Source organism: Macaca fascicularis, chromosome 12 (assembly GCF_037993035.2).
Source record: "Macaca fascicularis isolate 582-1 chromosome 12, T2T-MFA8v1.1".
In the NCBI taxonomy this organism is placed as follows: domain Eukaryota; kingdom Metazoa; phylum Chordata; class Mammalia; order Primates; family Cercopithecidae; genus Macaca; species Macaca fascicularis.
In genome coordinates this window covers 93,089,461-93,317,656 of record NC_088386.1, presented here as the reverse complement: position 1 = coordinate 93,317,656, position 228,196 = coordinate 93,089,461, and the positions used below count along the sequence as shown (strand labels likewise).

Sequence of the window (228,196 nt, the reverse complement as noted above, 5' to 3'; positions counted from 1 at the left end):
TTTCTTCCACAGCTATATAGATTATATGCATACACATTTATACATTTATATACATATATAAACACATATATAATTTATACATATGCACTTTCTTAGAATTTAGCTTTGATAAGCTAATAAAAATTTTGAAGTTTGACAATTGAATAAATGGAGGATATCATTCAGCCTTCTTCATGGCCTAGCTTAATAGCCCAAACATGTTACTTTTTTTTTTAAGAGACAGTCTTGCTCTGGGGCCCAGGCTGGAATGCAGTTATGTGATCATGGCTCACTGTGACCTCAAACTCCTGGGCTCAAGCCATCCTTTCACCTCAGCCTCCCTAGTAGCTAGGATTACAGGTATGTACCACCACACCCAGGTAATGTTTTATTTTTTGTAGAGACAGGGTCTTACTAGGTTCCCCAAGCTGGTCTCGAACTCCTGGGTTCAAGTGATCCTCCTACTTTGGCCATCCAAAGTGCTGAGATTACAGGTGTGAGCCATTGTACCCGGCCCCACACATGTTACTTCTAAAAACAGATAGATTGAGAGAACAAAAATTCTCCTTACGTATACTAAGTAAAGCCCATTTTATTTCTTTCTGTTTTGTAGTATATCTATAATAGATAATTTTGAAAATTAAGGTTTTACTTAGGACCCATTTCGAAAGACCAATCTGAAGAAATTATCTGAAATTCACTGGATGTTAAAATAAAATGGATAATACAGATATTAGTACATGTACCAAAATCACACGGTAATAACTTCGCAGCCTGTTTTCCAAAAGTCTCTAATACAATCAGAGATAGGAGATGGTACCATGTCAAAAGACAAAGAATCTTGGGAAATTAGGCTTTAACTTCTTTTGTCAGCTGATTTCAGAAGGATGGCTTGGAAAGAGGTATGATTTAGTTTATAACAGATTGCTTTATAAATTTCTACTGACAAGAACAGTACAATTATTTTCAAACACATTTATACATGATAACCCCCATATGTAAGAGTGTGTTTCCTGGATTTATGCTACACTTAACTATAAAATAATGATTTGAGGTCACACACAAAAATTCTTTGTATCTTTCCCAGAAATTGCACTTCAATAGAATTAAAATACAGAATCAAAGGACTTTAGGAGGGCATCCGATACAACTTCAATATCATGCTTCAACATGCTCTTTGTTACTGTAATAAATCGTTGGCCTCTAGACCTATAGTTTGACTCCAATTTATCCTGAAATCACTATAGACTTAAAAGTGGCAAAGAGGAAAATTATACTCAAAGAATTAACATAAATAATATTCATAATTGGTGCTGTTTCTTTCAACTCTATTCAGTGTTTTTATCCCTGTGCATAAGTCATTAAAAATATGGCATCAGCTTTGTCCTTCCATGTTGAATACCACTCTCTGATTAGCAACTACAGTGGCTGCTGTTTGTTGGACTTACTCTTCCCTTTGAAATACAGGAGTGTGAGAAGCGGCCTCTCTATACTTAGATACCAAGGCCCCTCACTTCCTCCCCTGCTAAGAGTCTTCTCACTTCAGGAGATAAGCAACAGTTGGTGGTGGTTCATCAGAGAAAATTTGGGGGACCTAGATCCTCACACTTCTTGGGATGTACCAATAAGATTCTGGTATACCCTTAGGCCTGAAAAGAGAATGTCTAAGAAGAAAGTTCTTTAATTAGACTCCTACTTTTTTCTTCTCTATTGCTTCCTTCATGAGATGGTGAAGATAAAACACATCTCTAAGAGTTTTTGTTTCCTGGGAAAAAATATCATTTTAAAAGATGGTAGTTTTGTGTTGTTATTTTGTTCTATAATGAGTCAGGTTTCTTTCCAGAGGTATAAAGCCTTCAGAGTAACTGCCCCTAACGTCTTAATATTTATTTTCTCCCTTTACTAACCACTAACAAGTTCTGTGGCATTCTCTCTATACCTTTGTCTTTGATAGGTTTTATTCCTTTAAAAAGTATCATATAATCTATGCGTTATCTCAGTAAAGTATTTTCTTCATCAAATGGGACTTGTGGTATTTAATAGTGGCTTTACTTTCACTCATGAAGCATTTGAGATAAAAAGCATTTCTAAGTTCATCCTTCAATATCTCATAGTATTTGAATTTCAGATGCCCGTTGGGGTAAAATTGCTCATGTCATCATTCATTCTGTTTTTCTAATTAATCTAATGGAATATAATCATCTGAAACTCGAGGCTTTGTGATAATCTATAGTGAAGTCCTTTTATAGAAATATCTTGGTGACTGGAGCTTTTATATAACTATATTATATATATTATATATATCCACAAATATGTGTATGCATACATGTATACATATAAAGAAGTATAACAGAGAAAACATATATTAATTAGAACAGACAATATTATTTTAGGTGTCTGGACTGGGAATCTGAGGCTAGAGACAGGTTCTAATTTTTTAACAGGTGAGTTTTTGCAGCTTTATCTAACAGCTATCATTCCATCCCTTTGTAGAGGATATCAAAAAAGCAACTGATAAATCCCATCTAATTAATGGATCAAAATTCTGTGGACTTATTTCTAGTTTTGGGGGGAACTGACCAACATCTGATTTTTGAGAATATAAAAGTCTGAATTCCTTGTTAAGATTTAGTTCTTGGTCAGGTGCAGTGGCTCACCTCTGTAATCCCAGCACTTTGGGAGGCTGAGGTGGGCGGATCATGAGGTCAGGAGATTGAGACCACCCCGGCCAACATGGTGAAACCCTGTCTCTACTAAAATACAAAAAATTAGCCAAGTGTGGTGGTATGCGCCTGTAGTCCCAGCTACTCGGGAGGCTGAGGCAGGAGAATAGCTTGAAACCAGGAGGCAGAGATTGCAGTGAGCCGAGATCACGCCACTGCACTCCAGCCTGGTGACAGAGCAAGATTCCGTCTCAAAAAAAAAAAAAAAAAAAAAAGATTTAGTTCTTCTTACATCAAATGTTTAACTGACAGTTTCCTACAGAACTGGAGTATATATATTTGTTTTTATTGGCAGTCTAAAGTATTATTTATTTTTTCCCCTACTCCCTAGTGAATAAATGACTTTGTTATCTTAGTAACCATATTAAAAACAACAAGGGAGAATTCAGAACATCTTTTCACATCACCTTCAGTGTGCACAGGCTCCTTTGTTAGCCCCACTGCGCCATGTGAATATTATGGTTATGCCATGATATGGGAAAATTTTAGAAAGCAGAAGAAAAGATAATGTGTTTGTTTTTTTATGGGACTTTTTGAAATTAAACACTTTTTTTAAAGATTCAAACTTTGAATTGGGCTGTAAACCTAACACTGTACAACTCATTCAGTACAACTCATTAATTCACTTGCTTCTTGAAAATTACTTTCTAAATCACTGTCACCTTTGCTTAAATTTTATATATCCATTACAGAGAATTCAGCTTTCCTTATTTTCTTCTAAATGATGAATTATTTGGAGAAACATCCAGAATTCATCCTAAATGTCATTTCTTCATATAAATCATCCAGTTGGCCTTTCCTTATTAAACATCCTTCAAACCAAACATCTTCATACATGCTAGCTAAAGGTAAGTGACAGTACAGTTTTTACTGACATGATTTAATCTCAGGTCATGCAGTTTCAAAAGAAATCTCATCTTTATTTAAACAAAGTACAGTTAGTTCTATTAAAGTAAGACAGACTTACAATTACAGTCTGCCTGAATAAGGTCATGTGTAGTAACATAACTACATCTCTTCTCAGAACTGATTACATCCTTAGACACATGTCAAGTTCCAATGTAATTATTAGTTTAACCTTCTCTGAAACAACATTATATGGACTCAGAATTAGGAGTCCTTGTTCTCCAACACATATTTCCTCTGGAATCTCACCCCCACCTGCATTGATGAGCAGCAGACTTGATTTTTATTATCTATATAGAAATCAAGGTGATTCACCTATAGACAAGGTCCTCTGATGTTTCATCAGTCATATCAAATTCTGCTTTATCTTCTGCTCCTTGTAATAGTCAGACAGTTCTTGACTTTGCTGATCTCTGCTCAGAGGCCTTATATGGGGTAATCATCTACTTATCATCCAAATATGAATACTTAAGAGGCAAACGGGGCACCAAAAAGAATTAAAATTACATATGTTTTGAAATATGTGTTTATTGGCCAACAGAGAAGTTTGCCATGTTAATAAGCCTATAAAATCATCCTATTCAAAAACTGTTTTTCAAAACTAAAATTCTAGTAATACAGTAAGTGTAAGCCTAGACTGTCTCAGGGAAATTAGAATATAACTAATATTCCTATTAATATATTACACAATAAATGTAACATTAAATCAGGATCAAAAAGTGTGGCCTAAAAAGGAATTAAGCTGTAGAGGCTAGGCCTGGACTGCTTTATTACTTTAACCCTTGAAGCCTTATGGTTTCCACTTTAGCCAGTGACTTATACAGCTATATAAACAGATTGACTTATGTTTAGATATAAGCCTATTTTGCTATGTTATAAATATGAAATCATAGAATTATATAATTTAAGGACTCAAATAAATCCCAGAGATCCTATTATCCCTTACTTTATATATGAAGAAACAGAGTCTATAACTATGGAATAGTCTTAAGATACTAGTCTTGAAATTTTGGTAACTTAACCTGTGTTCGCTCTTCTACAGAAAAGCTTTGCTTAAATCATTGAAGATTGTTCAAAGTCTACGATAATATTCGAAGTGAAAATGGTATTAACTTTGTTGATGATGTGCTATAAAGTCCTGCTTAAAATATCACATTTTTTCACACTATATTATTTCAAAACAAGAGTAATACCTTATATAGCACCTTACAATTTACAAGCACTTCACATGCATTATCTCATTTTATCCACTCAATATTCTTTTAGATAATCAGGCACTTTTTTAGGAAAGAAGTGAAGCTCAGAAAGGTTAAGAGAATTTCCCAAGGTGACATTACTATTAAGTGTTAGAACTCAGAACTTTCTTTTACTAATAAATGATCACCTTCAAGGAAGCAAGTGATTTCTGGGGAGTGGCAGCGGGAGGAGGGTAGGAGGAGTGAGAGGGAAGTTCCTTAACACAATGCTTTTCAAAAATAATTTTTGTCCCATGTAAGAATTATGGACCATCTTTCCTTGAATCACCAAAATTAAATCTAATTCGAATAAAAGTGTACTGTAATCCCTTTAGCATCTGTGAATCTGAATCAGAAAATATTTCATTTCTAAAGAAAAGAAATAAATTGTGATAAACATAAAACTGTTTAATCATGCTTTTATCAAGTAACCTAAATATGAACCAGTTTTCTAACCAAAATAGTGGAAATAAATTACCCCAGAATTTAATTTTCTTTAGAAGCGTGCAAGTCAGCATTCTGGGAAATATAAGAATGAACACAGCGTGAGAAGAAAGAATTTCTAAGGTATCCCAGAAAAACTTTAATCCCTGCCATAGCAAAAGATACCTAGAGGCTGTGCCATGTCCTCTTTGTGTATTGGGAACATGGCACATTTCCACTGCTTATGAAAGAATAAAATTCACCAAAAATAAATGTTATTTTTCTTCTTTCTTCCTTTCCATTTTTCTTGCTAATTGCCACAATGTAGGCATGTATCAGTCTTAGTACAGGCCCTCCATGTAGAATTTGCTATTTTGGGAAAGGGTTATTCTAGTTTAGTGTTCCTTTTTACATCCTAATGACAGGTACCAGACTTTTTATACTGATAAAACTTGATGTGGCTCTAAGGTAAATGGGTCATTATCATAATTGCCCACTGAAGTATTTTTAGCTCAAAAATTGTAACACTGCCTAAGGTTGAATACAGTCTGTCATTGCAGTGAATTTTTTTCACAACACTGATTTTGATAAACCACCTTTAACTTATTATTAAAATACACCATAAATGTGTTTCTTTTCTAGTTGAAAGACTATCTTATGACTTCACAAGTGATAATTGTGCATTTACACAGAGCTTATTCATATTGCTTTAAGATACTTGATAAGAATAAACTCTCTGTGTAATTGCACAATTTAAAACACTTGACCCTAGAGTTATCTAGGTCTTATATGCCATAAGAAATTATCCATTGTTTTTATTACTTGCTCCTGATACTTACCTATTCCAGCAGTGGCAAATTGTTTGATTGTTGGTAGACATGCTCAATGTTTTGGTAAGTCAGCAGAGTGGCCTATGTACCCAAATCATGAAAATTACGATATATAATCAAACATACCTCTTAACAAAAAATTTGCCTTTTACCTTAGAATCTTTAGCTAATTTCCCTTAACTATGTAAGTCCCTAGTTAAGTTTTTGGAAAAACTAACAGAACACTTAGTATTAAATTTCTGTTGTTAGATGCAGGCTGAGCAGCTGATTTGGCCTAAGTGCTACTTCAAAAGTTGTGTTCATCTTTATGAGGTTAACCCCACCTCCTTGATACTTGCATTCTTCTTCAATCACAACTCAAATCACTTAAAGCAGGCAGGGAAAATTACAAGATTTTTAGGTAAAAGGATTTGGTTACATCCTGACTCCTGAAGTAGGCATTTACTCATTATGGATGCCTTAACTGAAATTTCCTTATCTCAGTTTCTTGAACAAAACAATATCTCAAAGGATCCTTATGTTCAGCAGTGGATGGAATAAAAATCATTTGTTGGAACACAGAGTCTATTCATTGCATGTTTTAACAGGATGTTAGTCTATTAACATGAAGTAGTATATTAATTATTCTCTGATTTTCTTTGGATAGTTGCTTTATTACCTATCAGATCTGCTCTTAATTTTGTATATCATAAGTTCATAAATCTTTTTTTCAACAAATCTTTACCAAAGTTCAGGGATGATACAAAGAAAGCATAATCTAATAATTTAGAAATACCATTGGATGTGGCCTCAGATCCCTTGAAGTGAGTCTCTTTTTATAGCGCTAGAATGCCTCCTTGTGCAGCAGCAGGTTATAAGGTCACCTACTTTTTCTAGTGGGAATTTCCTAAAACACACCTTCTCTCCACAGAATCCAGGCCCAGTTAATCTGATTTTTTAAATCTTTCCCTGAAGTAATTATAAAATTAGAGCCATTTAAAATGCATTAAAACCTTAATTTTCTTTAAATCTCTTAATAGGAACCAAGGTTAGATTCTGTGAGAAGCTTTTCTCAGCCGTCTTCTGTAGGTTTGAAACCTTGATATTCTCAAAGCCCACACTTTCATCCTAGAAAAGATTTCAGAGCAGAGGATTCAATTCTTACTCCACCTTCATCTACTGATTCTGTTAAGTAGAATCTTGGGTAACTATTTTGTCCAATAATAAAAAACAACTAGCTCCAAATGTGATCTGGTAACAAATATGAGGGTTTGGATGTGCTTAAGGTTAAATGTTTTTGCTTTTATATGAGAATTAAAGAAATCTTAGTAACCAGAACATTGGAGGTGCAGGATAAACTAAATGTTTCCTTTTTCATTCACACACTTAAGTAACATAGACTTGTAATCTGTAACAAATAGAACAAAGGTTACACTATAAGACAACAAAAATCTTGAGTTTGAAAAATTTAGTTATTATCTGGCTATTTTGTCAACATGATAATTTCATATACAACCACATAAAAACATCTTTGGTGTTTAGATTTTTCCATTTTATTCCAGCTGTTTCATATTTGTAGACATAGCCATGGCATGTACAGAATATGCATGCGTAGCAACAGACCATTTGTATAATATATTACAGTTAAAAAAAAAAAAACACTATCTTGCTAGGGAGATATGTCAAGTAGATTCTAGTTTCTACATTATTTTGATTTTACTGCATTTAACTTTGTGTATATTTTACATGTATTAAATGTTTTGATGAAACATTTCAAACTCTTAAGTTTATATTAGAAATGTTGGCAAACTATCCATAAAATATAATCTATATATATATAAAATATCCAGAAATCTGTCATATTTTTATTTTATACCAATTACAATGGCCAAAATTGACACTATTCTTAAATATACTTAATGATTATCTGGATCATCTCCATATCTATTTTTGGCCCTCTTTGGCCATCCATACATGAAGTATAAAGATCCTTATTCCTTATGGCATCTTTATTTATTTATTTATTTATTTTGAGATGGAGTCTGGCTCTGTAGCCCAGACCAGAGTGCAATGCCACAATCTCGGCTCACTGCAAGCTCCACCTCCCGGGTTCATGCCATTCTCCTGCCTCAGCCTCCCGAGTAGCTGGGACTACAGGCGCCCCCCCACCACGCCTGGCTAATTTTTTCTATTTTTGCTAGAGACAGGGTTTCAGCGTCTCGATTTCCGACCTCGTGATCTGCCCGCCTCAGCCTCCCAAAGTGCTGGGATTACAGGCGTGAGCCACCGCGTCCGGCCCCTTAAGGTATCTTAATAAGTATAAGCATTCACTGCATATATCATGTTAGACTCAATACATATTTCTTCCTATAACATAGTGACACTGTCAATATTCCTTTTTATCTTTCATTCAGATCTTAGTTTGTGAGGTTTCCAGGCTTTTAAAACATTAACCTTAACTGAATCCAATTTACATGTTTCACCTTTTTTTTTTTTTTTTTTGAGACACACTCTCGCTTTGTTCCCCAGGCTGGAGTGCAGTGGCGCGATCTCTGCTCACTGCAAGCTCCGCCTCCCGGGTTCATGCCATTCTCCTGCCTCAGCCTCCGGAGTAGCTGGGACTACAGGCGCCCACCACCACGCCTGGCTAGTGTGTGTGTGTGTGTGTGTGTGTGTGTGTGTGTGTGTGTGTATTTTTAGTAGAGACGGGGTTTCACCGTGTTAGCCACGATGGACAGGCATGAGCCACCACGCATATTTCACCTTTTAAATACAAAGAAGCTATGATTGCCTGCTTTTACAGAATTAGAGAAGCTTTTTACAATTAAAAAATGCCACTGTAACTAGAACATTTTAAAATTAAATAATTGCCACAGTAACTTTTCTTTAAATATTGCCTGTTTAATATATATCCTAACTTTCTTCTCTAAAAACACTATACGCCTTTTATAGAAGATTAGATTAATAAAACAAGCAATATTTACATTGACTACATGGAAATTTATTCTGGCCTTTAATAAAATTCGATTGCACAATACTAGGAAATACTAGGATTTTACTATTTTAATTTCACATCCATTATAACATCTAAAGTTGATTTGTCCTTCTGTTGGGCAAGAATAAGAATTATACATAAAAAATCTTCTCATATTAGGAAGATAACCCAATAATAACTTTAGGTAATTTTATTTTACCTTGTCTCATAAAAGATAATGTACTAATGTTTCTGAGCTCAAATATTTAGATTAAGGAATAAAATGTAATGGCATAGTTATATGAAAGAATATTTTGGCACACCCTAAGGCCACTCCATCTATTTAATTTTTTTTTTTCTGCAGTTTTTTTGTTCTGTTTTGGTTTTTTGTTTTGTTTTGTTCTGATACGAAGTCTCACTCTTGTCCCCCAGGCTGAATTGCCATGCCACAATCTCGGCTCACTGCAACCTCTGCCTCCTGGGTTCAAGCGATTTTCCTGCCTCAGCCTCCCGAGTAGCTGGGATTACAGGCGCCTGCCCTCACGCCCTACTAATTTTGTATTTTTAATAGACAAGGTTTCACCATGTTGGCAAGGCTAGTCTCAAACTCCTGATCTCAGATGATCCGCCTGCCTCAGCCTCTCAAAGTGCTGGGATTACAGGCCTGAGTTCTGCAGCTTTTACTATTTTATTTATTTTATTTTATTATTTCATTTTTTTGAGACAAGAGTCTCGCTCTGTTGCCCAGGGTAGAGTGCAGTGGCGCCCTCTCGGCTCACTGCAAGCTCCACCTCCCAGGTTCACGCCATCCTCCTGCCCCAGCCTCCAGAATAGCTGGGACTACAGGCACCTGCCACTACGCCTAGCTAATTTTTTTGTATATTTAATAGAGACAGGGTTTCACCGTGTTAGCCAGGATGGTCTTGATCTCCTGACCTCGTGATCTGCCTGCCTCACCCTCCCAAAAGTGCTGGGATTACACGCGTGAGCCACCGCACCCAGCCAGTTATTTTTAAAGTAACATGCTGTGTAGAACAAGCCCAGTAGAGTGTTATTAGAGCCCTAGTCAAAATACCATGAAACAATCTATTTCATATTCAGCTTGTCTGATGTTTTCGGCATACATGTTAATCCTATATTATTCAGGCTCATTCAAGTGTACAGCAAAGCATTTTTGTTCCACACGGCAAATTTTGAGAGTCATTGTATATTCAAAAAACACTGATATTGAAGTGTTTTTCTTAGCTTATTTTAGGCAATTGGCTCTTTACCATAAACGTATTGATGTGCTTCCACATTACTTTCGTTCAGTTCTACAAAGATTATATGTTACTTTCTCACTCCAAATACAAAGTACAGAAGAACAGAGGTGGTAGGAAAATTAATGTATTCCCCCCAAAAAACTTACTCGGCTTAAATTGTGATATTTGGCTCTTATTTTGTAATGTAACATATCCATGATAGCAAAAATAGCTTTAATAACTATAAAAGATCAATGCTTTAACTTTTAATTATCAATATTTTTATAAATCATGCTATACAAAAGGAGAGACAAAACTCTCATCTTTAACCTCATATAGTTGTGAAACACAATGATAGTATATAAACGTTTCCTAAATATAAAAAGTATAACTAAAAAGCATATTTTTTTCCTTTGATGTTTTGGAGAAAACATCTAAAGGATAATTTTATTCATTAACAATTTGAGATGGTTTTAGTACAGTATGTATTAATTGCTAATCATACTCAGCATCTTTGCTTTTAACATGTCTAATTTGGTACCAAAATGCTACACAATATTCATTTATATATTTGTAGCAACACATAAATTTCCTAAAATCCTTTAGTATCTACACTATTACGCAAAATATTTTAAAAGATACTAATACACATAAATCTTTTCTGCCCCATATAGGTACCCACATACTGACTTCGGTTAACCTGTTAGCATTATTTTATTTAGACTATTTCCAACTGTCTGTGAGAATAGCTTTCAATTACAGTAACATATTTAATATCCTAATGTTGTCTATTTCCTTATGTCCAAGGAAAAATTAAAATAAACGCAGCAACGCTCCTATTGTGTCCGGAATTCATGGGTTCTTGGTCTCACTGACTTCAAGAATTAAGTCACAGACCCTCATGGTGAGTGTTACAGTTCTTAAAGATGGTGTGTACGGAGTTTGTTCCTTCACATGTTCACATGTGTCCAGAGTTTCTTTCTTCTGGTGGTTACCTGGTCTTGCTGACTTCAGGAGTGAAGCCTCAGACGTTCGCGGTGAGTGTTACAGCTCATAAAAGCAGTACGTCTGGAATAGTTCGTTCTTTTTGGTGGGTTCCTGGTCTTCTTAACCTCAGGAGTAAAACTGCAGACCTTCTCGCTGAGTGTTACATCTCATAAAGGCAGCATGAAACCAAACAATCAACAGTAGGAAAATTCATTGCAAACAAATAAAACACCAAACCTCCCACCGCCTGAAATTGGACCAGAGCTGGTTTCTCCTACTGGCATACATTGCCTCTTTTTATTCCCTTTTCTGGCCCCACCCACATTCTGCTGATTGGTCCATTTCACAGAGAGCTGATTGGTCCATTTTGAAAGAGTGCTGATTGGTGCATTTACAAACCTTGAGCTAGACACAGAGTGCTGATTGGTTCATTTACAATCCTTCAGCTAGACACCAAAGTTCTCCAAGTCCCCACTAGATTAGCTAGACACAGAGCACTGATTGATGCATTTACAATCCTTGAGCAAGACACAAAGTGCTGATTGGTGCATTTACAATACTCCAGGTACACATAAAAGTTCTGCCAGTCCCCATGTGACTCAGCAGCCCAGTTGGCTTCACCTACTGGGTCCCGTGCTGTGCCCAGGGGCGGAGTTGCCCGCTAGTCCTGCCCTGCGCTCCTGCACTCCTCAGTTCTTGGGCCGTCAATGGGACTTGACCGCGGAGCCAGGGGCGGCCCCCGTAGGGGAGGCTGGGCTATGCGGGAGCCCACGGTGGGGGTGCAGGCTCCAGCATGGCAGGCTGCAGGTCCCAAACCCTGCCCCGCAGGGAGGCGGCCGAGGCCCACCGAGTTTTCCAACGTGGTGCGGGCGGCCGGCCGCAGTGCTTGGGGACCCAGCGCACCCTCTGCAGCTGCTGGCCCGGGTGCTAAGCCCCTCTGCCTGGGGCGGGCGGCGCCATCCGGCCGCTCCGGAGTGCGGGGCCTGCCGAGTCCGCGAGCACCGTGCACAGCCCGGGTTCCCGTGCGAGCCTCTCCCTCCACACCTCCCCACAAGTAGAGGGAGCCGGCCCGGCCTCGGCCAGCCCAGAGGGGCTCCCACAGTGCAGTGGCAGGCTGAAGGGCTGCTCAAGAGCGGCCGGAGTGGACGCCGAAGCCGAGGAGGCAACGAGAGCGAGCGAGGGCTGCTAGCACGTTGTCACTTCTCACTGTGTTTACCAAATAGATTTTCATGCTTGTGCCCTAGCTGTTTAGACAGTTTGTTTAAAACTCTTGAGCTCAGACTCACCTTCCTACCTGCCTTCACATACTGAATATTTAAACATCTACCTCAGCCAACTTACCAATGATGTGGTTTCAGTAACTTGGTTCAACTTGGCTAGTCCCCTTCTCTCTGTGTTAAGCAATAAAATTTCACTACTTTTCCTCTTTTTCGATATCATACTGATTTAGGTTTTTAGAATAGCTACACAGTTATACATTTATATTGGTTTTATGCCCCAGTGCTGATAGCTCCACTTTTAGATCATCTCCATGGATTGTGGAAAAAGAAGTGCTACATATTCTCCTTAAGCTAAAAAACTAATTTTAGGACATCAGTTACAACCAAAAGTGTTTTATTTAAAATTTGTTATGAATTAACTACCTTCTAGAGGCTGATGGTTATGTACGTAACATTTAAATAATTTACTACTTTGAGGACTATTATTTTTTGTAGTAGGTCAAACAATATCACAATGAATGTTAAAAATACTTCCTTTATAGCCAAGCCAAAAAAAACTTTTTTCAACTCTTAAAATGGCATGAAAATGCAATCATCAGCTTTCATGCAATTAACCATATACATATTTTCAAAAATTTGCTTATGTTAGTACTTACAATTTTCTTCTATAAATAGGCTGCTTAAACATTTTAACTTGATATAATATTCCAGTAATTACTTATAAAATCAAACAGAACTCAGTACTGTTTTGCTTTTTACATAAAATATAGGATGTTTCTGTAACATAAACTTTATAGAAATTTAAATATAAAAAATTAATGCAGTAACTTCAATTTACCAAAATTGAAGACTCTTTATGAAAGTCTTTATAAGCCGGGCACGGTGGCTCACGCTTGTAATCCCAGGACTTTGGGAGGCCTTGCTTACCTTACAAGGTCAGGACCAGCCTGGCAAAGATGGTGAAACCCTATCTCTACTAAAAATACAAAAATTAGCCGGGCAGGGTGTAATCCCAACTACTCAGGAGGCAGAAGCAGGAGAATTGCTTGAACTGGGGGGCGGGGGCAGAGGGTGCAGTAAGCTGAGATCACACCACTGCACTCCAGCCTAGGCGACAGAGTGAGACTCCATCTCAAAAAAAAAAAAAAAAGAAAGAGAAAGTCTTTATAAACTCCTTAAGTGAGCTTTAAAGGTCATCTAAATATGCTATCAGGACATTTTGTATGATCTATCAATCTGAGTCTGTCAAACAGTCATAACCTGCCATACAAAAAAAAAAAAAAAGAAAAAGCATGCATACATGCTTTGCTACGGGACTATACTGCTTGCATTTAGACAGAATCCTGAAAAAATTATTTAAACATAGAATAAAAATATAGGTCTTCCTGGCCTTCCAAGTTAGCAAGAACTTTAATGCCTTTTGATATTTTTTAAATACATTTTAGATGATAGCTAAGAGACGTATATAAAAAGACTCAACACAGTTCTTCAAAGACACATCATGTCCAACAAAATAGAAAAAACAGAAAAAACTGTAAAATACAGCATTGTGTATTTATTATGCAATTCATAGTAAAGTCTCTTAGTTTGGGGGTATAAGAGCTTGTCTCAACTGTGATATGAGGTGTATAATTCACCAGGAATTATCCGATCTGTGGCATTTTAGCTAACGGGGTGGTATTTGCTTTGGTAATAACCACAGTCAAGGGTATTTAATCTGGTTTCTGCAGGCTTGTTAGGAAAGATATAAGAATATAGTAATAAATGTTTGATAAATTCATAGAACTTAAATTGTTAATAAATGGATGTCATATTAATAAGTTCATTTGTATTACAACTATGTATGAAAAAGTTTCAGTGTTTGTGGCTTCTAGTAAAATTCTCTGGCTTTGTTACCGTAATAGTTAATTCAGATAAAACTTATGAATACTGATGCTTTCATGTTCAGAGATAAATGTGTATTTAAACAATTAGTAAAATATCATTAAAAAATACTTAGATTCATGAATTTATGACTATCTACTTTCACTTAGAGGACTGCTGGATTCTAGAAATTGTAACATCGTTCTAAAATTAAGAAACAAGAAAATAAGGACAAACAAAAATAGGAACTATACAGTTATTTAAAATTTTAACAATTTGCACCAGCACACATAAGCAGGTTTAGGATATAAAAGAAAATACTAAAAGCAAAAGTGAAATATACCATATTTCATGATAAAGGTAAGTATATTTTTCTGAATTTCTATTTTGGCACTCATCAGTTTCATAATCTAGCTATCAAGAAACTGATTCCTCATCTTGAAACACTAACTGATGTATTTCAGTTCAAGGTTCTTATTTGGACTTTTCATCTTCAGATCTTTAAATCTCATTATACTACTTCCTCTTCCCCACGATACTTAAAACAATGCCCTCAGTATATACACATTGACTGATTGTGGTGTCGGTACTAAAGGTGGCGCTAAGGCTTTGGCATTAACACAAGATTGAGTCCCAGGGTCTTCTCTTTTACAAGCTGTATAACCCTAGCCAAGTTGCTTAATCACTGTACCTCAGTTTCTCATTAGCCTATTTATGCTTAGTGTTCCAATATTGGAACGCCAAGCATGTGGGGGTTATTTTATATCCTACAGATCAAGATCATCACCAAGGTCTGATTGCAAAAATTCAAAAAATTGCAACCTCAGGCATAAAATGGGTTAAACACAGGAAGAGTACCTCAAGGCGCTAATGGGAAAAATAAATGAGAGAACACAAGTAAGGAATACAGAACTGTTGGTTCTGTCCCCTCAACTTATTACTGAACTAACAGAAAATTTGGCAAAATTATGGCCATGTGATTCCCCCCTTTTAATAACCCACTGAAAGGACCTACTGAATAGGTATATTTGGCTGACAGTTATATTCTAAAAGCAAGCTGTTATTTTCACACAGGTATAGATGGAAAAAGACAAAGTTTTAGAGTCACAAAACCTTGACTGCCTTAATTTTTTTTTCCTACATTTAGCAGTGATGATACACTTAGTAGTAAGCATTAAAGACTGAAATGCTAATGTCTAGTATGAGTTACACTTTTACCGTGTGGGCCTTTTTTTTAATAGACTTGAACATTTCTTGTAATTTTCAATCTTCGCTTTTTACATTTTGAGGCTACGTGGTTAGGTAATACAAGTTTATAATTATAACTTGGTGCATTATTACTTTTACATTAAATTCTACTTTTTTAGTAATGGTTTCTCCCTCGTATAGATGTGTAATATTAATATTGCTATACCAGCTTTCTTTTAATATATGCCTAGTGTTTCTTCATATGTCTTAGTTTCTTCTATGTTTAAGTATATCCCTTTTAACTACATATATTGCTTTTTAAATTTAATTTTGAATAGTTTTGTCTTTTGACAAAAGACTCATGAAGTTTTATTTTATTACAATTACTGACATATTTGTATTTATTTCTGCCATTTTATTTTGGGCTATTTACAATATTTTTCCTTTTTCTTTGCCTCTTTTTTCTCCTCTCTGCCTTCTATTGCATTGTTCTTTCCTGGCTTCTGTTGTTTTCTTTCACGTCTCTTTTCATCTGGCTTGAAAGAAATACATTCTATTTGTATTATTTTGTGATTAACCTAAGATGTATACCATGTTTATTAACTTTATATTTTTAATATCTATAGCTTTTTAACCAATAGAAACTTCTGGACTGGTTTCAAAGGAAGCCAAACTACTGAAGTTGTTTTATTTAATGTGTTCCAAAAATATACAATCAGGAAAAAATGTGTAATTGGTCATATTTTTATGGACTGTATTAAGAGAATAGTATGATGATACCAAGCTATAACAATCATTATCTAGTTTTTGAAGCTTCATCATCATGTTAAATCCCATAAACAATTGATTCTCAACTAATGAGGAGTACATGTACAAGACATGGCCTTAATAGCAGTAGCACAGAGGTGTTAGTACCATTTCTCCCACACCATAATCTAAGAAAGGTGGCATCCTCCATTTCCATAGTTACTCCTGGGTCTGTCCCTTCAGCTAACCCAGTGAGTCAGGCCCTCTGCAGATGTTTCATCCAGAAGTGACTCAACGGCAGGGCTCATCTCTCCTTGGAGCTATAATTTTCTTCTTGTAGATGGTACACTTGGTTTCCTGAAACATCTTGACACCTCACACCATCCTGTTCTTAAGTGAGGAGCAGTGGACTTTAAAATCCGTGGTGAGTATACTGTGCCATTAGCTAAGGGGGTGAAATTCAGCTCAAGGCCAAGGATGAAACATATGTACTATGCTTTGCTTACCTTGGTGAACATCCAGGTATGGCTGAACCTCCCAAGTGGTACTCATCAGAAGAGGCGCGGTAGAGGATATATTATTTCTAGTTGTCGGGGCCATAGGAAGATCCTCTTGGTGTGTAGTTCCTTCCAGTTTCCATCCCTCATCATGAAAAGTAAGTAGAAACTAATGGTGATACAATCCTAAACAAAGTATTTAAATATGGACAACTGTTTCCTGCTAGGTAGTTCCTTTAATTCACAGGATCTATTCTGGGTAACCCAAGACTACCTACTAAAGAGAAGAAGCTAATTTCACCTCTAAACTGGTTAGTCCCTTCCCCTCTGCTCAAAGTAGTTATTGGTGACATAGGAAGGAAGCTTAACCTGGGCTTCTCCTATCCTGTCTCCAGAAAGAATAAGATACTCTTCTTAAAAGGTTAAAATTCCCATTAACCTAGGTTATTGCCGTTATTAACCTCCAAATTTGGTGTGTTCCTCTTGATAAGTTAACCAATCCTCTCCAAAATTCCTGCAAGAGGAAGGGGCAGGACGAGTTTTGTTGTGCTGAAATTACATATATTATACTATCTTAGTTATACAAGAGACTCAAGGACTTTCTTCTAGAATCTGTGCTCTTGGTTACCCCTGTGTCCTAGCTCCTCCCAAGCTCCCTGAACTAGTAAATCATTGCTGCAAAAATAGACAAATGGCTGTCAATATGTCCACACCCTTTTAGGTCCATTGATATTCACTTTCTGACAAAAGACAAGGCAAGGACCCACCAGCACCCAGGTCTCACTTCATGATGATGTCATCCTCAATGAGGGCTCACAACCTGACCAACTACTGGTTTCACTTCAGTTTTGACATTTCCCAGAGCTAAAGAGCTCAGTCCCAATCACAGGAACAACCACCTTGAGGGGTGGGGGGAAAGGGGAAGACCAGTGTCCCAGGGCCCATGTTCCAGCCTAGGCCCTTCTTAAGTACTCTGACATCAACTTAGTATTCAATTTATTGGGCTCTTCATAGCCCCTACAAGTCCACAGATTCTTAAGAGAAATAATGAGATCTACATGCAGAATAAACTGAGGTTTCAATAAAATCAGAGATTATATATATTTCTTATGATCCTTCCTATAGCCACAGGTCTTCTGACTTCTGAGGTGTCTAATCTATGAGTTCACTTGTGAAACAGCCCTCCAATATATAATGGTGCCACTTAAAATATGCATTGCCCACTTCTCACATGACTTCGCAGAGGATTACAGTCTGCTGAGTGAGTTGACGTCTTTTTATTACTCTCCTAATGTGACATCCATGAATACCTGATCTAGGCAGTGCTCTATCACCTCCTGCAATACTGCTTCCAGGAACATACCAAAATGAGTATCTGAGAACTTCAAGGGTAGTATTTGGAAGACACTTACTTTCTGGTGAAGGAATCCAGAAAATGCCAGATAAAGTATTAACAGTGCTGGAGTAGGGAATTCTACAAGTGTATCATCTTCTACCAAAAGTGGTTAGCATGCCCCCTCTTGGAAGTACATCTCCTCCAGTTTTCACCTATTCTCCATTTGCTATTCTTAAACTGCTGGATCAACTCAAACACATCACTGAATACTCAAAGAATATTTGCTGTATCTATTGTGTCTCCTACAGAGAATCCAACTGGTTCATCTTCAGTATCACCACAGAAGTCAGATCCAATTTACCACACATTCCTCCATTTAAAATACCCTGTCTTTGTAATAATTACGCCGTGTCCTATCTGGTTCCCCTATGTTCTCGTGTCCTCCAGCATCACAAATATCCAGGTAGCCAGCTAAGTGCCTGCAGAAATGACAGACTGCACTAAAAGAACTCCACTGACACCCTCCAGCAAGCAAAGGTCCATGTATTGACCAGCACTAGGCTATAGGAAAGATCATTCAAGTGGAAGACACTGTCTCCATCCATGGTAGGAACTGTAACACTGCTATAAGAGCACTTCAAAGGCAGAGGTTATCATCTCACTGGTTTTCAAATGTTTTCCTTCATCCATGTAAATACATGTTATCTTTTTCCACTCTCTGCTCTATCCACCTATAGGAGATACTACACTCCTACATCCTATGCCCTAGTAGTCTGTGCTAATAACCCCAGCAGTTAACTTGAACATGTCATGTGGAAAGCCCAGACTTAATAATAATAAGGGTCTCAAGGAACATTTGTGGAAACAGTCCTTCCACCTTTAGAAAGCCTTCAAGCATTCTCTTCTAAACAACATTCCACCAACAAAAAATTCCTCATTTTGCTGATTAATAAATGGAAACTGGAACTGAATGGTGGCACCTAGAATAAATCCAGGGGAACTACCAGTACAATAGTTTACTTCACTGTGGGCCCTCTCTACTTGCCACCATACTTAGAATGTATTCCAAGGCAAGTTCTTTTGAACTTTGGCCCAGCTGTCTAATCACCTATGAGACATAACTCTGGCTTACTATGTTGAAGTCACTGTATAAATTGCTAACATCTTCTCTGTGATGTTCTCTGATGGAGCCTTAGAGAGATTCCTAAATCCAGTTTGAGATTCCTGAAGCATTGGTCAGTTCCTCCTTTCACCATCACCTTCAACGAATGCAACAGAACAGATCTGAATAAGGTACTTACAAACTTTTAAACTTTAATAACTTAAAAGAGCAAAAGAAATAATCAGTTAAAATTACTTGAAAGTTAAGTGTATTAACATTTATAATAATTATTACACAATTTCTATATTGTGTTATAGATCCTGATTGGTCAAAAGAAATCATGAGGTAAATTATGTACATGGATAACAAAATTAAGACTATAAGAAATTTAAAGAAAACATTGCCCTTTGGAACTATTTACAAATTTTTAAATCATATTAAATCTTAAAATTTTTTAACATACCAAATGCCTCGAGTTTTATAATTTATTATATAAACAACTTGATACATTTACTTATTCATTTATTAAACATTTAACAGAGTAAATGTCATTTTTCAGTAGTCTGAAAAAGAACAAGGATTCTGATGTTTGGGGGGTTTTTTGCTTTCCATTAAAACAATAGTGGTTGCAAAGCTATCCCTTATTTTAAGAAAAGCAATAAAAATGTAAAGATCTGCAAAACTAGAAAGCAGAAAACGAATTTATTCTAAATATTCTGAAACATCAATCTTTAGTAATTAAATGTGTGAAACTAGAGCCATCTACTGGTTGAAGTGTGATGTTACACAACCCAACTGCTGGACTATTAAAGCTGGGAGCCTTAGTTGTAGGGATTTAAATGGGGATGCACATGGGCAAAAATCATCTGGTCTAGGACACTGGTTCAAAGGTTTAATAAAATACTCTCTTTTTATCAGGAAACCCAACATGTGTAACAAGGTAGGATCCCCCTGTAAAAGCCCCTGTAAGGGGCCTCCAACCCTGACCCTCAATGAAAGGAGTGACTCCACTAATTAGCCTGAGAAGCAGAGACCAGGCCAATGAAAAACAAGCCATGAGAGGTAGCTTGGGCAAACAACTGTGGTTTGGAAGGAGGCACAAAGAAGGAACAGCATTAGCAACACTGTCTCTTACCCATCTTTCCCCTGAAGATATCTTAGACACACAATGCACAAAGGACAATGATCAATGGTCACAGAGAAATGAAGAATAGGAGTAGGCACCTGAAAGCCTACAAACCTCTTTTCACAGGGACAGAGCTTATGTGCTCATTTGATTCCAAACTTAAGAAAATACTAGTGTAAGTTCCCTGAAAATGAGAAATAAAAAAATAACACATCTGCTTTTTTACCACAAGCCGGTAAGAACTGAGTTTCTAGGTCCGGTGGGCTTTCACCAGCCAAGTCCTGGACGGGTCTAGTCTTGGAAACAAAAGCCCAGTTTCAGGTCCCAGCCTCCTCCCTTCAAAAGGGCATGGATGTCCATAGAATCGAGGCAAGAAATAGAGCTCTCCAAGATTCCTCTCTGAGGCAGAAACCCCCAGCCTGGACAGCAGCTTGTCAGCTAGGCTTGGGGTGACAGGCTGCAGCAAAGTCCCAAAGACTCGCAAACATTCCAAGGCCACATGAAGCACAGTACCCAGCCAGGGAGCATCCACTGGGCTCTCCCAGTTCAGCTTCCATGGTGCATGCCTTTGGACAAAACCATTAGTTTGCCGGACACAGCTGGACACAGCCTCTAGAGCCTTATATATCTGAAAGTTATCATAGTGGTCTGCTACCTGCTTTGGCAAAGTGGCCACTGAGCTCACCAGAGCATAATCCTCTGCCTGAGCACGAACTGATGGCCCCACCAACCCTGGCTCACTGGGGAAGCAGGTAGTGCAGAAGGCTGGGTAGGTCTCAGAAGGATTTATTCTTTTGGCAGTGCATCGGTTCAAGAGACCTCCCAAGGCATCTGCCAACTCGGAGTTCAGCAACTTAACCACCTTTTCATCATAGTAGTCACAGTCCCAGTTGGGGACGCCTTGCCGCAGGAGAAAGTAGCGGAAGCCATCCACAGTATAGCGGTTAAGGCAAGTCCTAGGATCCACCACGTTGCCCAAGCTCTTGGACATCTTTTGGCCACAGACTGTCCAGTGGGAATGGACACAGATGCGCTGTGGCGGGCTCATGCCGGCCCCTAAGAGGAAGGCAGGCCAATAGATGGCATGGAATTTGAGAATGTCCTTACCTATGATATGAGAGGTGGCCGGCCACCAAGATTTGAACTCAGCATTTGGGTAGCCAATTACAGTGAGGTAGTTGACCAGGGCATCCAGCCATACATAGATGGTCTGCGAATCATCCCCGGGCACCGGAATGCCCCAGTGCAAGTGGCTACTTCTGCGAGACACGGACAGGTCGGGCAGCTCCTCGTCCAGCCACTGAAGAACTACGTGATGAAATGGTTCAGGGGTTATCGCCTGAGGGTTGCCCCGCAGCCACCGCTGGAGTGGCTCCCGGAACTGGGAAAGCCTGAAAATGTAGTTTTCTTCCTTGGTCCAGGAGACTGGATGCCCGCTCTCAAGAGATACAGGAAATGAATCCCCCAATGGGCCCAGCTGCCGGGTGACCTTGGCCTCAGGCAGGAAGCACTCGTCGGAGGCGCAATACCAACCTTCATAGACGCCCTTGTAGAGCAGACCGCGGGACTTAAGCACCCCCCAGAAGTGCTGCACAGCCACCCGGTGCCGGGCCTCCGTGGTGCGGATGAAATCAGTGCAGGAGATACCGGCTTCCTGGAAAAGCTGCTGGAAATGCTTGGAGACTCGGTCGCATAGCTCGGTCGGGGCCAGGCCCGCAGTAGCTGCTGCCTGCTGAATCTTGAGCCCGTGCTCGTCGGTACCAGTAGAGAATCGCGTGGCGGCCGTGCTGGGACCTCGGAGGCGACGGTGGCGGCTTAGGGCGTCCGCCAGTAGTGCCGAGTACAGGTGCCCGATGTGCGGCGCCGCGTTGACGTAGAAAATGGGTGTAGTGAAGTAGGCGCGCGCATCACGAGCATCATCGCGGGCACTGAGGGAGCCCGAACTGTAGTAGCGTGGGCCGAAGTCCTCCAGGAGAGAGAGCCTACTAGCCCCCGTGCGTCCTAGCAGCCGGACGACAGACTTTCCCAGCATGGTGCAAACCGGCCCCAAGCGGAGGAGGCGGTGTTCTGACAGCACGTGTGAGAGGCGCATGCGCAGCCGGATCGCGCCGCAGCTTCCGACCGGAAAACCAGTGAAACTCGGCCCCGAGCGCGGGCCTTCAACGCCCTCCCCGCCCCGCCCCACCCGCGCCTGCGCCCTCCGCAGGCCCAAACCCGCGGCGCCGAAGGGCCCCAACGAACTGCGGCTTGCCGGAAAAATAGCTCAGAGTCGCCGGGTTTAGGAGAGGCTATGAAAGAAGACGAACCTCTTTGCCTTTGCATAACATGTTGTGTTTCCTGCTTTGGATTGTAATTTTATATTTATGAATGTTTCCCCCTCTAGGCTCAGCTGCTTGTAGGCAAGAGTTTTTATTCAGCCGTTTGCCTAAAACCGGTCCGTGGATGGCATACTGTAAGACAGAGTATATGGCTCTGCACATGCCCAGTCAGTATCACAAACGTCATCTAAATTTTATCTCAGAGCCTAAATCAATCTGGAAGGGAGGGAGAGAGAAAAAAGATGAAAAATCATTACCTACAGCACTTGAGAGAAGGATAAGAACTGAGAAGGGAAGAGAAGTCTTTAAACAGTTTTTGTTGAATCAACAAAAATAGATTTGTGATCTGCCAAGTTCTTGCCAAAGTTTATTGAGATCCAGGAAAGTGGAGTGCAATATGCTGTCACTGTTCACATAAAGAATAATTTTCTAATTTATTTCTCAAAAAATAGTTAATTTTTTTAATGGTCTTTAAGTTCTTCTAAAATAGTGTTTCTCAAGTTTGCTTTTAGTAATGGAACCCTAGAATTTTTTTTAGGGAAGGAAACCTCAGGAGCCCAGAATTGAATTAATGTTAATCCCTCGTTCATAACACACTCTCATTTTTTATCTTTTTTTTCCTTTAAGTAGCATATACATTTAATAATAAAATGGAGCAGCTGTGAACCTACAACCCACTCTAAGAACAACAAATGGTTTCAGAGTGTGGTCCCCAGAGCAGCAGAACTAGCAGCACCTGGAACTTCATTCGATATGTATATACTTAGGCCCCATCCCCCACCTACTGAATCAGAAAACTCTGAGGGTAGGGCCCAGTAATTTAGATATTAAGGTGATTCTGAGGCACATTAAAGTTTGAGAAACACTGAACTAGAAAATTACCAGTGATTTAGATCTGTGTGCTCCCTTCTCGTACTGTCCTCCTCCCTGAGGTGGTCATTGTTCTGAATTTTGTTCCTGCACATTCGTGTTATCACATCCATAGTATGTCTAAGTAACATTGTTTAATTTTTCTTATTTTTATTTAAATATTCTAAAAAGGATATAATACTACATGTAGTCTTCAACTTGCCTTTTTGTTCAACATTTTGTTGCTATATTAATCCACGTTGTTGCATGTAACTGCATTCATATGTTCTTAATACATGTAATTCATTCATTTTGCTGTAAAATAACCTTTGAACACATATAGTAACTTGGATCTGATTTCTGTAGTGATATGATGAAACGTGGGCCAATCGAATTCTGTATAAGAGATACAAAAAGTAACTTTGGACACTCAGTTGATGTGCTCTTATTTAATCCAGCAGTTTAAGAATGACCTGCAACCATCTGGTCTTCAACAAAGTTGATAAAAATAAGCAATGGGCAAAAGACTCCCTATTCAATAAATGGTGCTTGGATAACTAGCTAGCCATATACAGAAAATGAAACAGGACCCCTTTCCTATACCATATACAAAAATCAACTCAAAATGGATTAAAGACTTAAATGTAAAACCTAAAACTAAAAACCTTGGAAGGCAACCTAGGAAATACCATTCTGGACATAGGACCTGGCAGAAGATCCTATGCAATTGCTTTTGAGGATGCCAACAGCAATTGCAACAAAAACAAAAATTGACAAATGGGACCTAATTAAACTAAAGAGTTTCCACATTGCAAAATAAACTATCAATGGAGTAAGCAGACAATCTACAGAATGGGAGAAAATATTTTCAAACTATGAATCCAAGAAAGCTCTAATACCCAGAATCTATAAGGAATTTAAACAAATCGATAAGCAGAAAACCACCTCATCAAAACGGCAAAGGACATAAATAGACACTTCTCAAAAGAATATATACATGTGGCCAACACGTATATAAAAAATGCTTAACATCACTCATCATTACAGAAATGCAAATCAAAACCACACTGCGATACCATCTCACACCAGGCAGAATGAATATTATTAAAAAGTCAAGAAACAACAGATGCTGGCAAGTTTGCAGAGAAAAGGAACATATATACACTGCTGGTGGGAATGTAAATTACTTCAGCCATTATAGAAAGCAGTTTGGTGATTTCTCAAAGAACACAAAGCATAATTATGATTTGACTCGGCAATCCCATTATTGAGTATATATCCAAAGGAGTATAAATCATTCTACTGTAAAAAAAAAAAAAAAATCCACTCCCATGTTTATTGCAGCACTGTTCACAATAGCAAAGACACGGAATCTTCCCTAAATGCCCATCAACAGTAGACTAAATAAAGAAAAGGTGGTACATATACACCATGGAATACTATGCAACCATAAAAAAGAACAAGATCATGTCCTTTACAGCAACGTGGGTGGAGCTGGACGCCATTATCCTAAGTTAACCACACAGGAACAGAAAACCAAATATCATATGTTCTCACTTATAAGTAGGAGCAAAACATTGAGTACATATGGACACAAAGAAGGAAACAGCAGACTCTGGGGCCTACTTGAAGGTGGAGGAAGAAAGGAGAGTGAGGACTGAAAAACCGCCTATCAGGTACTATGCTTTTTACCTGGGTGGAGAAATAATCTGTACACCAAACTGCCATGACACACAATTTACCTATGTAACAAACCGGCACATGTACCCTGAACCTAATACAAGTTTTTTTAAAAATGGCAAGTGAACATAGGTAAAACCTGAAACTGAAAGGTATATACAGCACCCTCCAGAACAGGCAGATAAATTGAAGCTAAGTGTCTGAGAAACCAGGTTATTCAGAAATTCTTGCTATTTTTTTTTTCCTTTTCCATTGAAGTAGTGCCTCAGCATACAAGTGTGCTATTTTTCCTCCCATTAAAAAAAAAAAAAAAAACTCAACCTCCATTACTGCACCATTTCTTTCCTTCCCTTTAGAGCAGAATGCCTTAAAAGAAATGGCCATTGATATACACTTCAGTGATTCAAGTTTTGGCTCTTAGAAACAATACTACTATTAACACTGTTGTATATGTCTCCTGGTGCCTATATGCTAACGTTTCTGTTGGATATATACATGGGAATGAAATTGCTGGATCATAGAGAGTATGAGTGTTCCATTTTTCAAAATGATGCCAAGTTATTTTCCAATGGTTAAACAAATTTACACTCTGCTCAGCAATATACCCTTGAATAGATCTCTCCAATACTTGGTATTGTCTGTGTTAATTGTTGTCAGATAGGTGTAAAGTATCATCTCACTAGTGTTTATTTATAACAACAGTATTCACAATAGACAAAAGGTGGAAATAGCCCACATGTCCATCATCTGATGAACGGCTAAACAAATGTGATATATCTATACGATGGACTATTACTCAGCAATAAAAAAGAATAAAGTGGGAGAGGGAAGATGGTGGTCAGGAGACAGGGCTGATGTGCAGCTCCCACTTGGATGAACAGAACAGTTTGGGGAGATTCACACCATGAACTTTTGCTCCAGCAACCACTTCAGGAGCATATCAGGAAAACCAAAACAAATCACAGATCCTTTAAAATAACTGGCAGGCCACTACAAATTCCCACAAGACAGGTGAAAAACTCTGGTGCTGTCTCAAAACACCAACTCCCGGCTAGAGGTCAACCAACTCAGGACATTACAGCAACTCATGGCAGAACAACCCTGTTCCAAGGAAGGAGAAAACAACAGCTAATTCCACTGCCTGCAACATCCTGGCTAACCAGTGGTTCTGAATCTGTTCAGGTGACAGCTTCACTGCTGGCATAACCAGCATTTGAGAAAGCAGGCACACTAAACATATCTACAACCAAGGACTCACAGAGTCTATGTCACTCCCCTACCATCTCTACCAGAACAGGTGCTGGTATCCACAACTGGGAGACCTAAAGATGAATTGCATCACAGGACTCTTCACAGACATTCCGCAGCACCAGCCTAGAGCCTAGTAGCACCACTGGATGGCTAGAACCAGAAAAGCAATAACAATCAGTCTGCAGTATGGCTCACCAGACCCCCATCTTTAGGGAAAGGGGGAGTGCACCACATCAAGGGATCACCCCATGGGACAAAAGAATCTGAGCAGCAGCCCTTGAGTTTCAGATTGTTCCACTGAAATAGTCTACCCAAATGAGCAAGAATCAGAAAAGTAATTCTGGTGTTATGACAAAACAAGTTTCTATAACACCCCCAAAAGACCACACTAGCTCCCAGCAATGGATCCAAACCAAGAGGAAATCTCTGAATTGCCAGATTAAAAATTCAGAAGGATGATTATTAAGCTACTCGAAAACATACTAGAGAAAGAAAATTTAAAAAACAATACAGAGTGTGGATGAAAAATGCTCCAGAGAAATAGATATCATAAAGAAAAACTATCACAACATCTGAAAATGAAAGACACATTTAGAGAAATACAAAATGCACTTGAAAGTTTCAACAATAGAATCAAACAAGTAGAAGAAGAACTTCAGAGCTCAAAGACAACGCTTTTGAATTAACCCAATCAGACAAGGACAAAGAAAAAAGAATTTAAAAAAAAATGAACAGGCCTGACACAGCTGGGATTACTCAGCACTTTGGGAGGCCGAGGCAGGCAGATTGCCTGAGGTCAGGAGTTCGAGGCCAGTCTGGCCAATATGGTGAAACCCCGTCTCTACCAAAAATACAAAAAAATTAGCCGGGTGTGGTGGCGTGCACCTGTAATCCCAGCTACTCGGAAAGATGAGGCAGGGGAATTGCTTGAACCAGGGAGGAGGAGGTTGTGGTGAGCCGAGATCGGGCACTGCACTCCAGCCTAGGTGACAGAGCGAGACTCCGTCTCTAAAAAAAAAAAAGAACAAGACCTCCAAGAAAGTTGGGACTATGTTAAGCAGCCAAAGCTAAGAATAATTGGTGTTCCTGAAGAAGAAGAGAAATCTAAGAGTTTGGAAAACATATTTGAGGGAATAGTCAAGGAAAACTTCCCTGACCTCACTAGAGATCTAGACATCCAAATACAAGAAACTCTAAGAACATCTGGGAAATTCATCACAAAAAGATCATCACCCAGGCACATAGTCATCAGGTTATCTAAAGTCAAGACAAAAGAAAGAATGTTAAGAGCTATGAGGCAAAAGCATCAGGTAACCTATAAAGGAAAACCTATGAGATTAACAACAGGTTTTTCAGCAGAAACCTTACAAGCCAGAAGGGACCGGGTTTGTCTTTAGCCTCCTGAAACAAAATAATTACCAGCCAAGCATTTTGTATCTAGCAAAACAAAGCTTCATAAATGAAGGAAAAATAAAGTATTTTTTAGCAAAAAAAAAAAAAATGCCAAGAGAATTCACCACTACCAAGTCAGCACTACAAGAATTGCTAAAAGGAGTTCTAAATCTTGAAACACAACTTTGAAATACACCAAAATAGAAACTCCTTAAAGCATAAATCTCACAGGGCCTATAAACCAATAACACAATGGAAAACAAAAAACAAGGTATGTAGGCAACAACTAGCACTATGAATAAAACAGCACCTCACATCTCAGTACTAACGTTGAATGTAAATGGCCTAAACACGCTACTTAAAATTTACAGAATGACTCAAGGATCTAGAACTAGAAATACCATTTGACCCAGCCATCCATTACTGGGTATATACCCAAAGGATTATAAATCATGCTGCTATAAAGACACATGCACACATATGTTTATTGTGGCACTATTCACAATAGCAAAGACTTGGAACCAACCCAAATGTTCATCAATGATAGACTGGATTAAGAAAATGTGGCACATATACACCATGGAATACTATGCAGCCATAAAAAAGGATGAGTTCATGTCCTTTGTAGGGACATGGATGAAGCTGGAAACCATCATTCTGAGCAAACTATCGTAAGGACAGAAAACCAAACACCGCATGTTCTCACTCATAGGTGAGAATTGAACAAGGAGAACACTTGGACACAGAGCGGGGAACATCACACACCGGGGCCTGTCATGGTGTGGGGGAAGGGGGAAGGGATAGCATTAGGAGACATACCTAATGTAAATGACAAGTTAATGGGTGCAGCACACCAACATGGCACATGTATACATATGTAAAAAACCTGCACGTTGTGCACATGTACCCTAGAACTTAAAGTATATTAACTTTTTTAAACTATTTTAAATAATTTTTAACAGCTTTAAATAATCTAGTATATGTCAATACATAAATAATAACATTTCAAGTTTTTGTGTTTTTTTTTTTTTTTTGAGACGGAGTCTCGCTCTGTTGCCCAGGCTAGAGTGCAGTGGCCGGATCACAGCTCACTGCAAGCTCCGCCTCCCAGGTTTACGCCATTCTCCTGCCTCAGCCTCCCGAGTAGCTGGGACTACAGGCACCTGCCACCTCACCCGGCTAGTTTTTTGTTTTGTTTTGGTTTTTTTACTAGAGACGGGGTTTCACCATGTTAGCCAGGATGGTCTCGATAACATTTCAAGTTTAAAAAAATTTGCAGAATGGCAGAATGGATAAAAATCCACCAAACAAGTGTCTACTGTCTTCAAGATACTCACCTAATGCATGAGGACTCACAAACATCTAAGAGAAAGTAGTGGAAAAAGATATTCCATGTAAAGGGAAACCAAAAGTGAGTAGGAGTAGTTATTCTTATATCAGACAAAACAAATTTTAAAGCAGCAACAGTTTAAAAAGATAAAGAAGGACGTTATATAATGATTTAAAAAATCAGTCCAACAGGAAAATATCACAATCCTAAATATATATGTACCTAACATGGGAGGTTCCAAATTTATAAAACAATTATTACTAGACATACAAAATGAATAGATGGCAACACAATAATAGTGGGGATTTCAGTACTCCACTAACAGCACTATACAGGTCATCGAGACAGAAAATCAACAAAGAAACAATGGACTTAAGCTGTACCCTAGAACAAATGCACTTATCAGATATTTATAGAACATTCTACCCAACAACTGCAGAATATACACTCTTTTCATCAGCACATAGAACATTCTCCAAGATAGACCATATGATAGGCCACAAAACAAATATCAATAAATTTTTAAAAATTGAAATTATATCAAGTACCCTCTCAGACCACAGTGGAATAAAACTGGAAATTCACTGAATGGTAATAGGGACACAACTTATCAAAGCCTCTGGGATACAGTAAAAGTGGTAGGAGGAAAGTTCATAGCATTAAATGCCTACATCAAAAAAACAGAAGAGCACAAATAATCTAAGGTCACACTTCAAGAAACTAGAAAAACAAGAACAAACCAAACCCAAACCCAGCAGAAGAAAAGAAACAACAAAGATCAGAGCAGAACCAAATGAAATTGAAACCATAAAACAATACAAAAGATAAATGAAGCAAAAAGTTGGTTCTTTGAAAAGATAAAAAAAATTAATAGACCATCAGCAAAGTTAACCAAGAAAAGAAAGATAATAATAAGCTTAATTAGAAATGAAACAGGAGATATTACAACTGATACCACAGAAATACAAAAGATCACTCAAGGCTACTATGAACACCTTTACACACACAAACTAGAAAATCTAGAGGAGACAGACAAACTCCTGGAAATATACAACCCTCCTAGATTAAACTAGGAAGAAATGGAAACTGAACAGACCAATAACAAGTAGCAAGATTGAAATAGTAATTTTTAAAATTGCCAACAAAAAAAAAATGTCCAAGAGCAGATGGATTCACAGCTGAATTCTCTCAGGCATTCAAAAAGAATATACCAACCTTACTTAAACTATTCCAAAAGATAAAGAGGGAATTCTCCCTAAATAGTTCTGTGAAGCCAGTATCACCCAAACACCAAAACCAGGAAAGGACATAACAAAAGAATAGAACATTACCGACCAATATCCTTGAAGTACATAGACGCAAAAATCCTCAACAAAATACTAGCTAACCAAATCCAACAAATACTAGCTAACCAAATCCAACACTAGCTAGCCGAATATCAAAAAGATAATCCACCATGATCAAGTGGGTTTCATACCAGGGATGCAGGAATGGTTTAACATATGCAAGTCAATAAATGTGATACATCACATAAATGGAATTAAAAACAAACATCACATGATCATCTTAATGAATGCATAAAAAGCATTTGACAAAATCCAGCGTTGCTTTATGATTAAAACCCTCAGCAAAATCAGCATACCGCAAGGTAATAAAAGCTATCTATGACAAACCCTGTAATCCCAGCACTTTGAGAAGCTAAGGCAGGTGGATCACTTGCAGCCAGGAGTTCGAGACCAGCCTGGCCAACGTGGCGAAACCCCATCTCTACTAAAAATACGAAAAAAAATAGCTGAGCATGGTGGCTCCTGCCTGTAGTCCCAGCTACTCAGGAGGCAGAGGCACGAGAATTGCTTGAACCTGGGAGGCAGAGGTTCAGCGAACTGAGATCGCACCACTGCACTCCAACCTGGGCCACAGAGTGAGTCTCAGCCAAAAATAAAAAATAAAATAAAATAAAAAACAATAAAAAAGAACCCAGACACAAAAAGCCACATACTGTATGATTCCATTATATGAAATATCCAGAACAGGCAAATGTATAGAGATGGGAAGTGGGTAAGTGGTTCCCAGGGGCTCTGGGAAAATTGGAATGGAGAGTGAATGCTTAATTGGTAATGGGGTTTCTTCTTGGGATGATGAAAAGTTCTGGAGCTAGATGGTGGCGTTCATTGTACAACATTGTGAATGCACTTAATGCCATTGAATTGTACACTTCAAAATGCTCAAGGTGGTAAGTTTTATACAGTATTATTTATACTTTGCCATAACTTTTTAAAATGTTACCTTACTATGGTTTGGATTTACATTTCTCCAAATACAATTGAAGTTGCGCATCTCCTCATATATACTTGAACCATATATGTTACTTTGCCTGTGACATGCCTATTTATATTTTGTGCCTGTTTTTCTATTGGCTTGTCTTTTTCTTTACTTATTTGCAGGAGTTCTTTACATACTTTTTCTCTCTGCATTTTTTAGATTTATTTTTTAAATTGGCACAACTGTACATAATTATGAGGTACATAGTCATGTTTCAATACATATAATTTATAGTGATAAGATCAGATTATTTAGCATACGTCATCCCAAACATTTATCATTTATTTGTGTTGGGAACATTCAGTGTCTTCTCTTCCAGTTACTTGAAAAATATATATAATATGTCATTGTTAACTAAAGTAACACTACAGTGCTATAGAATACTGGAACTTATTCCCCCTATCTAGCTGAAATTTTGTATCTTTTAACTAATCTCTCCTTATCACCCCCACTTCCTTCTACCCTTCTCAACCTCTAGTAACCTCTGTTCCACTCTTCTATAAGATCAGCTACGCTGGATTCCACATATGAGCGAGCTCATATGGTATTTGTCTTTCTGTGTCTGGCTTATTTCACTTAACATAATGTCCTCCAGATTCTTATGTGTTGCCACAAATAACAGGATTACATTCTTTTTTATGACTGAATAGTATTCGCGTGTGTGTGTGAGCACGCTCACACATTTTCTTTATCGATTCATCCACTGAAAGACACTTAAATTGCTTCCATGTCTTGTCTATTGTGATTACTGATACAATATACATGGGGGTGCCAATATTTCTTTGACACACTGACATTCTTTCCTCTGGATAAATATCTAGTAATGGGATTGCTGGATACAATTCCTTTATTAGTTGATAATTTGCAAGTATCACTCACCAATTTGTATCTTGCCTTTTCACATTAAGGAGTCTTAATGAATAGAAGCCTTAATTATATTTATTAAATTTTATTTTATGGTTATCATTTTTACCTTAAAAGCACTCTTGTACTCTAAGCCAGAATAAATAACCACATTTGCACATAAAAGTGTAAAATTTTTGCTTTTTATCCTAAGCAAAAAGAACAAAGTTGGAGGCATCATGCTACCTGACTTCAAACTATACTACAAGACTACAGTAACCAAAACAGCATGATACTGGTACCAAAACTGAGATATAGACCACTGGAACAGAACAGAGACCTCAGAAATAACACCACACATCTACAACCATCAGATCTTCAACAAACCTGACAAAAACAAGCAATGGGGAAAGGATTCCATGTTTAATAAATGGTGCTGGGAAAACTGGCTAGCCATACACAGAAAACATAAACTGGACCCCTTCCTTACACCTTACACAAAAATTAACTCAAGGTGGATTAAAGACTTAAATGTAAAACTCAAAACCATAAAAACCCTAGAAGAAAACCTAGGCAATACCATTCAGGACATAGGCATGGGCAAATACTTCATGACTAAAACACCAAAAGCAATTGCAACAAAAGCCAAAATTGACAAATGGGATCTAATTAAACTAGAGAACTTCTGCACATCAAAAGAAACTATCATCAGCATGAACAGGCAACCTATAGAATGGGAGAAAATGTTTGCAATCTATCCATCTGGCAAAAGTCTAATATCCAAAATCTACAAGGAACTTAAACAAATTTGCTAGAAAAAAACAAACATCCCCATCAAAAAGTGGGTGAAGGATATGAACAGACACTTCTCGAAAGAAGACATTTATGCAGCCAACAAACATATGAAGAAAAGCTCATTATCACTGCTCATTAGAGAAAGGCAAGTCAAAACCACAATGAGATACTATCTCACGCCAGTTAGAAAGGCGATGATTAAAAAGTCAGGAAACAACAGATGCTGGTAACGCTGTGGAGAAATAGGAACGCCTTTACACTGTTGGTAGAAGTGTAAATTAGTTCAACCATTGTGGAATACAGTGTGGCGATTCCTCCAGGTTCTAGAACCAGAAATACCAGTTGACTCAGCAATCCCATTACCGGGTATATACCCAAAGGATTATAAATCATTCTACTAAAGACACATGCACACGTATGTCTGTTGCAGCACTATTTACAATAGCAAAGACTTGGAACCAACCCAAATGCCTATCAATGATAGACTGGATAAAGAAAATGTGGCACATATTATGCAGCTATACAAAAGAATGTGTTCATGTCCTTTGCAGGGACGTGGATGAAGCTGGAAACCATCATTCTCAGCAATCTAGCACAGGAACAGAAAACCAAGCACTGCATTTTCTCACTCATAAGTGTGAGTTGAACAATGAGAACACTTGGACACAGAGGGGGAACATCACACACCAGGGCCTGTCGGGGGATGGGGGCAAGAAGAGGGAGAGCATTAAGAGAAATACCTAAGGCACGTGGGGCTTAAAACCTAGAAGACAGGTTGGTAGGTGCAGCAAACCACCATGGCACATGTATACCTGTGTAACAAACCTGCACAGTCTCCACATGCATCCCAGAACTTAAAGTAAAATTTTAAAAAGTAAAGAAAAAAAGAAAAAGAAATTTTTTTAAATTGCTTTCGATGTTTAAGTTCTTTATATATAACTGAAACTTTTTTATATAACAGGAGGTAGGGATCCAATATTTCCTCATATGGATAACTAGTTGTCTCAGTTCCATTTCTCCACTGACCTACCACGCTGCCTTCATCATATATTACATTTTCATGTGCCACGTCTATTTCTAGGCTCTTTGTTGTATTGGCTAATTTATCTATGCCTTGCTAAAAACACTATTTTAATTAATGTAGTTTTATACTAAATTTTAACATATGAAGAACTTGTCTGTCCTCCTTATCCTTCTTCAGAAGAATCTTAGCCATTTTTTGCCCTTTTATCTTCCACATAACTGTTAAAATCAACTTGACAAGTTCCCTGCAAAAGACCTGTTGGGTTTAGGTCACCATTGCATTAAACGTATAGCTCAATGATAGGTGTCAAGGGCTGGGGGAGGTTGACATATTTACTATGTTAAGGGTTCCTAAAAATGACTATGAATATATACCCATTTACTTAAATCTCCTTTAATGCTGGTCAGTAAGGCTTTATGATTGTCTACATATAAGTCTGGCTTAGTATTTTGATGGATTTATTCCTAGTTTATTTCTAATGTAAATGGTGTCATGTTCTGATAGCGCTTTTACATTCTTTGTTACTGGTGTATAACACTGATCAAAACTAGGCTGTTCTGTTTGAAGAAAGGATGGAGGGAAACCCAGAGCCTGCCTGCTTGGCCTCCCCTCATGATCAAACCCCCTCTCTTTACCAAAGCTGGCACCTCTTTGGAACCAAAGAGTTCTGCCATACGCAGTTTGAAAACACTGCTCCAGAAGACTAAATAGTTAAGAATAGTCAGTAACTTTTTAAAATATATATATATTTTTTGTAACTTCTGGACATTGAAAAATTATAAACCCATAAACATTTTGAAGTGTGTGTTGCTGAAAAGCCAGACTATAGAACAAAATTAAAAGTCAAAATACAAATCATAGTTTATCTAAACCATAAGGTATATGATAAATGTATCATTTCTAAACATTAAACAAAGAATGGCTTTTTCAATAAGTGATGTTTTTCAATAAGTCATTAACATCTTGGGACACTTGACTACATGATGAAACAGTAAGTAGTTAAAACTCAGCATTGGTCTGCTGGCTTGTGAATTCTGCAGAGCATAAAATGTGGCTTTTTCATCTTTGTGTCCAGGTAGTGCCTTACATATACAGTAGACACTCCATAAATACTTGAGTTGTTGAATTTACTTCTTTGAGAAGGGATATCCAAGATAGACTACATTTAAAAGTTACTATTGTGCAAGTTTTCTCTGTAGGGAATGGGTTGGATGATACATAATTAACTCTTAGAAGCACTGTGCCTTTGGTAAACTCAGGTGATCCAAAGTTGCCTAGTAGCTATCAGAATTTTTTTTTTTTTTTTTTTTGAGATGGTGTTTCGCTCTTGTTGCCCAGGCTAGAGTGCAATAGCGCGCTCTCAGCTTACCACAACCTCCGCCTCCCAGGTTCAAGCGATTTTCCTGCCTCAGCCTCCTGAGTAGCTGGGATTACAGGCATGTGCCACCATGCCCGGCACTGGTACATTTTGTATTTTTAATAGAGACGGTTTCTCCATGTTGGTCAGGCTGGTCTGAAACTCCCGACCTCAGATGATCCGCCCACCTTGGCCTCCCAAAGTGCAGGGATTACAGGTGTGAGCCACCATGCCTGGCCTATGCTACATTTTCATAAATTTCCTTCATTCATTCAAGGACTAAGGGAGTCCATACTAGAGCACAGGCAAGAATTGATAATACATCTCCATCATACCTAGCCACGTACAAACCTGCACTTGGGGAAACCCTATTTACAATACAGAACTGAAAGCTGTCCCTGAAATCTGCCATTGGCAGCAAACAAATATAATTCATTACAGAAAATATGACCAGAATTAGAAGACATTTCTTCCAAAATTGTATCCTAATTATTGTTAGTATTTAATATATGATAAGCCTGAGGAAACATCATTGATAAAAGGTTCTCTATGGAAACAAATGTGGTTGTGACAGTTGGATATCAGGCTGGAAGAGAAATGACTTGGATCTATAGCTCATCCTTTATATTACCATTGCCAGATGAATCAGAGTTAAAGCAGTAAGGAGGAATGAATAAGTGGACCATAGAGTTTTTAGGACAGTGAAACTACTCTGTGTAGCACTACAATGATGAATACATGTCATTATACATTTGTCAAAACTCATAGAATGTATACCTGGAGTGAACCCTAATGTCAGCTATGGACTTTGGGAGATAATGATGTGCCAATGTAAGTTCATCGATTGTAACAAACATGCCACTCTGGTGGGATGGTGATAGTGGGGGAAGCTGTGCACGTAGGAAAATGGAGCAGATGGGAATTATCTGCTTTCTGTTCAATTTTGCTGTGAACCTAAAACTGCTCTAAAAAAATTAAGTGTATTAATTTTTAAAAAACTAACAAAAAACAGAAAACAATATTTGTTCCAGAAAGAGAAATATACTACTGAAGAGCTGTAGATTATTCTTTAGGACACAAAGGAGAGGCAGAAAAAAAAATTTGTGTGTGTGTGAAACAGAGCCTCACTCTGTTGCCCAGGCTGGAGTGCAGTGGCGCCATCTCAGTTCACTGCAACCTCCGCTTCCCAGGTTCAAGCAATTCTCATGCCTCAACCTCCTGAGTAGCTGAGACTATAAGCATGCACCACCACATCTGACTAATTTTTGTATTTTTTTTTAGCGCAGATGGGGTTTTACCATGTTGGCCAGGATGGTCTGGAACTCCTGACCTCAAGTGATCTGCCCACCTCGGCCTCCCAAAGTACTGGGATTATAGGCGTGAGCCACCACACCCATCAGAGAAAAATTTTTGAATGAAAGTGTTTTTATGTAAATATATAGGCATAAAAGATATAGGCAAAATATGTAGTAACAACTGATAAAAGCTTAAAATATATAAGATTGATACCTTAAACAGTTTTATGGCCAACCACAAATTTAGGTAAGTAATACACGTGAGTTATTTAGTCATTAGAATGCATTTTCTCTGCTTATTGCTTCCTAATTGATTTCCTTGTCTTGAACTCCTAGCCTCAAGTGATCCTCCTGCCTTGGCCTCCCAAAGTGCTGGGATTACAGGCATGAACCACTGCACCCATCCTCTAACTGGTTTCTTATATGTAAACTACTTGACCATTTATGAAGTAGAATCTAAGTATTTAGAAAATAATCCAAAGTGAGGAAAAAAGTAACCCTTACAAAAATCCTCACAGTAAAAGTTTGAAAATGACCAAAATGTTACTTGGTAAGCATTGTATTAATGCAGTGAAATCCCATATAATTGTTGTAATAGCAGGAATGTGTGCCATATTGATAAATGAAAATGTTTTTAAAATATCATTGAGTCTAATAAAATTTTATTTTGTTAGAATTTGGAGGAGAAAATTACTTAAGTGATTGTTCAATTATGAACTTAAGGAACTATAGTTCTTTTTTACTAAAGGTAAAAATAATTCCTTAAGGACCTACTGATGTACCACATTCGTTCAGTCAGCAGCTCTCTACTGGACTATTGCATTGACCCTCTTGACTGGTTTTCATTCTTGCTCTAAGTAAAACCATCTTCCTGAAATCAGCCACAGTAACCAATCTAAAAGGCAAACTGATGTCACTTGCCTGCTTCGGACTCCTCACTTGATTATTTGACTCATCTTTGTTGCCTACAAAATAAAGTCCAAATTCCCTTTTGTATGGTATACAAAGTTCATTACAGCTTACCCCTTGCCTCCCTTACAGCTTAGTCTTTTCTCACATTTTATGTTCTAGTAATTGTCAACTGTTTCATCTTCCTTCGACATGCCATACTTTTTCATGATTCCATGATTTTGCTCATGCTTTTCTCTTCTCCTGGCACAGGCTACCCACCTTTCTTTATCATCTTAAAAATATTTATCCTTGATGACAACTCAGACATCATCCTCCAGGCTGAGTTAGAGGCCCCATCTTGAGTTTCTGTAGCATCTTTTACATACTTTTATTGCAGCATCTACCAAATTACACTGAAATCATCTGCATATAAGTCTGTATTCCCCATTACACTATAAGTTTCTTTAGGGCAGAGGCCATGTTTAATTATCTTGTGTACCAGCACCTAGTTCAGTGGCTGGAATATAGCATGCATTTAATAAATATAATGGGTACTTAAATAATCTTCCAGGCACTTCAGGAGATGCTAGTGACCTTCAAAGATACCATTTCTGCCATACAGGACCTCGCAGCCCACCATACCAAAGAGGATATGGAAAATGACAGGCATGAAAGTACTGTGAACAGTCAGATGAGTCACACTGGGTCAGAGTTGGCTGTCTTTTTAGTCAAAGTCATCCAGAAATTGCTTACCACTGACAGTGCTCATCCTGGAGCATGAAAGACTATGGAATTTTTCTCTAAGACATTTCTGAGAAATGAAACATTTAAAGGCAAGTAGGCAGTAGGAAAAGAAAAAAAGGTAATAGTGATCTATAAAATAAATATTCCATCCCCCTTTTGAGAGTTTTCATGCTCAGGCTTCAATGTGATTGAAAAAATTTTTCAGGCTTGTACTCTCTAGAATCTCAACTGTGATAAGGGTTTATTTTGTAAATAATGGAAGCAGTGGCAGAATCACTTCCTTCCTATTCCTACTCCTAACCCTGTTTTAGAATGTGCACACATCAACAAATATATTTTGTGCCATTAGCCAAGCCTAGTGTTAAGATATGAGATAAGATTATCTCATTCAGCCTTCATAACAAGCCTATGAAGTAAGTACCGTATACAGAGGAGGAAACTGAAACTTGAAGAGGTCAAGTAACTTGCCCAAGATTACATCTCTAGTAGGCCTAAGAAGCAGGATTTGAACCCAAGCAGCCTGATTCCAGGGCTCGCCATTTTGATGAGTGCACCATACTTCCTGACCTATACAGGGTAAAACACAATAAACATTCATTACAATTGGTCCATTATAAATTGTTCTTGACCTTGGCTAAATGGCAATTTATAAGACTGAATGGGATTGGTAGTGGCTCACGCCTGTAATCCCAGCACTTTGGGAAGCCGATCCAGAAGGATCACTTTAGCTGAGGATTTCAAAACCAGCCTGGGCAACATAGTGAGACCTTATCTTCACCAAAAATACAAAAAAGAGCCAGATGTGGTGACATGTGCCTGTGGTGTCAGTGACTTGGGAAGCTGAGGTGGAAAGGTCGCTTGAGCCCGGGAGGTCGGGCTGCAATGAGCCATGATTGGGCCACTGCACTCCAGTCTAGGTGACAGGCAAGACCACATCTCCAAAAAAATAAAATAAATAAATGAATCAAGTTGTCAGTTTTGTTTTATTTTTTAATGATGGATACTTTGAGATCTATAGAAGTATTAGTTGCTATCATAAGCCTTCTAATAGTAGAGTGTTTTAAACTCTTTAAGGATGTTGGGGAAACTAATTACACACGTAACTGTCTCTCCTTTGCAATTAAGTAAAGTCTTTTTATGAAAACATTTTAATATAAATTTTTTACACTTTGCTCTTTTAATTAGCATATGATTTTTCCAACAGAAAGAAACTTCATGTGGAAAGAAATTCTCAAAAGTACTATCTCAAGACTAAAGTGCTGTTTTTTTAACTTTACTTTTCTCCTTTTAGACTCCAGAAATAGCTTCCTCATAAAACTGACTTCCTTTCTGGAAATGATTTTTGTTTCTAAATATGTTGAGAATCCATTCTTTTCATTTTCTCTTTCTCTCCCTCTCTCTCTCTCTCTCTCTCTCTTTCTCTCTCTCTCTCTCCACCCCCCTACTGCCTCTCTCTCCCTCTCTCTCTCCTTTTGCTTTCTTGGTAGTAGTTGAGAGGAAGGAGGGTAGCAGGACAGAGAGAAGAGGGAAAACAGAAAAAGAATTGTATGCCACTATGTCTGAATATATCTTCTACTTGTAGATAATTACATCCAAGTTGCCCTTTTGCCTTTTTATTTCCGTTTTTGGACACCTCTTTTTATCATCCAGCCAACTGGGATAGACAAAGCACCGCTGGTGCCCTGAGCGACAGAACTCTGGTAGGGGGCTGGCTGTAAATTGACGTGGCATGGAAATTCTCCGCTAAGTTGTAGCAGCTTGCATGTTTCTCTAAGATCAAGCCCAGCCTCCTGGAGCTGTAGCTTAATCATGGGTTCAATGACTTTACAGAAAAATGGATAGAAAAATTCTTCAACTCCTTTCTTTGGACCCAGATGTTTTCTTTTTGGTTATCTATGGTTTAGCTGAAAACAAAATCAAAGCAGTTAAGTCTATAAGTTTCTTTTTGCAGCTTAAACAACAGAATTTGCTGCTCTCCCTCCCCTTTCCTGCAATTTAATTCCTTACAGATTTTGCCATGGGGTGCGGACTTAGAAAGCTAGAAGACCCTGATGATAGCAGCCCTGGAAAAATATTTTCTACCCTGAAGAGACCGCAAGTGGAAACAAAGACAGAATTTGCTTACGAATATGTATTGCTGGATTTTACTCTACAAGGTACTTTTTGCTTCTATTTTGTTTGTTAAATGTTTCAGAGATAAGAGACTACTAGTTGTTTTTAAGTGTGGACTTACAAATTTTTAAACTGTTCTTCATAATGAGATTGTATATTCAAACAATAATGCTTTGCTTCTTAATTATACTTTGTAAGATTTTTGTTTTGCTGTTTGCTTTGTTTTTTTGGTAACATGGCTCATATGTACCTTCTAAAATTAGGAAAATTGCCTGGAAATACCTCTTTCGTTTTTAAATCAAATACTTATTATAGAAGGATTTATGAAAAATGCTTGATTTCCAGGACAAATAGCTATATAGCCTCAGTGACGGTTTGTATTGTGAAAAAGATTTGAAAATCACAAGAAGGTATTATGTAGGAAATATTACTTGCATCATATCGTGGAAGAGTGTTTGCTAAGACAATTCTGAGGCTTCCAATTGTGTTAGACTCTGTGATTATGGTAGTCATTTGATATTTTTGACCAAACTAAACTGTAAGTTTTGAATATGTAGTTAAAAAAAAAAAAGATTGCCTTCTGTAAGACACTTCCTTTACTCAGTGCCCTGTCCCCAACAGAGAAACTCTCTGTTCCTGAAAGTTGGAAACACAAATAAACAAGCCCAGATGGCAGCTCTGTGGAAGGAATCGAGGTGGCTCGATTTCACAAATACTTTGCCTCGTTTCTTGTGGAAACTTTAGAGTACTGTACAACTGCATAGACAAAGCACCTTTTAAAAAGAGCTACATCTTTAATGATGAGGTACTGAAAATGAATTTTAGGGTGCCTTGCTTGCTGTTAAAGTTATCAGATATTAGTATTTAAAGTTCTTATTATAGTTATATTTTTAATTCTAATGAGCCACACATTTTATCCATTCTCAAAAAGTTTATACTAAATTATCATGTTGAATATTATCTTAATTTTTTCCAAATGTATTGTTTACACACATTCTCCTTTTTTTTTTTTTTTCCTTTGCTCTAGAAACAGTGCATCTTTGTGCAAGAAGCAAGAGCAGCCCATTTTTCTTTGTCAAAAATTAAGCTGGCCAGCAAACAGACTCCCTTCCAGGGACATACACAAAATCTGTACATAGACTTTTAATATGTTCACATCCTATTTTTGTTTAAAGCTAAGGCTGCCAAAGGAAAAAAATTAATATTCTTAATTTCTTAATTTTCTTTTTAATTATGAATGTTAAAAATGGATTAAGATAATGACGATTATCAGAGAAGTATCCAAACAACCGTTTGAATTTTTTCTACACTTTTTCAAAAACCTTCATTTGAGAAAATATTTGTAATATGGTGCTATGTTCACACCACTGATTTTCCTTGTCAATTTTTTTTTAGGACTAGTTTCTGTAAATCCATAGGAGACAGATACATACTTTCCTTAATCTTGAAACACTGTCTATTCATGAATTTAGGTCAGAACCATTTTGATCTGTACTTTAGGATTCTCTGCACAATCCATCCTAGGATCATAGGGTTTAAAGTAACTTGAAAAGTTTTTCTGATTCATTTCCTTGCAACAATGTTAACATCTCAAACAAATTTGTATAAATGCAGTCATCCTTGAATCAGAAAGATCTGCAGCTTTATTCAAAAGTCATTTGGGTTTTGTTATTCTCAGAAGCCCTTCTCTCTGTGAAAGGAGTATAATTTCTACCTTCCACTCTAGGTGCTTAGAAGAGATAACAGAGTATTACACTGTAAAAGTTTAAGTACGGGCAGACTGTGCAAATGTTAACACATAAAGCAGGCACATACTTTAAAGCTGCACCTGGTTCCTATTTGGTACAGGCGCCTAGTCTCCTGGTGCCCCATTGCTCTCCCATTTTTCCACATGTTTTAGTTTTAGTTTTTCTTTGTTTCTGTCTTCCCCATTGCCTTTGCTTCAGAAGCCAGGACTCAGCATCAGCCCAGCTCCACAAACCACCTTCCAGGTCATAGTTTCCCTGCTGCTCTTCTGTTGTCTCTGACCTCCGGCTGCCACTCCAGTGTATATAGGAGCGGGTCATGGGTGGGTTAAAACATGCCAGCCTTCTGTTTGGCACTGGTAATTCTGTCCTGGGGTTGCCGGGAGGAGTCCTGAATAGTGGCACCTCCTGCCTGTCAGAGGCTACCATGGAATGAGCAACCTTTCAGGAAATAAAACGGCCTGGTGACGGCCGTGTGTGCTCATGATGAGCCTGTCTCTTATGTTATTTTCCTCTGTTTTTTCCAAATAGAGGCCATGGCACAGAAAGTAGATCCAATGGGGGCAGGAGGAGGAGACCCTCTGAAAATTCACAGTGCCTTGTCCTGCATTATGGTGGTTCTAACTTTCTTGAACAACTTACTTATTTTCCATTCAATTATATATCACTTTCAAAGCTCCACCCAGAAAACAAAACAACTTACACCTCCCATTCTCTCCTTATCTCTCTGTCTCTGTCTCTCTTCCTCTCCCTTCCCCACACTTTTTCTTTTTGGCCTTTGAATCATTATTTGCATCTCTATAGGAGAAATCATAGTGTAGACTTGAAGCATACAAAGCTCTGGAGTCATGGTTTTGGGGTCCTAATCTAGGCTGAAAACTGTGGCAAATTTTAAACGTTGCTCTACGTCAGTTTCCTCATCTATAAAATGGGTGTTCTCATGGTGCTGACATCACAGAGTTGTTTTAAGGATCAAAGGAACTAACATTAGATGATCTACTTGGAAAGGTATCTGGCACTTAGTAAGCACTTGATAAAAGTTAACTGTTACGATGCTTCCTCTGAGAATACCCTCTGTCTCCACATTCCTCCTTAAACCCAGCTCCTGCAGGATGCTTTTTGACCAACCTATTGAGGTCATTAAAATAATTCCTACATTTCCCCTCTGATATGTAATCATCAAGTATTGGTTACTTATATGTTCTTTGCAAAGGTTCATACACATTTTTCTTATTCTGGCCATAAAATTATTAGTTTGTGCAACTGCAACTAGACAAATGTTTTTGGAGTAGTTCCTGATTGCGTTGCCATGCTGAGTATCTTAGGTACTATGAAAGAAATAAAACACATAGCCCCTTCTTTCAAGAAATTTAAAGTCTCATCCAAGTAGGCCGAATTTTTCTGGAACTTTATGCCAAGTCTACCAATTGCACTAATGAGCCTTCAGTAAAATGTTTGTGATATGTTTTCTGGATTATTGTATAGTAATGACTTCTTTCACTGTATTACGATAAAGTAACAATTCATTATTCCTGCTTATTAGTGAGAATTTGAAGTCATCTAGAGATTTCTTATAGTATATCTATCTATATGTGTTTATGAAAGTATATGATGTATGTATATGAGTGTGTTATAGGGTTTCTTAACAAAAAGTTAAAATAACTCTACAAGTGATCCAAAAGGGTTAATTTACCTCCTTGTACAATTCCAGGAAACAACCTGAATAATAACAGCCTTAAGAATTTTTAGAGCATTTATAGCTTTGTGAGTAAAAAGAGGTTCTACAATACTAAAACCCAACAGAAAATTGGATGGTAGCTTCCTTATCTGAATTTCTGCTAGAATTACATAAAATATGAGTGAAATTTTGCTAGCCTCTAGCTTGCTTCATTATTATTAGAACAAGAAGGCCGGGCGCGGTGGCTCAAGCCTGTAATCCCAGCACTTTGGGAGGCCGAGACGGGTGGATCACGAGGTCAGGAGATCGAGACCATCCTGGTGAACACAGTGAAACCCCGTCTCTACTAAAACTACAAAAAAAACTAGCCGGGCGAGGTGGCGGGCGCCTGTAGTCCCAGCTACTCGGGAGGCTGAGGCAGGAGAATGGCGTGAACCCAGGAGGCGGAGCTTGCAGTGAGCTGAGATCCGGCCACTGCACTCCAGCCTGGGCGACAGAGCGAGACTCCGTCTCAAAAAAAAAAAAAAAAAAAAAAAAAAAGAACAAGAAATTATATTTGCCTTTCTTTTTTTTTTTTTTTTTTTTTTTTTTTTTTTTTGAGGCGGAGTCTCGCTCTGTCACCCAGGCTGGAGTGCAGTGGCCGGATCTCAGCTCACTGCAAGCTCCGCCTCCCGGGTTCACGCCATTCTCCTGCCTCAGCCTCCCGAGTAGCTGGGACTACAGGCGCCTGCCACCTCGCCCGGCTAAGTTTTTTTGTATTTTTAGTAGAGACGGGGTTTCACTGTGTTAGCCAGGATGGTCTCGATCTCCTGATCTTGTGATCCGCCCGTCTCGGCCTCCCAAAGTGCTGGGATTACAGGCTTGAGCCACCGCGCCCGGCCTATATTTGCCTTTCATCATCACCATTAACAGGAATAGATATATATTATACATGTACTCTGTGGCAAATGCTGATTAGCATTGGAAATATAAAAAAGAGTAAGACAGTTTCAGCCCTCGAATATTTTGTATTCAACTTGGTCAAACTGGACAAGATCATGAACTCATCAAGGTTAGGAATTATATCATCTACATCTTTATACACCCTGTGTCCAGCACGAAGTTTGGAATATGAGTGATGATCAATATTCTTTGTCGAATGAGTGAATGAACAAAAAATTATAATACAAGGTACATGTGGAGGAAATAGTGTGCTACAACAAGTATCAGACAAAGGAGAAATCAATTTTGAATAGGATCAGTTGGAACTAGAGTTAGGACTTTAATTGACCCTTGAAGAAAGTGGCTTAAACAGAAAAAGATTCAGAGGTGGGAGTAAGTTCAAGGGCTAGTGAACAGAGCAATGAGCTAAAGGAGGTTTTCTAGAGAGGAAGCAAAAAGTAAGATTCTAAACTAATGGGATATGGGAAGGTTCTGGCTTAGCTAGGGAGTTAAGACCTAATTCTGTGGAAGATAAATGGCAGTAAAGGCTGTTTGAACAAGTAGTTGATAGGGGCAGAAAAGTGTTTTAAGAAGATTCATGTGGAATTGCAGTGAGAAGGGATGGAGGCAAGAAGTCAAGGCCAATGATGAAGAAGACCTGTGGGTGAAGGTCAGTAATAGGGATAGGATACAAGGGGTAGATATAACAGATGTTATGAAGGAGGAACTTGGCCTGTGACTGGCTGGATATGAAGGGATGGAAAGAATGAGGAATCCAGGATGACTTCCCAGTTTCGAGCCTGAGTGACTATGGAAATAATGAGTCCTCTTACAGACGGAGGGGCACCCCAAAGGGAGTCTGTCTGTAGTCAAAGAGCAATTTCATTGCAGTCATGTTGCATTTGAGGTGCCAGTGGAAGATCTTAGTTGAGGCAGTTATGGATGCACAGCTGACTGAAAATTTCAGGAAGGAATTGAAATAGATTTTTTTTTTTTGAGACAGGATCTCACTCTGTCATCCAGGTGGAAGTGCAGTGACTCAGTCACAGCTCACTATAAACATGACTTCCCAAGCTCAAGCAATCCTCCTGCCTCAGCTGCTGGAGTAGCTGAGACTACACATGTGCCACCTTGCCTGGCTTATTTTTTAATTTTTTGTAGAGATGGAGGTCGGTCTTGCTATGTTGCGCAGACTGGTCTCAAACACCAGTGTTGGTAAATTGTTAGAATCATTTAGGAAAAAAAATGTGTGGCATTATCTACTTAGCTAAAGATATACCCAACAGAAATGAGTGTACATGTGCACCATGAGGCACTACAAGAATGTTCACAGAAGTGTTGTTTGTAATAACTCAAAAGTGTAAACAACCCAGAACTCCAAAAAACAAAAGAATGGAAAAAATAAATTGTGGTGTACTCACACAATACTGCAGAAATCAGCAAATACTCTGTAAAGGGTTGGATGGTAAATATGAGGTCTCCGACATAACTATTCAACTCTGCTGTTGTAGCGCGAAAGCAGCCGTAGACAACATATAACAAAACAGACCACAGGCCACAGTTCGCCAATTCTTACCACACTGCAGTGAAAACAGAGGAACTCCAATTACACAAGATGAATTCCACAAGCATGATATTGTGTGAAGATAGACACATAAGTCCATGCTATATGATTCCCTTTATATGGCTCAAACGGAAGTATAGTGTTTAGGGCTGCATTCTGGGAAGTAAACTAAGAAGAAAGGCAAAAAAGTCATTATCATGAAAATCAAGGTATTGCAGAGAGGATGGGAGCATTGTGATTGGAAAGCGTAAAGGCTTCTGAAGTGCTGGCTATTTTCTAATTTTTGAATGAATAGTGGTTACCCTAGTGCAGGGGTCCCCAACCCCCAGGCTGCAGACTAGTACTGGTCTGTGGCCTGTCAGGAACAGGGCCACACAGCCAGAGGTGAGCAGCAGGCCAGCGAGCATTACCGCCTGATTAGCAACGGCATTAGATTCTCATAGGAGCATGTATTGTGAACTGCGTGTGCAAGGGATCTAGGTTGCACACTTCTTATGAGAATCTAATGCCTGATGATCTGAAATGGAACAATTTCATACTGAAACCATCCACTCCCTGCCTCCATCCATAGGAAAACTGCTTTCAATGAAACCAGTCCGTGGTGCCAAAAAGGTTGGGGACTGCTGCCCTAGTGTTGGTAGTCTTAAGCATGTTTTGTGTCTTTTTCTTTTGTATGTTACATTTCCACTCACCCCAACCCCAAAAAAAAGTTGAAAAAAAGAAAAGACTGAATAGGAAGTGAGTAGGGATAAGGCAAATATGGCTGAAAGACAAAATGTACAAATACTCAGAAGGGACAGAAAACTCCGTGGTCTGTCTGGAAACTGAAAATAAAACAGAATGGTAGGAATGTAGCATATTAAGGAGATAGCAGTAAACATAAGACTTCAGGAGTTTGGTCATAATTTGGTCCTTCCTATATCTGCCTATAATAATGAACTACATAGCTCAATAGAGTTGTATTGTATTTTAAAATTGCAGTTAGGAAGAACCAAAACAGTGAGTAGATAGTCACACATTGAGTAGATCATCCAAGAGAAAAAACTGGAATTCCACAGAAAGTGACAAGAAATACCTAAAACAAGGAAGGAGAAGGAAGTGAGGCAACTTGTTCGGTTGGGATCAGCTGAGGGCTGAGAGAGACTTCCCAGTATGAGGAAAGGTTAAGGGAGAGACCCTCAGTACTTCACCTTCCCACTGTGGACCCCTGCAATTCTAACCATGGGAGAGCTCCTCAACCCTTGAGGCCCTGAAACTAACAGGGAGCTGCCAAGAGATTGTGCCACAGGACTGTCCCAGGGAGGAAGGGCATACTGGGTCCCAAACACCCCCCGAGACTTAGGCAGCTACAGCAAGGCACCATTTTAGAGCCCCACCCCCAATAGACTGAGTACTGTCGTAGATCTCAGTGATGCTAGGGCTGAGCCACAAGAGATATGCGGACTATTGCCCTGTGACTGAGGCACAAGCAACTGCATGCAGGCTACTGCAGCCAGGCCTGAGGTACAATCCAGGTGCAGGTACATGCGTCTGGGCTGAGGCATCAATGACCACAGGCTACCATGCCCAGAGCTGAAGTGCTACCAAGGCATAGGCTATCACGGCAGAGGCCAAGGCACAAGCATCACATGTGTTCCCCACCTGTCCAGGCTGCCACCACTGAAGGCAGCACCTCCCACCCCAGTGACAGGACAGCAGCATGGCCACTGCTGCCCCCAACCTGAGCATTCCACTGGTGGCCTGGGGATCATCCCACTCCTGCTTACCATGACTGGTGCCTGCACATGCTATCGGAGGACTGAGGACAGCCCCTCTAGCCTAGCTTCACTTCCCTCAACATGCCAGAGCACACAGCCCAAAGGTCAGGGGATTGTTCAGCTAAGTTCACCACCACTGGCACCTGAACACTCCTTCCAGAAATCTACCCATCTGGCTGCTGCCACCATAGCTGGCACCTATCTGCATGCACCCACCTGCAGGTCTAGGGACTGGCCTACTCAGCCCACCATAGACACTGCCAACACCAGGTTGCACTGCTTGCAACCCAAAGGTTGCCCCATCACTGTCACTGCAATCACCCATGCCACCCTGGCTCTCCAGGGGGCCAAGAACCCTCCCACCCTCCCAACCCACTGCTACCACTACTGGCAAAATTAAGCTTCCTGGAAGTCCAAGAATTGGCCCACCTGGACCTGCTAACACCACTGCCAACATGTGCCTCACTGGGTCCCAAAGACAGGCATGCTCAACCCTCTGCTGCCACCACTGGGGCCCAAAGACTGGCCTACCTGACATCCCAGTCCCCAACAAAACCTCACCACAGCATCCACTAATAACCACACCCTAAGCCTCCATGGAAATCACAGCTACAACTGATGTTGTTTACAGCCAAATAAATCATACAGAGACTACACTATTCCATACACCTAGAATCAAAGCCAAAGCATCCTACCCAACCAACACCATAGATACATCCTCAGGAAAAACCTTTTCCACAAAAGAAAATTCAAAAAACTGGAAGAAGTGGCTGTTACACCACATGCATAGATATCAACATATGAATGCAGGACACATGAAAGTACAAGGAAATGTGACACCTCCACAGAAATGCAATAATCCTCAGGCAACAGATCATAAACAAAAAGAAATTCATGAAATTCCAGAAAGAATTCAAATTATTAACTCTAAAGAAGCTCAGTGAAATACAAGAGAATTCTGAAAAATAATACAAATAAATCAGAAAAGCAATTCAGGACATGAATGACAAGTTTACCAGAGAGATAGATATAAAAATAAACCCAGCCAGGCACAGTGGCTCATGCCTGTAATCCCAGCACTTTGGGAAGCTGAGGCAGGCAGATCACTTGAGGTCAGGAGTTTGAGACCAGCCTGGCCAACATGGTGAAACCTCGTCTCTACTGGAAAAAATAAAATAAAATTAGCTGGGCATGGTGGCACATGCCTGTATTCCCAGCTACTCAGCAGGCTGAGAAAGGAGAGTCACTTGAACCCAGGAAGCAGTGAGCCGAGTACCACTGCACTCCAGCCTGGTAGCCTGGACAAGTAAGACCTTGTCTCAAAAAATAAAAATAAAAATGAACCAAACAGGAATTCTGGAACTGAAGAATTCCTTGAATTAAATATAAAATACATTCAAGAGCTTCAACAATAGACTAAATCAAACAGTAGAAAGAATCTCAGAACTCAAAGACAAGTCTTCTGAAATAATCCAGTTAGACAAAAGTAAAGAAAAAAAAAGAATTTGAAAGGATGAACAAAGTCTTCATGACATATGGAACACCATAAAGTTACCAAATACTCAAATTATTGGAATCCCAGAAGGCAAAACAAGAATGAAAGGGTTAGAAGACCTATTTAATGAAATAATAGATGAAAACTTCCCAAGATTTAGACATTCAGGTACAGGAGACTCTGAGATCCCCAAACACATACAATGCAAAAAGATCTTCTCCACAGCACATTATAGTCAAACTGTCTAATGCTAAAGACAAAGAGAGAATTCTAAAAACAGCAAGAGAAAAGTATCTAGTCACCTATAAAAGAACCCCTATCAGACTAACAGCAGATTTCTCAGCACAAACTTTACAGGCCAGGAGAGAATGGAATGACATGTTCAAAGTGCTCAAAGAAAAAAACTGCCAGCCAAGGATACTACATCCAGCAAAATTCGCCTTCATAAATTGAGAAATAGGGCTGGGCGCAGTGGCTCATGCCTGTAGTCCCAACACTTTGGGAGGCTGAGGCACTTAAGTTTAGGAGTTCAAGACCAGCCTGGCCAACATGGTGAAGCCCTGTTTCTACTAAAAATACAAAACTTAGCTGGGCGTGGTGGCAGGCACCTGTAGTCCCCACTACTCAGGAGGCTGAGGCAAGAGAAATGCTTGAAGCTGGAAGGCAGAGGTTGCAGTGAGCCGAGATTGCACCACTGCACTCCAGCCTGGGTGACAAAGTGAGACTCCATCTCGAATAAAAAATAAAAAAAGGAGAAATAAAGTCTTTCCCAGACAAGCAACAGCTGAGAGAATTCACAACCACTAGTACAGCCTTACAAGAAATGTTCAAGGGAGTTCTAAACCTGGAAAGTGAAAGGACAACATTTACCATCATGAAAAGTATACAAAAGTATAAAACTCACTGGTAAAGTAAACACACAAATGAGGAAGAGAAAGGACTCAAATGGCACCACTGCAAAAAACCACCAAGCTACAATGATAAACAGGAAGAGCAAAATAAAGGAACAAAGAACATACAGAAAACAGCAATATGATAGGAACAAAAACTCACATTTCAGTAATAACTTTGAATGTAAGTAGATTAAATTCTCCACTTAAAAGATATAGACTGGCTGAATGGATTTTAAAACATGATCCAATTACGTCTTGCCTATAAGAAATGCACTTTACCTATAGAGACACATATAGACTGAAAGTAAAGGGATAGAAAATGATATTCCATGTAAATGGAAACCAGAAGTAAATAGATATAGCTATACCTATATCAGCTAAAAGAGTCAAAACAGTAAGTCAAAAACAGTTAAAAAAAAAAAAAAGAAGACAAGGCACATAATGAATGATAAAGGAATAAATCCAGCAAGAGGATATAACAATTCTAAACATATATGCACCCAACACTGGAGCACCCAGATTCATAAAGCAAATATTGCTAGATCTAAAGAGAGAGATGGACTTCAATGCGAGATTAGTGGAGTACTTCAACCCACTTTCAGCATTAGACAGATCATCCATACAGTAAATAACAAAGAAACATTGGACTTATTTATTATAAACCAATAGATTTTAATTTTGAGCAGTTTTAGTTTTACATAAAAATTGAGCAGAGAGCATAGAGGGTTCCCTCATATCTCTTCACTGCTCCCCCCTACCACCATTTTCCTGATTATTAACTTTTTTAAATAATGTCAATTTTTATTTTAGATTCAGGAGGTACATGTGCAGGTTTGTTACATGGGTATATTGCATGATGCTGAGGTTTGGGGTTCAACCGATCCTGTCACCCAGGTAGTGAGCGTAGTGCGCAATAGTTAATTTTTCGAACTCTGCCCCATTCCCTCTCTCTAGTAGTCCCAGTGTCTATTGTTGCCATCTTTGGGTCCATGAGTACCCAATGAAACACTGGATTTAAAACGGACATTAGATCACATGAACCTAACAGACATTTACAGAGCATTTATTTAGCAACTTCAGATTACACATTCTTATTAGCACATGGAACATTCTCTAGAATAAATCATATATTAGGCCAGAAAATGAGTCTCAACAAAAAAAATTTTTGAGATAAATTCTCTCTCTGTTGCCCAGGCTGGAGTGCAGTGGCACAATCATGGATTGCTGCAACCTTGACCTCCCAGGCTCAAGTGATCCTCCCACCTCAGCCTCCCAAGTAGCTGGGACCACAACCATGTACCACCACACCTAGCTAATTTTTTTTTTTTTTTGTAATTTTTGTAAGTTTTGTAGAGCTAGGGGTCTCACTCTGTTGCCCAGGCTGGTCTCAAACACCTGAGACAAGCAATCCTCCTGCCTCAGCCTCCCAAATTGCCAGGAGTACAGGCATAAGCCACTGCACCTAGCCAACTTTTTTTTTCTTTGAGATGGGGGTCTCCCTTTGTCTCCCAGGCTGGAGTGCAGTGGCGCAATCATGAATCACTGCAGCATCAACTTCCTGGGCTCAAGCAATCCTTCCACCTGAGCCTCCTGAGTAACTGGGACTACAGGCACACACCACCACATCTGGTTGATTTTTGTATTTTTTGTAGAGACTGGGTTTTGCCATGTTACCCAGGCTGGTCTTGAACTCCTAACCTCAAGCAATCTGCCCACCTCAGCCTCCCAAAATGGTGGTATTACAGTCATGAGCCACCATACCCAGACACAATTTTTTAAAAAATGGAATCATATCAAGTATCTTCTCAGACCACAATGGAATAAAACTAGAAATCAATACCAAGAGGAACTTCGTAAACTATACAAATAGATAAAAATTAAACAGCATACTACTGAATAACTATTGGATCAATGAAGAAATGAAGAAGGAAATTTTAAAATGTCTTGATATTAATGAAGATGAAAATATAACATATCAAAAACTGTGGGATACAACAAAAGCAATACTAAGAGAGTAGTATATAGCAATAAATGCCTACATCAAAAAAGTAGAAAGATTTCAAATAAACAGTCTAATAATGTACCTGAAAGAACTAGAAAAGCAAAACAAACCAAACCCAAAATTAGTAAAAGGAAAAAAATAAGAAAGAGTAGAACTAAACAAAATACAGACAAAAACAATACAAAGGATCAATAAAACAAAAAGCAGATTCTTCAAAAAGATAAACAAAATTAATACACTGCTAGCTAGACTAACCAAGAAAAGACCAAAATTAGAGATGAAAAAGGAGTCATTATAACTGATACCACAGAAATACAAAAGATCATTACAGACTATTACAACTATACACTAACAAACTGTAAAACCTAGAGAAAAATAGATAAATTCCTGCACACATGCAACCTACCAAAATTGCATCAGGAAGAAATGGAAAACCTGAACAGATCAGTAATGAATAGCAAGATTAAATCAGTAATGGAAAGTGTCCCAACAAAGAAACTGGACAGATACACCACCTCAAAACTGGACAGATTCACTACCACATTCTACCAAACATACAAAGATGATCTAATAGCAACCCTCCTTAAGCCATTTCAAGAAATTGGAGAGAATTCTCCCTAATTCATTCTATAAGGCCAACACAATAAAAAAAGAAAACTACAGGCCAATATCCCTGATGAATATAAATGCAAAAATGCTCAACAAAATACTAGCAAACCAAACTCAATAGCACATCAAAAAGATAATATACCATGATCAAATGGAATTTATACCAGTGATGCAAACATGGTTTAACATACGCAAATCAATAAACATGACACATCACATCAACAGAATGAAGGCTAAAAAACATATGATCATCTCAATAGATGCAGAAAAAACATTTAAAAAAATTCAACATCCCTTCTTGACCAAAACTCTCAACAAACTAGGCATAGAAGGAACATACCACAAAATAATCAACGCCATATATGACAAACCCACAACTACAAGAAAACTACAAAACACTAAGGAAAGAAATTGAAGGCGGCCAGGTGCACTGGTTCACGCCTGCAATCCCAGCACTTTAGGAGGTCGTGGGAGGATCGCTTGACTCAAGGAGTTTGAGACCAGCCTAGGCAACATAGTGAGAACTCATCTCTAGGAAAATTTTAAATTTTTATTAAAAAATTTTAAAGAAAGAAATTGAAGAGGACACCAAACAAATGAAGACATCTCCTGCTCATGGATTGGAAGAATTAATTCTGTTAAAATACTGCCCAAGGCAATCTACATATTCAATTCAACCCCTATCAAAATACCAATGTCATTTTCACAGAAATAGAAAAAAAATACTAAAATTTTTATGGAACCACAAAAGAGCCAGAATAACCAAAAAAAAATTAGGAAAAAAAGAACAAAGCTGGAAGCATCACACTACCTTACTTCAAAATATATTACAAGGCTATAGTAACCAAACAGTATGGTATTGGTATTGACCAATGGAACAGAATACAGAACCCAGAAATAAATTCGCATGTTTACTGCCAACTGATTTTCAACAAAAGCGTCAAGAGCATACTCTGGGGAAAGGGCACCCTCTTCAATAAATGGATATCCATATGCAGAAGAGTGAAACCGAACCACTATCTATCTGTCACCACTACAAAATCAACTCCAAATGGACTAAAGACTTAAACATAAGACCCAAAACTATAAAACTACTAGAGAAAAACATAGGAAAAACACTTCAGGACATTGGCCTAGGGAAGATTTTATGGCTAAGACGTCAAAAGCACAGACACCTAAAATAAAAATAGACAAATAGAATTATATTAAACTGAAAAGCTTCACAGCAAACGAAGCAATCAGCAGAATGAAGAGAAAACTTACAGAATAAGAGAAAATATTTGCAAACTATTCATCCAACAAGGGACTAATATCCAGAATATACACAAGGAACTCAAACACCTCAACAATTTTTAAAAATCACGTTGAAAAGTGGGCAAATGACACGAATAGACAATTCTCAAGAGAAGACATACAAATGGCCAACTGGTATATGAAAGAATGTTGAATATCACTAATCACCAGGGAAATGCAAATGAAAAACCACAATGAGATGTTATCTTACCCTAGTTAGAATGGCTGTTACTACAGACAAAAAGAGATCCTGTGGAGATGAGGAGGTAGACAAAAGGCAACTCTTATACACTGTTGGTGGGAATGTAAATTAGTACAACCACTGTGGAAAACAGTGTAGAGATTTCTCAAAAAACTAAAAATAGAACTACTATATGATCCAGCAATTCCACTGCTAGGTATCTATCCAAAGGAAAAGAAATCAGTATATCAAAGGGATGCTTGCACTCACCTGTTTATCAGAGCACTATTCACAAAAGCAAAGGTATGGAGTCAACCTAAGTGTACACCAACAGAAGAATGCATAAAGAAGATAATACATATGTACATGGTGGAATACTTTCAGCCATAAAAAAAGAATGAAATCCCAGCCTGGGCACCATTGTGAGACCTCATCTCTACAAAAAAATACATATATACATTTTAAAATTACCAAAACATGGTAGCATGCACCTGTAATTCTGACTACTCTGGAAGCTGAGGTGGAAGGATCACTTGAGCCTAGGAGGCAGAGGTTGCTGAGAGCCTTGATTGCACCACTGCACTGCAGCCTGGGCAACAGAGCTGGAGTCATGTCTCAAAAAAAAAAAAAGAAAAAAATGAAATGAAATCACGTCATTTGCAGTAACATGGATGGAGCTGGAGGATATTACGTTAAGTGAAATAATCCAGGCACAGAAAGACAAATATGGCATGTTCTCACTCATATATGGGAGCTAAAAAAGTTGATCTCACACAGGTAGAGAGTTAAATGATGATGACCAAAGGCTGGGAAGGGTGAGTGGGTGTGAGCAGGGGATAAAGAAATGTAGGTTATCAGGTACAAACATACAATTAGATAAAAAATGTAAGTTATATTGTTCAACAGTGGAGTAAAGTGACTCTAATTAACAACAATATATCGTATATTTTAAAATAGCAATAAGAGAGGACTTGAAATTGTTCCCAACACATAGAAATAATAAATACTTGCCCAGGCACAGTGGTTCACACCTGTAATCCCAGCACTTTGGGAGGCCAAGGCAGGCAGATCACTTTAGGTCAGGAGTTCAAAACCAGCCTGGCCAACATGGGGAAACCCCATCTCTACAAAAAATACAAAAATTAGCCAGGCGTGGTGGTGGCACACGCCTGTAATCCCAGCTACTCGGGTGGCTGAGACACGAGACTCACTTGAACCTGGGAGGCACCACTGCATCTTGTCGCCTGGGCGACACAGTGAGACTGCCTCAAAAAACAAAAATTAAAAAAAAGAAATGATAAATACTCAAAGCAATGAATACCTCAAATACCCTGACCTCATTATTACACATTCTATGATTGTAACAAAATATCATTGTACTTCATAAATATGTAAAAAACTGAGTCAATTTTTAAAACTGCAGTTATATTACTTCAATTAATACATAAATGAGTGACTGAAGGGATGGAAGCTTTCATTGAAAACATAAGCAATAACAATTCAGATGTTATTTATATAGTAGTGTATATTTCTAAGTTATTGAAAACATTTTGATAAATAACATAAATCAGAAACTCCTTCTAATAGCCATGCATTAAATTGGTTAACAATTTATTATGGTTTAAAAGCTTTAACCCAGCTCATGTCTGAATTTTATTTTCACAAATTCTGAATTAATATGATCCAGATCAATGAAGTTTTGCTTCTCTGTAGGCACTAGAGTACACTGGCTCTGGACTCACTCTGTCTGGAGTCAATCACAGCCTCACAAATTAGTAGCAATTTGGGCCAGTAACCTAGTCCCTTTCTTCCTGAGTTTCCTCATCTGAAAATAACGATAATACTTACCTTATAGGATTTTTGCAAAAATTAAGAATTGGCACATAAAACACTTCACATATTGGCTGGCACAAAATATGTACTTGGTATGTTACTTGTTATTTTTTAGTATAATTGCTAGATAAAATATGGAGATTGACAGTCTATTCCCTTTTGAAAATGTGGACTTGCTAGTGTTTGTACATAGTTTTTTTGTTGGTTTTTTTTTTTTTTTTTTTTTGAGACAGAGTTTTGCTCTTTTTTGCCCAGGCTGGGGTGCAATGGTGCCACCTCAGCTCACTTGCAATCTCTGTCTCCCGGGTTCAAGCAATTCCCCTGCCTCAGCCTCCCGAGTAGCTGGAATTACAGGCGCACGCCACCACGCCAGGTTTATTTTGTATTTTTAGCAGAGGTGGAATTTTACCATGTTGGCCAGGATAGTCTTGATCTCCTGACCTGCGGTAATCCACCCGCCTCAGCCTCCCAAAATGCTGGGATTACAGGCATGAGCCACTGCACCAAGCCTGTACATTGTATTTTTCTCTGAGGAAATAATATCTTTTTTTTTTTTTTTTTTTTTTTTTTGAGACGGAGTCTTGCTCTGTTGCCAGGCTGGAGTGCAGCAGCACGATCTCTGCTCACTGCAACCTCTGCCTCCTGGTTTCAAGTGATTCTCCTGCCTCAGCCTCCCAAGTAGCTGGGACTACAGGAGAGCACCACCATGCCAGGCTAATTTTTGTATTTTTAGTAGAGACGGGGTTTCACCATGTTAGCCAGGATGGTCTCGATCTCCTGACCACCTGATCTGCCCGCCTCAGCCTCCCAAAGTGCTGGGATTACAGGCGTGAGCCACCGTGCCCAGTCCTAATATTTCACAAGTATTTCAAAAATACACACCAATCATCACAAGTAAATTGGTGGAAAGAAAATATGTATGTCTTGGACTATTTTCATAGAGTTACATCATCAGAGCAAAACTTTTAGCACTGAACAAAGTCAGCTTTAATATATGACTTTATGTTAAAAGTCATAGTATATGACTTTTTCTATTTTTAAAATTCAATGTTTGTCTATGAAGCTTTTAAGCAAAAGAGTATAAAAAGTCTTTGATGTTTTATTTTAGAAACTGTAAGAATAAATGAAAAATGTTACTTAACCTTCAGCATGTTTTAATTTTAATAATAACATTCATTTTGCAGTTTTCAAAGTAATTGCAAAATGCTTTCTTTCATGAATTCCTCATGATAGCCTTACAAGATATATAAAGCTCTTACAAATAATGTAGCATCAATTTAACAGTAACCAACCACACCCATTAAAGCTGTAAACAACCCCATTTGTTTCTTACCCCAAAGAACTGAGAAAGAACTGCTGGTGGTTGGGGAGCTAAGAAGAGAAGGCTTGCAGCTAACTCCTAACCACCTGCGCTGTTCAAATTCTAGCTAAACTACCATTACCTCCTCCTTAATTTCCTCTGTTTAAAAAGTAATAGGGGCCAGGCGCAGTGGTTCATGCCTGTAATCCCAGAACTTTGGAAAGTCTAGGTAGGAGGATAGCTTGAGTCCAGGAGTTCAAGACCAGCCTGGGCAACACAGAGAAACCGCATCTCTGCAACAACAACAACAAAAAAACTACAAAAAATTAGCGTGGTGTAGTGGCATGCACCTGTGGTCCCAGCTACTCAGGAAGCTGAGGTGGGAGGATCACCTGAGCCCAGGAGGTCAAGACTGCAGTGAGCCAAGATGATGCCATTGCACTCCAACCTGGGCAGCAGAGAGAGACACTGTCAAAAAAAAAAAAAAAAAAAGACGACTATGTGCATGCTTAGGGGTCACACACCCAACATAAGTAAGGTTTATGAAGACCAGGCATTGGAAGGAAGTCAAATCCAAGTCCTTAAAGGATACTCATTTTTTTTCTAAAACATCTATATTTTTAAGAAATAGGTCTTAGACAAGGTAGCACGAGGGGTGAAAAAACATAATAAAGGCTCTGCTATTACTGCCCCAGCATAAGGACATCAAATCAAAGACTTGGCCTCAAACACTGAGCCTACCGTGGAAACATAATTATTCACTCTGGTAAGTGCTGATGAAAATTCCTCGCTCGGCCGGGCGCGGTGGCTCAAGCCTGTAATCCCAGCACTTTGGGAGGCCGAGACGGGCGGATCACGAGGTCAGGAGTCGAGACCATCCTGGCTAACACAATGAAACCCCGTCTCCACTAAAAATACAAAAAAATTAGCCGGGCGAGGTGGCGGCGCCTGTAGTCCCAGCTACTCGGGAGGCTGAGGCAGGAGAATGGCGTGAACCCGGGAGGCGGAGCTTGCAGTGAGCCGAGATCGCGCCACTGCACTCCAGCCTGGGCGACACAGCGAGACTCCGCCTCAAAAAAAAAAAAAAAGAAAAAAGAAAAAAAGAAAATTCCTCGCTCTACAGGCACAGCTCTCCCCTTCTTCACATCTCTAAACTGAAGCAGGTTTGAACACCTAGCAAGTTCCTAACAGCCCTCCTATCTCATTTCTGCACGGTTTTAAACATTATTAAGAACCAGAGGAATTACGTGAATGAAAGTTCTCAACAAAATTCCTACATTTATTGTTCCTCTTCTTGCTCCTGAATTTACCTTCCTTGAATGATGATGGCATGTTTACAGCAACTCCCAGTGTTTACATTACAACTCCCAATGTTTACACTCCTTTTGTTTACATCAGGTCTCAATAATGAGGACAACTTTCTTATAGAGTGAACCTCAGCCCCCCATCACCATGATTCTCCCATCCCTACAAATGAGGAAAATGAGAAAAATGTTTAAATAACATGATGTTTAAAACCATGCGGAAATGAGATGGGAGGGCTGTTAGGAACTTGCTGGGTGTTCAAACGTGCTTCAGTTTAGAGATGTGAAGAAGGGGAGAGCTGTGCCTGTAGAGTGAGGAATTTTCATCAGCGCTCACCAGAGTGAATAATTATGTTTCCACAATAGGCTCAGTGCTTGAGGCCAAGTCTAGGAAAACTAGATTACTTTTTCTGTATCCTAGAAGGCTGAACACTGACTGTCTCAAATGGTCTAGGTGGCCTGACCTGGACCTGGGCAAGATCTGGTCTACAGAATCCCTGGGGTGACCCAGGGCAGAAGTTACAATCTAATGAGACTCAGGCTGTATTTAGCCTTCAGACAGGTCTCCTTTCTGGTGGACAGTATTAAATATTTTAATTAATTATCACTTTTTTAAATTGGGAAATATTACATAAGAATTGGATTTAGGGGTTTTCTTAAAAATTAGATGATCCTTGGCCAGGAATAGCAGCTCATGCCTGTAACCCCAGCCCTTTGGGAGGCCAAGGCAGGAAGATCACTTTAGGCCAGGAGTTCAGTACCAGCCTGGCCAAATAGCAAGACCCCATCTCTACCAAAAAAAATGTATATATTTTTATTTTTTTAACTGAGAAGATCCAGTGACCTCGGCCCACAATTCCACATGGCAGCACTGGGCCCAGGGATGGTGCAGTCTTTGGATGAAGCTTTGAGTGTTCTCCTCCAGGTCCTGCAGCCTCCTCCTGTGTAGCTCCTTTCTTTGTTTTATCAGCCTAGTACATATAGGGCATTTGAGTCAAGGACTCTATGTAGTAGATGAGTTTGAGCTAGAGACCACTGATCTTAGATCTAGGGACTCCTGATCTAAGTCTGAGTTAGGGACCCAAGATCTAGAGCATGAGTTCAAGATTTCTGCTCTGGAGTGTGAGTTAGAGACCTCTAATCCAGAGTTCTGTAGTTTGGGAACCAGGCCATGTTTTTGGAATATATTCAAATCCCTACCATGATCTTCCTGGAGATTTTTTAAACCAACAATGACTTATCTCCAAGGGCAGCTTCATTTGAAACTATCTTCTCAGAGCTGGACCATCAACAAATGGGCAAATCACTGATGTTTATTTGAGTGTTTACTTTGCGCCAGGCCCTGGACTCATGTTTTACAATTATTTTCACAATAACTCTGTGGAGTTAATACTATTCTTTATTCTTGTTTCAGAAAGGAAAGGTAACTTGTTCTAGATCACATACTTAGTAAATGGCATAATCAGGATTCGAACCCAGGTGAATTGCTTCCAGAGCCTAATGCTCTTAAAGAGAATAGTGTACCGCCTCTCTTTCCACAGAAGAGGACCTTATTACAAAGCAACCAGTGGTTGTAGAGCACTTACTATGTGCCGGACACTCTCTAGGAACAAAAGTTAATGTATTAGTCCTCCTAACAACCGTATAAGGAGGATTCTGATGATTCTCATTTTGCAAATGAGGAAACTAAGGCACATGGAAGGGAAATACCTTACTAGGTGTGGCAGAGCTAGGATTTGGATCCAGGAAGTCTGGTGCTAGAGTCTATGGCCTAAACCACTGCTCCATGAGTACCCTGGAGCTCTGTTAGTGAAATATATTAATAGTATGCCCAAGCTTTCATTCAGTCGGTCTTTTAATAAGTATTTTTAGGTACTTACCATAATGTCATCTCTGTGCTAGGTGCTACAGTTTTATGAAAACACATTGACCTCCAGATAGGAGAACATGCACACTTGAAACAGTTGAATATTAATGTAAAGCAGTGGGCCCAAAACAAATAGGGTGTGTTTTTTTGTTTGTTTGTTTGTTTGTTTGTTTGTTTGTTTGAGATGGAGTCTCTCTCTGTTTCCAGGCTGGAGTGCAGTGGCGCGGTATCGGCTCACTTCAACCTCCACCTCCTAGGTTCAAGCAATTCTCCTGCCTCAGCCTCCCGAGTAGCTGGGACTATAGGCCCACACCACCACGCCTGGCTAATTTTTGTATTTTTAGTAGAGACGGGGTTTCACCATGTTAGCCAGGATGGTCTCTATCTCTTGACCTCGTGATCTGCCTGCCTCGGCCTCCCAAAGTGCTGGGATTACAGACATGAGCCACCGAGCCCAGCCCCATGATCTTTACATAAGCTTATGTTCAAATGTGTTTATTAGCACCGATGTACAATATTTGTTCTCCCTTTCTAACTTTTCTGGATTTCTCAGTTTGTAATTCCTCCTGAAACTTTTATGTGTGTGTTTCTTGCATTAACATTTCTACTATGGTGAGACTCAAGACAATATCCTTACTTTATTGAGAATGCAAGAAGGTGTGGATTAGACCAGAAAAGCAGAACTTATTCCAATGATGCAAAATTTTTCTGACATCACCAGAGACGAGGTATTTCTTGGGAACACATTCTGCACCTAAACAGGAGCCTCTTTAAGCATCAGTTTTATCCTATTATAGCTATCTTCTTGGTGATTATTTTAACATGTTATATAATTCTGCTTTTAAGAACTGTGTTCTGAAACAACAGAATGAAAGGGGGATGATTTCATTATTGTTATCAGTTTAAATGAATGACGTGTGTAAAAGCCCTTTATGTTGTGGCCCCAGACCAATGTTTGTATAGTTACTTTTTCTTTTTTTTTTTTTTTAGACAGAGTATTGCTCTGTGGCCCAGGCTGGGGTGCAGTTGCCCCATCTTGGCTCACTGCAATCTCCGTCTCCCGGGTTCAAGCAATTCTCATATCTCAGCCTCCAGAGTAAGTGGGATTACAGGAGGGCACCACCACTCCAGGCTAATTTTATATTTTTAGTAGAGATGGGGTTTCACCATGCTGGCCAGGCTGGTCTCGAACTCCTGACCTCAAGTGATCCTCCCACCGCGGTCTCCCAAAGTGCTGGGATTACAGGTGTGAGTCACCATGCCCAGCCTATATTTGTGTAGTTATTTTATCCAGTTTTGTAATTCATTTTATTCCCTCTGGTGTCATCTGTCTCTTTGCTATTATCATTGTGTCCTTGCTACTTCTAACCCAGTGGATCTCCAAGCCTCCACCAAAAGACTTGGCACTGGACATGAGATGCTCTTAGATTGTGTACACAGACACAGAATTAAACATTGGATCACTTAAACAGAAGAGTATGCCCTTTTCAACTTCATTTAAGCCACCCCATCAGTTTGGAGTTAATATGTCTTTAACACCCCTCTAATGGCTAATTTTTCTCCTTTTTTTTTTTTTTTTTTTTTTTTTTTAAGACAGAGGCTCACTATTGCCCAGGCTGGAGTGCAGTGGTGTGATCATGGCTTACTCAAGAAGTTGCAGCTTCAAACTCCTGGGCTTAAGCGATCCTCCCACCTCAGCCCCCACATAGCTGGGCCTTATACGCACGTGCCACCATGCTCAGCTAATTTTTAAACTTTTTGTAGAGACAGAGTCTCATTATAGCCCAGTTTCATCTCAAACTCCTGGCCTCAAGTGATCTGCCCACCTCAGCCTCCCGAAGTGATGGAAATTACAGACATGAGCCACCATGCCCAGCCTAATTTTCCTTGGCCAGCCCTGTGGCTCAGTCTTTGGCAAATAACATTATCTAGCTAGAATGTAATAAGTTTTCTTTTCATTGTATTTATTTGTATGACAGCTTTCTACTTAAGATAAATGATTCTGGTGTTATGGTTATATGAGTGATACAAATTCTTTTTGAAATAAATTTATTTTGCTTAAAATTAAAATTAAAAGAAAAATTTAAGGATATGACGAAAATTGTGAAAGTGTACTCAGACAACTAAAGTTTGGGAAGCACCACCCCAGTTCAGTGAGCAGTTGGTTGAGAGAGTTGTTAAGGGAAGGTGGCTCCATGCCTTTCTTATGGAAAAAGTGGATGGACTTTCTGAGAACTTTTTCTGGTAAATTGAGGTTATTTCTACTGTTCTGTTATTGCAAAAGTAATTGCTTTGCCATTGAAAGCAACGGCAAACACCATAATTATTTTTGCACCAATCTAATATATTTTTGAAGTTGCTGGCAGTCTGCTTTCTAGTAAAGTTGAACAAAAATCTCTTTCACCTCTATTGGTTTAGCCTTTTTTTTTTTTTTTTTTTTTTTTTTTTTTTTTTTTTTACTAACCAGATAGATATTTTTTAATGAGCATGTCAGAGTCCCACTCCGCCCTGCCACATGCAGTTTGGGGTAGTATTCCCATGTGTAACTGAATCTTCCATTGCTTCGTCAGTGTTCTACCTGCCAGCCTCTTCTGTGTGACAGCCCTTCAGATATATCCAGATGGTGCCCTGTTCCTCACATATTATTTTGCACAGAGTTGAAGGACACCCATCAGGGTCTCCAGACCCCTCATTATCCTGAGCACTTCCTTTTGAATGTACTCCAGCTTGTTATTGAATGTCTCTAATTTCACCTGTAAATTGAACACAGTTTACTTATCCATTTGACAGATATTAATTGAACATCTGTCTGCTAGGCAATACTCTAGGTATAGAGATATGGCACTGAACAAAGCATGAATATCCTTGCCCTCGCAGAGCTTTCATCCTGGAAGGCAGATATTAAATAACATAAGTAGGTAAATAGTGTATTCTGGTTATTATTATTTGGATAGTGATTAATGCTAAAGCAAGGAATATACTAATGAGATGGTCTGCTCAATACAGAATTTGGTGAGCCTCCTGTCTTTGGAGGTAGTCTTTTTCCAGATAGCCAAAGATCACATTAGATTAACTCTTGGCTTATCATTAGTTTGCAGTCAGCTACAGACCACAGGATTTCCCCTTCTCCCTTAAGTGAAAATATATTAAATCAGAGTTCTGTCACTCCGTGTTTTGAACTTAGACTTTATCCCTGTTAGATATTTTTGTTTGGGGACCTTTGTACCACCAAACCAAGAGCTCTTCAAATCTTCACTCTCTTAGCCAATGTATATACCACCACTTCTTTGCTATATAATTGACTCTAAGACACTGTTGATTATAAAACACACTATTATTTGATGTACCATTAAGAAAGAAAGGCGCACCAATAAAACTATAACTACCAGTAATTTTAGGTTTTACCCATGGCAAAAGCTCTTTTAGACATTTTAAACATACGTATTTCATTATATATCTCACATACATAAGAAAAGGAAATTAAATGAAATGAAGATATTTCTAAAAGTTCCTCACACTTAAGATCTGACTCTTGTGAATCACTTTTACAACTTAGAGCCCTCATTTCCCCATTTTTCCACATAATCTTCCTATGAGCAGTCAAGAGAATTGGTAATGCCGCATTTCTTAAGCAAGTTCTAGGGTTTTCTTCCACGTAGCTGACACCCAGTCTGCTAAGTTTGAGACGGGGGCTTTCCTCATATTGCCAGAGGTTACCAATGGAAAGTTTTCAAGCAGCCACCAGGACTCATATTCTTTTCTTAAGTGATCCTTGAACAGTTTGTTGACTGAAACCTCAAGCACTCTGGGTTGTCCAGCCATGCCACATGGAAAAACAACCAACTTTGTGCAGGTAATGATAAGCACATAACAATCACCACCTGGCCCACAGCACTGAAAGATCCCGGGAGGATTTCCAAGGCTTGTTATTGGGTTCAATTTTATAATTTATAAAGACACCTTCACACAAATGAAATGCTCACCTCTACTCATATTTGTAATCAACCACAACCTATGGATTTTTGTGTTTCACTTTAGTCATGTAAATATTATTTTTAAAATAAGCCTTAAAATTCCTTACACTGTCATTAATTTTTAGGTTTTCATTTTGCAAACTACGTTGCTGGATAATGAAGTAAAACGGCTGGGAAAGTATCAAAGTTCTTTATTTTTCTTGCATCATTTTTGAGAAAGAAAGCATATGCCCTTTTAACCAATAAAATAGATGCCATTGTACTTTTTAAAAATTGTTGATTTAAACATAAGAAATAAACCTATAAAACTTCTAGAAAAAAAACAGAAGAAAAGCTTCATGACCTTGCACTTGGCAATGATTTCTTCCTTTTTGTTGTTGTTGTTGTTGTTGTTGTTGTTGTTGTTTTGAGATGGAGTTTCACTCTTATCGCCCAGGCTGGAATGCAGTGACACGATGGCTCACTGCAACCTCTGCCTCCAGGGTTCAAGCAATCCTCCTGCCTCAGCCTCCCAAGTAGCTGAGATTACAGGCATCCGCCACCATGCCTGGCTAATTTTTGTATTTTTAGTAGAAATGGGGTTTCACCATGTTGGCCAGGCTGGTCTCAAACTCCTGACCTCAGGTGATCCACCTGCTTCAGCCAGGTGATCCACCCGCTTTGGCCACTGAAAGTGCTGGGATTATAGGCGTGAGGCACTCTGCCTGGCCTGACAATGATTTCTTGGATATGACACCAAAGCACAGGCACCAAAAGTAAAAATAGATAAATGGGACTATATCAAACTTAAAAGCTTTGGTGCATCAAAGGACACAGTCAACAGAGTGAAAAGTCAATATGTGGAATGGGAGAAAATAATTTCAAATCATACATCTGATAAGGGGTTAATGTCCAGAACATATAAATAACTCCTACAACTCAACAACAAAGAAACAACCCAGTTTTTAAATGAGCAAAGGGTTTGAACAGACATTTCTCCAAATGGCCAAGAAGATGTGAAAAGATTCTCAATATCACTAATAATTAGGGGAATACAAATCAAAACCACAATAAATTATCACCTTATGCCTGTTAGAATAGCTACTATCAAAAAAAAAAGGGTTAGTGAGAATGCGGAGAATTAGAGCCCTTGTGCACTGTTGGTGGGAATGTAAAATAGTTCAGCCAGTATAGGAAACAATATGGAGTTTTCTCAAAAAATTATAAACAGAATTACTATATGATCCAGCAATCCCACTTCTGGGCATATATTTAAAATAATCAAAAGCAGGATCTCAAAGATATATTTACACACCCATGTTAACAACATTATTCACAATAGTCAAGAGGTGAAAAAAACCCACACGTTCATGACAGATGGATAAACAAAATGTGGTATATATATTCAATGGAATATTATTCAATCTTAAAAAGGAAGGAAATCTTGTAACATGCTACAGCATGGACGAACCTTGAGGACATTACACTAAGTGAAATGAGCCAGTCACAAAAAGGCCTACAGTGTTGTAAAGATACAAGGAGGATTCCCAAGCCAAGGCACATCCCTTATTCTTAGAGTGAATTTTACAATTTACAAAGACACACTTTCACAAAAATGAAGTGCTCACCTCTACTCATATTTTTTAAGTTATCAACCACAATCTATGGACTTTTGTGTCCATATGATTTTGCGTCAATATGATTCCTCTTATATGAGGTGTCTAACGCAGTCAAATTCATAGCAAAAGAAAGTGGAATGATGGTTACCAGGATCTGAGGACAGGAAGTAATGGAGAGTTGTTTAATGGGTATAGGGTTTTATTTTTTCAAGCTGAAAAAGTTCTGGAGATTTGTTTCACAATAATGCATGTATACTTAACACTACTGAACTGTACACTAAAAAATGGTTAAAATGACAAAATTTTGTTTTTACTACAATTTTTATACCTGTTAACATATATTATGTATCTTTTTATTATAGTAAAACATACATGACATGAAATTCACCATTTTAACTATCAGTAAGTGTACAGTTCAGTGACGTTACATACATTACTTTGTTGTGCAGCCATTACTACAATCCGACTCCAAATGACATTTAATTGGGTGGTGAAGGGGTTACTATGGAACTAAAATAATGATATAAAATTAATTACTAACTGCTGAGTATCTGGTAAAAATACAGAACAATTGAAATACTTTCAAATAATCAATATGTAGTAGCATCTTAAGTGCCTCTTTGAACTGCGTAAGTGCCTTTTTTGTGTGGGCTTTTGCAGTTCTTCACTATCTGGGATGACGGTAAGATTGCAAAGAACAGAGTGTTGACCTGCCTAAATTTCCCTGAAGTCTAACCCAAAAGTAACCCAAAGCTCCGGGAGGGTGGACTTTTCCCAACCCTGAGTTCTTGATTTCTGGAGTTTCCTTCCAACCAGTGATGCCAAGGTAGATGAGGTGAGGCAACATGAGGCATATGCCCTGACAGTGACTTCAATCAAGTCAGCAAGAGCAGCAAGACCAGCAGTATGCAGAAGTTCTCCCAAGCCCACAAGCTCGTGTGAACTTTTCTGAATAAAAGCCACATTCTTCTCCTTCATTAAATCATTATTAGTGGTACAGCCTTCTCCCAAATTTCTTTCCGGATTTCATTCAAAGATGGAGCTAATTAATTCCCATGTAGTTCCACCTCTCAGTATTTTTTCTTCATTTGCAACATGGCTTTTTCTCATTGTAATATCATTAAAATGAGGAACATGCAGTGGAGCCTTATGCTAGAGACTCCTGAAGTGAATATGACCTTTAACTCTATTTGGATTCTCACTGTGTTCTTAACCATCCCCACTTCCATGATGAAAAGAATTTTTACAAATTCCACGTCACCGCCTATGTTTTTCTCTGTTCTGTCTCTCTTCTCCAAAGCCTAGATAACATGAAGATTGTTCCTGAAATTGCTAGCCTAACTTTTTTTATTTCCACTAGCTAATCTCAATTGCTTGCCTCTTTTTATGCAATAACTTCATTTCTTAATTCCCCTTATGAGCAGTATTTCCAATTTAACATAGTGACCTAAGGAACATGCTAGACACAGAAAGGCATGAATACGATAAGTTCCTTACCTTAAGAAATTCTCAGTCTAACAACCAAGACACATAAACAAATAACTATAATACAATCTGATAAGGGCACTAGTAGAAGGACATGCAGCTCAGAGGAAGGAATAATTAACTCAGGCTGGGAGAACAGGGAAGGAAATGAAGTTCTGGTGGCATGAAACAGAGTGGCAGGTTCAGAAATTCCAAGTCCTTCCAGCATCCCAAAGCAAGACATGTAAGAGAAAGACTAACACAAGTGGAGGCTGAATCAAGAGGCAGAGGCCAGACTATGAAGATTCTTTTGTATCATGCTAAGGCATTTCCACTTCCTGCAGTAAATAATTTTCTTTAAATTTTTTAAGGATTAGTATATAGTTCTAAAAATAAGTTTAGGTTATGTTTCATTCCTTAGTCTTAAGAGTTGCTTCCATTTTGTTACAGTTTTTCAGTTCCTTTGTTTAGAAATCAGAGTTGATAGTCAAAATACTAAAGAGTAAAATCAAATGAATCACAGAATTACCACACCAACAAGCAGAGCTGGGCTGTTTACAAGGAAGTCCAGCTGTTTCTTCAAAGTCCAGGATCATTCTCTTTGTTTTCATTCCTATTCATAATGATGAAGAAAATATATTGTAAGTAAAATATTAATTTAAATCCAAAAGAGGGTGAAAATTAGAGGAAGTGGACCCTTCCTGGTTTATATAACTTTTCTGTTGAGCACTTGTTTTAGTTTTCGAAGTTGGCATGAATACCCACTGATGGTGGATTTGTTTCATCTCATGGATACTAATGTAAGGGGAGGAGGGGATTTCCTCTGGCCCTTCCTCCTCATCTGCTTCTGAGCCTCCTTCCTGTGCTCAGGCAATCAGCAGCAGTTCTTTGCTGGACACCACTCATCGCACTGACAGAGGTCAACAGCCCACTAGGCCCATATCTAGAATTAATTTCATATGTCTTGTTACTTAAGAGCTAATCAAAATGCAAGTCTATTTCTGGATATTACTTCTTGATTGTTTTTCATACAATGAGAAATACTGTAACAAATAAAGTTGTTATTTAAATTAATACTGCTGGAACATTAAGAACATTTTCCCAGATAGCACACTCTTTTCCTTTTACTATTCTAAAGTCTGTACAGATAGTGCTATTCTATAGTTTCTACAGATTTGCTCTCCTTCAAGGAATGGTTTAATTGCAAATCAATTTTTCATTCAAATTTCCACTACGCTTAGAATTTTTATTTATCAAAGAGAACTACTGGATATTTTTACTTTTTCATTCACCTTTACTCAAGCATTTACATGAGTGCCATGAGAAATTATATGTTTAGCTTCCCAGATAAACTTAAAACACAGTGCTTTGAAAGAGTAATTAGAAATAAGAAAGCACTTGACAAGTGCTGCTTAATAAATGCCATTTCTCCCATTTTAAATTATTAGATTATTATGGATTTTATTTTTAAGAGATTATGCATCTTGGCTGGGAGCGGTGGCTCACACCTATAATCCCAACACTTTGGGAAGCCAAGGCAGGAGGCTTGCTTGAGTTCAGGAGTTTGAGATCAGCCTGGGCAACATGGTAAAACCTCGCCTCTACAAAAAATACAAAACTTAGCCAGGTGTGGTGGCACGCACCTATAGTTCCAGCTACGTGGAAGGATTGCGTGAGTCCAGGAGGTGGAGGCTACAGTGAGCTACGATCGTGTCACTACACTCCAGCCTGGGGGACAGAGTGAGACCCTCTCTCAAAAAAGAAAAAAAGAAATGATGCATCTCATCTTGTTCAGTCATAAAAATGACTGGCTCTTCAAATTATTGTATCTCCTATGTATGTCTTCAATATCTACTAATGGAAATAAAGTCACTCAAATGAAATCCTAAAAAATGAAACTGCCTTAATTGAAAAAACTCATTGTATTTCTGCTTTAGACATAGTGGTGATATTATGTATCTACTAATTTTTAAGGTCACTTTCCTTTTTTCTGAAATGACTTTAAAAACGTAGAAATACATGTTAATGTAAATTTATCTGAGATTAAGCCATTGGAGATGTTTGTTTGTTTGTTTGTTTGTTTGTAGAGACAGGGTCCTACTATGTTCCTGCTATGTTGCCCAGGCTGGTCTCAAACTCCTGGGCTCAAACAGTCTTCCTGCCTCAGCCTTCCAAAGTGCTGGGATTACAGGCATGTGCCACTGCACCTGGCCAAGATCTTTTCCTGTTCATTAGCATTATCACACATAGGTAGAAATAATGTATAATTCAATTTTAAGAATGTGCAAATTTCTCTTTGCTTTTGATATTTCAGCTTCATCAAACCCAGAAGTCATCAAGATAAATTCAATTCTAGATATAGTAACAAAAGTGGAAGACTATTATCTTAAAGGATATATTGTCGGGGCTATTCATCCTGTTATACAACCTGTGGGGCAGCGAAAACACCTACCTGCAAGTTATCTATACAGAGTGGTGCTCTCACGCTTGAAATTAAGGTAAGCATGCTGTTCAAAAAAGAGGCAGGTGTGGGTGACAGTTCTCTTTGTCTAAAAGAAAAACAAAATTTTTGAATCAAGTGACAGAGAATAAAGGACACATGGGGGTTTTAATTTAAAGCACATTTTCCAGCAGTGGAACCTGGATTGAAGCAAGGAAATTTTATACCTCTTTCCTTAAAACTCCTGATTGATTTTTGCTTCTCGCAGACAAATGTGTCCTCAGTGAGAATGTCAATGAACAAAGGGAAAGCAAAATAGATTCCAGAGGCACCTGGAAGCTCCTGTAGCCACTTCAGCAGACGCAGGAGTACCAGTGAGCTACAGATACTAACACTAGGCTAAAGAGCTGAGCAGACCTACCAAGTCCACTTTCACTAAGCTTTCTGACTGTCCTACATTGTTTTATTAATAGTGGCAACATAAACTGTCTCTACATTCTAAAACTTTTTTTTTCCAAGACAGAGTTTCGCTCTTGTTACCCAAGCTGGAGTGCAATGGTACCATCTCAGCTCACTGCAACCTCTGCCTCCCGGGTTCAAGCGATTCTCCTGCCTCAGCCTCCCCAGTAGTTGAGATTACAGGCTTCTGCCACCACAGCCAGCTAATTTTTTGTATTTTTAGTAGAGATGGGGTTTCACCATGTTGGCCAGGCTGGTCTCGAACTCCTGACCTCAGGTGATTCACCCACCTCGGCCTCCCAAAGTCCTGGGATTCCAGGTGTGAGCCACTGCGCCCGGCCCATTCTAAAACTGTTAATGACAGAAAGGCCTACTATGACAAGTTCTCACAAATTGGACAGACCTCCTGTTAACCTTTCTCCAAAATCTAATTGAAAAGCTAACCATTGCAGTGTTTTTTATTTTAATAGCTACTTTTCCAAACAATACTGCAACCATTTTTGCCAGCCTAGATTGTGAATTTGATAGTTTTCATGGTCAAATACTGTTGTTCTTTCCAATGAAGAATAAAAATAACCAAATATCTTAGATTAACACATTTAATATTTTTTTTACACAGCCTTTCAACTAATATGTTACTTAATGACAGGGAGGCATTCTAAGAAGTGTATCCTCAGGCTGTTTTGTCATTGTGTGAACATCATAGAGTGTACTTACACAAACCTGGATGGTACAGCCTACTATGCGCCTAGGCTAGATGGTCTAGCCTATTGCTCTGAGGCTACAAACCTGTACAGTCTGTTACCGATTGAATACTGTAAGCAATGGTAACACAATAATAAGTATTTGTGTGGCTAAACATACCTAAAGATAGAAAAGGTACAGTAAAAATATGTTACTCTATAATCTTACGGGACCACCGCTGTATATGCAGTCCATTGTTGAGAGAAACATCATTATGCAGTGCATGACTGTATATCCAAACCATCCTAAAGACCAGGGGAAAAACTATGTTTTCTCTTTATAGTGATGGATCAACAACAATCACTTTATGAGAAGGCTAAGCAGAGAAGGAAAAAATGAGATTAGAGGAAAACTAAGAAAATAGGAAAATTTCAAGAAACAAGAAAGGGCCTTAAAAAATTCCAGGTGTGATTTTAAGGAACACTATCTCCCATGGAGTAATTGCCTACTTTAACATGTCTGGCAGGGTGTGTACAGGCTTCAGCTTTCACTAGAATATGAAGCCTCATCAGATGTTTACTAGTTCAAGCATTACTAAGCAAACATGACATTTTTGCACAGTAGTAATGCTTATGTCCTAATTACAAATCTTTTCAACCATGTGTGAATTATCTTTTCTGCTTTTAAGATTACTTCAGACAGACTTAGCAGTACCCTGGCAAGGCTAAGAATAAGCAAAGAAAAAAGATCAGAAAAGAAGAAAAAGGGAAAAGGGCAATATTTATTGGCATTTAAATGGAATTTTTACTTCTGCTTTTGTTCGATAAGATATAACAACAATCTAAAATTATTTCTTATAACTTTTATTAAAACTATAGACATGAAGCTTTTCTTTCTAAATTACAATTTAAATTAATAGCGGTTTAAATTAAGGAAATTTGAGTTAGTAGAAGTTATTGTGTTTTTCTGGTATTTTTTAATAAGAAGATAACCATCAGGCTTGAAATAACAAAAAATTATTACCTTGACCCTGTTTGTGAGTTGCTCACTCATTTTCACTGAGCATATTAGCTGAAAAACAACAATTGGCCTCCAACCATCAACATGTTTCCTCTGTTACAGCCCAAAGAATTCGGCAGCACCCAGTGGACAAAGACGCCCAAGGCTTGTGATTGAGGAATGTCCCCTAACTTCTGAGGCACAAACAAATGACACAGCAAAAGAACTGATAGAAAAGGTACTAAACGTATGCATTTTTTCATGGGATATTAAGAAACATTTGGTATTTCATCTTCATCAATTTCCTTTTTCACCCTAAAAAGAATAAGGAAATGACAGGCAACTTTTCTACCAGAATTTAAAACATATCGAAGTACTTGTGCCAAATTGTAAAGAGTTTAAAACAGAAATACAGTCCAGCGAAACAAAATGGACAATCAGAACTAAATTTAACCAAATATAAGAAGTTTAATGACAAACCTGATGAAATAAAATAGAGGAACAACCATTATTTAAGGAAGACTGTTGGGAAAGTAGGCAGTTGTTCTGCAGAGAATAAATTCCGCAGTTCAGATGAGATAAAGAGGTAATTTTTTAATATAAAAAAAAGAAAACAGGAAGAGTAAATATATTCAATGAATAGATTAAGGAGTTTGAGTATATAAATATAAGTTAACTGTACTAGGAAAACTAAGCTTAAAAAAGAAGAATCAAAGAGAAATCAGCAACAGACATGTCCTATGGAGCTTCATTTTCAAAATATACATTACAGGAAAGGAATACAAATCCATGAAAGTAATATGCAGTCTTAAGTGGACAGAGACCATGGACAGCAAATGTAAAAGAAAGAAACATCAATAATTAGGAGACAGTTGGTAACAGGTTCAACCTAATAATGTTTAATGTTAATAAAACCTGAGAACTAATACCTCACCAGTATTAAACTGGGAAATTTAATTAAAATCCAGTATTGCAAAGCTTTAAGACAAGTTAAGGCCAGGTGTGGTGGCTCACACCTATAATCCCAACACTTTGGGAGGCCGAGGCAGGAGGATCACTTAAGGCCAGGAGTTCCAAGACCAGCCTAGGCAACATAGCAAGACCTCCAACTCTACAAAAACTGAAAGAAAAAAAAATCAGCTGGACGTGGTGGCACATGCCTGTAGTACCATGTACTCAGGAGGGTAAGACAGGAGGATCACCTGAGCCCAGAAGTGAGCCTGCAGTGAGCTGTGATCAAGTCACTAAAATCCAGCCTGGGTGACTGAGCAAGACTCTATCTCTAATAATAATAATAATAATAATAATAACAACAACAACAACAACAACAAAGAAAAGCTAACATTCATAGTACAACTGGCATTGTAACAAATTAATGCAGTATTCTTTAATATCTATTTAGTAAGAAGAATCATAAATCCTGTTTTGCCTTTTGTTGTTGTTGTTAAAGAAAATAGGCTGGAGTATAGTGGCACAATCATAGCTCACTGCAGTCTCCGACTCTTGAACTCAAGCAATTCTCCTGCCTTAGCCACCCTGGTAGCTGGGATTGTAGGCATTGACACCATGCCCAACCAATTTTTTTATTTTGTAAAGACAGGAGTCTGTGTTGCCCAGGCTAGTCTTAAACTCCTGGGCTCAAGCGATCCTACTGCCGTGGCCTCCCAAAGTGCCGGGATTATAGGTGTGAGCCACCACGCCTGGCCATAAATCCCATTTTATTTTTTAATCCCCTCCTTAGGAACTGATTGTAAGAAAATAAGTGAAAAGGGGAAAAAAACATTTTTATACAAAGATATTTAATGAACAGTGAATAAGGGTCCAAATTCTCAATAACTGGAAGACTTTGAAAGAGACAACGATGGATTAATATAATAGAATATTTTATAGGCATTAAACATGACAACTATATTGACTGTCAAGAGAGAAAAGTCTATACAATATAACTTAATTGAAACTTAAATGAAAAGTTAAATGCTATATGTATATTGATTAAAACAAAAAGTTGTAATTCATAAATACTCTAAATTGATGGGATTTTATGGTGAAAGGTGTTTCTTTTCCATTGCATTGACATATTTATAAGGTTTTACTTTTTATTTAAATACATACAGCTAAAATCTAAGGCATTTCCTTTCAGGTAAGAAAATGAAATGTGGCCGGGCGCGGTGGCTCACGCCTGTAATCCCAGCACTTTGGGAGGCCAAGGCGGGCGGATCACAAGGTCAGGAGATCGAGACCACGGTGAAACCCCGTCTCTACTAAAAATACAAAAAATTAGCCGGGCGCGGTTGTGGGCGCCTGTAGTCCCAGCTACTCGGGAGGCTGAGGCAGGAGAATGGCGTGAACCCGGGAGGCGGAGCTTGCAGTGAGCCGAGATCGCGCCACTGCACTCCAGCCTGGGCGACAGGGCGAGACTCCGTCTCATAAAAAAAAAAAAAAAAAAAAAAAAAAAAAAAGAAAATGAAATGTGTTCACTTTTTTCTCTAGTTTTTTCCAAGCATTAAATACCATGTATGTAATATCTGTGGTTTGGGGATAGCCAGTTATAGTTGCTAATGATTATTTCCCATTTAGGTACAAAGTCACTAATCAATAAGGGTTTTTAGGAATAGTCTTTGAGACTAAATTTTATTAACAAACTACATATATTGTTTATTAGTACTATTCTGGGAAATTTTTTTCTGGTAATAAATCCACGCCAGCAAATTTCTTTTGAAAACAAAAATGTAGCTGCTAATTTAGTCTTAATAGATCACCATCAGAGCCCTTGTTTTGCATTTGACTTCCTGGACACAGTTAAAGATCTATTTAAACAGGAAAGTACTGTTATTTCAGCAATTCGAGTGACGGGGTTATTTCATTAAGAGAAAAGCTTCAGGAAACTAGCACATGAAATATTTGAGCATTGCTCCTGGTAAGAACAAGAGCCTGAGATGAATTGCCAAATATTTTTGAGCAGCTGCCTTGTGTAAAGAGTTGGTTGTTGAACAGCTAACTTTTAAGTCAAGTTCTAACATTATACCAGTGTTCACTCTGATTTTAAAATTAGGTTTACAAGTATTTTTCTCAGAATTTTAAACTAAAAATAACATTTTAAAAATATCAATCCTCCAACTTAAAAAATGGGAAAAAAATACTATATTTCTTACCAGTCCTTTCCAGATAAAATTTCCTAGTAATAGAAAAAAGCTTTTCTGCATCTTTTCTCTCAAATCGACTAATAAGACCTAGAGGAAGCACTGGCGACAAATTCACCCATTTCTACCTGCAGAATGCCATATCTCTATCCCTCCCTCTTCTTCTCTCCCAGGACAATTGATATAAAGGAAAACTAGTGGTTGTTTTAAATTGTTATAATCTCAATATGTTAATTCATAGGAACAAATGATATTTCACCAGCCCTAGTCCTTTGTCCTAGCTCCACACACCCACACTCTCCCCGCTCTCAGAATTCTCCTGCCTCACAAGCTGGAGCTGAGTGAACTAAGTTGCCCCCATTGACTGGGCATTGCTCTCTGTTCTGCCCCAGTTCTTCCTGGCTTTTCTCATTCCATTTCATTCTGATTCTAAATGTTTGCATTTGCAACCTCCATCATAATTCTTTCTTCTCCTCCCAGATAGCATTTACATTTAATTTAAATGTTTAAAACAGTAGCCATATAAAAAAATTGCTATTTCTTCATTTAACTAATTTAACAAGTACTTACAGAGCACCTATGAATACAAAACACTGCAATACAAAGAAGAATAAGACATAGTCCCCTATGTCAGCCTTCAAAGGAGCTGCCAGTTGAACACATGAAGAAGACAAATAGAACAAAGAAACGAAGTAAAAGCAGAGAGGAACATGCCTTAGGTTTTTGGCTGTTACATTTAAACAAAAGCTAAATCTTACAGATATGTCAATGGGAAAAGTGTTAAATGTAAAAATAAGCATTCTTAAGTTCTCGAAATTATTTCACTGGTATTATATTATATTATATGCTTCAGAATCCTATTCTTTAATTGGTAGGATTAAATCTAATCCTATGTATTTGGCCCAGATGGGAGACAATAATATAAAGACGTAAGCCGATCAGAAAGCTTTGTAAGAGTAGTGGTATGAATTGGGCTTATGCTTTATACCTACACATTTGTCAAGCATCAGTCTTTTAACATTTTTCTTTGTTACCATCAAATAAACAAAACTAAAACCTATTCCAAGAAATCCCTAAAAATGACATTACCAAATACATCTTCATTAACAAAGAAAAGCTTTATTAATTTAAAAGCAAAATACATATAGTTTTATATACATATAGTTTATAGTTAACTAATTTAACAAGTACTTATAGAGCACCTGTGAGTACAAAACACTGCAATACAAAGAAGAATAAGACATAGTCCTGTATGTCAGCCTTCAAAGGAGCTGCCAGTTAAACACATGAAGAAGACAAATAGAACAAAGACTCTTTTAATTAATTTAATTAAATTTAAAAGCAAAATACATTTAGTTTTGCTTTTAAACTAATAAAGCTCTTCTTTGTTAATGAAGATGTATTTGGTAATGTTATTTTTAGGGATTTCCTGGAATAGGTTTTAATTTTGCTCCAACTGGAGACATCATTGTTAAATGGTCTGCAAAAATCATGCTACAGAATTATTAGTTCTTCCCAAACAGTGGCCCTTCAGAGAAAAATAATTCCTGTTTTCATAATTTATAAAGTATGTTTGGTTCTGTTTGAAGGTCATGATGATCATGTGGCATGGTCTTGGGGGCAGTGCTATTTTACAGGTGATTCATTAGTTTATGAATGAGTCTTTTGTTACTGGTCAGGTTACTCCATCTTCTAGTGGATTTCCTCAATAAGCCTAAAAGTTAATTGATAAAGTAATCAATGAAAATAGAGTTTATATTTTGTTCTGCCATCTCTTTTTAAATATCAGATTAATGTCGCTGCTAAAAGAGGAATGAAATTTGTTGGATTCATATCACAGCATTATTCTCCATCTAAATTCTGCAATGGAGCCAACCATGATGGAGATATAGAATCAATGCTACATGTGAGACACGGTTCAGATGAAAACTGCAGAAGTTGGAATGAAGGGACATTAAGTGGGCAATCATCTGAAAGTGGAATTGAGGAAGAACTTCATCATGAAAGTGGACACTATCAAATGGAACAAAATGGCAGCCCTAGTTCCTCTAAATCAAGAAAGGAAGAAGGTAATAGACAAGATTAGTAGAAAGAGAATATACTACAGTTTAGATTAAGCAAAATAAGTTTTTGAGGTTTTCTTTTAGAAATATGAGGCAAAGTAAATTGCTAAAGATTATAATGACTAAATGAACTAATACAAACTTGTCATGATTTTTAAAAATTATTACAGCCAGCAATAAGGCATGGCAGTTTTTTAGACAGTTGTTTCTGGCAGCACATACAATGCCATCCACATAATGAAACTTTGTGTTGAAGATTGGTTTCTATTTAGTCATCCAAAACTCCCTTGTAAATTGGAGGCTGTACTTGTGTACCAAATAAGTGAGTCTATTAAGTCTAAAAAGCTGTTCTGATTTATGTTTGTACTAATAAACAGCGTGTGAGAATTTTCATTTTGGCTTTTCCCATTTCATGGATGGTTTTCACCTTTGAAATTAATTGGCTTTCTTTGATCATCAACTAGAATGTGAAACTGGCACATCACGATGAAACAATTAATATAACAATAGTGCCTGCATCCTAAAATAACTTTGAACAACAGTTGTATTCTTCTGTGCCAGCTAGCAAGTCTTCCCAAGAAATTGAGAGTATTTTATTCATGCATTTGGGACTGTTCAAAATTTTCTGATACCTTTGTGGGCATGCTTTAAAAAAGCACTATCAGAGAAAAGCAAAGGCTACGTATACCTTAGCATTAACAACATGGGCTCTGGAATCAGATACCTCAATTTCTTTATAAAAAGGGGTAATAGTAAGAACTCCCTCATTGGGTTGTTGTGGGAAGTAAATAAGAAATATCTACAAAGTGTTTGACCCAGTGCCTGGTACAGAATAAGCTCTATATTAACTGCTGTTAACTGATCCTTCAGTCGGTGTTGGCACTGGAGGAGCACGCCTTGGTGTCAGGCTTTCTGGGTTATGTTTTGATGTGCTTAGCATCCTATACATGGCAGAGATTCATTTAGCCACATAAGCTCCACCTCCTGAAGAAATAATTGGGAGCATTTACCAACTTAGATCTCACCCGTCTCCACCACCATCACCACTGCCTTCCTCTTTTCTCACTCATTCCCTAGCTAACAATGTCCCTGATTTTTTTGCAATGTAAAAATTATAGGAATGTGTATTAGTCTGTTCTCATGCTGCAAATAAAGAAATACCTGAGACTGGGTAATTTATAAAGGAAAGAGGTTTAATTGACTCATAGTCCAGCATGGCTGGAGAGGCCTTGGGAAACTGACAATCATGGCAGAAGGGAAAGCAAACATGTCCTTCTTCACGTGGTGGCAGGAGAGAGAAGAATGAAAGCCCAGCAAAGGGGGAAGCCCCTTATAAAACCGTCAGATTTATAGAACAGGATGGGGGAAACCGCCCCCATGACTCAACTGTCACTATCTGATCCCTCCCACAACATGTGGGGATTATGGGAACTACAATTCAGGATGAGATTTGGGTGGGGACACAGCCAAACCATATCAGAATGTAATAGTGAACAAGAGGTATGGGAATTACGGTCAGAGAGGTATTCACTATCTTCCACCCATTCCTACCTTTACACTCCATGTGAGTTCCCACCCTTACTTTGAGCAAATCAGATGTCTATTTCTATTTCTTTAAGTTCTAAATCCAATATAGTACTTAATGTAACTGTAAATCTTTAGATTCTCTCTCTCAGTATTTTTAAACTACATACTTCTCAATAACTTTTCTGTAGTAGTGGTTCTTAATTAGAAGAGGGAGAATGGGGGTAGCAAGAATTCACAAAAGACCTCTTTGAGTATCTGGTGAAATCCATGAAATCCAGATACTTTTGTCTGTCATACAGGTGATGTTAAACTTCCTAAAACACAAACATAGGTGTGGATCCATTGACCCCACGTTAAGAATTTGCCAATTCCTAGTAAAGCAGAAGATATGATCCAGCATTTCCATGTCTGTTCTAGAGTCACTCTCACACGTGTCCAAGAAGATATAAAGTTTGTAATAACAAAAAAACTGGAAATAATGCATATGTCCACCAAAAGGAGACTAGACCATTGGCATACTATGTAGCAGTTAAAATAAATGAATAAGATCTATATGGTTATTTACATTTTAAAGGCATGTCGAACAAAAAGTCAATTCATATCTACAGTAGAATACCACTTTAAAAAAATTTTTCAAACTGTAAAATGTTACATATCATTTATGGGTTTATTAGTGTGTATTGAAAGATTAAAAGCTTGAATGAGAATGATAAACACCAACTTCATTATAGTACTTACTTCTAGAGAATAGAATTAGAGGATACTACATAGTAGCCTCAACTGTATCCAATTCTCATTTCTTTGAAAAAATACTCTGAAGCAAATATAGCATAATATTGACATTTGATTAAGCTGAGTGCTTGTTTGTATGCTTGGAATATCTCATGATTACTGAAAAAAATTAGGAATCTTTGATCAACAAAATTATAATTTTCCCTTTTTTTCTCCTTCTGAATGTCTAACCTCAGACAACAAACTGTATACAGTCTTCAATGTTTTTGATGATGATTCAACCTCCTTGGCCTATCAGGAAGGCATCCTGTCAATGAAAGTAACAAGAAAAGGATCAGTCATTAGTACGCTTGATGCTGATTGGCTGGAGTTAACTACCTTTTATTATAAACAAGGCTTGTCTTTAATTGATTCTTTTGTATTCTGGGAAACATCTAAAGGTAAGTTTTATGTTAATGATATTTTATATCTGAAGAATTTGAACTTGTATCAAAATCAGTGAAAATGTTTTTACCTCTCAAGTTCTATGGCTGAAAGGACAGATACCATTCCTAAGGAAATAAATTCCAGCTGTTACACAGATATGTAGCTTTAATTTAAAAGCTTAAAGCTCCTTCAGCGCAATGGACACTTAAGGAGGGTGGGCAGAATTATAACATAAAATGTTCACTGTTGGGTTGTAATTGGGAAACCACCGTGTGATTGACTAGGAGAATTTTCCAAATAAGATGTACTATAATAGTCCAAATGAGAAGTTTATGATGGCATTTCATGGTTACTATTCATATTTATTACATTATCCCAATTTTGAATGCTATCTACCATGTTTATAGTCAGTCTATACCTGATTCTTTCTATAATTTGTATAGAAAAGTCATCTTTGGTTTAGAAAGTGACGTTGGCTTTGTTCTTATTTCTGTTTTCACCTTGTCTTTCATCCCTCTCTAGCCTTTCTCATTTAGTTACAATGGAGTATGTAATTATTTGTGTCTATCACGAAAACAAAGAGAAACTATAACATATTATCAAAAATGACTTTCTAGGAAATTTTTTTCAGAGATGAGTGTTAAAAAAAGAAAAAGAAAAGGTAGTAATGACACTAGAAAAATGCATTAGGAAAGGTGAAGGTTATGAAATCCAGGATAATTAGGAACTCAACTCTGTGAGGTTAGAGGAAAGAATTAAAAGCCAATAAGATCTCCCTGTACCTTACTACTGTTAAATCAGCCTAGTATTACCTTAACTGCTCCAACTAGAGACTTTGGATGATATTTTAAATTATCAGGAGTCATGTTCCAATAGGCCCTTTTAACTAGCAGTATTAAGGACCAAACCCATTGGAGCACCCCAGTAATACAACACCTTGCAGAGTGCTTGGCACATAGCAGGTGCTTAATAAATATTTCTTAGTATTTTTCAGTAGGCCAGGCACCGTGGCTCACACCTGTAATCCCAGCACTTTGGGAGGCCAAGGCAGGCAGATTGCTTAAGTCCAGGAGTTCGAGACTAGCCTGGGCAATATGGCAAAACCTCATCTCTACAAATAATGCAAAAAGTTAGTCAGGCATGGTGGCAGCCACCTGTATTCCCAGCTACCCAGAAGGCTGATGTGGGAGGATCACCTGAGCCCAGGGAGGTCAAGGCTGCAGTGAGCTGTGATTGTACCCACAACATTCTAGCCTGGGTCACAGAGTAAGACCCTGTCTCAAAAAAAAAAAAATATATATATATATATGTATATATGTATATATGTGTGTGTGTGTATAAATTAAAAATATTTCTTAGTATTTTTTGGTTATTGGAAGCTTCTTCCACTTGGTCTTTTATTTTATTTTATTTTTATTATACTTTAGGTTCTAGGGTACATGTGCACAATGTGCAGGTTTGTTACATATGTATACATGTGCCATGTTGGTGTACTGCACCCATCAAATCGTCATTTACATTAGGTATTTCTCCTAATGCTATCCCTCCCCCTTCCCCCCGCCCCAAGACAGGCCCCAGTTTATGTGATGTTCCCTGCCCTGTGTCCAAGTGATCTCACTGTTCAATTCCCACCTATGAGTGAGAACATGTGGTGTTTGGTTTTCTGTCCTTGCAATAGTTTGCTCAGAATGATGGTTTCCAGCTTCATCCATGTCCCTACAAAGGATAGGAACTCATCCTTTTTTATGGCTGCATAGTATTCCATGGTATATATGTGCCACATTTTCTTAATCCAGTCTATCATTGATGGACATTTGGGTTGGTTCCAAGTCTTTGCTATTGTGAATAGTGCCACAATAAACATACGTGTGCATGTGTCTTTATAGCAGCATGATTTATAATCTTTTGGGTATACACCCAGTAATGGGATGGCTGGGTCAAATGGCATTTCTAGTTCTAGGTCCTTGACGAATCGCCACACTGTCTTCCACAATGGTTGAACTAGTTTACAGTCCCATCCACTTGGTCTTTTATAGTAACAGCAAAGTTTCATAGGAAAAACATGGGCTTTAGAATCAGACCAAGGTTTAAATCCTATGTCTTCTACTTATTAGTTGTGTCATCTTGGGAAGTTAGTTGAGCTCACTGAGTCTCAGTTTCTTAAAGAGGAATAAAAATACTCCTACTTTTTATTATTGTGATGATGTAATAAGATATAATAAAATAAAGTGACTTCCAGAATGCCTAGCCTACAGTCAGAGTTCATTTTCTGGTGTTAGTTTTCTTTCCTGCCACTTGTTATGTGCAATTACAGTACTTTTAGTGTGGATCATCTATTTAGAGGTTGGTTTGTGCTTCATAATCTCTCTCTCTCTCACTCTCTCTCTCTTTCTCTTTCTCTCCTGTTTCTCTTCTCTCCAAAAAGTTTAGTTGAAGCCATTTCGAATTTTGGTGTGTGACTTACTGCTGAACAGAAAAACAAAACATACGCTTTTCGCAATCTCTCTCAGGCATCCCTGCCTTGGGTCTTGCCTGATGAGAATAAAATTAGCCACAGCAGTTGCCAGCCAGGCTCTGTGTGGCTTTTGTTCTTAAAGCCTCAGAATCTATTTAGAGAGCCCCAGGGTGACTCCCTCTCAGCAGCTCATGGGGCGGAGCGGGGTCATGGAGGGGGGTGCAGAATCTTCCCTTCTCAGCAGCTCTGGAGTGTCTCATTAGACATTTGACATTGCAGGCTATGGAAAGCCCCTCACGAGCCACATCAGTCTGCGGGTTCTGTCACCTGGGCACGTCATTTGGGACTTTCCTGGGAGTACACAGGGAAGTTGCCGAGGGGAAATTGTGACCAATAGCTGTGTCACTGTGCGAAGCAAGTCAGAGGAAGCAGGGCTGAATTGGTCGCTTTGTTTTGGTATGTTTGATGCCTGACATCTAAAGCACATGGGGAGGGTGGTAGGGGCAGACAATGCATATTTTGTTTGGTCTTGCTTCTATCCTCTTCCAAAATACTGTAAGAAGTTAGCCCACCATGAGGAATGGGAGAACAAAACCAGACAGCGCTCAGAAATTTAAATATATTACCCCACAAATCACATTGAATAAAATACTTCCCTCCAGAAACACAGAGGTGGGGGACAAATGTTTAAAAAGTTTTCTACTTCAGCAGTCAGAGTGTAAAAGTTGTAAGATCTGTGAAATTCCTTCTCAGGGTCCCTCCACGCTCACTCTAACAGCCTTTCCTGCTGTGAAGCACACCCTGGGACACACACACACACAATGACCCTCAAGGTGCCTACACGTCACCAGCCTCCAAACGCCCCACCACCCCCGGAGCACAGTCTTTCCCCACCTTAGGATACCACATCTTAAGGCTACATTTTGATTTTTTAAGAATTCTTTTCAGACTTCACTTGTTACTCATTTCAATCTTTCCACTCCTGTAAAAATGTTTGTGTGGCACTAGTGGAGGAGAGGTAGCACAATGAAGAGTGGGGATGGAGTAATAACATTGAAACTCATTCCATATATGCCAGGTCTCATGCCAGGCACTGGGTTTATAATACTCTTCCCTACTCGCAAGGTGCTAGCCGTGTGGCATCGGGCAGACAGGCAGTGAAAATGTCAAAACAAATGTATCTAATTTCAAAACTAAGAAAATTGTGTGACATGACCATAGAGGATATTATGATGAGAGTACCAGGGAAGAACCCACTTAAAGAGGCGGTCAGAAGATCCCCTCTGAGAAGGCAGCAATCACACTGAGACTGGGCAGCTGGAGAGGAGCAGACCTGTGAGAACCAGATGTACGCCATTATAGGCTGGAGAAACACATCTAAAGGTACAAAGACCTTAGGGCAGAGAAGAGGAACTGGGAAACAGTCTGTGTTTCTGGAGCAAGGCAAGCAAGAGTATGGCTCTGGACACAGTGGAAGAGGTAGGCAACAGGCAGTCCCTACAGGGTCCTAAACAGGAAGAATGCAACGACAGCAGCTAACACCTATTTTGCACTTGCTCTACACCAGCATCGTGCTAAGCATTTTGCATTCATTAACTCATTTAGTCCCCACAGCAACCTGTGAGGTAAAGATGATTGTGGCCAGGCACGGTGGCTCACGCCTGTAATCCCAGCACTTTGGGAGGTTGAGGGGGGCAGATCACGAGGTCAGGAGCTTGAGACCAGCCTGGCCAACATGGTGAAACCCCTCTCTACTAAAAATACAAAAAATTAGTTGGGTGTGGTGGCATGCACCTGCAATCCCAGCTACTCAGGAGACTGAGGCAAGAGAAGCATTTGAACCAGGAGACAGAGTTTGCAGTGAGCCAAGATCACGCCACTGCACTCCAGCCTGGGCGACAGTGCAAGACTCCGTCTCAAAAAAAAAAAAAAAAAAAAAAAGGACTATATATATATATATATACACACTTTATTTATTTATTTGTAGATGGGGTCTCACTGTCACCCAGACTGGAGTGCAAGGGCACAATCATAGTTCACTGGCCTTGAACTCCTGGGCTGAGGCCATCCTCCCACCTCAGACTCAGTAACCAGGACTCCATGCATACCACCACGCCCAGCTAATTTTTTAAATTTTTTTGTAGAGATGGTCTCACTTTGCTGCCCTGCTTGGTCCCAAACTCCTGGCTTCAAGTGATCCTCCAGCCTTGGCCTCCCAAAGTGCTGGGATTCCAGGCATGAGCCGTCGTGCCAGGCCATGCTTATTCTCCTTGTACATATGAAGGAACTGAAGCACAGAGATTTTACATAAGGTGCCTGCATTCACACAACTGGAAAGTGGTGGAGCCACCTAGATGGAGTGTGTGCTTTTACCAAGATACTTATTCCAATTCATTCATTAAAGATTTAAAGAGGGAGTCATGATCTCATTTGCATTTTTTAAAGAATTTCTAGCCAGGTGCGGTGGCTCTCGCTTGTAATCCCAGCACTTTGGGAAGCCGAGGCAGGCAGATCACTTGAGGTCAGGAGTTCAAGACCAGCCTGGCCAACATGGAAAAACCCCGTCTCTATTAGAAATGCAAAAATTAGCCGGGCATGGTGGGCGCCTGTAGTTCCAGCTACTCAGGAAGCTGAGGCAGGAGAATCTCCTGAATCTGGGAGGTGGAGGTTGCAGTGAGCCGAGATCACACCACTGCACTGCACTCCAGCCTAGGCAACAGAGTGAGACTCCATTTCAAAAAAAGAAGAAAGGAAAGGAAAAGAGAGGAGAGAAAAGGGAGGGGAGGGGAGGGGACGGGAGGGGATGGGAGGGGAGGAGGGGAGAGGAGAGGAGAGGAGAGGAGAGGAGAGGAGAGGAGAGGAGAGGAGAGGAGAGGAGAGGAACTTATTTGCCCTCATTATGAGAAATGGATCACAGAGGTCAAGAGTGGAAGTGTGGTGGGGAGGCTATTAAGAGGCTGTTGCAGTGGTCCCTGAGAGATGATGGTGGCGATGGAAAGAATTGGATAGGCTAAGATTCTTTTTAGAGTTACCATACCTGCCTGCCCTCTACTTCAAAGATGCTCCTGGGCCCAACTCTGGGCAGCTGAATACCAAAAATGACATGGGAACCAAAAATACTACAATGGAGTGTTACCTCTCTGCACCTTTACAAGAATGTCAATGTCATGTCCTGCTAAAAGACATGTCCAGAAAAGTAAACCATTCTCTGGGAGCCCTTCAAACATGTGCTTTTCAAACCAGGGTTCGAGTACCCTCAGGATATGCAGCCTTGTGCCAAGGAGTACACAAGTTCACAAGTTTGCAGAATATAACTCTTCCTGGAGTGTCAATATTACTTTAAGACTGAGTGGCTTTTATGTAAGATGAATATATTTGAAAAGAATGGGCCAGCACAGTGGCTCATGCCTGTAGCCCCAGTACTTTGGGAGGCCGAGGTGGGAGAATCCCTGGAGGCCTGGAGCTTGAGACCAGCCTGATGGTAGAGGGTCTTGCCTCTGTGTTGATGGCGGCTGACTGATCAGGGTGGTGGTTGCTGAAGGTTGGGGTGGCTGTAGCAATTTCTAATTTAATTTTTTTCTCTTTTGGCATAGAGTCTCGCCCAGTCGCCCAGGCTGGAGCACAATGATGTGATCTCAGCTCACTGCAACCTCCGCCTCCCGGGTTCAAGCAATCCTCCCACCTTGGCCTCTTGGGTAGCTGGGACCAAGCAAGGTATGCACCACCACGCTGGCTATTTTTTTAGAGACAGGGTCTTACTATGTTGCCCAGGCTGGTCTTGAACTCCTGAGCTCAAGTGATCCACCTGCCTCAGCCTCCCAAAGTGCTGGGATTACAGCATGAGCTACTGTGCCTGGTCAACTGTGGCAATTTCTTAAAATAATACAATGAAATTTGCTGCATCAATTGGCTCTTTCTTTCACGAAAGATTTCTCTCTAGCATATGATGCTCTTTGATGGCATTTTAACCACAGTAGAACTTCTTTCAAAATTGGAGTCAATCCTCTCAAACCCTCCCTCCAACTGCTTTATCACCTAAGTTTACGTAATATTCTAAATCCTTCATTGTCATTTCAACAGTGTTCACAGCATCTTCACCAGGAGTAGATTCCATTTTAAGAAACCACTTTCTAGGCTGGGCACAGGGGCTTACCCTTGTAATCCCAGCACTTTGGGAGGCCGAGGCAGGAGGATCACTTGAGGTCAGGAGTTCGAGACTACCCTGGCCAACATGGTAAAACTCTATCTCTACTAAAAATACAAAGACCAGCCTGACGAACATGGTGAAACCCTGTCTCTACTAAAAATACAAAATTAGCCAGACATAGTGACACACCTGTAATTCCAGCTACTCAGGAGGCTGAGGCAGGAGAATTGCTTGAACCTTTGATTGATCTAGGCAGAGGTTGCAGTGAGCCAATATCATGCCATTGCACTGCAGCCTGGGCAACAAAAGCAAAACTCGGTCTCAAAAATAAATAAATAAATAAATAATAAAAATGCAAAAATTAGCTGTGCATGGTGGTGCATGCCTGCATTCCCAGCTACTCAAGAGGCTGAAGCACAAGAATCACTTGAACCTGGGAAGTGGAGGTTGCAGTGAGCCGAGATCGTGCCACTGCACTCCAGCCTGGGCAACAGAGTGAGACTCCATCTCAAAAAAAAAACAACAAAAAAAGAAAGAAACCACTTTCTTTCTTTGCTCATCCATAAGAAGCAACTCCTCATCCATTCAGGCTTTACTACGAGATTGCAGCAATTTAGTCCCATCTTTAGGCTCCACTTCTAATTCTAGCTCTCACTATTTTCACCACATGAACCCCTCAAAGTCATCCATGAAAACTGGAGTCAACCTCTTTCAAACTCCTGTTCATGTTGATATTTTGACCTCCTCCCATGAATCATAAATGTTCTTAATGGCATCTAGAATAGTGAATCCTCTCCAGAAGGTTTTAATTTATTTTGCCCAGATCCATCAGAGGAGTTACTATCCATGGCAGCTATAGCCTTACAAAATGTATTCCTTAAATATATGACTTGAAAGTCAAAATGGCTCCTTGATCCATGGACTGCAGAATGGATGTTGTGTTAGTAGGCATGAAAACATTAATCTTCTTCCTCCCTAGTAGCGGGGACTCTGAGAAAGCGCGCCTGTTCCGCGACCGTCACGCACCTCCCCTCCGCCTGGCGCCATGTACCGCTGCCTGGGCGAGGCGCTGCTGCTGTACCGGGCCGGGCCCGCAGCCCTGGGCTCAGCGGCCGCAGAGTCGGCCGCGTTGCTGGGCCAGGCCCGGGGACAGCCCGCCGCCGCCCCGCAGCCGGGGCTCGCATTGGCCGCCCGGCGCCACTACAGCGAGGCGGTGGCCGACCGCGAGGACGACCCCAACTTCTTCAAGATGGTGGAGGACTTCTTCGACCGCGGCGCCAGCATCGTGGAGGACAAGCTGGTGGAGGACCTGAGGACCCGTGAGAGCGAAGAGCAGAAGCGGAACCGGGGGCGCGGTATCCTGCGGATCATCAAGCCCTGCAACCAAGTGCTGAGTCTCGCCTTCCCCATCCGGCGCAACGACCGCTCCTGGGAGGTCATCGAAGGCTGCCGAGCCCAGCACAGCCAGCACCGCACGCCCTGCAGGGGAGGTATCTGTTACAGCACTGATGAGAGTGTAGATGAAGTAAAAGCTTTGGTTTCTCTGATGACATACAAGTGTGCAGTGGTTGATGTGCCATTTGGGGCTGCTAAAGCTGGTGTTAAGATCAATCCCAAGAACTATACCGATAATGAATTGGAAAAGATCACAAGGAGGTTCACCATGGAGCTAGCAAAGAAGGGCTGTATTGGTCCTGGCATTGATGTGCCTGCCCCAGACATGAGCAAAGGTGAGGGGGAGATGTCCTAGATCGCTGATACCTATGCCAGCACCAAAGGGCACTATGACATTAATGCACACGCCTGTGTTACTGGTAAACCCATCAGCCAAGGGGGAATCCATGAATGCATCTCTGCTACTGGCCGTGGTGTCTTCCGTGAGATTGAAAACTTCATCAATGAAGCTTCTTACATGAGCATTTTAGGAATGACACCAGGGTTTGGAGATAAAACATTTGTTGTTCAGGGATTTGGTAATGTGGGCCTACACGCCATGAGATATTTACATCGTTTTGGTGCTAAATGTATTGCTGTTGGTGAGTCTGATGGGAGCATGTGGAATCCAGATGGTATTGACCCAAAGGAACTGGAAGACTTCAAATTGCAACATGGGTCCATTCTGGGCTTCCCAGGGCAAAGCCCTATGAAGGAAGCATCTTGGAGGCCGACTGTGACATACTGATTCCAGCTGCCAGTGAGAAGCCGTTGACCAAATCCAACACACCCAGAGTCAAAGCCAAGATCATTGCTGAAGGTGCCAATGGGCCAACAACTCCAGAAACTGACAAGATCTTCCTGGAGAGAAACATTGTGGTTATTCCAGATCTCTACTTGAATGCTGGAGGAGTGACAGTATCTTACTTTGAGTGGCTGAAGAATCTGAATCATGTCAGCTATGGCCATTTGATCTTCAAATATGAAAGGGTTTCTAACTACAACTTGCTCATGTCTGTTCAAGAGAGTTTAGAAGGAAAATTTGGAAAGCATGGTGGAACTGTTTCCATTGTATCCACAGCAGAGATCCAAGACAGGATATCGGGTGCATCTGAGAAAGACATCGTGCACTCTGGCTTAGCATACACAATGGAGCGTTCTACCAGGCAAATTATGTGCACAGTCATGAAGTATAACTAACCTGGGATTAGACCTGAGAATAGCTGCCTATGTCAATGCCATTGAGAAAGTCTTCAAAGTGTACAATGAAGCTGGTATGACCTTCACATAGATGGATCGTGGCTGACTTCCTCACTGCCCTCTTCACCTGTAACTTCTGCAGACCTATCACAAGTTTACATGTAACCACAGAAATCCCTTTCCCTCCTGACATTAATAATGGATACCGTTCTCAACAAGTCAGTCCAAATCAGCCCCTTAAGGAGAAAGAAATTAAGGTTAGGGGATCATGTACAAGCTGAGTGTGAAAGTAGAAATCACCTACACCAGAGAGCCATTTTGGTATTTTGCCTTTAAATAAAGTCTCCTCCATCTGGCTGTGCAGCCTTGCTCTGTGGCTGTCCCCAACACAATCAGTGCTATTGCTGGGGAAGGGACAGTCAAGAGCAGTCAGTTGCTCACATTATGCTCTGGACGAGTGTGGGACACACTGTAACTGTAACCCATTTAAGAAGTAGGTGTGTGGCCTTTTCAGAAGGTGGCATGGTCCTCAAGTGAGTTCTTAGTGTTTTATATCAGCAAAATAACTCAATTTTGCAGGTTGCAAACAAATATAAAAGCTGTTTCTGTTTATCAATTTTATTCTTTTAGAATAAAATAAGTACATGCTGCTGTCATAAAATTGCTTTTAATCACTTAACAAGCCTAACCTTGACTCAAACAGTGAATGCCTATAAAAATAACAAATGAAAAAAACTAGTATTTTTATATCATAAAACTGTCATTTATAGCTTATCAGTCATGTATTGCTGTTCAGCAGACATTAAAAGCCCTGTGGATAAATAAGTTATCGTCATACTTGCAAAATGGTGGAGGCTATTTTCATTAAAACTATCAGAATTTGCTAACTATAATTATGACACATAGTCCAAAGAATGCAGTAACCTTTTTATCATGTTAACTAATTGGTCTCTTTTGAAGACCTATGGTTGACTAATTAAACAGTAATTCAAGTAGAGTGTCCCAGAAGAAAACCAGACTCCCTGTTTGGAGTCTGGCTGGCTCTGAGCATTGCCAATGGCCCTACTCACCTGATTTTGTGTCCTCTCCTTTTAGAGGCTTTGCATTCTGCACCCAGCTTCATTAGCAGTGGGCTGAAAACAACCTTGGGTTGAGTGTTTCATTTGGGAGTTATTTGGTCAGGGCCTTTTGAACAGTAGTGTCCCCATGAAGTGCTAGATAATATATGTGTAAGAATCAGCTTTTTTTTTTTTTTTTAACTATAACACCCTTTCAGAAATTTCTAACTACTTCGTAACTACATGGCTTAACCTGGTGATAAAAGCAGTTATTAAAAGTCTACGTTTTCAAAAAAAAGAAAAGAAAAGAAAACATTAATCTTCTTGTATATCTTGATCAGAGCTCTTAGGTGATCAAGTACGTTGTCAATAAGCATAATATTTTGAAAGGTATCTTTTTTTCCGAGCAGTAGGTCTGAATAGTGGGCTTAAAATATTCAGTAAACCATACTATAAACAGATGTGCTGTCGTCCAGGCTTTGTTTTCCATGTCTAGATCACAGGCAGAGTAGATTTAGCGTAATTCTTAAGGGCCCTAGGATTTTTAGAATAGTAAATAAGCATTGGCTTCAACTTAAAGTCACCAGCTGCATTAGTCCCTAACAAGAGAGTTAACCTGTCCTATGAAGTTTGAAGCCCGGCATTGACTCCCCCTCTCTAGCAATAAAAGTCCTGGATGACATCTTCCACTAGAAGGTTGTTTTACTGACATTGAAAATCTGTAGTTTTAGGCCGGGCACAGTGGCTCACACCTGTAATCCCAACACTTTGGGAGACTGAGGCAGGTGGATAATTTGAGATCAGGAGTTCGAGACCAGCCTGGCTAACACGGTGAAACCCCATCTCTACTAAAAAAACAAAAATTAGCTGGGTGTGGTGGCATGCACCTGTAATCTCAGCTACTTGGAACACTGAGGCAGGAGAATCGCTTGAGCCTGGGGAGGTAGAGGTTGCAGTGAGCCGAGATCGTGCCACCATACCCCAGCCTGAGTGAAAGAGTGAGACCGTGTCTGAAAATAAATAAATAAATAAATAATAAATAAAAATCTGTAATTTTGTGTAGCCACCTTTATCTATTCTCTTAGCTGGATATTCTAGATAACTTGCTGTAGCTTCCACATCAGCACTTGCTCCTTCGCCTTGCAATTTTATGTTATAGAGACAGCTTCTTTCCTTAAACTTTATGAACCAACCTCTGTCGGCTTCCAACTTTTCTTCCACAGCTTCCTCACCTCTCTCAGCCTTCATAGAATGGAATAGAGTTAGGATCTTGCTCTGGATTAGACTTTGGCTTAAGGGACTGCTTGTGGCTGGTTTGATCTTCTATCCAAACCATTAAAACTGTCTCCATATCATCAAGAATTCTGTTTTGCTTTCTTATCATTCATTCACTTTTATTTTCCTTCAAGAACTTTTCCCTTACATTCACAACTTGGCTAACTGACACAAGAGGCCTACTTCACTGCCTGTCTCAGCTTTGACATGTCTTCCTCACTAAGCTTAATAATGATTCCCAGCTTTCAATTTAAAATAAGAAACTTGTGACTCTTCTTTTCACTTGAACACCTAGAGGCTGTTTCAGAGTTATTCATTGGCCTAATTTCAGGGAATGGGGGGCTCAAGCAGAGGGACAGAGATGGGGGGAGGGCCAGTCAGTGGAGCAGTCAGAACTCCCACAACATTTATCAATTAAATTCGCCATTTTATATGGGCATGGTTCCCGGTGGCCCAAAACAATTACAATAGTAACATCAAAGATCATTGATCACAGACCACCATAACAGACAGAATAATAATGAAAAACATTGAAATATTGCAAGAATTATTAAAATGTGACACCAAGACATGAAGTGAGTACACACCTTTGGAAAAATGGCACTAATAGACTTGCTCAATGCAGGATTGCCACAAACCTCCAATTTGAAAAAAAAAAAAAAAAATCTGCAAAACACTGTAAAGCAAAGCACAATAAAGCAAGGTAGGACTGTGCTAGTGTCTTCAAATACTGAGAGCAAGAAAACAGACTTGGAGCCACAAAGCCCAGAGTTTTCACATTATGTAATCCCAAAGTAAGAAAGGAGGAGATTATAATTAACTGTGTAATTATCACAGCATACAACTAATTTTAAAACACATACCTCTAAAAGGGAACTTGGGGCATGTACAATTGTAAAGATGATCTAGTGATGCCCTAAACTTTCAATCAGAAACAAATTTGATTCCACTGGTCAATTGGTGTGATGGTAAATAAGTACATTTAAAGGAAATGAAATATATACAGTAATTAGAAAACCAATTTGAACTAGGAAACTAAACTTTACTGTTTTTTTTTGTTTGTTTTTCATTTTTCTTTTTGTTTTCTTTTGTTTTTGAGATGGAGTCTTGCTCTGTCATCCAGGCTGACGTGCAATGGCACGATCTCAGCTCACCGCAATGTCCACCTCCCAGGTTCAAGTGATTCTCCTGCCTCTACCTCCCAAGTAGCCAGGATTACAGGCATGCGCCACCATGCCCAGCTAATTTTGTATTTTCAGTAGATATGGGGTTTCTCCATGTTGGTCAGGCTGCTCTCGAACTCCTGACCTCAGGTGATCTGCCTGCCTCGGCCTCCCAAAGTGTTGGGATTACAGGAGTGAGCCACCGCGCCCAGCCTACTGGGTTCTTGGGAACCACTCTGAACAATGCAAATTCTTCATGGTGTTCTGCCATAACCATGAATGATGTCAAAAAAATAATAATAATGGTTTAATACTATGCAGCCATAAAAAAGGATGAGTTTGTGTCCTTTGTAGGGTCATGGATGTAGCTGGAAACCACCATTCTCAGCAAACTATCGCAAGAACAGAAAACCAAACACCGCATGTTCTCACTCATAGGTGGGAACTGAACAATGAGATCACTTGGACTCGGGAAGGGGAACATCACACACCGGGGCCTATCATGGGGAGTGGGGAGAAGGGAGGGATTGCACTGGGAGTTGTACCTGATGTAAATGACAAGTTGATGGGTGCTGACGAGTTGATGGGTGCAGCACACCAACATGGCACAAGTATACATATGTAACAAACCTGCACGTTATGCACATGTACCCTAGAACTTAAAGTATAATAATAATTTCAAAAATAATAATAATGATTTATCTCTTAAAATTTATAGCCTGATAATAAAAATTAAAACAGAAAATTACATTAAAATTACTTTTGTCTTTTTTATCTTTAAGCCTAAAAGATCATTTGAAAACTTTTCAGACCTTTAGAATTTAGAGAGCTGTCAACCAGAGAAACTTCAATGTGACATTGTGCTGCACAGAAACCAAAATCTTTAATTAACCAGCACATGACCATGGGAAAAATGTCTCCTATAGCAAAATAGGAGACAAAAGAACTTCCATAGAATCAGTTTGTGTAGGCCAGCTGGTTATTGTCAACTATTCAAGAAAAAGTCAAAGAGGCCCTCCCTTAAAACTTCCTTCCCAGCAGGAATTCTTTTGACAATGACTTCTGTTTAGGGTCTTCCTGTCCCTGTTTTTCTTTTTTTTCCCTTTTAACCCATCAATGAGGTAAAGAATTGTTCTGTGTTTAGGTCTTTTGAAGTAAACTTACCTAGCATTAATTTTAATATCATGCCTTTAATTTCCAATATTAACATTTTTATGCTGTTTCTCTTAATGGTATAATTAACATGCATACAACGGATAGACCCGCAACCAAATTTTGATTTCAAAATGAAGATCACTTCCAGATGCCTTTTAGATTGATTTTCCACTCGCTTCTCACTGTGCTACACTATTTTATCTTGGTTTTGCTATTGTAGTTTTTATGTGTATAGTTGGATTTTAATTCAGTGAAGTGAAAAAAAAAAAAAACTGTTGATCTTTGGGGAGAAAGAAAAACTTTCCATGAGGAGGAGGATATTATTGATTCCGCCAAAACAAATGTTTTTTAATTGCAATGTTTTTCCTTCAGTTTCCTATGTGGGTTATTTAAGGATTTAGATGGCTTTACGAGCCACTTAGTATTTACAACCCTTCTTAATTGTATCCTCTTCCTCACAGGGGAACATTTGCCTAAATCTTTGGAAGGATTTTTTATCTATGAAGAAGAAGGTTCTGGAGTTCCAGGTTCTAGTAGGAAAGGAAATGATGCCATCGTAGTAGAACAATGGACTGTTATTGAGGTGAGCTGCAGTTTTCTGACAATTTAGCTTTACATATATAAATATAATATATATAATACATATATGTTTGGTTTGGGTTTTTTTTGTTTTTTGTTTTTGTTTTTTGAGACAGGGTCTTACTCTGTCACCCAGGCTGGAGTGCATCACAGTTCACTGCAGCCTTAACTTCCCCTGGCTCAGGTGATTCTCCAACCTCAGCCTCCCAGGTAGCTGGGGCTACAGGCATGCACCACTATACTCAGCTAATTTTTTTGTATTTTTTGCAGAGATAGGGTCTCGCCATGTTGCCCAGGCTATACATATTTTATTTTACATGTTAAAGCTCTTCAGTGCCTGGCACATGCGGTATCCTTAAACACATATTTGTTTAGTGTTTAGAATCTCATCACAAATGCATGAACACACTTCTTTCGGATTTGTGAGAAGGTAATTTGCTTTATCCAATGTTAAATGTTTTTGCAAGATAGAGAAATAATTAACTATGCATAAGTAGCAGTAAGTTCCCAAAAATTTTAAGCCGAAAAAACATCTCCTGGCACTGAGCTTCTCTTTACAGCATTCTGTGACAACTGATTGAAATAAAAAAATTCAGTCACTCACCTAGTGTTTTGTCTCCAATCAACCAATGTGACTGAGGTTTTTTTAACCTTATGAATGACTTTCAAAGGCAAAAATATCCAAAAGATGTTCTCTCTCTCACCAGGCCAAACATGTACACACAGCATTGTCCTTCACAATCAGAGATGACATTGCTGCTGATGTTGTGCTCCCTGAATTCAGATGTCACTGAATGGACTGCCCTTGAGGTGTACACACTGAATTCAGGTATATTCTGTTTTGTATGTGAGGCCTTCCCTGACAGGCTGTTTCAGGGACACTTTTACCTTTCTGACCGTACAAAGGTTAAAAGACATAGCCCATTTTCAAAGAAACCAGAAAACCCATTGAGTGGGGAAAAAGGATTTGGGGGAAGAGGTAAATCTCCAAGCAAAACTCAATTCCAAATTAAGTAAAAAGTGGTGAAAAGACTCCCCACACCCAAGCACCTCTCATCTTCAATACCACTATCGTCACTCTCCACTCTTGTCCTCACTTCCTGGTCCCTAGGCCAGTGTTTCTGAAAACGTGTTCTAGAAACTTCTTGGATCCAAATCCCCTAAGGAGCTCGTGTGAAAATGCAGACTCTGCCTGGCACAGCGGCTCACGCCTGTAACCCAGCACTTTAGGGAGGTGAAATGGGAGGATAACTTGAGCCTGAGAGTTCAAGACCAGCCTGGGCAACATAGTGAGACCCCATCTCTACAAAAAAATTTAAAAAGTAACCAGGCATAGTGTCATGCACCTGTAGTCCCAGTTCCTCAGGCGGCAGAGGCAGGAGGATAGTTTGCGCCCAGAAAATTGAGGTTAAAGTGAGTTATGATTGTGCCACTGCACCCTAGCCTGGATGGAGGAATGAGACCCTCTCTTAAAATAAAATAAAATAAAATAAAATAAAATAAAATAAAATGCAGATTCCCAGCTTCCCAACCCCATATATTAAATTTCCGGAACCACTGCCCTAACAAGACCAAAGGAAGGCCCAAACTTCGGACAACGGGATGGAAACCTCTCTCCTTTACCAGTGTTTCTAACTTGGTTCAATTATTAGAAGGAAGCAGAGCAGAACATGAAGCCCAGGAAGGCTGCAACGGATGAAAGTGAACTCCCCTCATCCTAACACGTATCACCCTTTGTTGTAATTGTGTAGTTGGTTGTCTCTGCCATTAGAGTATGAGCTCTTATGCTTATTCATGCAGGGATGTGAAATCAAAACAGATTATGGCCCTCTGCTGCACACTCTGGCTGAATTCGGATGGCTTCTGACAAGCGTGTTGCCCACACCTGTATTGAGACACGACAGGTAAGGCAAAAGCATCCTTACATACTATCACTTAATTCTAATATATGACTTCATTTGTTAGATAGTTCAATTCAACAAATATTTGTTTAATGCCTACAGAAAACATTTCACTGAGCTTCTAATTTGATTTTATGGACCTTAGAGGTTAGTAAATCTAGTCCTTAGCATTGTAGATGTATAAGCTGTTAGGCTCTGCAGCACATGTGCAAAACTGTCCCCACCCCAGCACACAGCCTGGTTTAGGACACAGTAGGGTTCCGAAGTGAGCAGGATGGAGGAGCGCTTCTGCCACCTCCCCTCCAGTGTGGTGAGTTAGTTCCCCTTGGCACATGGACTTGGTAGCTGTTTCCATTAAAATAAATACCTACATTAAAACCAAATGCCAATATTTTATAAATACTAATTTTCCTTTTCCTTTTCTCCTTTTACTAACTTTCTTGGGAAGGAAAAATTAAATGTTACTTTTTTGAGAGAGGGAAACAGAGACCAAGTAAGTCATTATGTAAAATGCTTTGCTATTCCTGGGACCCAGAGATGTGTCCTCTGCCTGCTTTGGCATCCAGGAAATGACTGGCTGCCAAGGCTGTCCTGCCTGGCAGGTGACTACCTGCAGAGGACAGCACAGTACCAACTGGGCCTTCCCTTTTAGCAGAGTCTGAGTGATTGGCAGGTGTGACTAAGGAAGGCAACCTCCCCTTCCTTAGTCTAACCCACTTCACTCACCTTCTCTGGCCTTCCCAGTTTAGCAACTTAGCCCTGTCCAGTATCCCAGTACCCCACATTTAAAAATCTTTGATTGGCATGGCTTTATCTGAAAGCCACACCTTCTTCAGGTAGGGAAAGGAATTAAGGTGGATATAAAGTAAAGATACTCAAGTTTAAAGAACAAAAAAGGAATGTTTGAAGTAAGCAAAGCAATTAATCTACTTTTCTTCCCAGAGCTCTGTAGTAACTGTTCTCAAATTGAGTGATGACTCCTGGAAGCATGATTTCCCAACCTCTTCTACTCTGTGACATACCTATCAAATAACGGAACAGTGGTAATTCTCAAGATTCAGTCTTCATGAAATGGGAGAATTCCCTGATACCCCTGCCCCCAACCTTGCAGGACGTGTAACAGGGGTGTGGCTTGTCTGTTCACCCTCCGCATGCTCAAACCACTTATGGGAGGGGAAGCACACAGATGGGCAGTTGCAGGAGCTGGGACGAGTGTTCTGGGGCTCTGGCCCCATGGTAGCATTTGGGTGCCTGCGACTCCCAAAGCCCAAGTAGGCATGTGTTACAGTGCTCTTTTAGTTTTGCCATCTGCAGACGGCTTAAGTGTTAACCAGCTCAGTGTCCTCTCAGTACCTAGGTCTTTGTCCAGCGTCCAGGAAGAACCAAGTTGCACAGGGAATTGAGGATGGTGATTGTGCAGGTTTTATTGAGGGTGGAGGTGGGATGCAGTGGGAAGATGATCATCTCCTGGAGTTTGACCATCCAGCAGCCTCTTTCTTCTCCAACCATCTCTAGCCAAACTCTTCTCAGCATTCAGACGCTCCTTCTCTTATCTCTGCCACGCCTTTCTGAATTTTAAATTCTAAAACTCAAATTTAAAAGGCAAAAAGTCAATCAATCAATAAAAATATGTGGAAGCTGTACATGGTTTCTGGCCCTGAAAGAGCTTGTGAGCTGGTTAAGCTTACGTTTCATACGTACAAAACAAGGGGCTTACATTCTGGTCAGAGCAGATCAAGCTTATGTATTCTGTAATATAATACAGTAACTCATCAAGGGCTACTTGAGGTGTCTTAGTCTATAGGTTCTATATTAAGGAATATTAAATATTAAATTGAAGGAATATTAAAAAGAAGAGACAGACCAGGCATGGTGGTTCACGCCTGTAATCTCAGAACTTTGGGAGGCCAAGGCGGGCAGATCATGAGGTCAGGAGATCGAGACCATCCTGGCTAACACGGTGAAACCCTATCTCTACTAAAAATACAAAAAATTAGCTGGGCGTGGTGGTGGGCACCTGTAGTCCCAGCTACTTGGGAGGCTGAGGCAGGAGAATGACATGAACCTGGGAGGCGGAGCTTGCAGTGAGCCAAGATTGTGCCACTGCACTCCAGCCTGGGCAACAGAGCGAGACTCCGTCTCAAAAAAAAAAAAAAAATTATAAAAAGAAGAGACATTTTAAACTGTCAAAGTTAGATGGGATCATCAAATACTAAAGAGATTAGAGGGCAGCATCATCACCATTTAGCAGATTTCCATTTAGGAATCTGCTACTAACTCTGTATAAAAGGTAGCCAAAAAATGTAATTTTAACAGTAATTGCCATTATGCAACGAGGCTCACTACAACACACAATGTCTACTCTTCTTTTGTATGCCAAGGAGCATTGTGCAATATTGGTGTTTATTTCGTTCCTTTGCATTTTGTAATTGGAGTCCTGCCAAGTGCCTGCAACATAGAAAATATAGGATGAAGGTCGTTTGGTCACAAGGATTGTTGGTAAAGCTTGTTTATCCTCTGCCTTTTTATTCTTGCACAAATATACTGTCCCTGTGACATGTCACATCCTGTTCTTAGCTGCTTTAGTACACACAATGATGTAATCATTGTCAATTATGTCATCTTTACAAATAAAGAAAAATGTTATATACAGTTGACCTTGGTCAAGGTAGAGGATAGAGCCCAAAGTTTTTAGTCTCTGAAACTAGAGGAATGGTTACAAGCTGCCCAGGCTTTGGAGCTAAGCAAATCTTGTTTTAATTATAGCTTCATCATTGTCTAGCTGTATGATTTGGGCAAGTCATCTGACATTTTTAAGATAAATTTGCTTATCTGAAAAATGGTACAATAATATCAATTTTAGTGGATTAACACGATGACTAAGATAATACATGCAAAGTACCTATACAGGGCCCAGGCATATTAGGCTAATGAATTAGGGCTAATGTTTTGGGACCTAATCCTTAGCAGAACCAAAATTTCTGATAAACTGAAACCAGTGTTCAGGCATGATAGCTTGGCCTGTCCTAAATCAGGATGTTTCAGAAAATGTAAATACTGTAGGTCACTATATACAAAATCAGCACTGAAGATGACAAGAAAATAAAAGCAACAGAAATACATAAGGACATTATTAAGATATCTGCTTACACATATTCTCACACCCAGAAAAACAAACGTCTATCATCATCTTCCTTTTGTGGCCCACATGTTGAAAACATAACTTAAAACTACTGCCAGTGAAAACGTTCTTCCTTATATATGTTTGTCTTATATGCAACAATAGAGTCTTAAGTAATTTCAACATTTTCCCTACTCTTTTATCACCTAAGCCATACTTGAATGGCCTATATATAAGATATTTTCCCCTCACTCAAATATATCCTGTTATTGGATTACATAGATATAGTGTGTCCCTAGGTTAAAGTTGTTGCTTCAATTACCCTAGGCAATATCTCACCAGTAAGGTTTAAAACTGCATTACCATGGAAATGTCATGATGCTGTAATCTTATATCACCACATTATTCCAGAGTTATTGTTGTCGGTCCTGAAAACATGCCAGCATCCCTTCTTAATCGTTATCACTATTAATAATACCCATGGGCTCAATCCTTTTTCCCTTCAAGAGCTCAAGGTGGAAGTTGACACTAAACTCTTCAGAGCAAATTTGGTGGAGGACCAAACTAGCTGAGCTAGCAGCTAATATCGTTGACCTTAAAAAACCACCAAAATAAAGGGGAAGGAAGAGCCAAAGTTCCCTCTGTTTGGCTACCTCAAGAACAGCAGCATGGCTCCCTCTCCGAATTCTGGAGTGTGAGCAGGAATGTGTATTGTAACAGGAATCCCAAAGCGATTTTGATGCACTTTCGGAAACAATGAATTCTAACCTTACATTGAGAGAGAGAAAGTGAGAAGGGTAAGGGAGGGGGTGAGAGAAAGAGAGGGAACTTTAGAACACAGGATAGAGAAAGACATGCACTCATTTATATCTAGAAGGCAGAATTTAAAGGCAGGGGCCTTTTGGTCCAGTTGAATCAAGTTATACTATACCGAGAACATTAAAAAGTCTGATCTTCAAGTGGACCTAATAGACAACTACAGAACTCTCCACCCCAAACCAACAGAATATACATTCTTCTCAGCACCACATCACACTTATTCTAAAATTGACCTCATAATTGGAAGTAAAACACTCCTCAGCAAATGTAAAAGAACAGAAATCACAACAAACTGTCTCTCAGACCACAGTGTAATCAAATTAGAACTCAAGATTAAGAAACTCACTGAAAACCTCACAACTACCTGGAAACTGAACAGCCTGCTCCTGAATGACTATTGGGTAAATAACAAAATGAAGGCAGAAATAAAGATGCTCTTTGAAACCAATGAGAACAAAGACACAATGTACCAGAATCTCCGGGGCACATTTAAAGCAGTGTATAGAGGGAAATTTATAGCACTAAATGCCCACAAGAGAAAGCAGGAAAGATCTAAAATCGACACCCTAACATCACAATTAAAAGAACTAGAGAAGCAAGAGCAAACAAATTCAAAAGCTAGCAGTAGGCAAGAAATAACTAAGATCAGAGCAGCACTGAAGGAGAGAGAAACGCAAAAAACCCTTCAAAAAATCAATGAATCTGGGAGCTGGTTTTTTGAAAAGATCAACAAAATACATAGACCGAGACCACTAGCCAGACTAATAAGAAAAGAGAGAAGGATCAAATAGATACAATAAAAAATGATAAAGGGGATATTACCACCAATCCCACAGAGATACAAACTACCATCAGAGAATACTATAGATGCCTCTATGCAAATAAACTAGAAAATCTAGAAGAAATGGATAAATTCCTGGACGCATACACCCTCCCAAGACTAAACTAGGAAGAAGTTGAATTTCTGAATAGACCAATAACAGGTTCTGAAATTGAGGCAATAATTGATAGCCTACCAACCAAAAAAAGTCCAGGACCAGACGGATTCACAGTCAAATTCTACCAGAGGTACAAAGAGGAGCTGGTACCATTCCTTCTGAAACTATCTCAATCAATAGAAAAAGAGGGACTCCTCCCTAACTCATTTTTGAGGCCAGCAGCATCCTGATACCAAAACCTGGCAGAGACACAATAAAAAAAGAAAATTTTAGGCCAGTATCCCTCATGAACAACGATACGAAAATCCTCAATAAAAAACTGGCAAACCAAATCCAGCAGCACATCAAAAAGCTTATCCACCACGATCAAATAAGCTTCATCCCTGGGATGCAAGGCTGGTTCAATATACACAAATCAATAAACGTAATCCATCGCATAAACAGAACCAATGACAAAAACCACATGATTATCTCAATAGATGCAGAAAAGGCCTTTGACAAAATTCAACAGCCCTTCATGCTAAAAACTCTCAATAAACTAGGTATTGATGGAACATATCTCAAAATAATAAGAGCTGTTTATGACAGACCCACAGCCAATATCATACTGAATGGGCAAAAACTGGAAGCATTCCCTTTGAAAACTAGCACAAGACAAGGATGCCCTCTCTCACCACTCCTATTCAACATAGTATTGGAAGTTCTGGCCACGGCAATCAGGCAACAGAAAGAAATAAAGGGTATTCAATTAGGAAAAGAGGAGGTCAAATTGCCTCTGTTTGCAGATGACATGATTGTATGTTTAGAAAACCCCATTGTCTCAGCCCCAAATCTCCTTAAGCTGATAAGCAACTTCAGCAAAGCCTCAGGATACAAAATCAATGTGCAAAAATCACAAGCATTCCTGTACACCAATAATAGACAGAGTGCCAAATCATGAGTGAACTCCCATTCACAATTGCTACAATGAGAATAAAATACCTAGGAATCCAACTTACAAGGGATGCAAAGGACTTTTTCAACGAGATCTACAAACCACTGCTTAAGGAAATAAAAGAGGACACAAACAAATGGAAGAACATTCCATGCTCATGGATAGGAAGAATCAAAATCGTGAAAATGGCCATATTGCCCAAAATAATTTATAGATTCAATGCCATCCCCATCAAGCTACCACTGACTTTTTTCACAGAATTGGAAAAAAACTACTTTAAATTTCATATGGAGCAAAAAAAAGAGCCTACATAACAAAGGCAATCCTAAGGAAAAAGAACAAAGTTGGAGGCATCACGCTACCTGACTTCAAACTATACTACAAGGCTACTGTAACCAAAACAGCATGGTACTGGTACCAAAACAGAGATATAGACCAATGGGACAGAACAGAGGCCTCAGAAATAACACCACACATCTACAACCATCTGATCTTTGACAAACCTGACAAAAACAAACAATGGGGAAAGGATTCCCTGTTTAATAAATGGTTCTGGAAAAACTGGCTAGCCATATGCAGAAAGCTGAAACTGGATCCTTTCCTTACACCTTATACAAAAATTAACTCAAGTTGGATTAAAGACTTAAACGTAAGACCTAAAACCATAAAAACTCTAGAAGAAAATCTAGGCAATACTATTCAGGCATAGGCATGGGAAAAGACATCATGACTAAAACACCAAAAGCAACGGCAACAAAAGCCAAAATTGACAAATGAGATCTAATTAAACTAAAGAGCTTCTGCACAGCAAAAGAATCTATCAGCAGAATGAACAAGCAACCTACAGATTGGGAGAAAATTTTTGCAATCTATCCATCCGACAAAGGGCTAATATCCAGAATCTACAAACAACTTAAACAAATTTACAAGAAAAAAACAAACAACCCCATCAAAAAATGGGTGAAGGATATGAACAGACACTTCTCAAAAGAAGACATTTGTGCAGCCAACAGACACATGAAAAAATGCTCATCATCACTGTCATTAGAGAAATGCAAATCAAAACCACAGTGAGATACCATCTCATGCCAGTTAGAATGGCGATTATTAAGAAGTCAGGAAACAACAGATGCTGGAGAGGATGTGGAGAAATAGGGATGCTTTTACACTGCTGGTGGGAGTGTAAATTAGTTCAACCATTGTGAAGACAGTGTTGGTGATTCCTCAAGGATCTAGAACTAGAAATACCATTTGACCCAGCAATCCCATTACTGGGTATATACCCAAAGGATTATAAATCATACTACTATAAAGACACATGCACACGTATGTTTATTGTGGCACTGTTCACAATAGCAAAGTCTTGGAACCAACCCAAATGCCCATCAATGATAGACTGGATAAAGAAGATGTGGCACATATACACCATGGAATACTATGCAGCCATAAAAAAAGGGATGAGTTCATGTCCTTTGCAGGGACATGGATGAAACTAGAAACCGTCATTCTCAGCAAAGTAACACAAGACGAGAAAACCAACCACTGCGTGTTCTCACTTATAAGTGGGAGTTGAACAATGAGAACACATGGACACAGGGAGGGGAACATCACATACTGGGGCCTGTTGGGAGGTGGGGAGCTGGGGGAGAGAGAGCATTAGGAGAAATACCCAATGTAAATGACGATTTGATGGGTGCAGCAAACCAACATGGCACATGTATACCTATGTAACGAACCTGCACGTTGTACACATGTACCCTAGAACTTAAAGTATAATAATAATAATTTTTTTAAAAAAAGTCTGGTCCCAGCCAGGCACAGTGGCTCATATGTATAATCCCATCACTTTGGGAGGCCAAAGAAGGCAGATCAGTCAAGGTCAGGAGTTCGAGACCAGCCTGGCCAACATGGTGAAACCCCATCTCTACTAAAAATACAAAAAAATTAGCTGGGCATGGTGGTGCGCACCTGTAGTTCCAGACCCAGGAGGCTGAGGCACAAGAATCGCTTGAACCCAGGAGGCAGGCGTTGCAGTGAGCCGAGATCACACCACTGCACTCCAGCCTGAGTAACAGAGTGAGACTGTGTCTCAAAAAAAAAAAAAAAAAGAAAAAAAATTCTGGTCCCTAAGGACAAGATGTGAATAACAAGAGAAATTGGTCTTCTCACTGTGATGCTGAGCTCCGTTCCCCTCTTCCATTTTCTGCAGCCCCTGTAGAACAGGCCCAACAGCCTCATGGGCATCACAGCTCAGAAGCACTGGAAATCTGTGGAGTCCCAGTCTCAATCTTCATGTGGCAGCCAGAGCAGTTGTTGCACATTTATATATATGCAGTTGAGGGAGAGGTTAGGATTTGGCCCATTCTAATGCAGTTCTCTGCTCTTACTAATTTAAATTCTGTAGAAACAGTGTCATGTAAGTCCATCATGAGTTAAGCTCATAGTAATCTTTTGGTAAGGCCACATTCTTAAAATAATCAATTTTGTCTATTATATGTACTTCCAGTTACCATTACTCTGTCTCATCTGAACGTAAATGTTTAACATTTTGTGGGGTGGGGAGGAGTTGGGACAACTACATTGTAGTGTGCCCTTTTCTTTGTTTTTAACACATACTGATACCTGAGAAACAAATTCAGGGTCATAGGCAAAGGAACTTTGTGACTAAGCACATAGCTGCAAAGTTGGAAGTCAACATTTAATTTTATAATTTTCCCTTTATAAAGCAAAATTATATTTCAGTTTTCAAAAGCAAGAATTAACTCATTTACTTTTGATTTGGAAATGTTAGGCCATGACAATTAATTAATGTGTAAGATGACGCAAAAGTCAACATAAAGCACAAATTAGCCTAACAATTCTATTTCTTCTACTCTAATGAATTTTGGAACTATAAATGAAAGCTTTTTGTAAGAGTATATTTCACAAGTGACTGAGCAGTTACGGATAAGCCCACTCTTTTGAAACTGGCTTAGTTGTATTGAAACTGATTCAGATTCATGCGTTTATTTTAACCAGAATGATCTTTCTGAATGCCTAATATTTCTTGAGTGCCTAATATTTGCAAGACAATATTTTACCCACTCTAGGGACAGACATATAGGAAGTCACACTCTGCTTTGAGAAACAACACAGTTCATGACAGGTCCTGCATGAAGGTCTAGAGCATGTATTCTCAACGGGAGTGATAAGTCCCCAAGATGATGACAATTGGTTATTGAGAGTGCGAGGGAGTGGAAAAAATCTCAGCTATTACAATGGTTTGTGGCCCTCCAAAAGGCCACACAGTATATACACAGATATACAGCATATCTTTGGTATTAAAATTTAACGGGGAGATATTAGGGGGAAAATATCTGAATATTGCTCCTCAGGGAAGCAATAATGAAAAGAGAGTTAACTATAAGGCAGGTGAATATGGTAGAGGAATCAATAAAGAAGGAGGGCAGGTCTGTGAAGCTCATGATGTCTGAGGGGGCACCATGATGAAAGAATAGTGCTTCTAAAATCAGTTTTAGAGAGGAAAGGTATTCCTTCTGGCAGATAGGGCTCACTTGGAGTAGTAAATGGGTTCCCTCTTACATGCCAGCACTAGTCTGTTGGTAGTGGCTGTCTGGAACATTGCAGTAAGGATTCTGAGACTAGAACCAGCTCAGCAAAAAAGAATGTGGCACTCAATTAGTGATATCTACTACGTGCATGGGAGCGGATGTTGCAGTACGAATACCACAGATTATTTGCTTTCTCTGGCAACCTTAAGCAAAGCATAGTCAGAAAAGTGCAGGATATACTTAAGGAAGAGTGAGTTGAGGTGAATGAATTCCTAAAGACTTCTCATTTAAAACCTAACAAATTCAAGACCAATTTTTCCAAAAGAATAAATGTAAAGGGGGAGGGAGCTTTTTTATCATGTATAAATCTACAACTATTCTTCTACTTGTCACCCTTAAATATACAATTTTAAAACAATTTTTGTGGCATAAAACACTCATATGGAAAGTGCATAAAACACACACTGAGTGCGGTGGCTCATATCTGTAATCCCAGCATTTTGGGAGGCCGAGGTGGGCGAATCACCTGAGGTCAAGAGTTCAAGACCAGCCTGGCCAACACGGTGAAACCTTGTTTGTACTAAAAATACAAAAATTAGCTGGGCATGGTGTCGCATGCCTGTGGTCACACCTACTTGGGAGGCTGAGGCATGAGAATCGCTTGAGCCCAGGAGGCAGAGGTTGCAGTGAGCCGAGATTGCACCACTGCACTCCAGCCTGGGCAACAGAGTGAGGCTCTGTCTCAAAAAAATTAAATAAATAAATAAATAAATAAATAAATAAATAAAACGTGCATAAAACACAAATGTGCATAATTATACACAAAGACCTGTGTCATCACTGCAGGCCAAAATAATGAATATCAGCCACACCCTAGAAGCACCCCATGTGTCTCCCCATCACTCTCACTTCCTCCACACAGAGATAACATTATCCCACTTTTAGGATAGTCATATCCTTTCTTTGCCTGATAGTTTTACCACTTGTGTATGAATCCCTAAACAATACAGTTTAGTTTTTTAACTTTATATGAATGGAATCATATCATATATATTCTTTTATGTGTTGCTGCTTTCACTTAACATTGTAAGTTTTACCCATGCCGTGTGTAGCAGTTTATTTATTCATTACACTATGTATGGGTACATTCTGCTGCTGGTGGTTTGCTGTCTCCAGTTGTTGGCTATGACAAACCATGCTGTTCTGAGTATGAGCAGAGATCTTGATGCACACATGTGTGAGTTTCTAGAAGCAGAATTGCTTGGTCATAGGGAACTTCTTTAGCTTTGTTAGATAAATACCAGATTCTTTTCAAATAGATTGTTTCCATGTACACTCCTACTAGCAGAGGGTCAGAGTCACGATTGTCTCAACACAAAATATTATCATACTTTTAAATTTTGGCATTCTGATTGAGAGTATGTAGCGTGATCTCAGTGTGACTTCCATTTGTAGTTTCCTAATTACTTCCCGAGATTGAGCACATTTACATATGTTTATTGGCTACTTGGATTTTTCTTTCATATAGTACCTGTTTAAGTCTTTTTGCCCACATTTAAAATTCTATGTTTTTTTGTTTTTTGTTTTTGCTTTTTTGAGACAAAGTCTCATTCTGTAGCCTAGGCTGGAATGCAGTGGCGTGATCTTGGCTCACTGCAGCCTCCACCTCCTGGGTTCAAGCAATTCTTCTGCCTCAGCCTCCCACATAACTGCGATTATAGGCACCCACCACCATACTGGCTAATTTTTTTTTCTTTGTAGTTTTTTTAGTAGAGATGGAGTTTCACCATGTTAGCCAGGCTGGTCTCAAACTCCTGACCTCAGGTAATCTACCTCTCTCACCTCCCAAAGTGCTGGGATTACAGGCATGAGCCACCACGCCCAGCCTAAAGTTCTATTCATAAGGCTAGGCACAGTGGCTCACACCTGTAATCTCCACACTTTGGGAGACTAAGCTGGGAGGATAGCTTGGGCCCAGGAATTCAAGACCAGCCTGGGCAATATAGCAAGACCCCATCTCTATAAAAAATTTAAATTTAAATTTAAAAAATCTCTACTTATAACTTACTTAAATAAAACAAATAAAGAGTCCTTTATTTATTATGCATCTGCAATTATCTTCACTAATTCTTTGGTTTGTCTTTTCACTCTATGATGTCTTTAATTAACAAAAGTTTTTAATTTTAAAATCAACAAATGTATCTATCTTTACCCTTTTTAATATATTGTTTAAGAAATCCCTCCCTTCATTGAAGGTAGTGGAGAAAGAGTGAATTATTTTAAAATATGAGACATTTTAATAGTTCAAATTTATATAAAATTCTGTAGGCTATGGTTATTGTAAGGTCACGTAGCTGAAAAGTTTTGTGAGGAGTAGAAGGAAAAGTTAAGATTCATACTAAATGTCAATGAACCTCATAGCTGTAAAAGACATAGCAAAATAAAAAATAAAGACCTAGCAAAGTCTTTCTTTTTTTTTTTTTTTTTGAGACAGAGTCTCGCTCTGTTGCCCAGGCTAGAGTGCAAAAAAGCAATTATGACTCCTCTAGCAAAGCTTTTATCTGTTCTGCAAGCTTTGCTCACTTGTCATGATCGGTTTTTTCTTTTTTGAAGCATGTTCCCTGGCATCAATATATTATCACAGAAACCAAATGACCATTTATTTATAAATTCTTCGACTCTTTAAATATCTACTGAGCATGAGTTTCTGGTCATTAATGTGGAAGCTGCAGAGATGAGAAGACAAGCTCCTCAAGGACCTTAGATCTGGTGGAAGGAAAATGTGTACCAGTAGCTATATTATCTGGCCAAAGGGATTAAGCTTCCTAAGAGAGACCTGTGGGAACCCCGAAAAGGGGATGCTGCTCTTCAGTTGGAGGGTTACTGAAGACTTTATGAAAGACATCACACCTTAAACTAATCTCAAAAGATGGTCAGAATGGGAACAAGCAGAGGTGGTGGAGTGGGCACTCCAGATGGGAGGGAGAATGCCACAAGCAGAGATTCAGAGACCATCAAACATGACTTTGGTTTTTATATTTTAAAGAATATAGAACAACTCTCTCCCACCTAACCATAAATTCTAAGTACTCTATCTCTCAAAGATGCTTGAAATTATAGGCACATATTGAACCAAGAAGAAGTTCAGGTTGTCCTTGTAACTTCCTACAAAAATAATTTATAAATTTAATTATTGGCTGGGGACAGTGGCTCACACCAGTAATGCCAGCACTTTGGGAGGCCGAGGCAGACAGATCACCTGAGGTCAGGAGTGAGACCAGCCTGACCAACATGGTGAAACCCCGTCTCTACTACAAATACAAAAAAAAAAAATTAGCCAGGCATAATGGCACACGCCTGTAGTCCCAGCTACTCGGGAGGCTGAGCCAGGAGAATCACTTGAACCTGCAAGGTGGGGGTTGCAGTGAACCAAGACACACCACTGCACTCCAGCCTGGGCAACAGAGCAAGACTCTGTCTCAAAAAAACAAAAATTATCACTAAAGATATTGCCAAACTAGGCCAGGCGCGGTGGCTCATGCCTGTAATCCCAGCACTTTGAGAGGCTGAGGCGGGCAGATCATGAGGTCAGGAGATCAAGACCATCCTGGTTAACACGGTGAAACCCCGTCTCTACTAAAAATACAAAAAATTAGCCCGTGGTGGCGGGCGCCTATAGTCCCAGCTACTAGGGAGGCTGAGGCAGGAGAATGGTGTGAACCCAGGAGGCAGAGCTTGCAGTGACCAGATATCGCACCACTGCACTCCAGCCTGGGCGACAGAGCAAGACTCCATCTCAAAAATAATAATAATAAAATAAAATAAAAGATATTGTCAAACTATAAATAGAACTTTTTAAAGTTTCATTTTTGTTGCTTGTTTGTTTTTACAACCAGTGCTAGTCACTGTTGTGCAGAACTGAATTCATTTGGGGGAATGTTAAGGCAAAGCTTTCAATTATTAATCTTTTTTTTTTTTTTTTTTTTTTTTTTTTTTTTTTTTTTTTTGAGACGGAGTCTTGCTCTGTCACCCAGGCTGGAGTGCAGTGGCCGGATCTCAGCTCACTGCAAGCTCCACCTCCCGGGTTCACGCCATTCTCCTGCCTCAGCCTCCCAAGTAGCTGGGACTACAGACGCCTGCCACCTCGCCCGGCTAGTTTTTTTGTATTTTTAGTAGAGACGGGGTTTCACCGTGTTAGCCAGGATGGTCTCGATCTCCTGACCTCGTGATCCGCCCGCCTCGGCCTCCCAAAGTGCTGGGATTACAGGCTTGAGCCACCGCGCCCGGCCTCAATTATTAATCTTTTATGTCACACTTTAATACCGTGGATCATGAACTTGCTCCTGTCTCTTCTTGCATTTGCCAACTAACATCCGGACCTGTATGGTCTGCTTAAGTAGTCTAATTAGCCCAAGAAAAATGAACATTTGTGTTTATTTTCTTCATTATTCTCCACTATAACTTCTGAACATTATAAGCTGGAATGCTTAATTTAGGATGCTAAATAAAAATCTAGACTTTGGCAAAATAATCTTAGACTTATCCACGAATTATAAAGTTTTCTAGTCAGAATAGAATTAAGCGACATCTTCCTGTAGTCAGGGCTTCAGTGAGCTCTACAAGCAAATGTTGTCACTCTACATTTGCTTGTAGAGCGAATGCAGTGTTGTGGAAAGAGTGGGACCTAGAGGTGACCCAAGACAAAAACCTTAAAAGCTCTGAGTCTCAATTTCCTTATCCATAAAATAGAGAAAATCTCTGCTCTGCACACCTTAAAGGATTATCATAAGAAACAAGCATGTTAATGTACGCAGAAAGGACTTAGAACGCTGAAAGCACTACAGGAGTCAAAGTTGTTTTTATTAGTTCAGTCCATGAGATCTTCTGTTAGCGGGAAGTCCCAGTCTTCTTGATAGTCAGGTTCTTGTCACAGAAAATCCCTCTCCCTCAAAGGACATTCACGTAGAATCTTCTTTGTGCTTTCTTATGAAGTGCATAGAAGAAGGCAGGGAAGAGAAAAGGCAACATCTCTGAGCATCTCCTGTGCTCCAGGGTCCATCTCCAGGGTCTAGGAACTTTACATCCACTATCTCATTGACAATGTTCAACCACCTCTGCCTGCAGAGAACTCAGCCCCTTCAAGGCCTGCCCCAGCTGACCTGTCCTTCATGTGGCCTGTGCCCTCGTGCTGAACACGGCACCAGGGATCATCTGCTGCCCTCAGAGATGAAGGGACTAGTCAATGTTCTCACCACTTCTCTGTAGACTGTTCTCTATACTTGTCACCAAAACAGTTTGTACTAGAGCTTTTTCAGAATTTAAATTACTATCTCTAAATCAAGCATATTTTCCAAAGTTGCCTTTGTTTTCTAATACATCAAAGCATGACTGTCCATTAAAGTCTAAAAGAGAACCAGAAGATTCTTAAATCCCTCTCAGGAAGATACTAAGTCACTCAGTTAACTAACAGCACCTTTTGGATAAACATTTTTGTAGGGAATAAGAGATGTGGGCTCTGTCCTCTGAAACCATCCAGGGCATTTTAACATTCTCTCAGGTCCCATAATGACCACCAGTTTGCTAAGGGAAGAATATTCTATCCTAGTTCTATAAATAGAATTATCTCAGGAACGACTGGGAACTATAAGGGACTTACTTGCTTTACCAAATAGGTGTCCGTCTATAAGGCTTCAGACCTCTTTCCCTTAGGTCTGCCGTGATTAGAGTCTCGAAACCAAAACAAGTTCCACATGGTCTCACAGCTGGTCTAAAAATAGCAGGACCTATTTTAAATCAAAATGGCCCTCAGAAAACCAGGGACATAGAAGTTTCCAACATATCTCAAATTAAGGATCTGACTCTGAGGACCTCCCCAAAAGGCAGACAGATGCTGACCTTCCAAAGTCTTTTTTGAGCATCTGGATGCTGTCTAAAGTTGTCAGCCTTTGACAAACCATCTCCACGTTTGCTGTTTTATCTCATTAGATTCCCCAAACAGCACTCCTCATAGGGCCACTGGAAGGCATTACTTGTCAGTTTCAAACGAATGGTTTTAAAGCTCGTGCTCAGGCCAGGCAAGGTGGCTCACACCTGTCATCCTGGCACTTTGGGAGGCCAAGGTGGGCGGATCATCTGAAGTCAGGAGTTCAAGACCAGCCTGGCCAATATGGTGAAACCCCATCTCTACTACAAATACAAAAATTAGTCAAATGTGGTGGTGCGTGCCTGTAATCCCAGCTACTTGGGATGCTAAGGCAGGAGAATCCCTTGAACCCAAAAGGCAGAGGTTGCAGTGAACCCAGATCACACCACTGCACTCCAGCCTGGGCAACAGAGTGAGCCTCTGCCTCAAAAAATAAAATAAAATAAAATAAAATAAAAATAAAACAAAGTTTCTGCTTAAAAAGCTTCTGCCCTTTCAGAGGCAATTCCCCTTCACACCACAGGAGGAGCAGATTTGACAGTGCTCTTGCTTCACTGAAGAGGCTGTGGAGGGTTCGCCCTCCCCTGTGCCACATGTTTCACCTCTCTGCATACTGTGTTAAATATCAAGCAGAACACTGGCAGAGAGAATCCTATTTCAAACATACAGGCAATGATTCTCAACCCAGGATCGAGCAGTGGACTTCACACCATCTGAGGACTTTTTTCCTTGACATAACACCCCTAACCCACCTACCTCCCCCTCCAACCCACCGAGCCTTTGATAAGCCACGTCCTTCCTCTTTCTCCTTCCCACACTGCCTCGGGATCTGCTGGTAGAGATATTCTTTCATAATTTGGGGTTGCTGCCAGAAATTGTGTCAGACTGCAGAGGGAGTAACTCCTTGCTCACATTCCATATTTTAGACAATTCAGGTCAGGAATACATTGATAAACTAAAGATGGTGAAAAATATGTGTCCTCAGCATGGCTCTAGGCAGCCTATCTGGCTAAAATTGTCCAAAACATTTAAGGACACAAGTCACATTAGAAGAATATGATAAAATAGACATCAAGGATGCTTCCAGAAACTAAGCCCTTTTTGTTTCCACACTCCATACCAAGAGGAACTGTTGGTGGGTTTTATTATTCAAGGAAAACAGTGAATGCCTTTGGTAGTAGCAAATATCACCAAGTAATCCCCAGGGCCTGAGAAGTCCACACCTCCAAGTCTGTCTCTTCTGGTGATGGTTCCCAAATTTACTGTGCATCAGGGCCACCTGGGCAGCCTGGTGAAATGGAGATTCCGTAGACTGGAGTGGACCCTGGAATCAACAGGCACCTCAGTGTTTGGAATGCACAGTAAAGTCTGTAAAGCCTGCCATAGGCCAAACATTAGATCTTAGTGCATTCAGAATTGTGCCATCCACAGTGAGTGTGAAAGAACTGCCTGTAAGGTCTCCCACAATCCCTACCCCGATGCGTTCCTGCTTTCTCCTCAAGAAGAAGAATTCTACCCTGATCCCTCCTTCCCATCTTTGGATCGTTCCAGATCTGGTTCTTTCATGTGATTCTCCACCTGGATCACACACCTGGAACGTTACCCAGAGGGTCTCTTCTGCATTCCCACGTACCCTGTCCCTTGAATTTGTTTTTCCTTTTTTCTTTACTTTTCTTTCTTTTTTTCTTTTAAGATAGGTTCTCTTTCTGTCACCCATGCTAGAGTTCAGCAGCGTGATCAATAGCTCACTGCACCTTCAACCTCCGGGCTCAAGTGATCCTCCTACCTCAGCCTCCTGAGTAGCTGGGACCACAGGCACGTGCCACCACACTTGGATAACTTTTTTAAAAAGTTTTTGTAGATACAAGAGTCTCAGTATGTTTCCCAGACTAGTCTCAAACTCCTGGACTCAAGGGATCCTCCGTCAGCTTCACAAAGTGCTAGGATTACAGGCATGAACCACCATATCTTTCTGTCCCTTGAATTTGCTCTCTGGAAGATATTCTTGATTCTGAAACTTTTCTTCCCTTCCCTTAACTGCACCCTATGTTTCACTAAATGAATGGAAAAGTGGAAGGAAATCACATTTGTTGTGCTCCTTCTCGTGGCAAGCACAATGCGAGGCTCTTCATGCACTCTTATTCTTCACTTATCACTTATTGAGGTCCCTGATAGAAAAAAATCAGAGAGAATGGGTGCAGTGGCTCATGCCTGTAATCCCAGCACTTTGGGAGGCCAAGGCAGGCAGATCACCTGAGGTCGGGAGTTCGAGACCAGCCTGACCAACATGGAGAAACCCCGTCTCTACTAAAAATACAAAATTAGACCAGTGTGGTGGCACATGCCTGTAATCCTAGCTACTCGGGAGGCTGAGGCAGGAGAATCACTTGAACCAGAGAGGTAGAGCTTGCAGTGAGCCGAGATCATGCCATTGCACTCCAGCCTAGGCAAAAAGAGCAAAACTCCATCTCGAAAGAAGGAAAGAAGAAAGAAAGAAAGAGAGAAAGAAAGTGAGAAAGAGAGAAAGAAAAGAAAGAAAAAGAAAACAGAGAATTTAAGGATTAACTGATTAAAGGCATCAGCTATTAGGTACTATGACAGAGTTTGGATTTGAACCCAGGAACTGTCTGGTTCCAAAGCCATGGCTTTTTCCAGTATATGTCATGCTCCCAAAACATGTGACCAGCCTTTTCTGTACACATGCTAATCCCGCCCGTGTACCAAAGCCTCATGACGATTTGTTCCCAAAATTACTACACATTTTATAAATGTTTTTTGTTCCAATCAAAGATGAGGTCAAAATGGAATGAGATTAGACTAGAAACAGCCTTTCAAATATAAAAAAGAAGCAGTCTCCTCTTATCACTTTGAGAAAGATTTGATATTTCTCTAAATTCAGTGGCATCAGTAAGGTTGGGATTTTCAAATGGTGTGCAGTTGACACATAACTCTAAAGCCAGAGTTTCAGTGTTGCATTCATTTTCCAGAAAAAGGGCTCAGCATAAAATGCAGCTAATAGTAAGGTTTTGTTGGGGTTTTTTGCATAATAAAAGTCGTAACTGAGCAACATTAGCTACAGACACTCCTCCCCATAAATCCATGGAGACTCTGTGAAAAGCATTTCAGAGGAATACAAACCCCAAGTAGTCTTTGGCAAGGGGTAATTTGCCATGATGATAGTTAAATAAGGAGAATACTGAGTAGCTGACTACAAAGAAGCATCTGAAAATAAAACTAGCTATAGTTGAAGTCCCTCAATTGAAAATGGATGTAAATTTTCTCACATGTGGCAGCCTAAATTGGTCTCTTCTGTTTAGAAGGCAAGTTTGACAATGCATACCAAGAAGCTTAAATCATAAGGTTTGACCTAACACTCCCCCTCCTAAGTATTCATTTCAAGAAAATAATTCATAAGAGGAATACAATATATATTTTTATCTCCTAAGTATTCATTTCAATAAAATAATTGAATACAATACATATTTTTTGTTTATAACTGGCAAGAAACTGGAAGCAACCTTATTTTCCAATAATAAAAAAAAAGACAGTACATTTTGGTATCTTAATTCTTTGAGTTATTATGCAACCATTAAAAATATGATTACAGTGTACAAACAAGAAAAAGAGTGTTCAGTGAAGGGCATAGAAACAAAATATAAATGTGCAGTGATTACAGACATGCAAATTACACAAGCTGATAAAGACTAAGAGGGGAAACAAAGAAATGAAAATATTGATGTTAGCTTGGTGAGATTACAAGTGTCTTTAAACATTAAAATTATTTTCTTTTATAGCGACCATATTCAGTTTTTAGGGATTTTTCTTGTTTTTCCAGATGTGGTTTCTATAAAATTACATTTTACATTTTTTCCATCACTGGAAAAAAAAAAGATTTATATTTTATAATTATTTTTGGTCAGAAGATTATTTTACAAAACTCCATATGGAATGTTCTAGTCAATTATGAAATACGGAGAATTACTAATTCGCAAATACTAATACTATTGTTTTAATTTGCAGTGAAGGGAATTTGGCTACAAAGCAGATCGTATTCCTTCAGAGGCCAGTTATGTGGAATTCAGCTGCTCAAACACCAGATGTGAGTAAAATTGATGCTTTATTAACTGAATGTTATATTGAAGCATTTAATCCTTAAACTCTCATTGTAATTCCAAATAAGAAAGCGTGGACATGACATGGAAACAGTCCTCTGAACCAACCTATAAGGGAAATGTGCTAGCAATCAGGCAACATGAAATAGTTCCAAAGGGGATTCTAATATGCCATCTCAAAATATGCCACTTTGGCACGAGGATTACTTTGAGCTAAAGGCAATTAAGAAACAGCAGACACAGGAGGGACTATCTGTCCTCCACCTTTCTGCTGAAAAATGGGGGCATACATTTCACTTTATAAGTGAAAAATTTCCATTTGTAAAGGTGTCAAATCACCAGAAACAATTCACAGTGATGAGTCTGCAAAAACAAACTGTACTAAAATAAGCTTGATCTTCCATTCGTTTACCCCATGTATTTGCCTTCTCATGATTTACTTCCCCAGAAGCCCAAACTCCTTTTCCCTCATCTAGTCACCTGTCCGCAACTTATCACCCTTTGTTAAAATGGTTTATAAACTCCCAGGTCTTCTATACCAAACTGCCTCTTTGGGTTTTTGCTACTTTTCTGTGAAGAGACTGTGTGCATTGAAAATAAACCTTTTCTCCTATTAATATGTCTTTTTGTCAGTTTGATTTGTAGTTCTCAGCTACTGAACCTAAGAGGATAAAGGAACAGTTTTTTCTGTCCTTACAGTTCTAAATCTTGTGAATGAATGTGCCTGATCTTGCAACGCATCCATGCAACTTTGGCTATCTTGACCTTTAGCAACACTTTTCTTTTATATTATCTAGTCAAGTTTGTATTTTTTCAGCACTTTGCTGAAGGGCTATTCTGAGCCTCAAGTCACCTTGATCTTACTGGACGCACAGCTAGAATACAATGATTGAATGCGGCACTCTGTGCATTAATAAAGCATAACTTGCAAAACAAGAGATTTGCAAATGGACCAGAAAATTTTTAAAGTGATTCTTTTTCTGTATCTACATCAAGAAAATGTTGTTTTATGTTTTCAGGCAAAGCTGCAGAGATTTGAAAAAAAGAAGACATTGTTTAGTAAACTTTAAAGTTATCTAAACTATCAAAGAGCTAGATTGACTGTATAATACAGCCATGCTAAATTATTTCACGTTAATTTTGAAAAAAGGCTGGCTGGGTTGGTAGGTAAATCAGTAGAGAGGTAGAGAGGTAGTTGGGAAGATGGAGAGGCAGGAGAATACAATGACCAAGTACACAGAATTAGAAACCACATTAGAGCCCACAGGTGAGCACTGCAACCCTCCACAACAATGAGGATGACTCAACTTCATGAGTTTATTAAAAACTATCTGTCAAGGTCATGCACAGGGGCTCACAACTGTAATCCCAACATTTTGGGAGGTTGAGGTGGGAGAACTGCTTGAACCCAGGAGTTTGAGACCAGCCTGGGAAACATTAGCAGACCCTGTCTCTACAAAAAATTAAAAAATAAATTAAGCAGGCATGGTGGCACATGCCTGTAGTCCTAGCTACTTGGGATGTTGAAGTGGAAGGATCACTTGAGCCCAGGAGTTCAATGCTGCAGTGAGCTGTGATGGTGCCACTGCATTCCAGCCTGGGTGACAGAGTGAGACCCTGTCTCAAAAAAAATTAATTAAATAAAAGAAATATTCTGGCCCAGCCCAGTGGCTCATGCCTGTAATCCCAGCACTTTGGGAGGCCGAGGTGGGGATCATGAGGTCAAGAGATCAAGACCATCCTGGCCAACATGGCGAAACCCTATATCTACTAAAAATACAAAAATTAGTCAGGCGTGGTGGCGTCTGCCTGTAGTCTCAGCTACTCGGGAGCCTGAGGCAGGAGAATCGCTTGAACCCAGGAGGCGGAGGTTGCAGTGAGCCTAGATTGCACCACTGCACTGCAGCCTGGCGACAGGGTGAGATTCTGTCTCAAAAAAGAAATATTCTACCTAAAAGCAGCAAAGGTGGGTATATGTAGAGAATGACCAGAAAAAGTTGTCCTTTCTTCTTCCCCCAAAGCAAACTTCTCATCATGTCACAATCTTTTTATCCTTTCTTTTTTTGTTTCTCTCTTTTTTTTTTTTTTCTTTTTTTTTTGAGATGGAGTCTCACTCTGTCACTAGGCTGGAGTGCAGTGGCGCAATCTTGGCTCACTGTAACCTCCTACTCCCTGGTTAAGCGATTCTCCTGCCTCAGCCTCCCAAGTAGCTGGGACTACAGGCATGCGCCACCACAACCAGCTAATTGTTGTATTTTTAGTAGAGATGGGATTTCACCTTGTTGGCCAGGATGGTCTTGATCTCCTGACCTCGTGATCTGCCCACCTCAGCCTCCCAAAGTGCTGGGATTACAGGTGTGAACCACCGCACCTGGCCTCTTTCTTTTTAACATTCTACAAATGGCCATTATTTTTAGGAAAAGTCATCAGAATTCACAGCCTCATGGGGTTTTGATCCATGAGGGCCATGGAGTTGTGTTTGTGACAATGTAAGACCTACATCCAGCTACCTCACAGTCTCCTTTACTTAATATTAGATATAAGGTTTTTAATTCCCTGAAAATGTTTAGGCCCTTTTGTTTATCATGTTTTACTTTTTTGTGAGACATGGTCTCCCTGTGTTGCCCAGTCTGGTCTCAAACTCCTGAGTTCAAACAATCCTCCCACCTTAGCTTCCCAAGTAGTTAGGGTTACAGGTGCTCACCACTGTACCCAGCCCTTTTTTGTTTAGCTTTAGATACTATCCAGTAGTCTCTAGTCACGGCTCTTCTTTGGGTAATCTTTATATTTCATTGTAAGGTAAAATTACTGGTTCATTTATATAATGGGAAGCAGATATAGTTGGTTTGTATCAATGACAAATCTAATAATAATATATTTTATAACTTACAATTCTGCTTCTAAATGGATTTACCATTTCTTCATTTGACAAATGTTTAATTTTTCTAGCAAGAAGCCACAGGATCCTGAGATTATTTCAGGGCAGAACTTGTAGGTAGGAGTCAAAGTGTCTAACAGCTATAACAGAAAGCTGATTTGCAAATTCTTTCAGTTTTTACTTAAGGAAACAATTTCTTACTTTATCTCAAAATGGTAGTAATACTTTCAGGAAAGTAAACTATTAATATCAATATAGAGTTAATTTATTACCAACATGTTTTAGCTATCTCATATATATTTTGTGAAAGTTGTATTTACGGCTGGGCACGGTGGCTCAAGCCTGTAATCCCAGCACTTTGGGAGGCCAAGACGGGCCGATCATGAGGTCAGGAGATCGAGACCATCCTGGCTAACCCAGTGAAACCCCGTCTCTACTAAAAAATACAAAAAAACTAGCCGGGCGTGGTGGCGGACACCTTATAGTCCCAGCTACTCGGGAGGCTGAGGCAGGAGAATGACGTGAACCTGGGAGGCGGAGCTTGCAGTGAGCCACGATCGCGCCACTGCACTCCAGCCTGGGTGGCAGAGTGAGACTCCGTCTCAAAAAAAAAAAAAAAGGAAAAAGAAAGTTGTATTTACAATATGCCTTGAAAAAAATTATGCAGTCACAGATCCATAATAGCACTGTTCTTTGTTAATACCTTTAAATCAGTTATTGTTTGAAAGGGCAAGTTGATGGGGGGATTGCTTTGTTTATAAAGTCTTTCAAAGAATTTTTTCAAAGATGTTTAGTTTTAAAAACAGTTGGTAGATATTTCAGACATTACAAGTGTTGTCCTAGGATTCTCAATGCGTTTTCATTAAACAATAAATTTCATGGGCTAATAGAAATTAACCTAGAGTCTGACCTTTGAAAAAAATTTCTCAGCTGAGTGCAGTGGCTCACGTCTGTAATGCGAGCACTTTGGAAGGCCGAGGCGGGCAGATCATCTGAGGTCGGGAGTTCAAGACCAGCCTGACCAACATGGAGAAACCCCTTCTCTACTAAAAATACAAAATTAGCTGGGCGTGGTGGCATATGCCTGTAATCCCAGCTACACAGGAGGTGGAGGCAGGAGAATTGCTTGAACCTGGGAGGCGGAGGTTGTGCTGAGCTGAGATCATGCCATTGCACTCCAGCCTGGGCAACAAGAGTGAAAATCCATCTCAAAAAAAAAAAAAAAAAAGCCGGGCGCGGTGGCTCAAGCCTGTAATCCCAGCACTTTGGGAGGCCGAGACGGGCGGATCACGAGGTCAGGAGTTCGAGACCATCCTGGCTAACACGGTGAAACCCCGTCTCTACTAAATAATACAAAAAACTAGCCGGGCGAGGTGGCGGGTGCCTGTAGTCCCGGCTACTCGGGAGGCTGAGGCAGGAGAATGGCGTAAAAACCCGGGAGGCGGAGCTTGCAGTGAGCTGAGATCTGGCCACTGCACTCCACCCTGGGCGACACAGCGGGACTCCGTCTCAAAAAAAAAAAATTATCTTGCTCTTTCTACTAAGACTAATGTCAAGATTTTTCCTATCCAATTTCACTAAGCACAGAACAGTACTGTTATGTTCAACAGATCCATTTCATGCCCCTGTTGTGGGGAGGAAATTGAGGATTGCACTATGAAGAAAGCATGTTGTTGGGTTTTTTTCTTTGGAAGTTACAGAGACCTTTACTTTTGGAATTTGTTTTATATTTCACAAATATATCTTATGCAATATTCTAGATACTTGTGAATGTTTTTAAACATGAAAAATGTCATTTCAAAATAGTTAGACTCTCATTTACTGCCATAGTTTTCTCTAAGCTATTAAGAGATAATTCATTTTAGTAAAACTAGAAAACTATTAGGAAAAAACATAGGAGAAAATCTTCATAAAGTGGAGTTAGGCAAAGAGTTTTTAGGGGCCAGGTGCGGTGGCTCACACCTGTAATCTCAGCATTTTGGGAGCCTGAGGCAGAAGGATCACTTGAGTCCAGGAGTTTGAGACCAGCTGGTCAGCATGGCAAAACCCTGTCTACAGAAAATACAAAAAATAGCTGGGCATGGTGGCACACACGGGTAATCCTAGCTACCTGCAGGGGGTGAAGAGGGTGGATCGCTGGAGCCTGGGAGATTGAGGCTGCAGTGAGCCATGTTCGCACCACTGTACTCCAGCCTGAGCAACAGAGTGAGACCTCGTCTCAAAAAAAAAAAAAAAACAGAGTTAGAGTTTTTAGACATAACACCAAAAGCATAATCTATTTAAAAATTGAAAAAAGAGACTTCATCAAAATATAAAACTTTTGTTCTGTGAATGGCACTGTTAACAGAAGAAAAAGACAAGCCACAAACTGGGAGAGAAAAACTCAGAAATCATATACAAGACAAATGATTTTACCCAAAGGGTATCAAGGACTCTCACAATTCAAGAGTGAAAAAACAACCCAGTGAAAAAATAGTTAAAAGACTGGAACGCTTCACCAATGAGGATATGTAAATGAGAAGTAAACACATGAAAAGATGCTTAAATCACTAGCCATTAGGGAAGTGCAAATGAAAACTCATAATGAGATATAATACACCTGTTAAAATGGTTAAAATAAAAAATACTGACAATACCAAGAACTGGGGAGGATGAGGAGCAATCAGAACCCTCATACACAGCTGCTGGGGATGCAAAATGGAATATCCACTGTTTTCACACTGCTGATAAGGACATACCTGAGATTGGGTAATTTACAAAAGAAGGAGATTTAATTGGACTCACCGTTCCACGTAGCTGAGGAGGCCTCACAATCATGGCAGAAGGCAAGGAGGAGTAAGTCACATCTTACATGAATGGCGGCAGGCAAAGAGAAAGCTTGTGCAGGGGAGTTCCCTTTTTTTTTTTTTTTTTTTTTTTTTGAGACAGTCTCACTCTGTCACCCCAGCTAGGGTGCAATGGCGTGGTCTCAGCTCACTGCAACCTCCACCTCTCCAGTTCAAGCAATTCCCCTGCTTGCCTCAGCCTCCTGAGGAGCTGGGATTATAGGAACTACCACCACATCCAGCTAATTTTTGTATTTTCAGTAGAGATGGGTTTTGCTATGTTGGCCAGGCTGGTCTCGAACTCCTGACCTCGTGATCCGACTGCCTCGGCCTCCCAAAGTGCTGGGACTGCAGGCATGAGCCACTGTCCCTGACCCCATTTTTAAAACCATCAGATCTCATGAGACTTATTCACTATGATGAGAAAGCACAGAAGAGACCCATCCCTGTGATTCAATTATCTCCCACAGGGTCCCTCCCACAACACGTGGAAGTTATGGGAGCTACAAGATGAGATTTCGTTGAGGACACAGAACCAAACCATATCATCCACCCTGGAAAACAGTTTGGCAGCTTCTTATGAAGTTAAACAGACATTTACCATAGACCCAGCAGTCCCTGTCTTGGGTGTTTACCCTAGAGAAATAAAAACTGATGTTCACACAAAAGCCTACACACAAATATTCGTAGCAGTTCTATTCGTAATCACCTCAGACTGGAAACTGAAAACAACCCAAATGTCTTCAACAAGTGAATGAATAAACAACAGTGGTACATCCATACAATTAAATACTCAGAAATAAAAAGGACTGGGCATGGTGGCTCACATCTGTAATCCCAGCACTCTAGGAGGCCAAGGCAGGTGGCTGGCCTTGAGGTCAGGAGCTTGAGACCAACTGGGGCAACTTGGGACTCCATCTCATAAAAAAATAAAATAACATAAAGTCTGTCTCTACAAATAAAAAATAAAAATAAATAGGAATGAACTCACTGGTACACATAACTTGGATTAATCTCAAAGATGTTTTAATGAATAAAAGAGCTAGCCTCAAAAGATTGCAGACTGTATAATTCTATTTAAATGACATTCTTAAGAAGGCAAAACTATAGTGTGGAGAACAGATCAGTGGTTTCCAGGGATTAGGGGTGGTGGAAGGGTGTAATAGAGGGATATATAGAGGAGTGTTTTGGGGTGGTGGAACTGTTCTGTGTCCCAAATGTGGTTAAATCTATACACGTATTGAAACTCATAGACTTGTACTCCCCAAAGTCACTTTTACTGTATGTTCATTTAAAAGATAAAACGTCAAAGATCATTTGCTCTACAAATTACACAGACTCTTATTTTCTATGCCTTTGTCCTTCAGTAAAGACGGTCCTTAGGTCATGGAATGCTTATGAAGCTTAGTGAAGTTGCTGACTTCTCTTTTCTCTGTGTGATGTCAAAAGGCCAGGGTCTTTTTTATCTTGCTGTTCCTTCTATCTATTTTTATTTTTCTTTATTTTGGGGAGAGTCCTCTAAATGAATTCGAGGAAATGCTAGCTATGCTGAGTAGGAAGAATGATCCCTGCTGCCATAAGGGCAGATGTAGGATGGGAGAGCAGCACTCTTCTGGCCACCCAAGCTTGTTTCTATATTCCTTATTGGTGTTCTTTGGGCGGTAAGGGACATAAACTCTGTTCAGACTAGCCTATGTATATAAGGGAATTTATTGGCTTCTAGATGGAAAGGCTATACTGGCATAGCTAACAACATTGGGAAAAAAAAAAAAAAAAAAAAGGCCGGGCGCAGTGGCTCATGCCTGTAATCCCAGCACTTTGGGAGGCCGAGGCGGGTGGATCACGAGGTCAGGAGTTCAAGACCAGCCTGGCCAAGATGGTGAAATCCTGTCTCTACTAAAAATACAAAAAAATTAGCCGGGTGTGGTGGCACGCACCTGTAATCCCAGCTACTCCGGAGGCTGAGGCAGAGAATTGCTTAAACCTGGAGGGGTGGAGGTTGCAGTGAGCAGAGATCACGCCACTGCACTCCAGCCTGGGCGACAGAGCGAGGCTCCGTCTCAGAAAAAAAAGGACAGCTGAGTGCGGTGGCTCATGCCTGTAATCCCAGCACTTTGGGAGGCCAAGGCAGGAGGATCACAAGGTCAGGAGTTCGAGACCAGCCTGGCCAATATGGTGAAACCCCGTCTCTATTAAAAATACAAAAATTAGCCTGGTGTGGCGGCGAGTTCCTGTAGTCCCAGCTACTTAGGAGGCTGAGGCAGGAGAATCGCTTGAACCCAGGAGGTAGAGCTTGCAGTGAGCTGAGCTTGTGCCACTGCACTCCAGCCTAGGTGACAGAGTGATACTTCATCTCAAAAAAAAAAAAAAAAAGAACAAGGAAGGAATGAGCCTGAACAACATGGTGAAACCCCACCTCTACAAAAAATACAAAAATTAGCTGAACATGGTGGCAGGCACAGGTGTCCAGAGTAATCCCAGTTACTCTAGAGGCTGAGGTGGGAGGATCACTTGTACCTGGGAGGTTGAGGCTGCAGTGAGCCGTAATTGCACCACTGCACTCCAGCCTGGGCTACAGAGTGAGACTCTGTCTCAAACAGAAAAAAAAAAAAAAAAAAAAAAAATTTAAAGAAAGAAAGAAAAAGAAAAAGAACTGAAGACCTCACTTACTGACATCAGAGATTCCACATTGTCAAGACGTTTCCTCTCATCTATTTGTTTGGCTTCTGTGTGTGTTGTGTGTGTGTGCAGAGGGCTTCTTAGGAGGTAAGCTTGGCCACCTTGTCAAAAAGAAAGAACTTGTTTATCCTAGAGTCAGTATAGTAGTCCCAGGGAATGACTCTGGTCAGGTCTGACCGGGTCACCTGCCCACGCTGCAGTAGAGAAGAAGATGGATAGGAAAGCTGGCTGGAGAGGTAGTAGTAAGTCAACCATACCCTTCCCCCTTCCTAGGCTTCCATGATTTTGACAGCCCCAACCTAGGAAGATCCAGGAATGTGTTCTGTGAGCGGTCAAGGGTAGCGCCTCTTGTGTTTCAAAACCTCTAACTCTTCCAAGTGGCCCAAGAGCTACACTTAGGATTGCAAGGTTGAAGAAGGAAAGAAATCCTGAATGTCCATTCCATGTTTTTGTCACTTTATAAACTAAATTTCTTAGCTACACTTCCCTTGTATCCATCATAACACTATCCAAGATTGTGTCCAACACAATGTTTTATGATTGCCGGTAGAATTCTGACTTAAGTCTTTTGCTTTTTTTTTTTTTTTTTTTTTTTTTGAGGCGGAGTCTCGCTCTGTCGCCCAGGCTGGAGTGCAGTGGCGCGATCTCGGCTCACTGCAAGCTCCGCCTCCCGGGTTCCCGCCATTCTCCTGCCTCAGCCTCCCGAGTAGCTGGGACTACAGGCGCCGCCACCACGCCCGGCTAATTTTTTTGTATTTTTTAGTGGAGACAGGGTTTCATTGTGTTAGCCAGGATGGTCTCGATCTCCTGACCTCGTGATCTGCCCGCCTCGGCCTCCCAAAGTGCTGGGATTACAGGCTTGAGCCACCGCGCCCGGCCCAAGTCTTTTGCTTTTAAGATACCAACAGTGAAAACTGAAAGGTAGAATGGTAGAACACCCTAAATTCAACTAATGTGTCACTAGGACTCATGCATTTTTAATGGGTCACCCCTTTTTTTGTAAATAGGAATGGCTCTGAAAAGGTAGTAGATTTTATCAAAGGTTTTATTAGTTCTGCATCCAAATCTTAGTATAATTTCCTCCAATTTTACAGTGAAAATATCAGAAGAAAGTGAGGACATATATGAGTAAGGCTGAAAATGTAGCATGGGAAATCTTTATTTCTTTATTGACATAGAGAAATATTCACAATATAGTACTAAGTGGGAAAGTGAGGTATAAAACGTTTCATGGGCTGGGCATCATGACTCACACTTATAAGTAATCCCAGCACTTTGGGAGGCCAAGGTGGGTGGATCACTTGAGGTCAGGAGTTCGAGACCAGCCTGGCCAACATGGTGAAACCCCTTCTCTACTAAAAATACAAAACTTAGCTGGACGTGGTGATGTGCACCTGTAATCCCAACTATTTGGGAGGCTGAGGCAGAAGAATCACTTGAACCTGGGAGGCGGAGGTTGCAGTGAGCCAAGATCGTGCCACTGCGCTCCAGCCTGGGTGACAGAGTGAGACTCCGTCTTAAAAAAAAATTTTATGTACTGTTTCTATACATCATGTGTGTGCATGCAAATATATATATATTATATAGAGAGAGAATATATGTAGAATATATATAAATATATATATATATTTAGAGAAAAAAATAGGAAAATATGCCAAGGTTTTAACAGTTGCATTTCTAGAAGACGGAATTATAGGTGGGTTTTGCTTTTTCTTTGTTTTTGTCAAGTTTTCTATATTGAATAGGTGTTATTTTTATGATTGAAGGAAATTTTTATTTAGGAAACACACAAATCTTTTACAGCAAACCTACTCATATTTTTGCAGATGTGGGTAAGATAGTGTGAAAAGAATAAGGTGAGAGACTCGGGCTACAGTTCCGGGCCAGCGATTCCATCACCTTGGACAAATCCTGTTTTCTCTCTGGGTCTCAGCCCCGCCTCTGTAGAATAAGGGGACTGAAGTAGATAATCTCCAAGAACTAGTTGGGCTTCAGACTTCTACAGTCTAAGTTATGAGAACATCACAGTTTGGTTTGTTGGAAGTGTTATTATTTGCATGTGGAATAAGGGTGGGGCAGGAGAGGTGATATGATTGCTGAAGCTGTATTTATTAAACAACATGTCACATGCGTCCATGTGAAGAGACCACCAAACATGCTTTGTGTGAGCAATAAAGCTTTTTAATCACCTGGGTGCAGGCGGGTTGAGTCCAAACAGAGAGTCAGTCCAAAAAGGGAGACAGGGGTGGGGCCGCTTTATAGGATTTGGGTAGGTAATGGAAAATTACAGTCAAAGGGGGTTGTTCTCTGGTGGGCAGGGGCGGGGGTCACAAGGTGCTCAGTGGGGACCTTCTGAGCCAGGAGAAGGAATTTCACGAGGTAATGTCATCAGTTAAGGCAGGAACCGACCACTTTCCCTTCTTTTGTGATTCTTCAGTTACTTCAGGCCATCTGGATGTATACCTGCAGGCTTGGGCTCAGGGGCCTGATGTAACAGTCACATGGTAAAAAAAAGAAAAAAAGTGTGTGTTGGTTCAGAAGTCTTTTTTAGAGGTGCAGTGCTAAGTATTTTGCCATCTTCTAACATTTGAAATTTACATTTGGTGGCTGTTTACCTATTAATGCTTATTTTAAAGTGAATTACTCTGAATATCTTAGTATTCTGAATAGCATCCCATTTTTATTAAGAAAATCCTTGTTAAGTATGTGAGAATTGGCCTCTATTAGCTGATACATAATGAACAAAGTATTGCAAAATTTACCTTTGGCCCTAGCGCTGGTGAGGAAGGCAAGATCCAGGAAGCCCCCAGCGACCCCCACCTTCCCATTTTGATTCCGGTCAATGTTGAGAGCCTTGAAAGCATCATTCAAGAGTGAATGCATTCCCGCCGTTGTGGTGGCTCATGCCTGTACTCCCAGCACTTTGGGAGGCTGAGATTTAAGCCTCCAAAGTGATCTGAGATTAAGTGATCTGAGATTAAGGCAGATCACTTAAGTCCAGGAGTTCAACAACAGCCTGGCCAACATGGCAAAACCCCATCTCTATAAAAAATAGAAAAATTACCCAGGCGTGGTGGTGCACGCCTGTAATCCCAGTTACTCTGGAGGCCGAGACAGGAGAATTGCTTGAGCCTGGGAGGTGGTCAAGCAATTGTAAATAGTAATGACTGAAAAGTCGGGAGGTGGTCAGTGCAGTGAGTGGAGATTGTGCTACTGCACTCCAGCCTGGGCGACAGACAGAAACTCTGTCTCAAAAAAAAAAGAGTGAGTGCATTGTTGTGCATGTGGGAAAGATAGCCACTGGCCAGGCTTGAGAAAGGAGCACAGTCTGGCCGTGTTCATCAGCCGTATCTGAAGCCAAAAATCTGTATCCTTGCTGACCAATGCCCCAGTGCAGGGAAGAAAGTGCCATTCTCAAATTTTGTACATTTCTGAGAGTAAATCTGTCAGGTTCCACCGCATATATTAATTTCAATAAATTTGGTGAATAGGAATAAACAGGAAAAGAACTAAAGAGCTGATATTTGGCCAGGCACAGTGGCTCACACCTGTAATCCCAGCACTTTGGGAGGCCAAGATGGGCGGATCACGAGGTCAGGAGATTGAGACCATCCTGGCTAACATGGTGAAACCCTGTCTCTACTAAAAAATACAAAAAACTAGCTGGGCGAGGTGGCGAGCACCTGTAGTCCCAGCTACTCGGAAGGCTGAGGCAGGAGAATGGCGTAAACCCGGGAGGCAGAGCTTGCAGTGAGCCGAGATCCGGCCACTGCACTCCAGCCTGGGCGACAGAGCGAGACTCCGTCTCCAAAAAAAAAAAAAGAGCTGATATTTGCATTTGATGAATGCAAGGGTGCCCATGTAGAATGTGACAACCACCAAACTGTGTCTAACTTGGGACCACAAAGGTGGGCCTTTGTTGAGGGACAACCTACTGTAGACTTTGTGAACCCCAAATATATGAGATAGGTCTCCGTTAATTTAGAAAGTTTATTTTGCCAAGGTTAAGGACACACTCAGGAGGTCCTGATGACATGTGCCCAAGGTTGTCAGGCACAGTTTGGTTTTATACACTTTACGGAGACGTGAGACATCAGTCAACATGTAAGATGAACTTTGGTTCCATCCAGAAAGATGAGACGAAAGGCGGGACAACTCGAAATGGGGAGGGGTAGATAAAAGTGGCTGCAATATTTTGAGTTTCTGATTAGCCTCTCCAAAAGACCAATCAGATATCCATTCATCTCAGTGAGCAGAGAGGTGAATTTGAATAGAATGGGAGGCAGGTTTGCCCTAAGTCATTCTCAGCTTGACTTTTCGTTTTAGTTTGGTGATTTGGGGGCCCCAAGGTTTATTTTTCTTTCACAACTTTTTCCCTTAAACTTTCCCAACTCTGGTAACTTGGCCAAGAAAAAGATGCACTGCCTCTGTGCTGCCAATAAACTTTCTATGCAACCCGCTGGGGCTGCATCTTCCTGTACAAACAGTGTCATGAACGGTATTACATTCCACAGTAGCGCACAAAATCCACTTTAATAAAGCTGTTTGTTTGCTTTGTGTATTTGCTGTAAAAACCAGTAGAAAATACCCCAGTATTTTATGCACTGCATTTCAACAGATGAATCGTTAACAAACTTCTGTAAGATCAGCCTGGGCATTTGATTTCTACAATTTTTCTAAGAATTTTTTAATTTTACCTCTTACTTTTAGGAAAAATGCAACCCTAGTTCCCAAATAACATATAAATGAATTTTCAGTAAATGAGCTCTTTGTAAACTGGGAAATTACTGTGATTTTAAATGTATCTTTAAATCTATGTTCAGTTTTATGTGCCTAGGAGGATATGATCATATTCTCTAATATCTGCCATGTTGTCAGTATTAAATAAGCTCTTAAGGGCCAGATACAGTGGTTCACACCAGTAATCCCAGCACTTTGGGAGGCAGAGGTGGGCAAAATGCTGAGGTCAGGAGTTCAAGACCAGCCTGGTCAACATGTTGAAACCCCATCTCTACTAATAACACAAAAATTAGCTGAGCAAGGTGGCACAGGCCTGGAGTCCCAGTTACTCAGGAGGCTGAGGCGGGAGAATTGCTGGAACCCGGGAGGCAGAAACTACAGTATGCTGAGATTGCAATCACTACATTCCAGCCTGGGCAACAGAGCAAGACTCTGTCTCAACAACAACAACAAAAAATGCTCCTATAATGAAGTCTCATCAGGAGTCTGAACATCACAAGTTAAGCAGCTAATTCTCCTTGTTGTGCTTTCCCTTTTTTGACTTAGCTATCTTATTTTTTTCATATATATATATGAAAAAAAAAAAAATATATATATATATAGGACCTGAGGTCTCGCCATGTTGCCTAAGCTGGCCTTGAACTCCCAGTTCCAAGTAATCCTCCCATTTCAGCCTCCTGAGTAGCTGAGACTACAGGCTCATGACACTTTGCCCAGCTAGATACCTTATTTTGACTTAAGTTGCCTGGGCAGAGACCATGTCCCCTTTATTCTGGACTGAACCAAGAACATTCTCTGCCCTCAGTAAATATTTATCAGCAAAAACATCCACAGTTGATCAGAGAGTCTGAATGAGCTGGATTGAATTGTCGAGCATGTATACTGTGTCAGGCAGAAGCAGTTTGCAGCAGGACAAGGAAAGGGTCCACTTCACCCTTGAAGACATTCTAGACACTCACTCAAAATAAACTCAGTCTGAATTATCTGTGTATATTAGTCTGTTCTCACGCTGCTAATAAAGACACACCCAAGACTGGGTAATTTTTAAAGGAAAGATGTTTAATTGGACTCACAGTTGCACGTGGTTAGGGAGGCCTCACAACCATGGCAGAAGGTGAATGAGGAGCAAAGTCACGTCTTACATGGAGGCAGGCAAGAGAGCATGTGCAGGGGAACTCCCCTTCATAAAACCATCAGATCTAATGAGACTTATTCACTATTGCAAGAACAGCATGGGAAAGACCCACCCCCATGATTCAATTACCTCCCACTGGGTCCCTCCCACAACACTTGGAAATTATGGGAGGTACAATTCAAGATGAGATTTGGGTGACAACACAGCCAAACTATATCATTCTGCCCCAGCTCCTCCCAAATCTCATGTCCTCGCATTTCAAAACCAGTCATGCCTACCCAACAGTTCCCCAAAGTTTGTTGTTGTTTTTTGTGGTTTGTTTTTTTTTTTTTTTTTTTGAGATGGAGTCTTTCTCTTGTTGCCCAGGCTAGAGTGCAATGGTGTGACCTTGGCTCACTACAACCTCCACCTCCCAGATTCAAGTGATTCTCCTGCTTCAGCCTCCCAAGTAGCTGGGATTACAGGCGTGTGGCAGCACACTCAGCTAATTTTTATATTTTTAGTAGAGACGAGGTTTCACCATGTTGGTCAGGCTGGTCTGAAACTCCTGACCTCAAGTGTTCCTCCCGTCTCAGCCTCCCAAAGTGCTGGGATTACAGGCATAAGCCACTACACTCAGCCAAAAGTCTTAACTAATTTCAGCATTAACTCAAAAGTCCACAGTCCAAAGTCTCATCTGAGACAAGGCAAGTCCCTTCTACCTATGACCCTGTAAAATCAAAAGTAGGTTAGTTGCTTCCTACATACAATGGGGGTACAGGCATTGGGTAAATACAGCCATTCCAAATGGGAGAAATTGTCCAAAATGAAGGGGTTACAGGCCCCATGCAAGTCCAAAATCAAATGGGGCAATCTTAAAGCTCTAAAATGATCTCCTTTGACTCCCTGTCTAACATCCAGGTCACACTGATGCAAGAGACGGGTTCCCATGGACTTGGGTAGTTCTGCCCCTGTGACTTTGCAGGGTACAGCCCCCCTCCTGGCTGCTTTCATAGACTGGCATTGAGTATCTGTGGCTTTTCCAGGTGCACAGTGCAAGCTGTCAGTGGATCTACCATGCTGGGGTCTGGAATATGGTGGCCCTCTTCTCACAGCTCCACTAGGCAGTTTCCCAGTGGAGACTCCATGTAGGAGTTTCTCAAACCCCATTTCTTGACTTCTGTGTGTCCACAGGCCCAAAACAACATGTAAGCCACCAAGGCTTGGGGCTTGCACCCTCTGAAGAAACAGCCTAAGTTCTACATTGGCCCCATATAGCCACGGCTGGGACACAGGGCACCAAGTCCCGAGACTGCACAAAGCAGCAAGGCCCTGGGTCTGGCCCACAAAAACATTTTTTCGTCCTAGGCCTCCTGGCTTGTGATGGGAGGAGCTGCCGTGAAATGCCCTGGAGACATTTTCTCCATTGTCTTGGCAATTAACATTTGGCTCCTTGTTACTTATGCAAGTTTCTGCAGCCAGCTTAAATTTCTTCTCAGAAAATTGGTTTTTCTTTTCTATGGCATCATCAGTCTGCAAATTTAAACATAAGTTCCAATTCCAAACCATATATTTGTGAATACATAAAACTGAATGTTTTTAACAGTACCCAAATCACCTATTCAATGCTTTGCTGCTTAGAAATTTTTTCTACCAGATGCCCTAAATCATCTCTCTCAAGTTCAAAGTTACACAAATCTCAAGGGCAAGGGCAAAATGCCACCAGTCTCAGCTAAAACATAGCAAGAGACAGCTTTGCTCCAGTTCCCAAGTTCCTCATCTCCATCTGAAATCACCTCAACCTGGACTTCATTGTCCATATCACTATAAGCATTTTGGTCAAAGCCATTCAATAAGTCTCTAGGAAGTTCTAAACTTTCCCACATTTTCCTGTCCTCTTCTGAGCCCTTCAAACTGTTCCAACCTCTGCATGTTACCCAGTTCCAAAGTCGCTTCTACATTTTTGGGTATTTTTATAGCACCCCCCCAACTCTACTAGTACCAATTTACTGTATTCGTCTGTTGTCATCCTGCTAGTAAAGACATACCCAAGACTGTGTAGTTTACAAAGGAAAGAGGTTTAATTGATTCACAGTTCCACGTGGGGAGGCCTCACAATCATGGCAGAAGGCAAATGAGGAGCAAAGTCATGTATCATGTGGTGGCAGGCAAGAGAGCATGTGCAAGGGAACTCCCCTTTATAAAACCATCAGATCTCATGATACTTATTCACGGGTAAGACCCACCCCATGATTCGACTACCTCCCACCGGGCCCCTCCCACAACACATGGGAATTATAGAAGCTGCAATTCAAGGTGAGATTTGGGTGGGGACACAGCCAAACCATATCACTGTGACTCTTCTGCACAGCCTGTGCCTACAGGAAATGGGTGTAAGGTGGCCATTGAAGCACCTTTTCTGCTCTATAGATCCCAACTAACACTAAGACAAAAAATATATTAGTATTTATACCTTGCTTTTTTCTCCCAAAGTATGATTTCAACAAATTTCCTTCCTTAGAGATGTCATTAAGGGCTGAGATGTGTACCTAACATACCTGCCAATAAGAATGATGTGCCAGGAACCTACAAAGAGTTACAAAACAGGGAGAAGGGAGTTCATTTCTATTTGGGTGGGGAGGGGAATGTGGAGGTAGCTCTGAGCTGGTCGTTGAAGATGAGCAGGATTTTGAAGAGCTGGGGGAAAGGACATTCCAGTAGGCAGAAAGGCAGCATGTGCTAGACCAGGGGGACAGGAAACACCCATCTTTTTAACTCCTGATCGCCAATGTCTTGTGTTTCAGAAGAAAGCCAGCCGCCACATAAAAGGTGAAGACAAGAACAAAGCCACCAGCAGGAGCATTGGATTAGACACAACCACATCACAACCTGCAGAGAGCAGACACCCGCCTGAGGAGTGCCGCCTTTCTCCCTCCAGGGAATGCTGGACAAAGGAGGGGACCCTGGCACAGCACAACAGCTTCTCTGGGTTCAGCAGCAGTGACAGCGTCCTCCGGGAATTAGACGACGGACAGTTTGATCAGGAAGATGGAGTGACTCAGGTCACTTGTATGTGAGCCATGAGATGAAGCAAAGGAAGGTCTTGTAAATAATTGTTAAAATAATTGCTAACTGACCTTATTGTGTTATTTTCTCTGCATTTATATAATATTTTTGAATTTTTCCAGACTCAGCCTTTCCTCTAATCTATGTAAACTTTGGCACAACCTCCCAGACAAGGAAGAATAACCAACATATTTATACATTTAGAATCATGTTTACACTTCTCTCAACTAAAACATCTGGTTAAACAGATGTTCCATTCGATTATTACACAATAATCTATTTCAGCTTCTCATGAATGTACAAAGTAGACTTTTCTTACAATTCCTGGTAAGGAAATTGAATATCTCAAACAGTATTTTACCTAATTAGAGGGAGTTCTCAGGAAGTTACAGTCTTATTTAAGCTGAAAAATAATCTCTTTCTTTTTTTCTCTCTCTCTCTGTCACACACACACACAGCTAATTAGTGAAAATAAATACCTATTTTCCAAATATAATAATTAATCCACATTTTGTCTTTAACTATAGCATGTATATACAAAGCAAGCCCCTATGTGTTAAAATATTTTTTGAAAAAAAATTTTTTTATATATCTTTGCTTTTAAAGGGTCACCATGTCACCAACCCTGTACTGATTCATTGCACATAAATGTTGTTGCTCCTAAAAGCCTAAAAATGCGGACAGTAAAGCAGCATCTCTTAAAATTCAATATGAAAGGAACCCATAATCTCAATAAATAAATACCTTAGTAGAGAGTAAGATTTAATTTTTTTTTAAAGTCTAAATACTATGAAGAGGAAAAACACCAACTTCAAGTGGAAACTGAAGTATTTTACATCTGTCTAGATTTGAATTCTGCTTTTATTTTGACTTGCTAAATCCTGAAGAATGTTGAAACCTAGAATTTTCAATCAGGCAGGAGTAGAAAGATGCTCATAGCACATGCAATATGTATGATAACCTATTTTGTTTCACCTTGCTTTTCTTTCCCCTTCTAACAGAGGTAACTTTGCCTTGACCCAGACTTTAACAATCTTTAAAATTCTACAAAATAGAGGATTTTCATTTGTCTATGAAAGGCTTACTTTGAAAGATGAAACCTTCAAGTGAATTACAACTTACTCTATCATTGATGAATTCAGCCTATTATATATTTTTACTAACATTGATGTTGACATTGTAAGATCATTTTAATAATAAAACATCATTTTTATTGGGTTATTGTTTTGTTGAACACAAATATTCATATAATATGTTTGGTTTTGGGTTTTTTTGTGGCTTTTTTTGAGACAGAGTCTCGCTCTGTCACCCAGGCTGGAGTGCAGTGGCACAATCTCAGCTCACTGCAACCTCCCCCTCCTGGGTTCAAGCGATTCTCCTGCCTCAGCCTCCAGAGTAGCTGGAACTACAGGCAGTGTGCACCACCACGCCCAGCTAATTTTTGTATTTTTAGTAGAGATGGGTTTTCACCATGTTGGCCAGGATGGTCTCGATCTCTTGACCTTGTGATCCGCCTGCCTCATCCTCCTGAAGTGCTGGGATTACAGGCGTGAGCCACCATGCCTGGCCCTCATATAATATGTTTTATACATATAACAGATATGTATTACATGTTATCAATTATATAGTGTATCTAAACTAAGTCAATCTCCATTAATTGCTGATAAAATTAACAGGAGTTATTCCACTTTTATCATCCAGAAGTACAGTATAAAGGAATTTAAGAATATTCCTCTCACTCTTATTCTATAGCAATAGCTGTCAACAATATTTGCAGAAATGGTTTTTGTTTTGACTTTTAGATGGACTTGAGTTCCATAATCAAGAGTCAGTGGATTTTTGGTAGAAATAAGCACTGCTTCCGGAGTCCACAAAATGTAATGAAGTTAGGAAGCACAAAGAACAAATCAGAAAGTTCGTTTTTCCCACTGCCAGGATCTACAAGAGGTAGAGACTTCTTTATCATTCAGTCCGTATACACAGAGGATTGGAAGTAGTAAATTAAAAACAGAGACAGAAATTTATAGTTAACTAAGAAAAAACTCAGAAATATAGCATTAACTTTTTTTTTTTTTTTTTGAGACAGAGTCTCACTCTGTCGCCCAGGCTGCAATCTCGGCTCACTGCAACCTCAGCCTCCCAGGTTCAAGTGACTCTCCCGCCTCAGCCTCCTCAGTAGCAGGGATTACAGGCATGCACCATCATGCCTGGCTAATTTTTGTAATTTGGGTAGAGATGGGATTTCACCATGTTGGCCAGGCTGGTCTCAAACTCCTGGCCTCAAGCAATCTACCTGCCTTGGCCTCCCAAAGTGCTGGGATTACAGGCGTGAGCCACTGCGCCCAGCCATGATAGTGAATAATTTATGACCAAGTGGTTCTAGAGCATTTTAAATATGCGTAAATAGCTCTGAGCCTATTCTTTTAAAAAAAGGAACAAAGCTTAGGCTCTCTATGCCTAAGGAGTTAAATGTGTCTAATCTTATCATTATCTGCCAATTGTATATTCAGTTCTTTTTATAACACTATAGATTTCCTTAGGGGCTCTGGCATGTGAATTTTTTAAACCTGTAAGTTATAATGAAAGGTATCAAGATCCCAGATGTCGGGTGAAGATCTGTCATTCCCCTTGATGTAGTATCTACGGCATTTTCATCTTCGTTTTCAATAACCAAATGTTAATTCCATCCCCTTTGGATTGAGTATCACCCTGTTATCTTTCATGGACACATTTAACACCTACCTCATCACGGGGGAAATCAGCTCTGTCAGCGCCACTACAATTCATTTCAGTGAAAGAGAAAAGGAAAGGTCACTCTCTTTGAGAGATTCTAGGGCTTTTAGGAGAAGGAGAAGCAAATCATTTGTGCTATCAGGAGCAGGTGTTTATATATTTGAATATAAATGTATTTTCATTTTCATGCATTTTCATTTGTTTCATTCTGGAGTGCCGGAGGAGCTGTCCTGTTTTCTTACTCTTGCCTGTTATTGATTCCTCACCACCATTCCTTCATGACTGGAAGGACGGTGGCTCTTTCCCTCCCCATATGGCTAAAGAGGATTTCTTTCTCTTAACTCTTCAGAGCCCCAGAGTAGTACTGTATGGAAAGAGTAAATTCAGATAGAGAATCAAATGAAGTGAAATTGCTAACAGTGGGGACAGTATATAACTAAGCACACATTATCTAAAAATTTTCTAGTGGATACATAGAAAAACTGGCTAAATGTTACTCATCAGAACTTGTAACATATCGATTTAAATAACATTTGCTGGTAATCTATCATCCCTTGAGAATGAATTTTTTTGTGCAATAGTGCAAAGTTTGCAGAACCAGGTCTGTCAGATGCTTAAGTTCTGAGATGGTGTTTGTGGCAGAAAATTAGGCAAAACTGTAAAACAATGAGCCTTAGTTTTGGTGAGGTTCTTAAAAAGTTTTGGTGAAGACGACTGCAAAAAAATGGGTTCTAAAAATGTTTTGAGCATTCAAATTATTGTATGTAAAAATACCAAGTAATTAAATCAATAGAGGGAATAAATAAATAATTTACACATAAGATAAATGTATAAGTATCAAGGTGAGTTTTTTGTTTATTTGTGACAGAGTCACACTCTGTTGCCCAGGCAGGGGTACAGTGGTGTGATCTCGGCTCACTCACTGCAGCCTCTGCCTCCTGGGTTCAAGCGAAATTTCCCCACCTCAGCCTCCCAAGTAGCTGGGACTACAGGTGCACACCACCACACCCAGCTAATTTTTCTATTTTTAGTCAAGTAGGGTTTCACCATGTTGGCCAGGCTAGTTTTGAACTCCTGGCCTCAAGCGATCCCCCTGCCTCGCGCTCCCAAAGTGCTGGGATTACAGGCATGGGCCGCCACGCCCAGCCAAGGTGAGTTTTTGAAGGCTTACATAAGCCACATTATTACCTGTAAGCAATAGAACTTAACTTGGCTTATTTAGCAATAAAGGAGTTTTTTGTTGTTTTGGTTTTTTGTGGGTTTTTTGTTTTTGTTATTTTTTGTTTTTTTGAGACAGATTCTCACTCTGTCACCCAGGTTGGAGTGCAGTGGCATTATCATCGCTCATTGCAGCCTCAATCATCCTGGGCTCAAGCGATCCTCCTACCTCAGCCTACCGAGTAGCTGGTACTACAGGCATATCCCACCACACCCGGCTAATTTTTGTATTTTTTATAGAGGCAGGGTTTCACCATGTTGCCCAGGCTGATCTTGAACTCCTGGGCTCAAGCAATCCCTCCCGCCTTGGCCTCCCAAAGTGCTGGGATTAGAGGCATGAGCCACCCAACCCAGACCAATAAAGGAGTTTATTTCAAAAGATATCTGGAGGCCAGGCACGGTCACTCACACCTGTAATCTCAGCACTTTGGAAGGCTGAGGAGGACGGATCACTTGAGGCCAGGAGTTACAGACTTTTGTTCTACAAAAAATACAAAAATTAGCTGGGCATGGTCGCTGGTGCCTGTAGTCCCAGCTACTCGAAAGGCTGAGGTAGTAGAATCACTTGAACTCAGGAGGCGGATGTTGCAATGAGCCGAGATCGCACCACTGCACTCCAGCCTGCGCTACAGAGCAAGACGCTTCCAAAAATAAATAAATAAATAAATTGACTGAGATCTGCTTCAGATATTTGGGGTTCACGATTTTTTATTTCCATGCTGAGTTACAGGTGTGAGCCACCGTGCCCGGTCAGGTCTCAGTCAATTTATAAAGTTTATTTTGCCAAGGTTAAAGACTCGCCCGTGACCCAGCCTCAGGAGGTCCTAACGACACGTGCCCAAGGTGGTTGGGGCACAGCTTGGTTTTAAACATTTTAGGGAGACATATCAATCAATACATGTAAGATGTACATTGGTTCAGTCTGGAAAGGTGGGACAGGGGAGAGGGCTTCCAGGTCGTAGGTGGGTAACAGGCCAACAGCTGCATCCTTTTTGTTTTTGAGACGGAGTCTTGCTGTGTCGCCCAGGCTGGAGTGCAGTGGCGTGATCTCGGCTCACCGCAACCTCTGCCTCCTGGGTTCAAGCGATTCTCCTGCCTAAGCCTCCCGAGTATCTGGGACTACAGGTACGCACCACCACACCCGGCTCATTTTCACATCATGAACTCTAGGGTGCTTGTGAGGCCTTGAATGTTTACTTGCAAATCACTAGAGCCTGAGGATTGGCAGAGGAAATGATGCCTTGGACTTAGAGGGCCTTGACAGTCAGAAAGGCACAATCCAAAACCCCGATGTCAAAATAGAGATGCGTTGTGCAAATCCGGAGTTAACAGTTGATGCAGCTATATTGGCTTGTGATAAAAAATAGCCATCTAGGCGACTCCAGGCCCTGTGACTCTGGAGGCCTCCTTTGAACCATGGAAGTCCCCATTCATTGAGGGGTTTAGCCTCACTGTTTACAGCAATCCAGAGGGTTTCAAGGAAAAGTTCCTTCGCAAGACACGCGAGAACCTGAGGGTACCCATAGGTTGCCTGGGCACGGCAGCCGCCCTCACCTAGGGCCTCTACTGCTTCCACCAGGGCCACAGCCAGCACTCTCAACTCACGATGCTCACACCTGGATCTCCGCGCAGGGCTTCACAGTCGCAGCCATCTTGCTGGGTCTAGTTGCAACTGCTATGAAGTCTCGACCCCGAGCCCAGTCTGGCCTTGAAAGCTTCGCAGAGATCATTCCAAAACCCAGGAGCACCACTGGCCCTACCATGGGACTTATTCCCTCCTCTCCTTTGAGAGGCCCTGTGTCCTTGGGGGAGAAAGTAAACCTTTGTGTAATCATAACTGAAAGATTTTTTCAAAAATTCCAGATTCTGTTTGACTGTTACGTACTTTTTTTTTTTTTTTTTTTTTTTTTTTTTAAGAGGGAGTCTCGCTCTGTCTCCCAGGCTGGAATGCAGTGGTGCAATCTCGGCTCACTGCAAGCTCTGCCTCCCGGGTTCAGGCCATTCTCCTGCCTCAGCCTGCTGAGTAGCTGGGACTACAGGTGCCCGCCACAGCGCCCGGCTAATTTTTTGTATTTTTAGTAGAGAAGGGGTTCACCGTGTTAGCCAGGATGGTCTGGATCTCCTGACTTCATGATCCACCTGCCTCGAACTCCCAAAGTGCTGGGATTACAGGCGTGAGCCAACGCGCAGGGCCAAATGTTACATACTTCTATTTGTGCCACATCTCCTCCACTCCCCTGCTTAATAAACTCTAATCCACTTGTAGTACAGTGAGAAAAATAGCCATCTAAATGAAAGTGAACTGAGAGGGGTACTTACTCAACTAATATTGCTGCCTACAACCTAAACCAACAGTGACCAATTCTAGTGTCCTTTCTAAAGATTAAAAAAAAAAAGATAAAAAAGCAAAAAATAGCTATAAAGATTAAAACATGGATGGGCGTCCGCCATTGCTGAGGCTTGAGTAGGTAAACAAAGTGGCCAGGAAGCTCAAACTGGGTGGAACCCACAGCAGCTCTAGGAGGCCTGCCTGCCTCTGTAGACTCCACCTCTGGGAGCAGGGCATAGCTGAACAAAAGGCAGCAGAAACTTCTGTAGACTTGAAGGTCCCTGTCTGACAGCTCTGAAGAGAGCAGTGGTTCTCCTAGCACGGTGTTTGAGCTCTGAGAATGGACAGACTGCCTCCTCAAGTGGGTCACTGACCCCCATGTGGTCTAACTGGGAATACAGATAATTATTTTACATAAAGCATACTGTATGAGCATGTTCCTCTGATACAAAAAAAGGCAGAGATAATACTATAATCTATAATGTAAACTAGAATTAAGTAAATATTTTTAATTGTTATATAAGATATAGGTGACTCTCATGAGGTCCACCCAAAATAAAATAATACATACTCTACTTGGCCGGGTGTGGTGACTCATGCCTGTAATCCCAACACTTTGGGAGGTCAAGGCCGGCGGATCACCTGAGGTCAGGAGTTCGGGATCAGCCTGGCCAAAATGGTGAAACTCCGTCTCTACTAAAAATATAAAACTTAGTCGGGGGCCGGGCGCGGTGGCTCAAGCCTGTAATCCCAGCACTTTGGGAGGCCGAGACGGGCGGATCACGAGGTCAGGAGATCGAGACCATCCTGGCTAACACGGTGAAACCCCGTCTCTACTAAGAAAATACAAAAAACTAGCCGGGCGAGGTGGCGGGCGCCTGTAGTCCCAGCTACTCGGGAGGCTGAGGCCGGAGAATGGCGTGAACCCGGGAGGCGGAGCTTGCAGTGAGCTGAGATCCAGCCACTGCACTCCAGCCTGGGCGACAGAGCGAGACTCCGTCTCAAAAAAAAATAAAAAAATAAAAAATAAAATAAAATAAAAAATAAAACTTAGTCGGGTGTGGTGGTATGGTGGTGCAGGCCTGTAGTCCCAGCTACTTGGAAGGCTGAGGCAGGATAATCACTTGAACTTGGGAGGAGGAGGTTGCAGTGAGCCGAGATCACACCATTGCACTCCAGCCTGGGTGACAAATGAGACTCCGTCTCAAAAAATTAAAAAAAAAAAAGATAGTGTATTTATCTATGGAATTAAAAACTGCTTTTAACAAGGTTTATGAGACAAATCCAGATCAACATAGTATCTTTCTTATGAAAAAATGAAGTTAGCTTTAAATATTGATGTCACAGTTAATCCTAGAATCATTATAACTTAATTGACATACTTCATGGATTTAAGTTCAGGGTGTCAATTTTTTTTTTTTTTTTTGAGATGGAGTCTTGCTCTCTTGCCCAGGCTGGAGTGCAGTGGCACAATCTCGGCTCACTGCAACCTCCACCTCCCAGGTTCAAGCGATTCTTGTACCTCAGCCTCCCAGGTAGTTGGGTTTACAGGTACGTGCCACCACACCCAACTAATTTTTGTATTTTTCGTAGAGACAGAGTTTCATTTTGTTAGCCAGGCTGGTCTCAAACTCCAACCTCAGGTGATCCACAGGCTTTGGCCTCCCAGAAGTGCTGGGATTACAGACATGAGCCACTGCACCCGGCCAATGTTTATATCATTTGCAAATTTAGGTTAATACAAAAATTTAGTATTCTCTTTGTTTAATTACATTAGGCGCTCACACTTGATATGAAGCTTTGTGTACTATAAAAAAGTAGGCCAGGTACTGTGGCTCACCCCTGTAATCTCACTACTTTGGGAGGTTGAGCCAGGCTGATCACTTGAGGTCAGAAGTTCAAGACCAGTCTGGCCAATATGATGAAACCCCATCTCTACTAAAAATACAAAAATTAGCCGGGCGTGGTGATGCACACCTATAGTCCCAGCTACTCAGGAGGCTAAGGCAGGAGAATAGCTTGAACCCGGGAGGCAGAGGTTGCAGTCAGCCGAGATTGCGCCACTATACCCCAGCCTGAGTGACAGAACAAGAGTCCGTCTAAAAAAAAGAAAGTAGGCCGGGCGCGGTGGCTCAAGCCTGTAATCCCAGCACTTTGGGAGGCCGAGACAGGCGGATCACAAGGTCAGGAGATCGAGACCATCCTGGCTAACACGGTGAAAACCCGTCTCTACTAAAAAAAAAATACAAAAAACTAGCCGGGCGAGGTGGCGGGCGCCTGTAGTCCCAGCTACTCGGGAGGCTGAGGCAGGAGAATGGCGTAAACCCGGGAGGCGGAGCTTGCAGTGAGCTGAGATCCGGCCACTGCACTCCAGCCTGGGCGATAGAGCGAGACTCCCGTCTCAAAAAAAAAAAAAAAAGAAAGTAGCAGAAAAATCACACGAATGAAGAGTAAGGCTCCACAATGAACCTAAAACCCTCTAGGGGATTCACTTGGTAGCTTTTCAGTTTCATAGTGTACTCTATACTAATAATGCATATTTTTTCAGGAAAACAGATTTGAATGTTCTTATCATCTCAAACTGCTAAGCATATTGTACAAATACATTTTTTTTTTTGGCTTTGTTTTGAGACGGAGTCTTACTCTGTCACCCAGCCTGGAGTGCAGTGGTGTAATCTCGGCTCACTGCAACCTCCACCTCCCAGGTTCAAGCTATTATTCTGCCTCAGCCTCCCGTGTAGATGGGATTACAGGCATGCATCACTACACCTGGCTAATTTTTGTGGGTTTTTTAGTAGAGATGGGGTTTCACCATGTTGGCCAGGCTGGTCTCGAACTCCTGGCCTCAAGTGATCTGCCCACCTTAGCCTCCAAAGGGCTGGGATTACAGAGGTGAGCCACTACACCCGGCCCATATGTATTGTCTGTTTAGTTAACAATTAGATGCTTGAAGAAATAAAAATCCACTACTTTTACTAAAATATTTGCATGGCATGGAAGAACTACACACAAAAATCTTTAGCACATTCAAGAAGTATTCACAAAATAAAGTATATACAATTTAAAATTTAGCTGCTCAAAAAGATGTCATCATATAGACAGTAGGGCAAAGTACCCAAATAAAAAACTAAGTTCTATGATTACAGTGAATTTGACATCAACCAGTAAATGTATTTATAATCGTAACACAGTCCTTACTAACAATGTAATCAAGGATTTTTTTTTTTTTTTTTTTTTTTTTTGAGACGGAGTCTGGCTCTGTTGCCCAGGCTGGAGTGCAGTGGCCGGATCTCAGCTCACTGCAAGCCCCACCTCCCGGGTTCACGCCATTCTCCTGCCTCAGCCTCCCGAGTAGCTGGGAGTACAGGCGCCACCTCGCCCGGCTAATTTTTTTTGTATTTTAGTAGAGACGGGGTTTCACTGTGTTAGCCAGGATGGTCTCGATCTCCTGACCTCATGATCCGCCCGTCTCGGCCTCCCAAAGTGCTGGGATTACAGGCTTGAGCCACCGCGCCCGGCCAAGGATTTTTTTTTCTTTTTGAGACAGTTTTGCTTGTTACCCAGGCTGGAGTGCAATGACGCGATCTTGGCTCACCGCAACCCCTACCTCACCGGTTCAAGCGATTCTCCTGCATCAGCCTCCCGAGTAGCACCGCGCCTGGCTAATTTTTCTATTTTTAATAGAGACAGGGTTTCTCCATGTTGGTCAGGCTGGTCTCCAACTCCTGACCTCAGGTGATCTGCCCACCTTGGCCTCCTAAAGTGCTGAGATTACAGGCCTGAGCCACTGTGCCTGACCAAGGATTTCTAATTGTATTCTGATAGTAAAAGTTGTTAAGTCATCAAGAATTTAACTAAGAAACTGTTCTAGAAATTCAAATTTGACATCTCAAGTAAGAGAAAAGGAAATGTATATACACAAAAGAAGTGTTACTTATGGGAACATAATTAAAAGTTAGCTACTTTCCTAGATATGATAGAAAAAAAAGAATGAATTGACTATATGATCTTTTGGAAATAAAAACCTAAGTTTACCTTTGGATATACATAGGATAATTCAAACAAAAAGTGGAACCTGGCCGGGTGCGGTGGCTCAAGCCTGTAATCCCAGCACTTTGGGAGGCCGAGATGGGCGGATCACGAGGTCAGGAGATCGAGACCATCCTGGCTAACACGGTGAAACCCCGTCTCTACTAAGAAATACAAAAAATAGCCGGGCGAGGTGGCGGCGCCTGTAGTCCCAGCTACTCGGGAGGCTGAGGCCGGAGAATGGCGTGAACCCGGGAGGCGGAGCTTGCAGTGAGCTGAGATCCGGTCACTGCACTCCAGCCTGGGCTACAGAGCGAGACTCCGTCTCAAAAAAAAAAAAAAAAAAGTGGAACCTAACTTCCTTATCACACAGAACTGTCCTTTTCCCCTCTTCTTAGAACACTTACTTTTATAAATCATTGGTTTGCCAGGCTCATTAATTTTTTAGTAGTATTTATGTATATATAAGTACCTTTTCAAAATTCTGAAAACAGTATTAAGGAAAAACAGGAACTGTTTCACTTAGGTCTTACCTAGTACAGTGAATCAACTTCACAGTGCAATGAATACTAGTAAGATATCAACATGAATACAAAAGCAAGACTACAAACTGATTATTTTCTTTTGGAGCTGTTTTATGATCAATTCCAAACATACAATACAGGGAAGGTGAAATGAGTAAGAAAAAAATCATATTTAATTCCCCATTAACACTAAGCCATATTATTCAAAATGTGTTTCAAAATACTCAGCCAGATCACCAAATCTCAGTCACTACCTTAGTATAAATATTCACTAGGAAAATAGTCAAGCAACAGAAATCCATTGTGAGACACCATCTAGAGAGAACAGCTACACTGCTATATATAATTTATTAACTTAGTAGTTTAGTCTCTCAATATTTAGCAAGTTTGTTTAAAAATTACCATTACCATTGGTTTATAGTGTCATTAATATAAATCCATAATTTCAAAGTCAACATTCCTTTCACTGTGAACATAAGACTTCTTAAAAGCTGGTTGTGGGTTGGGGAACAGTAATGACTGTGGCTGGTGGGAACTGTTAAAAGCCAAAAAGACTGGCAAGCTTGGAAAGGCATACATGATATATACACACACTCTCAGTATACTACTGTTCCCCATATTTTTGCTGTACATTCTTGTCTCAAAAGATGGTATAAATTATTCCCTTAAATTTGAAAAAACAATTAAGATGAATACATTTTCATCTTCATTTCAAAATTACCCTTTTAAATAAAAAAGAAGTTCCTCATGTTTGTTAAATCTGTTCAAAAGTTGGATTTAAATACTTTCTTCACAACATGTACAATGTTTTCACCCTTAGTGCCTCATTACAATCAGTTTGGCAATAAGACCTCCAGTGCTTTATCAAAAATGGCATTCAATAGATTATAAGATTGTTAAATCTGCATTTGAATTATTCTTATCACAATGAATTATAACAAAGTCCAAAAACTGTATGACTATTCATCAATACCCTTGGAACCTATGAATTATTGCAAATAATCTCACACGTGCATGTAATTCAAACATAAACTTCATGGGAGAGGGGGTGTAAAATAAATACTACAGTATTTCTTCAATTCTATTTAATGCTGCCTGGCTGGTTAAATGAAAGATTAATATTACTAACAGGAAGAGTCAAACTATTTTAAGGACTGTTTTCTAAGTAGAATAATTTTTGCAAAAGAAAGATAAGCAAGAGCCTATGCAAATACATTTTCTTGTAGTGTAATGTAATTGCTAATATGAGGTATAATCTGTAAGCAATTAATACAAATATAAATAGGTATAAGCCACCACTAACTCAGTCTGGTGAAAAGCTTCCCAGTTAAAGTATTTTGAGGATAAGGTTAAGGGAAATGAGAAGGGGTGGACAGAGCAGGTTTCCAGTGAGAACATAATTTATGTGCCTTATCATTATGATCATCCTGTATGTACCAGTCCATTGTTGCAGAAAGGTAAATCCTTTCTAAGTATGTTATACTTTATGTTACACAGTAAAATTATTTAAGTATTACTAATGCTTCATCTGCATTTGTATTTAGACATACACATAATTATATATGCGTATCAAAAACTAGAAACAGAATTTTAAAACACTTTTATCTCAATTGGGGAAAGTTAACAGGTAAGACAAAACTATGTACTATAGAATTTTTTAGGATATCTAAACTCAAGGTAAAACCAATGGAAAACATTTCTACCTCTTCAGTAAATGGCTTGTGTGAAACCTCAAGCTCTCAATCATTTTTTTTACAGATGGGTTTGTTTGATGAGGATTGTGATCCAATGATTGTTTAGCAGCAATTTTACCAAACTGTAAATTCTTTTATTAACAGGCATTATAAACAGATAATACTAATCTTATTTAAAAACCATGAGTGCCACACTGGTGAATATACAGCTTATGAATAACTTAAAAAGTATTTCCCATTTTAAAAGGCAAACCCAGCATACAAAAACCTATACTAAACAAAGAAGCTATAATATGGATACATGATTGATGTGTCTAAAATGATATATACAGTACATAATTAACGTTAATTATATGATCAGTACATTTTTCCATATGATTCCCTTCATGCTTCACTTTCCCCAGAAACTGAATTCTGTACTTCCTCTTCTAAAATTGGTACAATCAGGTTATCCTTGGACATCAAATTGTATTTCATCACAAACTTAGTAAACCGATGACACAAAAATGTTTCATTCTGTAGAGAGGAAGACAAAAATATTATTTTAATTCACTATCCCAAACCAAAAGACTAGAAATAACATCAATATATATTATGGTCATTCTGATAAGAATGTATCAAGATTAATTAGTGAAATATACTTACTTCATATTCATCAAATATCTGCCGATGATGAAAATAAGCATGTGAAAATATTCTGTAAATCCTACGGCATACTGATCCTAGTTTCGCTACAGATGATTCCTTTATGCTAACTCTAGAAGTAGAAAAGAAACCATAGATTCTTAGAACTGGATGGAATCTTAGGAACAATATAGTCCAATTTTCTCAGTTTACAAGTGTAGAAACTGACACGTAGGGAAAATAAGTGACTACTCTGAGGTCACACTGCGAGTAAATGCCTGGAGCCCCTACTCCTCACTTCTGGGCCAGTGTTCTCTCTACCTAATCACAGGGCCTAAGTTAAATTCAGCATTATAGTTTTGAAACTTTGTAAAAGTTTAACGCAGTTAGAATAAGTCCCTGACATTTCAAAATTTACTAAAACATCTATTTCCAACATTAATACATTGTCCACTAGAGGCGATTAAAACTCCTGAAAGGAATTATTGTTTTCTTTTACAGAACTAGGTTATTCTTTCTTTTTTTTTTTTTTTTTAAAGAAATTAAGGTCGGGTGTGGTGGCTCACGTCTGTAATCCCAGCATTTTGACAGGCTGAGGCAGGTGGATCACCTGAGGTCAGGGTTCAAGACCAGCCTGGCCAACATGGTGAAACTCCATCTCTACTAAAAAATACAAAAATTAGCAAGGCATGGTGGCAGGCACCTGTAATCCCAGCTACCCGTGAGGCTGAGGCAGAAGAATCGCTTGAACCCGGGAGGCAGAGGTTGCAGTGAGCTGAGATTGCGTCACTGCACTCCAGCCTGGGTGAGCAAGACTCCATATATAAAAAAAAGAGAGAAAAATTAAAATTGTTTATTTAAAATTGAAATTGTCTGCATATTTCTGATATCCTTTTTTAAAATATGTATACACAGAATATTAAGGCCAAAAACCAGTATTTTTCTTAACATATTTTATACGAGCTCTTTGAAGCTAATCATATTTGGGGGGAAAAATCTCCAAATCTATCCATCTGGTAACAAATACCTTAATAAAATAAAAGGCATTCACAAACTTCACCGACAATATATTACATAATATATTTAAGATCCGACTTCTCAGATCTTAAAAATCAATGAGCAAGGATAAGGAATTTTTCAAAAACAAATAGTTCAACTTAGGAAAGTCTGCTCTCTTTTTTTTTTTTTGAGACAGAGTTTCGCTCTTGTTGCTCCGGCTGGAGTGCAATGGCGCGATCTTGGCTCATCACAACCTCTGCCTCCTGGGTTCAAGCGATTCTCCTGCGTCAGCCTCCCAAATAGCTGGGATTACAGGCACTCGTCACCACGCCCGGCTCATTTTGTATTTTTAGTAGAGAAGGGGTTTCTACATGTTGGTCAGGCTGGTCTTGAACTCCCGATCTCAGGTGATCTGCCCACCTCAGCTTCCCAAAGTGCTGGGATTACACGCGTGAGCCTGCGCCCGGCCGGAAAGTCTGCTCTTTAGGCATACTACATAAAGGGAGGCCGAGTCTAACTATCATAGAGATTCAAGTGAGCAAGTATATACATATCCCAACGCTAAAGTATGAGAGGGAGAGCTCTGCAGAATGACACACATGAACAGGTGCTAGCCTTAGATTGAACTGGCCTTGAGCTTTGACAGCCGAGTCCTGCTGTTTAACTACAGTCCTAATTTCAAAACTTGAATAAACAAGCCAAAATACAATAGCTAAAAAAAAAAATACAAAAATGCATTAACAAGCAACCTAATGTTACTTTTAAAATACTAATCTTATAAATTAAATCTAAAATGTTTAACATTATGTTTAAAAGTTTCCATTACCTGCTGGGAAAATATTTATTGCTATTCAGAAGACATGCAGCACCATCAAGTGTGTGTCTAGTATAGTCTATAGCAGGACACTACAAAAGAAAGAATATAGAAATGCATCAACAAAGAGCTCTCTCTTAGGTTAGATATATTCATTATATGGGTATACCTTATTCCAAAGACATGAGCATGTTATAAGAAAAAAGTTCCTTACGAATGCTTGTAAAATATGTCATATTAATAAGTAAGGTTTATTATCCCCTTGAATCATATCACAATTCTAGATGATACATAAACCAGTCTCCCATTTTTATTCCCAACATCATACCTACAAGAAAACAACAACTACAGATAAGAAGAATCCTGATTTATTTCTGGTCTCTCCAGGGATGCCTTCTTATATCCTAAACAATATCCCTTACTATGTCCTTGGTACTCTATTATCAATCTAGCAGCCCTCTAAAGAACTTTCTCCCAAATCACCTTTGAATTTTAACATGAAATATCAAAGTTTCCTTATAGTTTAACAAATCTGACTTAATTCTGTTCCATTTATCAGAAACACTGAAAAAAAGAAACAATGAAACACTGTCTCATGGCAACTCAGTAAATTTATTAAAGGAAAAACAAAACTGCAAAGTAATTGTCCTCCTCCAGTCCTCCTGAGGGGCTGACAGGGAGCAGCATCAAGGGGAAAGCAGTCTAGAAACAAACCAGGGAGTCAACCAGAAGGAAAAAACAACTAAAGGAAGGAGTAACAATGAGTCTAGCTCAATGACTCTACCCAGTAATTAGATTATTTTGCAAGTTTCAGACTGAAACTGTCACTTAGAAATACAGTTTAATAACTACTAAATATGGCTTAGTGCCATGGCACTAAAAAATTATCTAACAAAAAAGAAGTATTTTTCTAACAATATATCCATAGGAATTTTTGATTAGTGGAGTCATTGACAAAAACAGTACCACGAGCAATATTTATTGAAAAAAACTACCTTTCTCCAGATACGTGACCACAGATGAGTTGGTCAAAAGCAAATATCCCAAGTCACTGTATTTCTCATATTTGTCATTTGGGTACACCATGGGAGTTTTACAACCTTTAAACCAGAACCATCAAGAGGAATACAGCAGACCCTTGAACAACACAGGTTTGAACTGCATAAATCTACTTATGCTCAGATTTTCCCAGAGACGGCAAGACCAACCCCACTTCTCTTTCTCCTCAGCCTACTCAACGACATGAACACAACAAGGAAGACCTTTATAATGATCCACTTAATGAACAGCAAATATACTTTCTCTTCCTTATGATTTTTCTTAAAAAAAAAAAAAGAAAGAAAGAAAGGTCTCACTATGTTGACCAGGCCGAACTCCTGGCCTCAAGCGATCCTCCCATGATTTTCTCAATAACATTTTCTTTTCTCTAGTTTACTTCATTGCAATACACTATATAATTCATAGAACATACAAAATGTGTGTCAATTAACTATTATCGGTAAGGCTTCCAATCAACAGTAGGCTATTGGTAATTAAGTTTTGGGGGAGTCAAAAGTTATATTCAAGATTTTCAACTGCACAGAGGGTTGGCATCCAGAGTTGTTCAAGGGTCAACTGTATAATGCAAGCCATATATTTAATTTTAAATTTTCTAGGCCCAACGTGGTAGCTCACGCCTGTAATTCCAGCACTTCAGGAGGCCAAAGTGGGAAGATCATTGAGTCCAGGAGTTCAAGACCAGCGCAGGCAACACAGGGAGATGCCCCTATCTCTACAAAAAATTTGAAAAATTAGCCCGACATGGTGGCACATGACTGTAGTCCCAGCTACCAAGAAGGCTGAGACAGGAGGATTGCTTGAGCACAGGAGGTCAAGGTTGAAGTAAGCCAAGATCAGGCCACTGCATTCCAGCCTGGATAACAGGGTAAGATTCCATCTCAAAAAATTAATTAACTTTCTAAGAGATACATTAAAAAGGTAACGTGAAAGAGGTGAAATTAATTTTAATATTGTAGTTTGACCCACTATATCCAAAATATTACCATTTCAGAAGGTAATTGATATAAAATTAATGGGCTACTTTTTGACTTTTAAGATATAATTGATACAACTAAAATTTGCTCGTAAAAATTCAGTAGTTTCTAGTATATTCACGAAATTGTGCAACCATTACCATTAAATTTCAGAACATTTCAGCATCCCAGAAAGAAACCTTGAACAAATTAGCAGTCACTTCCCATTCTCTCCTTCCCCCAGCCCTAAGCAAAAACTAATCTAGTTTCTGTTTCACAGGATTTGCCTATTCTGGATATTTCATTAAAATGAAATAATATAATAAGTGGTATTTTGTGTCTGGCTTCTATTACGTTTTCAAGGCTTATCCCTGGTGTAGCATGAATCAATACTTCATTCCTTTTTTTTAAAATTCAAAACTTTTTAGCTTTTAATGTTTTAAATATATACAAAATGCTGTACTGTATGTTTCTCCCTTTAAGACTTCATTCCTTTTTATGGCTGAATAATATACATATACAGTCAGCACTTTGCATCTACAGATTTAACCAACCAGATCAAAACTACTTTTTAAAACCCCATAACAAAAAAAAAATACAAATTAAGAAATATAGTATAACAACTATTTACATAGCATTTACATTGTATTCAGTATTATACGTAATCTAGAGATGATTTAAAGTATATAGGAGGATGTGCATAGGTCATACGCAAATACTACGCCATTTTACATAAGAGACTTTGGTATCTGTGTTTTTGGTATTCACGGGGGTCCTGGGACCAATCCTTTGAGGATACTGAGGAGATGGCTGCAATACATTTTGCTTATCCATTCATCAGTTGATGGATATTTGGTTGTTTCCATTTTTTGGCTATCATAAATAATGTGACTGTGAATATTCATATACAAGTCTTTATGCAGATATGTCTTCATTTTGGGGGAACTACATATCAAGGAGTGGAATTCCCAGGTCATATGCAACTCTATGCTTAACCATTTTAAGGAACTTCCAAACTGTTTTTCAAAATAGCTGAAGCATTTTACAATCCCATCATCAATGTTTAGGGGTTCCACTTCACATCTCACCCAGCACTTGTTATTGTCTCTTTTCTATTTTAGCCATTATAGTGGGTGTGAAAGTATATGCCATTTGGGGTTTTGGTGCTTTTTCCTTAACATTTTAAAAAACTGTAGTAAAATACATACAACACAAATTTTTCCATTTTGACCCCCTTTTTTTGGGAGGGGGGAAGGACTCTCACTCTGTCGCCCAGGCTGGAGTGCAGTGGCGTGATCTCCACTCACTGCAAGCTCCGCCTCCAGGGTTCATGCCATTCTCCTGCCTCAGCCTCCCAGTAGCTGAGACTACAGGCACATGCCACCATGCCTGGCTAATTTTTTGTATTTTTAGTAGAGACAGGGTTTCACCTTGTTAGCCAGGATGGTCTCGATCTCCTGACCTCATGATCCACCCACCTCAGCCTCCTGAAGTGCTGGGATTACAGGAATGAGCCACCAAGCCCGGACAGCTATTTTGACCATTTTTAAATGTACAATTTAGTGGCATTAATTTACAATATTGTGCAATCATCATCACTGTTTCCAACTCCCAAACAGAAACTATTATGGCCAGGCATGGTGGCTCACGCCTATAATCCCAGCACACTGGGAGGCCAAGGCAGGTGGATCACTTGACACCAGGAGTTTGAGACCAACCTGGTCAACATGGTGAAACTCCATCTCTACTAAAAATACAAAAATTAGCCAGGCATGGTGGTGCACACCTGTTGTCCCAGCTATTCAGGAGCCTGAGGCAGAGAACTGCTTGAGCCTGGGAGGTGGGGGCTACAGTGAGCCGAGATTGCGCCACTGCACTCCAGCCTGGGCGACAGAGTGATACTCTCTTAAAAAAAAAAAAAAGAAGAAGAAAAAAAAGAAATTCGGCTGGGCGCAGTGGCTCACACCTATAATTCCAGCACTTTAGGAGGCCAAGGTGGGAGGATCACATGAGGTCAGGAGTTTGAGGCCAGCCTGGCCAACATGGTGGAAACCATGTCTCTACTAAAAATACAAAAATTAGCCAGGTGAGGTGGCACATGCCTGTAATCCCAGTTACTTGGGAAGCTGAGACAGGAGAATTGCCTGAACCTGGGAGGTGGAGGTTGCAGTGAGCCGAGATTGCGCCACTGCACTCCAGCCTGGGCAACAGAGCAAGACTCTTGTCTCCAAAAAATAAATAAATAAATAAATAAATAAATAAGTCTATTACCCTTAAGCACTAACTTCCCACACCTCCCATCCTTTGGCATGTGGTAGTTATACTGAATGTGATAAATTCAATTTATCTAACTACCTTCTGTCTATAATAATTTATTCACTCTAGATAAGTGGAATGCTACAGTATCTGTCCTTTTGCATTTGACTTGTTTCACTCCACATAATACATACTGGATTTTAAAGGTTCATCTATGTTGTAGCATGTATCAGAACTTCATTTCCTTTCACGGTTTTATAATATTCCATTGTATGTCTATGCTACATTTTGTTTCTCCATTCCCAGAGTTGTTTCCCTTTTTCTAATCAAGCATGGTTGTAGGGGAGACAATGTTAATCAGCTTAACAATAATGCACAACCCTCACATTAACTGTCTGTGGTTTTGAGATCTGCCTTAATAACTAATGTTGAGCATCTTTTCATGTGCTTACTGGCCATTTCTGAATCTTTTTTTGAGACATGGTTTCTCTCTGTCACATAGGCTGGAGTGTAGTGGTGTGATCTTTGCTTACTTCAACCTTGAGCCCTTGGGCTCAGGTGATTCTCCCACCTCAGTCTCCCAAGTAGCTGGGACTACATGTGCACACCATCACACTGAGCTAATTTTTTGTATTTTTAGTAGAGATGGGGTTTTACCATGTTGGCTAGGCTGGTCTCGAACTCCTGACCTCGGGTGACCCACCCACTTTGGCCTCCCAAAGTGCTGGGATTACAGGCGTGAGCCACTGCACCCGGCCTTACTGTCTTCGAAATCCAGTATTTATTTTGTGTTTACAGCACATTTCAATTTTGACTACCCACATTTCAAGTGCTACACAGCTACATGTGACTCATGGGTTACCATATCACTCTATCTTTAGACCTTTAACTGGTTTCTGAATTTTTCTTAATTTGGATGACATTTTGCCTTGTTTTCGCTGCCTTCCCTTCACCTTCCCCCAATTAATTCTAGGTAACTATTCCTAATCTGTAACAGTTATAACAGCAAAAAGATGGCAAAATATAGCAGGTTACAAAATACTACGTAATGGTGTTTACAAATTTACATATTATATTTTTCCAAATATATAATCATAATGCTACTGTAAGTGATCACAATCAGCATGTGACTGTGAGGGCTTGCAGACAGTAAGTTGTAATGTTTGTTGCCTAGAAGCACTATTTGTATAATTTACTCTATATGCTGAATGTCTCTCTTTAATTCTCAAGGATACTGAATAAACGATTATCGGTGCTAAGTATTCTGCTTCTCTCACTTCAGAATCTACCTAGTGATTTTAATCCATGAGAGCAATTTTCTTAGCTTAGTTTGTCAGTTCCTATAGTTTCCTGACTAAGCAGTTATTTGAAAAGAGTTCAGAAAGTGTCCTTTCAAATTGTTCTTTTGTTTGTATTTTTACAGTAATTCCATTCAATATAACTACCACTTGGAAATCCTACTATCACCCTCCCTTGACACATGGCCAGTTCAATAGATCTGGACTTCAGCAAGCAATGCTGCAATTCTAAGACTCATTTACAGGTCTTAATGCTAATGACTATCCTTTCATTTAATATTAATCAAGAAAGAAGTGGATATGAGAATGACAGTATATTTAAGAGTCATAACACATCACAAACTGGGTATCACTTCCACTCTAAAGAAAGAATAATACATCATTACTATGTGCCAGAACAAAACTAGCCTTGATTCAGCCTTCTTGATTCAGTTTCCTAATTGCAATAATCACATCATTCACTACATTAAGTAGCCAACTTCAGAGAATTATCAATGAAACCACTATGTGGATTTTCCCAGATGCAGACAGATACAATCTTAATACTGCTTCAATTAATTAACACAAAAATGTAACATCCTGAATGAAATCAGTCTTCCAAATAAGTACTACTCTCTTAGGTACCAAATACTCCTTATTTTGGAGCATTTATCCTTTTTGAAACAAAAAACACCAGATACTGATTTTTGCAACTAGGGCCTCACTTGTCTTCAAGCCTTAGAAGTCTATCAATATAATGACCACTTCGAGGTCTGTGATTCTACAGAATCGGCCTAACCCAATATCCCCAATGAGTCAGTGTCAAGTAAAAAGTAATTGTAACAGATTAAATGGGAATACAGATTAAGGGAAAAGCAATGCATACTTTAAACAACCCAGTTGTAAAGACTATTTTTGAGACAACTAAGGAAAAGTACACTGGGTATCAAATGATATGAAGAAGTTTTTAAAATAAGAAAAAGTAAAAAATTAATAAATAAGAAAAAGTATAGTAAGCCAGGTACAGTGGTTCACATCTATAATCCCAGCACTTTGGGAGACTGAGGTGGGCAGATTACTTGAGGTCAGGAGTTTGAGACCAGGCTTGCCAATACAGCAAAACCCCATCTCTACTAAAAATATAAAAATTAGCCTGGCATGGTGGCGCATGCCTGTAATCTCAGCCACTCAGGAGGCTGATGCACAAGAATCTCTTGAATCTGGGAGACAGAGGTTGCAGTGAACTGAGATCACACCTCTGTACTCCAACCTGGACAACAGAGTAAGAATCCATCTCAAAAAAACAAAACAAAAAAAAAAACAAAAAACTGCTACGGCCTATAGTCTTACCTTGATAAAAACTAAGTAAGGAGAAAAACAACATGAATATTTAAAAGCTCAAAAGTAACATCTGTATTTAAACTAGGCATCAAAGAATAATCAATAGTTCTTCTTATCAAAAGAAATAATCTGAACAAAAACCTAAATAGGTGTATCTCAATCATTACACAGTAGATATCAGCACAATGTGATAGATGTTAATCTGTAATAGCCAGTGGATCATGAAGTGAGTTCTAGCCCATGTAATTGCCCAATCATGAAAAATGATGCTTATCATAAGAAATCCTAAAATAGCGCTGCAGTAATAACCTCACAACAAGCAACTCAAAATGAAATAGCAAAATAAACAGTGAACTAAAACCCTAAAAACTTGTCTACCATTGTCTTGAGAGAGGTTTAGGCTATAATTATTTTATTAGTTACTCGATTTCATAAATCCTCACCTCTTTTGGAGTTTTATGAGCTGCACAAAGAAAAATCCATTGTTCAGTTGCTGTCATTTGTGTGCAAGTATCTGGATGGCATTCACTCTGTTAAAAATAATTAATTTCTTAATATGTAAAATAATAATGAAAAAGCTTATCATTTAGGTTACTATATTTCCATAACAAATTCTAGAAGTTAGAAATTTGGAGAAGTTTTTGTAAGCACATTAAGCTATAAAAACAGAGAAAAAAAATCAGAACTTTCAATTACAACTTTGATTTAAAGAAAATATTACCTGAAGTTTGACAGCAAGTCCATTTAGCTCAAGGCAGAACTGCCTGAAAATGCAAATACATAAATAAAAAGTCATTATCTATTCTCCACAGCAATTTTTAGAATATTAGCTGCAAAACGAGAATCCCATCAGTATCATACCATTATCAAAACCAGCTGAACAGACGACGACACATTTCTTCTAAAGGCTTACAGATTAAAAATAGAAAACCAATAACTCTCATAACATTCAATACCAGAGTTCAGTGAGCTGATCATTCTCTTATATACTAGAAATTAGTACAATTTTTCAGGGAAGTAATTTGGAAATATTTACCAAGACTTTTAGGAAGTGTATACTTTTTGACTAAGTCATTCTTCTAAGAATCTATTGTAATGAAATAATCAGATCTGCATGCAGATAAATGTATACACATGTTCACAGGAGTTATATATGCATATGAGAAAATTTCTGTATTGTAGAAAAATTCAGCAACTGGAGGGTAATAAAATGTTGGTATACAGAAACACACAAAGAAATTACAGCAGGGCACGGTGGCTCAGGCCTGTAATCCCAACACTTTGGGAGGCCGAGGCAGGCGAATCACCTGAGGTCAGGAGTTCAAGACCATCCTGGCCAAAATGGTGAAACTCCATCTCCACAAAAATACAAAAATTAGCCAGGCATGATGGCGATGCCTGTAATCTCAGCTATTTGGGAGGCTGCCAAGGGAGAATTGCTTGAACCTGGGAGGCAGAGGTTGCAGTGAGCCGAGATTACACTACTGCACTCCAGCCTAGGCGACAGAGTAAGGCTCCATCTCAAAAAAAACAAAAACAAAAACAAAATTACATTACAATTAAATTAAGGCCATCAGTTTTAGACAGTTATGCGATAAAAAGACAATCTTCTATGTCACAAAGACAGTTTTATAGCTGTCAAAATACTGAACGTGTTCCCTCCAAAAGTCCTACCTATTAATATTTAGTTCAATGTATCAAGTTAGATAAATCAATACTATGTTTCCTCATCAGAAAAAATTGAATCATTTTGGTTCCCAAAACAATGCAAAGCTAAAACCTATATAATCAGAAGACAAAAAAAAAAAAAAAAAAATCCCTCCAAAAAAGAAAAAAAACAGGATATATATGAACAAATTTGGTAGGAAAAACTTTAGTTACTGCACATTGTAACAGAAGAAAACAAAAAGGCAAGAGTCAAATTTTCAGTTGTTTGTAACTGCATTTCCTTTCCAGATGCCTAATAATGCTGTCCTTAGATTACAAAAATAACATTATTTCTAAATCACCGTATCACCGTCTACTGCCCCCTATCAAGTAGGCTGCATGTTATGTGTTTTTTAGTTGTTTTCCACTAAGTGGTAATAAAGACTGGTTGTGATAAGTTTCTTACCTAACCTAACCCTTTTACAGCCAATAGCAAAATTAAGTTGATTCAGCAGTGCTGTGGGTATCATCTGTGGCAAATAATGCAAAACTTACAGCTTCAAGTTAATTTAATACAGGGCTAACATGTATACAGTTGTGCAGCTGAAGAGACCAACCAGAGCTGGAATCCAGTCTACATTCCAGGAACCACACATGTATCCTGGCATAAAGGAGTAACTTTTCCTAATCATTAAGACTCAATATGAGTTAGTGGGAGATTTGACTGAAGTCATGACCCAATTCAAATTAACATCATTATATAATCAATTACATTAACTAAAAATGGCAAGTGTACAGCCTCAAATCAATAAAGGATATATGCAAAAACAAACAAACAAAACTCTTCCTGGTCAACTAATAAAAATATACACAATACAATAAAGAGATAAAAGAATATATACATGATAGTCCAAAAAGTGGTCAGCAGAAAAAAATAACAAAAGTAAAAATAGCATCAGAACAAATGAAATACTTGTGAGCAATATTTTATGTGAAGTTTTATGTAATGCTTTATATAACGTATGTTTCATAGAATAAGTTCAATAGGGAGGTAAATGTTTTCTTAGACCTGAAAAAAAAAACTCTTGTACACTAAAATCAGCCCTTATTTGTTAGGAATTATGCTTGTAATGGAAAAAAAGGCCAACCACGGTGACACACGCCTGTAATCCCAGCACTTTGGGAGGACAAGGCAGGCGGATCACGAGGTCAGGAGAGCAAGAACATCCTCATCAACATGGTGAAACCCCGTTTCTACTAAAAATACAAGAATTAGCTGGGCATGGTGGCGTGAGCCTGTAGTCCCAGCTACTTGGGAGGCTGAGGCAGGAGAATTGCTTGAACCTGTGTGGCGGAGGTTGCAATGAGCGGATATCACACCACTGCACTCCAGCCTGGTGACAGAGCGAGACTTGAGACTCCTGTCTCAAGAAAAAAAAAGAAAAAGAAAAAAACATGCTCACCTACTTTCATCATTAATGCCAAAGCATAAGAAAGCAGTTATTTTCAAGGCTGATTAAAAATAAAGCAAAGGATGTACTACATTGAAGTGCTGTCTTGGGTTGTAAAATGGGAAAATACCTACAAACTCATCTTTCAATTATTGTGCATTCAGATATGTAAAAAAGTTAGAAATAGTCAAGTAATTTGTCTAAAAATCAGCAAAGGGTACAAAGAAGTCTTAGCATCCTGAAATTGCTGAACTGTTATGACACGACATAATGTCTTGGCCATATCTAAAGAAGCATGCAGCATCAAAAAGTAAGTATTTTTTTAAAGTGCCTTGTCTTCAAGTTGAGGCACACAACACAGGAAACATGGTCAAATTTATTCAGGAAAAGTCATATTTCTACTCTACTTATCTAAAAATCAACTTACAAATAATAAGCCCCAATGAACACATACTGCACTCTCTATATTTATTAATAATCTGTCAACTCATCCCAGCTCCCATTTGCACTGGAAAATTTATAATTTCAAGAAACACCTAGTAACTTCAGAATATATCTACTTCTAAAGTTATCTCCACCTATCCACTAGTTATCAATTTTTTCATTCAAAGGGTATTACAAAAAGTACCAAAACTCCTTACTTCAGGATTACAATTAATCTCTATTTACCAAAGACAAGACTGGAAGTTTGCAATAATTTACAGGTAACTTATCAGATACCAAGCCTAGACTAGGAACTAGAAGTAATCCTCCACAAAAACATAAAGTGGCCAAGTGCAGTGGCTCATGCCTGTATAATCCCAGTGCTCTGGCAGGCTGAGATGGGAGGATCACTTGAGCCCAGGATTTCAGGACCAGCTTGGACAACACAGTGAGACTCCATCTCTACAGAAACAAAGGGGGGAAAAAAAAAGACAAGTCGGGCACGGTGGCTCACGCATGTAATACCAGCACTTTGGGAGGCCGAGGCGGGCGGATCATGAAGTTAGGAGTTCGAGACCAGCCTGGCCAACATAGTGAAACCCCATCTCTACTAAAAATACAAAAATTAGCCGGGCATAGTGGCACATGCCTGTAGCCCAGCTACTCAGGAGGCTGAGGCAGGAGAATCACTTGAACCCGGGAGGCAGAGGTTGTGGTAAGCAGGGATTGTACCACTGCACTCCAGCTTGGGTGACGGAGTGAGACTCTGTCTCAAAAAAAAAAAGACAATAGATGACACAAAGTTATGCATAAATGGGGAAATGGAAATACCGTATTAGTGGTTAAGAGATACAATTAAGGAAAACCATGAAATAAGATAATAAAACCCAGGCTGGCATGGTGGTAATCCCAGCACTGTGGGAGGCCAAGGTGGGCAGATTGCTTAAGCCCGAGTTTGAGACCAGCCTAGGCAACATGGTGAAACCCTGTCTCTACAAAAAATATAAAAAACTAGACAGGCTAGTGGCATTCACTAGTAGTAGTCCCAGCTACTCAGGAGGCTGAGATAGGAGGATTGCTTCAGTATGGGAGACAGAGGCTGCAACGCGCCAAGATTGCACCACTGCACTCCAGCCTAGGCAACAGATCAAGACCCTGTTTTAAAAAAAAAAAAAAAGGTGGGGATAATAAGGCCCAAATCAATAAATGTAGAAAGGGTGGCTCAATACTTTGGGAGGATAAGGTAGGAAGATTGCTTGAATCCAGGAGATTGAGACTAGCCTGGGCAACATAATGAGATCCTGTCTCTACAAAAACTAAAAACATTAGTGAGGCATGCTGGCACACGCCTGTAGTCCCAGCTACTCTGGAAGCTGACGTAGGAGGATCACTTGAGCCTCGGAGGTAGAGGCACAGTAAGCAGTGATTGCACCACTGCACTCTAACATGGGCAATAGAGTGAGACTCCATCTCAAAAAAAAAGAAAAGTAGAGAGGTGCAGAGGCAGGTCCAAGTTATCAGCTCTGAAACCACCTTTCAAAATGAGTGACTCTGTAGCATACTTTGATCTGGAAACAACCAGTGAAGAAAGCTGAGAACCTTCTGACACTGAAAATGCCAAAGCTTTAAAATTTGGCTTCTTAGTCTGCAGTTACATAGTAAATTTTACAATTCATAATTATCATTAATATGAAAGTTAGTTTCGTGAGAGGAACTATTAGCATTTTGATGTAACATAAGGACCTACCTTAAATGTTCATACTTCCACACACCTTCATCTTGGCCTTCAGGTGGTTCAAGAATTTTGTCAATATTGGAGCAATCTGCTCTTATGTTCTGTTGAATATACTAAAAACAAAGAAGTTCTTATGGTTAATTAAATTATACCACCTGGTAAATCTTATATTAAGTACATATAATTTTTGAATACGTAACTGCTCTTGTGGTTCAACTTGGGTTATACACTAAATAGGAAACCAAGTATAGAATCATAATCAGTAACTCAGAAAAAAAGTAGGTTACCCTTACTTATTTACTTATTTATCCTTCAATTCAACTTCATTTGTATAGAATCTACTACATAAATGCAGATATTGTATTTGTCAGGACTGTAACTGGGATCAAAATTGCAAACTGTAAATTTTTTTTTTTCTTTTTTTTTGAGACAGGGTCTCACTGCATCACCCAGGCTGGAGTACAGTGGCGCAATCTCAGATCACTGCAATATCCACCTCCTGGGCTCAAGCAATCCTCCCAACTCAGCCTCCTGAGGAACTGGAACTACATGCTGAGCTAACTTTTCTGTATTTTGTAGATACAGGATTTCGCCATAGGCAATGTAAATATAACTATGGTACATATTGTGATTCCGTTTATACGAAGTGTCTAGAATAAGAAAATCTATTGAGACAGAAAATAGATTTGTACCGGCGTAGGGCTTGAGGGCAGAGAGGAAGGCAGAGGAGACCAAAGATGGCTGCTAATGGGGATGAGTTTTCCTTTAAGAAAGGATAAAAATGTTCTAAAAGGCCAGGCATGGGGGCTCATGCTTGTAAGGCCAGCACTTTGGGAGGCCAAGGCGGGCAGATCACGAGGTCAGGAAATCAAGACCATCCTGGCTAACATGGTGAAAACCTACCTCTACTAAAAATACAAAAAAAAATTAGCAGGGCGTGGTGGTACACACCTGTAGTCTCAGCTGCTCCGGAGGCTGAGGCAAGAGAATCGCTTCAACCCGGGAGGCGGAGGTTGCAGTGAACCGAGATCGCGCTACTGCACTCCAGCCTGGGCAACAAAGCGAGACTCCGTCTCAAAAACAAAACAACAAAAAAAAGTTATAAAATTAGACTGTAGTGATGGCTGTGCAACCTTGTGAATATAATCACTCTAACTGTACAGGGATTTGTATGGTACGTTCATTAGACCCAATAAAAGTTGTTTTAAATAACTAAGTTTAAAAAAAAGGCAAGGGAGGGTCACTTTCAATTTTTAAAATGTAATAACATAAAAATTTAAATTTCAGATCTCTGTAATGCTTTATGCAATCTTTTTGATATTCTGAAATCTGAATAGGTTAGAGTAAAAGGGTGGTTACAAAAACTAACTATAAGGCCTTCTTGAGCCAATCAATTTTGCCTACTTCAGACAATCTTTCTTAAATATCACTTGGGTACTCAAAAACTTTTTTTCCCAAGCAAAAGGTCTCACATATTTAGTACTGAACCAGCCTACTGCAGAGCATAGAAACCAAAAGAAAAATCATTGTTCCAATACAGCATGTCCAACTGTCCAGATGATGGTGACATTTTCAGCTTGATATGGTGACATGATAGTGATCTTGATACAATATTAAATATGTGTGCCATCTCATGTAAAAATTCCTTCTAGACCCAGTTTGTTTTTTTTTCCAATGTCTCCTCTTAGAATTGTACCTGATTTTATTACTCAGTTTTCATCTGAATCCACTGGGGAATGCAACGATTTTGCTTTTGTTTCTTGGTTGGGAATCACTTGATTCTAAAAGTCTTGTGGGAAGGCATGGCAAAGAACAGTCATGCACACACACCACGATGACAGGGAAAGGGATCAAACACTTTTTTTTTTAGATGGAGTGTTGCTCTTGTTGCCCAGGCTGGAGTGCAATGGCTCGGCCTTGGCTCACCACAACCTCCACCTCGCGGGTTCAAGCGATTCTCCTGCCTCAGCCTCCTGAGTAGCTGGGAATACAAGCACCCGCCACCACGCCTGGCTACTTTTTGTATTTTTTGTGGAGACGGGGTTCACCATGTTGGTAAGGCTGGTCTCGAACTCCTGACCTCAGCGGATCCACCCACCTCGGCCTCCCGAAGTGCTGGAATTACAGGCGTGAGCCACCGTCCCCAGCCTCAAACATGTTTTAATCACTCTTTAATTATTACTGAAACCACTCTCCCTGATATTTTTTATCTCATCCTAATGTTTCAAAGTTTTGATTCTCCCTCTCCTTGAGGAGATACAGGTAAATTGTATACCTTCTCCACAGGCCACCTCAAATTCCATGTCACAATTCTGTCCAAATCTCTCATTCCCCTAGTACACTCAAGCACTCCCTGATTATTCGAATCCTCACAGAACTCCATCCGATTTCCTGCCATATTTGTAATTTGTACACATTAGCAATCTGTCTATTCATTTTTGTCTTTCCTGTTCCCACTACACCTTCTATGGATAGAACTTTTTTTTGTTTTTGAGATAAGAGTCTCACTCTGTCACCCAGGTTGGAGTGTAGTGGTGCAATCTCAGCTCACTACAACCTCTGCCTTCCGGGTTCAAGTGATCCTATCGTCTCAGCCTTCGGAGTAGCTGGGATTATAGGCATGAGCCACCATGCCCAGCTAATTTTTGTATTTTTAGTAGAGACGGGGTTTCACCATGTTGGTCAGGCTGGTCTTGAAGTCCTGACCTCAAGTGATCCACCTGCCTCAGCCTCCCAAAGTGCTGGGATTACAGGCGTAAACCACCGCACCTAGCCTTCTATGGCTAGAACTCTTAGCAGCATTTATTTCACACTTAATAGCACAACTTACTAGCGCTTACTTTCATGTGTCTCCTTCATATAGCAAGTCCCTGAACACAGAGACTTTTATTTATTTATTTATTTTTGAGAGAGTTTTGTTCTGTCACCCAGGCTAGAGTGCAGTGGCGCTATCTTGGCTCACTGCAACCTCTGCCTCCTGGGTTCAAGCAATTCTTCTGCCTCAGCCTCCCAAGTAGCTAGGATTACAGGTGTGTGCCACAACACCTGGCTAATTCAAGACTGCCTAGGCTAATTCAAGACCACCTAAGCTAGTTTTGAACTCCTGGGCTCAAGCAATTATTCCACCTCAGCCTCCCAAAGTAATGGGATTACAGGCACGAACCACTGGGCCCAGCCCAATTTTAATTATTTAACCATATATTTAGAAGCTGACTTTACATATATAATTACTAAATTTTGTTATTAAGTGGAGTTACAAGCCTCAATCTTGAAGACATCTAGAATCGTTTTATTGATACCAATTTATGTAAAGCAAAAAAGAAATCCTTAACTTAGAAATAAAACAAAAATGTCATTTTGGCGAGTCACAATGGCTCACTCCTATAATTCCAGCACTTTGGGAGGCAGAGGCGGGCAGATCACCTGAGGTCAAGAGTTCAAGACCAGCCTGGCCAACATGATGAAATCCCGTCTCTATTAAAAATACAAAACCTGGCTGGGCATGGTAGCACACACCTGTAATCCCAGCTACTGGGAGACTGAGGCAGGAAAATCACTTGACCCTGGGAGGTGGAGGTTGCTGTGAGCAGCAATCATACACTATTGTACTCCAACCTGGCAGTGAGACTCTATCTCAAAAAAAAGTCATTTTGTTTTCTATAATGAGTCCTCCATACTTTTATGCAATAGAGGCAACTATCATTTTTTTTAAAATGAGCTAAGAAGGCTGGATGAGGTGGCTCCCGCCTATAATCCTAGCATTTTGGGGGGCCAAAGCAGGTGTATCACAAGGTCAGGAGTTTGAGAGCGGCCTGGTCAATATGGTGAAACCCCATCTCTAATAAAAATACAAAAATTAGCCAGGCATGGTAGCACATGGAGGTTGAGGCAGGAGAATTGCTTGAACCCAGGAAGCAGAGGTTGCAGTGGGCCGAGATCATGCCACTGAACTCCAGCCTGGGCAACAGAGCAAGACTCTGTCTCAAAAAAAAAAAAAAACGTACTTGAAGAAATAATGCTAAAAAGTTTCCAAGTTTGTAAAAAGATTTAAGCTTGCAAATTCAAGAAGCTGAGTAGGCTGGGAAAAAAAAGAGGAATAGGAAATTATTGTTTAATATGTATAGAATTTCAGTTGGGGAAGATAAAAAATTTCTGGACACGGATGGTGGTGATGGTTGCACAATGGAAATGTACTTAATGCCACAGAACTGTACACTTTAAAATAGCAAAAACGATAAATTTTATGTCTCATATATATTGCCACAATTTAAAAAAAAGCTGAGTGAACATCAAACAAGATAACCCCAAAGAAATCTACATCCAGACACATCATAATCAAATGGCTAAAATCCAAAGATAAGTCCAGGTGTCGTAGCTCAGATCTGTAATCCCAGCACTTTGGAAGACCAAGGCAGGAGGATCACTCAAGCCCAGGAATTAGAGATCAGCTTGGGCAACATAGTAAGACCGCATGTCTACAAAATATAAAAATTAGCCAGGCATGGTGATGTATGCCTGTAGTACCAGCTACTTGAGAGGCTGAGTTGGAAGCATTGCTTGAGCCTAGGAAGTCCAGGCTGCAGTGAGCCATGATCATGCCACTGTACACCAGCCTGGAATGAGAGAGTGAAACCTTGTCTCAAAAAAAAAAAGGAAAAAGAAAAAAGAAAATACCACTAAAGAAGACAGAAGAGGCTGGGCGCGGTGGCTCAAGCCTGTAATCCCAGCACTTTGGGAGGCCGAGATGGGCGGATCACGAGGTCAGGAGATCGAGACCATCCTGGCTAACACAGTGAAACCCCGTCTCTACTAAAAAATACAAAAAAAACTAGCCAGGCGAGGTGGCGGGCGCCTGTAGTCCCAGCTACTCGGGAGGCAGAGGCAGGAGAATGGCTTGAATCTGGAGGTGGAGGTTGGAGTGAGACGAGATTGCGCCACTGCACTCCAGCCTGGGCGACAGAGCAAAACTATCTCAAAATAAATAAAATAAATAAATAAACAAAAGGCCAGGCACAGTGGCTCACACCTATAATCCCCGAACTCTGGGAGGCTGAGGTGGATGGATCACTTGAGGTCAGGAGTTCAAGACCAGCCTGGCCAATATGGCAAAACCCAGTCTCTACTAAAAATAGAAAAATGAGGCGGGTGTGGTGGCATACACCTGTCGTCCCAGCTACTGAGGAGGCTGAGGCAGGAGAATCATTTGAACCCAGGAGGTGGAGGCTGCAGTGAGCCAAGATCACGCCACTATACTCCAGTCTAGGTGACAGAGTGAGACTCCGCCTCAAAATAAATACATAAATAAATAAATAAAAATGTGCTAAAAGGAAAGAGTTGCCAAGCCAGAATTCTATATCCAACAAATATATTCTTTAGAAATGAAGATAGGCTGGGCATGGTGGCTCACGTCTGTAATCCCAGTACTCTGTGGGGCTCAGGCAGGCAAGTCAAGAGTTCAAGATAAGCCTGGCCAATACGGTGAAACGCTGTCTATACTAAAAATACAAGAATTAGCTGGGGGTGGTGGCACACGCCTGTAATCCCAGCTACTCGAGAGGCTGAGGCAGGAGAACTGCTTGGACTCAGGAGGCTGAGGCAGGAGAATTGCTTAGTCAGTGAGCCCAGATCACGCCACAGCACTCTGGTCTGAGTGACAGAGCAAGACTGTCTCAAAAAAAAAAAAAAGAATTGCTAAAGGAAGTTCTTCAGACAGAAAATAATACAAACTAAATTGGGAACATCAGGAGCAGGAGATATTATAAATATCTGGGTATAAACATAATAGACTGTTCTCATGACTTCTTTTGACAGGTGAAAGCAAAAAGATTAACGATGGGGTTTTCAATGTATACTGATGTAATATATGGCAACTATAGTATAAAGGGAGAGGAAAAGGGGTGCATATGATAGTAAAGTTTCTACATTTCAATTAAAGTGGTAGAACACTGATTTTAAGTAAACTGCGTAGAGTAACCATTTAGTAATCAAGTATATAAAGATGTCAAAGTTAGAATTAAAACAGAGTACTAAAAATGTTCAAATAACCCTTAAAAAGACAGAAAAGGGGAAACGGGAACAAACAAAAAGCCTAGAAGGAACTAGAAAGTAATAAAATGGTAGGTCTAAATCTAAATAATAGTAAACATTCAGCACATCAATGTTAAATGGTCGAATATACCAATTAAAAGAGAAAGTCTGTCAAAATAAACTAAGAAATATGACCCAACCATATGCTGTCTAGAAGAAACTTACTTCAAACATAATTATATACGTAGGTCAAAAGGATGAAAAAAGAAATACCATACAAATATAAATCAAAAGAAAGTTAGCAGGAATGCAAAGGTGGTTCAACATTTAAAAAAAAAACAACAATGCAACATACTATATTAATATACAAAGGGAAAAAAACACACTATCATACTGATGCAGAAAAGATATCTGACAAAATCCAACATCTTTTCATGATAAAACCACTTAGAAAACTAGGTATAAAATGAAATTTCCTCAACATGATTAAGGGCATTCATGAAAAACTCACAGCTAACCTCAGACTCAATGGTGAAAAACTAAAAGCCCTTCCCTTAAAACCCAAATGAGACAAGGATGCTCACTTTCACCACCACTATTCAACACTGTACTAAAGTTCTAGCCAGAGCAACTAGACAAGATAAAGAAATAAAAGGCATCTCATTTGGAAAGGAAGTGGTAAAACTATCTCTATCCACAAATTACATGATCCTATATATAAGAAATCCCGAAGAATCCACAAGGACGTTACTCTAAGTGCAAAATGATTCAGCAAAGTCATAGAATACAAGATGAATACACAAAAATCAGTTTTGTTTCTATATACCTGTAGAATCTAAAAAGGAAGAAAACAATTCCACTTACAATAGCACCTAAAAATTTTTAACTACCTAGAAATAGATTTAAATAAGGAGATTTTTTTTGCAGACTGAAAACTACAAAACATTGCTGCAATTAAAGAAGACCTAAATAAATGGAAAGACATCTTGTGTGCATGAGTAAGAAGGCTTAATATTGTTAAGATGTCAATGCTACCTAAAGCAATCTAGAGATACGAGACAATCTCTAGCTAAATTCCGACTGACACCTCTCTTTTTTTGCAGATACAGAAAAGGTGGGCCGGGCGCGGTGGCTCAAGCCTGTAATCCCAGCACTTTGGGAGGCCAAGACGGGCGGATCACGAGGTCAGGAGATCGAGACCATCCTGGCTGACACGGTGAAACCCCGTCTCTACTAAAAAATACAAACTAGCCGGGCGAGGTGGCGGGCGCCTGTAGTCCCAGCTACTCAGGAGGCTGAGGCAGGAGAATGGCGTGAACCTGGGAGGCGGAGCTTGCAGTGAGCCAAGTGAGCGCCACTGCACTCCAGCCTGGGCGGCAGAGCGAGACTCTGTCTCCAAAAAAAAAAAAAAAAGAAAAGGTGATCCTCAAATTTATATGGAATTGCAAGGGTTTCTGAATAAACAAAAAAAAAAATCTTGAAAATAAAGAATAAATTTGGTCAGAGCATGGTGGCTCATGCCTGTAATCCCAGCCAAGGCAAGAGGATCACCTGAGCCCAAGAGTTCAAAACCAACTTGGGCAACACTGCAAGATTCTGTCTCTGTTAAGAAAAATAAAATAAGGAATGAAGTTGGAGGATTCACACTTCTTGAGTTCAAAACTTACTACAAAGCTACAGTAATCAAACACTGTGTGATACTGGCATAAGGAGACTCATATAGACAAAAATAAAGAAAGAAAGAACCCAGAAATAATGTGTCACATACACAGCCAAACGATTTCAACAAGGCTGCTGAGACCATTCAATAAAGAAAGGAAAAGCATTTAAACCATTTTTAAGTGGCATTAATTATATTCCCAATGTTGAGCGAAGAAAAACCCTGGGCCTAACAGCTTCACTAGTAAACATTTAAAGAAAATACCAAACATTTAAAGAAAAACTAATGCCAGGCGCGATGGCTCACACCTGTAATCCCAGCACTTTGGGAAGCCAAGGTGGGTAGATCACGAGGTCTGGAGTTCAAGACTGGCCTGGCCAAGATGGCGAAATCCCATCTCCAACTAAAACTACAAAAATTAACCAGGCGCAGTGGTGGGTGCCTGTAATCCCACCTACTCAGGAGGCTGAGGTAGGAGAATCGCTTGAATCCAGGTGGCAGAGGCTGTAGTGAGTTGAGGTCGCGCCACTGCACTCCAGCCTGGCCTGGGCAACAGAGTGAGACTCTGTCTCACAAAAAAAAAAAAAAAAAAAAAAAGAAAGAAAGAGAGAGAGAGAGAGAGAGAGAGAGAAAGAAAAAAGAAAAACTAGCACCACCTTCTCAAAATCTTCCAAAAAATTGAAAAGAGGGGAATACTTTCTAACTCATTCTATGATGCCATCATTGTCCTAACACCAAAGCCAAACAAAGACACTATTAAAACTACAAACTGATATCCCTCATGAACACCAAAGCAAAATTCTCAATAAAATACCAGCAAATCAAATTCAGTGGCATATTAAAAGGTTTTTATACACCATGACCAAGTGGAATTTATTCCTGGAACACAAGAAATACAAAAATGGTTTAAAAAAAAAAAAAAATCAATCAATATATCACATTAACAGAATGAATGGGCCGAGCATGGTGGCTCACACCTGTAATCCCAACACTCTGAGAAGCCGAGGTGGGTAGATCACAAGGTCAGGAGTTCGAGACCAGCCTGGCCAACACAGTGAAACCCCATCTCTACTAAAAATACAAAGTTAGCCAGGTATGGTGGCACACACCTGTAATCCCAGCTAGGAGGCTGAAGCAGGAGAGTCACTTGAACCCAGGAGGTGGAGGTTGCAGTGAGTGGAGGTCATGCCATTGCACTCCAGCCTGGGCAAAAAGAGCAAAACCCAAACTTAAAAAAAAAAACAAAACAAAACCAGAATGAATGAAAAGGAAACACATGATGTTTTGGCCAGGCGTGGTGGCTCACACCTGTAATTCCAGCACTTTGGGAGGCTGAGGTTGGCGGATCATGAGGTCAAGAGATCAAGACCATCCTGGCCAACATGGTGAAACTCCATCTCTACTAAAAACACAAAAATTGGCTGGGCGTAGTGGCGCGTGCCTGTAGACTCAGCTACTCAGGAGGCTGACGCAGGCGAATTGCTTGAACCTGGGAGGCAGAGGTTGCAGTGAGCCGAGATCACACCACTGCACTGCAGCCTGGTGACAGAGTGAGACTGTCTCACAAAAAAAAAGTAAGAAAAAGAAACACATGATCATCTCAATAGGTGCAGCAAAACCATTTGACAAAATTTAACACCATTTTATGATCTAAAAAGCACTGAATGAACTACAAATAAAGGAAACAACTTCAATATAATAAAGACCATATATGAAAAATCCATGGTGAACATCATACTCAACAGTGAAAAACTAAAAGCTCTCCTCTAAGATCAGGAAGAAGACAAAGATGCCCTCTTTCACAACTTTTATTCAAAGTAGTACTGAAAGGTCTAGCCAGAGCAATTAGGCAAGAAAAAGAAAGAAAACAGATCTAGATTGGACAAGTAAAATTATCTGTTTGCAGATGTCATGGTCTCATATGTAGAAAACCCTAAAGATTTCACATCCAAAAACCTGCAAAAATAAATGAACAAATTCAACAAAGTAACAGGACACTTCCCCCTATTTTTAAAGAAATAACCATCTGTACATTTTTCTTCAAAATTTAACCAATTTCTAGGCATAGAGCTAGATCTAGGTTTATATTCCTTTATCTTCCACAAGGCCTAACTCATTGCTAGGTATATAGTGAGAACCCAATAAATATTTGCTGATTGAACAGCACTTTTTCTTTTTTTTTTTTTTTTGAGACAGGGTCTCACTCTGTCACCAGCCTGGAGTGCAGTGGCACAATCACAGCTCACCGTTAACCCTAACTCCTGGGCTCAAGCTATCCTCCCACCTCAGCCTCCTAAGTAGCTAGGACTACAGGTTCACACCACCTAGCCTAACGTTTTTCTTTTTTGCAGAGACAGGGTCTCACTATATTGTCCAGGCTGGTTTCAAACTCCCGGCCTCAAACTGATCCTCCCTCCTCGGCCTCCCAAAGTACTGAGATTACAGGTGTCAGCCACCACGCCTAGATGGGTGGTTTTTAATGCTCCAATAATTCAACTATATTTCTCTTTTATTTTCTAAGATCTTCAAATAACATAATAAATTCAAATAGCTATCTACTTGTTTTTTTTTTTTTTTTTTTTTTTTTGAGACAAAGAGTCTTGCTCTGCCCCCCAGGCTGGAGTGCAGTGGCGTGATCTTGGCTCACTGCAAGCTCCGCTGCCTGGGTTCACACCATTCTCCTGCCTCAGCCTCCCGAGTAGCTGGGACTACACATGCCCAACTAATTTTTTTGTATTTTCAGTAGAGACGGGGTTTCACCATACTAGCCAGAATGGTCTCGATCTCCTGACCTTGTGATCTGCCCACCTCGGCCTCCCAAAGTGCTGGGATTACAGGCATGAGCCACGACACCCAGCCAGCTATCTACTTTTATTATCTGGCTATCAAAATGAAGCCAAACAGCCTCGATTTATGGTATATTTTCCCTTTAAAAATGTTATCATCAGCCAGGGCAACATGGCGAAACCCCTTCTCTACAAAAAAGTTAGCCAGAAGTGGCAGTATGCACCTATAGTCCCAGCTACTTGAAAGGCTGAGGCAGAAGAATCAGCTGAGTCCAGGAAGTTGAGGCTACAGTGTGCCATGCTCGAGCCACTGCACTCCAGTCTAGGCAACAGAGTGAGACCCCATCTCAAAAAAAAAAAAAAAAAAAAAAAAAAAAAAAAAAAAAAAAAGACAAGTGCAGTGATTCACACTTGCAATCCCAGCACTTTGGGAGGCCATGAGGTCATGGGGGGTGGACTGCTTGAGCCCAGGAGTTCAAGGTAGGCAACATGGCAAAACCCTGTCTCTACTAAAAATTCAAAACAAAAAAAATTTAACCGATGCCTAATCCAATACACTAGTATGCTCCAATGTATATTTTTTTATTTGCCCCTTAATGAAATTGTATTTTGTTTGTTTTGTTTTGTTTTTCGAGACAGAGTCCCGCTGTTGGCCAGGCTGGGGTGCAGTGGCACAATCTCGGCTCACTGCAGCCTCCACCTCTTGGTTTCAAGCCATTCTCCTGCCTCAGCCTCCCAAGTAGCTGGGACTACAGGCGCATGCTACCATGCCTGTCTAATTTTTTGTGTTTTTAGTAGAGATGGGGTTTCACCATGTTAGCCAGGATGGTCTCGATCTCCTGACCTGGTGATCCGCCCGCCTCGGCCTCCCAAAGTGCTGGGATTACAGCTGTGAGCCACCGCACCTGGGCTATTTTTATTTTTTTTAAGAGACAAGATCTTACTCTGTCACCCAGGTTGAAGTACAGTGGCACAATCATAGCTCATTAGACCCTTGAAGTAGGATCAAGTAATCCCTCCACCTCAGACTCCCTAGCTACTGGCACTAAAGGTGTGCACCACCATGCCTGGCTAATTTATCTTTTTGTAGAAACAGGGTCTTGCTATGTCACGCTGGTCTTGAACTCCTGGCCTCAAGTGATTGGCCTCCCACCTCGGCCTCCCAAAGTGCTGGCAGCCACAGTGCACAGTTTAATATGCCATCTTAAAACAAAATGAGGGTGGACTAAACTTTTAAATAGGCATTCCATTAATTCAGTGGAATCTTGTCTATGCTAAAAGATGTAAGAATACTTAACTACATCAAAGAGGTAAAATGCTTAGGTTATTGGAGTTGTAAAAGGAACTATTTTTTTTGTTTTATTTTGTGAAAGAGCACGCTTTATTGGGAAGCAGACTGCTGCACACTGACCAACAAAGGCCACCCAATGGGCACTTACACATTGTACTCCAAAAGACACAGGGTGAAAAGAAACTATTTTTATTACCTGTTGAACAGCTAGTGTACTGTCCATTTCATCAAAGGATTCATCAGGCCAATTATAGAAATCCTACAAAAATAAATTCACAGTTAAAGCACATACAAAATACTATTATGATTAACATCAATTCTTAATAAAGATCCAAAGCTCACACTGGAGGGGAAGAAAAAACTTTTGCAATGTAATTACCAGTGAAATAAGGAAATAAATTTTATTCAATTTTTCTTTTTCAGGGACAGTGTCTCACTCTGTAGCCCATGCTGGTGTGCAGTGGCACAATCATAGCTCACTACAGCCTCAAACTCCTGGGTGTAAACAATCATCCCACCTCAACCTCGCACCTTAGCCGCCCTATTCTTAGGATTATAGTCCTGACCCACTGTGCCTGGCTGTTTGGTTTTTAAATGAATATCAAGATTTTATTTAAATGAACTACAAATTATGTTTTTTCCAATCACAAATTCCTCAAATATAGCTCCCATAAACCTTTAATGTATTACTTAATTGGGGAGATAAGTCTGTCTATCACTTTTTTGTTTATGATGGTTAAATATCTCTCAGAAAGTTACAATGAAAAAAGAAATCTCCAGACACCAAAAAGTAAATCAGATTTTTACCAAAAGAGAACAGCTAGCATTAGTAACTAATTTATTGCTCCATAAGTACTATTATTATGATGATGAGATGGGAGTCTCGCTCTGTCACCAGGCTGGAGTGCAGTCGTGCAATCTCAGCTCACTGCAACCTCTGCCTCCCGGGTTCAAGCGATTCTCCTGCCTCAGCCTCCCAAGTAGCTGGGACTACAGGTGCGCACCACCACGTCCAGCTAATTTTTGTATTTTTTGTAGAGACAGGCTTTCACTATGTTGGCCAGGATGGTCTTGATCTCTTGACCTTGCGATCCGCCCACCTCGGCCTCCCAAAGTGCTGGGATTACAGGCCTGAGCCACCATGCCCGATGCATAAGTATTATTTTAAGAAGAAATTATAAATTATTCTTCTCACTCCAAATAGAGTTTTAAATTTCTAAATCAAAATATGGGCACCATTAAAAAGTAATGATGAGGCCGGGCATGGTGGCTTACACCACTAATTCTAGCACTTTGGGAGGCTGAGGCGGAAGGATCACTTGAGGTCAGGAGTTCGAGACCAGCCTGGCCAACATGATGAAACCCCATCTCTACTAAAAATACAAAAAATAGCCGGGCATGGGGGTGTGCGCCTGTAATCCCAACTACTCAGGAGGCTGAGGCAGGAGAACTGCTTGAACCAGGGAGGCAGAAGTTGTGGTCAATCAAGATCACACCACTGCACTCCAGCCTGGGTGACAGAGTGAGACTCCATCTCAAAAAAAAAAAAAAAAAAAAAGGTAATCACCCATGGGTACAAAAAAATAGAAAGAATGAATAAGCCCTAGTACTTGCTAGCACAACAGGGTGACTATAGTAAAAAACAATTTAATTGCACATTTAAAAAAAGCTAAAAGAACCTAATTTTTTGCAACATAAAGGACAAATGCTTATGGTGATGGATACTCCATTTATACCCCCCCCCCCCCCCCCACCGAGTTGTGATTTTTTTTTTTTTTTTGGAGACTGTCGCCCAGGCGGGAGTGCAGTGGCCAGATCTCAGCTCACTGCAAGCTCCGCCTCCCGGGTTTAGCCATTCTCCTGCCTCAGCCTCCCAAGTAGCTGGGACTACAGACGCCCGCCACCTCGCCCGGCTAGTTTTTTGTATTTTTTAGTAGAGACGGGGTTTCACTGTGTTAGCCAGGATGGTCTCGATCTCCTGACCTCGTGATCTGCCCGTCTTGGCCTCCCAAAGTGCTGGGATTACAGGCTTGAGCCACCGCGCACGGCCTGATGTGATTATTATACATTGCATGCTTGTATCAAAATAGCTCATGTAACCTATAAATATATACACCCACAAAAGTTTTAAGAAGAGAAGTAAACATCCAAATAAACCAGCCTTCTATTAAAGGGAATATTTTTATTTCTCCTTTTTTTTTTTTAAGAGACGAGGTCTCGCTTTGTTGGCCAGGTTAGTCTCAAACTCCTGATCACAATCAATCCTCTAGCTTCAGCCTCCCAAAGTGCTGGGATTATAAGCATGAGCCACCATGCCCGGCCTAAGGGGGATATTTTTATAGAGCATCTTGCCCCGGTTCTGGAACTATCTGTAGATAATACAGTTAACAGACATTCCCCTAAGTGATTAAGAACCTTTCCATTTGACTGATTTTTCAGCAAACTTTACCTATGTAACCTCAGTAGGTAGCACAATGCCTGACACATAGTTGGAGCTCAAATGTCTCTGAGGTAAAACTTGGTGGGGAGGGGGTAAGAGTAAACCAATAATCTATAAACCTGTATATAAACCTGTAAAAGCAATAAACAAAGATTAAGTCTCCAAAACCTTGAGCAAAAAAATCAAATTGGAAGAAAACACAGTGTATATAAAATGAATAAAAGTTTAGGCCAGGTGTGGTGGCTCACGCCTGTAATCTCAGCACTTTGGGAGGCTGAGGTGGGCAGATCATGAGGTCAGCAGATCAAGACCATCCTGGCTAACATGGTGAAACCCCGTCTCTACGAGAAAATACAAAAAATTAGCCAAGCGTGGTGGTGGGCCCGAACCCAGGAAGTGGAGCTTGCAGTGAGCCGAGAGTGCAGCACTGCACTCCAGCCTGGGAGACAGAGCAAGACTCCATCTCAAAGAAAAAGGTTTAAGTGCAAGGCATACTTATTGATATAATGCGTATATAGTAAAAGTATACAGAAAAGGAATGATAGAAGACAGAGAATGTCTTCCATAAGGATTCAACTATAATAGCAACATCCTTGTTCAGACAGTAGATAATGAGGATACCTTTCTAAGTGTCTTAAACATTTCATCTTTTTTTAAATAGCTGGCCTATCTGTATGAAAATGAACTAATTTTATTAAAGGAAGATATCAGGAAATAAAACAATCTTCTGGAAATGGTTCCAGGATTCCTTTACTTAGACATTGTCTAAATACTAAAGAGCAGTTTTAAAATTTTTCCTATATGATCTACACTAAATTTCTTTTTTCTTTTTTTTTTTTTGAGATGGAGTCTCGCTCTGTCCCCCTGGCTGGAGTGCAGTGGCGCTGATCTCGGCTCACTGCAAGCTCCGCCTCCCGGGATCAAGCCATTCTCCTGCCTCAGCCTCCTGAGTAGCTCGGACTACAGGCACCCACCACCACGCCCGGCTAGTTTTTTTTGTATTTTTAGTAGAGACGGGTTTTCACCATGTTAGCCAGGATGGTCTCGATCTCCTGACCTTGTGATCCGCAAGCCTCGGCCTCCCAAAGTGCCGGGATTACAGGCGTGAGCCACAGCACCCGGCCGATCTACACTAAATTTCTACCAATACTCTATTATTTCCTTTTCAAAAAAAACTAAGAAAGTTTACAGAATATTGTTTTTAAAATATTAGAAAACACATGTAGTTATACAGTTGGCCCTCCATATCTGCAGGTTTCATCTGCAGATTCAATCAACCAGGAATTGAAAATGTTTCAGGGGATTAAAAAAATCCACAAAATGTTATATTGTTGCTGACATGTACTATGTACCTAGTTAGGTCTAATATAGTTGCGTATGTACTAAACATGTACCGGCTATTTTTTTTTTGGTCATTATTCCCTAAATAATACAGTGTTAACAACTATTTATAGAACACTTGCATTGTATTAGGTATTATTAAATAATCTAGAGTTGATTTAAACTATGTAACAGAATGTGCATAGGTTACATGCAAACACTATGCCATTTTACATAGGAAACTTAAGCATCCTCAGATTTTGGTATGGGGTGGGGGTAGAGTTATCCTGGAGCCAATCCCCAGAGGACACCAAGGATGACTATATACAGAAAAGATGTTGCGAATGAAATGTTTTGCCTTATCATAACTGTGACATATTTTAGATGCCTATGAGAGACACCAAAAATTCAGCTTAATAAAGATTCTCATCTAATCCAATCAACAAACATTTTTTGAAAACCAACTATGAAGCCTGGCGTGGTGGCTTGTGCCTCTAATCCCAGCACTTTGGGAGGCTGAGGCGGGCAGATCACTTGAGGTCAGGAGTTCGAGACCAACCTGGCTAACACGCTGAAACCCCGTCTCTACTAAAAATACAAAAAAAATTAGCCGGACGTGGTGGAGGGCGCCTGTAGTCCCAGCTACTCGGGAGGCTGAGGCAGGAGAATGGTGTGCACCCGGGAGGCGGAGCTTGCAGTGAGCCAGATTGCGCCACTGCACTCCAGCCTGGGGGACAGAGCGAGACTCTTGACTCAACAACAACAACAACAACAACAACAAAAATTAGCCGGGCGAGGTGGCGGGTGCCTGTAATCTCAGCTACTCGGGAGGCTGAGGCAGGAGAATCACTTGAACCTGGGAGGCGGGGGTTGCAACGAGCTGAGATCGTGCCACTGCACTCCAGCCTGGGCAACAAGAGCAAAACTCTGTCTCAAAAAGAAAAGAAAAAAAGAAAAAAGAAAACCAACCATGTGCCTATATTCCAGTCTAACCAACTTTTTTTTTAATGTAGGAAAATACTCCACCTACTCTTCTATAGGGTTTGTTTGTTTCTTTGAGACCGGGTTTTCTGCTCTTGTTACCCAGGCTGGAGTGCAAACGGGCTCCCTGCAACCTCCGCCTCCTGGGTTCAAGCGATTCTCCTGCCTCAGCGTACTAAGTGGCTGGGATTACAGGCGCCCACCACCACGCCCAGCTAATTTTTTGTATTTTTAGTAGAGACGGGGTTTCATCATGTTGGCCAGGCTGGTCTTGAACTCCTGACCTCAGGTGATCCGCCTGCCTCGACCTCCCAAAGTGCAGGGATTACAGGCGTGAGCCACCGCACCCAGCCCTCTATTATAGTTTTTAAATTGTTTTTCTTTTGACCCATTAGGGAAGGAGATATGGTTCTAAATATATCATTTTAGAACAGACCCATTTCACTAAAGGAAATTCATGTGATTAACAAGATAGGACAAACTATGGCGTAAGTAGTCTTTTTTATTTTTTATCCTTTTTCTGTTATATTTTATCTAACAACCCTGATCCATGACAAGGTGAAGAAGAAAAAAAAAGCTTTCTTCTGTGACTTACAGCAACATAGCAAGTCTATGTTACGATATTAGTTGAAATATTTTATTTTCTAACCTTTCAAAATTAAGAACTTACGAATAAATAAGATGACTCTCATAATATGAACACAAAAGTCTACTTCTGAACATAAAAATGTAATCAGAAACAGTGTTTCCACAGAATAAGATGTAAAGGTATCTGAGAAAAGCATTTGGAAATAAAGTGTGGAAACGGTAAAAAAAAAAAAAAAAAAAAAAGGCAAACATATGTAACGCATAAATTTCCAGTAGTATGAAAACAAAACTGTAGTAGGAGTAAATTGACAGCTTAATGTGAATCCAAAATAAGACTTTAAAATTTTCTCTAAAATTCAGCACTAGAAGCAGTTTGTTAAAGAGAAAAGGTCACCAGTGAATTAACACTCAGATGATGTATCCTTGGGCAAATCCAGTTAATTCTCTTGGGCTTCAGTGTCCTTATCCGTAACATGAATCTGGGAAGGTAATCAATACCTGTATGCCCCCTTCGAAAGGTGTTCTTCCCATAATTCTGTATAACAAATTAGAATCTATTCTCAGACATACAATCATAGCTCCATGGTTGTTTTGTTTCAATTTTCATTTGCATCACTTTTTAACATTTTATAAACACATCTCTTTCGATTTCAGAGCATCTAGTCTATAGCAAGCCATTTCGGCTAGCAGAGTATTAATCAGCTCAAGTCTGGATGCCAATTTGATTTTTTTTTTTTTTTTTAATGTGAGGCATCCCATCTTTTCCAAACCCTAAGAACCAAGGCCTAATCAAACACCAATTTACCACACATAATGCCCTACAAAAATGCTGACAAAATTATAATCAGTTCATTCTCTGACTACGCTTCACGCATATTAGCAAGGAATGACATCTAACAAGTCACAACTTGGTGATGAGAACTTGCTGGACCAGAGAACAGCTCCAGGGAAAGCGGCAGGGAGAGGTGGTTAAAGGGAAACAACGAGAATATTGGCACCCGGATCCGGCTAGACAAGCGGGATGGCAGGAGACAGGCAGGTACGTCCCAGGCCAGGTAGGAACTGGACGCCGGGTCGAGATAGGCTGTGTTTACACCCCCTCCAACCTCAGCGGCCCCAACCTTCAGGAAACCCCGGGGGTCTCCACCGGGCTGGTCGCGCCCCTCCAATGCTAGTCAGCTAGGGCTCCGGGGCAAAGCGAAAAGAAGCTGTTGCTGCCCACAGGCTCGCAGCCCAGGGCTTCGGCAGGCAGGTACCACCCGCAGCCCCCACCCGCCCCTCACGCCTACCCCTGGGTCGGAGCTCCGCAGGCCTCACGGCGGCCGCCACCGCCTCAACCAAATTGAGGGGCTGCAGCTCCGGAAGAGCAGGCCGGGCACCAGTGCCCCAGCCCGCCCGCCTGCCGCCTAGGCCCAACCTCCCCGCAGTGGCGGCCAGCTTCCGGGCGCGGCACTGCTCGGCACCTACTTGCCCGACAGGAAAGGTGCGGACGTGGTACCTGCGCCTTGGTGCCCGGCCTGTTCCGCCTCAGCACTGCCGTCCCCTCCGCCATGACCATAGTGCCAGCGTCTAGGCGGCTGGAGTCGGTACCCGGATGTAGGGACCGCAGCCTGCGCGGGAGGCGGGGCAGAGCGGCGCTCTGCGTCTGGGAGGAGGAGCCGCCGCTGACGGAACAGCCGCAGCCTGCGCGGAGCAGGACGAGAGAACTGGGAGCCGGGGGGTAGAAGAAGCAGGGTAGGCGGAGGGAGAGTGCAAACGGAGAACTGCCGGACGGCGTTGGGCGGCGACTGGCAGGTACTGAGGCACCGGAAGGCGGGAGCCACGAGCCTCTTTGCGAGGTCTGCGGAGCGGTTTTGAAAGGTCGTGATCGCGGCAACTGCTGCGGCAGTGTGCACGGCTGCGTTGCAAGTTGGTATGGGCTCTTGTTAGTTACACGGGAAGAACGGACTTCGTACAGTGGCGGCCATTTCAGTAAACCCACGTGCAAGCAAATACGTAGAGAACCCTAATTCTGTCCCAGAAGCCACCTAAGGGATCAGGGTAGAAAACAGGCCAGCAGTCTGGGGAAATTCCAAAGAACCTGCGTGAAATCGACCCAATCTGAAATCAGACTAGGGATTTGAGTGTCAGTGTTATTTTCGCCATCCGGCGACTTAAAAGCCAAGGACTTTTTCAATGACAAGTTTGTTTACGTCGATGAAAGACGCAGATGTCAATTATGTGACCTGAAGAGTGGGCATCTGGTTTTGTGAGTTAGGTAGACAGATTTAGCTCGTGTTTTTCAAGTCAGAAGCAGGAGGAGGAAATTAGTAGTCCTTGATATACTTTACGTCTTACAGGATTCCACATTTACTTTGTTGCACATTTCAAGTGTTCTCTCTTAAGAAACCACAGCATTTTCGCAAACTTTTTTTCCTGCTTAGAATCCTTGAATCTTTTATCTGGGGTGAGGGAGGCCTTGGGATATCAGATGGAAAGACAGTTCAAAAAGTAAAAAACGCATACAGTAGCATGATTTCCAAAAGAAGAAAACATCAAATGTCCTTAGATAAAGGTGTATTGAGAATGCTCAGGGAAGAAACGGAATTTGAGAGTAGAGGAGAGGTTAAGTTGAGTGGGTCTCTAGCTGAGTAATTGTCAGTGACTTAGAACTAGGCTTTGAAGGGTTTAACAACAGGAAGTTGGTTCTCTGGAAGATGTATTGACTGGTAACTTTTCAAGAATAGGGACTTAATTTTGCCCTCCCAGCACCAGCGTCTACATATGAAAAGATTTATTCGTTCAACAGATACTCATTAAGCCCCACTATATGGTAGGCGCTAAGGTGCCACTATGATAAGGCTCCGTCCTTCACTACAAATTGCTTTGACTCCAGCAACAGAGACGTGCAAATCACAAATTCGTATAAGGGTTAAGTACCCCTTATCTTAAATGCTTGGGACCAAAACACTTTCAGATTTCTGATTATTTTGGATTTTAGAATATTTGCATATACATAATGAGATTTCTTGGGGATGGAACTTAAGTTTAAACGTGAAATGCATTTGTTTCCTATACACTTTACACAGATAGCCTGAAGTTACTTTTATACAATAAATAGGCCAGGAACGGTGGCTCACACCTGTAATCCCAGCACTTTGGGAGGCCAAAGAGGGCAGATCACTCGAGGTCAGGAGTTTGAGACCAGCCTGGTCAACATGGTAAAATCCCATCACTACTAAAAATACAAAAATTAGCCAGGCGTGGCGGGCGCCTGTAAAACTTCAAATAATTTTGTGCGTGAAACAAAGTTTTGACTGCGACCTGTTACAGAAGGTCAGGTATGGAATTTTCCACCTGTGGCATCATGTGGATGTTCAAAGCTTCAGATCTGAGAACATTTCAGATTCTGGACTTTTCAGATTATGGATGCTCAACTTGTATTAGATACAGTGAGAGCCTAGGACAAGTGACACCTAAATGTTACCTCCCTTAGAGAGATGGGTTGGGTCTGTGAGATAGCAGAGTCTCAGGGAGGCCTCTTGTTCTATGGATGACTCACCTCACTTACTGCAAGGTTTAAGTTTACGTTTCCCAGATTGTGTATTTCCCTGAGCTGTAAATAGTCACCTATACTTGAATGGGATCATCTTCACCTTCTCTTAATTCCAGATTTATTAAAATGTTTCAACCCATCTGAAACAAACAAAAAAACGTGAATGAGTAGATGTTAAATTTGGGAACAAAATGCACATTCATTGTTTTTGAAAAGTCCAATAAAGTTGCATTCTGATGTCAACCCTGGCCTTGTTCACAGGAAGGACCTTGTTCTTTAGGGATGGAATGTTTCTAGCTGATAACCTTCACATTTTCATTCTTCTTTCAGCCTGTAGATTATGTACCTCCAAACAAGACCAATTTTATAACTAGGGTTAATTTGTCTGGGGTAGGAAGAGAGAGAATAGAAAAACAAAAAGCATGATTAGCAATAACAGTTACATGAAATACTTGAATATTTCAGGTAAAGGAGGAGCCATCTGTTTAAAGCCTATATGCACCAATAGGAATAGCTCTGGAGTGAGATTCAGAAAATCTAGATTTGTGGGGAAAAGAAAGAGAGATCAGACTGTTACTGTGTCTATATAGAAAGAAGCAGACATAAGAGACTCCATTTTGTTCTGTATTTGAGATGCTGTTAATCTGTGACCCTACCCCCAACCTTGTCCTTGCAAGAGACATGTGCTATGGTGACTCAAGGTTTAAAGAATTTTTGGGCTGTGCAGGGTGTGCTTTGTTAAACAAGTGCCTGCAAGCAGCTTGCTGGTTAAAAGTCATCACCATTATCTTAATCTCAAGTACCCAGGAATACGCATACTGCCAAAGGTCGCAGGGACCTCTGCCTAGGAAAGCTAGGTATTGTCCAAGGTTTCTCCCCATGTGATAGTCTGAAATATGGCCTCGTGGGAAGAGAAAGACCTAATCGTCCACCAGCCTGACACCCTTGAAGGGTCTGTGCTGAGGAGGACTAGTGCAAGAGGAAAGAAGGCCTCTTGGCGGTTGTTGGCAGTTGAGATAGAGAAAACATCTGTCTCCTGCCCGTCCCTGGGCAATGGAACATCTCAGTGTAAAACCTGATTGTATGTTCTGTTTACTGAGAAAGGAGAAAACTGCCTTAGGGTGAAGGGTGGGCCTTGCTAGGGCAATGCTGCTCTTTATGTACTAAAAAGGTTTATGGAGATGTTTGCATATGCATGTCAAGGCACAGCATTTTTCCTTAAACTTATTCATGTTACAGAGATCTATATTCATATGTCTTACTGCTGACTTTCTCCCTGCAATGACCCTATTGTCTTGCCACTTCCTTTTCTTTAAGATGGTAAAGATGATTATCAATAAATACTAAGGGAACTCAGAGACCGGTGCCGGCGTGGGTCCTCTGTATGCTGAGCGCCGGTTCCCTGGGCCCACCTTTTCTTTCTCTATACTTTGTCTCTGTGTCTCATTTCTTTTCTCAAGTCTCTCGTTCCACCTAACGAGAAACGCCCTCCACAGGTGTGGAGGGGCAGGCCACCCCTTCATAGATTCTCTTGCCTGTTAACTGTAAGACATTGAACAAGCTATCAAATAAATGTTTCTTTATGTGTAATGAAGATTGTGCATAGCAGTTCTTTCCCTCTGCCCCGTAAAGTATGAAAGCAAGCATAAAATTAAATATGGAACTCTTGAAGTTTTAGAAGAAAATATTTTATAAAGTGAAAGTATCATAAGCAATTTCTTTTTTTTTTTTTTTTTTTGAGATGGAGTCTCGCTCTGTCGCCCAGGCTGGAGTGCAGTGGCCGGATCTCAGCTCACTGCAAGCTCCGCCTCCCGGGTTTAGGCCATTCTCCTGCCTCAGCCTCCCAGTAGCTGGGACTACAGGCGCCCGCCACCTCGCCTGGCTAGTTTTTTGTATTTTTTAGTAGAGACGGGGTTTCACCGTGTTAGCCAGGATGGTCTCGATCTCCTGACCTTGTGATCCACCCGTCTCGGCCTCCCAAAGTGCTGGGATTACAGGCTTGAGCCACAGCGCCCGGCCAGCAATTTCAAATTATCCATGAGCTTCAAATCATTGACACATTAAAAAAAATTATCCAATATGAAATTCACTTTGGGGAATTTTTAAATCCAAGTAAAAGAGTTAATGCAGGCCACGTGCAGTGGCTCAAGCCTGTAATCCCAGCACTTTGGGAGGCCGAGGTGGGCAGATCACATGGTCAGGGGTTCAAGTTCAGCCTGGCCAACATAGTGAAATCCCCGTCTCTACTAAAAAAAATACAAAAATTAGCTGGGCACAGTGGTGCGCACCTGTAGTCCCAGCTACTAGGGAGGCCGAGGCAGGAGAATCGCTTGAACCTGGGAAGCAGAGATTGCAGTGAGCTGAGATTGAGCCACTGCACTCCAGTCTAGGTAACAGAGTGAGACTCCATCTCAAAAAAAAAAAAAAGAGTTGATGCATATTATATGCAAGGCACTGGGCTAAGTGCTGAAAAACACAAAGAGATATAAGACAAGCTTTCCTCAAAGAGCCTTGAAATTAATGGGAAAGCATCTTATGTAGATTACTACAGTATAAGGCTGAACGCCTTAAGTATTGAAGCAGCCCCTTTCACATGCCCTTTGCAAACAGACTCTGATCTTGCTTAGTGTTCATCTCTCACCCTATGACCAGGGAAAGGTAAACTCATGTCTAGCTGAGGGATAAATTCCTGTTGGTCTCAGTGTGAAAGGGCCAGACTCTGTGGTTCACACCTATAATTCCAGCACTTTGGGAGGCTGAGATGAGAAGATTGCTTGAGCCCAGGAGTTCAAGACCGGCCTGGGCAACATAGTATGACCCCCCCCCCCCCCACACACACACACCCATCTCTACAAAAAAATACAAAAATTAGCTGGGCATGGTGGCACACACCTGTAGTCCCAGCTACTCAGGAGGCTGAGATGGGAGGATTGCTTCACCCTGGGAGTTCAAGGCTGCAGTGAGCTATGATTGCACCACTGCACTCCAGCCTGTGTGGCAGAGTGAGATCCTGTCTCAAAAAAATTATAAAGTAAAATAAAGCAAAGCAAAGAAATGTGAAACGTTGTGATGAAGCACTTTGGAGAAAGATTTACTTGCTCTTCAGAAGATACCAAAAGAGATGCTCTCTTTTTTCTGCCAATGGATATTGCCCAATATAGGCCTGCAGCAGCCATTTTGGCTTAAAGGAAGCCAGTCTAAAAGCAAAATTGGCACACTGTGAATGATGTATGTAGTTGGAATGTGTCTTAAAGTATGGATAGCATTTATGTGCAGAGCTACAGGAGATTTCATTACAAGCCAAGCAAAGTTGAAGCAGCAGGGAAGCATGGGAACGTATATTCACAGTTGAACAAGTCAGTGCCTATGTTTCATACATCTTCAACATATTATTTGAACATTATTCTCTCTCTGTTTTTGTTTTGTTTTGTTTTGTTTTCTTGAGACGGAGTCTCACTCTATCACCAGGCTGAAGTGCAGTGGCATGATCTCGGCTCACTGCAACCTCCGCCTCCCAGGTTCAAGCGATTCCCCTGCCTCAGCCTCCCGAGTAGCTGGGAATACAGGCGTGCACCACTACGCCAGACTAATTTTTTGTATTTTAGTAGAGACGGGGTTTCACCACGTTGGCCAGGATGGTCTCGATTTCCTGACCTCGTGATCCGTCTGCCTTAGCCTCCCAAGTGTTGGGATTACAGGCATGAGCCACCACACCTGGCCTTTTTTTTTTTTTTAAGAGACTGTCTCACTTTGTTGCCCAGGCTGGTCTCAAATGCCTGGCCTCAAAGGATCCTCCTGCCTTGGCCTCTCAAAATGCTGGTATTACAGGTGTGAGACACTGGGCTTTATCCTTTTTCTTCCCCCTTGAGACAGTGTCTTGTGCTCTTGCCCAGGCTGGAGTGTAGTGGCATGATCACCACTCACTACAGCCTCGACCTCCTAGGCTCAAGTGATCCTCACTTCAGCCTCCCAAAGTGCTGGGATTACAGGTGTGAGCCACTGTGCCTAGCCTGTCTTTATTTTCTTGATAACACTAATGTGTATCTAAAATCATGCTATTTATTTAGTTGTTACTGTGTGCTTCCCCCATCTTATTCATCCCTGTATATCCAGTGCTTAGAACAGTGCCTAGCACATATTCAGAAAATGAGTGACTTAAAAATACTATAATACCCTAAAACTTAAAGTATAATTAAAAAAATAAATAAATAAAAATAAAAATACTATAATAAACTAGCCTTTTGAACTGACATTCAAGCCAGGTAAGTAAATAACCATTGATGTTTTTCCAAGTCATGTCTTCAGGCTAAATGAGACTGAAAGGGCATTCTTTTGTTTTTTGTTTTTTTGGTTTTTTTGGGTTTTTTTTGATACGGAGTCTCACTCTGTTGCCCAGGCTGGAGTGCAGTGGCTCAATCTTGGCTCACTGTAAGCTGCGCCTTCCAGATTCACGCCATTCTCCTGCCTCAGCCTCCCAAGTAGCTGGGACTACAGGCACCTGCCACCACACCCAGCTAACTTTTTGTATTTTTAGTAGAGACGGTGTTTCACCATGTTAGCCAGGATGGTCTCGATCTCCTGACGTCGTGATCCACCCACCTCGGCCTCCCAAAGTGCTGGGATTACAGGCGCGAGCCACTGCACCCGGTCTCTGAAAGGGCATTTTGCAAGTGAAATTTTAAGTGTCTTAAAGAATTAGGCTTAATCTATAAGAGGATAGGGGAATTTTAACCATTTCTTACATCTTTTAACAGGAAAATCTACAGATGGAGCCAAAATCAAAATCTTTTTTTTTTTTTTTTTTAAGAAAAACCCAAACTATAAAAATACCTAAAGAAACTGTGGAAGAAACTTCCAAGTTTTGGAGAAGACTTTTCAGAGTTTAATATCATACCCAGAAGCCATAAAGAAAAACATTTAATAATTCAAATACACCAAACTGACTTTCTACAAGCACAAGGCATAAACAAAATCAAAACCCAAATGACAAACTAGAAGGAAGAAAAACCACAAAGAACTAATTTCTTTAATAAATAAAAGTCATAAAAGATCAAGCACTCAGTCAAAAAATAGGCAGAAGATATTAAGTGAATAGGAATAACCAGTTAACAAGGGTAAGCAAGGTGGCTCGTGCCTGTAATCTCAGCACTTTGAGAGGCTGAGGTGGGCAGATCGCTTGAGTCCAGAAGTTCAAGACCAGCCTGAGCAACATGGCAAAACCCTCTCTCTACAAAAATTAGATGGGCGTGGTAGCATGCATCTGTAGTCCCGGCTGCTTGGTAGGCTGAGGTGAGAGGATCACCTGAGCCCAGGACGTCAAGGCTGTAGTGAGCCGTAATGGTGCCACTGCACTCTAGCCTGGGCGACAGACAAGACCGTGTCTCAAAAAAAAAAAGTCTTAAACACATACAATGCTCATCCTCATTCATCATGATAAAGAGTAAAATTATCAGATTGGCGAAATAAGAACTTTATAACATCCTGCATTATAGAAAGAAGAAAAAAAAAATACATTGTTAGTAGGACTATTTTTTTGAGACGGAGTCCCACTGTATTGCCCAGGCTGGAGTGCAGTGGCGCAATCTCTGGTCACTGCAAGCTCCACCTCCTGGGTTCACGCCATTCTCCTGCCTCAGCCTCCAAAGTAGCTGGGACTACAGGGACCTACCACCACACCTGGTTTATTTTTTGTATTTTTTTTTTTTTTTTTTTTTTTTAGTAGAGACGGGGTTTCACTGTGTTAGCCAGGTTGGTCTCAATTTCCTGACCTCGTGATCCGCCCACCTCGGCCTCCCAAAGTGCTGGGATTACAGGCGTGAGCCACCACGCCTGGCCGTTAGTAGGACTGTTAATTGATGGACCTTTTGGCTGGGCGCGATGGCTCATGCCTGTAATCCCAGCACTCTCAAGGTGGGTGGATCACCTGAGATCAGGAGTTTGAGACCAGCCTGGTCAACATGGTGAAATCTCATCTCTACTAAAAATACAAAATTAGCCAGGTGTGGTGGCGGGCACCTGTAATCCCAGCTACTCTGGAGGCCGAGATAAGAGAATCGCTTGAACCCAGGAGGTGGAGGTTGCAGTGAGCCAAGATTGTGCCACTGCACTCCAGCCTGGGCAATAAGAGTGAAACTCTGACAAAAATAAATAAATAAATAAAACTGATGGGACTTCAGTGAAGGACTGTATATGTCTGTACATATCTGTATATGTGCACATGTATGATTTAAAATTCACAGACCCTTTGACATAGCAGTTCTGTACCTAGGAATTTGTCTTACAGATATGCTTGTTCAAATGTACAAATGTATTTAGTACAAATTCAAATGTATTTAGTTACGCATACATTTATTCATTGCAGAAGTGTTTCTAATAGAAAAAGACTAGAATAACTTAAATATCTATCATGGCTGGGGGGCATCCTGAAATAAATTATGGCTTATCCATATAATTGAACATTATACAGTTTTTTTTTTTTTTTTTTGAGACGGAGTCTCGCTCTGTCACCCAGGCTGGAGTGCAGTGGCCGGATCTCAGCTCACTGCAAGCTCCGCCTCCCGGGTTTACGCCATTCTCCTGCCTCAGCCTCCCGAGTAGCTGGGACTACAGGCGCCTGCCACCTTGCCCGGCTAAGTTTTTGTATTTTTAGTAGAGACGGGGTTTCACTGTGTTAGCCAGGGTGGTCTCGATCTCCTGACCTCATGATCCGCCCGTCTCGGCCTCCCAAAGTGCTGGGATTACAGGCTTGAGCCACCGCGCCCGGCCATTATACAGTTTTAAAATATCTTTATATATAGATTAATCCCAGAGACCAATTGTTAATGTAAAAAAGCAAGGTGTCAAATGGTATGTATGGAATGTTATTTTTTAAAAAAGAAAAAATGAATATATATTTCATATACATAAGATATGTACATCTATACATACACATTTACATATATGTATATATACATAAAACACCTGAAAGGAAGAATATAAAAAGTTATACTAGTTACTTCCAAGGATGGAACTGGGTGGCTGGGGGACAAGGATAGAGAGCATTCTTTTCAGGATACATAATTTTAAATTTTTACGTGAACATATTATTTATTTTTAAATAAATAAAAATTTAACCAAAACAAATAGGCTTGACTCAAAACGTTAAGAGGCAAATCTAATGCCCTTGTTTTGCAGTTCATTCATAAGCTAAGAGAGGTTAGGTAATTTGTCAAATGTAACAGAACTAGTATGTAAGCAACCAGGACAAGAGCTAGGTTTGATTGGGCTCTCTGATAGAGGTTGCTTGAGAGTAAAGGAAAATAAGCTGGGTGCGGTGGCTCATGCCTATAATCCCAGCACTTTGGGAGGCCGAGGGAGGTGGATCACTTGAGGTCAGGGTTCAAGACCAGCCTGACCAACATGGTGACACCACCATCTCTACTAAAAATACAAAAAAATTAGCTGAGTGTGGTGGCACATGCCTGTAATCCCAGCTACTCAGGAGGCTGAAGCAGGAGAATCGCTTGAACCTGGGAGGCGGAGGTTGCAGTGAGTCGAGATAGTGCCATTGCACTCCAGCCTGGGCAACAAGAGCGAAACTCCTTCTAGAAAAGAAAAAAAAAAGAAAAGAAAAAATATATTTAAATACTCTTCACACAAATCAGTCAGAAGTTCAAAACTCCATTTTTGTGTGGGTGCAGTGAAAACAGTAATTAACTTGCTGGAGGAAGCATGACTTGGTATCACACTGAAGAACAAGCTGGCAGCTCATATAGGAACAAAGAACATACTTTCAGCCAGGTGAGTAGGTACAGGGAGGACTTGCCTTATCAGATGTCAAACTTAAATATAAAACTATTTACATTTAAAGCAATGTGATGGAATAGGGAGGTCAATGGAACAAATTATTAAACCCAGGAGTAGGCATATATAGAAATTTTGTGTGTGATAAAGGCAACATCTCTGATTTCTGGGCATAGAGAGAAGGGAGGTGGGGGGTGGTGTGCAGGGAGAAGAATGGATAATCCAGTAAGTAAACTTGTGACAACAAGCTACTCATTGATTAAAAAAATAAAGTAGTCTCTGGAGGCTGAGGCAGGAAGATTGCTTGAGCTCAGGAGAGCAAGACCAGCCTGGAGAGCACAGTGAGACCCCATCTCTAAAAAAATAAAGTCAGATACATACACCATTCACTAAAAAATAAATTATGCACCTGTGATTCCAGCACTTTGGAAGGCCAAGGTGGGAGGATCACTTGACCCCAGGAGTTTGAGACCAGTCTGGGCAATATAGTGAAACCTGGTCTCTACAAAAAATACAAAAATTGGCCGGGTGCAGTTGCTCACACCAGTAATCCCAGCACTTTGGGAGGCCAAGGAAGGTAGATCACCTGAGGTCAGGAGTTCAAGACCAGTCTGGCCAACATGGTGAAAACCCATCTCTACTAAAAATACAAAAATCAGCTGGGCGCAGTGGCAGGTGTCTATAATCCCAGCTACTCAGGAGGCTGAGGCAGTAGAATCACTTGAACCTGGGAGGCAGATGTTGCAGTGAGCCGAGATCACACCACTGCACTCCAGCCCAGGTGACAGAGTGAGACTCTGTCTCAAAAAAAAAAAAAAAAAAAAAATTAGCCGGGCATGGTGACATGCATGTGTAGTCCCAGTTACTCGGGAGGCTGAGGTGGGAGGATCAATTGAACCTGGGAGGTCAAGGCTGCAGTGATAGCACCACTGTGCTCCAGCTTGAGCACTAGAGGAAGACCTTGTCAAAAAAAAAAAAAAAAAAAAAAATTACCCACCATTGACACAGGCCTGTACTTCCAGCTACTCTGGAGGCTGAAGTGGGAGGATTGCTTGAGCCCAGGAGTTGGAGGCTGCAGTGAGCTATAATCACACAACTGCACTTCAGCCGGATAGACAGACTAAGGCTCTGTCTCAAAAAAAAAAAAAAAAATTATTTCTTTAGTAATTCTGCTAGGCAGGCATCACAGTAGGACTGCTTCTGTGGTTCAAAAATTACCTTATCCTTCTGATTTAGTAGGTTTGGATAAGGCCCTGAAATTTTAAGTTTACATGGCAATTGCAAGGATGAACCAAGCTTTGTGAACTATTACCTCATATATCAAAACTAATTTGGGTCTTAGGAAAATAGCATTGGAGAATAATGGGAAAGTCATAGCCTTTGAACAGATTCCTTACTCTACAATATATTAGCCCCATGGCCTTGGAACGATTTCTTCATCTCTTGAGTCAAGGTTTCTCATTGGTAATACAGAAAAATCTGTGCTCCCAAGGTTATGATGTGCAAAGCATATTATCTAGCTGTGCGTGAGCAGAGTATGAAATTGATAATCCACTTAGACAATATAAGAAATAACTTTTAGGCATAATTGCAGTATCTAAGTTTGACAAAAAGTAAGCTTTAGTATACCAAAGGCAGTAACAGGTGCATAAACGTAAATATACATATAGTGGAAGTACCTACTACTTTACAGATGGGAAGATGATCAAAAGTTGAGATCATTATTCCATGCCATTTAAAACTTTAAATTTTAATTCCTCTCAAAATCAATACGGGACACAACTTTTAAAAGACATTATCAGGCTGGGCGCGGTGGCTCAAGCCTGTAATCCCAGCACTTTGGGAGGCCGAGACGGGCGGATCACGAGGTCAGGAGATCGAGACCATCCTGGCTAACCCGGTGAAACCCCGTCTCTACTAAAAAATACAAAAAACTAGCCGGGCGAAGTGGCGGGCGCCTGTGGTCCCAGCTACTGGGGAGGCTGAGGCAGGAGAATGGCGTAAACCCGGGAGGCGGAGCTTGCAGTGAGCTGAGATCCGGCCACTGCACTCCAGCCTGGGCGACAGAGCCAGACTCAGTCTCAAAAAAAAAAAAAAAAGACATTATCAGACTAATTTATGGATAATTAAACCTTGAAAATAAGTTTGATTACTAAGACAGCTGGTAGCTGTTAAGCTTAAGGGTTGGTAATCAATTCTAGTGTATGAATCTTTTTTTTTTTAAAGACAGGGTCTCATTCTGTCACCCAGATTGCAGTGTGGTGGCACAATCTCGGCTCACCACAGCCTTAACCTCCCCACCTCAGCCCCTCGAGTAGCTTTTTGTATTTTTTGTACAGTCGGAGTTTTGCCATATTGCCCAGGCTGTCTCGATCTCCTCAAGAGATCTGCCCACCTCGGCCTCCCAAAGTGCTGGAATTACGAGCACAAGCCACCGCACCCAACCATTCTAGTGTAGCATTATTGGGTTTGAATCTGAAGTCTTCTCCCTAGCCGCTACAGCTACATCAAGCTATTTATCCTCTGCTGTGACTCAGTTTTGTTAAATTCAACACATAGCATACTAGGCACTTAAGTGCCATACATCATTTGGTACTACCCATTCCCCATACCACAGTGGGTATCACCAGAATTAATTGGAATAATGTGTATTAAATGCTTAGAATTAACAAAGTAGCAAAGGCTATAAAGGATCAAGTTTTAAAGAGTCTGGAGGTGGACTGTGTCTGAATCCTGGCTTTTGCCACTTACCACTGAGCAACCTTGGTTATTAACCCCTTCTATGCCTTAGCTTTCTCATCTGCAAGATGAGAACAGTACCTATCTCATAAGGTTGTTGAAAGATTAAACCAATTAATACATGAAAAGCACCTTCAACAGTAGCCAGCACCTAGAAAATGCTCCTGTTAGCTATTCAATCACACAGTGCTCACCCTGGAGAGAAGGCACTCAGCCAATGTTAGCTATCGTATATATATACACACACATATATGTATAAATACCACATATATATGTGTGTGTGTGTGTATATATATATACTCTTTTTTCAAAACAGAGTCTCACTATGTCACCCAGGTTGGAGTGCAGTGGTACAATCTTTGCTCACCACAACCTCTGCCTCCCAGGTTCAAGCCATTCTCCTGCCTCAGCCGTTCAAGTAGCTGCAATTACTTGTCTTAGGTTTTTTTTTTTTTTTTTTTTTTTTTTTTTACCAAATTATGTAGTAGTGCTAAGTTTTTAAAAATGAAATGAGCCAGGCGCGGTGGCTTATGCCTGTAATCCCAGCACTTTGGAAGGCCGAGGCGGATGGATCATGAGTCAAGAGATGGAGACCATCCTAACACGGTGAAACCTGTCTCTACTAAAAATACAAAAAATTAGCAGGGCGTGGTGGCAGGCGCCTGTAGCCCGGCGACTTGGGAAGCTGACGCACAAGAATTGCTTGAACCTGGGAGGCGGAAATTGCAGTGAGATGATGCCACTGCACTCCAGCCTGGGCAACAGAGACTCCGTCTCCTAAAATAAGACATAAAGGCCGGGTGCCGTGGCTCACACTTGTAATCCCAGTACTTTGGGAGGCAGGCGGATCACGAGGTCAGGAGATCGAGACCATCCTGGCTAACACGGTGAAACCCCGTCTCTATGGCCGGGCGCGGTGGCTCAAGCCTGTAATCCCAGCACTTTGGGAGGCCGAGATGGGCGGATCACGAGGTCAGGAAATCGAGACCACCCTGGCTAACACGGTGAAACCCCGTCTCTACTAAAAAAAAAAATACAAAAAACTAGCCGGGCGAGGTGGCAGGCGCCTGTAGTCCCAGCTACTCGGGAGGCTGAGGCAGGAGAATGGCGTAAACCCGGGAGGTGGAGCTTGCAGTGAGCTGAGATCGGGCCACTGCACTCCAACCTGGGCGACAGAGCGAGACTCCGTCTCAAAAAAAAAAAAAAAAAAAAGAAACCCTGTCTCTACTAAAAATACATTTAAAAAAGATGAGCCAGGTGTGGTGGCGGGCGCCTGTAGTCCCAGCTACACGGGAGGCTGAGGCAGAATGGTGTGAACCCAGGAAGCGGAGCTTGCAGTGAGTGGAGATCGCGCCACTGCACTCCAGCCTGGGTGACAAAGCAAGACTCCATCTCAAAAAAATATAAGACGACGACGACATAAAAAAACACTAGGAGGATGCCAGAGCACCTCCACTATTGCTAAGTGGCCTTAGATACTTGGTCACTGGATGCTGAGCAGCTTTAGGTGAAGATGGTGGTCACTGACGATCAGGTAATCATGGAGAGCTTCTCAGCATCCTTCTTTTCAATGCTTACAAAACAAAGCTTAAAAGACGCAATGTAGCTGGGAAGTTAATTGGGGTGAAACTATGGATTACGGCTGAGCCACTGGAAAAATGTACCACAGCTGAGTGGGCTGACCCTGGTGAGCTCACTACTTTGTCATTGCTGCTGGCCGCCAAGGACAATCATCCCTCAAGGACTATGTGATGCCGTTTTCACGTTGTCTTACGGTAACTTGACAGGACGTCATATTCCTGGTATTAGATGCCAATATCAGGTTAGAAACTACACTGAAGTCTTCCCGTTTCCCACCTCAACTGCACTGAGGTCATACTGACTAGGTGAGCATGTGGCTGTTTTCCAGCCCTGACAAACTAGTGTCAAATAGAAAAGCATAAATATAACCCACCACCATTAAAAAATAATAAGGCAATGTCCTAACTTTAATGTACAGTAGTTGATTTTCCAAAATACTGACCAACTCTTAAACGTTCTAAAAAAAAAAAAAAAAGCTGCCAGGTGTGGTGGCTCACTCAGGCCTGGGATCCCAGCAATCTGGGAGGCCAAGGCAGGCGTATTGCTTGAGCCCAGAAGGTTCGAGACTAACTTGGACAACATGGCAAAACCCCCCATTTCTACAAAAGATACAAAAATTAATACGGCATGGTCGTGCATGCCTGTAGTCCCAGTCACTCAAGGAGGCAGAGGCGGTTGGATCACCTGAGCCTGGGAGGAAGGTGGAGGCCACGGTGAGCCATGATAGTGCCACTGCACTCCAGCCTGGGTGACAACGTGAGACTGTCTCCAAAAAAAAAAAAAGACAAGAAAAAGGAAAGTATAATTATTCCCTCAATTTACATGGTACTTGTGTACCTGGGAATTCAGTATGTTAAACCATGCAAAAAATACTTTGTATTTACATAAATTGGAGTTAGGAATGAAAACCTGTATACACAAATTATGGAACACCTTAAGACCTGTAACTCATTAGCTTGTTGTATTTGGAATCTAAATGTTGCAGTGGTGGCTCAAGCTTGTAATCCCAGCACTTTGGGGCCCGGCGCGGTGGCTCAAGCCTGTAATCCCAGCACTTTGGGAGGCCAAGACGGGGGGGATCACGAGGTCAGGAGATCGAGACCATCCTGGCTGACACAGTGAAACCCCGTCTCTACTAAAAAATACAAAAAACTAGCCGGGCGAGGTGGCAGGCGCCTGTAGTCTCAGCTACTCGGGAGGCTGAGGCAGGAGAATGGCGTGAACCTGGGAGGCGGAGCTTGCAGTGAGCTGAGATCCGGCCACTGCACTCCAGCCTGGGCGACGGAGCCTGACTCCGTCTCAAAAAAAAAAAAAAAAAAAAATTCCCAGCACTTTGGGAGTCCGGGACCAGCCTGGGCAACATGGCAAAACCTGTCTCTACCAAAAATACAAAAATTAGCTGGGCATGGTGGCACGTGCCTGTAATCCCAGGTACTTGGGAGGCTGAGGGAGGAGAATCACTTGAACCCAGGAGGTGGAGATTGCAGTGAGCCAAGATCGAACCACTGCACTCCAGCCTGGGTGACAGAGTGAGACTCCATTTCAGGGGGGGAAAAAAAAAAGTAAATCCATGGCTTGGTATCAGTATCAATCATGTATTAATAAAGCTAAATTCAGTATGAAAATGCACCTACCTAGAAAATCTTGTTTCCCAAAATTCTCTGCAGGTTACTTGAAAAACAGAAAACAGCATAAGCTAGAAAACCCTAAAACCATCTTAAAATAACTAAAGACTAACCACTCATTTACATATTTTTATTTGGAAATGTTTATATCAGCACAAGGAAATAATTTTGGAGACACTGGATGTCATTAGTTTATTATAAAAGAGAACTATGGAAATTATTTACATGATGAAAGATTTCAGAACTTCAGTGGAATGGGCAGCTTCATGTTGATGCCATTTCAATAGTGATTTATTTCAGTCTAGGTACTTTCCAAGAATGTCACCATCTCTAAATAGGAAATAATCCTGCAAGTGAATAAACCGTTAGTTAAGACACCTAATCGCAAATATTTGACTTCTTTTTAGAATTGTTAAGTTTACACACCTTGTCATCTAGAACTACTTTGGTGCCTCCATACTCTGGCAGAAGAACTTTATCTCCAACTTTCACGCTAACCGGTTGAATCTCTCCACCCTTAAAAAAGGAAGGATGTTTATTAGCAAACATATCTAGTTCACCCAACATAAACAGTTAACTTTTAAATCACTACAACTAATGAAACACACTCACTCAAATTCAATTATATTAAAAATACACTTGGTGGCTAAGTGATACGATTCATACTAGAATTGCAGATCTTCACTCAAAAATACCACTGTAGTCACACTTTTGAAATAATACACAGTGGCTTAAACTAAAACCTGACTCCAATATAAAAGTTCAAGAAAATATTCTGGAAAAGCTAACTTTACTTAACTAAAGCTAACTTTGTAACTGTTAAATATTAACGTAACTTATCAACTATATGAAATAAACCTGCAACGGTAGCCAGCACCCAGGAAATGCCATATACAAATGGTCATCTTTTCCTTCAACATACAAAAATGTAATATTGTTTTGTTCCCTCCAAAGTACAGATTTGGGGAAAGGGACTGCAGCTAAGTGTCCACTCCCCAAAGTCTTCCTATTCCTTCCTAACTCCATGACAGCTCCTCAATACAGCTTTCCTCCTCAGAAGCAACTGGAACAATGCAGCTAACATTATTTGGCCCCAGCGGCATTTAGGCATTTACTGTGTATTTTGGCTGACATCTTTAGAAGCCTAAGGCCTAAATAGTTAACTGAGGAACATCTAAAACAGAGGTGTCCAATCCTTTGGCTTCCCTGGGCCACAGTGGAAGAATTGTGTTGGGCCACACATAAAGTACACTAACATTAACAGTAACTAATGAGCTTAAAAAAACTTGCAAAAGAAATGTTTTAAGAAAGTTTAGGGATTTGTGTTAGGTGGCATTCAAAGCTGTCCTGGGCTGCAGGTTGGACAAGACTAACCAACCTGTTCCTCGGATAGGTACACCAACTAAGGCCCCAACTGGTTAAGATTAGGGCAATGTCAATGTGTTAGGGGTTAAACGAATAGTCCAAGATTCCTCTCAATTCTTTTTTTTTTTTTTTTTTTTTTTTTGAGACAGAGTCTCACGCTGTTGCCCAGGCTGGAGTGCAGTGGCGCGATCTTGGCTCACTGCAAGCTCCGCCTCCCGGGTTCCCGCCATTCTCCTGCCTCAGCCTCCTGAGTAGCTGGGACTACAAGCGCCCGCCACCGCGCCCGGCTAATTTTTTGTATTTTTAGTAGAGACGGGGTTTCACTGTGGTCTCGATCTCCTGACCTTGTGATCCGCCCGCCTCGGCCTCCCAAAGTGCTGGGATTACAGGCTTGAGCCACCGCGCCCGGCCTCCTCTCAATTCTTAAATGCCCCCTCATTTTACCTTGAAGCACATCTTTTGTCTTTATTTATTTATTTGTTTAGATACTAGGTCTCACTATGTTGCCCAGACTGGTTTCGAACTCCTGAGCTCAAATGATCCTCTTGCTTTGGCCTCCCAAAATGCAAGGATTATAGGTGTGAGTCACCATGCATAGCATCTTTTGTCTTATTAAAAATTTAGAATGTAAGGCAAACACTGATCATACTAGGCTACCAAATTGCTATTGAAGGCTTTTTTCTTTTTGAGACGGAGTCTTGCCCTGTCGCACAGGCTGGAATGCAGTGGCGGGATCTCGGCTCCCTGCAACCTCCGCCTCCAGGGTTCAAATGATTCTCCTGCCTCAGCCTCCCCAGTAGCTGGGATTACAGGCGGATGCCAGCACACCCGGCTAATTTTTCTATCTTTAGTAGAGACAGGGTTTCACCATGTTGGTCAGGCTGGTCTTGAACTCCTGACCTTGTGATCCGCCCACTTCGGCCTCCCAAAGTGTTGGGATTACAGGCGTGAGCCACAGCGCCCGGCGTATTGAAGACAATTTTTAATACTCGAAACTATCACATAAAATAAACATCATAGCATTGGTCATATAAAATAAGCAACTTTATATTAGTCATTTCCCTTTAAGAAACAGATTAGAACCAAAGCAGTTAATTATCTTGGACATGACATAAATTCTACCTAATAGGAGACTTTTAATACTCCAGAATTACTCCTTTTCCCTCCACTGCACACTATAGAAAAAATAGTTCCACCGCAGCCCCCATTTACCTTTCCTTTAGAACCCGATCCAACAGCGACTACTGTTGCTTGCAATACTTTTCCTTGAGATTTTTCTGGAAGCATAATGCCTCCTTTGGTTACAGTTTCAGCAGCACTCCTTTCAACCAATACTCGGTCAAAGAGTGGAAGAAACTTTCTAAACGCTTGTCCTGCCTGTAGGAAGAGAAATGTTTTGAAACAAAAACTAAATGTAATCATATTATCAACAGGCAACGCCACCGTGTTGTATACATCTCAACACGTTTTGGCTTCGAAAGTTAACACCAAACCTCAGCTTATTCGTTAAGGAAACGCATTTGAATGTACTAACCAATATTCCAAGTTTAATTCCCGATTCCTTACATCTGTTAAGGGTCGTTGTCGCTCCTCTGGTGAGCAACCAGACCAGCTTTAAGGTCAACCTTAGTTTATCCAAGGTCAAATGTTTTCCTTCTTCAGGGTTTTCCAGAAATTTTCAAGAAACGCTGGGTCAATCTCCCTGCCTGGCACCATGCTTTTTACCCAAGATATTACACATCCACAAAGGCCCTGCAGAGCAGGTGGGACGCTGCGCTTGCATCCGGGTTCCCGCCACCTGCCTTACACACCCGCAGCACACGCGCGTGCAAAGAGCCCCCGGAGAAGAAAAGGGTCGGGCAGGCCTTGCCGCTCCAAGGTGCCGGCGGGCGCTGGTCACTGAGTGGCCACCAATCCCTCCCGCCTAGCCCAACAAAAGAGGGGCGTCAGTGATCCCCGTACGCCTCAGACAGGCCCGGGCCTGCGGGCTTCGGTGCCACGCGGGACTCACCATGACTCCCTCCGCCTCAGACTCGTACTCTGCTCTAGTGTAGCGCCGCAAGGAGAGACTCGCGGCAAGGAGAGACTCGCGGCGCAGCCCTGGCGACACGTGAAAAAACCGCCCAGCGCGCAGGCGCGCTCGCCCCAACCCCCGCCGCTAGCCCCCTCGCCCCTCCCCGCGAGAAAGGGCGGTCGCCCCGACGCGCGCCGCGATTCGCCCCAAGGGCCCTGCGCAGGCCGCTGACGCGAAGACTCGGAGGCGGAAGAAAAGAGGAGCTGTTTCTAGGCTTTTCTAGGCGCCCAGCCGAGGTGAAAGAACTACCCCTTCGTCCCCTCCCGGAAATGACGCGATTTTACCCTTGACCCGTAGGGAGCGCGGCACTTTCCGGAAAGTTCTGGAACTGAGCGCGGCCCGGGAACTAGCCTAAGCCGGCGGGAGAGGGCTGAGCGCGCTAGCACACCCTGCGCGGGTAGGGAGGGGCGGGGCTCGCGCGCAGGGTGTGCAGATTGCAGGGGCCCGGCTGACGGGAAGGGGGTGGGAGCTGCCTGCACACGTGGTGCCCCGGGGCGGGGGGAGAGGCGGAGGGAGGGGACACGGGCTCATTGCCGTGTGCGCCCTGCACTCTGTCCCTCACTCGCCGCCGACGACTTGTCTCGCCGCGCGCACGCCCCGCCGCCGCCCCGCAGGTATGCGGCCTTCCCACGCCGCCTTCCCCGGCGCCTGCGACCCCCAAGTGGGCCTTCCTCCTCTGAGGTCCTGCTGGAGGATGCGGGCGACGACAACCTGGAGTTCTGCACCGCACCGCAGGCCCAGGCCCACGGGTCCAGGCCTCCCGGGTCCAGGCCTCCCGGGTCCATGCGGGTTCCATCACGTGCGACGCGGATCCTGGACCTCGGCTGGGCGCAGGAGGGACAACTCACGGGGATTGAATTTGGGGGATTGTAGCCACTTAGGCCCGCTGGTGCAACCCGCGCCTGGTCGACTTCGGGGAACCGGGGAGGGTGGTGTACGCGAGGGAACCGCTTTTTTCCCCCGCAGCTAGCTGGGATACCGCGCCTTCACTCTTGACCTTGCTGGGGGCGTTCGGAAAGACGTGGGCCCGCGCCGAGTGGGCCGGGCCGCCGCCCCCAGCATCGCGGCCTTGCTGGCTGCTCTGATACAGTAGCCTTGGGTGGATCCATGGAGATACTTTGCTGAGCTGCTTTTTGCACCGCCAGGAATACTTTCAGCTTCCCTGGTCACTGGGATTTGTAACTTGCCTCTCTCCGGCTGACTTGGTTTCTCAGGGGCCACAGTTGGAGTGGGTCTGCCCACAAGGCCGTTTTCGCGGTGAAAGATTAACTCGTTTTTGGCGGCAGGGATAGGTGGCCGTGGGGAAGGAGCTGCATGTGCTTTGTGCTAGTGCTATAGGTCAGGCGCCGGGGCGGCTCTTTAGCTTGCGGTAGTGGCTGATGTTCCGAAGCTGCGGCGCCTTCCGTCATTCAGGTGTAGTGGCTGGCAGAGGTCAGCCAGGCTCACCATCTCACGTTGCTTGCTCTGTTGCACAGGTGCGCATGTTTGTGCTGCAGCGCATCATAGGTGGTAGTACTGATTATCTATTTGCTTCCATCCCCAGAAATGCTTCGGTTACCCACAGTCTTTCGCCAGATGAGACCGGTGTCCAGAGTACTGGCTCCTCATCTCACTCGGGCTTATGCCAAAGATGTAAAATTTGGTGCGGATGCCCGAGCCTTAATGCTTCAAGGTGTGGACCTTTTAGCCGATGCTGTGGCCGTTACAATGGGGCCAAAGGTATCAGTATTTTTATTTTATTATAATTATGGTAGTATTAATAGCATTTTGCTCACAAATAGTCGCACTGAACTGTTGAACAGTACTTTCGTATCCATTTTTGAGAACTCAGTTTACATGTAAGAATTCTGAAGTATTGGTTAACTTTTTTTTTCTTAGACATGATCTTAAAGCTTAAACTGCTTCAGCCAGATTTTCGAAACTAGTTTGTTCAATGTGTGATGTAATCGGGTAGTAACATAGCTCAAGATGGATTCTTAAACTCGAGGTAGAATTTTGCTTGCCTAAGTTAAAATTTGGATCCTTTCTGAGTAGTTCATGCCAAGTGTAGAGAGAAGAGTTTAACTTATCTTCCATAATCCCTCAGGTATGTGCTTGTAGGTGCTAAATTTTTTTTTTTTTTTTGGTTTATTGTAAAATGTACACAACATAAAATTACCATTAAGTGTGCACTTTGGGGACATGGGGACATTAATTACATTTATGTTGTGCAGTCACCACCACCATCCATCTCCAAAACTTTTTATATGGGAAAATTGTAATTTTGTACTCATTATACAGTAGCTTCCCATTCTCTCCTCCACCTCAAGATGCTAGTTTTACCTATCGGTTTTCTGCTGTTCTCTTGTTCCGAAGCATATTTAAAATAAGTCTCATTTAATAGGGGTAATATTTTGAGGGGGGCTTTGAAGGTGGTGTGCGGTCAAGTGGTGCTTCATTTCAGTTTGAAGACAGTTCAGATATCAAGTGATCCAAACAACTGCATAAAACACAACATTTGCACACCTCACGAATAGAAAGTAGCAGCTTTAGTTCAAATCCAAAGGATGGTCAATAACTGTGCCATGGTTGAAGTTGTATGTTGAGTGAACTTGGAAGAGCACACTACTTGCCTTGATGGTTAATATTTTAAACGAATTTTAAAACAAGTCACATTGCTTTAAAAGATAACAGGCACTAACTAAAACTTAGGTATAAGTGATAGGAAGATTGTTTTATTCTTTGTCTTGTGTTCTTGTTCATTTTATAAGATGACAAATTTTAGTCCCTAGTATTTTAATCTTCTAAATTACTTAGTTCAAAATTATGCTCTTGGCAGAGAAACAGGTCATTCTGTCTGTAGACAAAGAATGTCGATAAACTTGCCCTTGAGATTCATGCTGCAAGACTGATAAAAATGACACAACTTATGTGGAGACTTTGAAGTAGTTGCTTTATTATGAAGACTGCTCATTTTTTAAAATATAAGTAATCCTTAGGGTATGTGTGATCCTGTTACATTTTTTTTCTTGTAGGGAAGAACAGTGATTATTGAGCAGAGCTGGGGAAGTCCCAAAGTAACAAAAGATGGTGTGACTGTTGCAAAGTCAATTGACTTAAAGGATAAATATAAAAACATTGGAGCTAAACTTGTTCAAGATGTTGCCAATAACACAAATGAAGAGGCTGGGGATGGCACTACCACTGCTACTGTACTGGCACGCTCTATAGCCAAGGAAGGCTTCGAGAAGATTAGCAAAGGTGCTAATCCCGTGGAAATCAGGAGAGGTAGGAATGTCTATTGTCACTACAGTGTTCTAAACTTCAGTGTGCTTTAAGGCATTGATTCCTTGGAGCTAAGGAGAGTGTCTGTTACTTTAGGAAATTGATCCTTCTCTCATTCCTCTTGGCCTGGAGAAATCTTAAACTGGGTTTTCCTTTAGCAAGTAGTGATTGAATGCCTGGCTGTATGGTGGGTAGGTACTGTTAGGTAATTTTGATGTTTTACTTAGTTGGTTTCTTTTGTTTTTAGAGACAGGGTCTTGCTCTGTAGCCTAGGCTGGACTGCACTGGAACTCCTGGACTCAAGCAATCCTCCTGCTTCAGCCTCCAAGTAGCTGGGACTACTACAGGCACTCACCACCATTCCTGGCTAATTTTTAGTTTAGTTTTGTAGAAAGTAAGATTGAATACACTGGATCATTCAGAATGTCAGAAAGTAATGTTTTTTGTTTTTTGTTTTTTGTTTTTTGAGACGGAGTCTCACTCTGTAGCCCAGGCTGGAGTGCAGTGGCCGGATCTCAGCTCACTGCAAGCTCCGCCTCCCAGGTTCACGCCATTCTCCGGCCTCAGCCTCCAGAGTAGCTGGGACTACAGGCGCCCGCCACCTCGCCCGGCTAGTTTTTTGTATTTCTTTAGTAGAGACGGGGTTTCACGGTGTTAGCCAGGATGGTCTCGATCTCCTGACCTCGTGATCCGCCCGTCTCGGCCTCCCAAAGTGCTGGGATTACAGGCTTGAGCCACCGCGCCCGGCAGAAAGTAATGTTTTCCTCAGTTTATTTTTTTTTATTTTTTTGAGACAGTCTCGCTCTGTCCCCCAGGCTGGAGTACTGTGGCGTGATCTACGCTTACTGCAAGCTCCGCCTCCCAGGTTCACGCCTCCCAAGTGAACCTCCTGCCTCAGCCTCCCGAGTAGCTGGGACTACAGGTGCCCACCACCATGCCCAGCTAATTTTCTTTATTTTTTAGTAGAGATGAGGTTTCACCGTGTTAGCCAGGATGGTCTCGATCTCCTGACCTCGTGATCTGCCTGCCTCGGCCTCCCAAAGTGCTGGGATTACAGGCATGAGCCACCGCGCCCGGCCCATTAGTTTATTTTTTCTTAATAGCACACACCGTGTTATTGGTTTGTGTTTTGTTAGTGCTTGTAACTGGAGTGCAACTTAATTAACAGATTTGCTCCTCAGCATGAACTTCATGGCAGTGTAGACTTAAATTCTAGTCCCATCTTTGTCATTTATTAGCTGTGTGCTAAGACTTGGTTTTCCTATCAGCAGAATTGCTGTGTATATCCAGCGTATGTTAGGGTTGAAACCAGGAACCCTCTTGTGAGTGAAGGTGGGGGAGCTATTGATAATTTTTTGTCAGAATTGGCATACTAATGTATCATTACCTCATATATTTCAATGTTTATGGACCAAGTGACTACACTTCACTAAAAGCAATTTTTTTTTTTTTTTTTTTTTTTTTTGAGACGGAGTCTCGCTCTGTAGCCCAGGCTGGAGTGCAGTGGCCGGATCTCAGCTCACTGCAAGCTCCGCCTCCCGGGTTCACGCCATTCTCCTGCCTCAGCCTCCCGAGCAGATGGGACTACAGGCGCCCGCCACCTCGCCCGGCTAGTTTTTTGTATTTTTTAGTAGAGACGGGGTTTCACCGGGTTAGCCAGGATGGTCTCGATCTCCTGACCTCGCGATCCACCCGTCTCGGCCTCCCAAAGTGCTGGGATTACAGGCTTGAGCCACCGCGCCTGGCTACTAAAAGCAATTTTACTGTAAATCACTAACAAGTATTAAGGTTATGAAGAGGACTTCCCAACACTTTGCATTGGATTTTTTTTGAAGTAACATTTCTCAAACAACAAGAGAGCTAGCACTACTCCCAGTTGAGCAAAATAGGACTGTTAAGAGTGATGTAAAACAAAAATATTTTGTTAGTTCATAATACATACTAAATTGAGGGGTTTTCAGATAATTGACACCTGCAGAGGCATAGTCACAACAGATTCCTATCACTTAAGAACTATACTTCTTGTTGAAAATAAGGGAGTGTTAACCATTTTGGTCCTTTTTTGCATCATCTAATGGACATGAGAAGTGTTGGGGACCCTACTGAAAACAGGCAGCATGATTGAGTTAGGAATAATTTGCATAGGATGAGTTCAGTGGTGAGACTCTTGAAACTATACATATCTACCTTGTTTTAGTCCTATTTTCTTTTTTTTTTTTTTTTTTTTTTTTGAGACGGAGTCTCGCTCTGCCACCCAGGCTGGAGTGCAGTGGCCTGATCTCAGCTCACTGCAAGCTCCGCCTCCCGGGTTCACGCCATTCTCCTGCCTCAGCCTCCCGAGGAGCTGGGACTACAGGCGCCCGCCACCTCGCCCGGCTAGTTTTTTGTATTTTTTAGTAGAGACAGGGTTTCACCGTGTCAGCCAGGATGGTCTCGATCTGACCTCGTGATCCGCCCGTCTCGGCCTCCCAAAGTGCTGGGATTACAGGCTTGAGCCACCAGGCCCGGCCTTAGTCCTATTTTCAAAATTTTGGCATTGTGAGATTTTATTTACTGTGTGAACCTAAAGTTACTGTTTAAGTACATGCCATGCAACTCTGTGTTATTAAGAAGCACTGTCTCAGAAGCTGTGTGTAAATTTAATATTAAGGCACTAAAGACCAAGCATAGGTACATGCCTGTAATCCCAGCTACATGGGAAGCTGAGGTGGGAGGATCACTTGAGCCCAGGAGTTCAAGACCAGCTTTGGCAACATAGTGAGACTTTGTCTACAAAAATAAAACGAGCTGAGCACGGTGGCTTGAGCCTGTGGTCTCAGCTGCTCCCTTGAGCCCAGGGTGTCAGGGCTTCAGTGAGCCGTGATCTGTGCTACTGCACTCCAGCCTGGGCGACAGAACAAGGCCCTGTCTCAAAAAAAATAATAAAAATAAATTTAAGGCATTAAAATATTTGTAACGAATCTCAAGATTTCTACTTGACTTAGAAGCCATGAGAGAAACAAACATTGTAATGACATATTGTTGAACTAGGTGTGATGTTAGCTGTTGATGCTGTAATTGCTGAACTTAAAAAGCAGTCTAAACCTGTGACCACCCCTGAAGAAATTGCACAGGTAAGGACTTAACATGTTATATGTGTTTTTAAAAAAATTTAATGGCATGTGTAATTTTTTTTTCCTTGATCACACCAATGTCAGAATAACAATACTACGCAATCATCAATATTAGAATCATTGTTTCTTACTGCTAAAACCTTTGAAAAGAATAGTGACCCTAATGGTTGTCATTTAGTTCTGCATGTGGTTGTCATTTTATTTTTTTATTTTTTTATTTTTATTTTTTTGAGACGGAGTCTCAATCTGTCACCCAGGCTGGAGTACAGTGGCCGGATCTCAGCTCACTGCAAGCCCCGCCTCCCGGGTTTAGGCCATTCTCCTGCCTCAGCCTCCCGAGTAGCTGGGACTACAGGTGCCCGCCACCACGCCCGGCTAATTCTTTGTATTTTTAGTAGAGACGGGGTTTCACCGTGTTAGCCAGGATGGTCTCGATCTCCTGACCTCATGATCCGCCCGTCTCGGCCTCCCAAAGTGCTGGGATTACAGGCTTGAGCCACCGCGCCCGGCCGTGTGGTTGTCATTTTAGTTCAACATGGCTGTAAAATGGATTTGTATGTTGTGAAAATGTTCTTAGCCATTGTCAAAGGTGCATAAATTTTGTCAGTTTGTAATGAAGTCAGCATTTTTAAACTTTTTGTTACAAGAATAGTTTTGTTTTTTGTTTTTTTTTTTTTTTTGAGACGGAGTCTCGCTCTGTCGCCCAGGCTGGAGTGCAGTGGCCGGATCTCAGCTCACTGCAAGCTCCGCCTCCCGGGTTTATGCCCTTCTCCTGCCTCAGCCTCCTGAGTAGCTGGGACTACAGGCGCCCACCACCATGCCCGGCTAGTTTTTTGTGTTTTTTTTTTAATAGAGACGGGGTTTCACCGTGTTAGCCAGGATGGTCTCGATCTCCTGACCTCGTTATCCGCCCGTCTCGGCCTCCCAAAGTGCTGGGATTACAGGCTTGAGCCACCGCGCCCGGCCAAGAATAGTTTTATATATCATATTCTTCAAAACAATGTAGTCAAATAATGAATCAGAAAAGAGCAAAGAACCAGTGTTTCATGAAAACTACCATAACGTAAATTCCCCTTCTCTCCCCTGAATGGAAGTATCAATTTGGAAGTTACTAGGAAAAGGTAAGGGAACTGACTAAGGACACCACCCTTACCTTTTATTGAAGAGTAACTTGATTATTTCAGGTTGCTACAATTTCTGCGAATGGAGACAAAGAAATTGGCAATATCATCTCTGATGCAATGAAAAAGGTTGGAAGAAAGGGTGTCATCACAGTAAAGGCAAGTGTGTTTGTATTTTTAAAGATAGTTTGAGTTATCTGATGATCAAAAGTTTGAGTTATCTGATGATCAAAACTGAATTTTCCAAATAGAAAAATTCTGTGTTTTAAAAACAGTGCTTTTTTATTCCTTCATATGTAGTCTCAGCACATGTATAGAATAAAGTACTTACTGTGTTTTATGTGAATTCGCCTTTACTCCATGAAATGAATCCATCTTAACTTAAATGATTATTCAAATAAGCACTTCTTGGAATTTTTTGCAGAAGTGTAATTGGATGTCCTGGGCTTTTTCATACTCCACCCTACATCTCTTATGGCCAGAGGAGTCTGTTTTTATTAATCTGGCCTGTAATTCCATGTTTTGTTTTCAATGAAATCAATATACCTAATTCTTTGATATTTCATAGGATGGAAAAACACTGAATGATGAATTAGAAATTATCGAAGGCATGAAGTTTGATCGAGGCTATATTTCTCCATACTTTATTAATACATCAAAAGGTAAGAACAAATCAATAACTGAGTAATTATTATTATTTTTTATTATTTTAGGCAGAGTCTCATTTTCTGTGGCCCAGGCTGGAGTGCAGTGGCGAGATGCAGTGGCGCATTGCTTACTGCAACCTCCGCCTCCTGGGTTCGAGTGATTCTCCTGCCTCAGTCTCCCGAGCAGCTGGGATTACAGGCACACGCCACCATGCCAACCTGATTTTTGTATTTTTAGTAGAGATGGGGTTTCACCAAGTTGGCCAGGCTGGTCTCTTAACTCCTGACCTCAGGTGATCCACCTGCCTTGGCCTCCCAAAGTGCTGGGATTACAGGTATGAAGTACCATGCCTGGCTAATTTTTGTATTTTTAATAGAGACAGGGTTTAGCCATGTTGACCAGGCTGGTTTTGAACGCTTGGCCTCAAGTCATCTGCCTGCTTTGGCCTACTGAAATGTTTAAAATATACTTTCTTAATGTGTGTCAAACTATAGGTATTAGTTGGTGTCATACTCTAAAAAATAAATGTGTATATTCCAAAAGTTAATGCATATTAGACATGAAGGAGGAAAACAAACTCACTGATCAATTTTAAAATGTATTGGAACCTTGGTTTAGCTTTTCACTTAAATACATTGCAGTCATTTTTTGTATATTTTTGAAATCTTCATTATTTTTACAGGTCAGAAATGTGAATTCCAGGATGCCTATGTTCTGCTGAGTGAAAAGAAAATTTCTAGTGTCCAGTCCATTGTACCTGCTCTTGAAATTGCCAATGCTCACCGTAAGCCTTTGGTCATAATCGCTGAAGACGTTGATGGAGAAGCTCTAAGTACACTCGTCTTGAATAGGTAATAGGCAGTGGTATTTGATGATTTATATTTCTGGGTCAAAGACAGAATTATTTCTGTTTCTATTCGCAGTCTCCATCATGTGTACCTCCACATTTGATCCAGTTGTGTTTGTATCTAGAATTGTCATTGTGTAAATCAGATGTGCTCTATGTATCCTTATGGTTCTGTTTTTGAAAGGGACCCCAAATTCTTTACTATTTTGCCCAGCTGTCACGTAGAACAGACTGATTTAGCACATTGGTACCTTTCTATATTTTGCAAGTGTTTACAGTTGTTTTGAAGGTACATGACTGGATCTTGTAATTTTTTTGTTTGTTTGTTTGAGATGGAGTCTCACTCCATGGCCCAGGCTAGAGTGTAGTGGCATAATCGTGGCTCACTACAATCTCCATCTCCTGGGTTCAAGCAATTCTTCTGCCTCAGCCTCCCGAGCAGCTGGGACTACAGGCATGTGCCACCACACCTGACTAATTTTTGTATTTTTAGTAGAGACAGGGTTTCACCATATTGACCAGGCTGGTCTCAAACTCCTGACCCGTGATCTGCCCACCTTAGCCTTCCAAAGTGCTGGGAATTACAGGTGTGAGCCACTGCTCCCGGCTTGTAATTTTTTTTTTTTTTTTTTTTTTTGGCGACAGAGCCTCAGTCTGCCTCCCAGGCTGGAGTGCAGTGGCTCAATCTTGGCTCAAGCCTCCTGGGTTCAAGTGTGAATCTTTTTTTTTTTTTTTTTAAAGGTTTTTCTGGTTAAAAATATGTATATTTTCAGAATATTATTTTGCATAGAACAGGGAAGTAAACAACTAACATTCCAAATAACTCAAATGGGCCAGGCACAGTGGCTCACATCTATAATCCCAGCACTTGGGGAGGCACAGGCAGGTGGATCACCTGAGATCAGGAGTTCGAGACCAGCCTGGTCAACGTAGTGAAACCCCATATCTACTAAAAATATAAAAATTAGCAGAGCTTGGCGGTGCACGCCTGTAATCCCGGCTACTCAGAGGCTGAGGCAGGACAATCGCTTGAATCCAGGAGGCAGAAGTTGCAGTGTTCCGAGATTGTGCCACTGCACTCCAGCCTGGGCAACAAAGTGAGACTCTGTCTCTAAATAAATAACTGAGATGTAAGTGTATTTCACCATCGAATATTTTTTATTTGTTTTGAGAGACAGACTCTGTCACCCAGGCTGGGCTGCTGTGGCATGATCATAGCTCACAGAAGCCTTGAACTCTTGGTGTCAAGCAATCCTCCTGCCTCAGCCTCCCAAGTAGCTGGGACTACACACTTGCACAAGCACACTTGGCTGATCTTTTAATTCTAAGGGCATTATTAAAATGTTTGTTCTTCCTTATCTGAGAATTGAAGTATGTCAGAAGCAAGACTTTTCTTTCCATTTCATTATAGTAGAAATGCACAAATTAGGAGGTATGTTTTAGACATTACATGTGTTGATGTGACGCAAAAGCTCTAATGAGCTGCCTTACCCTGGAACGTTTTTCTTAGCTTGGATTTGCTTTGTTGGAGGGATTAAGAAAAGACTTGGCCAGGAGCGGTGATTCATGCCTGTAATCTCAGCACTTTGGGAGGCTGAGGCAGGTGGATCATGAGGCCAGGAGATGGAGACCATCCTGGCTAACATGGTGAAATCCCATCTCTAGTAAAAATACAAAAAAAAATTAGCTGAGCGTGGTGGCAGGCACCTGTAGTCCCAGCTACTTGGGAGGCTGAGGCAGGAGAATGGCGTAAACCTGGGAGGCAGAACTTGGCAGTGAGCCGAGATCTCACCTTAAAGACTTGAGGCCAGAAAAAAACAAGTCTACGGAGTTTTCATTAGGCCATTTAACTGCTAGTTGAAAACTGGGATATCCAGTTTACATAGCATATAGCTTATTCCTCTAATTTTTATTTGGGTCCTTAATAAAATAGACCAGCTGTCTTGAAGTTTGAACATTCCTTCTGTTTCACAATCTGTTCTCAAATGGACATTTGATTGCACATTCTAAGTATTCATTTACCTGGCAAAAATTTCAGGTGAGCTTAACAATACTGTCAGCTTTTTGTATAACATTTATAAAAGAAGTGAATTCAGAACATTGCTCATTCAAAACTCAGCATTAATACAATCTATGGAGTAGATGTTTATTAAATGACCCTCAAATGTAGTATTTAGTAATTATTTTTCTACCATTCATAATAGTTAATCACTGTATCCTATAACTTATTGTGATGTGATTTTTGCTGCTCAGCCTCCCGAGTAGTGGGGATTACAGGTGCCTGCTACCGCATTTGGCTGATGTTTGTATTTTTAGTAGAGACGGGGTTTCACCATCTTGGCCAGGCTGGTCTCAAACTCCTGACCTCGTGAGCCACCACGCCCGGCAAGGCCAACAGTTTATTAAGAAGATAAACAGATATGAACAAGTATAGATTAATAGAAAATAGCCTTAACTGTCTCACATCTTTCCTGTCTTAATTTGATCAAAAATTGCTAGGAAGCAAAAAAAAAAAAGCAAAAACCAAACCAGATTACTTAGGGAGTCCTAAGTAATCTAAGTAGTAACAGAGCTTGAGGGGAATTTAAACAGAGGCATTTTTATTTCATTTAAATCTTACTGTCAACTATTCTTAACAGGCTAAAGGTTGGTCTTCAGGTTGTGGCAGTCAAGGCTCCAGGGTTTGGTGACAATAGAAAGAACCAGCTTAAAGATATGGCTATTGCTACTGGTGGTGCAGTAAGTAAAATAAATGCGATAATGGTTTGCTGAATGTTTATACTTGTCTGAAATTTATAGATAGTTTAACATTTTTCACAATTAGATACTACAGCTATCTGTTTCTGTTGGCTCTTTGGAAGGTAGGGGTTGGATTAAATTCCCTTTAATTAGCTACGAGGCCACGAGTCTGGCCTAAGAATGGGCTTTTATTGACTATTCTATATTCACTAAATCTTACTGACTGAATAAGGGGTTTCTTTTTTTTTTTTTTTTTTTTTTTTTTTGAGACAGGGTGTCTTGATCTGTCACCCAGGCTGGAATGCAGTGGCACAATCTTGGCTCACTGCAACCTGCGCCTCCCGGGTTCAAGCAATCCTCCTGTCTCAGCCTCCCAAGTAGCTGGGACTACAGGTGCAGTACCATGCCCAGCTAATTTTTTTACTTTTAGTAATGGTGGGTCTCACTATGTTGCCTAGGCTTCTCAAACTCCTGGACTCAAGCAATATGCCTGCCTCTGCCTCCCAAAGTCCTGGGATCTGTTTTCAGTTTTGAAAGATAAAAGTGTGTGCTACAAATGATGTAGGACTTGAGAGTCAAGGCCTATGGTCTTGTCCTGGCTCTACCAGTAAGTGTGACCTTGGATGTTTTTTTCTCAAGTAAGGCTAATAATAATTACCAGAGTTGGGAGAATTGAGAAGTTGGAAATGCAATGGAAGACTATACTCAAGTCTTGTTCTGGACTAACAATGATCTTACAGTCTCTCATTTCAAAGAATATTTCAAGATGATTCTCTTGCCTGGTATATTAATAAACTTGGTATAATGGTAGAAACTGTAACCTACAGCTGGTTTACGTTTAACTCATTTTGTAGGTGTTTGGAGAAGAGGGGTTGACCATAAATGTTGAAGACGTTCAGCCTCATGACTTAGGAAAAGTTGGAGAGGTCATTGTGACCAAAGATGATGCCATGCTCTTAAAAGGAAAGGGTGACAAGGTTAAAATTGAAAAACGTATTCAAGAAATCATTGAGCAGTTAGATGTCACAACTAGTGAATATGAAAAGGAAAAACTGAATGAACGGCTAGCAAAACTTTCAGATGGAGTAGCTGTGCTGAAGGTAAGATTCATTATTATGAATAAGTTTTTTGGGTTCTGAGTCCAAGAATGATTGTCCTTCTGTAGTATTCCCCAGTAGTACCATGGAACTAAACAAATATTTGAGGAATTAATAGTGGAATTTTGTTTTGTTTTGTGGGTTTTGTTTTTTTTTTTTTTTTTTTTTTGAGACAGAGTCTTGCTCTGTCGCTCAGGCTGGAGTGCAGTGGCTGGATCTCAGCTCACTGCAAGCTCCGCCTCCCGGGTTTACGCCATTCTCCTGCCTCAGCCTCCTGAGTAGCTGGGACTACAGGCGCCCGCCACCACGCCTGGCTGGTTTTTGTGTAATTTTTTTTAGTAGAGATGGGGTTTCACCGTGTTAGCCAGGATGGTCTCAATCTCCTGACCTCATGATCCGCCCGTCTCGGCCTCCCAAAGTGCTGGGATTACAGGCTTGAGCCACTGCGCCCGGCCTTGTTTTGTTTTAAGCCCTCCGTCACCTAGGCTGGGATGCAGTGGTGCAATCTTGGCTCGCTGCAACTTCCGCCTCCTGGGTTCAAGCAAACCTCCTGCCTCAGCCTCCCGAGTAGCTGGGATTACAGGTGCTTGCCACCATGCCTGGCTAATTTTGTATTTTTCGTGGAGACAGGGTTTCACCATGTTGGCCAGGCTGGTCTCAAACTCCTGACCTCAAGTGATGCACTCACCTCAGCCTCCCAAAGTGCTAGGATTACAGGTGTGAGCTACCATGCCCACCCCAGGATTGCTTTTTAAGTAAACTGCTTTTAAATGACTTGGCAATTAGCATCTTGAATGAAGAGGCCATACTAACTGAAATTCTTTCATCTTTAGGTTGGTGGGACAAGTGATGTTGAAGTGAATGAAAAGAAAGACAGAGTTACAGATGCACTTAATGCTACAAGAGCTGCTGTTGAAGAAGGCATTGTTTTGGGAGGGGGTTGTGCCCTGCTTCGATGCATTCCAGCCTTGGACTCATTGACTCCAGCTAATGAAGATCAAAAAATTGGTAAAAAGTTACCTTTTAAATGAGTTTGTGGCCTGATTTTAGTGTTTCTGTTAGAATAATAATGTTGCAGTCCCCTAAATGGAACAGCACATCCATTTCCTGAATAACAGAAGTAGAATAGTGCTAATGTCAGAGCTAAACATGCATCACATCTTTTTCAGAGGAAATTATTTGACCTGTAGTAGGATTGGGATTTCCCTACATCAATATCCTCACAAATTATAAATGTGTTATAATATTTACAAATGAAAGTATTAAAATTTTGCTGAAATTTCTTTGTAGGTATAGAAATTATTAAAAGAACACTCAAAATTCCAGCAATGACCATTGCTAAGAATGCAGGTGTTGAAGGATCTTTGATAGTTGAGAAAATTATGCAGAGTTCCTCAGAAGTTGGTTATGATGCTATGGCTGGAGATTTTGTGAATATGGTGGAAAAAGGAATTATTGACCCAACAAAGGTAAATAGTTGAACACTTTCTAAAAATTCTTTTGTTGTTCATTTTGTTAATATCCCCACATCCCAAATCTTTGGTCACCAGAAAAATAGTCTAATAGCAGTAGCAACAGCAGTAGCACTTGTGCCCATCAACAATTCTCATGTACATCTTCAGAACCTAGATATTTATTTATTTTTTTATTTTTTATTTTTTTTTTTTTGAGACAGAGTCTCGCTGTGTCTCCCAGGCTGGAGTGCAGTGGCGTGATCTCGGCTCACTGCAAGCTCCGCCTCCCGGGTTCACACCATTCTCCCACCTCAGCCTCCCAAGTAGCTGGGACTACAGGCGCCCGCCACCACGCCCGGCTAGTTTTTTGTATTTTTAATAGAGACGGGGTTTCACCATGTTAGCCAGGATAGTCTCGATCTCCTGACCTCGTGATCCACCCGCCTCGGCCTCCCAAAGTGCTGGGATTACAGGCTTGAGCCACCGCGCCCGGCCGAACCTAGATATTTAATACTCCACTAAAAGGAAGGGGGATTCCTTGAGTAGCAGTTGAGTCCATGCCTGGAGGCAGGAAAAAATCAGGATGGATCTGGAACACCCTGTTCCTGCCTGGCCAGTAAGAATACTTTCCAAGATACCCAGAACAGGGTTTTGTTTCATTTTTGAGACAGAGTTTTGTTCTTGTTGCCCAGGCTGGAGTGCAATGGCACGATCTCGGCTCACAGCAACCTCCACCTCCTGGGTTCAAGCGATTCTCCTGCCTCAGCCTCCTGAGTAGCTGGAATTATAGGCATGCGCCACCATGCCTGGCTAATTTTTGTATTTTTAGTAGAGATGGGGTCTTACCATGTTGGCTAGGCTGGTGTTGAACTCCTAACCTCATCTACCTGCCTCGGCCTCCCAAAGTGCTGGGATTACAGGGGTGAGCCACCATGCCCAGACAGAAATTTTCAGTAAGTCTTGCTCATATTTTACTAAGGGAAAACTAATGTTTAATTAAACTTTTTTCTAGGTTGTGAGAACTGCTTTATTGGATGCTGCTGGTGTGGCCTCTCTGTTAACTACAGCAGAAGTTGTCGTCACAGAAATTCCTAAAGAAGAGAAGGACCCTGGAATGGGTGCAATGGGTGGAATGGGAGGTGGTATGGGAGGTGGCATGTTCTAACTCCTAGACTAGTAGTGCTTTACCTTTATTAATGAACTGTGACAGGAAGCCCAAGGCAGTGTTCCTCACCAATAACTTCAGAGAAGTCAGTTGGAGAAAATGAAGAAAAAGGCTGGCTGAAAATCACTATAACCATCAGTTACTGGTTTCAGTTGACAAAATATATAATGGTTTACTGCTGTTATTGTCCATGCCTACAGATAATTTATTTTGTATTTTTGAATAAAAAACATTTGTACATTCCTGATAATGGGTACAAGAGCCATGTACCAATGTACTGCTTTCAACTTAAATCACTGAGGCATTTTTACTACTATTCTGTTAAAATCAGGATTTTAGTGCTTGCCACCACCAGATGAGAAGTTAAGCAGCCTTTCTGTGGAGAGTGAGAATAATTGTGTACAAAGCAGAGAAATATCCAATTATGTGACAACCTTTGTGTAATAAAAATTTGTTTAAAGTTAATAATTGTGTTAGCCTTTCCATGATTAGAAGATACTGAAAAATGAAAGCCAGTTGAAGGGGCAGACTGGCATGTGTATAAAACATCCTACTTATGATATTTTCATGTTTCTCTTTGTTGTAGACTGAACTACATTATTCCATTGATAATGGGGAAAGACAGTTTCTATTTTCCCCTGTGCAAGGATTTTACAGCTCTCTTGGAGAGAGACCTCCAAGAGAGCTGTAAAATCTGGGAGGTTGGAAGGAACTCCACCTCAGCGTGGCCTTTGGGCTGCTGCTGCAAGCAAGGCATTGAGGCAAATATTTCTGCTGTCCTTACCTTGGACAGAAGTAGAGGGGAAAAATAAAGTCCATCATCACGTGAAAGAGTCACTTGAAATCCTATACCTAGAATACCTTTGGCTTTGGTAATTTGATTGTGTTTGGGGTACAAAAAAAAGATCTATTTGATAGCACAACGGGATGACTATAGTCAATTGTATATTCAAAAATAATGTAATTGGATTGTAACAAAGGACAAATGCTTGAGGGGCTAATACCCCTTTCTCCATGATATGATTATTTCACATTGCATGCCTACATCAGAACGTCTCTTGTACCCCATAAATAAATACACCTGCTATGTACCCACAGAAATGTTTTTAAAAGGCAGAATTGGTCAGCAGATGAGAGGGGATTGAAAAAAGGCATGTTAACTGAAAAAATCTTGTCTAGAATGTAGTTTGGGCTGCAAAAGTGGCAAGCAAGCAAACGAGTAAAAGAAATCTAGGGAGATAATTTACATCTTAAGAGTCCAACTAGTTTATTAGAAGACCAGTAAAGACTAAGAAACACCTGGACTTAGTTCGTATTAGAGCAGGGAGAGTGACAGGAGAATCTAGAGATTAACAGGAGGGGAAAAATTAACCAAGTGTTTGCTATGCATTAGACATCAGGATAGGTAATTTTAACCCTCATTGTTACGTTTGGGAGCTACATTTATATAAACTGAGACTCTGAAAGTCTAACTGCCAGCCGGGCACCGTGGCTCATGCTTGTAATCCCAGTACTTAGGGAGGCAAGTAGATCACCAGGTCTGCCCGCTAAGATGGTAAAACCCCATCTCTACTAAAAACAAAAATATGGCAGGTGCCTCTAATTCCAGCTACTTGGGAGGCTGAGGCAGGAGAATCGCTTGAACCCAGGGGGCGGAGGTTACAGTAAGCAGAGATCGTGCCACTACGCTCCAGTCTGTGACAGTGAGACTCCATCTCAAAGAAAAAAAAAAAAGTCATCTCGAAGAAAAAAAAAAAACTTCCACAGTCTCAGAGCTGTTAAGTGGTAGACCCAAATTTGAACCAGTTTTTTATTTAAACACTTAAGTTCTCAACCTAAGAACACGCTAAGCAGGGTCTAGTTTATTGTTGCAAGAAACCTGAAAGCTGCAGCCAGAGGAACTGGGAAATTCCCTTTTCCTTTCTTAGCTTATTTGAGAAGGAAAGCACCCAAGGTCACACTTATTGGTGAAACCAGAACTAGACTACAAACCTGAACTCCTAAGTTCTATGTCCTTTTGCCGTTTTTCTTTTTTATTTTTCCTTTTTTTTTTTTTTTTTTTGAGACGAGAGTCTCGCTCTCGCCAAGGCTGGAGTGCAATGGTGCAATCTCGGCTCACTGCATCCTCCGCCTCCCGGGTTCAAGCGATTCTCCTGCCTCAGCCTCCCAAGTAGCTGGGAGTACAGGTGCCTGCCACCATGCCCAGCTAATTTTTTGTATTTTTAGTAGAGATGTGGTTAACTTCTGACCTCAGGTGATCTACCCGCCTCAGCCTCCCAAAGTGCTGGGATTACAGGTGTGAGCCCCCATACCCAGCCATATCGTTTTTCAAAACTGAAAACAGATTTAGTCAATAAGTGCACTCAAACCAGCCACATACATGACAAGTTAGAGATGAAAGGGACTTTAATCTATCCGCCACCTCCCAAATATCCACTAGAAATTGCATCTAATTGTGAAAAATGTAAATTTACCTATAAAGTGATTGCAGAAATTCTGAAGATATGCTAGAGGAGCAGGAGTAGCAACGATTGAGATGGTTACTTAAAGCATCCTTTGGTGATGGTTAAAGATGCCAGTGACTAGAAAGGAACTACTAGATCCCCTGAGGAAACATGCTCATGACATTCATGGTACCTTGGGAAACCACAAAAAATACCTCCAGGCCCCAATCAGATGTTGACCTGAAGGAAAAATAGAGCCCGGTGGGATGGCCTGAAAGCAAACAATTTAATTGCTTTACTGTGCAGGATTTATTTGAACAATGGAGGGCCTTTTCAAGTCAAAATTTGCAGGAGTTTATTGGGAGAACAAATGTATAAGCCTGAAAGAAAAAGGGGAGGAAAGGGGTAAGCGAACAGTGATACAATATTTAAGCCCTAACCATGGAAATTACCTGGTTCTGCTTGAAAAACAGGAATAACCAAGGGAAAAGGAGTACAGCTATAAAGTCTTGCTATTTCTTTTTTTTTTTTTGAGACGGAGTCTCGCTCTGTCGCCCAGGCTGGAGTGCAGTGGCCTGATCTCAGCTCACTGCAAGCTCCGCCTCCCGGGTTTACGCCATTCTCCTGCCTCAGCCTCCCGAGTAGCTGGGACTACAGGCGCCCGCCACCTCGCCCGGCTAGTTTTTTTGTATTTTTAGTAGAGACGGGGTTTCACCATGTTAGCCAGGATGGTCTCGATCTCCTGACCTTGTGATCCGCCCGTCTCGGCCTCCCAAAGTGCTGGGATTACAGGCTTGAGCCACCGCGCCCGGCCCAAGTCTTGCTATTTCAAAGAGTTGAGGAAATGGAAGGTTTCCGCTGCAACTGAGGTAACCCCAGCTAAACTCAGGTCTTGGAGAATCCAAAATGTGAAAAGCAAGTTTGAGCGCACATGACTAAGAATATCTTCCTGGTTCTTACAAACAGCTCCAGTTTGATTTTTTTTTTTTTTTGACCCAGGGTCTCACTCTGTTGCCCAGACCAGTCTGAGTGCAATGGCAAAATCTCGGCTCACTGCAACATCCACCTCCTGGTTTCAAGCGATTCTCGTGCCTCAGCCTCAGGATTACAGACGCCCAACCACTGTTGGTGGCTAATTTGTATTTGTATTTTTAGTGGAGTATTGTATTTTTGTATTTTTAGTGGAGACACGGTTTCATCACATTGGCCAGGCTGGTCTTGAATTCCTGACCTCAAGTGATCCGCCTGCCTCAGCCACCCAATGCTGGGATTACAGGCATGAGCCACCACGCCTGGCCCAGTCTGATTTTCAGTTAAATGTGGACCATCAATGTTGGAGTAAGAAAAGCACACTGTAGTTTGTCATACTGAAAATAGTCTGAATAGTTTGAATTTAGTAACCTTAAATGAAGTCTTCGACTTTGTCACCAAAAAATGGTCTAATAGTAGTAGCAGCAACAGTAGCACTTGTGCCCATCAGTAATTCTTTTTTTTTTTTTTTTTTTTTTGGAGATGGAGTCTCACCTTATCACCAGGCTAGAGTGCAGTGGTGTAATCTCGGCTCACTGCAACCTCCGCCTCCCAGGTTCAAGCAATTCTCCTGCCTCAGCCTCCTAACTAGCTGGGATTACAGGTGTGCACCACCATGCCTGGCTAATTTTCATATTTTTAGTAGAGACGGGGTTTTACCATGTTGGTCAGGGTTGTCTTGAACTCCTGACCTCATGACCCACCCACCTCGGCTTCTGAAAGTGCAGGGATTACAGGTGTGAACCACTGCCTCCGGCTGCCCATCAACAATTCTTATGTACATCTCCAGCACCTAGATATTTAATACTCCACTAAAAGGAAACAGGATTCCTTGAGTAGCAGTTGAGTCCACGCCTTGAGGCAGGAAAAAAATTAGGATGGATCTGGAACACCCTGTTCCTGCCTGGCAATGAGAATACTTTCAGAAACACCCAGAGCCTTTTTTTTTTGAACAGAGTATCACTCTGTCACCCAGGCTGGAGTGCAGGCAGTGGGGTGATCTCGGCTCATTGCAATCTCCACCTCCTGGGTTCAAGCGATTCTCCTGCCTCAGGCTCCTGAGTAGCTGGGAGCTACATGCCACCACGCCTGGCTAATTTTTATATTTTTAGTAGAGACAGTTTTGCCATACTGGTCAGGCTGGTTTCGAATTCCTGACCTCAAGTGATTCACTGGCCTTGGCCTCCCAAACTGCTGGGATTACAGGCATGAGCCACCTTGCCCAGCCACAGAGCAGTTTTAAAGACAGAAGAGCCAGCACGGCTGGGTGCCATGGCTCACACCTGTAATCCCAGCACTTTGGGAGGCTGAGGCTGGTGGATGTTAGAAATGCTTGTTCCCCAGTGCCATAAAGAAATAGCACTTGAACAGATTTAATTTTCTCAGCAAGGCCATTTTTACTTTCTGCAGAAAGGGTACACTCACCAGCAGTTTTGCCACAAGAGTACACCAAACAAAAGAGACAGGGTCATTTATAACCTGGCACGTCCACCCTACTGCTGTGTCTGGTTTCCATTCACTGGAATTGGACCTCACATTCTGTATTTGTCCCGATTGGCTAGCGACTTAGAACTTTTCAAGAGGCAAAGGCAGAGGAGAACAAAGGAAGGAGGAAGTAACTTGCAGGACGCTGAGAAAGGTAAAAAAAACACCTCCAAATAAGGAAAAGGAACAGGCTATAACCTAATGCTTGCTTGGACCAGTATAAGCAGGCCAGGGCAAATATTTAGGCTAAATTGTGGGAGCTAAGAACACGAAGTATATTGATTTCTTTATTACAGCTAGCAGATATTTAAGAATGTTAGCACGGGTCTTTGAATAAATTTTGCTTCTAGGAGAAGTTGGTATTTCTTTTTAATTAGATGGGGAGGAACGTCTCTTTGAAGAGGAACTTCTACTTCACTTTGGGTTTTGTTTTGTTTTTTGTTTTGTTTTGAAACAGAGTCTCTGTTGCCCAGGCTGGAGTGCACTGACTTGATCTTGGCTCACTGCAACCTCTGCCTCCCCAGTTCAAGCGATTCTCCTACTTCAGTCTCCAGAATAGCTGGGACTACAGGCTCCCGCCACCACGCCCAGCTAATTTTTGTATTTTTAGTAGAGGCGGGGTTTCACCATGTTGGCCAGGCTGGTCTCGAACTCCTGACCTCAAGTGATCCACCCACCTTGGCCTCCCAAAGTGTTGGGATTACAGACGTGAGCCACGATGCCCGGCTTTTTGCAATCACCTGAGGTCAAGAGTTCGAGACCAGCCTGACCAATATGCCAAAACTCTGTCTCTACTAAAAATACAAAAATTAGCAGGGTGTGGTGGCTCATGCCTGTAGTCTCAGCTATACAGGAGGCTGAGGTAGGAGAATTGCTTGAACCTGGGGGGGACTGAGGTTGCAGTGAGCCAAGATAGCATCACTGCACTCCAGCCTGGGTGACAGAGTGAGATTCTGGCTCCCCGCCCCCCAAAAAAGAAGAGCCTGTCCAAGGGGTTTACTGGGCAAAATTAGTACCTTTTGAGTATCAATAACAAATCATTATGGTTACTTAGAATTAGAACAAAGCAAAGTGTTCATGATGATACTTAAAAGAGGAAAATGAATATAGAGAATAGAAAAAGTTCTAATATAAACTGGTGAATGTTTTTAATAAGCAAGCAGTGTTGCTGGGCACGGTGGCTCATGCCTATAATCCCAGCACTTTGGGAGGCCAAGGCAGGCAGATCACCTAAGATTGGCAGTCAAGACCAGCCTGACCAACATGGAGAAACCCCCATCTCTACTAAAAATACAAAATTAGCAGGGCATGGTGCTGTATGCCTGTAATCCCAGCTACTCGGGAGGCTGAGGCAGGAGAATCACTTGAACCTGGGAGGCGGAGGTTGCGTGAGCCGAGATCAGGCCATTGCACTCCAGCCTAGGCAACAAGAGCGAAACTCTAAAAGAAACAAAATAAGCAGGAGTGTTGACATACATGTCTGCTGATAAAGCACAGATTATATTCTTGTTTCTGTATGTGTAAACAGGAAGGAGTGAAATAAAACTGGTAAGCATCATGGCCAGGTGAAGTAGCTAATGCCTGTAATCCTAGCACTTTGGGAGGTTGAGGCGGGCAGATCACTTGAGGTCAGGAGTTCGGGACCAGCCTGGCCAACACGGTGAAATGCCATCTCCACTAAAAATACAAAAATTAGCGGGGCATGGTGGTGTGTGCCTGTAGTCCAAGCTAGTCAGGAGGCTGAGGCAGGAGAATCGCTTGAACCCAGGGGGCGGAGGTTATCCAAATTCTCCAGAAATATTGAACTTTCCAGGGAACTAAATTTTTGAGATGAACTCATGAATATTAATAAATTTATGAGATAGACATAACTTTCTATGTAATTTTCAGCATTTTGTCTTGTAAATAGTCTCTACTTATGAAATACAGATATGTTAATAGACAAATCAGGTCAATACACCATAAATAACAAGAGTTATATACCTAACAACTTAAAAGAGTATTTCATTTCCAGGAAAGGTATCAATTCTCTAAACATTTACATCTCTGAAACACAAAGGACATAAGAACCTCATGATGTAACAAGTAAAGCTTTGTTATAAAAAACAAACAAAAAAGGGACTCATCCTAAGGGTAAAGGCTTAGCATCACACTGACCTGTGCAACCAACCAGGTTACACATTAACAGTAACCCAGGCCAGGTGCGGTGGCTCATGCCTGTAATCCCAGCACTTTGGGAGGCCGAGGCGGGCGGATCACGAGGTCAGGAGATTGAGACCATCCTGGCTAACGCGGTGAAACCCCATCTCTACTAAACAAAAATTAAAAAATTAGCTGGGCGTGGTGGCGGGCGCCTGTAGCCTCAGCTACTCGGAAGGCTGAGGCAGGAGAATGGCGTGAACCCGGGAGGCGGAGCTTGCAGTGAGCCGAGATGGCGCCACTGCACTCCAGCCTGGGCAACAGAGTGAGACTGTCTCTAAAAAAACTGTGGGGAAAAGAAAGAAAGATCAGCCTGTTACTGTGTCTATATAGAAAGAAGTAGACATAAGAGGCTCCATTTTGTTCTGTATTTGAGATGCTGTCAATCTGTGACTCTACCCCCAACCTTGTCCTTGCAAGAGACATGTGCTGTGGTGACTCAAGATTTAAAGGATTTTGGGGCCGGGCGCGGTAGCTCAAGCCTATAATCCCAGCACTTTGGGAGGCCGAGACGGGCGGATCACGAGGTCAGGAGATCGAGACCATCCTGGCTAACACGGTGAAACCCCGTCTCTACTAAAAAATACAAAAAACTAGCCGGGCGAGGTGGCGGGCGCCTGTAGTCCCAGCTATTCCGGAGGCTGAGGCAGGAGAATGGCATGAACCCGGGAGGCGGAGCTTGCAGTGAGCTGAGATCAGGCCACCCCACTCCAGCCTAGGCCACAGAGCGAGACTCCGTCTCAAAAAAAAAAAAAAGGATTTTGGGCTGTGCAGGGTGTGCTTTGTTAAACAAGTGCCTGAAGGCAGTTTGCTGGTTAAAAGTCATCACCATTCTCTTAATCTCAAGTACCCAGGGACATGCACACTGCCAAAGGTCGCAGGAACCTCTGCCTAGGAAAGCTGGGTATTGTCCAAGGTTTCTCCCCATATGATAGTCTGAAATATGGCCTCGTGGGAAGGGAAAGACCTGACAGTCCCCCAGCCTGACACCCGTGAAGGGTCTGTGCTAAGGAGGACTAGTGTAAGAGGAAAGAAGGCCTCTTGGCGGTTGTTGGCAGTTTGAGATAGAGGAAACATCTGTCTCCTGCCCGTCCCTGGGCAATGGAACATCTCGGTATTGTATGTTCTGTTTACTGAGAAAGGAGAAAACTGAGAAAGGTGGGACTTGCTAGCGCAATGCTGCTCTTTATGCACTAAAAAGGTTTATGGAGATATTTACATATGCGTATCAAGGCGCAGCACTTTTCCTTAAACTTATTCATGTCACAGAGATCTTTATTCATATGTCTTACTGCTGACCTTCTCCCTAGGATGATCCTATTATCCTGCCACTTCCTTTTCTTTAAGATGGTAAAGATGATTATCAATAAATACTAAGGGAACTCAGAGACCGGTGCCGGCGTGGGTCCTCTGTATGCTGAGCGCCGGTCCCCTGGGCCCACCTTTTCTTTCTCTGTACTTTGTCTCTGTGTCTCATTTCTTTTCTCAAGTCTCTCGTTCCACCTAACGAGAAACGCCCACAGGTGTGGAGGGGTAGACCACCCTTTCAAAAAACAACAACAAAAACAGTAACCCAAATCCTGCAACTGTAGTTGGATTAAGATGGTGCTTCTTCTCGAGCCTAGTTAACATCCTGAATGACCAGAAAGGTATAAAAACGACCCTAGAAAGGCAACATTAATTCTCCTCCTAGGGTCTGGTGGAGTCTCCCCATCTTGCATCTCCCCGTCTACAAGCCATCTACCTCTGCCCACCCGGGAATGAGGGATGAGGAGGGCTTGGGGGCTGGGTGGAATTCTGCCAGTTGGAGAAGCCCTGTGGCAGGAAGGTCTATGTCGACATAGAGTATACCTTTCTTCAGCCACTGACTGCATGTGAATGACAATGAAACAGCTGGAGTCGACCACCCTCAGAAGCAATCAGTGATGAAGGGACTGAGCCACACAGACTAGGTAGGATGTGTATCGGATACTGTCACGACTCTCAGTGGGAACTGGGCAAGACAGAAGTTTGTGGTCTTGTCACTGACTTACTGAAATGTCTTGGGTTCTGCTTTTCAACTGGTTCCTCTATTGGACTCAAAGGTTGGGAGTAGGAGACAATATCCCAGGCTGACAAGGGCTTGCCCTTTATCTTGAGCACCTCATTGCTTTCAGCCTGTGCCCTTTCTCCACCTTTGCCCTCCCAGTGGTTCGTATGTAGGAAGTCCATCTCAATTTGTCTCGAACCAAGGATGAGGGTCTAGTCTGTGCCATGACGGTGGGATCTGAGGCCTTTCCATACCCAGTCTGGTGCCTGCCCCACACTGTACCAGACATTGAACTCCTGGACCCTGTCCTCCTTCCCTTTATTACCCCTTTCCTTCAGCTCACTTAGCCCGGTGCCGTATCCAGCACCAAAAAAAAAAAAAAAATCCTAAGTGTTTGTCCTCTGCTGGTTTGGGGACACAGGGAAGCCTTGGGGTCTGGAAAAAGGCTGCTCTTATCTAGAGTTTACCCATAGGCCAGGGGACTCCCATTCTCTTCACAGATACCCCTGCAAGAGGAATTTCTTTTGGGGCACGAAGTGAGGACTTCATTTCATCAGAGGCTGGCGATGGTGGGGGGTGGACTTCTTGGTATTTGTTTTTTGTTTTTTGAGACAGGGTATCACTCTGTTGCCTGGGCTGGAGTACAGTGGTGCGATCTTGGCTCCCTTCAACCTTGACCTCGTGGGATCAAGCAATCCTCCCACCTCAGCCTCCTGAGTAGCTGGGACCACAGACATGCACCACTCTGCCTGGCAAATGAGTTTTTGTAACATGTTAGGAGTAATGTTGCAAATTTACCTCTTCACTTTCTGAAGACACGTGAATATAGGACCAATGTATTTGTGACAAGCAAATGCACTAGTAGAGAAGGGCCATCCGCCCTGCCCCAGCTCAGAGAGAGGTGCTGAGCCCATCACAGTTATTACATGTCTTAAGTTTTGTTCAATTATAGCTCTTTTCCCTTTCCTGATGATTGAATTTACAAAACAAAGTAGGCTGCTCAGAAGGCCCTGGAAGTGAGGAGGGGCAAGGATCACTGGTGACTAGTTAGGGAGGATGAGGATTGTTTTTTGCCAAAAGCCTAAGTAGAGTGGATCTGGATTATCTGGCACCCTCCTGGATGGAACCCTAGAGTACCTCCTGTGTGAAAGGGTCCCTGGATTTTCCCCAGCCCCCACCTGTCTCTACCTTCAGCCACATTGATGGCAGAGAATAACTTACAGCCTGTTTCTCACCAGAGAGCAAAACTGGTCATCTGGCTTATGTTCATAGTACATTATCTTTACTATGTGCCAGGATATCACACTTAAAAAAGCCACACACAAAAAAATGTAAAATACTTGAACAAGCTTGTATAATAATATTAACGAGAGTATCTGCTTTCTGGGCTGATGTGATTCGTTCATTATTCCAGTTGGGTTTTAGTCCTTTGTAATTTGTAGTAATTATGCTTTTCTTTCTGTCTTTTTTTTTTTTTTTTTGAGACACAGTCTCACTCTCTCGCCCAGACTGGAGTGCAGTGGCGCAATCTCGGCTCACTGCAACCTCTGCCTCCTGGGTTCAAGCGATTCTCCTGCCTCAGCCTCCCGAGTAGCTGGGATTACAGGCCCCCACCACCATGCCTGGCTATTTTTGTATTTTTAGTAGAGATGGGGTTTCACCATGTTGACCAGATTGGTCTCAAACTCATGACCTCAGGGGATCTGCCTGCTACAGCCTCCCCAAGTGCTGGGATTATAGGCATGAGCCACCGTGCCTGCCCCCCTTTTTTTTTTGAGATAGAGTCTCGCTCTGTTGCCCAGGCTGGACTGCCATCACGCAATCTCGGCTCACTGCAATCTCCGCCTCCCGTGTTCAAGCAATTCTCCTGCCTCAGCCTCCCAGTAGCTGGGATTACAGGCGTGTGCCACCACACCCAGCTAATTTTTGTATTTTTAGTAGAGATGGGGTTTCACCATGTTGATCAGGCTGGTCTCAAACTCCTGACCTCATGATCCGCCGGCCTCGGCCTCCCAGAGTGCTGGATTACAGGCGTGAGCCACCGCACCCGGCCCCCCATGCTTTTCTTAATACAAAAAAAGAAAGTATAAAAATAAACACTTGAGGCCGGGCGCTGTGGCTCACACCTGTAATCCCAGCACTTTGGGAGGCTGAGACGGGCAGATCACGAGGGCAGAAGAGCAGCTGCAAGTAACCGCTGATACCCGACTAAAAGTGAATTCAGCACTAGATGTCTGTTATCTCACATAACCAGAAGTGCAAAGTTGGCAATTACAGGGTTGGTTCATTCACCCTTAATGATGTTAGAATTCTGAGTTTGCTTCTCTGAATTATCTTAGCTCTTCCTCACAGCGAAAAGATGGCAGATGTAGCTACAAACTTCATGTTCTCAATCAGGTAAAAATAAGGAGAATTTCTTTTCGAACGATCCTCCCACAAAGAGAAAAATCTCATCTAACAGCCCCATCCCATCAGTCTTCCCCTCAGATTCCACTGGCCAGATGCCATTTTCAAAAAGTTTATAAACATGGTATTGTTTTTCCCCTTATTACATGTAAAGCATAGATGCCAAGTTTTAAGTCTACAATGCCTCTAAGAGTTCTACTTCATCTACTGTTTACTGCAAATCCTGCCGTTAGGTCAAAACAAGTTTGATGCTGCTTTGTAACACATACCACAAATCCTGTCCCTTAGTTGCCTAAGGTATATAAGCCCTGGGACCATGATGATCCACCAGGGGATCCACCATCTTATCTTGCAGCCACCCTGAAACACGGCTTCTGCTCCTGTGTGTAGGGCCCTATTAAATGTTTCTTTCTGAGAAACTGGATTTGTCCACCTTTCTTCTGCCTCTCAGTTTCCTCAGCTTTTGTGGCTAGGTTTGCACAGACCTGCCCACCACAGAATCAGAAGTCATGGCCTCAAGACTGTTGGGCTAGATAAAGCAAACATGAGAGCACAGATATTAGAGCCAGAATGTGTGGGGTTTTCATCCTGTCTTTACCAGTCACTGTGACCTCAGGAAAGTTACTTAATCTCTCTTTATAAAACTTTTTGTATGTAAAATGAGGATAATAGTATCTACCTCAAAAAGTTATGATGAGGCTGGGCGCGGTGGCTCAAGCCTGTAATCCCAGCACTTTGGGAGGCCAAGACGGGCAGATCACGAGGTCAGGAGATCGAGACCATCCTGGCTAACACGGTGAAACCCCGTCTCTACTAAAAAATACAAAAAACTAGCCGGGCGAGGTGTCGGGCACCTGTAGTCCCAGCTACTCGGGAGGCTGAGGCAGGAGAATGGCGTGAACCCGGGAGGCGGAGCTTGCAGTGAGCTGAGATCCAGCCACTGCACTCCAGCCTGGGCGACAGAGCGAGACTGTCTCAAAAAAAAAAAAAAGTTATGATGATTAAATGTCTACAAAGCATTTTCAACTGCCTGGTATCCAGTGCTATGTAAATGTGCAACACAAAATAATTATGTTAAATGCCTAAAAACTTGAGCCTTGAAAACTGAGGTGGTCAGTCCCATGAAATTCCAGAGGTCTATATATCATGATCTTATGAACTCTTTCTCTTATAAACAGGGGAGGAAAAAATAAAAGGAGAATATCATAAAATTACCCTCAGAAAAACTCCTGACCAGGTCTGTCTCCTTCTTGGAGGGTCTGAGCTTAGAATGCTGTTACGCAGAATCAGATGAACTCCAGATATATAAACTCTGACACTCTAAACTTGGCCTTAAGTATCTACAAAGACCCAGGATCCATTTGTTAACACTCAAATGACCACTGTGTTTGTTGTATAAAGGGAGCATTGGAGTTAGCTATTAGAACACTACTAGAGTCATTTTTGTCTGTCTCTTTGGAGACAGAGTCTCATTCTGTTGCCGGGGCTGAGATGCAGTGACATGATCACGGCTCGCTATAGCCTAAACCTCCTAGGCTCAAGCTATCCTCCTGCCTCAGCCTCCTGAGTAGCAGGGACTACAGGCACATCCACACCTGGATAATTTTAGTACTAATTTCTAGAAATTGAGAGACTAGATTAGGCAACTGAGTTTAGCTCCAAGTTTACAACTTCCTTAAAATTTAGCATAAACCAATGAGCACCCTGACAAAGAGGAAATGAACATTGAGTATTGAGTTTTTGTATTTTTTTGTAGAGATGGGGTTTCATCATGTTGCCAGTCTGGTGTCAAATTCCTGGGCTCAAGTAATCCACCCACTTTAACCTTCTAAAGTGCTGAGAATACAGGTGTGAGCCACTGTACCTGGCTGGCATTTGTAAAAGGAGTGATAAAGTATGGGTTCCTATTTCCAACAAAAGAGAATACAGGCCAGATACAGTGGCTAAGGCTTGCAATCCCAAACACTTCGGTAGGCTGAGGCAGGAGGAGTGCTCGAACCCAGAAGTTTGAGACCAGCCTGGGCAACACAGGGAGCCCTGTCTCTAAAAATAAATAAATACATAAATAATTTTTTAAAAAAAGACAATATAGTACACAGAGAGAATAAAATGTCTGAGTCTTATTTTTAAAAAAACTTTAAATGACTTCGCAATTTTAAAAAAACTTTGTGGCCAGGTGCAGTAGCTCACGCCTGTAATCCCAACACTCTGGGAGGCCAAGGTAGGCAGATTATTTAAGGTCAGGAGCTCGAGATCAGCCTGGAAAACATGGTGAAACCCTGTCTCCACTAAAAAATACAAAAAATACCATGCCCAGCCAAAAAAAAAAAAAAAAAAAAAACTTTCTTATTTAAAAAACAACGTTGGCCAGGGACAGTGGCTCACGCCTGAAATGCCAGCACTTAGGAAGGCTGAGGCGGGCAGATCACCTGAGGTCGGGGGTTTGAGGCCAGCCTGATCAACATGGAGAAACCCCGTTTCTACTAAAAATATAAAATTAGCCAGGCGTGGTGGTGCATGCCTGTAATCCCAGCTACTCAGAAGGCTGAGGCAGGAGAACTGCTTGAACGTGGGAAGCAGAGGATGCAGTGAGCCGAGATCGCATCATTGCATTCCAGCCTGGGCAACAAGAGCAAAACTCCGTCTCAAGAAAAAAAAAAAAATGTATGTAACTATATGCAA

General features: G+C 40.9%; 5 protein-coding genes, 1 long non-coding RNA gene and 2 pseudogenes across 15 annotated transcripts; 4 read left to right on the top strand and 4 right to left on the bottom strand.

The window, feature by feature from the left end:
• Nucleotides 1-16,204: 16,204 nt before the first annotated feature.
• LOC141408207 (uncharacterized) lies at nucleotides 16,205-17,346 on the bottom strand. Its single transcript, XR_012421344.1, has 2 exons — nucleotides 16,802-17,346; nucleotides 16,205-16,680 (listed from the first exon to the last, which is right to left on the bottom strand). It is a non-coding gene; the product is annotated as an uncharacterized lncRNA (long non-coding RNA).
• Nucleotides 17,347-19,417: 2,071 nt separating this feature from the next.
• MARS2 (methionyl-tRNA synthetase 2, mitochondrial) lies at nucleotides 19,418-22,415 on the bottom strand. The gene has a single exon (XM_005573835.5). It carries the CDS (start codon nucleotides 22,386-22,388, stop codon nucleotides 20,607-20,609), a length of 1,782 nt encoding a protein of 593 aa, XP_005573892.3. The 5' UTR covers nucleotides 22,389-22,415; the 3' UTR covers nucleotides 19,418-20,606.
• Nucleotides 22,416-39,916: 17,501 nt separating this feature from the next.
• On the top strand, nucleotides 39,917-137,136 carry RFTN2 (raftlin family member 2). The gene is made up of 9 exons (XM_005573833.5): nucleotides 39,917-40,603; nucleotides 70,352-70,535; nucleotides 72,743-72,857; nucleotides 77,549-77,828; nucleotides 80,312-80,521; nucleotides 94,856-94,977; nucleotides 96,774-96,877; nucleotides 116,181-116,259; nucleotides 133,313-137,136. The coding sequence occupies exons 1-9, from the start codon at nucleotides 40,465-40,467 to the stop codon at nucleotides 133,583-133,585; spliced, it is 1,506 nt and encodes a 501-aa protein (XP_005573890.3). The 5' UTR covers nucleotides 39,917-40,464; the 3' UTR covers nucleotides 133,586-137,136.
• LOC141408206 (glutamate dehydrogenase 1, mitochondrial-like) lies at nucleotides 88,132-89,972 on the top strand (annotated as a pseudogene).
• On the top strand, nucleotides 134,249-139,750 carry LOC123568023 (uncharacterized; annotated as a pseudogene).
• Nucleotides 139,751-144,500: 4,750 nt separating this feature from the next.
• On the bottom strand, nucleotides 144,501-179,344 carry MOB4 (MOB family member 4, phocein). Of its 7 annotated transcripts, XM_074009633.1 has the most exons (9): nucleotides 179,272-179,344; nucleotides 172,641-172,703; nucleotides 161,632-161,753; nucleotides 160,693-160,793; nucleotides 156,146-156,188; nucleotides 155,868-155,954; nucleotides 148,551-148,630; nucleotides 146,747-146,858; nucleotides 144,501-146,617 (listed from the first exon to the last, which is right to left on the bottom strand). In XM_074009633.1, exons 6-9 carry the CDS (start codon nucleotides 155,922-155,924, stop codon nucleotides 146,486-146,488), a joined length of 381 nt encoding a protein of 126 aa, XP_073865734.1. In that variant the 5' UTR covers nucleotides 155,925-155,954; nucleotides 156,146-156,188; nucleotides 160,693-160,793; nucleotides 161,632-161,753; nucleotides 172,641-172,703; nucleotides 179,272-179,344; the 3' UTR covers nucleotides 144,501-146,485. The 7 variants fall into 7 exon arrangements, with proteins under 7 accessions (XP_073865734.1, XP_015288016.1, XP_005573889.1 ...); XM_015432530.4 differs by lacking the exon at nucleotides 161,632-161,753 and having other exon boundaries at nucleotides 179,063-179,344; XM_005573832.4 differs by lacking the exon at nucleotides 161,632-161,753 and having other exon boundaries at nucleotides 179,241-179,344.
• Nucleotides 179,345-195,151: 15,807 nt separating this feature from the next.
• On the bottom strand, nucleotides 195,152-198,474 carry HSPE1 (heat shock protein family E (Hsp10) member 1). Its single transcript, XM_065525827.2, has 4 exons — nucleotides 198,412-198,474; nucleotides 197,613-197,777; nucleotides 195,462-195,551; nucleotides 195,152-195,382 (listed from the first exon to the last, which is right to left on the bottom strand). Exons 1-4 carry the CDS (start codon nucleotides 198,412-198,414, stop codon nucleotides 195,332-195,334), a joined length of 309 nt encoding a protein of 102 aa, XP_065381899.1. The 5' UTR covers nucleotides 198,415-198,474; the 3' UTR covers nucleotides 195,152-195,331.
• An 83-nt stretch (nucleotides 198,475-198,557) lies between these two features.
• HSPD1 (heat shock protein family D (Hsp60) member 1) lies at nucleotides 198,558-214,387 on the top strand. 4 transcript variants are annotated; one of them, XM_005573828.5, is made up of 12 exons: nucleotides 198,558-198,710; nucleotides 200,018-200,193; nucleotides 201,489-201,741; nucleotides 204,769-204,851; nucleotides 206,036-206,131; nucleotides 206,541-206,634; nucleotides 207,303-207,471; nucleotides 210,107-210,206; nucleotides 211,061-211,306; nucleotides 212,137-212,311; nucleotides 212,594-212,772; nucleotides 213,770-214,387. In XM_005573828.5, exons 2-12 carry the CDS (start codon nucleotides 200,020-200,022, stop codon nucleotides 213,920-213,922), a joined length of 1,722 nt encoding a protein of 573 aa, XP_005573885.1. In that variant the 5' UTR covers nucleotides 198,558-198,710; nucleotides 200,018-200,019; the 3' UTR covers nucleotides 213,923-214,387. The 4 variants fall into 4 exon arrangements, with proteins under 4 accessions (XP_005573885.1, XP_015288015.1, XP_005573884.1 ...); XM_015432529.4 differs by lacking the exon at nucleotides 198,558-198,710 and adding an exon at nucleotides 198,782-198,871; XM_005573827.5 differs by lacking the exon at nucleotides 198,558-198,710 and adding an exon at nucleotides 199,030-199,088.
• The last annotated feature ends 13,809 nt before the right edge of the window (nucleotides 214,388-228,196 follow it).

Excerpts from the sequence above, each read along its gene's own strand:
- MARS2 (XM_005573835.5), bottom strand. The coding sequence starts at position 22,388 with ATGCTGGGAAAGTCTGTCGTCCGGCTGCTAGGACGCACGGGGGCTAGT.
- RFTN2 (XM_005573833.5), top strand. The coding sequence starts at position 40,465 with ATGGGGTGCGGACTTAGAAAGCTAGAAGACCCTGATGATAGCAGCCCT. Across the intron at positions 70,536-72,742 it reads CTCTCACGCTTGAAATTAAG|CCCAAAGAATTCGGCAGCAC; the intron begins GTAAGCATGCTG and ends CCTCTGTTACAG. Across the intron at positions 72,858-77,548 it reads CAAAAGAACTGATAGAAAAG|ATTAATGTCGCTGCTAAAAG; the intron begins GTACTAAACGTA and ends TTTAAATATCAG.
- MOB4 (XM_005573829.5), bottom strand. The coding sequence starts at position 179,331 with ATGGTCATGGCGGAGGGGACGGCAGTGCTGAGGCGGAACAGGCCGGGC. Across the intron at positions 146,859-148,550 it reads AATAAATATTTTCCCAGCAG|AGTTAGCATAAAGGAATCAT; the intron begins GTAATGGAAACT and ends TTCTACTTCTAG. Across the intron at positions 146,618-146,746 it reads AGATATTTGATGAATATGAA|AATGAAACATTTTTGTGTCA; the intron begins GTAAGTATATTT and ends TCCTCTCTACAG.
- HSPE1 (XM_065525827.2), bottom strand. Across the intron at positions 195,552-197,612 it reads GATCGGGTTCTAAAGGAAAG|GGTGGAGAGATTCAACCGGT; the intron begins GTAAATGGGGGC and ends TCCTTTTTTAAG. Across the intron at positions 195,383-195,461 it reads AAGTAGTTCTAGATGACAAG|GATTATTTCCTATTTAGAGA; the intron begins GTGTGTAAACTT and ends ATTCACTTGCAG.
- HSPD1 (XM_005573828.5), top strand. The coding sequence starts at position 200,020 with ATGCTTCGGTTACCCACAGTCTTTCGCCAGATGAGACCGGTGTCCAGA. Across the intron at positions 200,194-201,488 it reads CCGTTACAATGGGGCCAAAG|GGAAGAACAGTGATTATTGA; the intron begins GTATCAGTATTT and ends TTTTTCTTGTAG. Across the intron at positions 210,207-211,060 it reads CTATTGCTACTGGTGGTGCA|GTGTTTGGAGAAGAGGGGTT; the intron begins GTAAGTAAAATA and ends CTCATTTTGTAG.